We start from the raw sequence: 247,571 nt of genomic DNA on the forward strand, positions 1-247,571 counted from the left end.
ATTTAAAATATGTTTTATTTCTTTATGTTTCAATTTTACTTTATAAAGTTTAGAATTTTATTAATGCATACATATTTCTACAAATAAATTAAATTAAAAACTAACAAAAAATAATTAAATACCATATTATTATAGTTCTCTTTAATATCATATTTTCTCTTGTTTTTCTTTAAAATGAAATGTATTTTTAATAAAGCCAATTATACTTGATTATAAATCAATTCTAGAAATTCTTTATTACGGAATTACTTCTACTATTTACGCCCTTCATCATTTACATTCGCATAAAAAGTATCAATAAAAATACTAGATTCACACGTTAATGGCATTTCACCTTCTAAAATATACCAAAATTTTTAATATATATATACATATAAATAAGTTACCACTATGTTATAACTTTTTTACAAATAGAATTTAATAGTAGAATTTAATAGTAGAATTTTTATATTATCTCGTTATATTTTGTATAATAAAATTAAAATAAATCCGAATTAAAATATTTTCTTATAGTTGGAAAAATACTTTCATAAAACGTAATTTAAAACTCTTAATTAAACGTTATTAAGTCCAGTAAATAAATAAGCGATTATTCATCGAGAACAAAATGCAAATAAATAATTACTTTAGATGCTCTCTTCGTCATCATTTCAAAGTATTTTACTATGGTTTTTAATTAAATTTTATAATGGGCAATTTAAAAATATTTTAGTAATTATCATTTGATGAAAGATTAAACATTTGTATGAAAAAAATAATATTTTTTCTTTAATTTTATTTATCATATAAAACATATACTCACGTTCCAAAGTATAGATTACTTTAGTTCAAACATTATTAACAAAACTAAATCATCATAATTAATATTGATTATTTTATAAATATGTTATATACTATGATTTATTACAATGTAACATAAGTCCATTAGGAGCATTATTTTTACAAAATATAGGTAGCATTGTGGGCAAGGTTTTTATAAAATATAAATAAAAATTTTTCATTTTAACATTATAAAAATATATTGTTGAAGGAATTGTAATAGCTTTCATAATTACTTTCACTCAGTTACATAAAATGAAGCATATCTAATGTATTGATAACGTTAGGAACTTGAAATTTAATGTATAGGTTATTTATTATTAATATCATTTTTATTCGTGGTATATTAGTATTTGTGATTTTCAGTTTCGATTCAAAATTTATAATCTTAGAATTCACTTATATGAATGTTAAGTATATTCACGAATAATAACTTCTGGGAACTTTTTAATATACAAGGCCTTTACTTCCGACTCTACGGTTATGTTAATAAAATGCTGATCCCAGTAATTTGTTGTAACGAAATTTTATGTTACGAAAACTTGTAATATATAATTTTCTGTATATACTTAAAAAATAAAACATTATTTTTTATACGTTATATTTGGTTTTAACTGCGTAGTTGTTTCTGATTTAATCATTACTTACAAATAAATTTGTTTCCTTCAATCGCTATAATGAAAATAAGATTTATTAACACTCTTCATTACCTGAATAAGAATTTAGTTTTGAATACTTGGTTTGGCACAAAATGGAATCTACATATATAATTTTCAGATTTTTTGTTTTATTACGAGCGATTTAAAGAAAATTTGAAACAATTAAAATGATTTTTAAAATTTCCTCATACATTAATTAATTAAAAAATAAATTTTAGTAATCATAATATTTAAAATAATAAAATATAAACTTTGAGATTTTATAAGTTTTAGTGTTTATAATTAATAATTAATTCATTAATAATAGAATAAGACTGTAAAATTCCATTTATTAAATTTAAAATTCATTTGCCATTTTGTACAATTATAGTTATTTTTATACTATAAAATTAAAAATTATAATATAATATAAAATTAATTTCTTCGTGCGATCCTTTGATTTTTATTTAAGTAGGTAGTTGGTAATTTTATATTTGAAAATGATAAAAATATTTTCAATCGATAATATCGTTCAGAAATATTCAATTTGAAATTAAATATTTGAACATTTGAAATTCGTTTTATGAATCGTAAAGTTTAATTTAAAAAAAAAAAAAAAACAATTTACATAGTTGATAGTGATTCAAATAATTGTTTATATATCTTCACTTTTATGTGGAAAGTATATGTTGCATAAGCTCATATTATGTACAATTCATAACCTAATGTAAAAAACAAATTTAATGTTATATAATAATAATAATATTAAAAAATAAACTAAAATATATTTATAATAAGAAATTTATTATTATCAATTATTTATTATAATGTAATATAACAATATAATTTATTTTCTCAATCGAATGTTCAAAATTTTTTTAAGTATATTTGCTGTTTCGCATTCAAAGAATTCTATTGAAAGCGAAGCAGGCAGACTCTATCTGCGCTCAAAGCAGAATAGGTGCATTCATTGGAAAAAAATGTATGCACCAAAATATTTTTGTTAATGTGCATGTATCTTTTTATGGAGCGCATCTTATCAGGTAAAAATTTTACATCTCATCAGTAAGCAGATACATTACACTAAAATGCGAAACGCGAAATGCGTGTTCCTATCTTTCATTGCTTTAATGCACCACTGTGCGCACGAATCTTTTCTCATTTTCTCGCCTTCCGCGACCCTATAAGCAACGCAACGAGAAATAAAATCGAAGTAAAAAAATGTAGACGATCAACGCTTATGCGATTCAATTGCAAGGCACGTAATCTACCTACAAGCTGTACATTGGCTATGTTGTACGCCATGCTATGCGCCCAGCTGCATTGATATCCCCCTCGGGGACAACATTTGCTGGAGAGAAAAATCTGTTTGATGGCGGGAAAGAGAGAGGGAGGGGGCGACATTGGAGAGGGGACAGGAGTAGTATCCCTATGTGACGCGCATTTTCAATTATGTTGCGCATCGCGCGCATCGTACTCATCGAAACAGGGTCAGGTACCATTGTCTTTTGCAGATCCCTAACGGATCCGAAGACTCTTTGCCTCGTAAATGCTTCTGCGATTCGATGTTGCGCACACCCGTCAATGTCAACTCGACTTTTGCCATGCAATCTGCGTCTCTGAAAGTGTATCCGTGATTCCTTGACTCATTCTTTCTCTTCCTTGGCCGTTCTTTCTCCATTCTCCTCCTTGAATCATATTGTGCGTACCAAACTGTGATCACGTGCAAAGTGGTGTGAATTCCTGGTCTGCAGCTGCGATTTCAGAACGATGAAATAACTTTACTCGAGAGATCTAATGTCTCTATGATTATGATTGCATGGTAATATTAGGTTTTAAGATTAGAAGAATCGTATAATACTGGTTACAATATTTAGTGTTAATTCGAAGACGTGTACTCATTTTCAATAATAAATTACAATCCTTAACCTCGTTACAGCAATTTAGTTAATACACGAATAATCATTGTATTGTCATTTTACTTAGTTCATTTAATTATAATTATCAATTTAAAAATTAAATTTTGAATACATGCTGGAATCTACAGTGCCCGTTAAATTTATTTTTCGTTTACAATTACAATTCTGAATAATAAAAAATATACAATTATTATATTCTATCAATATAGTAAAAACATCAATAAAAAATAATCTAATACTTTCTCTTGGACTACTGTATTGCAAGTGTATATTATAGAAAATAAAGACGAATTTGAAAAATAGTTTCATTAATTTTTCAATAATATAACAAGTTTAAATAATATTTATAATCTATATATGAGGAAAAATAGCTTAAAAATTCAATTTGAAGACTACATAAGTTGAAATTTATATATTTGAAAGATTTATTGAGGTATTGAAAAAATGATTGCAAATTAATTTATTATTGTAGTTAACATGTTTCGACTATTAGATTGTGTAATAATTTGACAATACGGCTTGAATTAAAATTATACGGTATGATATCTAAATTAAAATATAATCGAAGCTTAAGTGAAATTATTTTATATATTTTCTGATATTTTACTAAAACACATCTTAAAATAATTCATTTTTATATTAGAATTTCATTTAATAATTAGTAAATTAATTTTTTATGTTCTTTATTATTTACATATTGTAGCTAATTTATATACCTTTGATGAAAAAGTACGATATAATTTATATTAAAAGGGATATTATTCTGCACATATAAATATTTAACATCAAATCTTTCATTTTATTTAAACAAAAAATATTCTTAGCAGAAAAAAAATTTATATTAATAAAAAATTGTAGTAAAGGAAGTATTTATATTAAATTGAAGTATTGTACATGATATCGATATTTTTTTAATTTTATTTCCGATTATAATAATAATACGATTATAATACAATTATAATATTTCTGAACATTATTCTACCACGTAACATAACATAACAACAGAACATTAATATGTTTGTTCTATTATTCATAATTATATATATCTTGATAAATTATGGAAATTTTCTATTAATATTGAAATTTACTCCTTAGATATTGCTTATAATATATTTTTAATATGTATAATTTATATTATACGTTTAATTGTAACTAGTACTTATAAGTATATTAGATTGTATTTAAATTATACATATTTTATAAAAAATACATATTTTTATAAATTTTCCAATTTTGTCAATGTTTTTAAAATAAATAGGCATGATTGTATATTTAATATTTTGTAAATATAATAATTAAATGAATACATTTTGTATAAGGAAAGTAATGTTTGAATTTATGAGCAATTATCAAATATTAAATTAATCTTTTTTGTGTAGAATGTGTATTCAAAAGTCTATAGGATTTGATATTTTTGGAATATAATTTTAATCGCTTAATCGACATATAATATAAAAGGGAAAAAGTGAAAAAATACATATAATATATATTTTATGAAATTTTAAGCTTATTTAATAGATATTTGGAATATTTAAAATCATCAATTTTGTTTTAAAAATAATAATTTCAAATCATTTCATGAATTTCAGATATGTATAGTATAGCAATTATTGTAATAATAAACTTAACTAATTTTGTATGCAAAATTAAAAATTATTTTTTTCACTCGCAATTATTGGTATAATTTTTATTGAAGTATTGTGAATGTTCAATCAAGATATATTTTATAATAATTTTATTTGTACTTTATTTTATGGGATTTATTATAGTTTAGGATATATCGCATATATATTTCATAAATATTTTTTATATACTGTACTCTTTTATATAAAAATATTAATTTCTAATTCATTAAAGTACTATAGAAAAATTTTAAATAACCTCGAATCTGAATAAAATCTTATAATATCCTAAATTTAACTAAGTACAAAAAATTTTTCTTCGATACTCTTCAATACTCGATCATTAGAGATAAAATATGTATGCGAAAGAGGTATAACTTAAATATGAAATAAATTAACTGACTTATATAGATAATAATATTCATTATGTAGGATCGTCATATAATTTGTCAGTTATTAAAATTATTAGGACGGTAATTGTTAATTATTAGATAATAATTATTAATTATTAAGATTGTAGCTTAATTATAGTATTATGTAATATTTCACTTATCAATGTATTTTTTAATATTTTTATTATTTATAATATTTATATATAATATTTATAGATATATATGAATTTTTTATATAAAAAGAAAATTGTAAATTATTAAATTAAATTAAGTAACTAATGAAAGATTAAAACAAATTATAAAAACTTATTTCAATTATATCAAACTTGAAAATTCTAAAACTGTTTTGAAATTTTAATAATCTACTTAAACAAATAAAAAAAAGAATAGAAATATAGTAAATTAAGTTACGCCTATATATATTATGGACACACAGTCGAAACGACAATATGAAGAGAAATTATTTATTAATTTTTTAAACTAATAATATGCATTCATTCAAGAATAATTTTATTAATTTTAAATATAATCCAAATTTGCATTAGTATAAAAATCTAGGTTGATGTGTGAACTTCTCGATCATTGCTATTTTAATTGAAAAAATAATCTAGATCAATCTATAGTTTAAATTCTGAAATTAATATTTAAAATCCATAGCGTATGCTCTGCATTATTCAATATTCCCTGAATCAAGACGGTGCGTTTGGAAGCACCGTAGTTCTTTACCTCATTGCACGGCGAACGAAGACGAATGCTTACAAAAATATAAAGTATCTGGCCAGCGAGCGAGACGCTCGTCTGACCCGCTCCCGGGTATTAGGAGAGAGAAATAGCGCGAGAATAAGTGTGCGTGCGGGCGTGTGTATTCGATGTGTACAAGAGAAGGATTGAGGAAGGGTCAGATTCAGTGGGAGACGAAGGGAGAAAGAAAGAGTAAAAGAGTGAGGTCAGAGAGGGAAGGGGCAGAAATATTTTGGCTTCATCGGCACGATGAGGTCGCGCCGCCTGGGAACAAAATGCATATAAAGACGGTTTTAGCGAAAATCCCCTGCCTACGGTCCTCTTTTTTCATCCAAGTTTTGTTCTTCTTAGTTCTCTCATGCTCCTCTCTGTCCACTGTCTGTCTGTCTCTCTCTCTCTCTCTCTCTCTCTCTCTCGCTCTCTCTCATTCTTCTTTGATGCAGGGAAAAAGGCTGCTTCATCGCTTATATTACTCAGAGTTTCAACTTATATACGGAAGGACCAGAGGAATCACAAAATGTATTCTATTTGGTGCGGAATTTGATTTGATCGATTACCTTGACTTTTTAAATATAATTCAACTTTAATAGTTCATCTTTTATCGAAAATATAGCATGATATTAGTTTCATGCATTTCATGATATTTTCTATATACTGTTATTATATTATGTGATGATACATACATAAATTTTTTTAATAAAGTACGTATTGTTTTATTTTGAAGTTCCTAAATATAATTAAACATTACATCTTTTTATTTACGTTAACCTATTTATTATTATTATTGTTAGAAAAATAGGTAATAATAATAAAATTTTTATTAATATATGACTATAAATAATAAAAACTTTAAAGAAGTAAATTAATTTTAATTATTTTATCACATTTTTATTTATATTTTAATTTTTTTTAATAGCACGTATATAATTAAACACGCAAATTATTAATGTAGAAGAGTAAATTAATAACTTTATTATATTATAACTTTATTATAAATTAATAACTGTATTATATATAGTAGAAAATATTGTCATTTAATATTTGTAAATACAAAATTATTTTATATAAACTTGTCCTATTTGCTTACAGATTGATTTATATAATTTATATTTTTATTATTTATAGTTTTTGTAACTATTATATTATACATACAATTGAAAATTCATAATAATATGTTTGTTATTGATGTATAGCTCTTTACATTAATGAGTTTTGTTATTTCTGTAAATATGATTATTTCATAATATAAGTGAAGATCCATAAACCCTTTTAACTACGAATAATTTTCTTTGTAGTCTATAGACGTTAACATTTATACTACTATATGTAAGAATTTTATGTAGAATGCAATATTAATGATTAATATTTTTGAACGTATTTTAATAAAAATTATGTAAATGTTTATTCAATTTATTCGAACAAGTTAGAGTGTCTAAAATGCATTAATATTGTTTGCGTCTTGACACAATGTTTAGTAGGGTTTATTGATAAGCTATAGAATTTGGGTAGAATAAGAATTTGATCATTAGAATAAGATAAGAATATTTAACAATAAAGAAGAAAAAGATTGAAAAAACTGTGTAACAATTACGATAATAGTATAAACGTAAATGTATGATAGTTTACTTGAGAAATGTAATGAAAAGTTATTATAATGTTAGGTATTTGCGCTTGATTAAAGACATTCATATAAAAAAAAAAAAAATATATATATATATATATATATATATATATATATATCAAATTTCGCAAATAGTAGTTAAATAGCTCATAGTGGAATTCACATTCAAATAATTAAAGAAATTCTATACCTATAAAAATTATTAAATATTTTAAAATAAAATAATCTTATATATTAATAATACAAATAAAAATTATGTAATATAAAATTATATAATAAAAACATCTGCTTAAAGTATGCAAATTATTTCTAAAATATAAAATTTCTAAATTATAACATGAAAAGGAATAGCAATAGTGAAGATATAAAATTTGGTTTCTTATGATGAAATTAAATTTAAACATTTAAAAATAGTTTATTAGATTGATAATGGATAAATTAGTTAGTTATTTTAAAATTTATTAAAAATTGTTAATATAAAATGAAAATTGATATAAGCATTTTGTTTATATTTACACGATTAATAATTTTTTTTAATAGGTTTTAAAAATTAAAATGTGATTGTTTTATTATCATCACTGCCATCACCACTATTACCAGCATCATCATCGTCATCGTCATTGTCGTATTTTTTTTCACGGTCATTATCACTATCATAATCACAATCTTTATCATCATCGTATTTTTTGTATTATTGTATTGTTTTACATTTTTTCAATAAATTTGCTAATGTATGACATTGAAAAATGAAAACTTCAATTATATTCTTAATTTTACCACTGTTCAAATGAAATTGACTTCTATACAGCCATAAATAAATAAGTAATTGTAGGTGTTATTATTATTGGATTTGACAAAGTATCTTTCATTTCTTGATGAAAATGATTCCTTTGGTTAATTATTACTACTCTACAAGTAACTGTTTTTTAAAAATAAGCCATAATGGCTTTTCATATCTTTAATGTGAATATGTAAAAATGTAAACGATTAAAAATATTTATTGCGATATAAAAATGTCCACATATTTCCATAAAATTTAACATAATTCGTTTAAAATTTATTTATATATATTGAAGTAAAATTTTTATTTATTATAATTTTATATTTCTGAATCGTTTGTTTTGCTTTAGTGCTATTTATATCGAGTCTAAATCAAGATTATATTTTTAAATAAAAATATTTTACATACAAAACTTCACTTTTCATCGAACAATTTCATTTATTTTATCAGATACTAATTTATAAAAATATTTTTGAAACTAATTATTTGTAAATTAAGTATATATTAACATTTGAATTGTAAATTATTATATAATAAAAATTTTGTATAAAATCGTTAAGATAATGTGTAATTATAAGAGACAGAGATTTTATTAGATGAAATTAAAAAATTATAAATACGAACCAAATAAGTTGCATATGCTGATATCTTATTAAATTTTTGTTTAAATATTTGATGGTTGAATTCCATATTTTTTAAGAAGATTGTTTGCAAGAAAAACAATGCAATGAGTTCTTAATACAAGATACTCGTGCCTTACACATACTCGCATTTGCCGGTTCCGAACAAAAATAAAAAAAAAAAAAGTAATGAATTTCACGCTGTGAGTGAAGTGCACGTATATATGTGTATAATCTGTTCCAGAATCCTTTTCTCAAAGTTCGATAGGCTGCTTATCGCTGACCGCTCGATGAGCTACGCCTACATAATTAAGAGGCGGTTTATCGACTCAACTTCATCGTGGCCGCATTTTATTCGCTCACCCCTACTCCCTCATACCTTTTTTTCCAGACGATAAACATCTCCGAAAAGCATAGAGGTGCTTCGCATAGGTTTGAATCTGTTGTATGAATCAACGCTCAACGCAGTGCGACACTCGCCCAATACTTTAATGGAATTGCTCTGTCCACCCGTGTGTAAGATTGATTGCAATTACGCTGATCGTATCTTTATCACCACGGGCGCGAATATTCGCGGTCCTCGTATTTGTATGTATGCGCGCATGCAGTGAGATACAGCAGGAGGTGGGAGCGGAAGGAAAACGAAAAGAGTCCAATGGAAAAAAAAGAAAAAAAGAGAGTGAGTAAGACGGAGAGGGGGGGAGGAGAGAGCCACAGAGAGAAAAATAAATAATTTTTTCAAATATATTCATTATCATGACCTTTACTGATTTATACATTTAATTTTTTTTTTTTAATTTTTGTTTCTCTTTTTTATCACACCTGCTTTCAAAAGAAATGTTTTAAAAATTACATTGCATCAATAAATATAAAATCAATCTTTTGAATATTATTTTAGATTATATTCTATGTATATAAATTTAGATTTAATTTTTTAGCTCAGTAAATTTTATAAAAATTACTCAAAGCTTCAAATCAAATTAAGTTGAATAATAATTATTATTTTATTAAAATCTTTTTGATTAATAATAATTAGTATAGTTCATCTATTATTTGCTGAATCTTTCCAACAAGCGAATGAGTGAATACGTTTTAGTAATAATAATACTGGTAATTATTCGATTGGTTCAAGTTTTATATTCTTACTCATTATTAATAATTAATTATATTTTTAATTAACTTAATTAAACGAAAAATTAAACAATTAACGACAAATTTAACTGTTAAGATTTAAAAAATAAAATTTTATCATTATTTCGATCATATCTGTCTTAGATACATATGATGCTTTCATATAACAAATTTATTATTTTACAATATTTTTTTACTATTACATGTATTTAATGTTTCCAAATTGCTAAATTTCCTAATTTCAGAGATTAAGTAATTACGATCTTTTACATCTTATGAGTATAATCCACTACCATCTCTTACAATTCACAGTATCTTTTGAATTATATTCTAAAAGATTTTCTAATATTTACTTATCCGATCCTAGTAGAGAGTAAATTTAGTATTATTTTTCAATATACATATATAGTTGCAATATTTATCGCAGTCCAAATTCATAGTAACCAACATTCATTGCTCTATTCGTTATATCTTCGCCATTATGTGTATTTAACTTATTAAAAAATAAGTTACGCAAAAAATAATGAAGGAATATTAATGCATTTTGGAAAAAGGTCAAGTTAGCAGGCGCTGGGCTATACAATACTCAAGGAGAAAAAAATCATTCGGTTAGCACATTTCGTATTCTGCTTGCACATACGGTTATGTCTCTCTTTCTCAGTCTGTATCTCTGTCTCGATTCTGTGTCCTTCAAAAGCGGTCAACGGTTGTTGCTTACTTACCTTCGTATTTGTGCGAGTCTGTGTATTTATACGAATCACCCTAGACGTATGTCGCGTCGTCTTGCGGGCGCGGCGACGGCGACTCTCTCTCTCTCTCTCTCTCTCTCTCTCTCTCTCTCTCTCTCTTTTGTGTGTGTGTACTGGGGCGCAGTGCTGGGCGGCAGGGGGCTATCTATTTAGCTATCTATCTTTTTCTCGGGGTCAGCCGTCGAAACGCGAATTCCGTTATATACTTCGCCTAGGAATTACGGAGAGACTTAAGCTGCGGCGCGCGTCCCCCTTCCTACACCATCGTTCTCGATCTATAGTGCTTACAGACGTAGAAACAAAACGAATCGACATTGACACGTCGGCGCAGAAAAATAAGTGCATGTATTAATATTTGATCAAAATTAAAGCCGTGTTTTAATTCGGCTAGTTATTAAGACTCTGGGAAGGCTAAATTTTTTGTTTTCGCCTTGAATCTGCTTTAGAGAAGTGGTGTTTATACCTTCGATAATATAGCTATTTTTCTCGTTTGTCAACGGGGTCGTTTCTCTTATTCAGCTTATTAAAAATAGAAAAAATATCGAAGTGACACGGTTTGATAGTTTTTTAAGTAATTTATGTAAAAAGGACGTTGGGAACGCCTTGGATTTTTATATGCAAGTGAAGTGCTTGGTTATTGATGTGAGAAACACGTGAAACATTGTAGTTCTTATAAATATCGGTTAATAATATGAATATTTGCTATTTTGACTTCTTTGCTCATAACTTACTTTTTACAGCTCAAAATTTATGTATATAATTATATGCTTAAATACTTTGATTTTACTTTAATTCAAGATCTTCTTTTAACATTCCTTTTTTTTTTTAATGGTATAAAAACAATGTGATCTCATAAAATGCAATAATAAATATTATTTCCATTTATTTTCGTCTAATTATATCTGATTTTCTAAGTATTCCATTTGGAAACATCGAAATACATTTGACTTCAGTATTTCAAAATTTAATATTGCAGAATTTAGCTTAAATAATTTAAGATAACATCATAATTATTAACTATTTATTAATTTTATTTTATAAAAATAAAGAAAATATCTGTGAAGTACAATCTTAAACAGTTTTAAATTGTAATTTTTATTTTATTATAATATGTATATATATATATATATATATATATATATATATATGTACGTGTACCTACAAATTTGATGAATTTTTTTGTTATTCGACTATTGACATTAAGAGTAGTAAATAAGAAATGAGAAACTATAACCGTATCGATGGTGTTATTATGTATGAAAATTTGTTTCATAGAATTAGTATTAAATTAAAATATTGAGATAGACTAGGGAGGCCTGCCAATAAAGAAACAGAGAAGGACCGAAGAGGTAGGGCAATAGTGATAAACTTACAAATTAAGCTTGAGATAAAGATTCAGAGAGTGAGAGAGAGAGAGAGAGAGAGAGAGAGAGAGAGAGAGAGAGAGAGAGAGGGGGGGGCCTGTAGTATATGAATGAGAGTAAACAGAATGGAAAATTCAAAGAGAGAAAAAACCGACTTTGAGTCGGTGTATTGATATTAATTAGATATATCTACTGTAATGATTAAAATTGTTTTTGAATTTAGATAAATTTTTTTGCAATTTTGTATTCTTTATCTGATTTCGCAACTATTTTAGATATAATTTTTTATTTTAATCATGAAACTTATAGTATAAAATAGTTTAAATACATGATAAAGTAACTTAATAATATTTCAGATTTGTATTTAAATTTTAAGAAAATTCATTACAATTTTATTATTTTTTTACTTTATAGTTTCCATTTAACATTACTATTAACATATTATACATTATATAATAAATGTGATTTTTACTATTTAAGAAACTTATCATTCGTAATTTTAGACTGAAAAATGATATGTTCTGTGTGTGTAATATGAGCCAATAATATATTTTAGCTAATTTTAGATAATTTAAAAAATGCACAAAGTAAAATTTTTAGTACAAATGCAATTTTTTAAGAGTAATGATTAAGAAAATATATTTGGCCAGAAATGTATTTAAAAATTTAATAAACAATCCCATAAGAAAATTAAAAATTAATTTATAATTTTTAATAAGAAGTGATAAGATTTATAATAAGAAGATTTAAAATGCAGTAATATATATGTTAGTAATTATTATATATGAATTTGGATATTAGTAATCACTTTTATTAATATGTGATAAAAATGCGCCAGTATTGTTATAATATAAGATATAAAAAAATATGTTTATATAAGCAAAGTTACCTAAACTAATTTTCGATAAATAAATATGTATGTAATGAAATCCAATATTCTTGATGATTATTTTACATTATTTTACAATATGCTTAGTATTTATATCTTTTAGCTGAATGTAACAATAAGAGCAAAATTTTATTTTACTTATTACGAGTGTCAGATTCTTTAAGTAAAATATTTATTTAATACTACATCTTAAACAATAAAAATGAGAGTCATTAATTTTAAGATCTAATTTTTTCATTGACTTTTCATTGATTTCAACTCTTCAGTAATGAGATTTTTACCCACTACTCATGGATATAGTTATATAATAAAACAAATATCTATTTTCCATACATTTTGTCAATTTAGCGATCTTTTGGTAATTGAATGGATATCTCATTAATATCTGAATATTAACTTTTCAAATACAGTTTTTATTATTGGATAAATTTTGCGATTTTTTAATCTTTACGTATGCATGAGAATATATAAGATCTTTGTCATTACTGGATATAAATACGATATTTTGCATTTGCAGTACTTTACCTTAGAGAATTAGTGTTGTAAAGCATAGTGCAGTCCAATAATGTAAAGTAAAAGTAGTTTTTTTGAAACAACCAGCTTCTGCAATGTCGGTTATGATCTTGTTCATGGGAGTCGTTACCAAAGCCGTCTTGTCTTACCAATTATTGTAGGTAATTATTCTTAGAAAGTGAGTGTGAAATCCAGAATCACAATAACATTACTTAACTGATAGTCTTGCTTAAATAGATATAATTTTTTTTATTTTTCAATCATTGATATCCGTAGTTTACTTAATGCTAAATAAAATTTTAAAAATTACATTTTAATATTTCAGTTACGTAATTATATTACTAATAATAATATCATATTAGTTACCTCGAATATCAAATCAAATATATAAAATTGTTGTTACTATTGTGTTATTATTAATGTTAATTATTGAATATTACTAACAAGGACAGTTTCACAAAAATATCACAAAATTTCTTCATTTAGAAAGAGTCGATAACTTATTATTGCTATAGTATTTTTGGTAATGTGCTATTCTATTCTTAAAATAGTGTTTCTGTTAAGAATTGTTATTCAATTAAGAGTTTATGTTAAATTGCAAAAAAACTAACATTAATATTTTAGATGGATATAAATTTTTCAAAAAAGAAAATTAATATTTATCTAATTTGTTTTGTACACTAACTTTACTTATTTGATAGAATCACAATTTTTTATTTCTATTATTACATTTCAAAATTTTTAAACTACATGAATATTATATATATATATATATATATATATATATATATATAAATAAATAAAATAAAAATTTTGTATAGCAATTTCTTAATTGGTCAGTAAAAATATTTCGATAGGTAATCTACTTGATATTTCAAATGAAATTTTATTGGAATGAATCAAATAATAAGTAATGAAATATTACCAAAGTCATTGATTGATACCAGTAATCAACGTAGAAAAATGAAATATTTATACAAATATTAAAGGTATTACATTGTACAATTTATTGTCTTTTTTATTCTTTTTCAACGCATAACTTATTATATTCATATAATATAACAATGCACTTTATAAATTTATAATAGAATTATACGTATAAAATTTTATTAAAAGATAAAATCGTGTTTGTTAAACAGAACTCTGTAAAATTTTTAATATAAACCTTCACAAGTCATAAGAGTTACTAATAAGACGAACATTTACAATCGAACCGAAATTCGATTTTTGTTTTAACATCAGAATGAGATGTAATTTATGTTTTATTAAATTATTACTTAATTTTATTTTAAATTATAATGCTATAATCTTTTTTATTTTAACGGGAAAACTTTTAAGTATAAACTGATTTTAATTAAATAATGTATATTGATATATTTTGATGAAAAGCGTGTAATAATAGTTCATTATATTTATATGTATATGAAATATTAATTAAATTTTAAAAATATAGTTTATAAATTTATTTTATCTCGATTATAAAATAATAATAAAATCTGTGAATAATTTGCTTCACTCTTTGTATAATAATTATTTAATCATTAAAAAATAATTCAATTGTACAATAATATTTGTATAATATTTTAAAAATTATTGTATTTGTATTTGAATTGAATTGCATTTCAATAAATATAAAAATAATTTCGAGCTGTACAGTCGCCGTGTGAAGTAAAGGCTATATTACTTTTCATAATAGTATATTAAAATTTAAATTCAAAATATAAAATTTTGTGGTGACAAGGAATACTTGTGTGAATCCTGTCTAGATGATGAAACTATTAAATTATACATTGCAAAATTATTAAAATCATACCAAAACATGTAAATAAATAGTTTTTATTTCCGTTGTAAAATTAGGACGATGTATGTGCAAGGTTAATTATTTATTGATATTGAAATAGATTTTCTACTTAAATACTTCTATTTATAAATTTTGTGTATGTAATCAAATTTAAATTAAAATTGGATCAGAATAGAATTAAAAATGAAACAATTTTTAGAAAATTCTAAATTTGAAATGCAATGAGTTAGAAGAATACATTTTAATTTAATGAAGGTAAGTTCATTCAAGGTAGTTCACAAAAATGTTAAATATTATATTTAACTTATATAATGTTTAACTGTAGTTTCATTTTTATAGAAAAAAAAAATAGTTTAAATGATTTTTTTAATTTTAATAAATGTTTCAATTTTGAAAAATAGTTATAAAATTACTGCTATAAAATAGGTACTTTATTATTTTGCACTTTTCAACAATATAATGAACAAAAATTATTTTTTATTCCGACGTGTTACTCTTTCAAATAATTTAAACAAACATTCTTGTTTCTAGCATAAGTAGATTTATCTAAATTTAATTTTGTATATTCTTCTTCTGAATGCCTTGGATGGACTCATAGACTTATACAATCTTTTCTTTAATATTTTTATAAAATCACACGCATAATCTTATAAACGAATTATATGATAATGGGAAGTCTGTATCTGAATTTAACCAGTTACCGAAGTTAAGAAATTCACGGTTGGTTTTAAATACATTCACATCCTCAAAGCGCGTGCTTTCCAGGTTTGGAACAGAGATCGATATTTCCTAGAGACATTTCCTTGGATCGACGCTGGCGCTCAATTTTTCAAGTATTTTCGACTTTTATAGACTGAAAAGTGCGATGCTATTCCATAAATGAGAACTCTCTGAACATTACCCTTGTAGTTAATTAAATTAATTAACGAAATTTTATTAACGAGAAAAAAATAACGGCAAAGAAAGAGAGAAAGAAAGAGATAGTAAACAGAGAATAATGAGAATAATAATTATAGATTTAATATCTCCGTTTCGTTTGATTGTGTTCTGTAAATTATAATTGCGTTGCTAATTCATGGTCTAATATCGAATGTGTCTTGTTATATTAACATAATTATTTTTTATATAAAAATGAAAATGAATGGCCCTTATAATTGAGTTTAACAAATTTATGTAAATTTATAGATTTTTTATATAAAATTCTGCTTATATATAAATACTATTTATAAATTTTGATACATTGATGCTTTTAATTCTAAAATACTATTCATTTAAAGTGAATTCGAGAATATATCCATAAAACAAATCACATCATTCTAGATCAATCAAGTATTTAATGTAATGGAATTTTTTTCTCTTAGCAGCATATTTATTTCATGCTGAATAAATATTAGTAATTAAAGTAAAGAAAATTCTAATAACTCTACCTATTATGATTTATTCATCAAAATTATTAATTACATTGTTACTCACACATATATTGTTTATTTATACAAATTAATATTTAAATTGAAATTTGTCTATAAGAAATTTAAATTATTTCACGTTTAAAAGTCTAAAATTAAAATATTACAATTAGCGCTACTTTTAAAATACAAATATTTTATTAATATTTGTTTCTGAACAAGCGATATAAGGTAATATAAGGTAACATTTGATATTATTTTGCCAATGAAAATTCAAAACGACAATAAGGCCATTTTTTATTTTCACAATTTGAGCAAATATGTAATTTTTATATCGATCTTGTTTATAGTCATCTGTTAATTAGTAATTTACACGACAATTCGTTATCTAACTAATACAAAATTTTATAACTACTTTTTTAAGAACTTACAATCATGCTTTTCCTTTTCACATGTAATATTAATGGAAGCATTGTAAATATATCTATATATTAACAAATCACTATTTAATTATTTATTATTATATTAAAATACAATTTATATTAAAACAGTATTAATCGCATGTAAGAGAAAATAAAAATATAGTTGTAGGAACAATAGTAGTAGTTTTAGTACTAGTAGAAGTAGTAGTATTAATGATATATAGAACAATTGCATATTTTTTTAATTGTGAATGCCATAGAGTACGAATGGATCAGAGATTACAATATGCAATTATATTAGTCGACAAATCAATCAGTGTACTTCTTCATTTACAGTCGCTGAAGTTGCCGACGTGGCTTTACATTTGTTGATGGTTTGGTTTTGCGCATGCGTATGTATACAGGTGCGGGCTTGTGCTCTTTTAATAAGTTTTATACTTACGTGTGCAACAGTAGTCAATGCTGTTGATTAAGTAGGTACCCACTAATAACGACGGAAATAAGAGTATATTATATGTAGAGTATAATAAGAGTATATATACTCTTATTCAAATACAAATCGTATATTATACAAGTTTTATCCTATGCGCAATTGAGGAACGAATAATTGACTCAGGAGAGGGAAAACAGAATATAGAATTTGACCCTTTTCATTACATTAATAGGAATTTTTATTAAATATTAGATGAATACGAGAGAGCTGGTAACCTACTTTATATCTCATTTTGAGGATATAAGCCTTTGTTTACGGCAAATCTTATACTCTTAATAATGTAGTTACAAACTGTTCCATATCAGTTGTTTATTATATATATATATATATTCTAAAGAAATATAATTTGTAAGAAAATAAAGTAGTCATTAATATATGATAGTTCGACTTTAAAAAAAAAATGCAAATCTCTTGATAGTACATCAATTTTGTAAATACAACATTTTTATTCAAATTTATATGAAAAGAATGGCATAATTTCCTTATAAAATTTTATAATTATTTTACGTATGCAAGAATTAGTTGTGGCGACTACAGATTTCTATATTTGAATGATAAATTTTATATTAAATGACAATATATTTTAGAATTGCGATAAATTTCGAAAATATTATATATCTCATTAATAATTTGTGCTAATTTTTACTTAAATAATTATCTTATTTAATGTGGATGTATTATTACTAAAATGCATTCAAAAAGAAATATTGATATAAAACTTATGTATAATAATTTATATACATATTTTATTGCATATATAATTAATTAATATATTTTCTATTATATATATTTTGCAAATTACTTAAAAGAAATATTATTTTTAATTTCATTTTCATTTTCTCGATTATATTTAAAAATTTAATTTATAATTTTTAATTTAAGAAATTATTTCCTCTATAGATTTATTAATATTTTTGTTATAAATATAATGCAGTCTATCACTGTATAAATAATATATACTATCAGTATATAATACAATATATTATATTAATTTCATTATTGAGTAGATAGCTATTACTTTCATATAATCCAAATAATTTCATTCCGAATATAGCTACGTTGAGATTATAAAATTTAATTCAATAACTTATTATCTAATTTAGATGAAAATAGATAGGCTACTGTAATAAATACGCTAAATGAAGATATCCAATTTAAGTGCTAATTATAGATCTATATTGTTTCTGATTCAACCTACTACTAATTAATATTAATATAACTACGTAATATCAAACAATATTCTTCAATTTTAATCATACTTTTTATAAGAAGAAATTATAGTATTATTATTAAATGTTTTATAAATGTCTTTGCAAACTCAAGCAATTAAAAGAAATTAAGCCATTATTACAAAAAATTGCATTAAATTATATTAACCAAGGCTTCTTTGAGATGCTGCTTAATATGTGGTCAACGAAACTCCCGTTAAATTCCGTAAATATCATTGCACATTATTTATTTTCTTTCAATCAATCTATCTATCTCCAATTCTCCTTTTACACTTTTTATCCTTTGATTTTCTCTTTCGCCTTGTCGAACGCTCTCTTTAACTTTTCTTTCCTCAATAATAGCGGTATAACACACGGACAAAGTAGCGCCCGAGATAGATCAGGAGTTTGCTTGATGCTATTAAGGCTTGTTCGCTGACTCGTTCGCGATCCGCAGGTCGCGTGCCTACCTACCGCACATCCGGTCCGACGCGTCCCTTTTTTCAAATCCGTCCATTAAACCATTCTCCCTTCCCTCGCTATACGGCTTCTCTTATTTCTTTCTTCTTCTTTTCAGCTCTTTCACTAGATGGGCGTACGAGTCGCTCATCATGTATTAGACTTTTTAATACGGCCAGTCGTTCGCTTGTTTGACCCCTCCTGTCTACGTCTACAGATATGTTGGATGCTTGCGTGTTTTGATTTTCATGCTGTCTTGAACCTTGAATTTTTATGTCAATCGTTCATTAAAAGAAGTATGTGAGTGTAATTATATGAGTTTATTAGGAAAAACTGTTTCAATCCTTTTAATTTAATAGTATAATTACTTTACTTTGTTTGATATTTAAATTTGATATACTCGTTATATGATCTAAAAAAATTATTTTTCAATTAATTATAATTATATTAATTAATTAATAATTTATTAATAACGAAATTAATAATTTCGTTTAATTTTCGGTGTTTTTGCCAATTGTAAATTAATTTTTTAATGTATGGAAGGTTAATCACTTATATTATTAACGCTGATATAAAGTGTTATATTGTAAAAATAATTTTTCAGTTAAGATAGAAAGTTTAATATTAAAACGATTGAATTTTCAAATTTGCCAAAAATCAAGATTCGTTTTATTATAACAATTCGTATATTTTATATACAATTTCATTTTATAGGTCAACATAAACATCGTTTAATAAAATTAATTAAAATGATTACATAACAATTTATTTTAAATAATGTTTTAGTAGCTAGTATTTATTATATTAGAAATATCGATTAAATTAAAGTGTTTTATATGCTGAAGTTGAAATACATTTTAATATATTGAATTCTCATTAATTTTGTCTTAAATTCAATAATTTTCACAGAAATTTTTTTTCGAATAAAAATATTCCTATTTCTATAACTGACTCGTAATAAGACATCAAACCTCTCCCTCGCTCTTTCTTTCTGTATGTATGTATTTATTGTGAAACATTTATATATCTATATATATATTAGATTTTCACTTCAAAATAATAATTTATAATATATTATTTTCAATAAATATTTAAGCTATTTTGTCTTAGTTTTTTCTATTTTATTATTGGCATTTAAAAAAATTCATTTGAGATTTGAAAAATTAAAATTTAGGCCTGGTAGATACAGCGATATATGAGAACGTATATATTTATTTATGAATTCATGCGTGTACTGTTGTGTTGACCTATATTTATAAGTCAAATTTTAAATTAAATCTACTCGTAATATAAATTTTATTACAAATCATTTTGTTAAAATAATAACAATACCATCTTTATTCGAAGAATATCAATAAAAATTTTTTAGTTTTGCAGAGGTGTAAAACGATTGAATAATTTATTTATGCATAATGTATTAAACTGAAAAAATAGTCACATTATGATAAAATTTATGAAATAATATGGAATCAGTGCATATATTTAGAAAAATATGAAATATGAAATTAACCATAATAGGCATATTTAAGTATTTTTTAAATATTTCTTTTATGTTTCTTACACAGTCTGATATAAGAGATTAAATCCTTATATATATTTAAAAGAATTTTGAATAGTTTTCAAAAATATAGAAGATAAAAAACATTTATAATTAATAAGATTTTAAAAATTGATTCTTAGTCAGCTTTAAAAGTAAGAATATATCTCACGTCGTTTTCAGTTCGGCTAAGATTATTGCAATTTCACCGTCACATGGGACGGAAAACCCACTTGTCATTCCAATGTCTACAAATCATCATTTATAACATCTTTTAAAAATGTGTTGTAAAATGAATCTTCTATATTTTGAAAATAATATGAATAGTATTATTTATTAAGAATTTATAAAATAAAAGAATTATAAGAAATACATTTATTTAAAAAGAAATTTCTTAATTTTCTTTTATTTTCTTAATCGAATTCTATTAACTCTCAAGTTATTACTTAATTTATTAAATGTGTAAATACAATAACAAAAAAAATATGTATAAATTGTATTTATATATATATATATATATATTTTCTTCATAAAATATGTTCAATATCATAATAGTATGTTCCAATAATTTGAAATAATTGAACATTATTTATATTATAATTTTTTAAACAATTATTTAGATGTCATTATATTTTTTTGTTTGAAGTAATATAAATATTAATATGCCATAGTATTACTATAGTAATACAATTAATATGCATAAGTAAGATGAAGCTGAATATAATGTTTAAAATAATATTACGCAGAAATATTTTTGTTTTTCAAGTTATTAAAATTTCTTATAAATGAATTTTTAGGCATTGATACGATTGCTATACAAAACTTTATACATTAATAGATCTTCCATTACTAGTACATCGATTATTTGTTAATGGTATAATTAATGGTTTTGACAAGTATGGAATAGAAAATTATTTTATTATCTATAATATATGTGAAAATTATAATAGAAATTAGAAGTTTGTAATCTGAAATATATTATCAAAAAATATCCCAAACAGTAAGATAACGCACAATTTTTTATTAGAATTTATAAAGAGTGAATTATTCTTTGAATTTATTAGTAGTAATAAAATAAAAAATAATAAAAATAATATAACGATATATATAGATATATATTTACAAATTTTGCTATTTAAAAAAATTATAGTATTAACATTATTTTGGATATTGATTAGTTATTTATTGCCTGAATAATATAAGCATTATTATGAATTTACATATTAAATGGATATAATGCTTAATCTGCATTATCACAAAACAAGGGGAAGTAATTTTTTTAAAGACATGTGCAATAATTTTATCAGTTTTTAAAAATGTTCTAAAGAATCGAATCGTGGCTATTGCGGTGCCAAAGACGTTTGAACCGTTCTTTTACTATAAATTCATTAAAAATGAGCATTCAATCACAAATCCTTTCGATTATGGCTGTTACATTACCGCCGTTAACAAGGCCAAGATTGCCGCTACAGTTGAAATCCCGTTGATTTGTACATGTGGGAGTTAATCTGTAAAATATACGAATGAAACATTTTCATTAATGACAAATTGTTTTTATCCTGGTTCACGAACCACGATCTATTTCTACCAATCATAGTCAATATAGCAAATCAATAAGAAATTCCGATTTTATGAAGAATTCAATGATTCAATTCAATATATATTTCAGCATATATAATTAATAAAAATTGAATACTAAATTGTTCGACTTTATGAAAAGACTTATTTTTGTCTTTTCAAATAAGGCTATATGAAATATGTTATATTTATATTTATTTGTAACTTATATATTCTAAGTAATATAATTGATAATATAAAATATATTCTAATATATATATATATATATATATATATAATAATCAAAAACATATCATAATAGTTCGTAAATACAATTCATAAATACCTTTAAGAAAAATTGATTTGACATTGGCATTATCTTCTGATCCATGAAATTTCAACTTAATAAATAATTTAAACTTAGTAAGTATTTAAATTCAATAAGTATGCAATTTTTTTATTCGATATAATAATAACTAATTTTAATTTAAAATTTTAAATTGACTAATTAATGAATTTTACCACAAATATATTCGTTCGTAATTGTCGTTATTTATTTTTATCACGGCAACTAAATTATTCCTATTTAAAACAATAATATGTAATTTTTTGCACAATAACAAATTATTAATTTATATAATAGATTAAAAAATATTAACCTTTTATATATTTTTACCATATAAATTATTCTCAACCTTAGAATAATACGAAAACTGGTTTTATAAATAGCAGTCTCATGTAATAGTTAATATTCGTATAAAATGCTGTAGGATCGATTGGTCAATCAAGTACATCATGCTTCATAAACATATTATTAAAAAATTTTCACTATTTAAAATTTCGATTCAATCATTGTATCAATGAAATTTGTGACATTTTCTATTAATTACGGGAATAATAGTACGCTGAGCTTAATTTTTATACAATTTTCCGATTTAGAAAATAATTTTTATCTTTTATATTCATTACACACTGATTATGGTTTTATATAATTTACATAATAAGTAATAAAATAATGGATTTGTATAAAATTTAATTTATTGCTATGAATTTATTCTTATGAAATGAGGAAAACTGAATAGTATTTTTAAAAAATGTCGAGTCATTTCTGAAATTAAATCCTATAAATAAGCTTTTAATCTGAAAAAGAATGAGTTTAATCCAATAAATCGATACTACCTCATTATAGTAAGTAACAAGTAATGAAATGTCTAAATTGATATACGAGTCATCTATTACTTATATTTATTATATATAAATAGTATAATTGATTTATATATATATAAAAAAAAAAAACAGTTTAAATATTAATTTCTTACTTTGATCTTTCTAAGACACTATTTAAGTGTTTATACAAATGAAATTTGAAAAACACATATTAACTTTTATATAATCTCATCTAATTACTTAATGATTTTGATGAGTATCATCATATCATGATATTAATAATTTATTACATTATCTACATTCACTTTCTATATCCTTTCAATGTTGGGAATAAGAGAATGCGATATTATTGGTAAAAATGTAAATTAATAATTTAAAGTACCTTTTAAGAACTTTTAATTTTAAATATGAAGATAGATATTTAATTAAATATTTTATAATAGAAAAATTCATCGTTTATATTGGAATAAAATTTTTAATTTAAAAAAAATTTTTATTTTTCATACTGTAAGACGTTATAAAGCTCACTTAGTTTGTGAGACAAGTAGTTCAAAATTTTTAAAATCTATTGTCCATAAGCGTTAAAAGTTGCTCTAAACAAACGTTTTTATTTTTCCACGTAAGGACACGTGTATGTTTTCACGCACAGGAAAAAGAAACGAATCATGGAGAACAGCGAACGGCAACTTGAACTGCATAGCAAGCATTGTCGTTTGTCTCTCTTTGTTCGATAGCATCTGGTAGTCCCCAACTCGTCGTCACTTTGATTTCTTGCGACGCTTTAATACGTATTTTCTTCCGTCTCTCCCTTCCCTTATTTAATCAATCTGATTCTCTCTATCCTCATTCTATATGCATGCATATGTATATATATATATATATATATATATATATTCACGCTCTCTCTCTCTCTCTCTCTCTCTCTCTCTCTCTCTGCCTCTGTGTCTCTCTTTCAGTCTATATGCACACACATACACACGCGCACACACACACGCACGCACGCACGCATATATATATATATATATATATATATATTTATCTATTTATCTCTTCTTGTCATCCATATATTTTTTTTTTTCTTTAGCATGTTTCCCAGACTTTTTAAACTAAGGACAAACGGACGAATGGTTCGACGGTACTTAAGAGTACGTCGCACCTGTCAACTAACTAGTCGAACCTGATTAAACACTATCCTTCTCCCCAACGTCTTACATGACCCACTCTATCATTATCTTTCTCTATTATCTGTATTTCTAGTATATTGAACTTTCTTGTCTAGCTGCTTATGTTACTCAAGACAAAGTGTGCGGACAAGTAGGAAGGCCCAGTAGTACGTACTTTCTGGCCGCTCGCCCGGTTTGAGCAACTGCTGCTTCTCCTCGGTAATAAAAAGCGCACTTGTGAAACTTCTTTGACTTTGACAAGCTACGAACGAACGTGAGTTCTAATGATGCTTGAAAAACATTGCGGGTGAACAAAAATTCTTTATATTCTTGTTCAGTTGGATGTCCTTTTTCTTATTTCTTTCTTCATTCCGGATATTTTAAGGCCCGTTTCGGTGATTTTTTGTTGATTCTGAGACTAAAAGTTGAGAGTAACGACTGCTTTTAGAATTTCGAATTATTCTTTTTTGGTTCATGCATCAACCATGTGATTTTCTTTCAACAGAGACCTGTGATTTATGATAATTATGACTAGATTTGTATAATTTAGTGTCGAATTTACTATAAATACTTTACTAAATATAATATAAAGATATATTATAATAAGTTTTAACTGTTATTTTCCATTTTTAATTTAAATTAACAAAAGTGATTGTACATTTTATTCTGAACATAACAATTATGTATCTTATAAATGAACGAGTAAAATTTTACCAAAAGTAACTAACATCATTAAATACTGTAAAATATTTTATTTAATTTTATTCTAATTAAAACATATTAAAAAAAAAGATTTATATCTAAATGAATATTATATCTGAATTTTAATGTGTTGCATGTGAATATTAACGAATTTTAATCTGTCATTAATGATTTTTACCTCATTTAATACTCATAAAATTTTTGTTATAAAATTTGGACTAGTATTATTGCGTGTGTTAAATAATATACAAATATGTAAACATTATTAGTATTTTTTTTTTTACAAATTTTATAAATTACGAATATCTTTTAATCAATCCCCTTATATTACTAAGGATATATAACTTAATTTTTGTATTCACTTAAAATCTATTGTTAATATATATTATGCAAATATTATTTTAAAATTAAGTTTTTCTTTGCGAGTTAAAATGTTAAGTAGAAATATATTACTATAAAATAAAAAAGCTTTGTCATTGACGTCATTTTCTTTACATTTCAAAATCCAGCAATAAGCATCTGCATTAAACACACAGAAATAGCAAAGAGAGATATAGAAAGTGAGTAAGGAGTGAAAGTGTGTGTGTACGCGCGCGTGTGTGCGTGTGTGCATGTGTATGCACGCACATTAGTACGTGTACGTGTACGTGAAAGAGAGTTTGAATAAAATCACTATGGGTGGTATGCAATATTTTTACAAACAATAAAAACTCTAAACATAAATTTAACCAAATTAATTATTGTTTAGTTATATATTTAAAAAACAATTGTTAGGTCAAAGAATTTAATGAATCTACATTATTTTTGCATATTTATTAATTATAAAAGATTTGAATTTATATAATAATTTTTTAATAAAGTATTATTTTCAAATTTGTATATATTTCTTAAATTAAGTATAATTTAGAAAATATCATAATTTTTATAATCTGAACTATTAAAATTTGTAAATTATAAGAGTCTCAGAATAAAAATAAAAATGGTGGTTTGGTCTGATGGAAGTTTATTTGATAATATGAAAATGTTATTAATTTTATACGTATTTGAGATATATTTTTGTAATTATATTATTTATAACAGTGAATTTAAAAAATATTTTTAATTTTGGAATATCACAATAACTTTTCATAGTTTTATCAAATTCGTCATCGAATGCCGTATCATCATAACATTATCAATTTGTTTTATGTATGTATCGTTACATATTGTATTTTTAAAAATAATAATATATTTAATGAAATGATTAATTTTATTTTAAATAATTATAATTCCAGTTACAATTTTGCATTAGATTTTTATTACACCAAGAAAATATAATTATTTTATATTATTATTTTAAACGTATCATAGTGTAGTGATTTCAAACTTAAAATATAAAATATTAAATTTTAAAAAATAATTAATATTTAAAAATATTATTAATATTATTTTCTGTTGTCATTTATATAATATATATATCAGATTTAGTACGATTCATGTTTTCATATTTCGTAAATATGCTTTTTGTTTTAATATTATCTGTTTTTAAAGCACTTTTCATATTACTCCTATATTATATATTAAACAATTATATATAAATATTTTTAATAACAAATATGAATGTAGGAATATTTGATTTATTTTTTCATTAATAATTTTATAGTATTTTTTATTTAGTGATTTTTTAAATATAATTTTTAATGTACAATATATATATATATACATATATATATATATTTTTTTTTTTTTGAAAACTGATTTTCAGTAATAACGAAATGAAATTTATTGTATATGATTCGAATTTATGATTGATCGTATATGATTAAAGTATCACTTGATATTATTTTCTCTTCTGTCTGAACATAATTTTTAAAAATGTTTATGTTTTATTTTATATAAGAATATGGTGAAGTCTGAAGCAAGACATTTGTTTACATTATATTATTAAATATTTGTTGTAAAAGGTTAATTTATTAGTCCTGTAAATTTTTTAGATTAAATTACCATTATTTACTTTTGTCGTTTTTTATTTATATCTCTTGTTTAATTATTTATTTTAATGTTTCGAGAATTTATTTTCATTATCATTTTTTAAATTGAAATATTTTGTAATATTCGAATTCATATTTGTTTAATTTTTTCTTTTTTTTTTATGTATTATTTGTTGTTTATATTAAATTTGTTATTTCATTATTTATTCATTTCATATTTATAACCTTATTATTGTTATTTAATTTAAGCAATGCTTTTAAAATTGAGCTTTGCTTGATTACAACTCAATTATTTTTCTTTTTCTAGTTAAAAGATTCTCTAATTTACAGTTTCAATTCAATAAAATAACCTTATAATATTTATTACTAATCACGTTTAAGATTACATTTAAATTTGTATATCTATTATAATACAAATTTATTTAGTTGAAGTACATTCATTAGTGATTGTATAAATGAATATGTTGTTGAAAGGTTTATTCTATTTATACAAAACTTATTTTCTTTTTATATGAAATTTTAAAAATAATTATTAGATTGAATATAAAATAATGAATGCAATACATACGCTGTACTTAATATTGAGATACATGCACGATGAAACAACAGGTAGCTGAATTCAATATTACGGAATATACTGTATGAATCAACAGGTGGATAGGTATAGAAGAGCTAAACTAGTGTAGTAATATTTTTAAAAATGTTCATGCACACAAGGAAAGTTTTTAGATAGTTTCACGAATATAATAAAATAAAACAATTTTTTTGATGATAGAAGCTGTTATAATTTTTTTCAAAATAATTAGGTAAAAATAAAATTGGAAAATTCTTATATACCGTAATCTATACAAGGAGTATAAAATTATTTAAGGAGTATAAAACGGTTTTATCTAATTTACAGTATTTTTATTTATTTTTATATATTTATTTAGATTGATTTATTTTTAAAGGAGTCTACTTTTATTTATATATTAGAAACCACAATTAAAAAATCTATCTGGAATAAATTTTGTTATTTTATATCATATGAATTTCTTTATGATTATTATTTATACAAATATTGTTGTTGTACTTTAATGTAGATATTTTTGGTTAATATAAAAAGTAAATTTTTTTTACATCTGGTGCACTTTTATTTAAAAAAAATATTGATTTAATAGTATTTTAATTATTGAAATTTATGATCGAAATTTAATATATAGATATTTTTAAAGTAATCTTAGATCGAATCTTGTATAATTCGATTATCTTTATAAAATAGTACATTTTACCGGCTTTAAAAAAAATAATTTTGTATAATAAAAAGAAACTAATATTAAATTTATAATTTTCTACAATACACTTATGTGTTTAAAAAATGTTTTACACGTATCGCTACTATTACTTTCTATAATTAGTTTAAATAATTCCTAACAAAATAAAACACCAATATTAGTCAGATCAGCATTATTTAGTCTGTTAATTAATAAACTATATTAATGTAAGTAGAATATTAAAACTCATAAAGATACGAACTATTTGTAGAATTGGGTTCGTAAAACGAATTACAATGATTCGACATTCAGAATTTAGTTCATTATCCACTATTGATTTAGAAATATGAGATTATATATATTATATCTTTATTATGTGACAATAATCTATTACAAACTTTATATAATATTGTTAACAAATTTTTTTCTTAATACATTAAAATATCATAGTGTTAATGTACAGAAAACAAAATGAACAAATTTCTATTATGGAATGTTTATTTACATTTAATTTTAAAAATGTATATAATTAATATAATAAATGAAGGAAAAAATTAAAAATAAGAATAATTTATAAAGTAAATTATTAGAATATTATTCCTCAACAATCATAAATGATACCAATGCTTTCAAGTCTTTTATTAGAAATTCCTCCTTGTACTTATATTCATTTGTTTCTTCATTCTATTTTGAATAATTTTAACTTTAGATTATGTTTGTATTTATTTTTGTATATTTTTCAAAAAACGAAGTTTATTTTTTAATAGGAAACGAAAAACGAGCACATGGAATAGAAAAGAAAAAGAACTAGAGAGGTGCAAGCTTAGGTTGTGATATTAGCGCCATTTGCCTTCGTGAGAGAGACGATGACTTTATTTCCGTCACGAAAATACTTCTCTATGTTGAGTCTGCTTGCGGCAAGAAAAAGAAATTTATTGTTGGAAGAATAATAGATTTTATTCTGAAAGCGCTTTCATTTTTTCTCATGAGAACTTATTTTAGTATGATTTGGTTCAGAGTGTATTAAATTGAACTTTTGTTCCGCCCCTGTTGAATAAAAATGAATGCTATTAATCCTTTCTAACGGAAATATAAATTACTCTACGTAAAAAGTTTGCATATGTGAATTGCAATTTTATTCTAACAGAAAACATTAATAAATTCTAAGATCTATCTTAATTAAATATCACATTTATAATAAAAAAATGATTTTTTTTTCAATTTTTAGAATTCAATTGTTTTATTTTACTTTATGCTTATACAATATGACTTTTACATAAAAGCTTTACAACATAAATATTATATATTATATTACATTTAAACAATTATATAGTTAAATTAAATTTATTCCCTGTCATTTTACAAATTATTTTATATTAATTTTGGGATCCACTTTCTAATTTTAATTTAAAAAAAATATTTTTTATTTAATTTATACACATACATTTTCTAAAACAAAAAGTATAAAATATATTTAATATTATAAAATTGATTGTAAAAATGGTTATTTTTACAGATGAAATTTCTATGCGATAATTGTTAAATATTTTATCTGTACTTGTATGTTCCACTAATACTATTTTATTATTTCTCTCTTTTTATTGAAACTAAATAAATTATTCGAAAATTACTCTCTATAAATGTTTAATGGTAATGAGAGGGATGTAAACTATTGGTGAGTCAATTTTCATCTTATAATTTATCAGTTATATTTATCCACTGTCTTCTAACCACATATTTACTTCTATATATTTTTAATTTTTTTACAATTACTTTGTAAGATTTTCAATATATTACAATATAGTATCTTATCAAACAATTAGAGAAATCCAGGAATAACATATGTAACATATAATTACTGTAAAATATGTATATTTAGTGTAAAATACGTATTTTTATGTTGTGCAAAATATAGTTGTATATACATCTTTTTTTTTAATACTAATAATATGTTATGCCTTTTTGTAATTTTATTTATTTACTAAATATGCTAATTTATTTTTAAGCCATTAATAAATTACAAAATGAAAATCACACATTCGTTATATATTTAAAATGTATAATTTTGTAATATCATTGATTACATCGTATTATATACATCAATAACATCTAAACACACAGAAACATACACAATCAAACAAACAAACACATGCACATACGCGAACACACACACATACACACACGCGCGCTCGCAAACAAACACACACACATACACGCGCGCGCGCGCACACACACACATATGCAAACAAACAGACAAACAAACAAACAAACAAATACACATACATGCATACACGAATATGTATATATTAAGAAAATATACGCCTCTGTATGAAATTCGAAATGATGTAATATTATATTTTTATTATATTCTATAAAATATAATAAAATTGTATAAAGTACTAAATATGACAAGACAACAAAGTAAATAATAAAGTGAGAATAATACATGATAAAATTTAAAAGTATTAGTTATCAAAATGAAATAATAAATAATTGTATCAATAATAATTATTAAAAATATTATTATCGAATATACTTTTACTTAGTATAATTACTGTTTAGAAGTAGTTTAAAATATATGTTGAGGAGAAATATTATTGGTTGAAAAACTAAACAAAATTAAATTTTAATATAATTTATATTTAAATTAATTTATTCATGTGATTAGTAATTAAAGTTTAATTTTTATTCAAAGTCATTTTATACTTATTTAATTTCTTGAAGTTATTATAAAATTTAGTAATGATTTATTTTTGTTTTATTGTGGTTATCGTTAGGAATTTTTTAATTCAGTTCTTTCGAATTTTTATTCTACTATAATTTTTTTTTATACTAAGTAATTTTATTATAATTCTCTTCTTTATAAATTATTAGCGTTATATATTTTTCAAAATTTTCTTTATCCATTCCAATATTATTATTTTAATGTAATAATTAACATACATTTAAATTCGCTGAAAATACTTATGAAAAGAAGTGTTTGGTATGTTTTGTGATATTAAAAATGAGATAAAAGTACGTAACAAAACTAATAATTTAATAATTAAATAACATAAAAATGATGTATTTTGTATTTTTATCTGAAATTTCTCAACTTAAAAGATTTTCAATAATTCGTATTTATGCAACATAGACTTTTAGGGCTCTAGTCAATGGTTGATACGAAGTAACGTAGATAATGCATTTTAAAGTAATATAATATAAAAAATTTAGATTTAGAAAATAAGATTAATAGCTTTTGAATAATAGTTTTTTTTATTTTTTTCTACAAGGGGTGCATATGTCAGAATCTACTGATAGTCAATTTTTTGGCTTTCAATATTTAGTACGTTTCAATATTGTTTAAATATATTTTTAAAAGTATGTTTAAATTTACTATATGAAATACAAATATTCGATAGAGCATTTATTATTATTAGAAAATTTGTAAACAATTAATTTCGTTTTCCATATTCATTTATTTATGATGTTAATTAAAAACAAAATTATATTTATTATAGAAAGTTTTCACAGTTTGCAATATAAACAAAGAAATAAAAAGTATTAAATATTATATATATTCGCTTCAAGTTTCTAACATAATTAATATGGTTTACCTTTCTTATTACATGGTTATAGAAAACATTATAGCATAACCGAAGTCTAAATATTATACGTGGCCGTTTCAAGTTTGATACTCTCATGACTTTGAGATGGTATGAATAGTTAGTTAGGTCGCAAAAAATTCATTGACACCAGTAAGAAATTACTTCTACAATAAATTATTTATAGTACTGAAAAAAAAAACCAATAGGTTTATGTATTGTTTATAACCCATTGGCTATCCCGCGATATTCCTCTATATATCATCGACATAGTGTAATTTATACACTCGTACTAAATTGAAGCTAATTCATGGGATAACCTCTTTTATATTTTTTTTTGTTGATAAATATCAATGAGTCGCATGTAAGAGAAAATTTTTCTTTTAGTAATAGATGTGTCGAAAGGTAAAAGGAAAATTAAAAGACATTAATATGATAATTTTATATTAAATAATAATATAATAAATATCATATATTAAATTTATTATGTTTACAGTAATATTAATACTGATCAATTTTTTAACGTCATTATCTATACATTTGTGTGCATAATAATCTTAATATTCTACATTAAAACTTCATCCTCCATCCATTAGTAATATTTTAGATAACTAATATTTTACTTCTTTTAATTGCGCAGATATAATAATTTATGCATGTATTATAACTACGATTATACTTTAATAATATATATGAGGTCGTAAGAATAAAATTTTTCACAGAATAAATAGAAAAGAAGCTACTTACAAATATTAGTGAACGAATGTGATTTTAATCAGACACTCAATTCCCTCACTCCGGTATAACATCATGAATATATCAGTACGAAGTACTCTCCCGTATAATATTCGATAACTACGAAAAACGAAATTTAAATTTAACAACTCTTTAGTGATATGCAAAATAAGTTATCATTGATTTTAGCCCACAGCAACATTTTACATATTTTTTCTTATTTATTTTTTTCATTATTTTTGTCGTTTGTCTTGTTTTATTTAATAGATATTTATTCTCATACACTCATTTGAAAGGTAAGTTATATTAGTATAATTTTTCTATGAATGAGATAAACGTTAAAGAATGTGTGTGGATTGTATTATAATTATAAATGTATGATTTTAAATTGTAAAATTATAAATAACTAGATAATCAACATAATTTTAAAAATGTAAGCGATATTGTATTCAAATTTTTATTCAAATTACTTGGTAAATATTATAATGAATCGTAGAGAATAATAATGTAGAAAATTTACAAAATTTCAAAAAGTTGTAATTGAGATAAATTTATATGGAATTTGGATAACAGTAATTCACTCTTATTGAAAAAAAGTTATAGCTTAAAAATAGGATTTTTATTAACTAAATAAATAATATAAAGAATTAAGTTTATTACGTGTTGTTTATATAGAATTTTTATATAATTTTATTTCTACAGCCACCCGCATACACAGATAATAATGATATGCTTTATATACGTATTATTTATTAATTATAATAGATTTTGAATATTATAGAAAAAGTAAACTAAAATAAATACGATATATTCCATGTATTGATGACTTCATGAATTTTTATATCTATCTACAGCGAGACGATTTTCTAAAAGATTTCAATACACAAATATATAAATTATGAATAAATAAGTTTTTATTACATTAATATAAAATGATTTAATACATTTGAACGCTTTTGTATACTTAGAAATTGAAATTTTTTTTACTTCTTTTACTTTAAAATTCATTTTTTAAATAATTAATAGAAATATTTATAATAGATATTACACACGTTAAGTAAGAATTCCAATTTTAATCAGAAAACTTAATTTATAATTCCGCCATATATACGCACGTTCGTAAATGTCAATATTTAGGCTTTAATTTGCATAAACAATAATCTTGTAATTAGTTATAGATACTTCGCACTCATGTACGACGAATGAATGCAATAGCTTGAGTGATTGCGATTGGCAACGCATGCAGGCTTTGCTCGTCCTTTTCCATGGACACGCGGTACCAGCTTCGTTTCAACAACCCTCGCAAAGCTTTCGCGGTCCACACAGAAGGGATTTCTGCGAGGAAGCGCGCGCAGCCATTTACGGTTGCGCTGTCAATGTAGGGGAGGGTAACGGCAGCGACTCTTATAAAGTCAGTATTGCCTTAAGCGTCGTCGTGAAATGTATTGTGTTGAATCGATACCAGAATACACGTGGTTTCGGATCTTGGACTATTGTGCACTAACGTCATCGTATGCTCAATTCATTTGTCAGCCAGTGTTTGTTTTCAACTGCATCTCTATCCTACCAATTACCATTGGGTCAACACGCGTCATTAATAGGAGGCACTTAGTTTTCTATTCTTTGGGTTATCCTTTGACATTATTTACATAAACAATATATTCTTCATTCGTTTTTATATTTTCATGCTTATTTTGGAACGAGTATACGTCAGATTTTAATCAAATATATAAACACTAGCTATCGGTTTATTAAGATTTCAATATGTATTCAAATGGAATAGTATAAAATGAATTATATAATAAACTACCAACATAACATAAGATTATTTCACGTCTAGATTTCATACGAATTTGCATTAAATAGTTATTTATATTATATTTCCGAACTTTATTAGATATAAAATTATTTTTAAAACGTATTGTTATTATTGGTATACTCTTAAAATATTTTTAAAAATTTCAATTTATCAAGTACTATAAGTAGTAAAGAAAGTTATTAATTAAAGTTTATATCGTTATATCGTTTTACGAAAATAGACAATATAACGTTACACACGTAATATTAGAATATTCTAAAATTAGAACTATATTATATATATATACTTATTTCACATTAACAAACGTATTTACTTCAAAACTATTTTAATCTAAAATTTCTCTAAAAAATTTTACTTAATGGACATTTTGAATTTTCTTTTCCCAAATCAGAAAGCTCTAATAATCTATTCTATAAAGTAATGTCAATTATATTAAGAGAAAAAGAATGTATATTTAAATGCCATATTATTTAAAGCAGCCAAATTCAGATAATTTAATTATTAATTAAAGTAACTAATTATGAAATGTTATTATGTATCTATTGATTTAAAAAAAAATAACTTTCTCTCTAATCGTAGCATTTATTATTTTATATCATGGTAAATTTTTGTGAAAAGTATATTTTTTATAATTCTACAATCAAAATTTTTAAAACCTTAGTGCAGTCCATGTATTTTTTATGTTTTGCAAAACCCAATCCTTTATTCGAGATGTCATAGAATACTTTTATTAACTATAAAATATAAAATGTCTTATTTACAAGTCAAGATAAATTATTATGATTAGGTTTCCAATTAAATCAATAATCCGGAAGTTGATAAGAGAGTCACATTCAAGGAAAATGTTAACAATTTGTAGATAAGCGTACAGAAGCTTGCGAAAAGGCAAGTGCGAGGTAAGTAAAGACATTTTCTTATTCAAGCGACGAACATTATGACAAATATAAGAAGAGTTTTGTTAAATTAACATATATTAAATTGACATAATATTTATTAAATACTTGTATTTTAATTTTAAGTCTTCATATTTTTAATTTATTATTAATTTATTATTTTACTGAACTGGGGGAAAAAAAAAAGATTAAAAAATGTTTTATTTAATAAATTATATAATTTTAGCAAATGTTTTATGAGTCAGATATATATTTGTCCTGAAATTAAAAATTTAAAGCATTATAATTATTGTTAAAATTAATATTTATTTAAACAATAGTCTTATTCTATTTTTACGATATTGCCAATAATGATTATTCTATTTTGAAAATTTTAATTTTTAGGACTACGAATTATGTAAAAATAAAAATAGTGATTATTTGTAGTAATTACAATTTTTATGCTTTCACTCAGATTTTAATTATGCCAGTTTTACTTTTGTATTAATATGAAGGATTATAAAACTAAGCATATATACTATAGAAAGAAGAGAAGTTAATCTATTTTTCAGAAATACAGAAACTTATAGACATTTTGTAATCTAATTTTTTTTCAGTTACATTCCTTTAAAAGAGAAATTGATTGACTTGCTTAATACATAAATGTCCTCGTTGATTTTATAATCTACAATAATTATGATACAATTTGATGATATGATTAATTTAAATTTTGAATCAGATTTTTGCAGTGTATTATTATTTAGTATTTATCTATTAAATAAATTGAAAATATTTTTTCACGTCAATCGCTCCATTTTCCAAGTATTTTATCTTAATTTGCTTTTGCACAGATTTGTTTCTATAGAGTAATTTTTTAAAAATATAGTGTACAAAATATTGATTATAATTTCACTTATAGAAATTTTTGTCATATTTAATTTATAATGTTTTTAATGGCATAAATTAGAAATTGCGAATTATATTTAAATATATAATATTGAAATTTTTTTAGCTCTTATATATATATATATATATATATATATATATATATATATATATATATAAACAAGGAACTAAAAGATATGATTAAATTAGAAGTAAAGTTGCCTCGGTACGGTTTTTAAGTTATAAAGTTTATATTATATATTAGATATTTAGTTGTAAAGTCATAAAATTGGAGCTATATACCGTATGCACACAATAATATCTATATTAAAGACAATAATAAAATTAGATGTTTGATTTTAATAATTTAATGATTATTTTTAATATAAATATTATAATAATAAACGAAAAAAATTAGTCTTAGAAGACAAATTTAAAGATTAGAAATATGAAATTAGCCAAATTAATATTAATAAAGATTAAATAAAAATAAATAAATTATATTCATAATAAATATATTATATTCATATTTTGCGAAATTATTTAAAGGCAATTTCTTATAATTCAAACGGTTAAAGAATTTAAATGTTATATATTTACGTAATTTTCTTTTATTAATGTTTTTCAGTAAATTACTAGAATCTATTTTATTAATAGAATAATTTGTGTTTCTATCTATTATGTAAAAATTTAGTACTGTATTACTTTAAAGAATTAATTTATATATCTTTTATATTTTTATATAAAATTTATATATAATTTATATATTAAAAAATAAATTTATATATCTATAGTACACAATACATGAAACATATTTATTTATGAAGAATTAATAGATATTTTTATTTCAGTATAAAGTATTAAACATTTTGAGAACTTTTCAAAATACCTCGTTCTTTACTCTAATTATTATACTACTAATGATTATACTATTAATATTAGAAAATAATATTTACTAGAAATATAAAACATTCGATTGGATCTATTTTAAAATTTAACAACAAATTGATAAAATATATATATATTTATAATTGAGATTCAGAATTTTTATATTATTCGCATTATAACTTTTAAAACCAATAACTAACGTCTAAAAGTTGCAAAATCAACAAATGTATGGTTAATCATGATATGGTAATTCTATGCATGGAAGTAAATAAAAGTTTCGTATGTCTATTAATGAAGCGCATACGAGTGTACCTCTTATGTGGGGCAGCAAGATCGAATGTGGAAGTAAATTAAGGAAAGGATATGGTATACAGTATTTGTTGTATATACAGATAAGTATTTGTTGAAATTATTTTCATCAAATATTTATTATTCTTGCTAACTCAGTCGATCAAAATAGTAAATTATATAAATGTAAATATTTACCTCTTATAATTTATTTATTAAATATATATTGATTTATTAATTTCTAATATATGCATCAATGGATTTATTATTTTATATATATTATAAATAAATAAATTCGTAAACTCATTTATCAATTTAACAGAAAAAAATTGGTTCTAATATTTATATATTAAATTTTGAAATTATTCTCTAATACTTGTCTAGCTCAGAGCATATAGTAGCTCACAATCTATAATAAAAAAAATTAAAGAAATCAAAGCTATTTATTTTCATATTTTTGATTTATTTAAATTATTGTTCATTTAACAATAATTTTTCTATACTTACTATTGTTATTATTCTACTGATTAACTACAAAACTGAAATTCAATTGCTATGTAATATTATTATTTAAAATATAATACAAGGATTTTCATTATTTTATTCTAAGTATATATTTTCTTTTGTAAAAAGTAATCTTAACAGAAATATTGTATATAGTATAGATATTACTGTACTATCGATATTATAATAAAATACAAAATATTTAATTCAATCCATTTTTTTAACATATTTTTATTGTTTGTATCTTAAGTTATAATAATTTGAAGATTTATGAGATTTAATATACAAATTGAGCTCGTGAAGTGTAGCATAATATATATAATGAATTATACAGTGTATTATTGAGTAAATTTTTTTTTTAAATTATGTGTTTATAATTTCCAACATTTCTTTAAACAATCAATTCAATGGTCTTCGAAATACTGGCCACTTCTTAAAGAGATTAATACGTATTCGCGTGTATTCGCAATATCAATATTTTTAAAAATAAAATATATCTACAAGGATATCTGCTATTCAATTTTTGAGGGATGAAATAGGTAAAAAAAAAATGCTAATTTGTAATCGTGATGAACTGCAAATTCAAAATCTTAAGGAGCGCGTTCGAGGTACTACTGTTTTGTGCATACCTTATATTCTTGCTCAAATTTTGAATTCGATTGTCGAATAAGTAGATAATATCTTTAAATACTTATACATTTTTCATTTCCTTTTTATCAATGACATCGAATTAGAAAATCTTGTTATTTGTTTTAAATATATAAGAATACAGGTTGTTTTATTCAATCAAATTTTTTCATTTCACAGAATGAACTTAACTTTATTATCTTTATAATTTATTTTAAATAGATTTTAAATATCATTTTTAAATTTTCATTTTTGATATTTTATTAAAAATATTAATTTAAAAGTAAATTACCTGTTTTAGTTACCAATTGATACTATAGAGTTATAAGTCAAATAGAATTTTTTTAGTATGCTCGTTCGTTTATGTAAATTTGGAGTTTATATATTTTTCGCATGTATGAAAACATTATTAAAAATATAATAATATAAATTTATGCTTATCAGATTCAGTTAATTTTGTTCTATTTTAATAATATATAAATATTGATTATATTTTATCAATAAATTACAATAATATATTATTAAAAAAAAAAAGATTATACGATATATCTATGTTAATTAAAACACGACCATAATATATATATATATATATATATATATATGAATTTTTTTTCATGAACCATACTTTGTCAAATTATATAAATTATTTAATCGATATTTTTGTTATAGTATTTACAAAATTTATTTAATTTATAATAAATTTAGTAAAAAGACATTTAAAGTAATAGTGATGGTGATAAGTTAATAGAACTGTTTGAATAAAAATAAATTAATAAAACATATTTAATACTTAAACTTTCCAATCTATGTATAAATCAATGTAGTCGAATATTCATACATCAGAAAAAATAATATTACAAACATTAATTACGTACGTATGAAGAAGAGAGAGAGACGAGAGAGAGACGAGAGAGAGAGACGAGAGAGAGAGAGAGAAAGCTTATATACATATAGATGGTCGCAGTTACAATGGAAGGATCTCTAGACTTTACTGAAACTACGAGGGAGCAGCTTCGATGAGAGAGATTTGCGTGCTCAAGCTTTGAGGTTAACTCGAAGTTCGTTTCTGCCAAGGATAATGGAGAGGGGTAGAGAGTACGTTTCTACTTGCCTGTATGAGCTAGCAAGCTAGCCTTATCAGCTGATTCTGCTCGAGAGCCGAAACCTCGCTCACGTTAATTCCATTTCATCGGGTGCTGCTCCCGTTGCTCCTGGCGATGCTTCACATAGACAATCATCAAGAGATTCCGGGTGCTCTCGTTCGTTTACTCCGTTGTCCGAACCGGAATCCACCTTTCCACACTCCCGATAGGAACAATTTAAGGTAGCGCACTTCCCGCTTGCTGAACTAAAATACTGGTCGAACTGGTTAAGCATGACTTATGCTCTTTCGTGGGAAAATAAATGTGGTTTTGAAATTTATGGACATTTCCTTCGGTTATAATGCATACGTGTGCGTGTGCGTGTGTGTGTGTGAGTAACGGATTTCTTAAAAACAAGCACCTATACGCTTCTTTCTTCTATTTTTCTATTTTACATTTTGTATCTTATTTAAATAAACCATATTTTATTTATATGTAGAAACAGTCATATATTTTTCGTAAAAGTTCAAATAATTATTTTCTTCCATACATTGCCAATACATAGAATATACTAAATAACGATGCTGTTTTCAAAAATTTTGTTGAGCATTGTAATAGATAAGCTAATTGCAAAAATCTTTCCTAACAGTATTCACAATAATATTAAAATTTAATATAATGAAAATACAATTATCATATTAATAAATTAAGTATATGAAATATATTAAAAATAATTAAAAATAAAATCTTGTGTAATAAAATAATTATCGATGTTCCGTGGTAGTCAAAATGTATATCGGTTTTAACAAATAGCATTAAATCTATAATAAAGAATATGGTAAATTCTTTAAATTCTTTTTACCGTATATATAAATAATTCAATTAATATATACTAATACATAATTTATATAAAGAACATGAAGTTAATAAAACATATTATTATAACTTGCAAAAGAATCAAAGATATACAGCTAAGTACGTATTTGAATATATGGAGATCTCCCGTGTGATTAAGCAAAAGAGCATTCATTTACAAGTTTTTATTGATTTAAAATTTATAATATATTCATAGTTATATTTTGAAGTTCTATTATTGAAGTACTTTAAGTTTTTTTTATATGTTATAATTAATTATTGATTATTTGTATGTACTAATTTTATGAAATATACTATATTTTACACTATCAACACACACACAAACACACACACACACACACGCGCACACACTCGCATATTTATGTATACATATATATATATATATACATATATTATGCTTTAGATCATTCATCATCCAAAAAAATAATTATGTCTAACAATGTGAATGATACACTAATTTTAACTTTACTATAAATACTTAAAATAAATATTGTTTTTATGTATGAAATTTATGTTAAATCAATATTAAGTATTTGGTTGGTTTTATACATATATTTTATTGTTATTAGTATAAACACATATTTTACGATTTATGTAGTAAAAGTAACCATTAAATGGATGAAATTTATATTGTAAAAAAAGAAACTACATATAATGTATTGCCAAAATCTTACTCAACGAATAGAATATTTTTTATATAAATTTTGATGTTTTATTGCTTAATACAAATATTTAATTGATTAATGGATATATTCGTTAAATATCTGTTTTTATATCATTACTATAAATTGGGAATTATTAGAAAATTTATCTGCAAAACATGATTTTTGAATAATCATTATAATTATATAAATTGTATACATATTTATATAATTCTTATATATATATATATATATATATAAGATATTGCTTATAATATTTATAATTTTGATACATTATTCAACATTTTAAAAATAATTGAAGCCTTTATTTATTTTTAAAATTTACATAGAGATATTATTTAAATTATAATTATTTAAATTATATGTACAAAAATGATCATTTTTCAGATATTAGATCTATATAATACATTGAAATTAATTAGATTAAAAATTTTTTATCCCTTGTTGTGTAATTTTATTGTACTAAGAAAACAATGGATAATATTAAAAATTAAGTTTGTTTTTTTACTGAATGCCTTAAAAATTTATTACTCAAATACATTAGTCTAATAATTATTATGAATATATTCATTTATACGCTCATTAATGTATATTTAATAAAATAATATAATTCAGTTTAAAGTATAAAATAAATAATTTAAAAATTTGCCACGTTCAACTATTGTTTAAATACTATTTTATAAAAGAAATGCTTTCCTATATCGTTATATTAGATTTTAAACTAAATACTTAGTTTTTTAGTTATGTTAAATTAATTTTTTTAGAATTAATAATGAAATATAATAATTTTTTATTCATATTTATAAAATTTAACAATATTTTCGTTTGAAAAAATTAAAGCATTTTTATACTATACGCTTTGATTTTACTATAGTTAATTATATTTAATCTATCATATATATTTATTAATTTTTGATAATTTAACTTTAAATATTGTACATAATCTGTGCTCATGTAAATTTTATATGTTAGCAAGGGAATATTAATGTAAACAATTCTGTTTTTCTTTTATCAAAATTATTTGTAGAATTTTAAGTTTTTCTTGAATATACACTGATAAATTTTTATTTACTAAAGGATTGCTGTATTGATAGTTACTTTTTTCAAATTGAATTCATCCAAATTTTCCTTTTTATTTAATTTGAATATTTTGCCTATTATTTTCACTTAAACCTTGGAATGATGACGAAATTTAATTATTCTACTAGTAATTATTAGTATTTTACTATTAACATTTCCTGAAAATTAATAAATTTGATCTATTAGAATTCTATATATAAAACTATATATAAAATAAATTATATATATTATCATTGAATATACAAAATTATATATACAACCTAATATTTTTAATGACATATTACATAACATTCTTTTAAATTATATAAAATTCATATATGATTAAAATAAGGGCTAGTTTATTTTTAAATCTATATCCAATATTCTAATTTCAATATTCAATGATTCCGGTAATATGTCCCTATGAGAATATAAGCCTTAATTAATACAATTTTGCAAGAATAAAATAGGTTATAATTTTCAATAAGATATTAATATATGTAACTCATAGATACTTTTTGATTACATATATATATATATATATATATATATATATATATATTGAGATATAAAGAAAAACATAGTCATAGTTTTTAGTCATCAAAAAGGACAAAATATAGAAGTAGTAAAGAAAGTAAATATAGAATTGAGCATATACTATTTAGTCTATAGCGTAATTTAAAGTAAATTTATGACGATTAATCGGACATACACAATCGGACTAAATAGATAAAAATTATGCCATATAAATTTTAATATATAAATTCATATTTTTCAAATTCAAAAAAAAAATTCAGATCAAATATTTTTAATAGAAGAGAAGAAAATCTACAACATGCCGATTCAATGATTTGAGTCGCTAGGTACTCATATTTTAATTTGTTACATTAAATTTTATTTAACACTATGAGGCCATGCAAAAAAAAAAGAATTATCGGTGATAATTTTATTTTGATTAACTATTTAAAAGTATACTTTGAACAGTATATGTTTCAGATTTTACAAAAGTATTTTCTTGTACCACAAAATATATATGATTATATTTCAAAATTATGATTAAAATAAAATGTTTTTTGTATGATCTGAATCCTACGTAATTAAAAATATAAGTATTATTAAACATTTTATTATATCTTTATTTATAATTAATAATGTAACATTTAAACTGAACTATCTATAAAATTATTAAAATCTAACTTTTTTAGATGTATGTTATCATAAATACATATTTTCAGTTTTAACATCGTAAATTATAAATAATAAAATTATTGAAAATATTATCTACTTATTACCACATGTTAATGTAATAAATCTTTAAAATAATAAATCTTTAAAATATTTGAAAATGTATATGTTTACTTGAATACTTTGTGATGAAGTATGTTAAACAACAACTTGTTTATTCTCTATACTTTAATGTACAGATAATATAAAGTTTAAATAATGATATTTCGCAATTTTATGATTATTTCATACTGATTACTTCATTTATTATCTTAATGACCCATATTCTGGATTTGCTGCTGCATTAGTAGAATTTTTTTAAAAAGAACGAGAGATGTGGTTGGTGAAATTGGATTGCCTTCACTATAGTACAGAGAAAAAATAGCATCAAATGACGTACAAGAGAAAAATCTCATTAGAGAGAAACAAGTAAGGAGTAGTGTAAAATAAATTTCTAATCTATTACACAAGGATGAGAAATGATGGATGCTAGCACGTATTAAAAGGAAGTTTAAAAGGAACTTAAAAGGATCCTAACAATAAAACAGGTTAATTTCTAGGGTGTTTTTACTATTTTTATAAATAAATTCTATATATTTGTGCACTTTCAAACAAATTAATTATTATTCTTGTTTACTACGAATGTATATTATCAGCTTTTTATATTTAAATTTTATTTCAAAAGACAAATCCAAAATGAAGAAATTTTAATAATTACTTTTTATTACAATAAAAATTTTGAAGTATCAACTATATTTAGAAAATAATTATATCAGAAATATAATTAATTAATATTAAACTTAGTATTATTATTAAATACTACTTGATATGTATTGCAAATTATATTAATAATACTTAATATTTATAAAATAGGTGAGATATACAACGTATATATAAATTCACAATCATAGAAAAATGTGTGATCAATCTCTTTTTATAATAATTTGCACATAAATTGCACATAATAAATTTATACTTGAGAAATTTTTATTTTTATAAGATAATTTTTTTTCTAAGATAATTTGCACGAAACATAATCCCATAATTCTTCGATGATCTCTTAGTTCTACTTTGTCTCAATCTAATTTTTTTTTTATAAATCTTATCTTTTTAATCTTTTAATTTACATTTATCTCATATAATATCAATGATTCTTAATATAAATGATTCTTATCCAAGATATGCTTATTGAATTAATAATTTATAATAATAATGTATATTTAAAACAAATGTTTTTATCGTATAGAGTTTTATTAATTTTAATAATTAAAATTACTTTTATAAAGTACGAATATTTTAAAATATCTTTCTGATATATGAAGAATATTATTATTACAACAGAAAATAACTCAAATAGTATATCGGAATGGTATTTAATATATAAATCACAAGATAATATTGGAGGTCTACAAGCTAGTGACAAACGTATGATTTTAAGATAAAATTAAAAAACGATAAAAAAAATCAAATTTTATAATATGTTTACTTTTAACAAAATTTAAGAAATGATTAAGAAAAAAGATTATCTTATTTGTTGTAGCAAAAATATGTAAAAAATTAAATTAATAACAAAAACCAAAGACCCATCATTTCTTAATACAGAAAAAACTAACATTATAAATCTGATTTAATATTTTAAAAGATACAAAATAATAACATATAATAATATTAATAATAATGGAATATCAAAACTTGTAATAATCAATAATTATAAATATAAATATATAAATTATAAATATTAATAATAAGTAATAATAACAAAAATTATTAATTATAAAAGGTAAATTTATTATAGTCGGTTAACGACTATTAAGATTATTTATGTAAAAATTTATTAAAAAATTTATTTTATATAAATGTTAATATGAAATTAATTTTCTATTATTTAGTAATTTCTTTATTTTAAGTATGCAGTAATATGTTTATGAATTTCTAATTCAATAATACGAACGAAGAGAAAGATAATGAGTACTGAATTAAATAATGTTAGACCGAAGTATGTTAACAATGTAAATATAAAATATTGAGTTTGATAATTATACGAACCTCTCATTTTCTATTAATTTAATTTAATTTCGCTGTTAATCTCTGTTACTAACTTATTTTTATAAATTTAATTTAAGTCTGATCATTAAATTACGTATATTTAAAATAATATATTTTTCACCAACAATTAAAGAATAATCAATAATGTGAATTTAAGTTTCCAGAAATAGTTAATTTTATTTTTTTGTTTAATATTTTATTTAATCTATAAAATGGATAAATAATAAACGATTATTTAATGTAAATTATAATATATTTTTTCTATCAGAAATGAAACTACTAATGTATCTTATTGTTTATACTACATAATAATTTAATAATTTCTTCAATGAATGTAATTAATAAGTACTTAAGGTATTAGTACATATAGCTATCTATGTGAATATATATATACATATATATGAATAATAATTAATATTTGGGCAATAATTTATATTCAATAAAAAAAATTTACTTTAGACTAGACGTGATAATTATGACTACTGTATAGAAGATTACCAATACTGCAAAGATAATGTATTTGTATACTGAACGTAATTAACATTACTGCATGTAATCTAGCGATTCTTCTAGATTATCAAATACTTTCTATACAATTGTAAATGATATCTAAAAAATTATTATACAATATAAAAAAAAAAAAAAAAAAAAAAAAAAAAAAAAAAATATTATCAATAGTTCATCACTAAATTCATAATGTAGTAGTAATTTCTATCATTACGAGAAATATAAATATTATTGAGTTGCTGATGAACAAGATCTAAGAACAAGTAACCTTTTGCATATTACATGGCAGGCTCATATAATTGCGAGTGAGAAATTAAACTGTGACCTTGTAAAAAGCCCATTAATATTCTCTATTACATGCATATTAGATATGGCATAATCAGGGGATAGAGCTAGATAGATGTGTTGTCAAAAGAAAAAGTAAAAAAAAATATTAAAAAAAAAGAATAAAAATTCACCATGGATGATCTTTAATGATAAATTCACTTTGTACCGTAAGTAGTATTTATATATGCATGTACATTTATTATATATTTGTATATATATATATATATGTTTTTACATTAATTCTTGTATAAAACTTTGATAATCAATACAAAGAATACGGATAATTATTTTTAATTTATTCTAATTGAATGTATAAATACTTAATTAAAAAACTCCCTTAAAATGTTTATAAATATTTATATTGTATTAAGGCATTGAATAATTTTTATTATGTTTGAATTTTTTTTTAGATAATTCTACTTCTGTGATTAAAATGTTTCTACGTATTGAATTTTACACTCGTGAAAGTTTGATTTAACTGACACTATCATCATTTTAATGGAAATTTTATTCGGAGATTGACTTGAATATTGAGGTAACACGAAAGGTGTCTTTTATAGCGTATTTTCAATGTTCCCGCATAAAATCTGTGTGTCGAAAAAGGAGTTTGAAAAGATTCACTCGGACGCGACACTTATACGAGTGAGAAAGAGAATAGTATGGGTGAAGCGGTACTTGGATGCGGGTTTCGATCATTGTTTTATAACTGGGGAGATTTCAGTCTGAGTCGAACAAAGTTTTCTTCTGGATAGAGAATTGTTAAAATCGTTTATGTACCGAATGAATAGAGGCCCGGAGTTGTGAAAGTTTTCTCAGCCAGAAAACGGGATCCAAAGTCTGACTTTATCTCGTTTAGAAGTTAAAAGAAGAAGACCGTTAAAAATGACGACGAATTTTCTATAAAATGAGTTCTTTCGTGAAAATTATTATTATCGTATAAGTAATCTGTTTTGATCGAAAGGATGTACGCCTACCCCTATCGTTTTTTATTTCTTTGAATGTCTAGAGTAAAACGTACAAACAAGTCATGGAGAAGTTTGTAAGTACATTTATTAAAATAGAAATTACGGACTTTGGCTAGTAATTTTAAAGAAAAATTTTGAGTCTGCTGCAGTAGCAATTCATTTGATCAATTCCCGATAAGGTTTCAAATGTTAAAGCTATAATTATTAAAAATTTACTGTAAGATAAAATTATCTTTATTACATTATATACATATTTATATGCATTATATAATGCTTGAAATAAAATTAAATACATTTAAATTAATGAAAAAGTGTTTTGAGTGTGAATAAAAATTATAAGTGGCAAATATTTTCATTATATTTCTTTTAAATGATGGGAATTTCAAATTATAAGAAATAAAAAGGAAATTATATTAACGTTAATCAATAAAACAAAACATTCTACAAAATCTTGTAAAGATAGTATTAGATATTCGTATTGAATATAAGTTAAATTATAAAATAATGAAATCCAGTCATATTTTGTAAATTTCAAAATCGAAACACAAACATAATTTATACACTATTTTTAGATTACTATCTCTACTCAATATATTTAATTTCAATTTAATTTTCTTACGGTACTTGCATAGATTAAGGAATAATTTACATAATTTACCCGTTCAAATTTATAGCGATAAAAATTTACATATCAACATAAAAAATTACTCATTTATTTTTTATATATAAAACTCGACTTTTATGCGTAAATTTAATGTTTATTTAACATGAATATACATAATTATGTGATTAATAATACTTCAATTTTTCTTATTGTAACTAAATATATTTATAAAATACTTATTACGGTCATAATTATTTTAAATACGACTAATATTAATATATGGATTGTATAAATAAAGCTTTCCATATATATTTTTGAAGGTAGGATAAAGCTTTTATGTATTAGATTTTATGCTTATGTAGAACTTAATTTTTAATTTGAATATCAATTTTAATTTTAAATTTCATTGAATTTTAATTATAATGCTCTATTTTAAATTCTTCAATTCATTTTTTAAAACTGTTTTAACTAGTTTAATTCGTGTACAATACTTAATTATTTGATAAAGGTAAATTTATTTTAAAGCGTTTACATACGCATTCAGTAATTAATGAAAATACTCACAGAATTCTTTCATTAATAATTACTTATATAAGTACAATTATAGTATTAAAAAATTGTGTGTATTCTTAAAAAAAAAAATATTGATATTGGTAAAAAGTGGAATAAATAAATATTAATAATAAATATATTCATAATAAAACTAAATTTTATTAATTGAAATTACGGCAAATTGAAGTCTCACATTTTAAATGTGTTATCTCCAAAAGAAATATAAAAATAAAATATACCAAATTAGAACTATAATAGAATTGCAGATAATATAGAATAAGATTTATAGTATTATTAAATTTTTTTTTTATAACGAATCTACTTTCTTTTAATAGCAACATTAAATATGAATAAAAATTGACATTCATTAAAGTTGTATTTAACAATTTGGTATTGATAATTAAGTATTTTTAAATTTATTTTCAATTTATGTATCATCTTGAGAGGAATTGTTTGATTCATCTCTAATTCTTTATGGTATTTTATTGCATTATATTTTAACAATACCGATGACAGCAGTCTCTTTATTTTGAAATAAATCAACTGTAAACTTTCGGCACTTTTATTTGTCTATGAAATTTTGTTTGATTGAAAAATTATTATCTTCTTTGCCAGATTCTTTTATATATTTTTATTGTCAATTCAGGAATTACATAGTTTTTTTATGTAAATGTTTAGTTGCTGAGAATTCAATGGTAGTTTTGATTTTATTTATTTTCCAGAGACTATTAACTATATTTCAATAGAACATGATAATTCATGATGTTCCTTGACATAAAAAATAGAAAATTATTATTAGGAATTCGTAATTTTTTTTTATAAATTACTAAATATAATCGGGTTAATAAGAAAATATTAACATCACAATGATTAAAATCAATTCCTGTTTCTTGTATATCAGTTAATAAATAAAGCATATAATAACTATTAGAATATTTATTAAGAATATAAATTTATAAATATAATTAAAAGGTTTATATTGATACTAAATGTCTAGATCTATATTTTATAATTTGAAGTTAAGATCATCTGCTTTGAAATATACCCATGTTCTATATAATAGTTCCTTAAATATATTTATTTTTGTATTTGAATGTTAAATTTGATATGGTAATTAAAAAAAAGGAAATAATACAAAAACAAGTCTTTTTATAAATATAATTAAATAATCCAACATTGAATAAAATAATTGTTAATAAAATAATTAATATAATTTAAATGAATATTAAATTTAATTTTTCGATTAAATAAATTATACTTTAAATAAAAATTTCAATTATCAATATACATTATACAGTTATATATATGAAATCGTATTTTATAGCTGTTACGATAATTCTACTATAATATAAAAAAGTTGCATAAATAGAAAATTGATAATATTTATTATTATTTGCGAATTACATTTGTTTTAAGTGTGTTATAATATATAATATTATTATACATAAATTCTATTGTAAAATATTTTAATCAAAAATAGCTGATTTTGCTTTTATAAAATTTATGATATAAAATATAAAATAATATAAAATATTTATAAAGTATAAGGTATTTTGGTACGAATGTGTACTATTTCTCAAGTTGAATTTTATTTTATTTAAATAAAGTAAAATATTTCTATGTTATAAAAATACACATATCAAAAGTAATGGCATAATAATGCAATTCTTTTAACATAGAAAATATTTTAGAAAATATACTCCTTATTTTCCTTTTCAACTAAATATGTATTTTTGTTCATTTATCCTTTAACTTTTTTGTAAAGATTGCTTCCATAAATACTTTATATGAAATTTCTAAATGTATTTCATTTATATTATTTTAATATTTGCACAATTTTCTATTTATAGTTTAATAAATTTTAAATAAAATTTATATAAATCATAGTAAATATTTTTCTGATAATATTAATAAAATTTACCGATAAACTTTAGTTAATAATAATTTTCAAATATTATTTTTGATTGTGAAAAAAAATTCGTTTTTATAAGACTGCATTATTAAAAAAAAAATGTTTTTTAACCGTTTCGTTTTATATTTCATATTTAAATATATGTAAGATATATAAATTAATGTAATTAAAAGTATATTTTATATAAATGGTTTCGAAGATTGAATAAGAAGGAAAGTAAAAAGCAAACAAAATTTATACTCTTATTTAATAACATAATAATATAATTAATATAACAGTTAATGTATATAAAATTGGAATGTAATATAAAATAAAGTAAATAGATAATATGTGCAAAATTACAAAATATATTCATTTTTAAATGCAGTAAGTTATAAAAAGTAATTGATTATATTTCATTTTGCTTAGTGACAATATTATATAATACAGTATTATATATTATATATTACATTATGTATTATGTATTATACTTACGTATAATACATAAATTATGTATAATACATATTATGTATTATATATTACAGTATTATATATTATATAAAAATATAAATAGTAGTATAAATAGTCGATAGAATATATAGTAGTCACTCGAATATTACATCTCTCGTATTTCTTTCTTGGCTCTCTCTCTCTCTCTCTCTCTCTCTCTCTCTTTCTCTCTCTAGATATATCTCTATCTCTCTATCACTCGCTCACATTGTAGCGTATTTCTTATTTATTTGGATACGTAAACAATTCTGAAGTACTCACTGACAGGAAAGGATTGTATAGTTTTGTTGTCTATACTTTATAAAGTTTCAAATCTCTCTGTAATTAATTTTTAGTTACTGTAAATCGTATTATGAAAATGCTTCGGGTTAATTTAGTCTTATTTGATGTTTTTATGATATTTAGTTTTATGATATATATATATATATATTTATAAATTAAAATTTGTTAGTAATTTTAAAATAATTAAAATAAAATAAAATTATACTTTTTATAAATTGTTTTATTTAAAAAATAAAGGTAAACGTATTCTTTATAAAATAACATAATTTTATAGAACTGAATAATTTCAATGAATTTATAATATTTGAAAAATACTTTTATATATAATACGATTTTATAATATTGTTTACTATTTTTTACTGCTTTAGTAGTGCTGAACTAAACACTGATTTTCTTATTTATGTACAATTATATATAAGTAATATTAATATGTAAAAAAAAATTATTGTTTTATAATAAATTAGTATTGTCTTGTATAATGCGATGATAAGATATACACATCATACATATTTAAATTCAATTATTTACATAACTTATTAAATTCTATTCCAAAGTGATATCAATATATACAAAAGTAATATTTATTGAATTATATTATTTAAATTTTTAGAGACTATTTTTCAAATATTTATATTTCATAATATCAAGAATATGTTTAGTTAAAGAATATAAAGAGGTTTTAATATTAAAGGGAAAATAATTAATAGAAGAAGAAAAAAAAGTATAAATAATCAATATGAACATAGCAATGTATAGATACAATAGTAAATAAAATATTATATAATATATTATATATGCAGGTATTAAAAAAAAAATTTTTAAAAAGTTTCAAGGTATAGATAAGAAAATAAACAACCTCAATGTTATTGAATCTATTTAATATTTTCAAATTAATGAATTAATACAAAGGAGTGAGTAATATTATTAAATATCAAAAGAATACTGAAAAATTAACTGAATGTGTAAAAAAAAGATAACAAAAGAGAAGAAAACCGATATTCTGAAGCATTAGAAGTTTATAGTAAAAGCAAGATACAGTAAAGAAAAAATGTGTATTTGGAGAGAGATAATGGGAATTTTAGATTAAAAGAAGATTGATAAAGAAAAATATTTAGATAGCAAAAGTGAATGAATTATATAACAAAACGCAGAAAGCAGATAAGAAACCAAAATGGTTGTACCATGGAAGTATAATTTTAAGGTATAAGAAAAGTTGTCAAAACAAAAATGATGTTAAAAAAGATTAAAAAAGATGATGTTAACAAAGCTACACATAGTAGCTGAAAAATAATGCAAAAAATGTTTAACAAAAATAAAGAGTAATTTAACAATTTGAAATTTAATAAATGAACACAAGAAAGTATAAAATAAAGAAAAGGAAAAGAAAATTAAACAATAATAAATAAATGACTTTTAAATAAAAAAAAGATATTTTTCAAATTTCTTGAATATTTCTATATATTTATAACGCTCTTTGTAAATAATGAATAATGTTCAAATCACTTAAAAAAATCCGAAAGTCATAAAGTACTATACGAGAGTATACCCTGAAACTTTGTAAAGGGCCAAAAAAGTGCTAAAAACAGGATGTGCGTCTGTTTAATGTCAATGAAAAAAGCCTTTAGAACTTGTGTTTCCACTTTCTTTTAATGATTTTTCCTTTATAATTTTACAACCTACAGATATAAGTAAAATTTTTCATACTTTATTAACTTTGTTAAGTTATTAAATGTTTACATTACTGTTCGGAATTGAAGCAGCTTAAGCAGAATTTAAAATTGGGAAAAGTACAAGCTCTCGGTCACTTATGTTTTTCAACACGATTCAGAGAATCCGGAAATTTTCCTACGTCTTAAATTCTAATATACGACAATATTTCCGCATAGTAACGCCGATGAAGCATCTAGAACCTTCCAAGGCTGTATCCTTCGCGATAGCCTGGAACAAGTTAATGGAAAAATATAACACTACCCGACTAGCACTAAAGTCACTCATACGGCAGCTCATCACTATCTCATCCAAAATTATAAAATCAACAACGGACTTAGAGAAATTTGTGAGCAGAGTAAGTGACTTGTTGCAATTTGATATCCCAAATGCATGTAATTGCATGGCAGTTCACATAGTATTAATGCAAATTGACGATCAGACAAGAACGGAGTAGGAGAGATCACTCGGAGACTCAACTGCATACCCAAAATTTGCTCAATTAAAAACCTTCTTGTTAGCATAAGTGACAGCACTGAACAACGCGACCGAGTTGAGGGAACAAAGAGGACACTTCCGACCCCACACATCCATTAAAAGATTTGTAAGAACATGTCAGTCATCAGCTGAGATCGATAAGAAGGAAAGGTATTTGAAGTTCAATCGACGCCATAACTTATCTACCTATTGCAATGAAAACCACAAAGTATGGGTATGCGAACAATTCAAGAAATTGATCATTAAGGAAAGAAAAGTCGTTACGAAAAAACTACAGCTATGTACAAACTGTCTAGGTAAGCGCTTACCGAGCCCATGCCTCGGCAAGAAAGCCTGCATGAACTGCCATAAAGGGCATCACACACTATTACACGAAGAAAAGAGCCTTCCATCCACAGACTCTAGCTCATCATTGCACACTAGACGACTAGACCGGAAAAATGTCAATTCACCCAGGAGAAGACAAACAACGACCCTTCTGGCCACCGCAGTGGTTACAGTAAAATCACAATCAACTATGTATCAAGTTCGCCTTCTTATCGACACCGACTCTGAAATCACTCTCATTAATGAGAAATTGGCAAGAAAACTTCACGCAACCCCACGGAAATCCACTGTCTATAGAATATGAAGGACACTACTGATTCAAACACTAGAGATTATTCAAACACTCACACCTCAGTCAATTCACTCAAGAGATTCAGTTGCAGTTCACGCATATAGACATCAAATCTTTAGCCCAAACAGCACGTACAAACTAGTCACAGAAATCATTCATATCATGCACAGAATCAAACCTCTTATTCTAGAAAAGACATCAATTTACAAAACTACCGTTTTGTATAGCCTTGATATGCTTCAGATCGTTAGCAAAGGATGCGAGAGTTATGGTCAATATCATATAGAAGGAAATTACAAATTAAAAGCTACAACTATTCATGGAATGAACAGCATTATATTTGAATGCTGTAAAAAGGGGAATATCCTGAATCTAAATGAACATAAAAAACAGGACTTTAAAAAATCATAAGTTAGTATTCTATGTGAAGTATAGAAATATTTGGCTGATCAAAAGCAAATTGATTCAAATACTCATCCTTATACAAAAAATAAAATTTCTTTAATAAGAATGATCAACTTCTGCTCTAGCATTTTAGAATTCATTTATATCGGTGATATTTATCAAAATATAACAGTTTGATAATGCTACTTGATGCTCGAACTTAAACAACTAGCAAAATTACATAAAAGTGCAAGGTTTGTTATTGCGAGAGTAATGTACACAATGAATAAGTTTTACCGAATATATCAATAGACGATGTTAAAATAACTGTTTCTCCTGAAATACAAATAATAAAATCAATTAACTCCCCCTGCTTTACATATATATCCCGAAGAATCTGAAAATATAAATAACATTTATAAGTCTTTTGCAAAATCATCTCCAGAATGTAGATTATCGGATAAATATTCAGATATTATTTCAATAAAGGATAAACCTGAAATTGATAAAATAACTGAAACTATAACTCCAGAGCATAATATATCAACAGAATTAAATTACTATGTTACACCAACAAAAAAAAAAAAAAAAAAAAAAAAAAGATCTGTCATGCAGGCATTCCACGGGATGATATCTTAGATGAAATAAGAACTAAAAATAACAATTTAATAACTACTTCCTTAACTTCTTCAAAATTTAATGACAATCAAGTGGAAGAAATCTGCATAAGCTTAAGGGAAATGTAAGTTTATTTATTAACAAAGTTCATAAGGAAAATGCTAAAGGCATTTGATACAGACTCTGAAGCTGACACTCCAGACTTTAAGGGGAAAAAACAAAATTCCTTCCTTAAAAAATATCAAAATAATGATTCCTTTCCATATGTGTTGAATGATGAAAATAAAAGTCGAGTGCATATGGTACAAGAGCTATCACATAATATAGCAGTCAAACACTGCATATGCAACTGCAGAACCATGGTATGGCAGGCGGCTCCCATTGGACACATGGCACTTAACAAGATGAGAAGCTCTTCTACTTTAAGGCAGTCCATAACCAACAATTATCAATTGCAGTGACGATAGATTTAAATATATGATGTATGATACACCAGCCAACAAGAGCCCAAGGCGATCTTAGCTAGCGTAACGCGAGAAGACTGCGACGCCTCTTCAATTCCATACATTTTTTAGCCCAACTTTAATAGAAGCTGTTTATGTCCAAGCGCATGAAGCAACAACCGACCACACCACGTCACGATAATTAGGAGCCGTACATCCTCCTACATTCAAACAAAGTGCACGCTAACGCCACATAAACAAACCCCAAATAAAAAAAAAAAAAAGAACCAAAGGAAATCTAATCATCAAATGAATTAATTGATGATGGCGGATGGAATGTTCGGGATTGAAGCAGTTGAAGCAGAATTAAAAATTGGGAAAAGTACAAGCTCTCGGTCACTCATGTTTGTAAACACGATTCAGCGAATTTGGGAATTTTCCTACGCCTTAAATTCTAATATACGACAATATTTCCGCATAGCAACGCCGATGAAGCTTCTAGAACCTTCCAAGGCTGTCCTATCCTTCGACGCTTTTAGAACATTCCAGCGCTTCGTTCTCTGACGTGACGACAAATTTCGGCATAGCAACAGGCACCGGCACTGCTGTCGGCGTTGCAAGCTGCTACGCGAATATTTAAGAGCAGCTCTTGACGCGCTGCGCTCTATAGTAGTAACATTTACACAGTCACCACGACGGGTTAACTATTTCTCTCTTCGAATATTCCACCCACAGTTATCACTCACTGTAGCTATACAAGTACTTAATCATCAATTAACAATCAATCTAATAAACCAACAGTGACGCCGCAACAATCATAATTCGTTAAAGTTATATTCAAGAAGCGCTAGTGGCAAGCGTATTTTAAGAGTGATAATAACGAAAGTATAATACCAACATATATCAACGTATCTCAACATAGATACACAAGCGAGGCTCATCAGGGGCGGCTCATCACGCACACTTAAATCAGCAACGGATAAAACAGCGGCGGCTCATCACGTGCCCTTAAACAGCGACTTATCACACGCACACTTAGAAAGCGACGGCTAAAGCAGCTGCGTCTCGCACGCTCACTTAGCAAGCGCATGAAGAAACGTCATAGATTTAAGTCACCCATAATCACCATTCATATCCATCTAGAACCACTAATTATTATTATATTATTGTATTTAATAAAGTAAAAACCAAGATATACTGTGTGTAGAATTGAATAATTGCATTTGCCTCGTCCACTTGCCAGCAACAACCTCCACCTAACATCACCGGGAGGTTTTAAGTCTTTATCCCAGACAATTACTCTTAAATGTATTTTATCCTACGTACAAAAGACAATTTTCAGTTTTTATTTGTCGACTGTAGAAATATAAAATAGCAGAGTGCAGTATAGTATAGTGGTGTAATATAGTGGAGTAATAATAGTAGAGTAGAGAAATATAGTATATTTTTCATATTAAATATAAATTTATTTCGATATTAGCATAATAAATTTTTCATATTTATTTATTTTTGAATTATTATTAAAATGAGCTTATTTATAGAGATGGTAGAAATAAGAGAAAAATTATTAAAAAATCTCTGTACAAAATGTAGTTCTAATTTTTTTCAATATAATATACGATATAAAATGTATTTGTGTAACAGGACAATAACGATCCACTAAAAATACAATAAAAAATACATAAATAAGCAAATAAAATTTTATTTACGTATATACGTATTTGAAGTTTTTCTATTATTATAAGTTGACTTTTTATATTTAAAAACAAAATATTTAAAATTGATTGCAATTGATATGAAAATTGCAAATATTTAATTTTTAAAATATATTTTGACATATTGATGCGGTCATTCATATTTCAATATGTATTTAAATTCTTTTCTATATCCAGTTAAATAATATACATTTTAAAATACAACGAATTCCAATATACTATATGTATTTAGTTTAAATTAACATATTAAATTAAGTTATATTACACATGTTAAGTTTATTTTATATTAAAGCATGCGATGCATCACATTACCTTCACGTACATATTCTATTATTATACTAAAATAGAAATTTCTATATTATATTATATAATATTTTTTAATATTGTACTAACATTTCTTATAATAACATTGTATGAATTTTTTTGGTATATTTTATGTTTATAAACAAAATGTTATTAATATTCATAAATTTTCTAATGGAAGATTATTTTTTAATATCATATCTATTTCTATTTTTTATTTTATATTTTTACTAAACATTTGTTTGGATTTGTTTTTTTTTTTGTTTTTTTTTTGTTTTTTTTTGTTTTTTGTTTTTTGTTTTTTATAACCTTATTGTATAAAATAATATATTATGATAACTTTTTTCTACTTATTCTTTGATCTTCCTGAGTATTATTGTCGTCCTACATTTTTATTTGCTTGCTATATAGTTCCGTCGCAGCAAGAATCATAGACAATGTATAAGCAAGCTTAAAGCGTCGTTTTTAAAGTTTACCTCGCCTTATTGCTCTCTTGCCTGCCGCTCCCAAGATGGCTTAAACTTTCAGATTAAAATGAATTGCTGACTTATAGTGGTTTACTATAGCCTGTCTTTATTAGTTATATAGATATGTTTACTTTTACAATTAGCCTTTTTGTCCTTGTGGGAAAAGTAATAAATAAAGTTGGATACTCGCTTAAAGATGGATATTAAACATAAATTAAAAAAATTAATACAAAAGAGATGGAAAAAAAGTATGTGAAATAACTAAAATTGAATTACAATATTTCGATATATATATATATATATATAAATTGATTTACGATAAATATTATTTACATGTTTTTAATGCAATTATTATTGTTTTACAGAATTAAATTAATGAATCACTTATATATTTGAAATAATTATAAATTATGATTATTGCTATGTATAGAAATTAATCGATATATTATTGAAACAAGCGTACTTGTTATATTATTATATTTTATTTATATTTATTAAATATATCATTATTTTCATAATAAATTAATTTATATGTCCTTGTTCTTTATATTTTACAAGCTTTTAATACCTCATTTAGTTAGATTCTCTTATTTTATAACTTAAAACTATTCGCTATTACTAATAAAATAAATAGTGAATTTTCTATATGTGAGAACTCAGGAGAAGCTTTTGATATTTAATTCAATTTTATAAATACTTGTTAAATTCGAACTTGCTTTAAATTTTTATTTTATTACATATTGCGATATTTCATAATTTCATCTTATTTCTTAGGCTAACTTTGTTTTTTATATTTGGCTTATATTTTATTTAGTTATATTTGGCTCAATTTATTCTTAAGTCTACTTTTTTTCCTTTTACTCACAACATTCATCTATTTTTCTCTTTTATTCTTTTAGCTAAGCTAAGTTATTAATAAATTAAAATATAGTATTAATCGTTCAATTTTTTCAATTTTTTGTACATTTATGAGCTTGCAATTCATGTTCCATTACATGATAATAATTTATTGATTATTTAAGGAAACGAATTATCTTTTTATAATATTTATTCTTTAATATGGTAAAATTATTTAAGTTATATCTTAAAAATAAAGCTGTAAAAGCTATAAATATTTCCTACTCAAATTTTCTTGTATAATAAAAATATATTTAATTTCAATAAGTCATTACAAGAAGTTGATCAATGAAAAATTAAGAAATAATATTCTCTATATTTCAGAATTACATTTGACATGAGAATAAACATTATGAAATACAATTTCTAAAATATTTTAGGTAAAAATGTTGTGGTTTCATATTATTAAATTTCGATTTATGATATTATATTTTAACTTATCAATTTTATTTCATATATTATTCATAGATTTATTATACGTTATTTAATGAAATATTGAAAGCAAAAAAGAAAAAACTGTAATTAGAAATAAAGACGTAATATCGTGATAGGAATTCATATAGAATAGCTGAGTAGAATGAGGAAATTTTAGTCAGGCAGAGAGTTAATAGTAATATATTTCTTATTTAAACAATTATTAAAATAGGTTTACATCTTCCGCAATATATGATTGTATTAGAATAATCAATATGAATGATTTCTATGATTATAAATAGTTTATTGATTTAATTTAATTTTTTTATTTTTATTGGTACATTCTTTTTATCTGTTCGTTATATATATTTTAGTTATAAAAATTATATATCAAATACATTCAATAGAATTTGCTATATAATTTTATTTATTATACTATATTATTATTTCAGTTTCACTTTCAATGATATATATGCAGGCTTCTTGAAAAACTATTTGTATAATATATGAAATAATATAATATTGTTATAGAAGAACTCTAATTCTGAAAAAAAAATTTCATAGCAACTTTTTAGTCAAACAATATTTCACTTTATGCAATGCATACGATATGAAGTTCTGAACCAAAATTGATCTTGGTTATCACGTACACAAATTATCTTATAATTATACCGTCTTTATCACTATTCATTTAAACTTCATAAGAGCAATTCAATTTTTACACACTTATATTTTCTTTATAATAATAATTATTTAGGTATATATTACAAGAAGATGACCAATATAGTATTATTGTTATTTATTATTTACTTTATTTATTATATTACTATATTTATTTATTTATCAAACACGAAAAAACTTCAAGTTATTCTTTTAGATTTTGCATCGCCATTTATTATAATTTACTTATAATTTTCTCTTATCAGAAAACATTTTCTCTTTATTTTATTTTCTGTAATTTATGATATAAATTTCTATAAAAAAATGATATAATTTAATATTTTAATTTACTTGCGTAATTACATACTTTTAAGAATGTGTCAATAACATTTCGATTAAATACATTCAATGTCAACTTTGTCATATGCACACAGTTTAATTATTAATTTATCACAATTAATGTATAATTATTGTCCTTAATATCTAAATTCGTTTCTTAGGAATTTTATACAAATTTAGTCTATATAAAATTAGGTAAATTTAATTGTAAAAATGACTATATAATACCATACTTAAATTAGATATACATAACATTTTTTATTTATATATGCTTTTATATTATACCTTATTACGTAATTAGAATATATATTTTTACATTTTATTTCAGTTTTTATGAAGTAATTTAGGATATTTTTTGTAATTAAACAAAAATTTATTTCTTAATATCCTAAAGAGCTTAATAAAAAAAAATACATGAAGAATTATAATATTTGATTACATGATTTGGAAATTTTTTGGAATTTCCAATAACTTGAATTAATTATTAATTTTTATTGATATATTGTATAATTATAATATACAATATTACATATATATATATATATATATATAGTTGAAACTAGATATATTAATTTTTATCAATTTCTTACATCATTCAATTAAAAAATAGGAAAAGTAATTGTCAATAAAATACAGTTAGAATATGTGTGATTATTTAAAAATTAATATTTAAAATTTAATTATATATAATTATTCTGTTTTTATGTACTATAGTAAAATGTTCTATTCCAACAACAAATTATAAGATTCTTATGATCAAAACAATAATTTGAACAATAAAAGCAAAATCTTTTTCAATTTGCACGAAATATAAAATATTCATTCACTGCTGGCATTCAACTGATACCTGCTTCTTCTGTTTTTAGACCTTATTTACTACCGACCTACTTTTTCTTGAATTATTGAATCGAGCGTTGGACAAAAAAGAATATTTTTTTAACTCAGAGCGCCGTGGTTTCTAGTAATATCTAAATATAACATAACGTAGGAAAAGGGAATTCGTTGTGCAATATGTTTCTTAACTTTATATTATTTACGTTGAATGCATTTATATGTACGTTTGAAAAGCTTTCGTTTTGTTATTAATCACAGAAATTTACATCGCTTTCTTTGTACATCTACAACTCACTTAATCCATTTATTAACATAGATTTTCATACAAACATAGTATCATTAATCACACGATATTGCAATTAACATTATAATTTAAAATAATAAACATAATATATTCAAGTAGGTACATATTAAGTACATTATGCACATAGCAAACCTTATTTAATTACAAAATCTTTTCAGCCTATTTGTATTGTCTTTCTTTATATACGACGTTTTTTCGTTCCTACGTGTACTCTCTCTCTCTCTCTCTCTCTCTCTCTCTCTCTCTCTCTGTCTGACTGTCTTTCTATTTTTCATCGCTCGTATTATAAACTAATGACTAAAATTCTGATTTAAATTTTAGAAATTATTTATAAACAAAATTGATAAATAATTAATACAATATTATCAATAGTCATTTTTATATTACATTAAGTTTTATATTACTCAATTTTTTATTATCAATTAATAAAATATAAATAAATAATTATGACATCGTAAATAGGAATTCATAATAAATAGAAAATACAGAAATAAAACTTGATACAGATTTAAGATAGTAGATTTAATTATAAACGTTTTCTCATTTCAAATTTTATATTCACCTACAAATCAAATTATGATATTATCAGTTAATCCCAGCTAATAAAATATTCCGCAATTTGTATTACAAATATTATAAATACTGTAGATATGCACAATGAAATAAGATACTTTATATATATAAATTTTATATACGAAAACAGTTCATTCAATTCTTTCTATTAAGAGTAAAATGTTAAATTTTACTTTATATTATGAATAATAAAGTATGTACTTTTATAGAATTCTTAAAATTATATTTAATATAAATCTAAATATAATTAATTGGATATTATTTATATCAAAAGTATAGTTAATATTTCTATATATTATTATAAATATTAATTTTATTTCTATCTATTAAAATTTATTATGTTAAATTATAATTAAAGAAGATTTAAATTTTTATAACTAGAAATGATAGTTCTTAATAATTCATGGAGTAAAATATTTTTTCATTTTTTGCTAAATCAATTTACAATTGTATAATATTTTAAATCTATATTAAGATTTTTTTGAAAAATGATTGGCAATTAAGAATTTAGTAAATATAAGTTTAAATAACTTGGCAATATATAGTATTAATAAAAAATATATTATAGAATCCGAAAATGGAGGAGGACAAAAACGCTAATGATAAAGGGATTGGATTGTAAATATAGTGCGTGAATATTAATACTTTCAATTATTATGTAAACATATATACCATCATTGGTATTTTTTTTAAATAGCTAAGCTGAAAGTTAAAATTAAAAACACAAGAGGTTTTATGCAGTTTAATCAGTACATGCCTCTTACCATAAGGGCGTCGAACATGCGATTTAACCATTTTTCAAGAGAAACGTAGTTTTTACGTATTTCCATTAGGATATCTATTACGTAAATCCTATGTGAACTTTCTTAAAATCCACTACTTAATAAAAACAGAGAATCTTTCCTGAATAAGAATGTTTCTTACCATGATACGTTGTAAAAGTTCTTCTACTCACTTTTACAGTTTTTCGTATAACTACCTTTTTCGTCTTTTCATTGAATTTGGCCAAATTTCATCATACTTCGAATCTTCATCTATTCATATATATTTTTATGTATATATTGTTTTTTTCCTTCTCAGTAACTTATATTTAGTGTAAGCAAGATTATAAAATATATAATAATACTGTTCGTTACAAAGAACTTTCTACACGTATATTTTAAAATATAATATATAAATAATCATATATATAAGATCGTATAACATAAATTATTAGTGATAATTATTAACTTAAATATGTGTACATATAAACTAAATGAAGATTGTATTTCAATTTTATAAAATATAGTTATTACAATTTTAATTTTTAACCATTTTAAAAATTATTAAGACAATGAATCCATAAATTACTTTATACAATATTAATTTATTTAAATTTATTTAATTAATTATTCCTGTCGGAATTTAGATTAATTTCTTAATAAATTTGAATAATTATTTGCTAAGGTATTTTGTATAATTATAATTTTAAATATATTTTTTATACCTGTTATACATTTTATATTTAATTGTATAGAGCTGAGGATTTTAATGATTAATTTTATAAATATTAATTTTAAACTCAACGGATGGGATAATAAAATAAATCTATTCTCAGTATCCAAATAAATTTTTAGTATTGAAGATGATATTCTTGTAATTTACCGTAGCACCTTTTTCCTTCCGAATTATTATTTAAACGCAAATTTTTGTAGTAATTTGTAAAAATAACTTAAATAATTTGAATATATTTATTTTTCCATTTTATAACAGCCTTTCGACAGGTACTATACTTTCATTCGTTGCCTATTCATTTGATTTTTTTCATTCCAGTTACAAAATAGAAGCCAGTACTTTTCTTTTAGGAATAGTGAAAAAGGAAAAGAGAATTAGAGATGTACACTTTGAAATTACAAATTAAAGGATTCGAACAAAAATGCTTTATAAAGAAGATTAAATGATTTGACCAAATTATTAACATTAAAATAACTTATAAATTGATTTATATGATATATAAAAAATTTACAAATATAAAGTATTCACACAGCTATTCTCAAAGTTATAACGGAATATAAATTTTCCAATACAATATTAATTAAAATTCAAAACCTATTAAAGAAAATTTTTTTATAAAATCTATCAAATGTTTTCTAATTTTACAAAAAAATATATATCATTTAAAACAAAATCACTTAAAATTTAATGAAATCTCATAATATTAGACAGTGGTGATGCAAAATTTTTAATTTTAATTTTTCTGATCCTATTATTATTCATTGATATATGTTTTTTGTTTAAAAATATTAATATGTATGAGGTATATTAATATAAATAATTGTTATATTCTTTTATAAATGAAAGTTATTTGCAATATATATATATATATATATATATATATATAAAATAACAAAGGAAAATTTTAATGTAGCTACGAAAAGAAAGTTATTAACTATGTTACTTGACTGTAATACTAAGGTTAAATTATTCTGAAAAAAGATTTACTAAACATAAATTACTTTAGCCAATCTTCGTCAGAATTTATCCATATTGAATAATTTCATTCTTATTATTGTTTATTCATTGCTTGATTTATTATATGAAATACGTGTCCACGTGATTTTTATTCCTATACATATATTATGCAATATTTATTAAAAAGTAATTAATTTGTTAAAAAAATAAAGTTTACAAATACATAATTTGTTAATGAAGATGTTGATTTCTGTTTACAGATGCAGAGAAGACTACTTTTCTTTTTTTGTTGGCTATTGTTCCTCGATCTTTCTCGAACAGTCAATCCAGGTTATAATTTCATTCTAAATTTCAATATTTTAAAATGGATATTTAATTCTTTTATTTGAAATTTTAGAATATTATTACATCTAGAATACTATGATTAAAATAGAAAATAAAAGGGAGCGAGGGGGTATGTTAAAAAATTATATAAAATGTTATCATATATAGAATATTTAGAAAATGATATACAATAGAATTAACGAAGTTACTAAGCAAGTATAAATTTTTTCGAATCGATAGATAATTTTTAATAAATTTTAATAAATTTTAAATACAAAGTGTAAAAGTAAAAAAGTCGGATGCTTCATTCCATTAATTTGTGCTCTGAGTATTCGTACTCACAAAAGATTACGTTGTGCCAAGCACATAACAAATAATTTAAAACCTATAAAAGTTATAGTGTTACTGTTTATTATTTACAACAAATAAAATAGAAAAAAAACATTATGACTCACAAAATTTATCCATTGCAAATACAGTTTTGTTGAAATATCTGTCTGTGACTTGTTTTATATATAAAATTTAATGATTTAAGTACATTCAATCTTCAAATGAAAATAATAAAAACATTTGATATATCTATTGATTATTTATTATATATTCCAAAAAATTTAAAAATTATTTAAGTTCACTTTAAAATCTCTTTTAATAAAAAAAATAAAAATTAATGTTTATTAAATTATTGTAATTATTTTACTGTAATACCAATTTAAGTTATTCTTATATATATTAATAACTGTATTTCTATTAACCAATTGAACTTATTGATCTATTTATCTGAAATTCCATTATCAATCAAATTGTTAATTCCAATACAATAAAAACAATTTAGAAAGAATATATAATGCATACTTTATAAATGTTCAGATTGTGGAACTGTAAAACGTCCACTTTTTATTGCTATATCATCAGATTACGAATTCTTGTGAAGGGCGAAATTGCTCATTCTTAATATCCTATATAACTCTACTGTTTCCTATATTGTTATCTTATTCTATCCCTCTTGGTATTCTCTTTCTGTTATTTGATAAATTTCAAATGCATTATGAAAATAGATATTTTATTTCATTAATATAATCTAATAAATCGGTTATAATCATTTGTTTTTGTTGAATAATTCTATTTGATATCTAACACGTTACAAAATTTAAGTTACCTACTTCTGAACTAAATGCAACTTTTTCTAAAAGAATTTTGTGTTAAAATTTAATGTTATCTTTCATTGTTATATTTTTATTTTAATTTTTGTTTTAGTTTATTTTACTTACTCTCTACTTTCTAAAACTATATTTCTGTTTCACAATTCACATATTTCTATTTGTATGCAGGTATGTGTGCACAGATGTATGTGTTAAAAATGCTCTTTAATATATGTATAATTTTAACTACATAAATTAATAAAACTTTATTCAATAAATATTTTTATTGACAATTATTTTTAATAAACGACTAGCAAATTGTGTGAAATAAAATATTAAATGACGAAAATAACTAAGTAACAAAGAATTTTCCTGTTTTTTTTTTTTTTTGTTGTAATAAGAAAAAGTAAATATTGTTTTTATATTTTATTGATTTATATAATATTCTTAAAACAACTTTCTCTTAAAACAATAAATTATATCCATATAAAACATATAAGTCCAAGGAAAATCAGTCACATAAAATTAGTACATTAAATCAAAGTATATGAAAAAAAGTTTTCTTTTATATTTGCAGGACTATATTTAGTATAATTTTAATCCTTTTAATAAAAAAATTTTATTAAAATTTTTCTAATTTTAATTTATCTTTAGATAAAGATTTCGATTAAAAGATTCAATCCAACGATTCTAAAGGATTATTATCAGGACTTTAAAAATAATCGTATATTTTTTCTTTTAGAACTCAATTGTAGCCAATATTAAGATTCAGATAGTAAATTTTATATAAAGGTTCTTTTACCAGTATCCATTATCTCTTTCTCTCTTTCGCTCTCTCTCTCTCTCTTTCGCCCTCTCTCTCTCTCTCTCTCTCTCTCTCTCTCCTTCATCCTATCTTAGCTTTTTCATTTTATAGTGCACTTTTGCATATAAATAAATTTATTATCGAGTTAGCTGGAAAATGATGAACAACTATCGAAATATATTTAATAAAATGTTTATTTCACGGTATCGTCTTTATATTTATAGTAGATTCTGAAAAATTGTAATTATTTTATCTATAACTTTAAAAAGGAAACTTTTTATGGAATAAGTTTTTCGAAAAAATATCTTCATTGATCACAATATTTGCAAATTTAAAGAAAATATGAGAATTTTTATATACATAAGTAAGTTAACTTTAAAAATTATGTACATGAGCAGCATTTTCATATATAATTTGATCTTTTTCTTATTTTTATAAATTATTAAATAAATGTTTAGAATTTATTTTATGCTTTTTTATAAAAGGAACTATCATTTAAGTATTGAACTATTTTAAATCTATATTAACAAAATATGTAAATGTAATACATTAATAAAGTACCTAAATAAATTGATAGAGCATGCGTGACATTTATATTCAAAATAAAAAAGTAAAATAATTTTAAATAGAAATTTTTTGGTCTTACTTACTCAATGTATTTTAGATTTTATTACTGAAATAGTACTAAAAATTTTTTTTTCTTTAAACTAGTAATATTACATTATCATTTTAATTTTATAGTAATATTATGCTGCAACTTTTGTTTTTAGATTTAAATTAAGAATTATAATATTTAATGTAGCATTTGAAATTTATGTTAGTAATGATTGCTAAAAATGATTATATTTAAATTTTTATAAATTAATATTAAAAAACTTTGATCAAATAATAGATGAAAATGTGCTATATATATTGTCTTTGAATAAAATTTTATGAAATAGCATTATAATCAATTGCCAAAATTATCATATTTTCAGCAATATAAATATATAATTACCCGTAGATTATATAATATGATTACATACAAATATTCAGATGTGAAATGAAATTTGGTATACAAATATGCAGCTTATTATATGAAGTAGTTGAATCTGAATTATTCTCTATTAATTTAACATTTATACTCCGATTTATAGTATTAAAATAATTCAAATTCATTACCTATTAAAGATAATAAAAAAATTACAAAACTATATAAATTCTTTGAGACATCCACAATGTAATAAAGAATATAATATGCCGATATTACCGCAATGTATCTTATAAATTAAAAAATAATATAAATATTAACATACTGTAAATTGAATAATATAAAAATGATAATTTTTAAGATATTAATAAAAAAAGAAAAGATTTTAAAATATATTCAAAATAACAAATAATTAATTTTAATATTATATTAAAACTATATAATTAAGCTTCGTGTACTTAAATGTATCGTAAAAAATAAGGCAAACACGGATGAACATATGTCCCATATTTAATTATCTTTTATACTTTTAAAATCTGAAAACGATGTGTATAAATGTAATAGTTTCAAATTTGCATGCTACAAAATATTGTGATATTTTTTATTGGTTTATATTTATTTATATAGATCTATAATGATGTAGCAAATCTGAAATATTTGAAAAATATAACATTACTAAATATACTTTATTATAACTATTATTATTAATTTAATTTTATAATTATTGTTCTACTAATAATTTATTCATCATTACATTTCAATATAATTTTTTAACACTTTGATCAGTAATTATGACGTAAAAATGCTCTTTTATTTCATTATACTATATAAATGGAATACTATAGTAAAAATTAAAAAACTATTTTATTTAAGTGATCAAGAGATTTTCAAATTATTTAATAGAATTTAAATAAATTGAATTATTTTTATAATTTTTACAGTGTTAATAATTAGAAAAATATATACAGTTATTCACTAAGTAAGAAATATTTATTTAATTATTTTAAACTACTCAATTTTTCGTCATTTACTAATGAAAAAAAGCACGCAACAACAAAAAATTTAAATAACATTATTTAATTTTTTAAAAAACTTCCACCCATTTTTGAATTATATATTCACTTTTTTCGTCTATTTTTTATTAGAAATTACTATATTATTTGTTTAATATTTAAATGTAGTAACTGCTCAGTAACGTTTCTTTCAGAATTACGATTTATTAAAACGTACATTCAGAAAGACGTGTATATCTTTTTTAATAATATGACAAATTGTATGCGTTATTAATGAATATATTTTTTAAGTCTTTTAAATTTTTATGTCTATTATTTCTAATCTTACTTGAAAATGTTAGATGTGAGTATATATACATGCGTATAAGCGTTATATCTCTTAATCTCTATATTATTTACTTGTCCAAAGCATAAACCTAACAAACGTCCTACTGTTTCTGTAATCAATATTAAACAAAATTTTATTTCTCTTGAATCCATTAAATTTATGACAATAAATTACATAATAAAATATATATATATATATATATATATATATATATATGATACTGTCAAACATATATTATTTGTATTATTCTTATTACTTATTAACTTCACCATTTAATTAATTTAATTATTTTTAAACATTTTTATTTCTTTACTTATAAATACAAAAATTCTGTTATTTTAATCTAATATAGTATATAACTGAATAACTAGATAATTTTATTAATATTTAACATTTATCTATTATATTGTATTTTATTAATATTTTCTAGCAATCTCTGATTAATAAATCAATTATACTTAGTGAATTTTGGTAAATATTTATGAAATTATTTGAAATTAATTGAAATAAACTTTTTTATGTCAGTTAAACATAAAACCGATATTTTGTTTAGTTTGTTTTGAATTCAACAATTGACTAAATTGCCAGCTATTCGATACAAAGACTTGAATTATATAGATATTGAAATTAGGTATTATAATTTTATATGTACTAATATTTATACAACTACAAATAAATAGTGACCAAGTGAGCACCAATATACATTTTTTACAATTTACATTTTTTCTATTTCTCAAGATATTCCCCCCCCCCGTCACCACTTTCTTCATTGTTTATAATTATGCATGAACATCCACATATGTAATTGTGCATATAAAAATACATATTTTCACTCGTTACGCAGACATATGCATACGTGTACTCGCACCGGTAGCTGAGAAAAGGAACGAATTGTGGTATATAAAAACGGCGGTGGTTATAACCTTGTAATGAGTAATGAACGCGTAGCTTGATATTTCATGATGATAAACATAGCCCATGCAGTTTATGGAAAGTACTTATAGGTCTATATATCATACGATCATTTCCCCCTGAATATGTGTTCATATCTCACATTTATCTTATTTCTCTATTTACTCTCATGCTATATTATTCTCTTTCATTCGCTTTTCTCATTATTATTTAATATTTAAATTACTTGCATTAAATTTATAAAATTTTCTCTTTTTCATATACTTCTATACAAATAAAAAATATTTACTTTTTTATGATGATGTGCCTTGAATATCGATATTGAAAGCTAATTGAAAATTAATTTTCTAATGAAAAATAATAAATAAATATAATCAAGCAACTGATTAAATCAGTTGCTTTTTAAATAAAATATGAAATAAAAATTAAAATAAATATAAAATGTTTATTTAAATGTTTACTATTATGATTAATTACATGTATGTACCATTATTTCGTATAGGTTACAACATTTATTGCATAAAAGTTTTAACAAAAGTTTTTTAATATCATATATATATATATATATATATATATAAACAAGCCTGTACCTTCAACTTTCAGTTTACTTATATTTCTTTAAATTATACCTCTTATATCTCTACCATTTTGTAAAATTATATTGTTTCCTTTATTAAAATTATTTAATCAAGATAAATTCTTTTAATCAAATCTTATAAAATATTTATAATACGTTGATAAAGACTAAATATATTATTAAGCAGTCATCTTATTAATGGTAATTTTTTTTACCATCTACAATAATTTTGTCAAATATACAAATATTGTTATAGATGTAGATTTCAAAGAAACTGAAGTATATAAACTAACTTCATGCGTTAATTTTTTCAAGTTTTTTTTAAAAAAACCAGTGGATGCAAAAATATAATCATACACGGATGTAATAATCATTTACAAATATCTACAAATAAATATAATTATACATGAGAATGGTTTATAACGATTGGATATTGCTATTGTGTATTTTTCACTTATTAATACTTGCAAACCTTTTGAATGCCGTACTTTTTTACCTCTGCGGAGAATCAAGGAAATCAATTAATAAAATTGAATCGTATTTCAGCTGATAGCGATATGAAATATTTATTTTGATTTTAATATTATTTTTAATTTTAATCTATGAAATTAAATTGTGTCTAGTGTTACAATATACCTTTAAGTGGAAATGTATATAGAACAAATAATAACCTATAAATAAAAGCTCAATTTTTCAGTACAAAAGAAAATATAAATATAAATAAATTACAAATATAAATAAAGTACTTTATGTATAATTTTATTTCTAATATTTAATATACAATAATTATATACATTTTTATTTATTACATTCCGAATGGTTATCAACTCAAAGTATTCAATTCTATCTAACTGATTATTTTAAACTATTTTTTAACTGCATAGCTAGACGCCAAGTATGTAATCTAAATTTGATTTATAACTATATAGATAATGCGAAGTTAATAAATTATTGTAATTATTTCAGCTTTTGAAAATGTCAAAAATTATATAATATTTGATAAACTTTAATCGAAAATGTAACAACAATACTTATTATTTGCTTACTCCTCAAACTGTATGATAATATTTTTATTAAATCTTATTCTAAGCAATAATATACATATATCGTTAAAATATATTTGAGTATTTACAAAATTTAATATTAAATATTAAATTTATTAATTTAATTTAATTAATTATATTAATTTAATATTAAATATTAAATTTTGATCAATTTTTAATATTATATATAAAATAAAATATTCTCTATGCAGTTGTAGATTTTTTACATTTTTTATTTTATATATTGATTTATTAAGTTATTAAAGCTATGAAGATATTATTGTCAGTATAAATAATAAAATTAGAAATAAAAATAGAGAAAAAAATAGAAAAATTAAAAAGTAAAAATAGATTAGAGGAAAATGGAATAAATAGATCCAATAATTTTAGTAATAAATTATGCATATTCGTAAGTGAATTTGAGTTGATAATACTATTTCATAATTTGAATAATATGCGTAAAAATTCAACCTACACTGTTTTGTAATAAAGTTTAATAATATCAGTTTGTAATCTAGCTACTGTAATCTAGATATTGAACGGTATTGATTAATTAAATTCAACAATCTTTATTATTAATTTACTGATATCATTTAAATTATCTATCACTATCTGTTCAAATCTCTCTATTACTTATACATTTATTTATAATATTTGATACGTATTGTATTTATTATAAATACACATGCACATTATTCTATACAATTAAATATTATACATAATTTTGAATTAATTTTAGCCTGTATTTGACTATTAAGATGAAAATTTAATAGTCCTGTAATTAAAAATAAAATCTCAAAGCGTTTATTTGAGACATTATACATATTATTTGCTTTCATACAAATAAATACTTATGTGCACAAACGTGTGCATGTTGCATAAATTAAATTCTACGTCCTGGTAATTTTTGTATTGTAATAGTCAATAAATTAGAAATGCAGTCTTTAATAATAGTATCAACTAATTTTGAGGTGACAGTTTTTTGATTAATTAGTATGGAATTTTAGTAAGTCCTAAGTAGTAAGCAAGAGTAAAATTTATTAGTATTAGTCTTTTTTGACATATTCAGTTAATTTTTAATTAAAAAAATTAATATAACTGTTTAACGATATTGTCTGTTCTTCATTCTTCTATATACACTTGAATAGGGTTAAACTCGTTACAGAAAAAATGAACAGGTGTAATCATTGATTTTCTTTTATACTATAATATACGGTACTAGATTGAGCTAAATGAGATGAAAGTGGGAAGTTTGAAGAGTCATCGATCATTTCATTTTACGATTTTTCATTCGGTCAGATTTCATCAATTTTGGATTTTTGGATTTTGTAGTACATTGTAATATATATTTTAAATTAAGTTATGGTATACTTTCTCACAATTATTGTAAATGTCTTTTATAATGATGATTTTGTACCTATTATTATAAAATGAGTGACACTCATTTAGCTGTGTTTGCAAATCTAAATTTGCATGCTTTCTTTTCGAACTTGCATTCTTTATTTTATATTTATAATTCTTCTTATTATTACTATTATTATTTTCCTTCGTCATCTGAATATGTAAAATATAACGAATGTTTGATATTAAAAAATGTAACAATAATTAATTTGTTTATAGTTCCCTTTGAACAGTTGAATTCTTGTTAATATAGTTGTGAAAATTAGGCAAAAATAACAATCCGATTCAAAGTCAATTCAGCTGAATTCGCTTATTATACTTTTATATTTTCATAATTAATATTCACTCTTTATTTTAATTTATTATTGCCGCTCCGTAATAATCTATAATTAAAAAATCTGTTGTATACACAGCTAATTCTTATTTTGGTAAATGATTCCTACAGAAGCAGATCAATCATGGTTTAATGATAATAATGAATTAATAATGAATGTAAAAGGTATGGAAGTTTTTTAAAAAGAAATTAAAGTTCTTGCTAGAAAGGAGTAGAATTTTTTTATTACAACATTTCAGAATTTGTTCGATCTTTCTATTGAGGTAGTTAAAAAGACGGTTTTCAATAAAACGATCAGCAGATAATACAAAAGTTATTTCAAAATTGAATAGGTCAATATGCATACGTAATCAAATGAAAACATAACGTATTCCGATGTTTAATGCTTTTTGTATATATTAGAAGATATTTACAATTTATCTCTTGAAGATAAAACTAATGTTTTATCTATTGTTTATATAGTTAGTGACCGCATTATGAATAAGCACTTTGGGTTTGAATTACATGCTGCGTCATATCTGCATTAATGGTATATGAAGTTTAATTATTACTTGTACAATGTAAAAAAATTCCAACTACTTATTAGCTAGGTAAAATTATATTTACGCGATTATTTTATAAATTTTTAAAGTGATTCCATTATACTAACACTAACTTAAATAGCAACAATGCAATACAGTAAAAATATATGGTTATAATTTGTATTGTTTAATAAAACTTTTTTACGGATTTTTACAGATATTAAAAGATGCATCCTATTGTTTGAAAATTATAAATATGCTTTAAGCATAAAATGGTAGTAAACTTGGTATAAAATATGAAATTTAATCTTTTAGTAAAAAATTAATGTGAATATTAGTAAAAAATTGCACATAATAAAATTCTTAAAAATCTAACGCTATATGTGAAATATAAAATGAAAGGGAAAAAAATATTTATTAAAATAGTACAAAAATATATAAAGTACGAAATATCAAAAGTGTCTCAAAGATGAAATTAAGTGTGCGAAAATATTTGGTATAGCAATTAATTTAAAATAAGAATAATATGAAATATTAAATCTCTAAAAAATTTAGAGCTTGCATAATTTAATACAGCAATTATATTTTTAATTAATTATTCTATAATAATTATAATAAATAACATTATTAATATGATTATTAATATTAATATTAATAAACCAACATTCTGAATGTATAAATTAAATAAAAATTATATACTTTAGAACAACCTTTAATACAGATTTATCTGATCATCTTTTAATTTTTATCTTAAGTTCTCCGTGCTATTTATATAGACAATAGATTAACATTTATAAAAGTAATAAGTCATCTCTATCTTAAATTTACTGTGTATATCACACTAAAAATATATTGAACATCAGAATTAAAAGCATTGAGCAATGTACAACTTTTAATGAGTATCTAAAAGTTTCTAAGAGAAATATCTTACTTAACTGTTAACTTGTCTTAAATAAATAAAAAAATCTATTGCATATATTGTTCATGGATACTCAACTACAGAAATTAACAGGCAAAGTATGTTAAATCACTATATAATATTTTCTACTATCAATATTAAATGTGTGAACATAGCTGAAGCTATAAATAAAATGATTTTGATTAAGTAACTTTTTAATTTAACATAAACATAAGAACTATTGTATTTTCGTTAATTATAATAATCATAATAGGCACAATAAATTAATGAAAAATCTAGTTTGTAATAAAAAGAATAAATATATTATTTATACGGATGAAATAATATTTTGAATATAGTGAAAAATATTCTATATGAAAATATTTTTCAAAATATTGTCTATATTAAATAAAATCGTTTATTTACATTTAAAATGATATATATATATATATATATATATAAATAAAAATTGTTATTCACATAATTATTAAATATATCAGATATTGATTATTGAAATTTTCTATAGATATAAGATATGAGTTTAAAAGGTTTACATCTGCTGTAATTATTCTGTTTTGTGAAAAATAACTTCGACATTATAAAATATTAATTACAACTATGTGTTATATTATAAATCATTTTCCTAATTTTGGAATGTTTATATTTGAAAAATTATTTTAATCAATAATTTTATCACATAAAATTAATTATAAATATAAGCTGATAAAGCAAGAGGGGTAAAATATTTCATTATAACAGAAAATTAAATTATACTTAAGAAAAATTGTTAATAGTATTCTAAATAATTGTTCCCAAAAGTTTTATATTTAATTATTTTAATTTATTGTATATTTCAAATCAAAATCATTGTAAAGTACAAAACCTACTGGATAAAAAGATAGCATTTGTATAAAGATATTTGGTGATGCACATTATGACACAATTTTAAATAATTAAAAAAAAAAAATTTAAATAGCAATAAATTGATTATAAGTGCTGTTTTATTTCATCTAATTTATGCTAAATGAAGTATTAATCTAGAATTATAGGTAGATTTGATGTAACTTTTGCAATTAGAATTAAATTGAATCTGATATAGAGATCATGATAAGTTATATCTACGTTGCTTGCGGTCATCAATCATTTAGCAAGCGAATTCAATTATTTTCTCTAAATAATCTTCATGTATTACATGTTTCTATAAGAGTTTCTTTTTTAATGCCTTTTATATTATTGGGCAATTTTTTATTTATTTATTTTTATATTAATGTATAAATAATAACTAGTAATTGTATATGAATAATTTAGTAATTTATACTCAATTCAATTAAATATAAATTAATATACACTTGATAACGTAAATATTTGTAATATTTTATAAATATTATTCCTTGCTGTAATTAAATGGCATGTGTATTTATGATTTATAAAAATACCATCGCTCGTATATGTACATATGTAGCATTGAAATACATTCTAAATCGTCTATATTTTCAGATGTACACCATTACAATTGAAAATGGCAAAATCGATACATAGTGCTATTATTATTTAATTTAAATGCCATTGTGTTCACCTTAATTATGTGTCTAAAAACATACATCATAACACTACTTGTGTGCGCTTACAAATATAGTCATGAAATTGTACTTTTACTATATAAATTATAAAAATTATGGTATGATTAAAAATATTATTATATAAATAAATAATAGATAAAAGTCTAGTTGGTTTCCTAAAATGCAATACTGATAAAATTGCAATTATTATTTCAAATATCTACAAATTGATTGAGGCTAAATTGAGTTTCAGTTTAATTTTTAATTTAATAACTTATAATGAAGCTATTTTTCCCGGCATTGGTCAGTGCATCACCATAACTTGACATAGCTAACTGGTTATTGTGAAAATTATATTCAACAAAGTAGCATAGAGAAATAAATAAAGAGAAAAATTCTAGGCAGTGAAACTAGAAAATTCGGTGACCTTTACGATGCATAAGCCGCAAATAGGTGCACCACTCGTAAATCGCCACTGGTGATAATGTTCGAATTGCACCCCGAGCCACATTATCATCTGGTTGGCAGCCCATATACACGTGCATGTACTCAGGCTTTCAACTCCCCCATTCTATCCTTTCGTCTCTCTCTTCCTGTATTTATGTGGCACAGTCCGTTTCAGAGTAATGCGTGCATGCATTGCGTCGTCGGCATATATACGATACGTATACACATGTATATATACGCGTACACTTTACCTCGCAACGATAATTACACAAGCGTCGGGTATACTGCTCTAACCATTGTGCGTATTTGACCCTCACTTTGAATATTCTCTACCTCCTAATAAATGAAATATTTCACAAGGGAATATACGTACGATAACTAAGTTGATGAATATATTATCACTTTATTAAACAATTAATAGAAAATGATAAAGGAATGAAAATAAACGATGTTACCATTATTTTTAGAGAATATTGTTGATTAAATAAAAAATAATTATTATTTAATAAAGGATGTTTTTGAGATTAATTTATTAAGGATATTATTTACTTATATAATCTAATTAAATACTACTTAAATATTAATACCATTATTTATTTTAAATATTGAAATGCGGCGGAAATATAGTATTCGTTTGCAGTAGGAGCTATTATTCTTGGATATTACTTACGTTATGTAAGAGATTACAGAACATTATAGAAAATTATTAAAAAATGATTAAGATGACTCGTAACGTGCATAAATTTTTATTATTATTAATATATTGAAATAATACATGTCGGATAAATATCTTACATAAATCAAAAATGTAAAATAAATAAAAAATCATGGAAAACTATAGATAATGACAAGTTCGTTCAATACTCAAAATAGAGATAGATTTAATGATTGACTAAATCCGAGTCATTGCACCTTTTCGTGGTAATAATATCTTGCATTGGTTTGCTTTGGTAAACTTCACCAGAAATGATTATAAAGAAATGCTATGATTATTGTTTTGCATCTTAACTCACAGAATTCTATCGACACTTATCGATATTTAATGTTTCTATTAACAGATAGTAGTGAAAAATTTGAACTTCTGTTTTTGTACTTCTGTTTTATTTGCAAAAATTTTCCATAAAGTCTTTTTATCGATTCGCCGATACTCTAAAAAGTGTCGCTCCATTTTATCAACATTGGAATCCTGGAGCGGAGAATGCAATATTTTCAATCAAAATATTCCTTAAACTTCTTCATTAAGTATTTATCCCATTCTAAAACAAATAATACTGTTTAATACTTCATATATAAAGTTCATACTTGATTTATAAAGTTAACATCTAAGAGTTTTTTTTTTTTTTTTTTTTTTTTTTTTTTTTTTAGGATAGACTGCCCAAATTTATATTTAGTGTACTCTTGAATTAAGAGAAATATTATTTACTCAACATTTTTCTTCAATTTACATAATATATATTTTTACCGGACAGTAATTATTCTTAAATATCACTCAAACAATTATAAATATTTTAAAAATTAATTGCTGCTACTTTTATCGAAGAAATTTTGTGTCTGTTTTTTATATTAAGCACAACTAAATTTAAAATTAAAATTTAAATCTATAACTTTAAACTTCAACATGTAATTAAAAATAAATCACTATTGATAAAAGAAACAAATAAAGTAATATGTAATAACTTGTTATAAACACAGAATACACTAAAAAAAGATTTCTTTTTTAAGAATATTGATAAAATTATAATTTTAAACTTGTAAATTTCACAAGTACTAAGTCGATATAAAAGAAACATAGAAAAACTGAAATAAATTGAGAAAAGCACAGCGATGTAAAGAAGAAATAAAGGAGATCAATAGAAAAAAATAAACGTTTTTTATTTAGTAAAGCGAAGTGACGAATAACAAATACTACTCAATAAATCTATATTGTTAGAATGTATACAATTTATAAAGTCTTTTATCTATAAAAGTGCTTGATTGAAAATATTATACGATGGACCATGTACACGGTTATAAACTAATTTATTGTAATTTCTTAACATATAATAATATCAGAAAGTATAAAAATGGATGTAATATAACTATGTATGTTCTCATTTATTATAAAAAAAGTATAAGTTCTCTCGCATAAAAGTATTTTGATGTTTTATATTCTTTTATGCCTTTAGGTTGCTCATGCATCATTTATAGTAGTCGATACAACCCTCAAGGTGGTACATTCACATCACCCGACTTTCCAAATCACTATCCTACAAATATCGACTGCCTTCTTTATACATTTCACGGACGGCAAAATGAGATTATAGAACTGACGTTTCATCATTTTCATACTTTTAGTGCTTTCCCTAAGTAAGTACAAGTATAGGGATTCTATAAATAAGTTAACGCTTCACCAATTAAGTATTAATTTTATAATGTAGTATTTTATTTATGATATAAATTAAATAATAATAAATATTACTTTCAGAGAAACATAATTTATCATTAATTATTAAAAAGTATTTAAAACATTAAATTAGATTCTCATTTGTAATGTAAATAGAATAAAGCTTTTGTGTAAATTAATCATACATTTTTATAAGTACTATCTTAATTCTTAATTTCTATTTTACTATATCACTTTCATGATTAATTGCTTTTAACTTTTTCGTTTTTAAATATTTTTCTTGTAGCATTTGTTAAGGTGATTTAATTTTATCCTAATTTTGGCCTCTATCAATAAAATGGATTACTATTTTCCCGTTTATAAATGTTCATATACTAAATGCAAAGAAATAGCAATAGAAAATATAAACTTTCATATTCTTATATGTTCATATTATATTATATATTTTATGATATATATATATATATATGGATGAAATGTTAGACATGCAAAAAATGATAAATGATGTATTGTTCGATATATGAGATTCATATAATCAAAAATATATAAAAGTATTTACTTAAGAAATTTAGGCATTTGATTATTTATGATTTTTCTTGACATTGATTTATATATATATATATATATATATATATATATAAATAATAAAAAATTCATATTTTTAAAAATAAATTTATATTATCTATCAATGTACTTCATTTTCTGATATTCAAATATAGTAATTAATAAAATAGTTTTAAGTTTTCATACTAATTTTTGCAGTACCTCTATAAATAAACAATTTTTTATCCAACTTATTAAAATATTAAATTAAAAAATTTCTAATACTATGTAATAACAATCTTTAAAAAGATTTATCTCTCTACTTGATTTCATAATAATTCTTATAATTTTTCTGTAATTTTCAAATAAAGCTGTATTACTTATTTATTATAAAAGGACTTATTATTTTTATTGTATTCGTCAGTTATTATTGAAAATTCAGTTTTTAATCATAATTATACTATTAAATATTCTATTAAATATCCATTTTTCACACAAAATATTCATTTGACATTTATAATACTATTTATCATCTACAGGAATTATATGAAAAATAAATATTTTTATAATAATACGAATTATACATTAATATAGCATTAATATAAATCTAATTGTATATTTCTGTATTATACTGAATGAAATAAATAGTTGTATTCGATGAAAAGCATAAATACTAAAAAATAACCTAACTACAAATATTTATTTCACTTATTCCACAATAATATATCATTCATATTTCTTTAAGTACTGAATTTATTTGAATATATTAAGTTGAAGTAAAAGACTATTTAAAATGTTGAATAAAAAGGGAAATTTTTTTCAAGGAAATTTCTTAATTAATATTTTAAAAGAAACAAAAAATCTCAATAATATTTACGATGAAATATACAAATTATCGATAGATTTAATGTACGATTTTTTCCCCTCGTTTATTGATTACTTCTTACTTTATGTAATTCAAATTATTTATTTAATATCACACAATTTTCATAACTTTTATGTTGAATAATTTATTTTTAATGTTAACTTATATTATTTAAAATTTCTTTTAAATCACTTTGTAATTTATGTAATTGTATTTTTGTACAATTGAATATAACTGCTTTACATTAATATGCTGTTTGAATGAATATTTTATTTATTCTTTAATCAATGTAAAACTTGTGTAAATTATAATTTATATTTTCAAATCAATTTTTCACTATAAAGTATAAAGATATATAATAGTTCTAGGAAATATTGTATGTTCAAATTTCTAAGTTTTTAAATATATTTAAAATAAATTTTTAATTAATTTAAAAATAAAACGATACTTTTTCGTTTTTAAGATTGTCATTGATTCTTAAAAATAATGTATGTACACGTGAATGAATATATTTTTTATTTACTTATGAGACTTTGTAACGATCAATTAAAAAAAAAAAAACATAATTTAATGAGTAATGTAATTACATATTTTACTTTAATGTATTATAATTGGTCAAAATGCAATTAAATAAAATCCATTTAATTTCTACTTAGAAAAATGGATATCGAATTGTGAAATTTTCCACAAAAGACGTATTTCAGTGTAATAAAGATACTATAAATTAATAATGGAATTAAAAGAAAAATATCAAAAATTATTTTTATTCTTACATTAAAATGTTATATGTTTGTATTAATTCACTTTAAAATTTTGTAAAAAGAATCTGTAGCTTCTAATTAGATTATAATTTAGTGAAAATATATAGCTTCTATGTAGTTCGTATATATCTCTAAGTAAACTAAAGTTATATTATTTATGTTTTTCAATGAAAATGTATAACCGAAAGGGTAATGTAATTTAAAAAATGAAAAATCTAATATTATTATAGATAATATTATATCTGGTATTTATAACATTTTTTATATAAACAATACTTTTACAAACCCTATGAATATTATATTATTTTATGCTCAATAATCAATATTTTAGATATGTTTTCGATAATAAGTAAATTTACTTATACAAAAAATATTTTTTTTTATCCTGCTTGATGAAATTTCACGTATTTATCATTGTAATTTATAAATATATTCATCATACATTAGATTTGTATAAGAATAATTAAAAATATTTTATATATTAAATATAATTTCATGTTCAATTTCTAAATTTTTAAGAATTTTATCTCAATAATATTTTAATCATTGATACTTTCTAATTTTTTATAAGAATATTAGGTTTTTATACCTGAAATGTAACTATACACATTATTATACCTATGTTTTCAAGTATTTATTCAATATTTAATCCATAATTTTGATTGGAATAATTATCTTTTCCACTATTATTCAAATTTAATTTTTTCCATTGAAACTTATTGAACTTATTTTTATTTTAATCTTTTTAACTTTGATGAGAAAAATTTATTTGTAATAATCAATTTTTTACGTATAAATTTCTTGTTTCATTATCATTGTTCATGTATTTTTTTTTAAATCCTCTCTCTCTCTCTCTCTCTCTCTCTCTCTGTTTTTGATATTTTCGGATAATGAAATTTTGCTTATAAAGTAAATCCACGATATTCTTCATTCTATTATATCTAGCCATATAGTCTATTTATAATTTTAATTACATTCTCAGTTTTTTCAAAAGTCCATTAACATGTAGAGTCATATATAGTCTTTTCGAATTACTAATTAATTTATATAATTCCTCAATGTTAACCGAAATCACTTTTTTTCTATATTTGAATTGTATACGATTTCTTCTTGCTTTTTTTTCTATCATTGAACATACATTCGATAGTAATTTATATCAATTGCTCGTTTAAAGATATTATTTTATTTTCATTGTTATAAGAAAAAATCATTCGTTAACAATATTTCAATTCATAAGTGCTTTGTTAATTTTATATCTATTGCTATTTTTTTAGCTTGACTAATTAATTTTAATAATGGAAAATTTTTCATCTACCTATTTTTAAATTTTCTATGTTTTTTTTTTATTTTAGCGACTTTGATTTTAAAATTATTTAAAAAAAAACATGTCACATACTTTTTTTAATAAAACATGTTTATTAAATAATCATTTTTATTTATATTTGCATTATTTCTATTCTATTCTATTATTATTTTAATGTCTAAATTTGCTATCTTCCCTCTTTTTAGAAATTTTTTTTAGTGTAATATACATATATACATTTTTTTACTCGAAGAATAAAATTACAAATTAATTCTTCATTAATTTTCGGAAAATTCATACAAATATATTAAAATTAAGTGAATGTAAAGATATAATATATATTCGTAAATATATTATTATATTAAATAAATAAATGGCAAAAAACTTTAATAGTTAATATCTTAATTCATCGACAATATCATGTATATTTATGCATATTATAATTAAAAATTTAAAAATATTTTGTACTCTTATGTAAGAAAAAAGAATTTGCTTGATTTCAATTAATTGGTGTAATTAGTTTGAATCATGAATTCTATTCTTTCATTTTCTTCCGTTTTCTATTATATGACATATAAGTACCAAAATTTTCAATTTTCAGTTGTACTCGAGGCGATTCACTCAAAGTTTTTCTGCACGTCGAGCCTAGCAGCACAGGGGTGTCCGAATACACACCTTGGTCGAGTCTGCTTTGTGGCAGTTTTCAGGACATACCTCGAGTACTTTACAGCTCAGGATCGACTCTCGTGTTCGAGTTCCATACAGAGAGCGCAAGTGCAAAAACAAATAATACTGCCGCTGGATTTTCAGGAACTTTTCGCTTTATTGACAAACGTGCGTATAGGCAAATGCCTATTAATCTAAATCATATCTCTGTATCTGCATTTCATCATGAATTTTGTGAGACACATACTTAAATTTGAAGAAAAAAAAATTAACGACCAAAATTATGTTTGATATGGTTTATAAATAATATAAAATTATTCTCTTAAAATTCATAACAATTCATCGATATACATTATAATTATTAATATTTATCAGAAGTAATATTTAAAATTTTTGTAAATAATTAACAAATTCATATATTAGATATTTCACAGAATAAAAAAGTGTTTATCGTTATCATATCTTTTACCATTATTTGTAAATTTGATTTTTTGTCTAAAAGTATTTAGTTATACATTATTAAAATAAATAAAAAAGGTATGAAATCGAAAATAAAAGTATTTTGTATATTTACTAAAATTAAGTATTTTGAAATTAGTAAATTAGAAATTATCCAACTAAATGTAAATTGAAGAATGAAATTTTTTAAAACTAAATGAGCATATATTAAAGCATTTATTAAAATAATATATATATATATATATATATATATATATGTAATTTATATATACATATATATCACATAAAATAAGATATAATTTTCATAATAGAATAAAATCGTTATTAAATGGTTGTCTATTTTTCTTATAAACGGTAAAAATTAAATTAATTTTGTATCTCAGAATATTTACAATATATTAATAATAAGAAAAAAGTGTATTTCCAAAATATTGTAAAGTCTATATGAATTTTAAGAAATTTTTATTTTCGATTATATGGATTATCGAATATCATAAATAAATAAATAAATAAATAAATAAATAAATAAATAAATAAATATATATATATATAAATTTAAGCAAGTTTATATATTTTTTTTAATACTTTTACGAAACAAACTATCATATCTTGTAAATTTATATTTTGTTTTGATATTTAAATTTTCATTTTACTACACATCTTATTTATATTAAATTCTTTATTAACTTCGAATAATAAAATGATTCAATGAAATCATAATATATAATTTTTATATTTTACAAGGAAATTAAAAATTAAATATGATAAACTTTAATAATTGTATTGAACTATAGAAAATAATGCTGTCGTATTATTTCTGGATCTATTTAAATTCTATAATAATATTATAAATTTAAAGATATATTTAAATAAATAAAGATTTTAATTATAGAGTAGTTTGATTTAGTAGATTGATAAAAATCAATTGATATATTGATGAAAAGATTAATAAATAAATAAGCGAAAATTAATTGGGTCAATGTTTGAATAAACCTATGTAATTCTATGTGTACAATAAAAGGAAGGTATTTAGATATTTAAATACTCGTATAATTTATCATGATCTTATATCCATGGAGATCTTCATTTTAAACTTTCGTAAACATGCGATAAAAACAGCACATATTGACTACATATTAGCCTTTGAGTGTTGGTACTTTAAATTATAGATAAAAAATAACTAAGCTATAGAGCTAATAAAGAGACTACGTGTTGGAAATACGAATTATTTAAATTTATCTGTTCCATGTGTAATGCAAAATTAAACAATTTCCTTAGTACTTTCATTTCCCCATCTAGTAACAATAGATGCCCGCGCACGTACAGGTCATCATAGATAAGGCCTAGGCCGCAACGAAACCTCACGCGGGCACACACACACACACGCACGCACACACACACACACACACCTACGAAATCGAATGTTGCACGAAAATCGATATTTTTACCAAAGATCTTGCATGCGTAAACGTATCTTGACATATTGCTCACTCACATACAGAGATTTACCGCTAGGAGTCTGAAGAAGCTGACAACCGATGTAATACTACGATACTGCTTCACTCATGAAATAATTTCTATGATTACTTCCTAACTATATGATTTCAGTGGCTGTACTAGCATAATCATAAATCATTACTACTTATTAATTAATTAGTCATTAATAATTAAGTGTTTTCAATTATATTTGTGTTTTATATAAATTATATGTATGTGTATGTGTGTGTGTATATATATATCGTACTTGAATTTTTTCTTCTTCAAAATTAATGAGATTATAAAAAATATGTGTAAAAACTTAAATTATATAAAAATAATTTATATCGTCTTTTGAAATATTTTATTAGAATATTATAATATTATTATTATAATGGCTTTCATAATTATTTTATAACTTTGGATGAATGAAGTAATCAATACTAATGCATCTTCTACACGATTAAACTTGTTTTCAATAAATGCACGTCACGTCAGCGGCTACATATATATTGAATTTAATTTAACAATTTTCTTATGAACTACCTCTTTAACATAATTTCATGTATGTTATAACAATGTATTTTTGCATACCGTTAATGAAAGAATATACGTTTTCTTATTTATGAGCGATCAGAGAAGATAATGTTATTAATTATATATTACCATTAGTGTATATCTTTATTTATTTTACTGAAATCTTTTTTAAATTATAAAAATTTTATTTTATCAAATCAAATATTTTCAAATTATTATTAAAATATTAATTATAAAATGTTTACTAGTTATATTAAATTTTATTTTCTATTTCTACACTTTCAAAAATTTTAAAAAATAGTTAACTATACAAGCTCAAAAAAGTATACTATATTTCAAGTTTAAATTATTAATACTTAAATATAATTGAACTGAATACTTAAAAATTATTATACGCTATTGCTTTTTCAAACTTATAGCAGAAATTATTTATAAAAATAATATTATTTATTATTCCAAATATTAATATATAATACACTAATGCTATTTGTAAATGCACATAAAAATTGATATTATAATGATTTAAATTATTAATTCAATGTAAATATCAATTGTAAATTCAATGCAAATTCAATATAAATATCCATACCTTATAAATATTTAACTTATAAAATACTATATTTGATTATAAATAAATAAGGGGTCATTTTTTAAATTTATTAATAATTCTTATTAATAAGTCTTATTAGCTACATTTGATTGATATGCATACAATTATAACATTTTTATATACTCATATTCACAAAATTTATTATTCAAACAATTAATTATGTTTTTTTTTTATATAAATTACCTTATTACTAGCGATAATTATTAATAATTAATTCTAGTCATAGTGAATAGTCAATTCTAGCTATAATTCTTTAGTAGCTTTAATTAAATTTAGTCTCACTTACACATTTTTATTATAATAACATTATTACAAGAATATCCGTTAGATATTTAATATTTAATATTGTTCGGAATTCCAGTCACCCTGGACTTCTCTGATACATAGAGCAGTTGTTGTATATAACTTAACGAGGTCTGAATACTTGTAAATGATGTCCCAGTGATAAACAGGCTGGTGAGTTGCTGTCATTAGTGAGATGCCTGGACGGGCTTTTTGAGTGCATTGGTCAGTGCTTTGCGTAAGCTGTTTTGGCTATGAGTCTATTGAGGGTATGGTGGTTTAGTCCATGGTGGTCCAGTCCATCATGGCGCATGATCTTTAAGTTGAGCAGTAGTCAGTGCAATTGAAGTGCGGTTTCGATTAGCTGTTGCGGCGTGTCTACACCTCCATGATGTCATCGACATATCTACGATGAGTGACGGATGGCACAGCCAAAGGGAATTTTTCTTCCTCGTCTACCAGTCTACCAGTGGTAGCAGTGTTCTCACTGCTAAGAATGGGGCAGCTCTCGTGCCATAGGTGACTGTGGTAAAATGAAATGGCAATTCCTTGTGTTGTTCGTTGACGATGAACTTATTTCTTAGCCAATGCAGTAACCAACAGGTATTCACAGATAATGGATTGGGTGGTGTGACGATTGTATCCTCTCTTCAGTTGGAGGATGGTGATAAACAACTACTTGCTTGAGTTGATGTCGTGAGTTGTTCTTCATATAGCAGTGTATAATACCATTTGGTACACTTCTTGCAATTTTATCTACTCCCATACTCGTAAATGTCGTGATACCCTAATCAGTTGTAACAGAGGTATTGTTTACTTACGCAATCCTTTCTTTCTGAAATTAATAGTTTGTTGAACCTTGGGCATGCTGTTGACAGCAATCGCACATCTTGTTGTGCCTTGGGCTTTCTTGTAGACCTTGTAATTCAATTTTTACTGGTAAGCTCTCACCGACCTCATCGTCGATGAACGAGACTGAGCAGGATTTTTTGAAGTCGCAGCTCATTTTATATTTTCTAGAGCCCTCACTCGAGATATTAAGAAGGTTTTGAGTTGTTTAAACTTGGAGCAGGAATTGGAGTCACTTAGTGAGCCTTTCCACTGCTCTCTTGTGCGATGGGTGAGTCTTTGCGTCAGTTGGTGGACGGTTATGCAGTCCCATGTGTCAGTTTTGATGACTAATAGGTGCAACTTTTTTAGCAGATCAATTGCATCACTAATGATATGTTCTATTAGCTCAGCCTCATCTTCCACTATTGTACAGTTGGAAATGAGTTAAAAGGGGTGATATTGAATGTACCGCCGTGAGTTCTCCGTGACCATTTTTAAATTAACTTTCTTAATTATATACGATTAATATGATTTATTCGAAGAAAATCTTTTATTATATAAAAAATTGTTTTCTAATAGATATTATATACAATTTATTTGTCTAATTGAAGTTTTTCAGTAATTCACCGTGTCATCGACATATCTGCCATGCGTGATGGATGGCACATCCAAAGGGTATTTTTCTCCTTCGTTTTCCACCACCTGCAGCAATGTTCTGACTGCTAAAAATGGAGCAGCTCTCGTACCATAGGTGACTGTTGTTAAGTCATATGGTACTTGTCTGTTTTATTCGTCAATCTAAACGATTATTTGTAGGACCCAATCATTCTTGTGAATCTTTATCTGCCTGTGCATTTTTGTGATATCTGTAGGAAAAAAATATCGATGTCAATGTATCCAGATGAACACATCTGAAATTTCTGAGTTCGGATTAGTTCTCGTGTGCATAAGATCAGTGATTGAATATCCTGATGTCGATCCTGATGAGCTTGAGCCATTGAATACCACTTTTAACCTTGCGATAGTGCTATGTAGTTTAAGTACACCGTGATGTGGCAAATAGTAGTGAGTTTTGTTGCGATGGGACACCGGGGAAGTTGTGTCTCTTCATGTATTTTAATACTTCATATATATATATTTTGTTCTTAATAGGAACATTAAACTAATACATGAAATAAATCATTTATAAATCGCCCACAACTAGACTGTATACTTTAACTTCTTCCATGAATATTTAAAATTTGTTATTTATTTCATTGTAATTTTAATTTTCATATCTATTCTTCACTTTACCTTTAATATTGAATAAATTATTATTGTTTTCTATACATAAAATGTATTTCTTCATCTCAAGTATTATTTTGATTTATTTGCAAAACTTTTATTTAATTTTTTCTATTAATCTTTATATTCGCGAATACTTTTTGATAATGAATTTCAATATTTTGAATGTTAGTTTCAGTTTTAATTTTAAGCCGAATTCATTCATCATTATTCAGTCGATAAAACTTCTTAATCGTATTTTTCTTATACAATATAATTTATTTTCATCTATTTTCCTATTATTTTCATATTTAATAATTTTTATTAATTAAATTTAGATTTAACAGTTCATCCGAAAAATTTAATCAATTTAAATATTAAAGGTATAACCAATAAAATAATAAAGTATAATGAGCTAAAAACCTAACTTTTTAATACAAAACAAACATGGACTTCATTATTTATTAACACAGAATCCCAAATATATAAAACATTTAAAAATATTTTTTAATTCATTATCTTTTTCGAATAAATTATACAATCTTCTTTTATGATGATTTTGAAATAAAAAATAAATAATATTAATTTCAATGTCAACTTAATATTAATAAATCATTATAAATTCAGTTCATTTGAAAATAGAAATCATTTAATAAATTATGCAACCTGCAAAGATCGTATACGAAATAAACTATTTTTACAATGGTTTCTACTCAGTTTAAATATATAAATTATAAATTATTATTTCAAAATAAATAATTTTTATATTAATATAAAGTACATAATATAAACAAAATATAATGCATAATGTACAAAATAGTTCATGTTTTTAACATTTTGCGAAGTAAGTTTAGAATTAATGTAATAAATAATTAATTGGATTAAGAATCGTAAAACTTTGAACTAAAAACATTTAAGCAAAAGAAACTATAAGCATAAAAAGTTTATGTTATTTAAATAGTATTAAATAAACATAATGATATTTTTGTTCAACGAAGGTTATAATACAAAATTTATAAAAATTGACAGCATGTTTTTTATTGTAAAATTATTAAGCAATATAAGGCCTTTAAGGTAAAATTGGACACTTGGACAATTGGAAAAAATTTTAAAATTTGTAGAAAGTTATATGAATAAATTGTTTTAGATAAAAATAATAAAATTCCATATAAAAAATAATATATGAAATATATTACATCTCAATAAATACATTTAATTTGTATTGACATTTTTATATTTATATACATATAAAGGAATGTATGAATGCGTGTATATATGTAATTATGTATAAATATTTATTGTACGAATTTTCAGATTTATTTTATTTAAAAAATATTTTAATAAATATAATTTTAATCTAATTAAAATAATTATAAAAATTTGAACAACCTGTATATATTTATTTAGACGTGTTTAAATAATTATTATTTAAATATGCCCTTTCTATTTCTGTCAATATTTATAGTAATTTTATTATATATATATATATATATATATTATATATAATATGTATATTATATATTATATATTTATTATATATTATATATAATTTTATTATTATATACAAATTTTATGAAAAATATTATGTTATTTTTTAAAAATTTATTTAAAATATCTTTATTTCATAAAGTATTCGAATAAAATTTACTTTTACTTTATTAAATAATGTAGAACAGAATTAAGAATTATTATTAAATAATACATTGTTAATAGATAAAATAATAAGACAAAATACATACATATGTTCATAGAATGAATAAGAATTATTGAAAGATAGTAGAAATAGTTGACATTAACAGTAATAAAAAGAGCTCTAAAGTTTGCCTACCAATAGCGAAAAAGTCAAGCCATTAACTCCAACCTAAAAGAAGTAGATTATTGACTCAAGAATAGAGTCTAACCAACTTATTACCTATTGTAATAATTGTGCTGTCCTAATAATAAATCAGATAATCATAAACCCCTAATGACCTAGTAGCAACAATTAACATAATTATTTGAATTTTCAGTTTTGCTATGTTCGTTAACTCTATTAGATTTATCGAATTCATTTTAACATATTTGTGAATGATATTCCTTTTATAAGTTTCCATTCAGTAATTGTTTAAACCACACTTTGACGAGTATACACATTCTCTTGTGTACGCAGGTCTACATTAATCGAGGTGAATTTACGTGAATTGGAAATTAACTTTACCTGTAACACTATGAAATTACTAACTATTCGAAAGACAGCTCATGTAACAATTTCTTATTTTATTACAATATTGCTAGATTATTACAAGATTATTGTATTATATTACAATATCATTAGCAGATATTATACTGTTATAAAAACTATTACGATAAACATAAAAATAAATATTATACATAAAAAAAATTGATGATTTCCTATTTACTTTAACGGTAATAAATATTAAGAGATTGATGTTTCAGGAGTTAAATTTTTTAAGAGTAGAAATTTATTGTAATTGTTTTGATTATTTACAATTTATAAATTTTATAAAAGTAACCAATCGTGGATTTTATTATTTATTTCTCCAAAATGAGCTAACTTTTATCGATAAATACTTGAATTTCATATGACTTGATCGTATTGAAACTACACTGAATTGATAATCGTAGGGTAATGATGCTATTATTCAATGAAAGTAGAAACTATAAAAAATTTTATGAAAATATTCATTACAATGAATTTTCAACTATTAAATTATTATTAATAATAATGAACGTTATAATAAAATAAAGTAATGTAAAAAAAATATTCTATGAAAAACTTTAATTAATATTTATTTTATACTTACATCGTAATAGACAAATTCATGTCTTGATATAACTTATATTCATCAATTATGATTCATCAAAGATATATAATTTATTGCGACAATTTCTTTTTTCTACGCTTAGATCGTTTAAAAAAAATTGGATAAATTCAATAATAATTTATTTCATAATTCACAATAGTCTAAATTACACTGATTAAATTAATTAAATTTTAGGTTTAAATTTCTTAATAAACAATTTTTGAGAAATAATATATTTAGTTAAAAATCTTAATAAAGTCGAAAGCATTTTTTAATGTCTTTCAATGTTTATAGGTATTTTCGAAACGGACGGAAAACTTACACCTAATAAGATGTGTGATTATCATTTTATTAGTTCACAATTTACACCTCAATATGGACGCTTTTACTCACCTCGATATCCATCGTTTTACCCGGAAAATATCCGTTGCTCTTATCAATTTCGCGCCAGGTGAGTTACATATATATTTTGTATTTTATTCACGTACACTATACAACATCAAATTGAAAAAACAAAGAAATGAACGAAGACAAGGAGTATAATTTTATTGCGAAAGAGTTATGAAAGTTTAGATTGTGCTTTTTGTGGATAACAATAGATCACGTTTCTTTTTACTTTTGCATCAATCATTAGTTATCAATTTTGTTGTATTGATTATACTTCTTTAGTAATTTTTTCAATCTCTCTCTCTCTCTCTCTCTCTCTCTCTCTCTCTCTCTCTCTCTCTGTATTTCTCTTTCATCTTTTTCATATATGTCAAATACTGCAATATTACTAAAGAAAAGATAAATCTCTATATAAAAATAGAGTAATTAAATTACTACGTTGATAGAGATTGATGGAGAAGACTCTTTGTTGATTATTACTTCTTTATTCTATTTTTAATTTCTCTTTTTATTTGCACTTTATATTTTTTTTACACAAATTTTAATAAGCATAAGCATTAAATTTTGCATTGTTACAAATTACATTTTGTATTAAAAATTGATATTATTAAAAATAAATGCTAATAAAATTATTAATCGTGTATTATGCTTTTTATTATATAGAATAAAATAATTTGTAAAAATTAAAATATTTTAATAAATTGAGCAAAAATTGTAATCATTGAATAGATTCATTCAATTAACTGTATGTTTTCATAATTCTTTTATAAATAAATAATATTGTGTATGAATTTTTTAAAATTCTAAATATTGTATTGAAAATTTATCAAATATATCTTATGAAAACTATAGTCAATAATAAAATTATACAGATTTAAACGGCACTTTAATATTGATAAAACTACAAATATATACAAATTACAATTTCATTTTTACATTTTGATGCTCGGTTAAGATGCTTTGCTATAATATAAAATGTTTACAATATTGAAATAATCATGAACATTTTTGTATATAAATAAATTATCTGTATTTTTTATTTTATTTTATTGCATTGATTTAATAAAATTCTTAGGATTTTCATTGATCAAATTTATAGTAGAAAATTGATATCTCAAAAAGATATGTAAATTTCAACATTATCGTTTTCAATTTTCTGTAGAATAGTAAAATAGTACTAATTAGTAAATAATAATTATGATTAATCCATCCAAGCATTAATGAAAAGTATATGTACATGTATCAAGGCTAAATCTAAAGTTGAAAACAAATTTGATTTTGCAGAACAAAACTCTACCGTCAAAATATAATAATGATATAAAGGCAGTATAGTAGTGATAAAGATAAAAATGACACCAATTAACTAACTACTAATGGATACAAAAAAGCACTATTGATAACAGCACGATATACCTCCACGTTAAAATGTAACATAGAAAGAAAATTTGGTCAGGATTAGTCTAACTTACAAATAATAAACTTCATAAATTTTTTCAATATCAATACATAAAAATCATTTATGTATCTTTAATTATTTAATATTTTTATTGAAAAACGGAAAATAACTATAAAAAATTGAACATGTGTAATATACAGTCTATCTATCATCGGAAAAACTGCATTAAAATAAAACTTGTAATTATATTAATTATTTTTATATAAAACATAGTTTAAAATTCCTAAAAAATCAATTTTATTATATAAAGTAATATAAACTATGAAAATTATTTTTACATGGTAAGTTAAATTGTGCTTTAAAAGCAATTAGAAAACATTTTTTTTAACTCAATCAATTAAAATGCGCTTTAAAATTTATGTAAGTTATGCAGAAACTTTTTCGATTAACGTCAACTCAATGTATAATTCACCTTTACATTACATTTGTTCTTCATTGACTCTTTCTCTCTCTCTCTCTCTTTCTCTTTTTCTCTCTCTCTCTCTCTCTTTCTCTTTTTTTCTCTCTCCTCTCTCTCTTTCACTCTGTTTCTTGCACAAACTTTCTTTTTTTCAACTTGCGTTTATATTACGAAAAATCAGCTTTATTAGTTTATGGACAGCCAAATTGTAAATTCGAAAGACAGATAACTTGTAAATTTGAAGGTTAAAAATTAATAATGTTCTGACAAAACTGAAACTGTGAAATTTTAGCGTTAATACTTATCGCTTTATCCACGATATAATTCATTAATTTTTAAAACATATTTCCATGTATAGGATGAAGGAGCGTATACGTTTGGTTTTTGAAGAACTGTCATTGCAAAAAGGTGACATAAGGTATGATTCAATAAGATTTTATAGAATTATTAAATTACATGTCTCTATTGTATTTTGCAGCAGATAAATACTATCCTAATTAATGTATCCTAATAAATCATGTATAATAATAACTGATATATTTCACATTTTATTTGTTTTACTACCTATGAAATGATAGACAATAAATACACAATAAATTCTGTCAGTCCTTAAATAATAAATAACATGACTATGAATAACGTGTCGAATAAACTTACAGATAATCTTAGAAGTATTTCCATCGTGAAAATAGTATAAAAATACTATTTTATAAAATTTCTTGTATAAAAAAACTGTCACATATAGATTTATGAAATCGAATAAAATGTAATTGGTTTTGAACAGTTAATTAATTAAAACTATGCATTATAATAATAGTTTAGAAATTTAGGAAAATATTATTTTAAATGAAAATATTTTTAGAATCAGAAACGGTGATAATTAATGAAAGTTCCTATTTGATAGACTCACAAAATATATATACATAGAATAAATGTAATGACTAGAAACTTTATTGAAGAAAGTAATTATTGAAGAAAACTATTTTTATTATCTACTTAATACATCACATATTTATTTATTTACACTATAATTATGATATAAAAAGAAAATTATAAAAACAGGATTCATTCAAATGAAATAATTAGGTAAAAACGAGTGATACATGATTAACAATCGGTATTTCCAACTAAACATGCGCTACCTTATGTATAAAATGTATCGTTTTACTGCGTATGACATTATAAATCTAGATATATAATTATTTAATTGCTGTTATTTGCATTATTATATATCTTGTAAATTGATTATTTTGATCTAATTTAAGTAATATCTGGTAACTCACTATGCGTACGAATAAAAATATCTGGAAATAAACCGAATTTTCTTGAGTAATTTTATTTTATTTATTTCTCGTTTGCTTAGTAATTTTCTATCGCAAAAATTTATTTTCAACAGTGAATTCATTTACTGAGTAACCTAAATATACAGTGATACTTTATGGTAGACAGACCTGGACTTTAATAAAGTAAGAAAAATGGTACCCCAGCTATTTTAAGAAAAAAAGGAATTTATATACCTCGGAGGTGAATAAATGAGAAAGTGTAAGAGAATAAACTATTGCGAAAGTGGGGGAGTGAGAAGTCAAAATAGAAGAACATTAGTCTTTAGGGACTTAGAGATTGAAGTGGTGCAGAATTCACTCTCTTAGAATAAAATCATAAAAACTCAATACTAAACTAACGTGAGATTTTCGAAAATTTATCATAGAGTAATTATATCTTTTCCAACATTATATCAATATTTTTAATCTATCCTTACATTTTTATATTTCTTTCCATTAATTCAATAAATAAACGTACATAAAGCAACATATAAAATAAATAACATAATATAAAATAAAATAATTTGAACTTATATTTTCAGAGTTAAATTATATTAAATAATAAAAATGCAATGGAATTTCATTAAATTTCTACAATAATCCATATAATACTAATAAAAAATTAAAGTGGAAAATATCAAAAATTGTTTTGTTTACAAGTAAACAATATTAAATGTTATCATAAATGAATTAAAAGAATGTAATAATAATTAATTCAATTCTTAAAAATAAGAATATTAGTTCATTAAAAATAATTAACGTAAAATAAAAATTGATAACTATTACTATTTTAGTGACTAATAAGATCTATTAAAACAATTATACTTGTCCAAAAATATAGAGAAAAATCAATTAGTAATATCTACTAAATGCAACTTAAAAAAAAAATGCTAGAATGATCCAAATAAAAATTTTTAGAAACAAACATAAAAAATTGAAATCTGTTATGTATGTCTAAAATAAACAAAATATGTTAATTTGACAATATAATTTTATGGTTATATTCATAGTACTCAAAACGTTACATTTTATCGTTTGTATTGTTTTTTCTAAAAATATATCAAAAACTTTTATAATTATCTAATCTGAACATTTACATACGCTTTTGTAATATAAGATTTAAATTAATGAATTAAATATTTTTTACTACTTTAAAAAAAAAAAAAAAAAGAATAAAAATAACACAAACAAAATTTGTAAAATTTTGAAGAAAAAATTTAGGTGAAATTAAAAAAAAAAAAATAATGAAATTTTGAGGATTAATTGATAAAATATTTTAATTTAAAATTAATATTTTGAAATTTTGACATTTTCTTTCAAAATTAATAAGTTCATTTGAAAAAATGATTAATTTAATGGATTTGTTTAAAAAAATTTAGAAATATAATTATTTATTTTGTATTTTTGAATGATTATTAATGATCAATTTTTCTACATTAAAAATTTTTTATGATTTTTAATAAACATTACATATGGTATATAACGATATAGTTAGTTTTAAAAAATGGTGCTTAAAAAATATAAAACTAAAAGTTCAGAAAATATTTGTTTCAGTCTTCTGTATATGTAAATTTCTTATTAATTCAATTGAATTTGTAACGTCAAATTTTGTACGTCAAATTATCCAACATTTTCAACAAGTATAAATTTTTAAAAATTAACAAAAATTAGCTTCACTCTCATTTTAAAGATCATACTTTATCTGCGATAGATAATACATAAAAATATACGATATTCGTTGATTTCAGTTGTCTGAATAGAGCTGATTTAATCAAGGTGCACGACGGCAATGATCCAACTTACCCAACAATAGCGGTACTATGCAACGAAGATACGGAAGTGGAAGTACTGAGTACGGGCTCGGATTTGCACGTCGACTTCATTGCAAATTCAAAATGGCCTGGTAAAGGCTTCAAGGCTAGCTTTCAATTTCAACCATTCGATGATATAGTTGCAGGTATTAGAACCATTTCAATTCTTTGGAATTATATTGATATATTTAGTAAAATATTGTTAAGGCAAAATTGTCTTACATAAATTATCATTTTAATACAAGAAAATTTTTTAAATGATAAATTGAAAAATTGAGTGTAAAAATTCTTTTTATATATATTTAATTTATATCAATGTTTATGAACTAAATAAAATCATTAGATAATTGATATGTAAGACAGTGCTAAATTATTCTGGCAACTTGAAATAACAATTAATAGCTGTAAATAGAATATTTTAATTAATATTCAGCTGCGTATGGTGTGGTTGATTAAATTTGCTTACATACCCGATTTATATTATATTATAATATGTAAACAATTTATATTTCGAAGTATTTAATTAATTTTCCCTACTTTACAATGACTAACAAATTATATATTCATATATATATTTACACTAATAAAATTCCAAGATTCGATAATAACAGATGCGTTTAAATGCTTTATGCATTATTATTCTATGTATAACTTTGCTGTCTTTTAGTTTAGCTATTTGATCTTTCAACAAGAACTTTATCCATTTAATTATCTTACATTGTTTTTCGATATAGATATAATGAAGATTGAATTAGTTACGAGAAAAATTTTTTCTATAATTGATATACAATGAAACATCTATATCTACTACTAATTTGAATTCATGTCACTACAAACTCATCTTTAATATTCCAAAATTTAATAAAGACTTTGTTGTAATTTATTAAGTTATTAATTATCAATTAGTCCAATTAATAAATTTCAAATGGTTAGATATTATAACATTGAATATATAAAATAAATAATTGATCAATTATAAATTAAAATATAATAAAATTAAAATTTTACGTTGGTAATTTTATGATCATTTATAAACATGTTCAATTTTATTTTGTTAGCAACAGAAATTTTACAAATATTTTCGATAAATAAAAATAATGTATATATTTTTAATGAAAAATGAATTTTTTAAATACCGGTATAGAAGATATATTAGGTTTATCAAACTACTTAATTTTCTCAGATGGTAAAGAAGAAAATGGTTGACGGTATAAAATTTTCTAATCTGTTGATAACAATATATACTTAAACAACAAATGGTAAAATATTTTATTCGGTGATATTATAGTTCCTGTAGTGGTAAATGTTTTTAATTTTTAACTTCAAAATATAATATAAAAATTTAAAATACATTAAGATCATAGTTTATACTTCGTATTTATTTCAATTTTTATATATGAATGACTCTTTATAAACTTGCTTATGATATATTAAATTATATTTGAATATATATATATATATATATATATATATATATATGTAGATACCGTAATTTTTATATAATATTTAAGATAATTTAGAAAGTATATAAGCGGTTTCTTATTTTTAATATGAGATTACATTTATAAATATTTATATTTAGTAAAAAATAAAAATTGTTATTTTTAAAAACATTAATTATTTCATTAGTGTATATTTCTTCCAATACCCGTAGGATAAAGATGAAATTATAAATTTAAATATATATTATAACTTAAATTATAGCGTGTCTGCAGGTATAACTCAGTTTTTTCTTGTTTTAATAATTATAAAAGGAAGGATTACAGAATGATCATAATATTAATTTATTTATAAAAATTTTGCTAGGATAATGAAATAATGGAGAAAAAATAATGAACGACAATATAAGCCACGGTCAACATTAGCTGCAATAACAATGTTAATATCGACCAGAAATATAAGCTCGAAGGGATCGAGTGCGCAAATCATTTAAGTCACATTTATGATGTAATGAATCATAGTGGCGTAGATGTAGCACTAAGGTGGATTACATGATATTTTATGAAGCGGCGGAATCTTAAGGCCTCCGTTGCTCTACTCCTCCACCCTCCTCTGAATTTCGTAATTGTGTTTCGGCTATGTAATTAATAGATGCCGTATATTATGGAGAATAATTATAACAATGTGTTGCAGAACCAGAGAAGGTCGTCCCAGGGGCAGCTACTGGAAAGTCGAAGTACTCGCTCATCGGACCTGCAGTCAGCGCTACTAGTAAGTACACCATAACCGTCATTGCTTAATTCGCGCATGTTAATCTATAATGCCTTATCTCAGCATCGGCATTCAATTCATTTGTCTAAAGGAAACTGGTGATGCATAAAAATTACTCTTGCACGAAACTTGATAACATACAACTGCATTTTCGTTAATAAAATAGTAATGTTACACGTTATCTACGGATATTGTATTCTAGATACCTTCTTAATAATTCGATAGCAATTTTCTAAACTTATAATTTGTGATATTAATACTGAAATAAATATTATAACCATTAAATCGATTGGTGAATAAATTACAGGCAATCAACTCAATACTATTTCAGATAATAAACTAATGAAAAATTTATTATAATAAATATATTATAATAATATGGGTTTATTAATAATTTATTAATAATTTGATCATTTTTTTTAATAAATCATTGTATTGCTATTCTAGAAGTAATATAATTGTATGTATAACAATTTATATTATATTTTATATATGAACTAAAAAAATACCGCATTGCAAATACTCATTACAAATACAAGTTGACGTTATGTTTTAAAAAAAATTATATTATAATATAATTTATAATTTTTTAATTTATTAATTTAATTAATTTAATTGGATGCATCGATACACTTTGTTTAAAATTGAATAGTATATTACGGTATTTATTTACATGTGTTCATACTTATCATGTAATAAATATTCTTATGTAACATATTACTTGTTTTATTCATAATATTTTAATTGAAAATTAATCAATATTTCAACATTATTCAATAAAGTAATGATGATTTATATTGAATTTTTTCTTAAACACGCATTTCATAATGTATAATAATATCAAATAATGAGAAGAAGAGAAAAAAAAACTATTACCAATAATTCTTATTTATAAAATTCTTGGACGCTCGCTGAAAATTATCTGGTAATTCTACTACATTATACAAGTGTACCTTTTTGAGAATCTAACTAATTGCATCTGTAGGAATGAACGGGATTTTATAAAATAGACTTATTTAACATAGCTTTAAAGTAGTGATAGATTTATTATAGTAAGCCATTATCATAAATTACTAATATAATAATATTAATTTCTTATATATTATATATTATAGATTATATATCTTTATATATTAAAAGAATAAATTTAATAATAAAATAAGTGATAAAAAAAAAAATAGTATTAATCACGACTGTCGTTCAATACCATCGTATTTCTTTCTATGGCTTTGTTTTTATTTTAATATTTAAAATTATAATTACAAATTTAGAAATATAGTAAATGAAAACGGTAATATCATTTTTAATCGTATTAATCAATGTCAGTAATACGATAAAAACTGATAAAAAAAAATTAAAATAACTTAATAAAAAGAATAAATAGAAATTAATAATTTTCCAGAAAAGAAAGAAAAAAAATTAAAAATTACCAATTTATGATAAGCTCTTAGAAGGTAAAGATTGTAATCTTCTTGCAGAAGTAAAAGCCACTGATTCAATTTCCTTCATTATACTTCAAATCGCTTTCATTTTTTCTTTCTTTTCTTCTTTCAGTATTTTGTAATTTCGTAAGGATGTCATAAGAAATCTTTTTGTTAACTTTCTGTTCACAATTCAATCTTATATCTACGTTAATTATTATTTTAATCTCCATTAATAATTTTTTTTGTTTCAATTTTATTAAAAAACATACTTTATCTAGTTTTCATAATTTGGTGTATGAGAAGTGATACGAGTGAAAATTTTTTAGCTTTGTATCCTCGCATGCCTTCATATAAACTTTGAAACTCTACTTGCATATGCACTGAGTGTAAGGATAAATATTGTTAACTGACATGAACATAATCATAAAGAACAGCTTTCTAAATCCTTTCCCCTTTTCTTGTTTTTGTCGATACTATCGTTCGTTTTGTCATCTCGTCACTTCCCATTAATTTTTTTTCTCTAAAACCGAATAAAATAAAATATTAATTTTTTTATATGTTCTTAGACTTCATATAAATAATTGGAAATATTCATTTTCAAATATTGTATAATTAAGCACCTCTGAATTCAGAAATGATAAACAAAATAAACACGATGACATGAATTAAGTAATGATTATCAAGTATTTGTATAATAAATATTAAGCATCAACTAGGTAAATATTAATTAAACTATTTCGATCATTTATCTTTATAATTGAACAGAACAATTTTTTTTTATTGATAAAATCGAAAAAAACTCATTTATATATTATTATTTATAAATATAAGCGAACGTGGTTCAATTTATAATATTATAGTATTATAAGCTTGTATAAAGCTTATAATTGTTCAAGTTTTTCATGAAATTTGAGTATAATGATAAAATGTTAACGTCTACTTCTATGTCACTAGTTGAAGATTAACTTTTCTATAATATAAACTGAGTGACATAATTACATCTGCTATCATCCACTATGAGTAATCAGTTGAAAATCTTTAAGAGGGCAAATTTTAAATTCTCTTGATGAATGAATATGGATTAAGCTATAATATTGATTTCATACGTAAAACTTAGATTTTAATCATTTTTCACATTAAAAAATACATATTTTCTATTACCAATTAAAATATAAAATAGCAACAGGTTTTCATTAATTTTTTTAATAGTAAATCAGCAAATATATCTCATCTCCATTACTGCATTATATTACAAACTTTTCAAATCAGCAGACACTGCACTATTCAGAACGTATTTTCAACTATAGCGCTAGAAATACTCAAACCTTCGCAGATTTCATGTTTAGTTACCTATAGATACTATCGGAAATATAAAACACGCTAGTGTTTAAAAAATTATTAATATATCTTTCTTACGTTTATGTCATACATTTTTGAAAATAAATTTTGCTTTTTATGAATATATTTTATGTATTGATTACTGATAAATAAATTTTAATTTTGATGACCGAAATTTTAAATAATAGATAAAATAATAAATAATCAGTTCTAGATATTGATTAATTTGTATCGTAATTCATCACTGCAGAAAAATAAATAATTGACTCGTATTTGTGATAATATTTGTGATGAAAAGCGTACTTGTGCGCTTTTTAAATTAATAAAGCATATTGAACTTTACATTAATATATTTACGCTCATCTATTGTAAAAAAAAAACTGTTAATGTAACAAGAACTATTTTGACTATAAACATTATTTTTACTATGCTATATTTATTTTATATATTCATCTACTATATATATTTGTACTTTTATTTGTTTTTACTGTAAACATTTACTATTTCAATAATAAAAAATGAAAGTAAATAAGCGTTATGAATATTAATTATATGCATGATATTATAGACATGTATATATGTACGGATATAAATCCGAAATGAAAATTTCAGTTTATATTACAATATTATAACAATAAAGTTAAAAATTGTAAAGTAAAAAAAATTGATATTCAAATTGGTATCAAGACTGTATAAAAAGGTCTATAATTATCAAAATCATTTTGAGAAAAAAAAACGTTACCTTTTTTAAAGTTATCAAATGATAAATTTTCTAGAAGTGCATAAGTTTTACAAATGTAAAATGCATTATTTTTTGACATAATTTGTTATTAATTTGCTTAATTTATTATAAAATGTATGTACATTTTTTCTCCTTATATGAAAAGTTAATCAGTTTAGCAATATATCGAAAATATGAATTTTATCTTAATTATATTATTCTTAATAACATATCGAGCCTTCTTATCTTCGAATTATGAATATAATTCTCGAATGAAAATAATTCACAAAAATAATTATAATCTTTTAACTCTATACGATATTCTTCAACGACACTCTTCAACAACACGTGTAAAAATTTAAAAATAATCAGAAAAATTCATAAACATTAATTATAATTAAAATGCGTTTTGTAAAATTATAAATTTTATTATATTTCATTTTTATATTGATATATAAAATTCAATATACGGAATTTTTTATTTGTCAATTTATATGGTATAAGGGTTTATTTTATAAAAATAAAGAAACTTAAACATATATTCAAACTATAGTTTTCAGTCTAATTATTCATTGATCTATAAATTATCTTATATTCACTATATTTTTTTTATGTTAGTAATATCTTATAATTCACAAGTTACAAAAAATTCTTACTTAGAAATAGAGCAGAGGATGCAATGAATAACATATATATCATTGTTATAAAATAACATGATATAAATTAATATGTTATATAATAATATTTATATATGTTAGATGTGTATATGTCATGTAAAACTAATGTATTTCCGAAGGATGAAGATAATATAATCAAGCAGAAAAAAAAACGAAAGAGTAAGGTAGTTGGATTGCTTATATATAAGAAAGCATGGTAATAATAATGAAACAGAGAGGGTGAAGATGAGACAGAAAAGGCAAAAACATATCGACTTGTCGGCAAAGATCACTAGGAAAATTGAGTTCAAGAGCAGACAGCTAACGCATCGGATTATTCCTATTGATGTTACACCAGAGATACGGCTGGTTTAAATAATACTCTACAAATGATTATTTCATGACGCCGCAGTCCACAAAACCACCATGTGTAATTTGTATGTGACATCAGGTTCCTGCGCAATGCAGCAATATATAACGTTTTCTGTCCCACAACATATTTGGGCGCATATGTAGATATTGTTTTTCTCTATTATTTACATGTGCTTTAAATTTGTATATTTTTAACCAATTATTGATATTTTTAAATTAAAATTTTTCATGTTTTTTTTTTAATTGATAACATCTTTTAAAAGTACTTTAACCTAATGAAATGTATGACAGGTTCGAATTCTTATTAATTATAATAGAAAATTGTAAAGATAAAAGATTGAGTTAACTTACTAATAACAATAAATGTTAAATAAGAGTAATAAATACATAGTTACACTTGTCAATGATTTTTTTTATCAATGTTATTTAAAAAAATTTATGCATTTTTTATTCACATTAATTTTACCTCATGTATACAATTGGAAAAATTGAAAATGTAGATGTTAATATTACCTATTAACCTTACAATACCTAAACAATACCTAAATTTTCTCTGTTATTCATTTTATTCATCATTTCAGATTATATTTAACAATAATCTATATATATATATATATATATATATATATTCCTGTATATTTTTATTTTTATTTTTGGAATGTGTATATTATATGTACGTACATATATAGTAGTATTAAAGTAACTTTTTAAAATAAATCAACACGGACATAATAAGTGTATTAGAATTATTTAAGTTATTTGTTTATAAATAATCATAAAGTATAAAATAATAATAATCTTATTAAAAAAGAATCTATCATTGTTAATGTGATTATAAATATTGCTTTTCAGAAATAACTACTATATGCTTAATCTTTTTAATCTATAATTAAATTAGAATATTAATTAGAACTATTTTTCACTCAAATTACAATAATTTATGATATATACGTAAATATGTATTGAATATGACTATGCCTAAAATTACTCGAAACGAGATATATCTTAATTATAAAAATATTTTATGTAATCGTAAAATCTTCAATATTGATACAAATTTTAATCTTTAATTTTTTTATTAAGATATAAATAACAAAATATCTTGTTTTAGGATATTTACAAAACATGTTATAAATATTTCTAATTTACATAAGTATTTTATTTTAGCATTTTCTCTTTATTAAATGAAGAGTTTCTCAAATAATCTGGAACATGAAAATTTAAGCTATAAAGAAAAAACAAGAGGAATCTCAAAATTCTTCAATCAATCCATGTTACTCATTAATTTTTAATTCGCAGAAAGTTCATAGTTAATGTAACACATAACATTATTTCTAAAAACTACTGTTTCAATGGTTTTTGATTATTTATTTATCTAAATATTAATCTATTTTGTACTAAATTAGGATAATGAAATATAAGAACGAATTTATTATATAAATAACTATAATATCTAATAATATTTTTATCTAACACTGGTTTTTATTTTTATTTATAATGAAACAATAGCGACAAATTTCAAATATGTTTATTTTTATATGATATGAATTTAATAATATTTAATGATTAACTTCATATAAATGTATTATTTTAATTTGAACGGCATTCATAAATAAATCATAATAAACTGAAAATCCAATACGTAATAATTAATACAAATCATATTATTCAATATTTCCTAATAGTATTAAAAATATATCATTTTTATATGTAATAACAACAGCTGCTTTCAACACTTTACGTTAATTTAGATTGAAGTTACAACTCTCAACAATCTGCATTTACAGAAATTTTATTTAAATACAGTAATTACCATTAGGATAATGAATAAATATGACTAGTTAACAGAAAAGTAACAAGTATTTTAAAATTAAAATTTCGGTTTTTTCTTTTTCAATTATTCAAATAATAAAATATTCATTGAAATATTTCCAAACTTAAATTATTAAAAATTTTACATTATTATAATAATATATTTTGTATACAAAAATGTTTCAAAATTAATTTTTAAAAACGCAGAAATTATTATACACATTTATGTCTTTTGTTATAAAAATAATTAAAATATTTACTAATCCTAATACTAGAAGATATTTATTATTTAATTATAAAGAAGTTGAAAAAATAGATTATTTAAATTGTAATTGTAAAAATGTTCACCTTTAATATTTAATATATTGTTATATCAGTAGTTATAATATTGAAAAATTTAATTTCTCTTGAATAAAAAATTATTAAATTAATAATTTAATAACAATACATTGTTGCCTATGTATTATTTTTCTACGCAAATATTTTTTATTCTGGGAAATAAAGTTCTTTTCACCTAACACTAATATAAATTGATAGGATGATTTAATTAATTTTCCGTTTTTAAAAATATTTTGATGTTTTTTATTTATATCGTTTATTACTCATCAATAAAATACGAATAATTTAAATGTACAATTGCACCGATAAATAAGGAATCAACATTATGTAATTAACTAGGTAATCTGAAAACAGGAAAATACTTGTAAATAATATTGTGAAGGTTTATACTTAACATATTAGTACTACCTTTTTTAAAATAATTTTCGACAAGAACAATAAATTATTACTTTAAAGAACTATACATTTATTTAAATAATTAAAATGCCAACTCGTGTACATACAGTATTCGATTTGAATTGTATTCTATAGCGTTTCCGACTTGACGTACGGCTTCATTACTTTTTTCAATTATTTTTATATGACACAAAACTAAATTGGCTGTTCGATTAAAAATAATAATGTATTTTAAATAAACATATTTATAATTTTTACTGAACAATTTTATTGAAATATACTTTCTTAAAGCAATAAAATTAGTAAATAATTTTAAAGTTTTTATAACAAACAAGAATAAATTTTTTTTTATTATATAACACAATCAGTTCCTACTACGAAATTTCAGTAATAATGGTGTCATCAGATATTTAAATATGTTGTCATACTTAGATAATAGACATACTATTAAAAAGACAATTATAGACTATATTCAGCAAATGAAAGGTAAAGTTACACTGCTCTTTATCGTGATTGTGCATGTCAACAAATTCAAATTTATTTACTGCAACTGATTGTAAGTATTACTTTGCAAACGTGTGGCTAATGGTTAATGAAAGCGTTCGATCAAATTCATTATTGTATATGCGTGCTCCATTCTTTTATTTTAATACAGCATTGTACATTTTCATCGGAGAATCACAATGTGAATACAAAATATTATACTTTCTCTAATTTACAATTAGATTTCAGCTAATATATATTATAATAGTGTAAATGAAAGAAATTTGTTAGTTACTTTTTTATAATTAAATTCTATGTTCAATTTTTTAATTACAAATTGAAAATTGATAAAAAAACAATTAAAAAATACATTAGTTAAATTCTATAGTTAATTTAATACATAATATTTAGATACTTATATTTCTTAAAAGAATAAAATTATAAATATAGTTAAAATTTTTTAAATAATATTGTAATATTAGAAAAAAAAAATAAAAAATTGTCGTACGTTCAATTCATTCTATTTTTTTACTTTCATTATGAACATTAATATTAAATAGATTATATTATAGTATATTAAATTGAAATAGGAATTATTTATTCTTATGTTTAGTATAGTATATTCGAAGTATTTGAAAAGAGATTTATTTCTTATATACTTAAATTTAACGCAATATATTACATTAATAAATAATTTAGAATATTAATGTATTTTTAAATACTTTCTTAATGAAAAATTTTTAAATAAAATTTATTAATTAAAATACAGAAATTAATCATATTCATCGTCTGTTAGCTTAGAATAGCAAATTTTCAAAATAGAATAGCGGACTTATTTCCACTGGCTTTTGATCTACATTTCTTTCAGTTGGTTAAAAATCCATATACACTATACCAACATTTGTTTACTAGCATACAAGTAATGTACCCAAAAATGGGGAAATGGAAGAAAAATAGTAATCAAAACAAAAGACGGTAAAAGCAAAAGCCTTTAAGAAAAGTAAGACAAAAGTCAGTCAAACGGAAGTGGCCTGCAACAAATAAAAGCTAAGGAGCTTTCACTTTAATACTCTTATATACCTACTATACGCAGGAACATTTGGTTTACTTTATAGTGACATTCGTTTGCGCGTAGTGGTTCAACAGCCAACTAACTGCCTCTTGAGTTATGTAACAATGGTGACCAAGATTTTAGTTTTGCTTATTTATTAACAGAGCTCAATGGTTCCTTAAATAAATCTAAGAAAAATATATGTTTTTTTATTATTTTTTATTTGTGTGTATATATAAACTTCTGTGATAGAAAATGAAATTAATTAAAATAAATAAAAATGATAAATATACTTTTTTTGTAAATAAAAGTTATAGAAGCACAGTAAATAATACTATGTATAATACAGTGACATTATATATTTAAATTTAATCAGTATATACAAATATTATTTATTATGTAATATAAATATACAATAAACAACATATATCATAAATTTAACATATTTCTTATTATCATATATATGTGTATATATATATATATATATATATATATATATATATGTGTGTGTATATTTATTTATTTATTTATTTATTAAAGTCTTTCTATTAATTATAACCAATAAAAGGAGAAAGTGTTAATAAATTATATAATGATTCAAATTAGTTGTTAGCATAATATTGTCATGCACTTTACTTAATAATTAAAAATCATTATATATATTCAATTTATAAATTCATATTATATTTCATAAAGTATATCATTTTATTCCTTTTTGTCTAAATTTAATATATTTTATCCATACCATCAATCGTAAAAGTAAATATTAATTATGTCAAAAGTAAAATAATTAATTTTAGTTATACTATTAATTACGTTTAAAATCTTTAGAATGAAATACCGATGAAGCAAATAATTCATCATATATGTTTATTACGGATTACCTATTTAAATTAGAAGATTGCTTTATAAATAGCTATTTGACTATTTGTATGATAAATATATAATGCCATATTAGTAAAAAATATTATAAATTTTAAAGTGTTTTTTTATATAATCATGGTGGCAAATTTTATTACTGTTATTTATAATATATCTTTATAAAATTATTTTTATTTAATTATTTCTGAACTTAAATTTGTTAAAATAATTACTATTTTTTAGTTTTGATAATGTAATTTTTTGTAATAAATCAATTTGTAATAAACATTGTAAGAATCTTACTGATTAATAATTAAAGTAACAGAAACATTAGTGTTGATCTAAGAGAAAAAGATATAAATTAAATATACATACAAAATAATCAATAAAGATAACAGAGCGAATAATATATTTATTATCTTTATTATTTTTATTTGTATTTAAAAAAAAAAATCTGAAGCTTAATTAATTTCCTGTTAATGTATATTAACGTACTTCAAGTAAAGTACATTAAAAAAAGAATTTTTTTTCAAAATAATTAAAAATGTATAATCGTATACGAAAATGAAATAAAATGCTTAGTTATTCGTTATACTGGTATTAAATAAATTTATTTAAATTAAAAGTTAAATTATAATTTGATTTCAAAATGAAAGTTAATTTTTTATGAATTACTAAATTCGTTTGAGCAATATATTTCCGAAATATATGTATCCTATTTAATTAGTCATTATATATACAACATTGCATTCTTTATAGCGCCCCATAAAAAGTATACAAGAAATTCTTTAAACTTTGTTATGATTTTATAAATATTACTTTGGATATTATGAATAACTGAACTTTATATTAAATATAATACGTAATAGTATATTATTATATTCATATAGTATTCGTTAACATAAACACGACTATGTAGAATTTTATATACATAAGCATATTCAATAAAAATTTAATTTACACTAACACTCATTTTAAACATGGTTAAAAAATATATATAACTCTTCTAATAATTAATTATAATATACTTAAAAAATGTTTTCAAAGTAGAATTGTATTTATAAATTTCGTTTTATACTCTTCATGTTTTTTAGTATTAGTAATCTTAATTAAATTATAACATAGGAATATAATTAATTTTTTAACTTTTATCAGAATTTATATTATTTTCAACTGGTTTCTTTTTACTTAACAATTTCATTCTCAAATATACTATTCAGATCAAATTAAGAACATTACTTTGTTGCTTTATGCTGGTTTAAATTTCAGATCGAAGATCATGATAGAAACTCCTTTTTGAAACTTATTGTTACTGTTAATTCTAACATATTTTTACTATATGAATTAAAAAACTTCATACCTGCTATTAAGTAAATCCCTTCAGCATTGGTATAGTTCACTTGCAATTAAAAGCAATCAATTATGTTTAAAAGGATTTTTATAAAGGACAAAGCTTCTTAAATTCAAATACATAATAATATTAAAGCTGAAAAACATTTTTTAAATATTAGTTATAATGTTTTTACAAATAAAAAATTTTAAGAAAATGAAAACATTTATTATTAAAAAAAAATTATTTTATTTTCTACTAAAAGTAATATTTATTTATTAAAAAATTATTTATATAATTGCTTTTCTAATTATTCTTATATTTTAGTATAATGAATATTTCGGTATTTTTATTGCAAAAATAATATCTAGACTTTTTATTAAAACTTTACAATATAAAGCATAATTTAATATTACAGTTTCCAGAAAGTTGAATTTGCAATTAAACAATACATTACAAAAGAAAATCATTTCAAATAATAGGAATATTTATGATATATTTTTATTATTTACATTCATAATTTTAATAATATACAGTATCCTTGTGTTCAGTAGTTAAGTATAATATTCAATATAATATATAATATCAACTACTACAAAATCGTATTAATTCTATATATTACCTTAATTCCAATTACATCTCCGTTCAATTTAAATTCCTATCATTATACATTAATTTGTAATATTTAATATTATTCCTTATCTTTATTTAAATTCTTAAATAAATAATAATATTCTTATTTATTTATTTATAAATAAATATTCTTTGATTCCTTTTTGTGGCTGTATATTTTTTTCAAATAACATGTTTTATTTTAAGCCTCTGTCCTGGTTATTAATAATAAATAAATTGTCATATACTTAATTATATTTATAAAAAATGAGTATAATCGTAATTTTTGGTTTTAAATGATACAACCAAAAAAATATTATCTTATATGTTTTGTTATTAAAAAATTTTAATTTGTGAATAAATGAAACTTTATCTTAGTATCTAAATCACATTGTAGAACTAAATTTACAGAAACTTCTACAGCATTTTTAATTTTAAACCATTTAAAATTTCATATGATACTATATAGTGTTATATTATATTATATATTATATAATATTAGACTGTATACATCACGTCATTGACATATAATACTCAGTGTTTAGTTTTTGGCCTAATTGTACATGACCGCATATAAAAGAATTAATAATATCGATAATTTCAAGCGAAATATAATAAAATTAGTCAAAATGTCAATAAAGGAAAATAACATGAGATAGAGAGATAGATAGATAGATAGATAGATAGATAGATAGATAGAGAGAGAGAGAGAGAGAGAGAGAGAGAGAATTATTTATATAACTTTAAAACCATATCTATTTCATTAACTTTAATTACTTAGGTTCTAACTTTATCCCGGAGCCACTAAGTCTATGTCTAGCGCCAATACAAATAGCACAATATGTATGCATCATGAACATCATTAAAACGATACTATTCATCCTACTCTTAGATACTTCTGTCAATATTCTCTTTGTTATTTCCGTCTTTTACTGCATATAAAATTATCCATTTTAAGTGTTAACAAAAACATATAGTAACATACACATAATTAAAATCGAAAAATGTATTTATATTTATTTAAGTTGAAAATTCAATATTTACATATTGAATATTAAATTATTACTATTACTATATTAAAACTATTACTCCCATTATCATAAAAAATATACATTTTTAATATGAATATTATCGAAACCCAATATAATGTATATTTAATTTTATCTTTAAGCATTAAATAAAAAAACAAATTTTATTTATGAAAATAATGAGAAGTTTATGAGAGAATGCTTTAATAATAACTTATAATATATACTAACATTATATTTATATATATTATTTATATCATATGTATTAACGAGTATTTGTTATACTTTTTAATTTTTTTATAATAATAATTTTTCATAGATATGGATATAAATGTAAAATATATTATTATGATTTTTATCAAATTTAAAGGTTTTTTTTAATTATTTTTAAATATTAAAATTTTTATGAATAAAAATAATGACAATTTCGATTATAATAATAAATATATACTATATTATATATTATTTATTTGAAAAACTTCTTAACAACAATAATACAATGTTTAAAATAAACTGATAATAATTTTGAATAAGCTGCAAGAATATATTATATGAATATATGAAAATATATAAAAATAAGCTGCAAGAATATATGATGTGAATATATGAAAATATCTAAAATATGAATATAATATATTTTTATAATATATGAAATTTAATTTTTTAATAACTAAATATAATTCATGAATTACTTAAAAAACTTTTTCGTTATCATATTGAAAATTCGTTTTTTTATATTCCTTATATCTCTAGATCTTTCTCTCTCTTTCTTTCTCTCTATCTAGATATCAATAACATTAACTCTTCATTGAATGTATTCTATGATCTCTATTCATTTTAAATATTAAACGTTGCAAAGAAATAATTTTGAAATATAGATTATTAAATAATCTTTTTTTTTCTTTTATATAATCAAATCTTATTATCCTTAATTAATAAGATTTTAGTACGCGTTCATAGTTTCAAAATTCATATTTGAAGTTCATTTTTGTTAAACATTAACTAATAAAATTTTATTGTAATTAATAATAATTTTGTTCACACTAAATACTTTCAGATAAACGTATTCTTATAAGAATTTATATAAAAAATTGAGATAAAAATATACGTATTCCTTAGTTATTAAAACAATACAAAAACTTCAATTTCATTATTACGAAAAATGTGTCATGCGCAATTAGAATCATAGAAATTAAGAATATTCAACTATTCATATTTTTATAATAATTATTATACATTTTTTTTAAATAAAATTATTTTTCCTCGCATATTGATCGACATACATTATTTTTATATAATATATAGAAAATATTATTACAAAATTAATTTCATACTTAGTATAACAAATGAATGTATGACTATAGTAATAAACTATATTTTATATACTATAGAAGAGTATGAATATTGTAAAATTAATATATATAAAATCTATTTAAGACTTTGTTGAATAATTAATTTTATGTATTTAATGCTTGTTTGTAACTCATAATGATATAATTATAATCTGGAATATGTATATTTTAATAAATAGTAGTAATAAATAGTAAAAATTTCAGATCTAAGAAATATTAATGATATTATAGTTTTGTTTTGATAAATTTAAATAAATGTTGGAATTTTAAGAACTATTTATTAGAATTTGTATCTCGCTTAAATTATCAAAATTTTATATAAATTTACAATTAAGCTTATTCGTTTACTTTAAAATATTTTTAATAAATTTAAAATGAATATCATCAGGGATTATCTTTATAAAATAATATTGCATGTTGAAAAACACGTTATTTTAATTTGTATATAATTTCTATTTTATTCATTGAAATATCAAAATAATATTTACTTATATTATAAGTTTTTTATTTATGAAATAATATTTAATTTTCAATAAAGTGAGCTCTATTTCTGTTATGAGCTTATATCCAATAATATATATTTACAAATATTCTAATTGAAACTAACTTTAAATGATCTTTGAAACTTACTCGTATCAAATCTTAATAATTGATCATTAAAGCTTTATTCTGCTAAAAATATTCCCGAACTTTTAGATTGTTTGAAATTCTGTTAGAATATATATTGACCATTACAAAGAATATTTCTAATGTAAAATTGAAAAATTATATCAATAAATATATAAAATTTCTTCAAATATCGTTATCATAATTGGAAGAATACACTTATTTCCATAAAGTTAAAAGGTAATCACGATCATGTGAATTTATATTTATATAAAAATCAATTGCACATAAGACTCAAACACTTAATTTACGTATAACAAATTTATAAATATCCAAAGAACAGAAATGAAAATTTTTTATGAAATATCAGCAATTAGTTGTACTTCATTATTATTGTTTTAAGAACAATGTTATATTTGTCGATTTTTAACGTAACAAAATTCGATGAAAATTTCAAGTGTATTAATTGCATTTAATGTTATTTTAAAAAATAAATTTTATACTAAAATATTTACAAAACTAATAGATAAATTTTTAGTACATTATGAAGAAGGTACGAGCTATAATATGAATTCTATAAAAAATATTCATAACTTTTAAAAATATAACACAAATATTATGAAAAATTAAATAATAATATTATATTAATTATATATTATATTATAATATTAATATTGTAATCATAATAATAGGATTTGTTATCTATTAAATAGTTTATATATTTTATTTATTTAAAAAATACGTTATATCCAAATTATTATTATTATTATTATATATATAACTTATTACATTATATTTACATCAATTTTAGCACAACTATTGTATTTATAATATAATATTATATTTGTAGTATAATTTAGTGAGAATTTATTTGAAAATTAATATTCTCCTTTTTAAATAAAATCCATTACATTAATCTCGTATTTCTCGTTATGTACGTATACTAAGTAGTAGCTCAGTAAGTAGTAGATACCTTTATACTGTCAGGCAAAGCGAAACTCTATACAAAGTAGCAGTTGCGATTTGCATTCGAAATTGGTACGGTAAGTACAAATCAGTTCGAATGTAGTATCTAAAATTTATATTCTTTTTGGATATTATCACACACAAGAACATTAACAAATGTAAAAAATAATAATAATAAAAATGAGCAGCTTATATTTTCTCAGATTAGTAAATTATGTGGAGGGTAAGATGTCCTGAATAATTAATGACATTAGGTGCAAGTCAGTATCCATAAATAATAATTCATTATCGTTGCTCCGATTTATCTGTCAGGCACCACATAGCAGATAGAAGCATCGGTACTTATATCTCGAAAGATGGATATGCGGTCGGCGCATCATGGCGCAGCGCCGAAACCGAGGGTCGGCCGCGCTGGCGCAGTTGCTAGTGGCGCGTCGCGCCGAACGGGCGTCGAAAACCGAACAGTCCTACCGACTTCGTAGTCCAAAGACTGGCGTCTGCACGCGCAAACAACGGTGCGTGCAGATGTTCATCTTCAGGTGTTAAAAAAGTATAGATCTGCTCTTTTAATATAAACGAAGTCTTGTGTGCATCTTGTGTCATTTTGTTATCTTAATAATCATTATATGCTATTATATGCTTATTGGCATTTATAAAAAACCGACTATGATATTTTGTTTATAAAACTGTCGACAGTCGATGCTTGAAGAGATAACAATTATAAATGACATGGCATGAAGCTATTCCACAGATTCACATAAGACTGAAATTCAGGAGCTACGTATCAATGTATGTAAGTACGTTTTCATGAGGTATACGTATGCTTGTACATCGCCAAAGTAATAGAATGAAAGAAAATAAAAAGGTTTAATAGCGATGTTAAAAATGGTCTCCCATTGGATCTTCTGGTGGATTATATGTTCCTCGTCCGAGACACTCGATGCACTAAGAGCCAAGGAACTAGGGGATGGCAGACGTAAGTATATGTATCATATTATCAGATACTTAATGAACCTTCTTTCATTTTAACTCATGAACATGTTAAATAAAAATCTTAAAATATGCTTTAATAAGTTGATCTTTTCATTATTCATGCATTATTTTGTTCGTTATTCTAATTATAGGTGTAACAATATTACACATTTTTTTAAATTAATATTACTAATATTAATATCAGACCGAGGTAAATCTTTAATATGATATATGAAAACATTAAAAAATTATTTATTTATTATTTGTTAAAAAGAAAGGCATAGAAATACATGAAAAGTATTCTCACGATTTTTCGAGACAATAATGTGTAAAAATATATTAAAGTAACACATAAATAATGATAAAATATATTATTTTAATATCTTTAACATTATTATTCTTTTAATTATTTTCTAAAAAAAAAAATGTTTTTAACTATAATGTTATTTAAAAATTTATAAAATATTCATCACCTATGAAATATAAGGGTTATAAAATTTTGATTATTCTCCATATTTCTGTATATTCTACATTAAATATATAAAATTTGTTTACATTTTACATAAAATTTTTCTATTACATACATTTTATATAAATGGTAATAACTTTTTAATTCAATTATTGTTTTATATTATTGTATTGTAAATAAAGAAAATTAGTTTTATAAACCTAATAATATCAAATAAAGCATTTCTAATAATAATTCTTCTCCGTGCTATATTTAATTTTTTAACTATTTTTTATATAATAATTATAATTCTGGTAAAAAATTTTGAGAAAAAAAGAAAATATTAAGTTTAAAAATAGTAGTTTAAAATATGACTTTTTTTTAACTATTTTTATTAATCGGAAACTTATCATATAATGTACATCAAATTTTTAACAAAAATAGTTTTCACGGATTTTACAATCATTTATTCGATAGTTCACAATGTTTACACCTAATTTTAATGGATCAAGCTTTATTATTTATTAAAATTCATGAAAAATTCTATGTCAAAATTTGGAACTATTTGCTGAAACATTATTATTTGATTAAATTTCAGAGTACAAATAATATCTAATAAGCTTCCTTTCAATTTAAAATTCAGTAAGAGATATTTATAAAATTATTATACATAAAAGAAGAATAAAAAACATTAAATATATATATATATGATGAAGATGATAGATTTTATGACTATATATGTATATATAGTTATACTTCATTGCTATCTCCTATTTATATAAGATTATTATTTTTTTTAATATTTCAAATATGAACGATTAAGAAAATTAGGATTATCAGAATGATAAATAAGTTGATTTACTAATTAATATTTTGCTTATATTATGTGCATTGTTGCTCATATGCTTATATAACGTAATTATAACATTCCGAGAAAAAGCGTTACTTCGGGATCATATAAAATTGTTTCAACTTCGATCTATTTACTAGTCATTTCTTTTCCTTTAACGTCCGCTTGTTGTTTCCTTTTTTCATTTACAGAAGAACACACCTCAGCCCGTTTGGATAATTAAATTATCTCGTTGTTATGAAATTTACGGACGGCTGTAACTTATTGCGGGCTTCTAATTAACCCATTTTCAGTACTGTATTATATTTTTCTACATTAATTACTGCAATATGACGGATAAAATTTTTTGGAAATACTATAAACCAATTAATGAGTAAAATATTTAAATTTATAGTGGAAAATTTGTCAGTTATATAAATGAAATATTTTAATTTTATTAAACAATGTTTATGATAAAATTTTGATAATTCAGATATAAATAGAAAATTTTATTTTTATTTAGTAAAATGTAGTTAAACATATTTTCATTTTTAATACAGACGGACATATTCAACTATAAGGTCTGTTTGACACAACATAGTTTAATTCAGTATACTTATTAAATGTTGATATTGATGCATAAACTAAAAAAAAATATCTTAATAGAAATCTTTACTTAATTCAATATAATTATCTAAAAACCATCAATAATTGACTCGCTTCTTTATACCTAATATTAAAAGATAATTTGATATATATATATATATATATATATATATATATATATATATTATTTAAAAAATACGAGAAATATATTTATTGTGCATAATTTATACGTTATAAATAACATCGCAAAATTATAGTACTCAAATATTAAGTTTATAGAAAGTTGCAATTCTATTGTTCAAAGTTTACTTCTGTATATTATCATCTTAAACAACAGTTGTTCTTTGTAAGTAAATAGTAGCAGAACAAACTCGGACCGAACAATATACAGTTTAACAAGTTTCTATCATCACAGGAAACTTCAGAGTAGAAAATAATAAAAAGCGGGTATGATGGTTCCAAAATAATCAGCAGCCTCGGATAAACTATAATAACCAGTAAAATATAGACATGTTGTACATTGTATGTAGCTTGAAGCTTGTTTTGTGCAGCGATATATAGAAAAAACTAGGCTAAGACTTTTGAAACTAGAATAGTATAAAGTAAATAAGTACTAAAAAGAACAACTAAATACTGCCGAAAATATATAATGAAATATAGAATAAAATATTATTTTATTAATATTAGATTTAATAATATTAATAATATTAATGATATTTTAATACTTTTATAATATTTTTTTTAAGATACATAAAAATATCCATTTCAATTTTTTTACTTTTTTTAAATTTATTTTGTAATTCATTAACTGAATAAAAACTTACATTTTCAAATAATATTTTATGAATTTGATATAATAATATAAGAAAAAGAAACAAATTTTAAGAAAAATTGAAAGAAATATTAAATACAAACAAATTTTATAATATAAATGTAATATCAATATATTACTTCCAATGGTTTAAATAAATTCGATCCTTAAATTAGAATTTACATTATTAGATTTCATTAAATATCGAATCTGATATAATTTTTTATAATTAATTTAATAGTTTTACTTTAATGTTCGACTAATTTTTTGTTATTTAAACGTGATTAAAAAAACAACAAATATATTATAGAAAACTAATTTTTTCGAGATATAATGAATTCTAAATTAAGTTACACAATATAAATTTCAGATATATAATTTATGATAGATATACTTTCAAACATAAGAATAATTTGTCCTAAATAGGGAAGGCATGCTATATAAAAATGTACAAGGTAATGTATAACATCAATAAAGTACATTAATTTTAAAGAATACGTCCAGGCGAATACTCGGAGAACTGATAATTGGCGTACCATCAATCTACTAAATTTATTCAACATAAAAAGATTAAATCATAGAAAGATTATTAAGTAATACTAATGGCATATCATATTAAGTACACTTAATAGAAGGATTCTTATGCAATATTCTCTATTTAGGAAGGTAAAAAATGAGAAACAAGTTCGCGACATTAATAAATCTAAACAAATTCTATATGTAATAATGTTAAGTATGTTTAAAACTTAATACAAAAATATGATTGAATGTTATATCACATTAATAAAATACTTAAAGAAATACGATTTATATTTGAAAATTCTATTCTGTACATAAAATAAAATAAAATAAAATATTCAAACAAAAATACTGAACATATTACAGGCATAATTAAATAATATTCAGCATTTTGATACAAAGCTTCACCCTCTCTTTTTTTACGGAATGTTTGCATTAATTTTAATATTCAAAATATCAAAAGCTTCAATTATAAAATTAAACATTTCATATTAAATTAATTTAAAAACCTTTCCTTCTTATAAAAATTCTGTTACATAAATTAAATTGAACCTACTATTTTTTTACGAATATACCAAAATCATTTATAATTCATAACATTCTTTTAAACTGTTTACAAAATTGATTATTCGATAATAGGTTATTACTATAGATTCATATAATTCATTATTAATTAAGTAATCTTTAAATTATATCGTATTATATTTTTCATGCATATATTTGATTTATACTAAAATTAATAAAAATGATGTGTCAATGCTAATGAGAAAATAATTATTTTTATATGTCTATATTTTCAATAAAAGATATGAAACTGAATATTTTCTAGATTAAAAAATCAAAATTAAAAAGCTTTTGGGGTTTGTATTTATAATCTATTATTTTAAATTATTTTTTATGTTTTTGACATTGCATTTTATAAGGCATGAGCTATAAAAAATCACTTTTATTTCACCAAAAAGTACTTTTATCTGAAGTATTTATTCTTTTCTTGTTCTGATAAGGATAATCGATCTAATAAGAATAACTTTTCAGCAAAATTTACTCATATACTTAAACGTAAACCGAAGTATTTGTTAATATATGCTATAAATTTAATGCAAGTCACTTACAGGAAATACATCCAAAGAACTTAAAGCGAGGGACAATATTTGTTAGCCGCATCTAGCATAAAATAATAATGCTCTTTGGATCATATATTGAATTTATTCAATACATATTTCAAATTCATTATTTTTATTAAAACATTAAATAATTATAGTTCAATGTATATATAAAATTAATATATAAAATATAATTTATTTAACCCAATATAAATCATTGAACGTTATAATTTATAATTTTTAATAAAATTTGTTTTCGGATTTAATTATTGGTTATAAAATTTTCTGCATATTCAAAAAATATTTTGGAATATGTATTATATTTTATGAAAATATAATTAAATTTTTTTAAAAATTATGTTTAAAATATTTAATAATCGTATTTGTTTTTTAAATAATATTTTAATAAATAATAATTTTAAATTTAAATAATAATTTTAATAAATAATTTAATAAATAAAGATAATTTAATTACATGGTCAGATATTTACTCGTAAGTTTTTCCTGCAAAATTTAATGAGGTAATTAAAAAATATATCTATATAGAATTTGCAACAATGTACTGTTTAAAAATAATTGATATAAAAACTTTATAAATGCAAGCTTGTAAATGTATTTGTTATTCTTTAATCCGAAAATCTTTCACGCAATTTATATCGAATGAAAAACGTAACTCAAAAAAAAATAGGCTAATTCAATTATAACCATCAAAATAAATTTTCTTAAATATATTTATTTCTTTAAAGAGTAATTAATTAAGTCCTCATTATATTTGTATATAGAATCACTATAACTATTCAAGTTTTTCACAAAACAATGGTCTACGTTTATAATTAACTTATTAGTTTGAAGTATATGCAATAAAAATGAACGTTTTGAATTGAAAATAAAAAATTTATAAAGATTTATAATTTATTAATCTTACTCTTCATCCTTTTTTAGTGTTATATTTTTCAAATACATAAATCAAATACTTCACGCAATAAAATTCATTTTTAGACATTAAAAATTATTTTATTTACACCAATATCTAAGTCTCATTTTAATGTATCAATGTTACAAATGATAAATGATATATAATATAAAAGTGAATTTCATTTTATTTAGATTTAATATAATATTTTTTAAATAACTTATAGTTCTTTATAGTTATTTAATTGTTCTTTCATAATATGAATGAATTTCATAATTATTAAAATATTATACCAATTATAGTAATGTAAACTATTTGAATTAATAATACTAAATTTCAATTTTAAATTGATCTTATTCCTACTGCCAATTTCTATAAAAAAAACAGCTATAATATTTAATGTGCTGTTTCATATAAAATTTAAACTTACAATTTTCACTGTTTACTAGTTTACCAATCTAATAACCTGGTAATTTAATTCCTTATCTTTAAAAGTTCATTGCAATAATAAACATATAATGTAAAATCATTATTAAAAATACATCTTAATTTCAATTTCAACAAATTATAAATCTTTATAATATATACTTTCAAAGCGTATCTTTTCTCGTAGCTTAATATATTATGTGGTATATTAATAGTATATAAAATCTACAGTTTTAAAATTACCTTAAAATTAGAATAGATACATCTTATATTAAAAATCGAATTTATTATTATATTATATTTCTTCTACTAGAAGTGTTATAAAGTGTTATCCAACTCTGGAAGTTGATAAATAATTTATAAACTTACACAAATAATCGAATACGTTAAAATTTACTTATATTCAATTTATACCATGAAAATTCTACTTTGATTTTGTTTTCTTCTACTTTGTTTTTCAACGAGTTCATACTTTCTTCAATTTTTATTATAGTATGAAATATTAAAATTAATCGAATAGACATACCTAGAATAGGATAAATATTTTATAAACATAGTTTATATATACTAATATAATTAATAACATTTATAAAATAATTTTCAACACTTAAAGTAATAAAAAAAATCTTTTATTACTTTGAATAAAAATTTTAGACTAATACAGATAAATATATTAATTACCTTTTTCTTATGTTTTCGTTCGTTTTTCATCATAAATATTCGATATTATTTACTTAAAAAAAATTATAATTATAATTATTTTTAAAAATTATTTATTTATTGTTATTCATTTATATTGTTTATTATTAATTATCTGAAAAAATACTGAAAATAAACTTTATTTTATAAAAATAGAATCTTTGATTCTCGTCTAATTATTTAATATTTATATTAAATCTAATGACTTTATGTTCCAGTGAGTAAATTCTCATAAGAAATAGAATAAATCAAACGATTAAAATAGATTTTAATGAGTATATAACATTATAAGTATACGATTCTAAAATAGATAAAAGAAAGATGTTGATACAAACAAACATATTAAATAGGCTAATTTCAAATGAACGAAACACACCGAATTTAGCAATAAACAAGTATAATCGAAATCTACATTACATTTTAATAGATTAAGTACTTGAATACATATATTAATACTGACATATTAAAATATAACTAACTGACTAAACACAATCAACGAGAAGAATTGTAATTAACTAGCAATTGTCTTTATTAAGACTTATGATTTATGACTAAGTTTGATGCCACCAATAACGTGCAAATGTAAGCGATGATTAATATAGACCTAAAAATGAAATGTTCCGAAAGAAAAACCTACTATTTAGAGTAATTAAATCGACTTTGTTGATATTAAATATTATCAAGACAGTATACGAAAAATATAACCGAAATCAGTTAAATAAAACTCTGCCAATGAAGTTATTTGAGGGCTTCGGTAAGAGATATGAATCACAACAGGAACTGCATCACTTTATGTCGATATAATGATGATATTAATAAGAGGTTAAGTATAGTGATAGAACTTTTTCAAGTGATCTTAATTTCAAAGAAATAAAGTTATTGTAAGAAATGTAGAAGTAAGATCATAAATTAACAATATATACCGTAATTATTGAAGAATTCGGACTGATCTTCATATTCTATTATTGTATCTTATAAATGTATACATATATAAGCTTTAAATAAATAAATAAATATATGGAATGTTGAAAATTGGTGTGACATATTTCTAATTAATGTAAATGATGCAAGACGAAAATGAGATACAAGTCATTTCATCCCAGTAGAATACACAGATCCCAAGAGTAATTTTTGGCTGCACCTTCTCTATAAATCAAAGGGAAATAACTGTATGGTAAAGTGGAATAAATAATTATGCTGTTTTGTAATTAAGTAATGTTAAATTATATATGCATGTGAGAGAATAGTATGAAGAGTAAATTGGATAGAAATGTATGCTTTTAGTTTACGTTTGTCATTCCAAACTTATTTTCTAAATAGCATGTTATATACTCAATTAAACTTCTCCTCGATGTTTGTTTCCATAAAAATATATAAAGATTCTATTTACTTTTTGCTATAGTCGCGTTATATTATTAATTTGATATTAAAAAATATGGATAATATAAATTTAATGATTATTAAAGCTAGTAATACTTGACATACTTTTTCAATGACAAATTATATATATAATATAAAATTATTTACAAATTATATACAAATTATATACTTTTTCTATTTTCATTCATAAATGAAACTTCTTATAGCCAAAACAATGTGAACTAGACAACTAGGTTTTTAAATATTCATTTTTAGTTAAACACAGAAAAGTTTTATAAAATTTACATATAATATTCAATTCTTAGCAATAGCAGATTTTTTTTAAAGCTAAATATTGTTTTTATATTCAAAATAATCTACTTTTTGATCATTGATCATCAACTACATAAAAACTTTCTTTATAAGTTTTATAAAAAAATAATAAAATAAGACAAAAATACTTGTGTTATATATAATAAAATCACTTCATCTATACATTTAATATTAATATCAATAATTTTATATCCTATTATGAATCTTTATTGATCTTATCTGTGCAAAAATTATATTCCGTTAATTTAAAAAGAATTGTTAATGAGATAACATAATTATTCCTATTATAATTAAATATTATTATATCATATTACAATAAAATTATTCATTGTTTTTTATTCTAAAGATTTACAATAATAAATACCTCTATATAATTCAAAATCAATATATATTTCTTAAACTATGATTTATAATATTTTTTACAAATAATTACATATATTAAAATAATCTAATTTTAAACAAGTAAACACGATTTATAAAGTATAAACTAAATTAAATACTAAATTATTATAATAGTATTAAATATAATACTAAATTGTTTTTTAACATATGTAAAATAGATAGGTATACATATGTAAAATTAAAATATATACAAGTATACATAAAATATTTTTATTTGAAAAGGAAAATTAAAACCTATATTCCAAAAATTATTGTTCTAATTAAATAATGTTCCTTAAATTAAAAAATGTGTTTTAATTTGTATACTAAGACTGAATATAACATTCAATATTAAAAACTGTTCAAACATACTTAATGATAGATTATGTTATGTATAGTAATTAAAATCAACCGTTTAACACGAATTCTTGACAACGTGCCAACACCTGAAATTGAGCCCCTCTCTCATTCTCTATTTCTGTTTCATTTTTTTGCTTTCTTTTTCTTTATTCCTCTTCTTACCTTTTCATGATTCATATACTCTAATATTCTATCTCGCTTTTTATTGTCTCGGGAAATAAAATAGAACTTCACATTGACGATTTTTCCCTATACTTTTCAATCAATATAAAAAAAGCATTATACCATCTTATCTTAAATTAATTCATATTTAAGCAAACAAAATGTTTATTTAACAATTAATTAGATTTATTATAAAATCTTCATAAAAATATTTTATAATAACATTATTTAATAAAACATCATATTTACTAGAAACTTTTTTTTAACTATTTTACATTAATGATACATTGATATACCGTTTTCAAAATAATTTAAAATGAGATTTTCATATAATAAATTTAAGAATATAGTCATTTTTACTTTAATTTAAAAACTATTATATATATTTATTCAAAATTTTAAAAATCAGTATTACTTTGCTATAAAATTTCTTTGTTTATAATGTATACTATAAATAAAGATAATAATCAATTTTCACTGTTCGATTTTAAAGGCTTAGTTTACGACTCGAACTACCAATTCAATAGTTCAGTGGATTAATCTCTCTCCTCATGATAACTTAAAAGGATATACTAAGTGGAAGGGCTGAAAAATATTATATATTATGTATTTTTAGTAAACACAATGTTTATTATTTGTTAATAATTATATAATATTGCAATGTTGTGTAGAGAGAGATGATTCTATCGAAGTAATGAGGGTGTGTTCTTGTATACTTGATTATTGTAGTTCTATGGATATGACTCAGTATCTTGAAGTTGAAGTAATGCTGATGTTGTAAATATCAGCTGGTGTAATCATCAGTCAATCATGCTTATGAGGTAGCATGAGAAGATGGTAGTTGAATCAAGTATGCTTGATGAATGAATAATTATACTTGATGTGGTGTAAGATGTTTAATGGAATTTATTTAGTAATCAATTGTGTCTTTAATTATGTAAAGGGACAGCAGAAGAATCTAGTCACAGGTAAAAACAATTAATGGTAAGATTTCTAACTCGTGAAGGATTTATTAATCTGTATTTATAGTTTATTAGTCGATCTGTTGTTGTCCTTCTTTGACAATGTGCTTGACGAATTGCGTCGCTTGAGTCGACTCTTATGGGGCTGTACGGGGTCAAAGCGTTGATTCGAGAGAGAAATCGTAAGTTTGCCCGCTCTATTGATGTGGGCCTGTACGATGTCGAGGGATCAGTTCGAGAGAGCGTAAGTGTGCCCGATCGACAATAGCGCGAGATGTGACTTGTTTATTTATTAATATAAAGGTGTACCTGGTGAACTGCAGGCTTGTTGATGTCCCCCTTGATTACTATTTCATTGGCTTCACTGTAACTCACTTCCAAATTTACCGATTTCCTTTTATTGATGCACACGTGCATTATTAGCTAGACTACCGAATATATGGCCACGTGTCGTCTTCACAGTATACTAAAACACTGAGCGGCAATTACACTTGAGTGAGCGCGAAGTGATATTACAAATGAGCGTATGAGCCTTTTGAATACGCGCACGAACCGAAGACTTGATCGTTCCGTGGCGGCTCTGCTGAAAATATCGACCGCTCCATGGCGGTCCTGCTGAGGGCAGATCGAGACCCGTGTGCCACGGCTTCTACTGGTAGATGATTAAATCGGTTCACTATGGTCGGTTCACTGTGGTCAGGTCACGGCAAAATGTTACCCGCAAGCGCAGTTCAACGAGGGTGGTTCGGCAAGAGAGCCGATCAGCAAGCAAGAGGCTTTCAGCAAGAGAGTTTTTCAACGAGAGAGAGAGAGAGAGAGAGAGAGAGAGAGAGAGGCGCGCCGCGTGCTTGCCTTATATCTCCACGCGGCGGCTCACTTAGTTGGCAACAAGGCATCGTCGTTGCTGCACTAATTCTTACACGAGGCGTTGAAAGAAAAATCTAGAACCTTCGAGAATGTTCGACGAAAGAAAAGTAGGGCGTAATACCTTTGTGTGATCTTATAATATATTAAATTTCATGTCGTAAAACTTGCTCGGACTTGCCGAGTTTTGTTTATAAACGTTCGCCCGAGTGCGCGTCCCGGTCCGAGCGCGCGTGCCGTGCGCCGTACAGCGCGTATGACCCACTTTTTCTTAAATTCGTGGAAACCGCGTCAATTTCGCGTCTATTCGCTTATATATTTATTCTTCCGAATTAATAAATTTAATTAATTTCTTACTACCTGTTATGAATTATTATTAAATATAAAATTTTAGTTACATAAAATTTTAGTTTATTAATTATAATTTATACAAAATTTAACATATAAATAATATTTTCAACTGAATCAACTTTAAACAACAATGTTTATTACGAAATATATTTATAAGAACAATCAAACTTAATTCAAAGTTATCAAAAAAAAAAAAATATATATATATATATATATATATATATACTTACATTTTATAGCCTTGAATATATATGTATGTATGCATATACAAGAATAAACAAACTTTAATGAAAGTAATTCGGAAAATCAATTAAATACATATTATAATTATTATACTTTTATTTCAGGTAAAAATATGTACACCATTTTATCATGTATATAAACAATTACAATACTTTTAATGAACATGTTTTTTTAATACATTCTATGTATTAAATTAGTAGAGATATGAAATTATTTAATTGAAAATTTCACATGTATTCATATTTGAATATATTTAAATATTTCTATTATATTAAATTATTTGTTAGCAAAACTGATTTTACAAACTGCTGCATGAATATAACAAAAATTATTTATAATATAAAATTTATATTTACACCTTTCATTAAATCTAACGTTAAAAAAAAATATGAGTGTTTAGAATTAAAGTTCACCAGTTTCCTAGTGAGAGATAAGTATGGATAAATGGGAAGGATAGCGATTCAATCAGTGTTTATCACCATCTGCTTTACGCGCTGTTTATTGCGTTTATTTTACAAACTACACTATAATGGTTCTAAGTTGATGATAAGAATCGTTGAGATGTTGCAGTTGGTGGTAGCCACGTGGTGTTAGCATGCACTACATGTAGAGGTAAGAGGTCGTAATCTCTGGATCCTCTTGACGTGGTGCCCTTAGTGGTGTATGTGTACAGGGAGGAGTGTGAGGTCGCAAATCTCTGGACACTTCTTCGTGTAGTGCCTGATTGTGGTCTCCTCCTTGAGAAAGTGTTCAGAGGCACTGAATATGAGAAGTCTTGCTACAGCTTCGTGCTCTTGGGTACTGCGTATGCGGTTCTACTTGAGTAGTTGTATGAAACTGTTGCGTGTACCTTCCGTAGCGGCTCTGATGAGGGAGTGCGCGTGACACTGAATCCTTGAGAAAATCTGGCGAGTGATATGTGGCTATGGTACCTTGAGCTGCTGTGCGACGGCACAGAGTGACTTGAGTGACGACTCTGCCGAGAGAGCTTCCTTCTTCCTTGACTACCCTACCCCACTGCTAGAGCGCCTCTTTCTTCTGCGGCGTTCCCCGTAAGAGACAGATACACCCTCTTCTTTCCATAGCTGCCCTCCAAAGGAGGCGCCTGTGTTTCTGAGTGACTAGCTCATGGCCGAATAGCTCATGGCTGACTAGCACTGACTGACCGACTCTGACTGGCGACTGTCTTAATACGTACTTGCTTTAAATATCCAATACATGACAATTAGAACTAACAACAATGGAGGCGACTGTGGTACTACGAGAAGTGAATGCAAATATGCACTTTATTTTTTCTCTTCAATCTAACGACTTTTCCCCTAATTCTAATGACTTGGGTTTTGTCAGATGCCCGAATGACTTGGGAAGGTTTCGAAGAGAGTAATATATTTTAATTTATCCATTACTTAACTTTTTTATAAAGATTTCTTTTTAAGTTAATGAAAGATATTACTGAATTAAAAAAAAAAAATTTTTCTTTATACAAAAATATTTACGATAATTATTATATACTTATATTTAACATCTGTTTTTTATTCCTAAATATTCTTGCTGGATTATTATTAATTAATTGGTTATGCTTATTTTTAAAATCATACGTGATTGATTATTATATATGTGCTAAAATCATTTATACATAATGACATAATAAAAGAAAAATCTATATGTTGCTGTACATTAATATATTTCAAAGTTAGTACAAACAATTTTTTGATTTTGCAACGAATATTGTGCACATTAAACCATTAATAATTGATTTTATTTAAATACCTTCGCCTTATAGTCGTTATAAGTCAACATATATTCAAAATACAATAGAATTATATAATTTCTGATAATTAAATTAATTCTTATTCTATTCATTTGTGTTTAAAATTGTTTGTGCTAGAAAATATGCAGTTTCAAATTATAAAAAAATTGATGTTACCGTAATATTCATCAATCTAAAATTACAATAATAATATTTTGCTAAGCTAATTAACCTAAATTTCTGATAAACTAATTACAGAAATTAACCGATCAACTAAGTAATGAATTAAAAATGTACAACGAAAATGTAGCTATAAATGTAGCTATATTATTCATGATCTAATAATATTGATCAGTATTTATATATAATGATAATGAACTCTTTCCGCGTGATTAATCAATACATATTAAATAATGTCGATGACTATTAAGTCAGTTGATTAATACACACTTAATGCACTATATTTATTGAAAAATCGTCCATTAGCCTGTACAAATAAATAAAGATATATTAATATATTTATTTTATGAAATGTACTTAAACGTCATTCAAATAAAAAGAATTCTTACTCTATATATAAATAACAAATAAATTTATAATATTCATTATGTTAATGAATACATTATTTATATATTTATATTTTATTATATATAAGCATGAATTATTTATGTAAAAATTTACTCGTAAAATATAAATCAGCATTCTGTGTATACCTTATAAACTTCTGCGTGCACTGTGCTACTTACTTTATCATTTTATATGTTACTAACCTTATAGATGTTTTGGTCTTCAACAATAATATCACTATTAAATGATAAAAATAATGAAATATACTAGCATAACGAATAAAATATATATTATAGACTATCTGAAAGCAATAATTATGCAAATATATTATGCAAACTAAAAAATGGAAATTAAAATTTCTTTAAAATTTTATATAATTGTCAAAAACTTGAACAAATTTGTATTACATATATATATATATATATATATATTCAACATAAAACAAAATTTTTCATAATAAGTATTTTAAATTATACATTAATGGATTTTTTATATTTATTTCTATACATTTATTTTATATTTATCTATTAGTTGATTATTAAATTAAAAATATATAATTTTTAATTATAAAAAATTATAAACAGCATTATTGTCCTAATTTAGAAGGGCTCGCATTTATTAATATGATTTCAAATTTATTTTATCTGCCATAGACTACTGAGATTATCTTTATCTGTTTTCTCGTCAAATCACTCTCTTTCTCTCTTTCTCTGATCACCCCCCCCCTCTCTCTCTCTCTCGCTCTCATTCTTTATCTCATTAATGCACGTACACACATATCCCATTTACTTTCACAATCTAGAATAGATGCAATGTCTAGAAGATTAATTTATGTAAATATAAGATAAAATATTTTCAAATCTGATATATATTTTCTTCAATAATTTTATATAATAGCCGTAATGAATTTAAAACTTTAACTTTGAGAATACATTACACATAATTTATCAGAAACTTATCTCTTGAAGAAAATCCTTGTAACTCATTATATCATATATCTTATGCTTTCCATACATAAATAACAAATATGTGGTTAAAGTAATTGTTTACTATCATTTTAATTTATGTCGATACCATCAGTCTATACACAGCTTGTCTGATATTTCTCGTTCAATTAAATCTTCGTTTTAAAGATTAAATTCAGCCATCATTTCTTCATTACCTTATTAATTAATCTATAATTATCCGTATACAATTTGTTACTTTTAGACAGAAAATTAAATTATCTTTCATGAAATACTGCTTGTATATAGTATTTATAATATACAACAAGTAATATTTTAGATATTTTAATAACTACTACTGTGGGCATATTTATTTTTTGTCACTATTTTACTAAAATTGAAAATCATTCTAAAACTTTTTTACCACCGAGTTACTAGTTACTGTTCATCTACCATTGAGTTTTTTTTTATTATTGTTCTTATATTCTTAAAATAAAAATTCGATTTTCTGTTCATATAACGGAGTCTTTTAAGCTCAATTACTGCTGCTTCTATGTATAGTCATAGTCAAATTATATATGATACAAATTGTAAATTTCCGTAAAAATCTTAATTAGTAAAAATTAATATAGGTTCTATAAAAAAATTCGCATATTAATAAATAATAAACAATAAATAAAATAACTGACAATACATGTTTAATGAAAAAGGAAAATTAATTAATTAAAGATTTGGTAATGAATTATCGATAATTAAAGATTAAAATTTTAGTATAATAAAATAATTTCATTATAACAATATTATCCATAGCTAAAAAATAATGCATATTTAAAAAATTATAGCATTTTAACACACACAACTTAATAATTAAAGATTTTCAAATAAATCGAATTGTAATATAATATATAAAAGTATTATAACGCTTTGCATTTAAAATATAATAAACATGCATTGATATTTTTATACTTCTGATTTTAAAAATAATCATTTATGTAATTAAAATTTTCAATCGCATTGAATATTGCTGAGATCTTATCTTATTAACGGTAATACGATTGGAAAGTTTAGTTTATTTTGAATTGTGAAGTGATCCTATTTTACTCGGAATATAATAATACAATTATTATTATGTTTGTGACCGTATTTTAACAATTACATTTACGCACTTATGATAAATACATTTTGTACTATTATTGTCTTAAAAATGGGTTTTTATATTTTGAGTTATGTTATCACTACTTTATAAATAAATTAACATTTAGTTTATCAGTGCTATCTCTTTTTTTCTGAATAATCTTCATTATTATTTATCTCGTGAATTCTGCCACTATAATTTAAAAGTTGAGTATGTTGATGTGACTCTTGTTTTATGAGCTTCTAAGAACTTGTAAATCGTAATATGATTCTTACAATTTTTCAAGTATAATTGAACAACAATTCTTATTTTATTACAATATTCGGACATATATAAGTACGATGATAATTCATTATAATTCATCAAAATTAAAATTATATATTTAATAGATTATTATAAGTGTTAAAATAAAATTTAAAAAATATAAATAAATACATAAGTTTTCTTTAAAAAATTTATAAAGATACTCGTGTTATTAATTAATTTCAAATACTTGAAAAAACATTATTGGATAATGCATCTTTTATGCATTGTAATTTTATAAATTTTCTAGTAGTTAAAATAAAAATTACAAGAATGTTAAAAATATGCGATTAAGGATCGTGTATTTATTTAATTTACATGACTATAATTCATAAATTGAAATCATAAACAATTGACAAGCATTATTGGTACCCTAAACTTTATGAAATGCTACGTTTCAAACAAAATTTTATTATTAACAAAATTTATCAGTACGGAAGACAAAATGAAGTACGCCAACTTACGCCATCGTATAAGAAACTCGCATGAGCTATCAAGAGAACAAGAGAGATGACAAGAGAATCTCGAAACGCTTCTATTGTATACAAGGCACATATGATTTTTATTTTTTTCTCTTTTCGACAATTTTCAAAAACAACCCTATTAAAGTGAGCACCAGTCAGAAGGACGAATTAATTTTTGACGCACCATAACGAGGTCGCTTTTAGATAAAGAATCTTGGCTCTGTTCTAGTCATTCCCTTGACGAAATAGGGCCAAGTTGCTCGCTTCTGTATTTTAACTACCTTCTTCTTTGTTTCATCTTTTACAAAGAAACCATTCTTTTAACTTCTTTGTATCATTTGTGATTAAACGAAGAGTAAGTTTTTAATGAAATCGAATAATATAACTCTGGAAAAATATTTGATTATACCCTTTCTATACTTCAATGTTTTTAATTTATAAAATTACATTCAATTTAATTTTTAAATCAGCTATTGATACATTATATGCACTTCTTTTAGAATATAATATACATCATTATTATTAGTATTGTTACAATTTTAATATACTTTTATTGGCGCCACAAAGATCATTATACTAAAAACAGAAGCAGTGTCACGAAAATATTTTGAAATTATCTTTTTAAGGTATCTATTATTTAAAATCTCTATCCCATTTTATTTTATCATTCTATAATTTTTTTAATTATTTTTACTCTTAGTTATTTTTATTCACAATATATGTTTTTATGTTTAAAATATCAATCATTATAAATCTTGTAAAAATAAAATTTTAAGTTCATTTTAAAAACTATAATAATTCTTCATAAAACTATTCATAAGAATATTTCTACATCTTTATCTCGACAATTTCTAATTTTTACCATTAATATTTAATGTATATTATTGCTTTTTAATTATTACATTCTCACCCATTATTTGCTAGTATATAGAAATTATATTACTACATTAGTATATAATATAAGAAATTTCGTTATATTTTCTTGAACATATAAAATCTCACTAATTAACTATAAATAAAAAGTGAGAATAATTGTATAAAATAAAATGAAAATAATTTAAATAATCATCAAAAAAAAAATGTATAACTGCTTATTCTGAAATTTAATACTAAATTAAATAAAAATAATTAAAATAATATATTAGTGAAAAGTCTTCACTTCAAAAGTATTTGATACTATTTTTTGATTTCTTCATTTTATAAACACAATTACGGATGAAACATTATATATTTATATAATACTTTAAAATTTTCTAATGCATGAAATTATTTACTGAATGTAGATGAAATTGTTTTTAGTGGTAGATAAATTCAATAATATAATGAAATTATACCTTATCTCGAATTAAATGCTCTAATTCCGAACAATATGTTTTTTTTTTTTTTTTTATTACAATTAAATATTCTAAATCTACTCAGGACGTAATAATTTATTTTTAAAATTATTCCATGATTTTTTATAACATCTAATGTTTTAGGTATTCAAAATTCACTGTTTTTATACATGATTATATTTTTTTAAAAATTTCAATTTAATTGACCACGTTCGAATAGTTTAAAAACTTTCAGTACTTTTAGTACTTTTAATTCGTTGCACTGAAATTCTACCAATACTTTAGTAAAGTTAAATAATATTCTCAATCTTTTTTTACCCTAAAATTACTAGTTACTATTCATCCACCAACGATTTTTTTTATTATTGTCCCTACATTCATGAAAATCTTTCAATTCCTGAAAGTTTTTGAAAACTACTATAAGTTCGATAATCATTTGAAATTTTATAAATAATAATCAATACATAAAATAATAGAAAACGAACAATACATGTTTAATAAAAAAGGAAAATGAACTAATTAAACTTTTGGTAGTGAATTATCTATAATTAAAGATTAAAATTTTAGTGTAAATTATATAATTAATGTAATTAAAATATTTTTCAAATATCGATATTTATATTGATTTGTTAATTTAAAATCAAAATATAATTAATTTTTTTTAATACGAAGTGAACTAACATTAATATACTAATTTTCAAACTAGACATGTCATTTAATTTTTAATATTTTTATAAAATATTGGTTTTTAGACATTAAAAATTGGATAAATTACTAGTGAAGTATCTTTTTCAATGAAATAAAATTAAAATAACTAAAAAATATTTTATGATTTATATTGCAGAGAAAATACTTAAATTCAGTTTATTTAAAATTCTTTTATCGTAGTTCTATGTAGTAAAACTATTTATCGGCTCATAATTTTTCTGTATAATTAATCAACATTAAAATATATAATGTTAAAATGAAAATATATGTTTTAAAGCCAAAAAAAGACATTGTCTAAATGGTATGAAGAAACTTCATGAAATCAGCTTACACTTGTGAGGACGTAGTTCATATGTATAAAAGATTTACTAAATAATAAAATAAATTAATAACAGCATAAAGATCTACAAAAAATTCTTGCATTTATAAGTATTCCAGTATAGACCTCTATTGTTTCTATTAATAGTTAGAAATTAGTTTTAAAAAGATAAATATTAGTCGTGCAAAAAGAAACACACAGTTTTGTCATAGTAATTAATAACGTGGAATAAAATTTGTTGAAAAATAATTAATGTTAATACAAATTAAACCCTAATAATAACGTTATAAGGTAGTTATTAGTATAAGAACGTTGATAGAATCTATCATGTAATATTATGGCCATTATATATATGTATATATTTATATATATCCAACTACTTTAAACCGCATTCAATTTAATTTCGCATACGGTGCACTACTGTAGCAAGAGATTGAAATATTTCTAATGACTAATTAACAATATCGTTTCTTTCTATGAACAGTTTCACAATATATATTAGAACAAAATACTGTATAATTATAATACAATTTATTATAGGATTAATAAAATTTTATACAATCAAATATAAAATAAAAAGTGTGATGATTGAATATATACATATGACAATATATCGATTCTGCCTACTCTACATTATATATATTTGTTATATATTCAAATTTTTTATATTTCTTAATACTTTTATAAAAATTTGTTGTGTTATAGATATAACAATTGTGTCATTATTAATTAAATATGTATAATTTATAAATATAATATAAACCAAAAAGTATAGTCAATTATAATAATAGATAAATATTATTTGAATACAATATTTTACTAAGAAATACATTCTTTTAAATTTTCAATCCTTCACATAATCGACATTGTATAAAAAACTTTAAAATCTAAATAATTTTTAAATAATAAATAATATTAGACTTAATAAAAATGATACATAATTAATATTCCGTATATCTGGTAATGACAAAATTTAGATATTTGAATTACAATACAGTGAACCTTTTATATATTTTAGAATATAAACATTTTTTACTGAAAAATCTATTTAAATATTGAATACCATTTTTATTTAATTTTATGGAAATGTAATTTTATTTCGTTGCTGTTTTTGTTTAATTCATATAAATAATCTATGTTTTTCTTTGTATTTACTGTAATTAAAATATTTTTTAATGAAAAACCGCAACATTTTTTTTTTAATTTTTGATTTACGCATACATTTAATTAATTATTGGAAATACCAAAAACAAATAATTTATTGGTAATCGTGTGTTTTTTTAATTATTAATAATTAGTTATTTATATTTAAATTAACTTAATTTAAATTTGTATAAAATATAATACCTATTTTTAAAAACCGTTGGATATTTCACACCTGAAATAAGTATGACTTCATTATAAATAAGCGATCAACCTTTTGATAAATTCGCACAATTTTTTTGTTACCGTATATAAATATTAGGTTATTAATTCAATTTCAGATATCATATTTAATAACCAACTTAATGAGTTTGTAGATATATTCAAGTTTCGCATAATTGTATAACAGCGTACCTTCAGAATTTAAATAAGAAAAAATAATCAAAGTTGTTTAAAAAATTTATCGAATACATAAATTATATGGTTTTCAGGGAAATTCTTTATTAATCGGCTATTATTGTGATAAATATCTAGATAAACTATAAATTTTCATTACAATAACTTTGAATTTGTATAATAAAAATATAATTATATAATTTATGATAAATATTAAGAACATATTGCTACTGCAGTTACAATAATATTGTTTAATATTTTCAAACGTAAACAAATCGATATTAATTTTTCAAAAAAAATTTTTTCCAGATGATGTATTCCTTAAAAAATATACTATAAATTATATAACATATATAATATAATTATATCTTGATTTATTAAATAAATAATTGTTACACTCTCATAATAAACTCCACCAAATATTCCATGATAAATATTATTTTTATTTAATATAATTTAATATTTAATATATAATATATAAATGTATGTAATAATGATCTTTTACTTATTAAATAAGTAATAAATATATATATTATCTTGTAATAAAAGAGCAGTTTACTAGCGAATACTATTTTAATTTAGATAATTACAAAATCTACAACATATTTAATCGCATTTGATACATAATTTTTTTAATTTATATTATACGCTCCACAACTGACTGCACACCGCGCTCCATAAACTGAAATAATATTATTTATTTCATTCATTAAAACATACAATTATTTGTGTTCAATTATATAAATACTATAATAGACATTTGATTTTGAAGAAAATATATTTTTCTAATTCTGAATAGCTTCCGTACTTCACAAGGAAAAGTATTTGTATAAATATATCAACTACCCTCAACTGTTTTCTTTCAAATCGAGAAAATTTAATTAACATTTTAGAAGGCTCCTATGTAACTTTGCCCACTACTTCATTTGTAATAATTATTTGCAATATATCCTTTTGTCCTTTTAGAACTCTTCATGAAATATCCAAAGTATGAACTTATGAAGCTTTCCTTATAAAACAAACAAAAATAAAAACCACAAGACTTAAGAAATTAAAGAATTCATTTCCCCACTATACGTTCTACTCAACCCTTGTTTTATTAAACAAATTATAGAAGTGTATAAATAATTATATGACTTGTGTAATAATAGAAAAAGATTTTATCATTTTCTTTCTATTAGATATTAAAATGAAAAAACAAGTAGAAAAATAGTAAGTTCTTCGGGTGTTTTTTTAGTTTGAAACTTATTCATCCTCAAGAAAATTAATGTGCCTCTCGGTGAGAATGCGGAAGCCGATAAATCATAACCTCGTCTACTTGAAGTTAGTTAGCTTTTCAATGTTCCAATTTCCATTTACATTAAAGAGTTTCTACCCCATTATCCTTTTCAAGCTTCTACAATTCTCTGCCTTCTTTCCTCTTTACAACTATCTTTGGTCGCTATTTTCTACCATTTATTATGTATAGTAGCTAAATATGTATATGTATGCAAGTTTATATATAAAAATATCCAGTTGACTCGATGTACAATCCTGATTTCGTTTGTTAGTATACGCAAAATCGTTTCTGTCTCTCTCACGCTCTCTCTCTCTCTCTCTCTCTCTCTCTCTCCCTCCCTCCCTCAAACACGCACGCACACACACACGCACCTCAATATCTTTCTATTTCATTTTGCGAAATGAGATAAATTATTTACAAAATGTGTCAATCAAGAAACAAAAATTTAATAAAGAAAATAAATACCTTATAATAACAATTTTTCATAAAGTACGAGTATTAGATGTAAACAAATCAAATGATCATACGGCAAATATATTTGGATTTCCAACTGAATCACTTTAGATGTTATTAATATAGACGATTTCTTTTTTTGCCCCCAGATTTTTAAGCAGTTGAAGATGAATACATAAATTAAATAATAAACATTGTGATTAACAAATTAACTAAACCTTAAATGATGACAATTTAATTACATTTTTATTAATATTATGTTTTGGTATTATAAATTTTTTTCAATTCGTATCAATTGTATAATTAAAATATGCCATAAATTTTTATGTTAAAATATTATAATAAACATATTTAAAAATTCAGTATGAAAAGATAAAGCTATATTCTATGAATTGGCTGTAGCTTAGTAGTAGAGCAAGCATAATTAATATAATATCAATTCAAATGAAATAAAATTTAATACATAAATCATTAATCAATTCAACTAATTACTTGAATTTGAAAGACATAATTGATGTTTTAACGATATCCGCTATAAATAATTATTTTAAACAAAATTTATGACATATATATATTTATGATTTTGTCGGTACAATTAATAAATGAGGTATATAATAATTTATTCTAAAATATTAAAGATAATTGTATTATAATATATACACATTTTTATATAATAAATATAATATAATAAATACTAATAACGTATGATAAATAATAATATAGTATATATCTATATTAATATAATATAATTAAATGTAGTACAATTAAATAATTAAATATTTTAAAGAAACATTGTATATCGGAATATGAAATTATCTCTTCAAAATGATTTAAATTCATAGATAAATATTCATATCAAATTCAGTGATTTAAAATCGTATTTACAAGTCCAAAAAATTGTATGTATAATTGTACTATAATTGTACTACTACCATACACCAAGATTAAAGTTTATATTAATTATTTTTGTTCGTGCTATTTTTTAGTTTAAATTTTGCATATAAATGTTACTAAAACAATCAATTTAAAGTTGGTTTCACTGTAAAAAAAAGAAATTTTATTATTTTTTTATCTTTTTTATATTTAAAATTCTTTACCTTAAGTAAAATATAAATTTTCATTTTAAAGTTGTTTAAATATATTATTCCTATTATATAGTTACCTAGATATATCTAATTATTAATTATTATCAAATTTTGTACAACATGATTCTTATAAAAAACTAAAATAACTAGGTATGTAGTACAAGATGCTCTTTACAAATATAATACTTTATTTAAATCTATTAAAATATACATAGTTATTTGTATATAATAATACGTTACTTAATCTACTGAATAGAAACAATAGCAAATCCATTGTATTAAGTGATATTTTATATAAATAATTAACAATTTTTTAATTGACATCATATATGATAGTACAGTGTAACAATATCGTATTTAAACAGATTTCTAACACAAATTGGAAAATCTAGAAAAAATCATAAAACTATTCTAATTATAAAAAGACAATTTAGTATTATAATTTCATTTATAGTAGCTACCTTAAACAATTTCGTTGAAGCATTGCTGTTGTGGATCCTGTTGCTTTGAAGGTAGATATTTTCTTCAACTTGTAACTTCCTCTGATCCCTACCTCTTCTAGGCTCCCTATCGAGCTCGTAGCGACCTGTATCTAAAAATATATGTATATAAAGGATGAAAAATGAACAAAACTGTATTGAAAGTATAGATTTATAAGGGCATTTAAATTACATTTTATTTCTGAAAATATTTCATAAGTGATATATGTATAAATAAAAAATTCTACGTATTTAACATATTTAGTTGAAATAATTTTGAAACAAAATATAGTCTTTTTTACAACGTACAGTAAATTTTTTTGGTTACCATATTATAATTATCATATTACATTTAAATTAAACTTATAATATTTTAAAAATATTTATGAAAAACTCATGCGATATACTTATATTTGAAAAAATTTCATATTATTAATAATATTTTAACCTTTTTATAAAACTTTAAAACTCGAACATAACGAAAATAGCGACAGTGATTAAAACTTTCACTTAACAAAAGCAATCAAGTACATCTTTTAAAATTCAGCATTTTGGACTATATTATATACAAAAAATATATTGTAATACAACATAAAAAGTAATTATTATAAAATAAAACGTATAAAATAATGGATTTCAAATAATTTATAAATGAACTTAAATGTTTGTATATACATAACTAATTTATAGATCATTTAAATAATGTAAGAATTGTTTAATTTAGAGATTTTTTAACCTTCACTTGTCAACATTTCATGTATTGTAACAATTTTTTTGTTACAACAAACATCTTCTTAACATAACTTCCTTCATTAGGATAGTTTTCATAAACTTACTTCGATACCCATATTTTTTTAAATTTATGAAATTTAAATATTTAGTTTAAATTTTACTATCTATTTTTATGAAATGTTGATAGAGAATATAATTAGGTTAATTATTTAGTTCAATTATTAACTATAACAATTATTAACATTATCATTGTTACTGATTATTGATGTCAATATAACAATGTTATCAAATGTAATAAATTATTGATTCAAAATATATAATTTTTATTTATAATATATACTATTTTTATAAAAATTTTGTTACACATCTTTATCTTTTTAATTAGCGAGTTTTTAAAATTTTTTAAAATACAAATTTTATGACGTTACGGTATTAATTGACTTGTTTCAGGAATTATAATTAGGTAATTGATACAGAATTATACTAATAAATTTATATACTTAAATATATGTACAGAGATAAATTCCAATAATAGTGATTCTTATTTGTTTCTTTTACTAATAGTACTCAGAAAAAAAGTAGTAAATTTATTTAATAGATATATTAGATGCAAATAGTTTATCACTGTAAAATACAATAAATATATTATTAAAATATTATTAATTATGACTGCCTTATAATATTCCTGATAAAATTAATTTATATAATCTTATTTTATTGTATTAATATAAGATACCATTATTACATATATTAATATTAAGTAATACTTATAGATTTAAATTAAATGTTTACAAATTTTACCACTTCTAATTATGTACATTATTGAATACATGTTTACAAATTATATCAATGTGTGAAATAAAAAATATTATCTCTCAAGCTATTTGTTTTATGATTGTAAGTTATTTTTTTCATATTTTATTTCAAAATTGTTCGTACTATTAAATATTTTTCTTGAATTATTTATGTTACTATATTACTTTTAATAATCAGATGTAATAATGACGAATTCAGAAGTAAAAAATGATTAGATTTTTTAATTTGAAAAGACTGAAAAATTTCAGTGTTCTAAAATTTAGACAGTAAAAAATATATTTCTTTTTTACAAATTAAGCAATTTTTATTAAAAAAATTATTTACACAAATATTGTAGTTAGAAAATTTACCTTTAATATTTTTTTCTAGTAGCTGTTTCCTATTATACACACACATGCGCACATATACATACATACATTCATATATATATATATATATATATATATATTAATATCGTGTATGCATACATTAAATAAGAAATAATACGAAGACTTTTTAATTGGCATTCATAAAATCCCAAATGAAGTTTGTTAGGTATTACACTGATATGTACCGTTGAGAATCTGTATTATCTTATCAAAATAAATTTATAAAATAGAAAGGATAGAATAATAGAATAAATTTATAATTTGGTTGACGTATAAATTTTAGTGTTTTTGCTTTTGAAGAACGAGTAAACTGACAGGCTAATGATACTGTCAATTAATAAATTCATTTTGATGTTAAAGAGGTTAGATTAATTAGGCTTTAATATCCAGTATTAAATTCTCATAAAAGAAAATCATTTCTAAAAACTGCCATTTATGAATGAAGAATTGATTTTAATTTATAAAATTGAATATTTCATTGTATATATCTTTATAATTATTTAATATGTAATTGCAGTAAAAATGTTTAACTGAAAAAACTAAATATTAGATTACATTACATTGGAGAAGATATTTTTTAATAATAAATTAAAAATACATAAATAATCATTAACATATCATTTATTATATAATCATTTATTATTTATAATTTATCATTTATCATATCATATAAGCAAATTTTTACTCCTGTTAATGAGTGTAGCAAATTTATCTATTATTTTATCATTTTAATATCATAATTTTCGAAGCATTTTTAATTTGGACTATATCAGTAAACATAAATTTTTCTAATATTTAATCTACATAATAGGCTTAAACAAAACAATAATTGCGCATTAATGTTATTAATGTTCAAATCCCTCAAACCAATAAAATCCTCTAAAAATATATATTATTAAAAAAATTTTAATATCAAATACTTGATTAATTTAATAATTTCAAATTATTTCAGCCTTTTAGCAATTTCTTATAAAATACTTATCCAAATATCGATAAGCATGAGAAAGACTACGTAACTAGTTTGAATAATGCCTGACTTGCGTAATATATTACATGTAAATAATTATTGCTTTTAATAGAGTGTATTAATATAATAAAAAAATTATTACTAAAAAAATTAAACTAATCATTAAAACTATTATTTCATTTTTATAGAAAATTTGTTATAACCGAATAATTGTCGTTTATATATTAATTATATATTATAAATAATTTATTATGACTCTACATTTAAATGTTTTCTATTTGCAGCATCGTCCTGTGATATAATATTTAACAGTGACACGACGAAAACAGGAATAGTTACTTCCCCCAACTATCCGAATGCGTATCCAGCAAGGACTAGATGTAGATATGATTTTCAAGGTAGAGGAAAGGAAAGAATTCAAATAACATTTCAAGATTTCGATGTCTATCGGTCGCACGAGGATTCAAAAAAGTATGTATAATGACTATAAATGAAAATATAAATAAGAAATGTTCATAAGAATTGAATGAATGAATTCTTATTAAAATTGTCGTGTGCGCTTGTATTTCTTTACAATATGTCTTTCTTAAATCTTATTAGGCTAAATAAAATAGTTAGCTAAATTAATAAAAATGTCAAAGAATTTATCACTAAGAATTACTTAATTCAAATAAAATATAATTGCTTGTAAAATAATTATAAAGTAAAATTATAAATTATATTAAAATTACAAGATATTTAATATGGTGATGATATTTGACAAAAATACATTTTTTTATAATCATTACAATTATTAAACGTAGCTTTAAAATACAATATTTAGAAACAGATTTTTTATATTTTTTATCCTTTATTTATATCTTACAATCAAATTTAGTTATAATTAAAATTAAATTCAATTACATTTAAAATAATTTATTAAATATATCATCGTTTGAATATATTTGTGTTTTTATATATATCATGTAATATACTCATCGATAAAATTTTCGAAATATCTAGTATATTCAGATTGAATTGATATTCTATTAGCAATCGTCATGTCAGTGATAAAATTATTTTTTAATTCATTTTAAATTACCATGTAACTCTATATGATTTTGAAAAAATTGAAGACGATTGATTTTTGTATCATTACATAATATTTTAATAGGTAAATAAATAAAATGAAAAGTACACGATATAAATCTTTAAAAAAAAAAATGTTATATCCATTTTATTACTTTTAATATTATTAATATTAATTTCATATAAATGTTATATGCTTCATATGAAAAGTAGAAGCGATTGATTTTTTTTTAATAATCAATTTACTTCATTTAATATTCATTAATATTATTTCTAGTTAAGGATTCAATGAATTTCATCATCAAATAAATTATTCTTTATAATCGGCATTATATTAATGACTAAATTTATAGTTTCTTATATAAAAGACTGACTAGAAACATTGCTCGTCTCTTAACTAAAATAACTAATTTCGTACAATATATAAAGTTTACAACTATATGCACATTATAAAATAACAAATAATGCCTGTTATCATTAACAGTAAACTGTTGGTGTTGTATTCGATAAAATACGAATTGTACTTTGAAAGTAAATTTTATCATAGTACTCAGAAAATTTAAACCATCGCACATTGCACTTGCGCACTTAATTATTAATTATATCGTTGACTCCTGTAATACTATGTTGCAATCTATATATTGGCAAGTTCAAATTAAGTTTGAACTTGCGTTCCTTTTATTGTATTCGATATATTCAATGATTCCATTCTAATAACTTATTGCAATACGTACAAAACTCTCTCTCTCTCTCTCTCTCTTTCTCTCTTCCTTCTATTTTTATATATATATATATATATATCTATTTATTTATTTATTTATCTATCTATTAGTCTATGATTAGTTAATATTCATTGATATATAGATATGTAATTAAATATGTTTTATTTTTAGTATTTATTGTATATACGATGAATAAAAAAAATATTTTTAAATTCTGCTGATATACTTATTATGTATTATTACAATATAAAAAATATTCTATCATTCTTTCACAGTATTTCTGTCTTTATATATATATATATATATATATATATATATATACACAACTAATTAATTCTAATATATTTAGGCAATAATTCATTAGGATAATAATTTAAAAAACTCTATTCTTAATTATTTATTTATATTTTTGTATATACAAATTTAATAGAGAAATTAATTTATTGTTATACAGAATATTTAACTGATTAAATAACAGTAAAATATAATTTACTAACTTATTAAATAAATTTGAACTTAATTCAAGTTTTCCTGTTTTAAAAAGTTTTTTTTATATAAACAAATATGTTGCTTCTATGCAAATTTATAATTTGTTTACAAATTTTTTTATTTCATTAAAAGTTTGCTATAATATTATTGTAATAATATTTTATAAGAATGGTAAGATTTAAATTTAATAAAAAAAAAAAATTAATTAATAAGATATTGTTTCACAATATTGTTAATGATAATATTTTACTTTTAAATAATTACTATATACTTAAAGGAAAATATTAAAACAAAATTTTATATTAAAATTATAATATTACTATTTAGGATATTATAAAATAGTAAAAGATGCTAACAATTAAGTAAAAAAATCTCAAAAAAATATTGAAATTATTTATTAATTACAATTTTTCTAAATCAAAAGAAAGGATAAGTTTCGTAAAAATTCTGTACCTTTTTTTCAAATTTATTAGTTGTAATCATACGTAAAAATGATATTTTCATTTTCATTTTATTGAAAATTCACAGGTGCGAATCTACGGATTCGCTAATGGTCTATGTCTTGATTGATGGTAAAATGGAGAAGATAGAGTCTTTTTGTGGTGAAACGCAGCCAAGACCATTAATGAGTAATGGACCACGTCTGCTTCTTGAATTCCGTGGACTCACCTCATCTCGACATATTCGCGGATTTAAGGCAACTTACTTCTTCACAGAAAGTAAGTGTAAACATGTATTCGGTTAATTGGAAAAACGTCCATGATGTCATTATTATTTTTAAAACTTACTTATGGTAATTATAAGATATTCATAATTATTCTATAGATATCTTTCTTAAATTCAGTAACTATTATACAATTAAATATAATGTATATTTCTGTAAAGGTTGCAAGTATCGGATCATCAGGATAAATGGTGTTGAAGTACTAATATGTTTAATTTCGAAAGTGCACATACAATATTCGAACTATTTATATTATTAAAAAATACTAATTCTTAATATTATATAGATAATATTTATAAGAATTCATCAATTATCGTTTTTATTTAAAATTTTTAAAGCATTTGAGTATGTTAGTTGATTTTATATTTAAACTTTAGTTATTGTTTATGAATAGTAGCTTTAAAATCCAAAACTTTTAAATCGAGAATCAGCCAATATATTTGAAAAGTGAACAAGAAAAAGACATTATAATATTTTTTAACAAATATATAAATAATGCATTTATTTGGTATAAAATTAGTAAAGTAAATAGATTATAAAAATATATACAAGTAGATTTACAATGTTTATATTTATTTAATCCTAAACTTGTCTATCAACGGTACACATATAAATAAGTTACAATTTTGTTAATTTATTGTAATTATGAATCAATTACTAGCAATATTTTTTATCTAAAATAAATTTTTAGCAAATTCATCCAAAATAATAAGTACATTACTTTTACGAATGGTGTTAAGTACCTATTTAGTTAAGAATATATATAAACAAGAATTATAATTACATATTATTTTGAGCATAAAAAATCTTTATCATCAAGTATATTATTTCCGATTCGATAATTTGCCTTAATTTTTCATAATTTTTCAAATTCAAGAAAACAATATGCATAGGGTGTTTTTTCATCTTTTTTCCATCTTCCTATGGAGCTCAACTCAATTCTAATCAAACTTTCTTTGATCTTATATCCTCCTTTCTTTTTCATGTTTCTGGATTATTTTTAGTATTATAATATAAAACCCATGTAGACGATGTTTATCGCGCTGGTACGAGTAACCCCTAATAAATTTCGAATTTTTTAAACTAAAAATTATCAAGTTAGTCTTCTAATAAAAATAAATAATTTTAAAGGTAAAAAAATCATATGTAGTTATACATTAAAATTATTATAGATTTTAATTATTTAACAAATTTTCACCTTATTTATTATAAAAATTTAAATATAAAACTATAAATTTATTATATTCATAAATTATTTTGTTTTGTTTATAATTTTTTCCTATATTTCTTACATATATTTTAATCAATAATTTTATAGGTATTTATTATATATAGCTATAATTAAGAAAAACATTTAAACAAAAAACTAATTGTAAATTATTTGTTAATTTCATAAATAATAGACTAATAAATAAAAAATATTTAGAAATAGATTTCAATAATTTCTAATAAAATTTTATTTTCAATATTTCATCTGAAATTTAGATCATTTTTTAAATCTGAAACTGACACGCTCATTGTATAGTAGAGCCATATTTCTTAAGTATTTTTTATTAAGTATTGAATATAATCATACTAATGAATAAACTTAGCAAAATATAACTAAATATATATAATATCAAAAAAAAATTTTCTTTTCGTTGAATAAATATTTTTTAACGATCATTTCCTAATACTTTAATTTAATAGTATACAATTTGTTTTGTTCAATAACTAAATTGAGAAAAATGACATTTCCGTTAAAAGATTATCTCTGCGTATTAAATATAAAAAGTAAAATTCTTTATCTATTTATTTCCTTCATTGATAGAAGGAATAATTTTTCATTCATTAAATAAGCCAAGCTTTATATTAAAGCTAAGCTTAATATATTCGTGTAGATCATAAAAGATTGTGAATTTTCATTTATGTAATCTCTCTTTAGCAATCCTTATTTTCATTATCTTGAAGTAAAATCATATATAATATTAAATTAAATACCATTACAAATTTTATATATTTTTTTGTATTGTATTTCTAATATTAATCGCATTTCAATTTTTAATATATATCTATATATATATAATTGTGGAAAAAATGTAGTATATATTAAATATATACATGAAAAATTATGATTTTATAAAACAAGAAATTTTTATTTTATATTTACTATTATATTAAAAAATAAAAAAAAAATACGTAAGCATTTAAAAAAAAATTCTATTCTGATAAATATCAAATGTTTTTTATAATGTTATATAAAACATAATATCTTTTTTTAAATTAAAAATATTATTTTGTAAAGTGTTTTTTATATTTGTATTAGTTTCATTGTGTTGCCTAATTTATCCTATATTTTGTTAACATAGGATAATAATTTCATATTGTATATAATAATTAGAAGACGTAAAAAGCATTATTTTCACAGCAATATTTTTTATAATATGAACTAAAGGTAATGAATTTAAATAATTTTAATTAAACTGTATTCATAGATCATGTAATTAGTTTTAAATATCTACAGCAATAAACATCAAATTTCTTCATTAATTTATATTAAATACAACATAATGAAATTGTGCATTTTCGAACATGAACTATTTTTATTCATTGTTTATTTACGTCTATATAAATACGCAACATTCATAATATAAAAAAATTGTTTATTTTACGTTTATTTTAGGAAGTTCAAGCAAAATTAACAAATTTTTATACGCTTAACATTATCTACACATATTTATATTCAACGTTCTTTAAATCTTAGGTATTACTGAAGTTTTCATGAAAACTATAAATTTTATGGATTCAATAAAACTCGCTTTCATTCTTTCACCTCCTGCAATTATATAATACTTATATATTATTTTATTAGTAGATTAAAATTATTTTTGTGTTTACTTTGCTATTTTACTATCAAAATCCAATTCGCCCATTATATACGGTTGGATGTGACGTTGCAAAATAGTATTTTGTAAGTAACTGTATATGTCTGAACAGTATAAAAATTTTGTACTGTAAGCAAAAAGCATATCGTCTTTATAGCTGCAATTATTATCAATAATCATAATCATCAAAAGATATTACATTGAATTTTTAATAAACTAATTATATTATTTTATATAAAATCGTATTATAATCATAAAAAATATATAATGATGTAAATAAAATTAAAAAATTATTGCTTCCAGTATTATTAACATTCAATTTTCAAGGTGTCCTGTATTGCTTAATATTTTGTGCATTTATAAATTAATTACTTCGATATGATATTTTTTGTTACAATTGTATTCTTGATTGTATATATAATTATTTATTAATAACGTGTAATAATTTGAATATTAATGATAACGTAAAATAACAAAATAACTATAATATATTTAAAATAAAAATAAATGGTATTTTAACAAAAAAACATCTTTTTTTTCAATAAACGATACTTTTAAATAATAATTGAATGCAAATGCAAAAATTTATAATATGAAAATTAGGTTAAAAAAATTTGTGCAAAGCGAAAAGAACTATGTATATAAATATTCACAGTATAAAAATCATATTTCTCTCAATCTTGCGTCTCTATCTTGTTCAATGCCTTTGTTTTTTTTTCTTTATCTATATTTATGCATTATATATTTATTTTAATTTTATTTTATATAGCTTTTTCTTTAGTTTTTCTCCGCCTTACTCGACTATACTCCATTTCTCTATTTATTTTTCACTCTCCATGAAAAACCACAGACTACGATAAATCATTCAATGACAGTTCAAACAATAATGAGAAAAAAGATAATTAAAGAGATGATCAGATTCTACCTCCCCCATTTAACTATAATTGTATGTAATTATTTGTACTCAACTTACATTTCTAATAATTTATATAAAAATTATATAAAAACGCTATCGATAATTTGAATGTCACATACAATATAATGAGATAAATATGAATTTATTTATAATGATAAATTTATATAGAAATTCTTATAAATTCATATAAAATTATTTAATATAAAAACATAGTAATTAGTTATTTAAAGTACCTGAATAAATATTTGTTGCACCTAAGCACATATCTTAGTATCTCTTTTAGCATATATATATATATATATATATATATATATATATATATATATATATATATAAATTTTGAATCCTATAATTGTGTTAGAGTGGTCGACAATCATATAATGATGAGTGTATACAGAGATGCATTACATAATATACATTAAGTCAATTATGAAACCAGAATAAGTAAAAATTTATACTAGAGCCAAGATGGAATACTAACTGAACATTAAAATAGGAAACAATATTATCTCTTAACTTTAGAATTGAAATTCTATTTATTCTTCAGAATTATTTTAATTTACTATTATTTATTACTAAAATTATCCATGATAAACATATCTTTGAAATCATACGACTTTTGCATAATTTTAAAGTTTGTAAGAGCCTAACTAAATTTTAAACGTATATTTTAATATTTAATGTCGTCTTTATTTTACAAAATTTAATAATAATTCTAGAATTTCATCCATTTGTTAGTTATATCTCATTTTTTATATTGTATCGAATACAAATAAGTAAATTTATCACCTTTTTTTTTATTAATAATCCTATTATTATATTACCTTTTATTTTATTAATCATGATATATTAATTATGTATTATCTTACAGTATCCGCACTTTAAAAATTGTTAGTAGAGTATAGAAAGTAATTTGTACAGTGCAAATAAAAATCACGAATGTTGTTTGATATTAAATATTAATGAATTTTAATATTTTAATCCATTTTCAAAATATAATAATTATAAAGAATGTTTATAATAAAATAGATTTTATTAAGAATGTTTTAATTATATATTTTTATTTAATTATTAAATATATATAATGCTAATATTTTTATTATATTGCTATATATTTTATTTTATATTAAAATAATCAAAATACTGGATTCATTAATAATCTTAAGATCACACATGAAATAATTAAAATTTATCATTAATATATTACTGTTACATAATTTATATGTTATAAAATTTTTTTTTTTTTTTCAAGATTTTGGTATTACAACGGGCAAGCAGGAGCCATCGTATCCCTGTGCCTTCGTATTTAACAGCAATGAGACAGTTAATGGAACCTTTGTATCACCTAATTATCCAGGATTTTATCCACGTGATACCGAATGCCATTATTTCTTTAATGGACAACCCAAAGAACGAGTTCGTCTTCATTTTAATTACTTTGACGTGGAAGGTGTTCTACCGTATGTTTCCATCATTAAGCTATTTACATGCATAAATAAAATAATATCATCAAATATTATTTTATGGATAAAATGTATATATTTAAGTTTTTCACTTAATTTATAACTGTTATACATTTTATATATTAATAATATGCTTTGAATAATATATTTTTGTATAAAACTAGATTTTTAATAAAAAAATTCTAATATTTCATTAGAAAATGAAAATTATTGTCTAATTTAATGTTAATATTTACTGGTTATGATGCTAAACATAAATGTACAACAGAAAGTACCATAATAATAAATTAAAAATGTTAAAGTAAAAAATTAAAGTAAAAAAAAATAATTTAATTTAATTTAATATAGTCCAAATTTGAATACACGCATATTTTCCAATTTTAAACCAAAAAATGTAGCTTATAGTTTCTACTTATTCATTATTTCCTTGCGAAACTTGTTGTAGTGAATTAATTTTTGTACTGATGTTAAATTATACATCGTAAGATTTTGAATTAATAAAACTGAAAATAGTTTAATATTAGAGAAACTAGAATTACTATTTCGTTTTTATAGTTGTGATGCTGTATCAGCGAGTGATTTCGTAGATTTTTCAAATTACCTGTCCAGAGACCGGAAATACTCACGACACTGTGGCCAACTGCAGGCATTTGATGTCGAATCTGATCGCTCTTTCTTCCGCCTGACCTTTAAAAGCAATGATCGCTTAGACGGTACAGGTTTCAATGCCAGTTATATTTTCATCAATGAAGAAGAAAACAAAACTGTTAAAATTCCATTAAGTGCCGCATCAGATTATTGTAAGCTTATTATAATTAATCTAAACATTGTGAATACATTGCATACAAAATTTCATTATATAAATACTGTGATTAATTAAAATATATAGAATACAAAATATAAATAAGATATTATTATTTTTTTAATAAGACATAATAATAAATATTCCAGTCAACTAACAAAAAATTTTTTACAATTAACATTTGTATTGTTATAATTATTGTCTTAATTATAGTATGTTTAAGAAAATTTTATTATTATATAAAAATAATACAATTAAAAAAAATACGAACAAAGTAAATAAAAAAAATTTAATATATCTGCACATAGTTTTGTAATTGAATGAATGATATATAAATGCTTATTATACATTATTTACATTTTGTGTGTATTCTATTTAGTATAAATAGTAAAATCATTTTTAAATAAAATTGATTAATAAAATTTATTTTCTATCTAAGTAACATTCAGCAAATATCTAAAATGAATGTTACGGATAAATAAAATCAAGTTAAATCCCACTTATATTACAGTAAAACATATAATTAGCAGCCTTCATTGACTTTAAAAATTTTTTTCAAAAATTCTCCTTAGCCACCATTAAATTTGATCCTTCAGTTTTCGATGACCTATTTATGTTTTTTATTTGTTCGTTTGTTTTTAATATTTATAATTTGTTCTTTATACCAATTAATTGACCTTCATTGAACTGCAGACATATAACTTAATTAACTCGAACACGATAATCTTCTAGTTGCATTTTGTAAACATAGCCAACTTGCCAATGTTGGCAAACACTCCCAGTCCTATAATATTCTAAGTATTTTGTGTAATACAAAAATTATAATGTAAATTGAAAAATTTGTTTAAGTACAATCATATTTACCTAATAAAAATATATATAAACAAATCCACTGAAATAAAAATTATTTAAAAGAAATTAAGGTGTGATTGAAAAAGTATCATGGAATAATTTGTAGGAAAAAAATTATAAAGAAAATTTAATGAAACTCTTAACAAAAATTTTTAGTTATTTCTTATTCAAGAATTTTATGATATTGAATAAATATTTTTGTGAAGAATATATCTGAGCTTAAATAGTTTATTGTTAAAAATATAAATTTCTAGATCTTAAAAAATGAGAAAAAGATGAAAAAGAAATCTTACAATAGTTATATTTGAATTTTTTATAATATTAAATTTATTATATAATCACCTTTTACGTTGAATATATTATAATTAATTGCTTTGAAAGAATTTGATAATTTATATACTACACGTAATATAAGATCAAATGTGTGATACACATATAAAGAAACTGATTAAAATTATTATTTTCAGTAAATAATACAGAAATTTAAACTTTAATAAGTTTTATATTTTTTATTCAATTTCTTATTATTTTTTAATTGAAATAGTTACAATACAAAGCTATGATAATGTTCTTTTCGCGTCTAATGTTAAATTAAAAATTTAATAAATAATGATTAGTTAAAAGCTTTAAATAAACCGAATATATCTTAAAGAACACTTCAAATTTTTAATTATGATTTTTTGTTAATATTCTCGACTTTTTCAATTGATTTCCCAATATTTCTTTAATTTTCCATTAATTTATGCATATATATATTTTTTTTAACTTCAACAATCCTCACTTATTATTAATAAAAAATATTACATTTCTCCTTCTTACAATTTGAATTTGTTCTATATTCTATTTCGATTTTCTTTTCCGAGATATCGTATGAAAATAAGGAAAAATAAAATTAAAAAAAAATGTTTATTAATCGTGGAAAATAAAAATAAGACACTTTATGATTAACCAAAAATGAATCAATATTTTTTACATTCATATCTAAAAGATTATTTAATAATTTTTAATGTATTTTTGTCATATTTAGGCCATATACTTTTTGCTATTTCAATTTTATGAACAACTTATTTAAATATAAATAAATTTTCACGTTTTACAATTCATTTCAGTATTTGTTAAAAAATGTTTATAGTTTAACAATTGCAAAAAAATCAGAAACATACAGTACAGTCAGTAAGAAATTCAGTTTTATCAATCTACATTAATCAAAACTGTAGATTATAATATTATAATATAGTTATAACTACATAATTAAAACATTTATAATCAAATCAGTGATTATTAAATTATAGATAATTTATAATCCCTGTAAATAATAATATTAAAATTTGATTATATTAAATTCATTCCTTAAGAAATGAAATAAGTTTAAAGAATGAGTTGCATCAACATAATAAAATTCTTTATATTGTTTATTCTAGTTTGTTTGTAATATAATTTTCGGAAACTGAAAAAGTTTTAACTTGATGGTACAACATATCTTAACAAGATTGTTAAAATAATAAAAATTATATTTACAATGAACAAAATGTTTTGCTCATGTAGAGAAATGTTTTGAAAATTTCATACCTTATTTCCTGTGTCTGTTAATTAAAATTCATAAATGATAAAATTACCCCTAATATTAAAAAAAAAAACATAATATACAGTTATTTCGTAACCCTTCAGTATTAATGCTGAATAATTACATCCAGATAATATTGATCAGATGCTAAGTAGATTACAGTAAAAAGTAGTAATCGTTTATATTTCTTCATCAGATATTAATAAATTTAGATTCTATATTATATCATTTAATGAAAAATAACTAAAAATCTATACAAGCTAATTATTCTTAACATTACGAATATAAAATCCATACATATTGAATAAAAATTATACTACTTTTAATCAAACTATTTTTAACTATTATACTAATTAAATTTATTATTTAAATAATTAGTGAATTAAAAATAATTAATATTTGAACTATCAATGATTACATTTTTTAATGGATCATTAAACAACATATTTTAACTTCGTATGCGAAAATATTGAGTATAATATTGCAATATGATATATATATATATATATATATATATATATATATATATATATATAATCTCATATTGTATATTATGATAAAACAAATTTATTCGATCAAAATAATGTAAAATTCCGACAAGAACCGCTTAAAAAACAATTAAAATTTATCATTACACTTGATATTATATTTGTAATAATTATATATATTTATTTTTATATAAATATTGAATAAATTAATATCGAATTGAATTTGTACAAACTACAACAATTCAAAATAAAAATAAAACAAATTTTTTATAATTAAAAACGGTCTTTTTTACGTTTAATTCATTTTATTACTTTTATAACCGTATGTTTCCTTGAATAAGAATAGAAAATCTTTGTATGAGTAATATAATAAATGAAACCTAAATGATATAAAACTTCATTGTTTTTGATAATAGAAGTAGACTTAAACATATCAGAGTAAAAATTATCAAAAGGCCCAAAAGGATCAAAAGGACTTTGTTCATTTTTTTTTATACAAGGTTTTGCTTTCACTAATTATTGTTAATTTTTGCTTTCACTATATCACCCATAACTTTTACTTATCATTCCAGCATTTTATTCAGAATTAATTATGTTGCAGGTTATTCATTGGCATTGATATTTGCGCCTGTCCTGGTCAACTTGGCTTGCGGCTGATCAAAACATGATAAAAACTAAAACCACAATGGTAAAGACGCAGAAAAATGATATTCCGCAATTTGAACGACTTTCTTAACACATCAACTCCCTACCTCTTCATATATCTTTAAAAAAAGATAAACCAACTAAGTAGACCACAAAGAATTGTTTTTGTATGCATTAATAGACGTCAATTCAAAAACACTGTGTCATATATACATACACATTAAATTCTAATGTGATGTGTATATGTGTATGTATGTAAATGCATATACAATAGAGAATATAAAAAATAAGATTTTTCCTAAAGTCATTCCTTTTTTTTTCACATTGAAAATTTGAAAGATTAACAACTGCAGTTGTTTTAAATAATTTTTGTTTTGTTATAAGATTAACGATTGATTTTGCGTTCAAATTCCAGATGTTGTATTAAAAACACCGTATGATACACATTTTTTTTAATGCAATGACGTATAATTACGATAGTATGAAGTGATTTTATGTGGTATTTATATATTTATATATTTATATACGTACATTTTTCAATAGAAATTACGAAATTTGTATTTATCAATAGTTATTTAATAATTATTGTTTAATCTTTATAAGCTATATATAATGAATATTTATATTCATCAAACAAATCGGCATTCTCGGTCAATTCTATAATTATTATTTATATAAATTGTGTTTTATTTCGTTCATAAAAAAACATGAATTTTTTGAATTATTATAGCTGATTCAATTAAATTATTACTTATTGATAATTATAACATTCAATTATAATTATTGGAATATATAATTATATTAAAATATTAATAAAATTCTTTAAAAAATATTGTTTATACTTAATATTTTATGCATTTCCATGTTATTACTATCTATCAATATATATTGAAATTTGTATAAATTCTATTAATTATATTTATAAACAATTATTAAATATTAACAAATATCTTAAAAATTATTAATACTGATTTCTTTTTATCAGTATAAAATGTCAATCACTAGATGATTAAGAGTTTTAATACAATTATAATAAATTCCAGTTTTTGATAAAATACAAATTTTTAAAACAATATCAACACTATTTAATCAAATATTATCTGTGAGCATGCTTAATTTAAGGTACTTTTTTCTAATAAATCGTATTAAGAGTAATTACAAACTATTTCATGTAATTATCAATCCATATACGGTTTTTAAAAATTTATTGAATAGAAAAACTATATTTTTATTCTTAAATTAGATTTAGCTGAATATGATTAATCGAAATACAGTTATAAAGTAGGAAATATAATTTACAAAAATATAATATATTATATAATACAATACAGCATTCTTAACATTTTTCAATCAAATAATATTTCAATGCAAATAATTAACAATAATTCTAACATTTCGATCCTTAATTAAAATTATACTTATAGATAATATATAATTAAGCGCATTGTTTATCATTTCAATTATAGAAAAATATTCCTTACTACATACGAAAATTAAATTTATGAAAATATCCAAGATAAGTTTTATTTTTGCTTCATAATTTTTATGATACTCTTTGTGAATGTAAATTCGTGCCTCGTATATACAATATCTATATACTAAATTGCGAGAAGACTATTAAAATGAAAGTTACACAAACACCGGCCTTAGAAGTGTTCAGCATTCACTTAAATAATTATCTAAAAAATGACCTATTATCTGATAAATTCTATATGAAAACATGCATATTATGTCACGTGAAAGTATCCCGAATCGTTTCGAATACTACTAATTAATCTTAGTAATATAAAAATTTTATCTTTTTTCAAATCTCATATATACAAAGTAGAAAAACTCCTCATCATATTTAATAACACAATTTGTTAACTGTAAATATAAAATTAAAATAAATTTGTGTAGTCATATATACAAAAGTTTCTATTAGCGTAATATCCATAGTCTAAGTTTAATAATACTTTATCTCTATTTACTATCTTTAATACTATCTGTTTAAAATCTTTTATAAATAACAAATTATACACATGTTTTCAGGATATATTTAAAAATAAAATCTATTCAATGTGTTCATAATATTAACATATATAATTAACATTATAAATTTTTTTGCAGTTTGAAGCTATTTAATGTGTCTTAATGTTTACACATTTATTCAATATATTATGATTTCATATAAGTTAATAATAAAATCATTTGCTTTAAAAAAACCATGTTACAACACAATACATAACCTATGAAAAATTATAATAAACTTACTACTATACTTACTAGGTCATTGCAAATAATTAAATTGTAAATACATAAAAGAAAAATTTCTAATATATTACTGTAAGAGAAATTTTTTATATTTCATAATATATAAAAAATTATGTTATTACTTTACAATGAAATTCTTTTCTTCGATAGAAAAATATTATCGAATATTCTTGAGATTAATTAAAAATAATGAATACTTTAATATATGTGTAATAAGATTATAAAATTTATTTTACTATTTCTTAATTACAATTTGAATTCGAAAATATGATCTAAATATTAAATAGACTATGTTCATTGTGTAATAATACTTATTTAAGATAAAAAAAATATCAATAAAAAATATAAAAACATTAATATTCTTTTATATTTACAAATATTATAAAATTCTGATAAAAATTATTATAAAATCTTGTCGGGTATACTTTATAAAGCCTTGAATATAGTACTACAAAAAACAGATATCAATACAGATTTATGGTCAAGAATTTTCTAAAGATTAATATTATATATATATATATATATAAATATTAGTTGAATACTTCATTTTATTTTTCTTAAAGAAATATAATAATTTTAATTTTCAGTAAAGTCTTGTTTTTAATATTAATATTGAAATAATTAAAAGTTCCAAAAAATATTTATAGCTACTTGCTTCAAAATTTTAATCTATTAATTTAAGAACTCCACTAATCATAATTATATATTTCTTTTTATTATGCGCATAATACATTACAAAAAATTATGTTAATTTTACAGGACACAGGACTTTATTTCATTATATCAGCAATAAATTGTGTATTGAGTTCTGGTAATAAAAATAAAACAATTTATTAGGTTTCATAATATATATTATTATATATTTGATTAAAAAAAAAATTAGGTTGAACGAAAAAATTGTCTGCATTAAACTATTATAGTATGTAAAATGAATTTTATGAAATTTTAATAACAACGTTTAGAATTTGTTGTTGATGTCTGTTTATTGTATATGTGTATTATATACTCAATTGCGATTTAGTAAAAAAATAACATTTGAAAAATTGAATATAGCGAACAATTACATATGTATATCATTATTATAAATATGTAAAATACACAACTATATCTTTGTAATACTAAAAATCAAAGCCGATGCATACGCACACTTCATGTTAAGCACCTTTTGAATCTCAAGCTTAACCCAAATGATAGAGAGAGAAATAATAGTTATATATTCTAAATTGTGGGTTTTAAAGAAAATAAACTATAAAAAGAGAATTAGAACAAAATATTCCAATGTAATATGTTAAAAATGTAAATAATTAAATAGTAAATACTTTCATAAACTGTTAATTTCATATTTTAGGAATAATTGACCAACATTTTCATCATCAATCAATTAAACAAACGATTTTAAAAAATACAGTAATAGTATACAAAATATTTTTTTAAATTAAGTTATAAGTATAAAAATTTTGATAAGATATTTTCTATAAATATGTTTATACTTCACATATACATACACCCATTTAAAAATGATGTAATAAATTTTTTACATAATTTTGTTTTCAACTCTATGAATAATATTTTTAGTCATCATCATATTGCATGGATATGTTCGATAATTATTTTTTAAAAACTTATCGCGATAAATTTATGTCAAAAATGAAAAATGAAATTTCTATTTGCTGTGTTTAAAAATACTATACGCATATGCTAAACAACTATTACTACAAAAGAATACTATGCAGTTTCAAAAAATTAAATATAAAATAATTTATGTTGAAAACTCAAATTTCCTTATATTAAGAAATTAAAAATTTGTTATTTATGCATATGAATGCTAAGGATTAAATCTTATTTGTAAATTCAATAAATCGTACTAAATGTATAATTAAACCAATATTTAACTTTATACAGTCATATATTTAAAAGTATTAGAGAAATTTAATTATGTATTTGTATAAATTTCATAAAATTATTAGAAATGCAAATATTTAATCAATTTATTAACTTTTTACACTTAGTGAAAGAATAACAATAATAACAAGAATAACAATGTCAAATAACCTTTTATTATCATAAGTTTCTTTTATAATATAAAGACAATCGTATATCTGAATAGTTTATTATATATATATTATCCTACAAACATGTATTAAATGTACAAAGTAAATAAATATATAATAATATAAAACTAATATAAATGAATTATTCATTTACTAAATAGAAATCATAATATGATAATTTTAGATACTTCTGTCTATGTATTGTATAATTTAAGTAGTATTCACCTTATTAATTTCTTTGTTAATTTGATTACAATGCATGAAAATATGTTTCATGAAAATTACTATTTTATGTGTCTTTCAATTTATCTTATTAATTAAAAAGGATTTTATATTAAAAAGTAAAAAATAAAAATAATAATAAATTATTTGTAATTTTTAAACCTAGTTTGATTATGCAAAAAATGCTTTTTCTATAACTTCAGAATTATTTTTCATTTAAATTTATATTTACAAAATCGAAGCTCTTTTATTAATTAAGAAAAATAATCATACATTTTATTTATAAAGTGATGATTTTTGACATCGACGATGGTATAATTCGAACTACAATTTTGTTATTTATACAAATAAATATAGTTATAATTTTACACATTGTTAAGTCAAATACTATAAAATTAATGTTATAATACACTTTGTAAAACCGATTTAATAATGTTATTATGATTAAGAATCATTTTTAAGTGTACGAAATTATTATAAAGATTATATGCATATATACATCCACACAAAATGTACTTAGTAAACTAATAATTTGAAAAATATAAACTTGTATCAAATAATAATAATGGCTGATATTATTTAAAATGTTAATCTCTGTATGTAATGCATTATTTATTTAAAAGTTGAAAATTCAATATAATAATTTGAATCAAGAGTAATTAAAAATTTTATTGTGTAAATTTTTTATAATTGAGATTTTTTGAACTTATTATTTTGGATAATCATAGTAGGTATTATCATACTAGTTATTTCTATTAAGATTATAAATTTTTTTTTTTTTATTCATTTTATCGTATGTATTATAATACTTACATAAACATCAAATACAAAATGTGCAATTTAAAATTTAAACAGAAATTAAATTCGATTATAAGAGTATTTAAATTTAACAATATAGAAATTAAATTATAAGAGATAAATTCACGTACATTAATATTACATTAAATTGAACTGTAATTTAATCAACGCAAGCCGTTGATATAAACTTATTTACGACACTGTATATTCAGAAACTTCTATGCTTAATATTTGTATAAATCTTACTGCTATAAGTATATTATATTATGTTAAATTGCATTATATTTTTTATATTTGATAGTACTTTATTATTGATATTTCAGAATCAAAGCAATTTATAATAGTTACATTGACTATTTAACAAAATACTAGTAAGCACATTAATATTATCCAATTAAAAATATTTTTATTTTATCACCTAATATTTATTTAAAAAAAAAATAACGACTGATTTGTAGTAGAAATATAAAAATGATTACTATGATTAAAGCAAAGCATATTCATTATTTATAGTGATAAATACATTTTTTTTTATATTTATTTTACATAAATTTTTAACGGTCTTCCATGAAGTATTATAATTTATCCAGTAAAAGAACTTCCTATTGATATGATCATATTTATCATAAAATATTAATTTTAATAAACAATAGAATTAGTAATACTCGTAATATAAGCAGTGGTGATCACAATATCAATTGTGTTCTTAACAGGCAATTAAATGCATAAAATATTTGTTATTAATTTAAAAATGATGTAGTAATATGGAAAATAATTAATTATTTAAATGTATATGTTTTTTTGGACCGCATCCTCTTCTTTTTTTTATAATTGTTGGATATAATTATTTAATATGACTGTCATTATTTAATATAAGGGAGCTTAAAAATTAAAATAAAAATAAGCTCTCGTAAAAATAACAATGCATTTAAAATTACAACTTATGCTTGCAATCCTTAATTTTACAAATAATAAGTTGTAAGTTAAAAAGTTAGTTTTATTATAAGTTAGTTTAATGATTTTAATTGAAAAATAAGAAAAATATAATATTAAAGTGATTTGTTTTGTGCTTCCGTAGGAGTCATTTTTAAAAGAATTTTTGAAATTATTGTTTTATGAGAAAGCAAATTCTTCTTTGAATAAATTTGAAAATTTCACAATAAACGGAAAACGTATATTTAGTAATATCATGCTCAGAAAAATGCTAACAATGCTATCGGTCAAAACAATAAAAATCATTGAACGGTTCAAAATAAATTAGCAAAATCTTTTATTTCAACGTTAGTTTTTTTATTTTATTTTTGTTTTTGTTTGCTTATTTTTTGTTTTTTTCTACATTACTAGTATTAATGGGGTGATTAATGGATAGGCCTATTAAAACTATTGGCTCTCGTGTAGTATTTATCCGGCTACCTATGTAAGGTAGCTAAGTGTCCCATATTATAACAACAATTCGCTCATAATGCCGCTAACATAGGGCCCCATTGGTATTATACGATGTGACAATTCATGAGTTAAGCAGGTGATCCGGTAGGTAAACCGCGCGATCCGACATACAGAGTGGCCATCGCAAATAAAACTGCATACTCGGTGTACGTCATGATGCCTGGTGACGTTACAGATGAAAAAGCTTAATTATAGGTAAAGAGACACAGCCGGAACTTATTCGCGCGCACACGTATCGGCGGGGCGTCTGCTCTCGTAACACAGAGCGGCAGCTGCAATCGAGTCGGGCGCGCAGTCGCGATAGACGTGCCGAGGCCGTCGCTACTGCTGCATCAGCTGTCTCGCTCACTCTTTTCTCTCGCTCGCTCGCTCTGCCACCCTCTCGCGCTCGCCGTCTCACTCCGGTTCGCGATAAGACGACGACAGGAGCAAGGCAGAGCAGGGCGCGCGCGCAGCGAAAGAACATCCGACGGAGGTCGGAGGAAGAAGGAAGGAAGGCAGGCGAGCGTGTGAGATCAGCTGGTTCGTGGCCCGCGGCGAGAGACTACGGTACAGCTCATTGGCCACCATGTTCTCGCTTCAGAGGAGCCTTTTGTAAGTACTGTCATCCTACGCACTCCTCTGCCTTCGCTCGTCCGCTTCGCGACATTGGGCCAAGGCGAACGATAGGCGCCCATAGCCCGTTCGATATCCTCGTCTTTCTCCCTTTCGCGACCTCTACACACGTCCGAATGCTCGCGCGCGCGCGCGCGTGCGTATGCATACGCTACGTAAGCTGCTTCCTGCCCGCTTGCCAGCCTCTATGCCTACATATGAGCGCTCCCACGTACGCAGGTTCTGTACAATAAAGCGAGCTTTAGAGAATGAAGATCGTGATGGATGGGTTTGTCGCCTGCCAATCGGGTGAAATTGAAAGAGGATGGGCGCGAACGTCGCATGGACGTTGTTTCAAGGGGGATTAGCGAGCAGCCGTGTTAAAGCAGGTGCGCAAAACGTTCGTTCTCGTATGCGCGAAAACAGCTCTATATAATTCGCATCGTTGGCGTTCCGCCGTTTTCTTTTTTCGGTCGCTGGTGCTCCACTTACCCTTTTATCTTTCCCCACGGAGAAGCGCGGGCATTTACCTCTCGGTGCTGCATTAAATTTAAATTTATTTTCACCTTTGTGGATGCCTTTGTCTCGAACGTAAAATTGGAATAAGCCCGCGGACTCGACTCGCTAAACTACCATACGAAAAAGAGGTTAAGCCGTTTGTCATATCCGTATGCTCTATAAACGTCGTACGATGGACCGGAAAAAGTAGACGAAACCAACGAGCAATGGGGCTCGCGCCTTAGCACGCGTCACATGACAACTTAAAAGGATATACGAGACAGTTCTGCCTCCACGTACGAGTGGATGCGTATGAGAGTGCATTGATTATATATTTAAAGGGTAGGTCGAGTAATTTTGAATGAGCGGACATGAAAATCGATAAAGGAGACCAAACAAGAGTACGCTCTATACCCACCAAAGGCACGCACACACGCACACACGCGCACACGCGCGCGCGCGCACACACGCACACACTTATGAGCGACTTTAGCGCACAGCGGATCTAATTAACTTGGACATCCAGTGCACGCAGTTTGCGTACACCGATCGCATGGATGTGTATATTTTACTTCCTCTTTAAGCAAATTTACAAATAAGTTGAGACGGAATCTCGCTTTTCACTATAAACGAGTGAAAATGTTTTTAAATATAAAAGCAATCGAGTACTTCTTAATTTCATATTTCATTGAAATACTAAAGCAATGGATTCGATCTATTTATAAATATACACTGTCTTTTGCAAGCTAACAATTTAACTAGCTACTTTATTGACAGGTTCAGTTATAAACAAAAATGATACTCAGAAATGTATAAAAAGAAGAGAGAAAAGGAAATATTTTTACAAAATCCTTAACTACGTACTTTCTTACATAAATAAATTAATGAATAATTTCAAAATAATGCATATGTTAATTATAAAGGTAACGCCGATTTTTATAGAATCTTGTTTATAACTATAAAGTTGATATTACATTCGGACTTTGGAGACAACGTATTCAATTATATTAATTGTTTATTTTATAAAATATTTTATAAATTTAATAATCAGGGATTTAGAACTTTAATGCAAATGAACGTTAACATTATGAACACTAAAATATTATCGTTTTAATAATAAAGAATAAGTTGTTGAATGTAATATTCTCGATAAAAATATGTCAAACGAATTACTTTATTAAAGACATTTAAAATATTATTTTTAAATAGATCTATAAATAGTAAACATTTTGTATAACTATTGCCTCTAAGTTATAAATAAAGAATATTCTCTTAAACAAAAAACTTTATCTCATCGAAATGATCATAAAAAAATTTTATTACAATAAAAATGTACAACATAAAAAAATTCATTTTTGAAGACAAAACATTCATCGTTAATAAAAGCTTATTATTTTTTATGATTTTAACAAGTTGTTGAAAATTTATTATATAAATTTATGTTCATATCAAGTGAACTAATATAATTCAAAACAAATCAATGTCAAAGAAAATTATATATCTTAATTTATAAAATATATTAAATTAATACATTTTTTAACATGTTAACATAAAAAAATAGTGATATACTATTACAGAATATTTTTTTTTGTAATCAAATATTTCTTCGCAAAAAACCATCATTGCATTCTTGCATTCTAAATGCTGACTTCATACTTAGGTGTTTAAAAATAATTTACGCTATATATTCAATTTGACATAAATCATTTAAATATTTATATATGTACATAGACATACTAGGTAGTTTATCAAATTAAATAAAATATACTCTCAGAATTCATAATACATTTTGTAAAATATAATGAAAGGCTTTCAAATAACACAATATTTTGAAATATTATTCTGACTAATTTTGTATTTTTACACCAAATTAATTATTTACTAGTTTAACATATTTTATTTTCTTCCACATAACTTACATTTGTTTAATTCTTTCTTTATATGAAAATTAATCTTGTGAAGATATAATAATATTAATATTTATAAAGAATAGTATTTTTAATAATTAGTATTGCATTTTCTTATAGATCACTATCAAAAGAATTATGTTATATCGTATTATGTATTCATATAATCCTTTCAACACTATAATAAATTATGATATCTGTATGTAAAGTATGCTCATGCAATAAGTTTGTTAAATAATAGATTATTGATAATTAATAAATAAATTTGATAATTTCTATATAAAATAATAATCGAGTTTATATACAAGAAGGCTAAACTGAATACATTATTACATTTATAAATATAATTTATTTATAAATATATAATAATTTATCATATTATAATAATAATAATGTCAATTTACTCATTTGAAAAAGCAATTGGGGAAAATATTATTCTTTGTATTCACAATTTATTCACTAAGTAATACAAAGCTCAACCAAAAAAATGCAGTAAAAAAGACTTAAATAATTATAAATAACAGCAATATTGTATAATTGTATTACTACTAAATCCAAAAATCATTAAATAAAACTTGTTATAAAAATGGTTGTTTTTATTTAATATAGCACAAAATATAAATTATATTTAATTCTGTTGAAAAACTAATTATTACAAATATTCTGAATTCATCAAACAAATTATTAAATTTCTGCGATTATATTATTAAATATAATTCTAAATTATAACCAAGTATATTTACTTCATCAATAAATAATTTATATAGTATAATAAAGTAATAATTTCAAACATATATTATACAAGATGATTATCATTCATTATTTAATTTCTTAATCTACTAGTGAATGTGAAAATATATTCATAAAATATGTTTTTGATTAGACGCATAATATTTTTATTTTTATTAATATTTTCTAGTAAAAAAAATTATTCTAAATATTCCTTTTTATGACCAGTACATGGTTATACATTACTAGTTTCACCATAAATTCCAAGTTTCCAAAATTGAATTAAATGGTAATAAAAATTTTTTATTTATTAAATTAACAAACTTATATTAATTATTATTATATTTTTTAATTACAGAAAAGTTTAAAATAATAATTAAAAAATGTACAATAAAATGAAAAATTATATATTGATAAATAAAAATATAATTCTAGACTATAGAATAGAAATATATCTACATATATATCCTCAATATCTGAAAAAATATTCGTATTACCATTGTGAATGAAATTGAATGAAGTCAGTTTTGGAATAGATCACACAATTCTTTAACGAAAATAAAAATATCTAGTTTTACATTTAAGATTATTACAATTTTGAAACTTAACTTTTGAAATTTACAAGTATTTTATTAAGTAATAGGTATAATCTTTTAAATTTGATTTAATAAAATTTTTAGTTATTAATATTATTTAGTGGATAAAGATGTTAAATTTAAACATGATCATAATAGTTATATAATATTTCATCGTGTAATACCTGATGCTCTTTTTTTCCTACCAACATAACCTTATTATAAATGCTAAATAAAAATTTTATATAATTATAAATATAAATCTTATACAAAAATTTTACTCGACTTATAAATGGCATATTGATTATAAAAACGTATTACTGGTACATTTAAAAACAAATGTAATTCTTAAAATTTTTCAAATAATGTTTATAAAAGTACATAATTTACAAATATTATCTACTATATATACAAGATATATTGGTTTTATTTACTAGGATATGAACAATTAAATATTTTATTACATATACAATTAAAATTGTATAAATTGGTTAATATTTTTTTATTTTATAGGCAAGATATACATGCATATTAGCAGAATCTATTCTTTTTACGAATTGTGAATGAAATAGTTTTATATGCTTATATATCATTTCAATTGATTATATACATTATAATGATTTAATTTTAATTAATATAAAATAAATCAAGTAAATATAATATATAATACAGAATATTTATATAATATATTTAAAATAAAAATATTAAAAGCAATTCAATATTTTTATGTAATTGATATTTATATATAAATAATCAATGAATATAGTAATTTGTTATAAATAAAAAATTCTAAATTTTAATATAATAATCACATTTGATATTTTAATCAATTATTTATAGATTAATTAATTAATTTCTTTAATATTTTTAATTTATAAATAATAATATAATATTAAATCTTACGATATCAAATATAAAATTGTTCAAGATATTTTTTTTTAATGATACGATTAATTTGTTTAACAAGATATAGTCGATTCATGCTAAATCTATATGAATTTAATGACATGAATATAACGATTTGTGTGCGGCTAAAAATTAAACGTATATAATAAGTCTATGAAAAAAGAAAAGAGAGCACGTTACTTTTTTAGCGATCCTTGCGTGTGTGTGATTTTGTAACGAGATATTTTCAGCCTAGTTTGACTATGACCGAGAAGACACAGTTTATTTTAGGATATACATAATCCACTTTTTAAATCGCCGCTGCTAAAATGTATAACAAGAATAAGAACGTACGAGAGAGAGAGAGAGAGAGAGAGAGAGAGAGAGAGAGAGAGAGAGCGAAAAGAAACAAATAAAAAAAATTATACTGAAGTAGCAATATTCTAGAAATGACCTTGCAATACTTTTCGAACATCTGTAAATGTGTATGTATGATGAACTACGGTTCCATACTCATAAAACATATGGCACACAAAGGCACCGACATAACATGACATGCATACGTAAAGGCAGATAGAAAACAAATTTTAGACGAGAATTTTACGTATGAAATTGTATGAAATTCTGGATAAGATGCAGTGTAAATAAAACAGCTGTTCCGACTAATTTAGATGATTGACATTTAAAATTTTCTTATTTGTTTTAAACAAAGATATTTTATGTATCCATTTGTTCAATAAATGTATTTCATTTTCAGTTGCTTAATAGATTCGGTAAATTTTAATATTCAGTTATTCAAATTTTTATTGTTACTTTTTATATTTAATATATATATATATATATATATATATATGTTCGCATTATGTTAACTTCTTATTGTGATAATTTACTAAATATTAATTTTATTATATATATTAAAAATTATTATAAAGTTTTAACTAGAGTTATATTGAAATATACATATATATCCAAAGACATTTAAATTGAAGAAAATTATTAATTTTATATTCTTAAAATTCGAATAATAGAAAATTACCTACACTAAAACTAAAACTCTTTACTTCAATAAACAGTTTTGTCAGTTCAATTTCAAAATTATTTAAAAATAAAAATATTGATAAACATATGAAAAAATGTATACATTAACATGTGTATAAAAAATATTTCGTAAAATTAAATATTCTACTAAATTGACTAATTGCATAAATTATTTTATATTGGATAATTACCTAATAATTATATTGGATAAATGTACGTATGCATATATGCATATAATTAAAAACGTGCGTATGTGTGTCTGGTTATAAAATTACATCTATTTAAATACGCGATTCTTTAAAGAATATTTTTTCACAGCCTACGAATAAAGGCCAATCGATTCTCATCTACTATTACCACTGTTTCTACACCACCGAGTGTATTCTTCTATAGTACAAACTTCTGACAATTATTATCCACATAATATATCCAAATCGATTACATCAGAATACATTTAAAAAACGCTTATTATTATGTGCTATCATTAAACAATATTTATTATTTTTATAACTTTATATGATTAATATTTATTGCCCTTAATTTGAAATATTCTAAAAAATGAAATTACTATTCAATTATATAATTTAATTAAGAATATAAAAAAAAAATTATATACAATTATAAATACAGATTAGTTTAACCTAACAAAATGCTAAAATCTTCGTAATTTCATCAGTAAAGTGTTTATTTCTACTCATCTGATTGAACAATTTTGAATAATTGAAAAATTTTGTGTAAAATTATAAATAAACAATCGTCTCCTTTATACAAGGAGAGTGTGTACAAGATACTATTCTACTGTTATATATAAACAAATATAAAGTAATATAAAACATATAAGTGTATATGTTTACAACATTGATAAAGTTTTGTATAAAAATTGAATAACTTGTTACATAAATTGAATATTTTGTATAAAAATTGAAACTGCTTCAGTATAGTAAATAGATAAAAATAGAAAAATATAATTATATTATTTTAAAAGGTACTATTTAGTATTGCGATGAAATAAAATGGAAATTGTATTTTATCATTAATTGTGTTTTCTTATACTTGCAAAAAATTTATTTAATTTAATTAGAACACATTTTTCATTTTTTATTATATATTATTATATATCAGTGATTACAATGATTATTCTTGTGATAGATACATTTAATATTTTAATAAACATAAATATCTTTGTTTAATTAAAATATTTTGTTTTTTAGTTGATATTTAATTGAAGAATTATTATTCTTTATTATATTAAGAATAGTAGTACAAAGGGATATTAATATTGAATTTATTTTTATTGTTTCAAACTAATTTATTTAATAATAAAATACAGACCTACATAGACATCTTTTAAATAAACGGAAAGATTAAAATATTACAATATTAAAATAAACATATAAATATTTAGAAACCAAAAAAATTATGGTAAAATTATGTATATGATTATAATTATAACTATCATTAGTAATCTATCCACCACCAAATGTAATTACTAAGAACAAATATACATAATTTGTAGTCAATGACTGAAATACTACAGAAATTTTTGTAAGAATCGTATATATTTCACTAATGCTTTTATAGATCTCTGTCATAAATAATTCATATTTTTAATAAGCTCAACATTATAAAAATTATTTATATTTTATATAAATAAAATTACTTCAAAAATACTTCCAATTGTGAAACTAGTTTAATTATATATTTATATGTAATAACATAACTTTCCTATTATAGTAAAAAGTAAAAAAAGTAAAAAAAAAAAGTATATTTCAATTAAAAATTTTTTATGTTAATCAAGGAACCATCTAATTTTTTATAAAAACATGACATCTGTAACATACCAATCATTCTATATAAAGTATTTATGTCCTTCAAAAGTATTTCAGATTATCGATTTTATCGCAAAATTATTTGTTTTGAAACAATAGTCAATTGTATGCTACAATGTTTAATTAATACTTTTTATTCGTGATGAAAATACTGAGTTCATAGCCTAATCGTGCTTTTGATAAAAGTTAGCAAAAAAACTATTGAATTAATGAAATATTTATTCAATTTAAAACCTAAATTAAAATAACTTTAATAATAAGATTTTTAACCTATATATTAATTACCATTTATGCAAAAAAGGATAACAAGGTTTATTTCGGAGCTAATAGTATCTTTAATACACTGAAAATTAAATTATGTATTAAAATTGAAAATCATATAAAATATATTACACAATATAAGTATGATAAATATTTTTCCCAATATTATATTATATTATATCTTAGTGTGCTCCAAAGCGTGATATTTTATAAGTACCATTTAAAAAAATATAATAACCAATAATAAATTAAATTTATCCATATCCTCTTTAAAAAGTACAATTATCTATTCATAAATTAGGTGATCTTTCTTTGCAAACGCACATTTTTCATTACAAACATCCAATTGAATATTTTGCCTTCTCTTTCACCTATTAAATCAGCAAATACCCCTTCGAATATTTACGTCATTCTCTATTGAGTTCCGTTTCAAATTATTTTGGCGTCCTTGTATCTATGTTCTACTTTTGCGATTATTGTCGTGGCCAATGAGCCAACTATGTTACATCAAAAGATGCAATTTTATTAAACAACATTTACAATATGAAAGTAAATGTCTCTTAACTCTTAATTGTAAATAAGTTTTTATTAAATTTGTCAAATGTTATTATTAATAAATTATAAAATAACATCAATAATTAATGTCGAATTCAAAACATAGTTTAGATTAAATTAACCCTTTTTATTTAAAAAAATATCCCTATAAGATCATATAATATATCATATATATAACATTGCATTTAACATAACTTATTTATATATTGAAATAATGTAAATGCAATATTAAAAAATTCCCTTTTAATTATTTTATAATTTTTATTAATAAACTACAATACAATATAAACTGTAATATTTTTTTCGCATATAAATATACAACAGACTACAAAATTATTTAGAGATAATACATTTTATATAATTTTAGCCATACAAGATATAATCATTTATAGTTATTGCCTCAAGTACTCTATGTCATTGAGCAAGTCGGACATACTCCACATTTATTAATCATTTATTCTACATACAACCATTAATGTATACTAACACGAAGTAGAAAAGTATAATGATATTATAAATATAATACATAAGAAGAATAAATCGTATGAAGAGCGATATGTTTTATTTTTTATTATTTATTACCTAAATGCAGAATAGCTCCCTTTTTATTTTAAAATGTTATTGGTTTTTATTATATGCATGGCATCTTATTTTCTGAGAACTTATCAAACTTAAACTTGCACTACATTGATTTTATATGTTTCTGTTTTTCTACTCTTAATCTATAGTAAAAATACATCTTATTAATATATAAAGTACAAATTATAATTACGCCATATATATACTATTATAAAATGCTTATCCAATATTTATCATTATCCACTGGTAGAATATTATAACTGTTCATAAATTAATTTAATTAATTTTTAGTTTTTTAAATTAATTCTTAGTGCAAAAATTATATTGTATTATAAATTATTAAAAAATATGAACTGTTTTTTATACGACTTTTATAACGCCAATATTTTTCATATATACGACTTATTGAAAATTAATTAGAAAGGTATTATTAAAGACATTATTATCAATACTTAATGTTATAGTAAGAATTTGTGCTATAATTGAATATATTTTCTCATTAAAATTTAACAAATAAATAATTTTTCCTTTCTTATTCTTATACTGACTTTTTAAGAAGCATCAATCAATTCATCGAATTAATTAAAATGTTAGAAACAGATTAATAACAATACTGAAATAAAGATATAAGATCTCACAAGAAAAGAGTTATAATTATCTACTTCTTAATTGTAAAGGGAAAAAATTTCTTTTTACAAAAAAATAATATTTCACTTTAAGATCCACAGAATATTTATATAATATTGTTGAAAACTTTGTGAGTGCTGTATGAATATTAGTATCATAAATATTGTTATAATATTATTAATGATATTGGCGGTGAATTGTCAAATATTCGTTTAATGAGTAATCTTTTGGGAAAGACGTGGTCTGAATGTTTGCATCCTCCCAACATTTCCTAGCTTATTCTGTGAGTCTTTAATATTAGAACATTTAAATAATATTATTGTTCTATCTATCGAATGCTTTCCTACGTACCGAGGACATTGTGCTCTCACTGATCATAGCAGAAAGAGGTGACTGCTTTGGTCAGGTGATTATTTTCATTTTCATTGCATATTGAAATAAAAGCTTTATTAAATGGCATAATCGATTTTCATTTGGCAAAATTTTAAATTTTCTTTAATAGTTCTTCTAACAATAAATTTTCGTTATTATATTTCTATTAAAAAAATATTTCTAATATTGTAGGTCATGTGGAAGAAATGGTTGTGGATCAAATACTAGTGTATGGACAAGAACATTATCACCAAATCATCTAATGGTGTACAAAGACATTCAGCAACGCGACATTCACGAATTCCAGGGTGATGTTATACCTATCAACATGGTCAAGGGTATCGGCCACCTACGAGATCCCCGCCTCAACAAGGTTCTATAACGCGATAATTAAGTAAATAAACCGAGCTCTGCCCAATTAATATCATCAAAAATTGAAGACAGAACAAGAAACAGACAGAGAGAGAGAGAGAGAGAGAGAGAGAGAGAGAGAGAGAGAATGAGAAAGTGAGGGAGAGAAGGGGGAGAGAAAAAAGAGAGAAAGAAACAGAGACTGCATCCAGATATTTGTCTCCCAGGGAAAAAGAGAGAGAAATAGGGAATGAAAGCAAGCAAGCAAATGAGAATGAAAATGCTTTTAAAAGAAAAAATTGCAATATTTTATTCAATAAATTTTATTGATTTTATAAAACAAAAATACCATTTGTAATATTAAAATGACATTTATTTTTAAATTATAATGGAAACAAGAATAGAGTATAACATTTATGTATTTCTTTTTCTCTATAATTAAAGTTAAAAATTTTAATATATAATGTTTATTATTCATAATCAAAATTTAAATAAAACTACCAATAATTATAAATTAGTAATAATTCCCAGTGTGTTGATTATTTTGATTCATTTTTAAAATTAACAGTCGAAATTAATTGAAAGAAATTCAATAATCTTTAAATTTTGAAAACTTTTATAGTAAACTATTTATTAAATATGAAATTACTTGATAATATTTTTAATCAATTATTTTTTTTTTTAATTAACTATGTAAATAACTATTTAACTAAAAATATTGGTCTACATTTTTCGTCAATTTTTAAAAATAATATTATTATTTTTTTTTAAAATAATTATTACAAAATGGCAAAAGGGAAAATTTTCCAAAGCGTTATTTGAAATTACTAAGTAACAAGTAAAAATTATCTTGTGTATTAAATTCCAGTAGCTTAATTTAACTGCTAGAATCTTTTAATAATTAATTCTTTTTATATTGAAACAAAAACCAAATAATATTCTCAAAAAAATTAAATTAAATTTCCATTATATATCAATTAAAACATATTATTTAAAATTATAAATTCTTCTGACAATTTCATACAAAATAATCAAAATCTCTACCACCCACTCTAGAAATAAACTTTCTCAAAATCTAAACGTTAATATATACATTAATATATTATATAGTATATTTATGTTATATGATATATATATATATATATATATATATGTATTCATTTTAAAATAAAAATATGTGTTTCATATAAAAAACTTAATTAATGTATATATTAATCTGTGGTTATAACGGTATAATATCAATGCTCATAAATGTATATTTTTATTACCACTATAAACATTAAATATTAAAAAATTTTATCTTTTTATATTATTCGTAATTAGCAATAGATTTTAATATGAAGTTGATATTCAAAAATCATCTGTCATATTAATAATGCATGAAAAAACTGAATTTTTTATAAAGATAAAATAATTAAAACAGTTTTTGCTATTCATTATTATGAATCTATAAATATATTGAAATCTTTTTAACATAACTTTGTTTAGATTTGTAAAAAAGTTTGTTTATTTTGATTTTTCATCATCTCAATAGTTTAAATTATAAGCGTTTATAAGAATATATAACAATACTTTTTATAAAATCTAAATTTAATTACAAAGCAAAGCATCCGATATACAGAAATAGCATAAGGTTATTAGTTAATTAAATTATAACACTGTTTTTTTTTTAAATAAGTTGAATACCAGTTATAATTTGTGAAAAATTCAAAGATAAATTAATTGACTGTTTTTGAAATATTGAATTAAGTAATGATGTAATAGAACTTTATGCTGTACTTCACAATTGCATATAACATTTGTTATATAAGTGAATTTAAAAAAAAAAAAAAAAAACAGTAATTCAACATAATTCTATTAAATAATAGTAATTTTGTAAGAAATTCATAATTAATAAGCTAGTATATATGTATTTATTTAGTAATAATATCAATAAGAAAATGTATTTAAATATTTTAAAGGGACTAGCCTTTACGCTAGAAGAAAGAATGGCACTGGGAATCCATGGTCTCCAACCACCAAGATTTAAAACACAAGAAGAACAACTTGCTCTATGTAAGGCTTCCGTATTAAAGTATACAGAAGATTTAAATCGTTATCTATATCTTGTTGAACTTCAGGTAAATGAATTATAGATAAATATTTGTTAAATAAAAATATTACAAAAAAATTATAGCTATAATTTTATTATGATTGTATTAAAAATCGAGAAAAGAATATAGATAGACTGCTGTTTTACTCTTGTATTTATTACATTTATCTACAAAAATATTAATTTCATTAATTTAATAAGTAAATTTAATAGAATTTTTTTCTAAATAATTTTTTTAATCATAAGCTATAGAAAATTATCATAAATTGATGGAAATGTAAAATAATTAAATTTTTCTAAATAATCTTAGTGCTTATTATATTAAATTAAAATATTTTTATTGTAAATAATATGAAGTAACTACAATTTTTTTTAGGAACGAAATGAACGATTATTCTTTAGATTACTAAAAGAAAACATTGAACAAATGATGCCCATCGTGTATACTCCAACTGTAGGTCTCGCCTGCCAAAAATTCGGTGTAATATATCGAAGACCGCGTGGATTGTTCATAACGATTTATGACAAAGGTCATATTTATGACATTCTTAATAATTGGTATGTAATATTTTACATATATTATACTAACATGAAACTGGTGAAAAATTTGAAATCGTCAATAATTATTGTAATATTTGTCTTATTACTATTAATCAATTTGTATTTATAAGTATAAATTCTAACTTAAACTAATAATATTAATTTACTGTTAAATTAAATTAATTATCAATAAAAAGGTTTAAAAATTTTTAAATTTAAATAATTATTATTTTACAAAATCACTGTCATTTTAAAATATTGTTTTTATAAAATTTTATGAATTTGTAAATTCGCGAGAGTTTTTTTTTATTATATCATTATACAATGTTATATGATCTAAACTTTGATTCGATTAATAAACATTTTTAACATTGAAAGATAAGTATTATCTAATATATGGATAAAGTTCTTTTATATTCGTTAATAATATTCTAGTTTTGTTCAATGCATTTAAACGCATACACAGACACTATCTGTACTGTATACTTATATGATTAAAAAAAAAAAAAAAAAAAAAAAAAACGGCAAAAAAAAAAAACTAATATTCTAGTTTTGTTCAATGCATTTAAACGCATACACAGACACTATCTGTACTGTATACTTATATGATTAAAAAAAAAAAAAAAAAAAAAAAAAACGGCAAATCCATATACGCAAATATACGTGATTACACTTTCGTCCACACATAAATTTTGACGTGTATCAATATTTCTACATAAATCAATATATCTTCATAAATTCAAGTATACTTATCTAAAAAAAATTTCTTTATAGTATTCATTTAGTTTTCATATAGTAATAGTATCCATTTCAATAATATACGAAAATATAATTATAATAGTAAATTGTTTAATGTAATTAAATTATAAGACTTTTAATTAATAAGCTATACTTTTAATTAATAAATTATAAGTTATGTAAATGTAATGGCGATAGTTCAGACTCTATTAGTCTTAACAATCGTTATACAAAGTATTTTGATGTCATTGAAATACTAACAAAATTTAGTGTTTCGCCTAAATTTAATCGAGATCATAGATAAATATAATTTGATATGATTATGATAGAATTAAATAGGAATCATCTTCGGTAATAATATAAAAATATATATTGTATGAAAATCTCGCTTTTAATCCCGTAATTATTGAAATAGGCCAGAGCAAGCGGTACGAGCCATTTGCGTAACTGACGGTGAACGCATTCTCGGACTCGGTGACCTCGGCGCCTGCGGAATGGGCATACCCGTGGGAAAACTTGCTCTGTATACAGCTCTAGCAGGCATCAAACCTCACCAGTGCCTACCAATCACCATCGATGTGGGTACAAATAACGAGCAGCTGCGCAACGATCCGCACTACATTGGCCTGAACAAGCCCCGCACCGTTGGTGCCGAGTACGACGAACTACTCGATGAATTCATGTCCGCATGCGTTAAGAAATATGGTCAAAACGTCCTAATACAGTTCGAGGACTTTGGCAATCATAATGCTTTTCGGTTTCTGGATAAATATAGGAACAAGTACTGCACTTTCAACGACGACATACAAGGTACTGCCGCTGTAGCGGTCGCTGGTATACTCGCCTCCCAAAGGATCACCCAAAAGCCTATGAAAGACAATAAATTCGTCTTTCTCGGAGCAGGAGAAGTAAGTACGCGTTTTTTTTTCTCGACTTATACACGTTTATTATAAAAGGAACGCATTGCAAATGAGAATAAAATGAATTTCTATATTTATCACTTTTATATGAAATCTCGAGTATTGATTCAATAATTATGATGACAATAATTAGATAGTCGCAAATTTCAATTTCTTTTCATCCTAATTTGTATAATCTTTGTTATTTAAGTATCGCCTAATATTGTACAAAATTTATCGCATAATTTAAAATTACTCAATTCAATGAAATTCGAATCATCTCTTGCAACTTTTCAAATTTAATCGTTAGAATTCATCGATGCTTTTATTCCAATTTTCTATGTATCATACATGAGCGTATATACATATACAACTGGAAAACATTTTTTTTTTATTTTATTTTTCAAAAATCAAATTTGTTGTATAATACAAATGCTTAACAGCTTTTCTTTTCAAATATCTTGCCTTTCATATTATAAAATCAAGAAATTATAATTTATATTTAAATGCATAAGGTGAACGTTTTTTTTTACAACGGTCTTAGGCAGCAATCGGAATCGCTGATCTGTGCGTTAAAGCTCTGGAAGTTAGCGGATGTTCCAAAGAAGAAGCACGCAATAATATTTGGATGTTAGACATTGACGGTCTACTGACCACCACTCGTAAAGTAGGTGATTTGGATGGGCATAAGAAATTTTACGCCAAGAATCACGAACCCATGCAGAAACTTATTGATGTTGTTAGAGAAGTCAAACCTTCAATCCTCATTGGTAATTAACACTTATGTAAAATATGAAATCAATATTTCAAGCTTAAAAATAAAACCATTTCAAACATCAATATTAACATAATTTTATAGAAATAAAATTAAAAAAATTTAAATAAGATTTACAAATGAATTAGTTCAAGTAAATAAAAAAGAAACTTATATAAAAAACATACGTATTAGAATGTACTTACATCAGCTTCTTATTCTGATTTCCAATTATTAATTATAAAATTTTATTAATATAAAAATGAGTGCATTAAACAATTCGAATTAGACTACCTATACAAACGTTACTTTATTAATACTTATATATATATATTAGATTATAAAATTGTTTAATATTATGAACACTGCAATAAATCAATAATGTTAAAAATTAAAATTTATATGAAAAAATGTCTTTAATAATATATATAATTGTTTATCAAATAATAAAAGTATAATAATATGTTAATTAATGTCAATTTTATCCTTAATAAATTAATGATAAAATCAGCTTTAATGATATAATATTTCAATTATTACTTTATAAACTTTAATTGATTTAATCATTTTTAAATGCATCATCAACATCTATTGAAGTAACTTTATTTATATAGGCGCTTCAGCAGCAGCTAACACATTCACCCCGGAGGTTTTGCAAGAGATGGCTAAAAATAATGAAAGGCCATTAATCTTCGCACTGAGTAATCCAACAAGTAAAGCAGAATGCACTGCACAAGCAGCGTATGAACACACGCAGGTAATTGATTAAAAACTATTATGGCCATAAATGTAGACCTTACCTTAAAATAAAAAATGAAATTATATAATTAAGAATTTATTTGAGAGTACAAAGATATTTAAATGATATTGGAGTAGCATGTAACAAGATAATAAAAAAAAAATTTGCTTCTATATAAAAGAAATTCACTTATTTACTTGACTATATTTGATAGCTACATCAAAATAATATTTAATGTTCCTTTCATTAAGTGGTCAAATACTTTTAAATACATTCGATCTGACGAAAAATTAAGTTATTTTATTTTATATACTCACGTGACAATCTTTAATGAAACTAAAATCTATATGTACTAATTATCTAAACGCTGATATACTTAATATTTATTATTATGTTAAATTTTATCAAAGTATTTTGTGTAATATAATGAGTTTAATACTGTTTTATAGTAAGAATTCTTAATTGAGTACTATATTGGATTAAAGCATGTCGCGAAAATGTATGTTGTATATATAATCAAATAAATACCTATAATTAACTTTAATTTGTTATTTAAAAAAATAACAGAGCTTTATAAATACGAGGATTTTTGTTCAACTATTTTGTTAAATAATTAATAAAATTTATCTAATAATAGGGTAGATGCATATTCTCATCTGGTTCGCCATTCGGTGAAATTAATTATAATGGAAAAATCTTTAAACCAGGACAAGGTAATAATGCCTATATATTCCCAGGAATTGCTCTGGGTGTCATTGCAACAGGTTGTCATCATATTACCGAAGATATGTTTTTGCTGTCTGCTCAAGAAGTTGCGAATTATGTGTCTAATGAAGACTTAGAAAGGGGAAGTGTATATCCGCCTCTAGGATGCATTCAAGATTGTTCGATTAATATAGCATGTAAAATTGCTGAATACGCCTACAGATATGGTAAATTAAAAATTTATATTATATTGAAACACATTTCATATTTTAATTTTTAGCTTATTTATTATTATCTATTGCTTATTTAAATATATATATATATATATATATATATATATATATACGTATATGCATGTGTTACGTATAATATGTTTCGATTAATAATAATGAATAAATTAATTTCTAAACGCATTAATTTAATTAATATTAATCCATTGTAAATACTTATTAAAATTTTTTATATAATACAGATATTAACATAATAATTAAGTATTGTTTGTAGTAATATTTAAATTATTATTAATAATTTAACGAATAAATTACAATCATTTTATTAAATTACTTCCATTATTTGGACTGCTAATAGTCTTATTTCAATATTTGCATCGAAATTAAACATATATTTTACATCATATTTTATATTTACAAATATATTAAAAAGAATAAATAGATATGATATCTATAATTATTATTACAATTTTTTCGTAATTATTAACTTTTAGAACAAAAATAAAGGAAAACAATTTTATAAGGATTTTCATTTGTCATAAACATTATCATAATGACCTTGTTAAATTTAAATGATTCAAAAAATTTTAATAGCCTCAAAACCCAAGTTTATTTTGACAATCCTGGAATTTATTATTTTATTTAATATATTTCTCAAATTATTTATGAACAATTATATTGTTTTTGACTGATTAACTCCTAATTCATATTCAGATAATGTAATAGAAAATAATTTGATTATTAATTTAGTAAAAGAATTTAGTATATTATGATATACAAATATTATATCACTGTAAGATAATTCCATATTAAATAAATAAAACTTTCAATATGTATTTTCTGCAATATTTATATTTCTAATTATTTAATTATTTAATTTTTTCAACGCCTCAATAGTTTGAACATTATCAACAAAATTGTAATTTTTCATATATTTTCTTTTATAACCCTAAAAAATTTAAAGTATACTCAAGGTTTCTAATAGATTAATATTGAATATTTATTAAATATTTTAAAAACCTTTGTCGAATTAGCCTAGTTTTCGATTATTTTTTATTGGATTTTTAAAATTATTCAATTAAGAAAGTTATCCAGTATTATATGTCAAGAATAAAACCAAACAAATCATTATTTAACATAACTATATGCAGGATACATATACGAAAAATTTTATGAAAGAGTTTGTAAATATATTATAAATTCATTTATGTTTTAAGTAATTTATATATGTTGTATTATCGAAAAATAATTCCTATAATACAAGGAACATTATTATTATTACAACTGATTAATAGGTACTAATAATAGGTAAAAATAATTAACAGTTTCAAAATCTATAATATTCCAATAATAATGTATACAAATATAATTCAATTATTACATTACAATTACAAATTAAAATTTTTCAAAATACCTACATATTCAATCATATTTTAAATCATTATTTTATAACACTTTTATTCGCCAAACATATTAAAAAAATGTATTATTATAATTATAATATTAAAATATAAGTAGACATTTAGATTAATAGTAAGTACTGCGAGTATATATGTTATATTTTAAATTTTAATATTAGGTATACATTAAATATTTTTTTCCAGAAAATTCTTAAGTTATTTTTACTGAAATATAAAATATAACTTTGGTCCCAAGCTTTATAATGAAATAGCTTATTAAATGAAAAATATAACATTTATTACCTTAAATTTAATTTCACAATAATACCAAATAATTATTAAATTGAATTATATATTAATTACGTTATTGTTAATACACCAATAGAATTATTAATTTTTAATTCATAAGTGGTATGTTTTTAATTTTTAAAAACGCTTAAACATCGTATTATTTTTATTAATTTATTTTTTTATCATTTAGTTAAAATTACATTATCGAATCCATTAAGACATAAATATTTTAGTATAAAAATATTGACAAAATTATTGTTAAATATTAAATAATGTTTTATTTTATATAGGTAATTTGTCTAGTGAATATCCAGAGCCAAAAGATAAACGAGCATTCATTATCAGTAAGATGTATGATTGTAATTATGACAGTCCTTTGGCTTGTGTGTATTCATGGCCAAAAGACTTTTGTAATCCACGTACTTTACCAGAAAAGTAAGTTTTTTCAATACATTTTAAAATTATACTTCAATAATTATAATTTAATTTCCTATATCGCTGTAGGAAAACGTAAATGTAGTTCTAAAATAGATTATTAAACTTGATTTTATTTTGTGATAAAAGTAAAATTTATCGTAATATATGAAACGAAAACTTGAACGAAAATATTGATATAATCCGAATCTGCATAAAAAAAATTAGAATACGAAGATTTTGCTGATCCATCAATATTTAAATCTACATCATTAGTTAAGGTATCAATTTACTTTTTAAAGTCTTCACAGCTTTTCCAGCTGTATTTAACGCATTATCAAATGCTTTACTTAAATAAATTTATGCATTTCGAAATGTTTCTAGTTGACAATGATTTATAATAATTAATTACAAACTTTAAATAAACTTTAGTTATAACAGATTAATTGTTTTTAACTTTACTATGAGAGAAGGTATTATGAAAGCTAAAATAATACTGATACACTTACCTTACAATATTCTTCGTAATATAATGAATATGTACATTGCATATACCACATTGTGCATATATTATAGAATTCTGAAGTAAATAAATGACATTAAAAAAGTTATGTACAATAAAATCAATTAGTTCATCTGTAAATTAAAATAATGTCGAACATCTTAATCACGTTTATATGTAGGTTGTTGTAATATAATATTAATTCAATTTACATAATACGTCAAGATTATATGTATAAGTATTAAAAAGAAAATATATTTTTATGTTTTAATGATAAACATTAAAATTGTAAATATTTAAACTTCAAATGAAAATATTTTTAATACGCTCATAAGTTCATTAGCATCAGAACAAACGAATCAAAAGCACTTGTGTACATTTTAGAATATATTAATTGATATTTCGTAATGTTAATGTTTGACATCAATACTTTGCATTTTAATAAATTATTACAAATATTTTCATTTTCATAAATTAACAATAAAAAAATCAAAACTACGTTTACCTTTAAAAACTGAAGTTACTAGTGAAACTATTTTTTATGCTCTTATTAAATTTTCAGTAATATCTGAAGTTATTAAAACTGCTATTATAAATGGAGCATTAAAGCTTTTAAACATTTCTTTTAAATATTTACATGTTCATGAAATATAATAAATTATATATTTGAAAAATTAATATAAAATAATAATTATTTTAAATTATTTATTTACTCTTCAAAACAATGAAGTGACACGCTTAAGGTACGCATATTTGTATGAAAAGCATTTTTTTAAATTTGGACTAAAAGCTTTGACGTATTCTGACAATACTAATCACGTTATTTTTTTACATTTTTCTGTCATGTTTATCTTATTTATTATAAGAATATATAAGATACTTTTTAATTCATGTTTTATATGTTGTAATAAAATAATAATACGAAAGACAATGGTATAAAATTAAAGGTAATTAAGTTAAAATATTGAACCATTCAAAACATTTAAAAATGAAACAAATTTCATCTTCACTTAATTTCTAATTTATTATAGAAGCACATGCTTACCCAGATCAAATTAATTATATAAACGATCTATATAATAATTACTTTCGTAATGCATGCATATTTGAGTTAATTCCCGGTAATGGATAAATTTGAAATTACTATACATACATATAGCAAATATTAATCAAAGATACTGGAACGATAAAAAAATTATTTGAATGTTACTTAAGTAATAGAAAATAAGACTTCTTACAATTTTAATAAACTGGACATATATTATATATAGTTTCATATATTGTATATAGTTTTTTATAAAATATAAAAGCCAATATTTTTATAGATGGTTTTAATCATAAATTAGTTATCATAATAAATTAATGTCTTAATAATACATTTTAGTATTTAATATAAAACAATTTTTTATTACTTTATTTAATAAAATTCCTTTACTTTATTTAATCGTGGATTAGTATAATTTGTATATGATTGTATAAATATTTTTTTAATTCACTGTCAATCATGACATACAAGTCATAATTAATAATCTAATAATTGTATATATTAATGTATAAAATTTACATAAATGATTATTATTAATAATTACAAAGATTATTTTTAAATGGACTATAGCAGTAAATATTTGTATAAAACGCATAATAAAGCGATAAAAATAAAACACACTTAAATAACTTTATATTATGAGATAATCTAATAAGTTTTTAATTTTTTATATTATATAGTAGAAATTAATACACAAATATTTACAAAATAAGAATAATACAGTAGTTTTTTATTAAAATTTTTTCGTTAAAAGTTCATATAAAAAATTTTTTAATAAAATGCATGTTAATAAATAATAGAAATTGAAGCTTCATTAAATAACCAATTCAAATATATATATATATATATATATATATATATATATATCCATTAATACTGTTTAAATAATCAATTGATTTATATTTCTTCGATAATTTGAATCTTTTAACTGCAATTTTAACTATTTTGATATCTGATTTTAAAAAATACTGCAATCAGATTTTATACATTTTGTGCAAAAACTATTTTTATTGCATGCATATATATATATAACATACTAAGCAAACCTTCAAATTAATTATATTAATCTATCTATTGTTCCTAGCATGAAATATTTCGAAAACTGAAAATTATTTTATCGTGCCTGAAGTAAAATATATGTATGATGTAAGAAAAATGCATAAAAAATGTTATTAATTGCAAGCAATCACAATAACAGACAGTATTGAAACTGTTTGAAATTATTAAATACTCTACTGAACTAACCATTATGTTTTTTTTTTTTTTTAACAGCTTGTAACGAGTTGATGATATCCTTATACACGGCAAGATGAATAATTTGCTCTAAATAAAATAAAAAATGCATATACTTAGCAGGAATTTGTTCACGTACTACGCAATTTGACGATTCTAAATCTGACTTAGTGATTACAATTACATTTTTGTCAAGCAATTATATTGCAATAGTAATCATCCTATTCACACATAACTCCTGACTATATAATGAATTTTCAATGTAACTATATCAAGATTGAACAAAAAAGTTCACTAGTTAAATCGTTGAATTATTATTAACTATTGTACTTATCTAAAATTGAAGCGCGATATTATCTGTTGTTGTCTTTACAATTCATAAATTGTACAATAGAATAATTATTCATTTATCATTTATTCAATTTTTAAATTGCTTTACAATTTTTGAACGTTAAAAAATTAACGCATTAAGTAATGAAAATCATTTTCTGTAATTAATGTAATATTTCATTTTACCATGAACAATGGTAATAGATAATTACAATTTATATGTGTGAACCGAAAATATTTAAAAAATTTTTTAAAATCCAAGTTTCTAAGAGTTTAAATTTTGTTATATTTAGCATTTAAGCAATTTATTGTTAATATATTATAGACAAACATAATGAGTTATTTATATAAATATTAATACATTATATGGTCATATATTATTCTAAAATCATATTTAAATATATATTTAAATTTTAACAATTATAATGTAAAACAATTTTAATTATATTACGAACATAAATTGTTTAAAATATGTACATTCATAACTAAAACTATATAATTATTTATAGAAATTTTTAATTATACATTTAAAAATATAATTAATTTTTATTTAATATTTATAATAATGAAAAAGAACAAAATTAAATATATTAATAATAAATCTAAAGATTTGTTATAAAGATGACATTTTTCGCGCTTCAATTATAATGTTCTTTTTTCTTGCCCATGACTCTGATATATAAAAGCTATTTGGTGCAATAAATCTTATACATATACAAGATAAAAATGAACATAATATATTTAATTTCTTAGACACCTTTAACTAATTATCAAAAAATCGTACAAGAACCATTAATTATACATTAAAAACAAAACTATTAATGGAATACTTAAACGATTTGTAACAACAGTATTGTTTGTACATATAAGTTTTATAAGAAAAAGCTGAAGTTTGATGACAGCATTTTCAACTTTATATATTAAATTGTATCGCATATATAAATATAAAAGGAGACATTTCTGTTAATATATGGTTCCTATGAATGTGTAAAAAAAAAACCTAGAAAATCGTAGCTAGAAAATGATCTTATGTATAAATTTCTATTTAATTATATTATCATATTTAAAAAAAAAAAAGGAGTATTATGTTAAGTCATTTTTTAAGTTAGCTGCATAACGATTCAGCAATGTATACAACATTAAAATATTTACAATTATGTCATTCTTTGTTTTTATAAAATTTATCTTTTCCATCGTCATATTCTTCATAAAATGGATGACAAAAAATTGAATGTTACTGTAAATCAAATAAAATAAATCGTTAATCATTATTTTCTTATTTATTTTTTATAATCTGAATTTTCCTCCCTAATATACGAATTTTCGTAATACTTATTTTTTTATTTTACAATTAAGTATAATTTACTTAAATCACAGCAAACATCTAAAGAGATCTATTGTACCACATTTATTGGAATAGAATATTGTTGATCTAAGGCCATGTAACAATCTGACATTACATAAAATTGCAATCTGCTTGGTCCTAAAATAAACGAAAAAAATATTAATATGATTTCTTCATTAATTCATAAAGATTGTTGATGAATTAATAAAATATTAAGAAATTTTAATTGATTAAAACGACAAAAAAGATTATGAAATTTTAGAAATAAAATTTTATGTAATGAGTAATAATTGCACGTATATATAATTGTTAAATATATCAGAACAATTTTAATATGAAAAAGATTCGAAAATTTTCATTAATTCGACATCATTTTCATATTATTCTGATTTATTACAATCATAAAATATACATTGAGTTTAATTTCGATATATAAAATCTACAAATAAGATTTTTATAAAAAGGTTTATAAAAATTTATGATGCAAGAAATAATTGTTAAGTTACCTAAAATTGAAGTAGTAAACTGCAAGTAATGAACCTTAGGCGGCCCATATAATCCTGAAGCCCGTTTTAATGCCAGCAACTCCCGCCGATCAATATCCCCGAGAATGAAAAACCAACCTTCGTCTTTTCCACGATGAAATTTGGGACAATGCGCCTTTAACGTTTGAGAACGATTTTTACGTATAATCTCTATTACTAAGGTATATTCTTGATCTTTCCGAAGTGTTAAAGACGTCCAATTTTCTTGAGGAGAAATCTCAATTTGTTTATTTTTAGCAAATTTTAAATCACTTTGTATACAAAGTTTAATGCATAATACAGGCATATCTTTGGCAACTTGACAAAGCTATAACAATTTTGTTTTTCTAATATAAGTGAAAATAAAAACTACCATGTATTAAAATTATATTAAAATTAAAATTAAATATATTCCTGGATATATGTAAAACAAATATATTAAGATTTATTATTTAAATTATGTTATTTCAATTAAAAATTTATTTTTAAAGAATAAGTAAATTACTACAATTTATAAAATATTGATGAGTAAAAACAATATATTAATTCATTTTTTTTTTTAGAAATTTTGAAAATAAATTTCCCAAATTAAATTATCTTAAATTAATTAAGAAAACTATTTTATTAAAACAAATATATAACATTTCATTAAATGAATATTTGTCTCTTTATCATAAATACTATTTTATAAATTATGTACTTTTAATATTTTTTTCGTAAATTATACAAGCATTATAAAAGAATATTATAAAGTGATTAAGAACTATTATAGTATTATTAATTATAGGAGTAAATATTTATTAAGTAAAACAGTACTCTTACTTACTTTATTAATTTGGTTATCATTTAATACTTGCAATAAAGTTTTTGATAATCTACTATTATTAACTACTGATGCACAAAATAATGGTAGGCAAATAGGAAGATTTGAAAACAATGACAAATGTTCCTTCTCAATATATGGTAATGTAAGTATAGCAGGTTCGTCAATCCATCTTCCTTGAAGAATCATTTGAAGTAATATAATTATTTGCAGCGTTGAAGAAAGAAATCCTTTTTCAGCAACTATGTCTATCATAGCCTAAAAAAATGTTAATTTATTCATGAATCTTTTAGATTTCAAGAAAACTTAATAGAAGAATGTATTACATAATAAACATTTTATATTTTTTAAAGTTTTATACTTTAAAAATTTTGAATTTGTATTTGAATATATAGTTAATAAGTGTCATAATTTGTATTACTCTAAAAAATAAAAATATCACATTTATAATGATCGATTATATTATTCACCTGTAATATTCTTATAGACTGATCCAGTACAGACTTCAAATCAGTATAATAATCTGCGCATGGAAGTAATAATCTTGAAAAATGTGCTTGTAAAAGTAAAAAGGCTTTCGTGTTTGATGAATCGTAAGATAAACATTCCACTGGATATCGACATATTTTTGCTAATTCTCTAATATTTTATAAAATTTAATAAATTATAAACATTACTAAAATATTCTTAATAATCTGTTTTTAATTAAATGATAACTTTTTAATTTGTTTTATATTGCCATAAATCGTTTTATATCACTTTATAACTAGAATTAATTTTACCTTATTGGTTATGAATAAATAAAATATCACAAATTGAAAATCCAATTTAAAATTATATTATATTTACAAACAAACTAATAAAGTAATAACTGATAAATAAATATTAAATATAATAATAAAAATTAGTTTAATATTACCAAATTTAAATAATAGAATTCAAATCTAAAACTAGTAAAATAAGAATTTTTTGAAAAAAACTCAACTAAATATAATGCTATTATTAAAATTAAACACTGCCCATTTTAATGAGACATTAAATAATAATTATCATATATATATATATGTGTGTTTTTTAAGGATTGTTGTCAAATATATATTTAATCAAAATAGCATACTCGTTAAGTAAATCTTCGTTATGCCTAACAGGGATCTCATTATATTCATGAGCATTACACATAATTCTTAAACATTTTTCTAATGAAATATTATCTTCCAAATTATCATTAAACATAGTAACAGTTTTATGAGATAAATAATAATAGGAGGCAATTCTCCCTAAAGGTAATGGACCAATACAATTTTCTTCCTAAAAATTTAAACATTATGAATTTTATAAATACAAATATAACAATTATTATTACTTTAAATAAAAATATACTACATTATAATCTTATTCAATTTTTGTATCATTTAATTGATTAAATATAAAAATATTAATAAGTTAAAAAGTTAAATAAGAAAATTAAAATAACCACTATAATTAAATTATTATTAACTTACAATTAAATTTGCAAAAATCTAATTGAATTTATACATATTATTCAAGCTAATAATAAAATTTTGATAATAAACAATACAATTTAACTAGATGCCTTAAATTATTTAATTAATTTATTATATATTATATAAATTTATTTATTAAAAAAATATGTTAACTTTTGTTAACACTTATTTTATTGACAAAAGTAATTTTATTATCAAAAATATAGTTGAAATCCTAAGGATTATATGTTAAGATACTCAAAATTACATGTATAATGAATTTTAAAAAGTATAACCATTAGCTTAAGCTTACTTGCCTCATCGTTAAATACACATTGTGACTTTATTAATATGCTCAGAGTATTATCAACCAATTTTGACAAATAAATATCAACTTCTTCTGGCTCCATACTCTCAAGATTATAATAACGCGGATTCTTAACTAATCGTCGAAAGAAATAAGTCCAAGTAAGATAGTCCAGGAATTCTTGCTTAGTTTTGATTGTACCAGCAACAATTTCGGCATTTATATGGTCCGGTAACACTTGTAGCAGACTAGATTCTACTGGAAAAGGTTCATACAAAAATTGTTTATAAAAGTTCTTCTTAATGTCATGAACGAGAACAACGGCGACACCAGAGTCATCAAATTGTGGTCTACCCGCACGACCCATCATCTGTAACACATCTGTTATTGGCATATCCACATATCGCTTAGTCTTAGCATCGTAATACTCGGTGCCTTTAATAACGACAAGATGAGCAGGAAAATTTACGCCCCAAGCCAATGTTGCCGTTGTCACGAGGACCTGAATGTTTTCAATGAAATAAAATTTTTAGATAATCTTAAATAATTGAAGTTAAACATATGAATAGAAAAAAAAAAAATTAAAAAAATATTTTACGTTTAGTAACCAACATATAATACATAAGCAGAGAAATAATAAGCACATATAAAATTGTAATTAAAAAAATAAAGCTTTAAATAAATGATTATCAATAAAAAATATTGTCTCTGTATATTCTATTTTTATTAAATTTACCTGAAATTAAAATCAAATGAATTTATTAACTAGTTTTGTAATTACATATTTTTTTAACCATAAAATCAACTATAACTCTCATTACTTCTAGAAGTTAAAACTTGAAACCAAGTTTTTTATCTATAAAATATAATTTTATTATTGAGAAATATAAATAAAAAATTCCTTTTTCAAATATTGGAATTTTATTTATAAAATGTACATACAACATTTCTGCTGAATCAATACAGTATTATGGAATAATCATACTTTTTGTTTATAAAGTAATTTTAAGAAATGTGGGTTTAAAGTTTCAAATGCACTCGAAACCCAAATAAGAACATTTGTTAATAATTTACATATTTAAATTATTTAACTTATTTAAATTATTAACTGACCTTTAACTTACTTGGGCATGGATACATTTGTAAAATAAATATAACCAGGATATCAACCAATGGATAAATGTATGTGTATTTTTTTAGTAATAAATCAAATGAAACCTGGCCTTTGTGTCATCACTTTGAAAAAAGAATTTTACTTAAAATACCATATTAAAAATTCACACAATAATTGTTCATACAATATAACTTACCTGAATCTTATTATTCGTGAACAATTCTTCAACAACTTGTCGATCTTTATCCTCCAAACCAGCATGATGAATCCCAATACCGAATGCAAGGGTGAGTTTTAAATTAACGTCTTTGATATTATAAAGCAGATTATCCATTTCCTCTTCGCACATATGTAGCCACTGTTTGGGATTATCTTCAGCTGCAAGATATGCAATAAGATCTAAAGCAGTCAATCGTGTTTGCCTTCTCGAGGATACGAAAACAAGAGATGGACTGGTAGGTGCATGTTGACGAATAGCTGCAAACGTTGGTTTATTCATTGTTGCCATACGTGGACAGTAATGTTTGCCAGGAAAACCGGATATATGAACTTCCAACGGTACAGGCCTCACCGAAGGACGAAAATTATAAAGACCCATCTGTAGTAAGTCATTAAAAATATATATTTGGTAATTTGAATTACAATATTATATTACAACTTACAATATAATTTTATTATATTTACAGTGTTATTGTATATAGTTTTCATAAATAAAATTAAATTAAAATAGAAAGTCAATTATTTTTAACTAAACTAAATGCTCGGTTATATTTTAAAATTGGTTTCCAGAATTTTATTCTTTTCCTATGTACAAAATATACTTTATTTTTATTTTTACTAAATCTCTTAATACAACTTTTTACTTTAATAACTGTTTTATAAAAAAATATTGTTTAAATAAAAATTAAAAAATGGTACAAAATTGTCAATATATTTTTTTATAATTAATAAATTGATTAACACGTCTCCTACTTTTTCTGTTTAGAACTTTCAAAATTATTATAAAGCAAAGATTATTATAAACAAAATTTTCGTAAAATATTTCAACAGTTTAATAACATATGATTATAATACCGTGGAATGATAATTATTCGTTTTCATTTTTTTTATTTTAATTCTAATTATGGTCTCGGAAAGTTATTTGAACTTTTAATCTCGATTATTACTCAATAAAACTAATAATTTACTGAAAATTATAGTATATTCAATGTGTTTTAAAAATAAAGTAAATAAAAAAATTAATATATAAACATACTTATTTCTGCTATAGATATATTATGGAATAAAGTATAATTTAATAAAGCTTCAACTTTAAATTGATCTTTTCTTTCTAAAATGACACAATAATATTGTGTAATTTATCTATTAACATAATATTATACAATAAAAAAATCTGAAGATTATGATTAATATGTCACTCATTTACATGACATATTAATCAATAAGTGTACATTTAGCAAAAAAGTTGTTAAGCATTTTCAAATGAAAATTAAAAATGTTTATAAAGCATTTAACTTTCAACATTATTTCCTTTACAATTATAATCTTTATACTGTTATAAAATAAAAGTTGTTAATAAAATATATTCGTTACATTTAATAATATATTAATTAATAAGATTAAGGCTCTTTTTATTTTATTTATCTTAATGAATAAATTTGTGCTAATATTATGAACTAATTCTATTATTTATTCTAGTAGTGATTAGATTATTAATATTTATAAAGTACTAACCTTTTTTATTCCAAGCCAGTGTCCTAAGTCAACTGCGTTAGCTAAAGCTGTAGAAAGTCCTATAATTCTTAAAGTTCTTGATGTATGTGAAGCTATAAAATTTGTTCTAGATACAATTACTTCGAGTACAGGACCTCGGTCTTCTCCAAGTAAATGAATTTCATCAATAATAATGAGAGCCACTTTTTGAACATAATTTCGTGTTTGCCAACTTCTGCTTATACCATCCCATTTTTCAGGTGTAGTGACAATTACATCGGATGTAGAAATAACTTTTATATCAGGCGTTACATCTCCTGTCAATTCTACAACAGATTTACCTAACTGACTTAATCGTTTCGTCCAATCCTTCATTCGTTCCCTTACTAAAGCTTTCAGTGGTGCGATGTACACGATCTAAAATACAAGAAAAATTTATATTATAAAATATTCTAAATTACTTATTTTTCATTAAAATTAATTATACAATAAAATATATAAATCAAATACTACTTTTATTTAGTTTGATATATAACTGAAATAAATTGTAAATAATAATAAACAAAATAATACAAAAATTAAAAATATTTTTGTTTTAATCATTAAAAGCTATTCATTGTTTGTACATACGAATTATTGAAATATAAATATATTTGGGGTTTAATTTTTTTCACATACCTTTCGATCTGGTTGAGTTCTAAAAACTCTCATCATAGCTATTTCAGCAGCTATTGTTTTACCAGAGCCAGTCGGTGCTCCTAAAAGTACATTATTATCTGTATGATACAAACAATAAAATATTTGTGTTTGAATTGGATTAAAATGACTAAAATTATATAATTTTTTAAATTCCGGTAATTTTAATGCATCAACAGGTAATGGTTGTAATTCTTGAAGATCTGTAAAAGTAAAATCATTTATTTTAATTTATAATTTCTTTTTTTTTTTTTTTTCATAATATTTTCATATAATACATAATTTTGAATGCACTGAAATAAATTATTTTTTATTTTACCAGTATGAGGAGGATGAGATTCAGGTAATATTAAACCAGAAAGCTTTAAAGGTTGTATAAATTCGCAACCTAACCAGTGATCACTTGTAGCTTTTACAAAGTATTGATTAGGAAGAGGCTCACATAATGGAATTGTCATTACTATTTCATGACCACATTTTGTAATGACCTATTATAAAAAAAAAAACTTATTATAAATTATAAAATTATAAAATTTAACATATTATTCAATTAAATTTACTTGTTTCTTAGTCAATTGTATATATTCACAATGATATATATAATTATTTTCTGGATCTTCAATCCATAACCAGAAAGCTTCAGAATTTTTACCATGAACTTTATCATTCCATCTGAATTCAGGAATTATTTGTAAACGAATTCGTAAAATAGTGCGAGTTATAGGCTGTAATGTAGCTTCAAAATTAAGAGCAGGGAATTCGTCACAACATTTCTTAATGAGAGTTGCAATTTTTTGATTGCGTATCATACTCCCTAAAAGCCAAAAAACATACAAATTTAAAACAATTTTGAAAATGTTGTGCATCCTAAACAAAGTAAGTACCGATTTCCATCACATTCATATCTTTGAGCCTTTCTATCGTTAGACTACGTTCTTCAATTTTAGAAATAATGTCAAAAGGTAAGTAGTAGAATTGACGTAAGGCACTCATATGATCCCATTGTTGTAATTCCAACATTTTAGCCATTGCAAGCACTCTACCTGCCATGATTGCATTATTCTTACGTAACATCATTTCAAATAATGCTCTACATATACGCACTGTATTCTAAAAACAAAAATAATTTTTATAATACTTCTTTATATAGTAATAAATAAAAATTTAATATCTTTTCAATTTAATATCCATTCAATTAATTACCTGTGCAATGTATGCCTGATCTGATAGTAAAGAAAACGACTGAATTTTTCCTCTAGAAAGATACGTTTGAATTAAAATATTTACTTTACCATGAATATTTTCTTTTCCACCTTGAGGATTAACTTCACAATGATCTATTTGTAAACTATCTAATTCATCCATCTCATCTTCTCGTACTTTTAGCTGTTCAAATTCTTGTGAACGTGATATCATACCCAAAATATCAGCTTCAGTCATAATTGGTTTCATTAATTCATTAAATATTTCAATTGTATCATATTTCAAATAGAAATGACTAGCAGTTCTACCCAAATCTACATATAACATTTTTTTTTGTTTTTTTTTTAAAATTATTTAGAAAAAATAATTTTTAAAATTTATTAAGAATACATAAAAAAATATTTTAAAACAAACCAGTTGCATTCAAGTCTCCCGTATGTATATTATAGCGAATCATTCTTGCTTTATCAAGCGCCATAGCTGAAGTATGAATTAACTCTTTTCGTTTTCTTTCTAGATTAGGATCATTAAGAAATGACTGATATTCTATACCATATGCAAGGTAATTAAGTCTCATTCGTACAAATAAGTAGGTGTAACTTAACCATTCGACTGCTTCTTCTACATTTGATATGGTACCAAGAACTATCTATTTATAATATGTAAAATTATATTTATGGATTATTATATATATTCTCAAATATTACTGTAATAAATACCTCTGCATTTAAGTTATCAGCAAGATACGTAATAAAACTACTTTCAATTGGAAATTGATTTGTTAAGAGAGACAAGTAATGTGATAATTTATCATGTGATGTTATAATAACTGCATGTCCTGATGTATCATATTGGGGTCTACCAGCACGGCCAAAAATTTGTAAAACATCTAATATACCTAAGTCAATAAATGAACCATGTTTGGAATCATATATTTCAGTTCCCTGTTTGAATTAATTAATATAGATATGTTATAGAACAACAACAATAATAATAATAATAATAATAATAATAATAATAATAATAATAATAATAATAAAATTATATAAAAAACTATAACAAATAATACTTAACACGAATTATTACAGCATGTGCAGGTAAATTAACACCCCAGGCGAGTGTTGAAGTACAGATAAGTACTTTAATCATTCCTTCAGAAAAATACTTTTCAACAAGATTTCTGAAAAATTGATTGAATTTATAATAATTTTTGTATAATATATTTGAAAATTTATATTTATAATTTTATTATTTATTAATAATTTACATATTAGATATATTAGATACAATATTATTAGATAAAAATAATATTATCAGCTCATTCAAATCATGATTCGTAACTTCATTAATTTTTCGTGAACAATATTTCAATTGTTCTTATTCTTTATTATAAAAAAAATAATATCTTTTCTAAATAATAAAAATTCAAAACAATGCTAATATCAATAACTTTACAGCGTAAAATTAATCCTAATATATTGATATTAATTATATTTATAAGGAGAGGACATTAAATTGGATATTTTACTGTTAATGTATATTAATAAGAAATACAACAAAATCTGATTTTAAATTCTAAAATTTAATTATCCTTTACTAGACAATTTGAATTATTTGTAAATTTAAATATTTCAAAACTAATATGAAAGTAACCAATAATATATAATATTATGTAATCATTAATTTAATGCTTTTTGTATTATAAACTACGTTATCAGCTTTAGAAATAAAATAAAATAAAGTTAATTCTAACTGAAATTAATAAATTTAACTCATAAAAATATAATGATATGTATAATCATACCTATCTGTACGCAACATACCAGCATGATGTACAGATAAACCATGTTCAAATAATTCACTTAGATATTTGTTCGGTGATCTACTAAAAGCCTTCTGAGATAACTTTAAACTTTCATCTGATACGAATAATTGATGGGTTCCATTTTGTAAAGACATTTCTTTTATAACATTTGCTGTTCTTATTGTAGCATTTCGAGCATGAACAAAAACCATAACCTGATTAAAAAAAATTATATTTTAATCTTCAATAGTATATATAGTTAATGTATATAAAGATGCCTTAATTATTAAGTCATATAATTTAATTAAATTAAAATATTTACTTGATGATCTTTTTGGACCATATCAATAACTTGGTTGTAACAAATTAAATCCATATCACTCATACTTTGCATTGGTTTAATAGCCTTAACGCCAATAAAAGTTTGACTTAAAGGTACTGGGCGGAAGCGATGATCAAAATAAAATAATCCTTTGTAAGGATTTACTCTTAAAAATCTTGCTATATCAACATAATTTGGTAAAGTGGCTGAAAGACCAATAATTCTAATCATACTTTGAGAAGATTCAACCTATCAAAAATTGTAAATAATTCGTATTATTAATATAGTATAAATTTCATAGATATAATTATAATCTTATGACACAGATATTGTTAGTGTTTCGATTTTACTATGTTTTTAAATAAGTTATTTGCTTTTTAAAAATTCAAAATTAATAATAATATTTTCATTAATAATAATTCATATTAATATAAAGATAGAAAATAAATATAAATATTGATACATATTAACTGTCTTTATGAATTTATATTATTTTTAAAACATTAATGATTTCTTTTAGATAATAATGTATTAAATCTATAAATCTATCGTATATCTTTAAAATAAGATCTAATTATATTTTAATTATCTTATAAATATATGAATAAATAATAATTTTTACTTGTCTAAGAGTTCGTGCTACAAGAGCTTCTACAACCGGTCCTCGATCTCCATGAAGAAGATGCACTTCATCAATGATAAGTAACTTAACTATTCGTGTCAAAGCAACATCTCCAGTACCTTTTCTTGTTACCACATCCCATTTTTCAGGAGTGGTTACAATCATCTGTGTCTGTTGTATTTCAACTTTTGTTAATTGCATATCACCTGTTAATTCTCGTACTGTAATTCCTAAGCTACCCAGTCTATGTACAAAATAAAAAATATTTAAAAATTAGCATTAATAAATCCAAATTGTTCACATAAATAATAAATTAAATATTGTAAATTTTACACCTTTTACAAAAATTAGCTGTCATTTCTGCAGCAAGAGCTTTCATTGGAGCAATATATACAATCTTAAACTCATTAGTTTTTAAAATGTCATTATCTATGTGTAATTTAATTTGATGTATAATTGTTAAAAGTGCAACATTAGTTTTGCCAGCACCAGTCGGCGCGCTAATAAGTAAATTTTCATTGGTGTTATATGCTGCATTAAAAACTATACTTTGTATTCTATTTAATGATTCTATGCCATTAAAAGCCATTTGACCAATCTAAAATATTTATACAATATTTTTAAGTAATTGACGTTCATTTTAACGCGTTTAATATATTATGTACTAACTTCATCTAAAGATGATATTAATACACGATTATTCCCCACATTTAAAGGATCTAAATTTGGAACAGGAATATCAACTTGTTCACAAAGTTGATTATCAATTCTATTAACATTTTCTGGTAGAAGTATTCTTTTTCCAGATACAAATCCTACGCATTAATACATAATTAAATAAAAAAAAAAAATATATATATATATATATATATATTATAAATTAGAATAAATTGGAAAATTTTAAAAAGTTGTATATTACCCGTTTTTCATTTTATGTTCGTATTAATATGTTGTATAGTAGTATACAATTTTTTTTTAATACATAAAAAAAGATAAAATAAAATGGTATATTCACGCACTTAGAAATATATAAATTTAAAAAATACATTACTATCCTGTAAATGAATCAGAATTCTTTTGCAATAGCTAAATAGAAATGAAAATTTGTTAATGAAGCATTAAGAGGACATTGATTTTTAATAATCATTTTATATCTATATTTTATAATTTATAATCTATAATTTTATAATCTATAATTTATATTTTATATCTATATTTAATTAAATGTTTTTAAACTTATTAAACTCTTTACATAATGTAAAGTTTTAGTATCTACGTTTTTATATATTTCATATAAAATAATCACAATGAAAATAAAATCTTACTAGTCTGCAAAAATCTACAACAATCTTATATCAAAGGCTGAAAGAATGCTCAAGTTTAGTAAAGTTTTGTTGGATAGCCTATACCAATACTAAAGAATGAAAATGTTTTACAAGCAATATTCTTGACCAATTAAGCACGACGGAAAATTTTACTATTCAATCAAATAGAAGCAATTAAACGTCATAGATTCATAAAAATCATAAAGAAAATAATTTAAAAAAAAAGTATCCTTTCTAAATAAAAATCGTGTATTCTGATAATTCAGTCCTAAAAAAAATTAAATAAAGCGAAGGAGAAAGACTTATAGAAAAACAATATTTATAAATTTAAAAGCAACCATTAACCAAGTATATTGTTAATTAAAATTATAGAAAGCTTAAAGAGAATATTAAGCCACACCTAGAGAATATTATGGATATGATTTTAATAATATTTTCATTTATTCAAATAGAAATTTATATATTATCTCACAATGTGCAATTATTCATTGAAGATTGAATGTTGATAAGGAAACGTCAAACATTACGCTTCATATTTAAACACAAATCAAATGAATCGATTAAATAAGATTAGAAGAGCACTTTTATAAGTTCTCATTAAATATATAATGAGGTCATACTTAAAGAAATCCTCTCTTAGAATCAACTTATAGGTACAAGAGAGTTGGTTCTTATATTCTAATCTTGTATGACTGTCAAGTGAAAAAAAGAAAGTGTAATTGAAACATATAATTTTAAAGACATTTATAACTTTTTATATAATGTTATCGCAGCCATTACTCTATAATTAAATTTACAGTAAAATCAACATAGGTTTTCGATTTATTAATCAAAAAATAAATCAGAAAAATTAAATTCCTTTTTTTATACCTAAATATTAATTTTTCTAACTGCTTTTTTAAATCTAATATTTTTAATCTTACACAATAGATAGATATATAGATACCTGCGCTAGATTTTATACTTAATTTGGAGTCAAAAACAAATGGATAATTCTTATGAATGTTGCTAGATACACCAATTTTACTTTGCTTTAGTATAGGCTCGGATCTTGCTGACAAAGCTTCTTGCCTTTTTAACTGTAAATCTATTGAATTAAAAATCTCATCATCATCATCATCATCATCACCATTTCTACCACTTTCAAGTTTACTAACTGCCTTTTGTAACTTTTTTTCTTCTTTACGTACTTGTTTCATTAGTTGTTTCTCTTTTTCTGATTGAATAATTACTTGAGAAGCTATTTGAGGCTGTTTATCTTTAAAATAATAGTAAATGTTTGATAAATATTTCATAATTCTTGATAATAATTTAAATATAAATCACCTGTAAATGCTTTTGTTAATTTAGTATTACTATACCACATTAATATTTGTTTACGATATTCTATAATATATTCAATAAAGTCGATGTGTTCATATCCTAATAAATCAAATAGCTCACTTTGAATTGAGCTACCAGGTATTTTTAATTTTTCCATAATAATATTTACAAATTCATCAAAGGACATCACTGTAGAATACTTTTTAAAGATTTTTTTTATATCCCTGTTTACTTGTTGCTTATCAAACTGAAAAACAATACAATTTAATATATCATATTTTTACATATTTTTATATAATTGTAGTATACGAACTTCAACTTTTTTTGCAGTTGCTTCTACTCGTGATAGTTTTATTAATTCTTCAAATTTTTTTGTTGTATCAGTTGAGTATTTTGAATTCATATCCTGAAGTTTGTCGGTTTGAGGCCATATCACCTGTGCCTCATGATACGGAATGTTTATACCGAATGGTTCCGTATTAAAATCTAAATCATATGTATTTTTCTCCAAATTTTTAATTAAATTTAAATTTTCTTCTGATATGATTTGTCGAATTTCAGATACAATCTTTAAACATTGTTTATAATTAATATTAATTCAAGAAAAAAATTGTAAACATCCAAATTCATACCATTACTAAATCATTCAAACACTTGTGATCAGCTATACCAAGTAACTGTTTAAGTTTTGTCATTGTTTTCTGACTTACTACTTTCTCTTCAATTAATAAATTTGTTGTATAAATTGATAACTCATTTATTATTTCAGAAGATTGACCCTCTGTAATTAAATTAATAATTAAATTATAATATACAGTAATCAATGCAATAAAAATAAATCAAGTTCTATTTTTTAAAAATCTTACCACAAATTTTTGATAATATAAGATGTATCTTATTTAACAAAACAACAATGTCCGATGGTAATTGTTTGCAAATTTCGCTCCATTTGAAGTTTCTATAACATATTAAATTAAATATATATATATATATATATATATAAAATATAGAAGTTATTAAATATAATATATTAAAATAAAAATATATTTTATTGCTACAAAACTAAAAAGTTTTCATAACATGTAATATTTATGAGAGTAAACAAGTACTTACTACAATTACCTTAATAATATTTATGTTTATCTATTTATATTACCTTAATATGATTTATATTTTTAACCATATAATTATTTTAAATTCAAAATTATTTCTTTTCAAATAAAATAGAAATAATAATACATTTAAAATTTATGCATTGTTAATTCATCTAATTTTAATATTTACTGAAATTGAAATAACCTTAAAACAGAAATTACCTATTAAGTTTTGAAGCTACTTCTTGCCTTTTAGCATCCAAATCATTCGGTGTTTGATAATTGAGCTTTCGGCACAAATCTGTAAAAGTACGCATTGAGCGAGTAATACGCGGCATTTCATATATTTCTGAATTTTCAACATAAAAATTGTCGATATAAAACAATACTACTATACACCACTTATAAAATGATATATTTTTCTTCTTTACATAAATCACAATGCACAGTTAGAACTACATCATTCAAACAACGTGCTAATTTAAATTTTGGTCCTTAGGTCTTTGGTAACGACCACCAGATGGCTAATTCTCATTGTGTAACGCTCAGGGCTCACTATTTTTGTACTCTGACAATGTTTAGAAAGGAAAAGAACGGTACATTTTTAAGTTTTTAAGTTTTTAAATAGTAGTAACGATAAAAAAAAAAAAAAATTAGCCTCACTACACAAAAAGCAATAAATTTAAAGAAAAATAGTAATTACTAATGTTTCGGCTCAACTTATTACATTCTCGGATAAGCGTCGTTTACTCATGTGATCGGATTTTTCCTGAATTCATGATCGGATTAACAATTGAATGATCAAACAAGGCTATTGATTAGTTTTTATTATATTATAGATGAGTGAATGCATGGAATTTGATTAAACTAGACATCAATCACGTACAAACCTTAAAAAATCTTTATTAATTGCATTTGATCTTTGATCCATGTTCAGAATTTTCATTCTATTGTATGATTTTTGTCGTTATATTCATATTTTATTATATGAACGACTATCAGTCACATCATCGTTAAAGCTCACAATTTTGTAAGAAATAATGTTCTGTATTTAAATACTACTTCTATTACTTTTAAATATATATATAAATGAAATAATACAAATCCATCTTGCTTCAATTTAATCTGCTTAACACCGAGATATATAGAGACAAGACGTATATAAAATAAAAAACGTACGAGATAGAAAATTAATTCCATTCTTGCAGTATCTGGGTCATTTATAATAAATATGTTATAAAATATATATTAAACCTATAAAACCGTTATAAAATTTATGATTTCCGATAAAATTTAAATTATCAATAGTAAAATAATTATTATCTATCTTAATAATTAAAAAAATTTTTATTTAGTAAGAAGTTAAAGCATAGTAGTTTTAAAATGTACTTTAAGCACAATGATAAAAGAATGAATTACAATAATTATTATAACAATATTTTATGAACGTAATATAATTAAATACATAAAAACTTTAATAAATAATTAGGCTCGTATTTTTTCTGAAAGTTTTAAATATCAAGGAATTTATTATTTTTATAATAAATCTATCTAATAACTATTTAGAATAATAATCAAAATAAACAAGAATTATTATTTTTATTTTTGAATCTAAATATAAAGTATTTATTGAAAATTATATTTTAAATTAACTATGTGTACATATTTGTAATATTATCTAATATTTTAATATCTTTTCATTCATTTGCTTTCTTATTTTAAAATCATATCGTATATAAAATTAATGTCTTCAATTTTACCGCCAATTATTGTATTTATTTTGAAATTTATCCAGATACCTCCTATTTCTAGGGTTATAAGTATAAAATTTAAATTTACAATTTACTTTTACTCCATCAGACACTTATTAGGATACCAATTAAATTTATAGAAATTAATCCCTACAACAATTTAGCTTGCTTTATTTGCCTACAATTTAGGTACTTACAGCACAGAATTATTATTCTAAGGAGATTATAACCTTCATACTTCATCAGCTGTTTTATAACGTTGAAAAAATTTTAACCGGGTTTTAGAAATGAATTTTTATTGAAGCCTAATAAATAATTGAAATCTAATTTGTAATAGCTAAAATTAAATAGTAATGTGATGTAACTAAAAATTCAATTTTTATTCAATGTTGAGATATATTGGAAGCATAGTATAAATTAGGTAAGAATAGTAATACTTTTAAAAATTCTGTCATTGTTATAATAATAAATATTACTAAACATATTTGAGCAGTAAATATATATTATAAATATATAATATTATTGATTTTAATATAAAAATTATGTTTAGTGCACAACTATAATTGAATGTAAACATACATACGATGTCACTACCTGTGAAAGACTTAACCAAATTACTAGATTTATTAGATGAAGAAAATGCCAATACGGCATTAGAAAATTTGTCAAATCAATTACATTTAACTTTTCCACGAGAAGATCGTTTTAAAGTTGGAATGACACTACTTCTTTTATTGCAACAAGTAGACTTATTATCAAAAGAATTACAGCGAATAATTGCAGTTGCAATGCTTTTTGATCTATATAAAGGAGAGTCTTTAGCCAATACACCATTTGCACCAGTATTTATTAATTTATAACGTTTTTTTCTTTATATAAGTATATAATTAAAATATTCATGAATTTCAACTGACTAAAATTATATTTATAAATTTTAATTATAAATAAAACTAATATTTTTTTTAGGTTTTTGTACAAATTTTAAAAACACCTGGTGAAAGCAATGATAAAACCCAATTTTCAGGACATATTCCAGTTTTATCACGTTGTGAAAAATATTTAATTGCTAGTTTAATGGGATATAATTACAAAGATATAATCAAAAAAACACCTAGACAAATAATCGAAGAACTTTATCTTCTTCCTAATCCACCACCTTATGATTCAACTGATTTACAATTACAGCTAGTTGAACGTCGATCTGAACTTCCTGCAGTTGAAAAATGTGGTAATCCAGTTATCTTATCTGATGTAACAGATCAACCTAAATTAGGAGTTATAAATGATACAGATGCAAAAATTATAAGTAAAAGTATTTTAGAATCTCTTGTGATTGGCGATCCACCGCCTTATATTCAAAGTTCTCAACCAGAATTTTTAAGACCAGCTCCACCAATTCATCGATCTACGTTAGATGAAGTACCATGGATGAATATGTCAGAACCAAATCAATTTAAACTTGAATACGATACAAGTATGTGTGTATCAAACTGTGCTGGAGCAGAGGCGAGAAGACTTATGGGTCGAGCATTTAAAAGTGTTTTAACATTACAACAACAGCAGCATCTTGTAACCGAATTACATAAAGATCCGAAGCTTGTTTATCATATTGGACTAACACCAGGAAGGTTACCAGATCTTGTTGAAAATAATCCATTAATTGCTATTGAAGTACTTTTAAAATTAATGCAATCCAGTCAAATAACAGAATACTTCAGTGTACTTGTGAACATGGAAATGTCTTTGCACTCTATGGAGGTTGTTAACCGATTAACAACAACAGTAGACTTACCTACTGAATTTGTTCATCTCTACATAAGTAACTGCATATCAACTTGTGAAACTATTAAGGATCGCTACATGCAGAACCGATTAGTACGATTAGTCTGTGTTTTCCTTCAATCATTAATTAGAAATAAAATAATTAATGTACAAGAACTTTTTATCGAAGTTCAAGCATTTTGTATAGAATTCAGTCGAATAAGAGAAGCAGCTGCTCTCTTTCGTCTTCTGAAACAACTGGAATCAGGTGATACAGCTGGATTGAATTCAACACCAACATCCAAAAACAATAAAGTAGACATGTGTTAGCTGTGCATTTAAAAGATATAAAATTATGGAAACATCCAGAATGGAATAAGGATATCTATAAATTTAATCATGTGATCATATGATTATATGTAAGCAAAAGTATATGTAATTGTAAATAATTAATTCTTTGAAATAATAATTAAAATGTTCATATTTACCCTATTCTTTTAATTTAATTTTTATTTACAGCATTCATTCAAGGCGATTTTTATATATATTTACATATTTGGCATAAGACAATATTCAACTAAATTTTAAAATATTTCGGATATTACTTGTTAATGTATTAGTTAGTATTTTAAAAAATTATTAATGCATCTTATACAAATTCAAATAATAAAAAACGAATTCCAAATAATCTTGAAATTAAAAAAAATATATTTTATTTCAAGTATATTGAAAAAATATTACTATGTAAATTTAATATTGATTTGACAATTGTTACGTTTGCAAATTTCTAAAAATACTGTTAAATTATCATATATTTTAAGTGTATTTATTCTTTAATTTAACATTAATTGTGAAGACTTATTTATTTCAAATTATTTATAGTCCTTTATTTTATAAAAATAATAGAAATTAATTAATTTCTAATATATAAAAGTATGAAAATAAAGAAAAATAATTACTACAAATGTGATTTTTCTATTATATCTTTAAATATAAAATCAATCTACTTATATATAAATTTAGTATACTTTAAATGCGGGTATGGAAGTCATTTATTTCGAATTTTGACAATAATTCAAACAATATTTGCAAAATTCAATTTTGCTAGTTTATATATTCACATACAAAATTCATATATATATATATACATAAAGCATAGAATTACATAATCTGCGTACTTATAGAAAATCTAAATAAAAGTTTTAAATTATGAAATATAAAACAACTCTATTTCATTATTTTTTCTATACAACTAATCCTAATGTTCTGTTCATACATAATAAGATAATTAATACAAACCTTAAATGGTTAATTTTCAGTATTCAATTCTTGTATATAATTAATATGTATTTACAATTATTTAATCATTCTTTCTATTCCTTTCTAATTACATAATTTAAATACTACTGCTAGCACGATTATAAATCACCACAAAAAGATAATTAATTCTATTCAGCACTATTTATCTAACAAGCACGGGTAATTTAACAGACTTTTTTTTACTTAAATTTACCTTTAGCGAGTTTTCTATCTAAACTTTCGAATTCTTGCTTCATTATTTTTTTATGCTTTACAATTTTATTAGTTTTATTGATCTTATCTACTTTATTTGAGCTTTTTGATTTGACTCGTGCTGCCAAAATTTGAGAAGATAAACCAGGTCTAATCATGGACCCGGTTAACTGATACTAGGCATTAACTTTCACTTTCTTTTTGCGTTTCTTTTTTTTCTTATCGTGATATTGTTCTTGTTTTTTGGCAATACACAATCGACAATACCAGTCTTCGTTATCTGCTGGAGCTACTTGTATTCCAACACACACCCTAAAAATAATAAGTAATAGAATTATCATAATAACAAATATTATAATTTAACAATTAATGTATTAATTGAAATAATAATATTATTATTACTACGTTGCAATAATAGAAATATTATTATTATGCAATAAGTATAAAATTAAACAAATTTACCAATGATACCAGGCATCACAATCATCACAGCCTATCATAGGAGATCCATCATCTTGTTTTCCGCAAGCAGGACAAATCCATACTTGGCGCCCACTTTGATCCTGCAATACTCATTTTATTATAGAACACAATTTATATCATTTCAAATATATTTCAGCTCAACCCATCTTTTGTAAATATGATTTTTCTCAATAAGTGACAAAACTATAGTTTCCATATTTTAAATTATTAATAAATGATAACAAAATGACTTTATGAATATAAAATATGTATGAACATAAAATGATAATGACCTTTATCGATGAATCGAATTTGACTCTTTCCATTTTAATATCTGATACTTTGTGTTATCGAGGTAAGAATTTTAAATATACGCTAACCTTACGATACTAGACTAACGCACCGAATAGAATTTTTAAATGTGTGCTTAATTTAGAACAATTTTAGAACAATTCAGATATTTGAATTCATGATGGAATATATATCGAACTGAATAAATATAAGAAGAACGATACAATAAAATTCCTGTTACTTTGCTATTGCTCACAATAACATTCTTCATATAAGAGCTTTTATATTAGTCTTTTCGTACAAAATCGAAAGATACAGAAATACATCAGAATAAAGAGTTTCGCTATAATTGCAAAACTCTGATTACTCACCACAGTGACAGTTGATTTTGAAGTTAATGTATTCCCGCCATTCTCTTTATCTTCTTTAGTATCTTCTTTTTTAGGAACTGCTTCCGCTTTTGCTTCTGTGCCATCAAAAGCGATGGTTATAATCCTAACTATTCTCATTTGCTTTACAAATTTCTAAAAGTGAAACTATTCGTGCAATCGACATGCAAACAAGTAAACTATTTCTACTGAAATTCAGCACTTGCAAAAATTTGTTAACTAATACTGAATACTTTTAATTATTCTTGTATAAACATTATTTATGTAATTAAATATTTTCATTAACATATAAAGAATTCCATTTAATTCCTGTAATATAATAATTAATTTTCTAATTAAATAAATAAAAAAAAAAAAATAATAAGGAATCAAAATTTACAATGTACAAACTTAAAATATTTTAATAGTTTTTGATAAAACATTAAATTATATAACAAGTAAATCATTGTAATAATTAAAATTTTCATAGGGAGTAAAAAAATTAATTTTAAAACTCTCATATTAAATACTTCTAATAAATTATAAATGCACTGACATGAAAATTTTCTAATTAAGTAATAACTGTAAAAAAACATTCACATCACTTACTGATTTAGAAATAAAAAATATTTAATAGTGCTAATAAAGACATAAGAATAATAAAGTTTTAATGTAATTTTAAAAATAACTATAAATTACTGAATTTGAGTTGCAACAACTAATTATTTCTTTTACACATATACTTGAAAATCAAATATTAAGCATACATTACTATACCAAACAACGTTAAACTAATAAAACTATTTCATCAAAATATAATAGATTAATGTATCATATATATGTCATAATTTGATGAAATGGTTGAAAATGAAAAAAACTCCCAATATTAATTTCCAGAAGCTAATATTTAACTTTTAATATTTTACTTATATTTAACTTAATATATTTTTAAAAGACGTGATATAAAAATGTAGCAGGTAAAGCTATTTATTGAAAAATCAAGCTTTGAAACTATCGTGCACTTGAAAGATATTTTAAATATAATTAATGAAAGAACAGTACTAAACTCATACACACAATTAACACAAGAATAAAAATTACGAGACAAAATTTTTAAAAATTCCAAGCCAAAGATTATAGCATGACTCGGCTCTTTAATTAATTATAATTTAATTAATAATTAATAATTACTACTTTTTAAAACAAAAATAAAAATAAAACAGAATTTGATTACGTGTAGCCTATTAAGGTCTTTTCATTGTTTATTAGTACGAAAAATTAATATCTATTATGATTTTTAAATATCTTAGAAAATTTTTTTATTTTTTCAATTATTGTATTGAATTTTATGAACTAAAATATAAGGAATTATTTGATGATTTAAGATTTAAAGATGAATAAATTTATGATATATGAGACAATAAAATAATCAAATCAATTTGTAACAAAATTCAAAATCATGAACCGACGAGCCTAAGTAATAAGAAGGAAGCATCGACCAACTAATAAATAACTAAACCATCACCTTATAATAAGGTTATAAAGAAATGGAAAAAATACATAAATAAACAGAAAGACAAGAAAAGGTCAGAAAATATGACAGAAAACAGTGATGGGTTGAAGTTGGAATATGGATAAGGATAATTTTTGTTCACTTTCCGCATTTTCAAAATCCATGATAGTGTATTTCTTTTGATGGATTGAGCTGAATTATTGATTTGAATTAGCATAATGGAACAAAGCTTTATCAATAGAAATAAAATTATTCGTTCAAATTTTAGAATATGTAAAATTCTAATGTTATTACGAATAAAATTATATTAGTTTTAATAAGTAAATTTATAGGTTTTGTAAAATTGTTATTCTAAATAAACTATTGTTAAAATTTAATATCTATCTAAAATTATCTTCAAAAAATATTTTTTCTTAATTGAATTAAAATCCTAAAAACTTTGCAATTTATTTTTACTAAAAATATTTAGGAACACCTTTTCTTCCATCTTCAAACGTGTCATGTTAGACTGATAGTGCTTGATTTTCTATATTAATTTTTATGGTAATTGTATATTCTTCTATTAACCTTATAAATACTTAATTCATAATTACAGATTAAAAAATCTTTTTGAATTTAAAAAATGACTAAATGAAAAAAAAATTATATATTATATATTATTGATATATAATTTATTCATTTAAATTTTTTGAAAATGTTTAACAATAACAATATTTAATGCAACCAATTACACTTATACATATATGTAAGATTATTTTAACTTCAAAATAAATTGAAATTCTATAATGCATTAAAAGCTGTAGCTTGTATAATGCACATTGTTTTTTATATGTGTACTTAAAAAAAAATTAAAAAGGATTTTAAAAATATAAAACTTGTATTGATTGATAGCCATCTGTATTTATTATTCCTATAAAATCAGTTTTTTAACTTAATAATCGTATTCATAATAATACCAATCATAACAATAACAGTAACAACAATGATAATAATAATAATTGTTGTTATTATTATTATTATTATTATTATTATTATTATTATTATTATCTCTTATAACTAAGTAAATCAAGCTATTTAATAAATGTATATATGGAAGATATTTTTATATCCATTTTTCATTCTTTTATATTAAATATCACTATTGTATAAACAAAGACGAAACTTTGCCCACAAGTTTTGACAAAGTTCTGCTCCATCGCTAATTCGCACTTCGACAAATCGGCTCATAATACTTACGGTGAAGCAGAACTGCATGCCTTCTCGCAGTGCCAAGGAATGAGCGGATAAGGAATGGGCGTATACAGGTGAATCGGGAGAGGGTTCCCTGAGGGACAAAGCCTTAAATACAGGCTTTTTGGTCCGCAGAGTAGGAACGAGTGTCGCATTAGAAAGAGAAGCTTCCGAAGGAAGATTAGCGTATGCCTCTAAGAGTCCCTCTTCTGCTTTCTTACTTGTAGACTTCTGCTTGGGCGGTCGTGTTACCAGTGCTGAAATCCTCGCTAGTTCTGGGGTTGGTTCACGCTTCACTTCCTCTTCTGGTTTCTTTGGTGGCTTTATCGTGCTGCGAAACATTTAAACGTGATCAGTGATAACGAGTTTAAATATTATGAGTATAAATTACGCCGTTAATGAATTCAATAATCATACATTTTCTTTGTTAAGGCACTGTCTGGCGTAGGAGGTCGCGGCGAACCTCCGGCTGGTCCTAATTTCAAAGTAATCTTTGGCACGCTTTCAAGAATTTTTTCTTCCTTCTGTAGTTTGGTAAATTATAATAATTATTAATACTACCATTTCTTAAAACTAAAAACTTAAATATAAAATTATTATAAAATAATAATACAATTGTTTCATATGCCAAATATCTAATTCAGTATCTAAGTTTAAAAAATATATTATAAGAAAATAAAATTTATTACTTATTAAGAAAATTTCATATAAAGTAAAATAGAATTCATAATAAAACTTACTGCAATTTTTTTATTTGCTTCTTTTTCCTTCCGTTTTTCTTTCTTTTCTTTCTTTTCTTTAATTTTTTCTAGTTTTTCCTTTTTTTCACTTTTATCTTTTTTTTCTTTAATTTTTTCTCCCTTATCTTTATGCTTCTCTTTTTTCTCTTTCTTCTTTTTTAATTTATCTTTTTTCTCTTTTTTATGTTCTTTTGACTTCTATAATAACAAATTATTTCTTTAAATTAAAATGGTAGGTACAAAATTGATTCGATCAATACTTTTTTACTATGAAAAGTTAATCGTGCAAATTTATTAATACAACTTTTTGCTTTCTATTATTATAAATATGTATTTATAAAATAATATTTTCATCATGCTCTTAATACTATCATGTATGTATATACAAATATAAATACTTATCAAATTGATTGATATATAATTAAAAAAGCAATAATTTTTTTTTTAATATTTTCTATTAAATATGTGTACTAATATTCAAATTAATAATAATAATAATAATAATAATAATAATAAATAGAACTAAACCTATAAATGAACTTTTAGTCATAAGAATGAAGCAAGTAATTAACCACTTATTCATTCGTACTATTAGCTTTATAAAGCATTGCCATCATTATTATTATTATTGTTGTTACTATCGTTGACGTTGACGTTGTTATTATTATTATTATTATGGTTATTGGAGTTATATATATTACCTTATCGATTTTATCAATTTTTTCGACCTTATCAGGTTTAAAAGATTTGACGAGGGGCAAGTTGGGTGGTAATAAAGGAGCAGGAACAACTGGAGATATTGCTGGAGGGATTAGAGGTGTCATAAGACTTCCCCCGCTACTGGTCAAGATTGGTGATGAAACTAAGGTATCCGGTACAAGATAGTTAGTTGAAGTTGGAAGCTTCGGAGATGATAGCATCAATTCCTTTTCTGGACTTTTTAATGGTCTTGGTTTATCCACTGGCAATTGCTGCTGTTGTTTCAAAGATAACGTGGAGGATACCGGAGAAGCAGATGGACGTAAGGATTCGCCAATCAAAGACGGCGATGCAATGGATTTAGATGGTTCGATCTTAGGTCGGAAAAAGCGTTGACGCAACATGCCAGGCATTACCGCAGCTGGATTTGGTGGTCCCACCATTCCTGGTAGAGCCTTGTGCAATGGAAGAGGAAACATAGGATGAGGTATAAGGCCAGGAGCTGCAGGAAATGGTGGGAAAAAAGGGAAGGGTAAAGAAGGGGGCAAGCTAGTATCCCTAGGTGGTGGTGGTTGCTCTGGTGCCTGAGGCGTCTTTGGCCGATCCATAACGTTGACTTCCACTGAGTCGTTTGACAATCTTGCCTAAAAATGCCATTGCATTCTCTTAAAATTGAATCTTCATATTTCTTATATATATTTGAAGGATTATTTTTTCAAAATTTATAAAAATAATGTCGTTAAGTATAGAATTATGAAATATTTGTATCAAATAGCCTTAATTTTTTATATTTATCAATTTTTTACAAATCAAGAAGTTTTTACTTATAATATAACTAGAGCAGCAGTTTAAGAACTTCATAAACATATTAAAGAACTTTAAAAAGAAATATTAAAAAACTGTAAAATATTAATATTATTTTACCTTTTTTGGACTAACAGTATTTTTTAAACTTTTTAATTTTGTTTCTTTCTTCTTTCCAGTTTTTTCTTTTCTTTTTTTTTTTTGCTCCATTGTAACATTTGGAACATTAAGTTCTGGTGTCTTTGGAGTACTTGGAGTTCCTGGTGGAGACATATCATCAAACATATAGACATCAGATCCAGGACTCATCATATCTACTACACCATCATCTGTTACTGTAGCTCGTGCTGCACAATTATTAGCTAATGGACTTTGTAAAATAGATTTCTTATCCTCTTGCTTCACAAGGATATCATTGCGATTTCGTTCATTATCGCTAATAATTAAACTTGGCGAATTGTCACTACAAGCATGATCTTTTAACTTATGCTGTAAATCTATTACTTCCTTTTCTTTATCCTCTTTGGGTTTCGAGGATATCTTTTTAAAAATATTGAGTTTTTGCTTATCAGGTTCGATAGGTAATTTATCGACAACTTCTTCCTTACGCTCATTCAAACTAATATTTTCTGTATTCTGTGTAACATCTATAACTCTTTCCACTTTCACTTTATTTATAGTTGGAATATTTTTTATATGTTTCGGACTTCCTCCTGATATTTTACCTTTGAATAAATCATACAAAATTTAATTAGGTAATTAATTTGTTATATAATAAAAAATTTCAAATTTGTAAGTAATAAAAGTAAATTAACATATAACATAGATATGAAAATATAAAAAAATATATGTAAATATTAATATTTCATTTAAAATTAATTTTATAAATTTTTTTTAAAACATATATTAAAAACATAAAAATATTTTGGTGGATATTTTTATATCATTGTAAAATACATAATACAATTTTTTTTAATTAAATTTGATTTAATTAAAGATATATTAATTTTCAAGAAATATAAAGTAAATTTAAAATATTTGCACAGTTTAATAAAAAAATATTACAAATCTTCCTTATTTATGAGTTAAATTAAAAAGTATGAATATTTTCATTTAAGCTTATCAAATTTTTAATAAAAAATTTATAAAAATCTATGACTATAACACAATCTTATATAAATTGAAGCCTTATATGTAACACCTTATTTATAAATACTATAAATAATATAGATAATTTAAATAAAAACACAGGGCACAATTAAATATAATTATTAATTAAAAAATTAATACTATAAGCAAACATTAATAATAAAATCACCTTGTACTTTTCCTGCAACGTTAGATGGACCTGCTGTATTTGGACTTGCTGCCTTACCACCTTGTTTCAAAGCCTTCAATTTAGTTAACTCTTTCATTCCAGTCAATTTTTTAACTTTAACATCCTTAATTTCATCTGGTTTAAATAATGTATCTTTAGGAATTTTTTTCTTCTTATTTTCTTTATTTTCTGGTTTGACGTCTTCAGATCCTGGCAAAATTCGTTTAGTAATTTTCTTCATTTTCTTTTCCATTTTATTTTCCGGTAAAGTAATAGGATAAGAAGGTGTCGGAGATTCTGAACGGGTTTGCTGAGGTGTTCTTGATTCTGGCAGTTTTCCTTCTCTCGCAGTAGACAAAAAGCCTGATGTTGTCATTATAACACTGTGTATCTCACGAAGAGGACGACCTTCTTCTGTGGTTTTTACTCGTTTTACAGCAGATCCATCAAAAGAAACAGGATCTCCTGGTCGTTTGAACACAGCTGGAGGAGTTGACTTAATTATATTATCTTCACTTGAAACTCCATTTATTGCAATTATATTAGTCACCTCATTAGAATCATCTTCAGAAATATTCATTGGCTCACTTACTGTAGATGTATGTATATTTTCTACTTGTTTAAATTCTGGTAAATATTCTTCTATAAAATGTAAGAAGTTCAAAATTATTTAATATATACAAGTTATTTTGTAATAAATACCTTCAGTAGCAGGATACATTGCAGGCAAATGTTCATGGACATGCACAGATCTTGTAACCACTTCTCTACTACCTGGTTTTAAAAAATTAAGATGACTTTCCTTATGAATTGGTAATTTTGGTACGGCAACAACACAGGGTACAGAATCAACATTTTTAACATACTCTGCTAACTCTTGCAAATTAATATTCATATGACGAAAAGCTAATCCTAAATCATCTAAGTTAGCATCACTTCTTCCTACTAAAAATTAAACATTGTGAGAAAATTGTAAAAGTAAGACAAGAAATTTGGAAATTAATTTTTTTTAATGTATATAATATCAAAAAGTACATTATGTAATATCATTTCATTTTTAATATAAAAAAAAAATTTGTTAAATTAAAATAAAAATTTATATTTTTATTTATATAAATTGTGTATTTATAAATTTTTATTAACTGCGATATAATTTTTATTGTATTTATAATAATTATAATTATATAAATTAATTTATACTTCATTTGAAATTAATAATAAAATTTATGATAATTTATCTTTAAATTTTAATTCTAAAATATATTCTACTATACTTCTATATTTATACTATGTACTATACTTATAAATTTAAAATTTATTTAGTTCCCATATTAGCTTATTTGATCAAAATCACTTACAAACTTGTGTATATTGTTGAGTAAGTTTTGAAAGTTGAAAAATATATTCTTGCATAAGATCAACCATAAATTCTAATGGGGTAGAATTAATAGAATGCCATCCAATAGTTTGGCAAATCTGAGCTACTACCATTTTTAAAACATTTCTAGAATATTGTGTCGTCATTTTGACAATGTTACCTAAAAAATTATAACATGAATCTGATTATACATTTTTTTAAGCATAAATATAAATAAATCATTAACTTTTAGATATTTATATCATAATAGCAATAAAAATATATATTCTATTTGTATATTTATTAATAATTAATGATATATTAAGCAATTAATTGAAATCTAATATCATTATAATTATGAAACTAATTCAATAATATTAATTTAAAAATTATTCAAATTCAAAGAATAACTGAGCTAAATAATAAACTTTCATTAAATTGAAATATATCAAAACAATTAAACTGTATCAATAAAAAAACATAGTATAAGTATTATATATTTTTTAAGATTTTAATAGTTATCTAAATATTTTATATTAAACAAAATTTATTATAATTATTATTGTACAGATGCTACAAATCAATCAAATAAGACTATAGCTCATTAATACTAATAGTACATATGTACATGAAATCATAACCTATAATTTAAACATTTTTTATGAAAAAAGAAAAAAGCATTAATCTTTAAAATGAAGTGCAATATATTACTTATATAAATAATATTATATAAAAAATAACAGAAATTGATAATTTTTTAATTAAATATATTTTATAATACTCACCTAAAAAGCTTCAAATAGCTATAATATTATCATTTACAAGCTATCCTTGCACAATTTTTAAAAATACTTTTCTAAAATTTTCCATGATGAGGTACACCGTTTACTCGTGCAACATACAAATTCTTTATGAATTAGATAAATAAAATGAAACGTATATTTGACAACCTCCTTCCAAATCAGCGTCTCTGCCATCTTTAAATGTTTTCTTGGACGTTTGGAATGGAACATTATAATAACCCAAAACCTAAGAATATTAAAGAGAGCACACCATACCATTATTTACATATATTTTAACGGAAACCGCTGATAAATGGATACACAAAATGAAAAAGAAGTACACACACACACACATATATATATATATATATATATATATATATATATATATATATGCAACTAAAATTTTAAATCTTTAAGCCTTTGTGTACGAGTAGAATATGAATTTATTGTCTAGAAATTAAAAATTAAAATAAAATACTGACATTCTATGAATTTGTTATAAATGTTTAATAAATAATACCAAATACAAATATAAAATTTACTTAATAAGCCTCTAGGTCATGTGCCACAAATTTTATCATCATTTAGTTATACTTTAGATTTGAGTATAAATTCAAAGGAAAAAAAATCGATGTTAATATTGTGAAATGTAACTATAATAAAACTCAAGTGAAGTAAATAAAATCAAACTAATACAAGAAATTATATTAATTATTATGAATGAATAAAAATTGGTTGTATAAATGATAAAACATTTACTTTCTAACATTCTGTAGTTAAGAGTTTGTATAAGAATTTTGTATGCCCCAAAAACTGGTGTTTTAAAAGCATTGGAGACCATAATTGCAAGACATTTAAATCTAAAAATTACATTCCTAAATAATTGTAGTTAAATGAAATCCAACTTTTTGATTATATGGCGCATAATAATAAGAAAAATTTATTAAAATAAAATCTTTGGAAAATTGAATTGTTTTTATTGATAAACTGTAATCTTTAAGATTATATTTAATACTCAATTTTTTTAATATAGTAAATACAAATTTTATAATTTACAAGATTTTTCTTTTAGTGTGTGCAAATTAATACACCTTATAAATATAAGGAAGATTTTTATTCTCTATAATTAATTAATATGTTGCCAGTAAACCAATGTAATTAAAATTTTTCATATGGCCTTTTCTCGACATATGGTACGACAGCCTATCAATTATTTTCTATACATATTTTATTATTTTTTCTAGTATTGGCAGCAATAAAGTTTTTAAACAAATTATTAATACATAGAAAATAAGATATAAATTCTTAAAATAATTAGTCTTATACTATTCAAACTATAACGGACAAAGTATGATATACACGTGTAATATTTACATATTATCGAAGAAATTTGTGATTAATTTTTTGAAATCACATTTATCATACTGATACAATTGATATTAAAATATGCATATATAAAATATTTAGTATTTTTATTGACTGTTTTAAATTTTTTGGAATGCTTGTCTGGATTCTTTTAAATCGCGCGCTTATTAGAGAAACATACGAATGCATAAGTATAATTACTACTAAATAATGCATAATAATTCAAATAATTAAAATTATTACGTACGGTAGAAAAAATCGCATATGCTATATATTTACAGCTATATAACATACAAATTTAAGTTTTCACTTAAATTGAATTAAAGACTTAAAATCTTTTACTCCAATCATAAATGTTCTAAATACGACTAGACTCCAAATAACATCAATCAAATAACAAACCTTTAATTTGTGATCTATGTACAACTCATAGCTTATAAAGAAAAAAGATGATATAAATATAAGTTACCCGCATTCTACATAAGAAGACAAAACATTATGAGCTGATGTTAATACACAATTTTTTTTACCTAAGTACACTGACGTAAGATGTAGTACTAACTCATAAATAAAGGTTAGAGAATGAAATATTTATATCTATTAATTAAATAATCCTAAATCTGTGTATATGAATAGTTTTTCATACCTTAATTATTTAATATCATTAACAGCAATTATACCATAAGAAAAGAGATTTTATGTAACAGATTAATAAACAGAAAAACAAGACGCTATGGCTACAGAGAAGCTGAATCAAAATAAAAAGAGAACTATACAAAAGGAGGATCAGATCCAAGCCAAACGTGCCAAAAAAAAGAATGATACCTCCTCGTTTGCTGATGACGAGGTACATGAATTTAAAAAAAAATTTCTTGGATCAATATCAAATATTTATTCAAATTTTCAATAAAAATAAAATTTAAATTATTAATTACAACGGTAAATTTATATTTCTACTAAAAATTTATAAAAATTACTCGTATATGATTTTCTTTATATAGTAATTTTTATTTCATGAATGTTAGACTTTTTAAAATTAATTTTTATACTAATTAATACTAATTGTAGTTGTTTTATAATTTATAAGAAAATAATAAATATCTTATTTTATTTATATATAATAATTACAAGTAGCCTCAAATAATTTTTAATAGAATTGCTTGCTTTCTAAATATGTATGTTTTAAATTAAAAATACAAATAAATAATAATTAAATTAAAAGTATATAATAATTAAATAATGATCTTTATATATATATATTCATTATTAAAATTGATAAATAAAAATATTTGTATAAATTTTAATTCTAACAAGTGTTCAGGCAACAAAAAATATTAAGACTATATATAATTTATATAGTATTGAAAAATTTATAATATTCTTTTAAGCAAAATGTTTTATTAAAGCAAGTTGCAGGAAAAATCACACGTATATTTATGAAGAATTTTATGTGTCATGATGCAATGGAAGTAAATCTTAATCACAGAGTAAACTTTATTGTTGGAGTTAATGGTAGTGGAAAAAGTGCGATACTTACCGCTTTAACTATAGGGTTGGGTGCAAGAGCCAAAGCAACTGATAGAGGGCCGTCAATTAAAGGCAATAACTTTATATATTGAATGATAATTGAATTACTAAACTACATTTTTGTATTAAAAATAACTGTTACATTTGTGTTTTTAGAATTTATTAAAAAAGGAAAAAACTCTGGAATGATACAAATTACAATTTCAAATGATGGTCCCATGGCTTATAAGTATGAAACTTATGGAAATTCTATTACAATAATTCGTCATATAAATACAAATTCTTCTTATAAAATTAAAAATTGGAAAGGTATAAAAATTCTAAAATAATTCAAAAATTATCTTTTCTTAATTTTTTTTTCAGTATATATTTATATATTTTTTATTCAATGTGTAATATTTATGTACATAATTTTTTTATATAAACATTTTTTGCATAATTACATTTTATACAGATTAACAGAAATTATCTTTTAAGCTTTTATTAAAAAATTAACCTAAATAGCTAATATTAATAAAACTAATAATACCAAAGAGAAACTATTTGCATTTAAAGTATTATATGTTATTAGAAATATAAAATTATAATGTAATTTTGAATGAAAAATAAATATAATATACTGAAGAATTTAAATATATCGACTTCAGAAGTAGAATTTCACTAAAAAAGTTAATAGAAATATAAAACAAATATGAAGTGAAATAAAAATGTATAATTTTCCTTAAAAACTTTTGATATATATTTACAATTACAGTTATATTTAATATTTCTATACATATATACCTATATACAAAAGTATATGTATTTTATATTTTTCTTTCAGGTGATTTAATTTCTACAAAAAAGGAAGAATTACATAATATTGTTAACTTTTTAAATATTCAAGTAGATAATCCGATCTCAGTATTAAATCAAGATGTATCCAGATCATTTTTAGTAACTGCTGAATCTCAAGATAAATATAAATTATTCATGAGAGCTACTAGATTAGATATTATTGGTAATAATTATAAAGAGGCTATAATATCCAGTGAAAATGCTCGATTGCGTTTACAAGAAGCTCAAAAATATCTGAATGAAAATAGAAAAGAAATAACTGAACTTAAAAAAAAATTAAAAGCACTTGAATCCTTAGAAGATATAAAAAAAGAATATGAAAATCTTCAGAAAGAACTGCATTGGGCAACAGTAAATTAAATTTATTATTTAATAATTTATAATTCTGAATAATAACTATAATACATTATAGGTTATTCAAGAAGAGAATATTTTACTGCAAATAAATACTAGATTAAAGGATGAAGAAGATAATATTAAAAAATTCGAAAATCTTGAATCCACAAAAATAACAAAAGAACAAGAAATAAATTTAAAAATTGAGTATGAAATTTGAATATATAATTTTAATTGATATCCAAAATTGTATTTTAATTTAAACATACATTTATAGAGATCTGAAGAAAGAAATAAGGAAATTTGAAAACGAAGCATCAGATAGTAATGTAAGATTAAACGATATAAAAATAGATCACTTAAAAGCTAAGAAAACTTACGATGAAAAAAAAGAAAATATAAGAATTTTTCATGCTAGCATAAAAAGAAAAGAAAATGATATAATTACTTTACAAAATGAAATTAAAAAATTAGAAAGGTATTTTTATATTCCTTTATTAACATAAAAAATTAATCATTATCGGATAAATTATACTATCAATTTTAGAGAAAATAGTGCCGCCGGAGATAAAAAACAAGAAGCAAAACAAAAAATGAATGAAAGTGAACAACAACTCGATGAGGTAGAAGCAATGTTAAGGACAAAACAAACTGATCTTATGCATTTAGAAGAAAATAAAAGACGCATTGAACAAAAGGGGCAAAAATTTAGAATTGAAATTGAACAAAAACGGAGTGCACTTTGTATGTAATATTTGTTGCATGAATATTAATTTATTATATTTAATTATATTAATTTATTATAAATATTATAAATATATCTATTAATTTCTTTGAATATTAAATATCTTCGTTATATATTAAATTACTACAGATAAACTTAAGCAGAGGTTAAATGCTTTTAAAAATCAACCTAATGATGAATTCACTATTTACGGTCCAAATATGCCGCGTCTTCTTGCAAGAATTGAAGAAGCACATACTAGAGGAAAATTCAAACAAAAACCTCTTGGTCCACTTGGTAAATAATACTTTCTATATTTTATAATAGTACTGCTTTCAAACGATTAAATATTTGTTGTTTATAGGCTCATTTATTAAATTGAAAGATTCTAGTTGGATTCCAGCTATAGAAAATTATTTAGGATTTGGAACAATAACTGCATTTTGTGTAGATAATAGTCAGGATGGACAAATTTTAAATAGAATAATAAAAGAAGTATTTCAAACTGAACGTCCACCACAAATAATAATTAGTAAATTTTTTGATCATGTAAGTAATATAGCTTTCATTAATATAAATATATTTATGAAATATTTATCCTAATTGAACTACTAAAGTATAATAAATCACTAAAAACATGGTTACTTGCTATACTCAAAAATTCATATACACTTGTATACATTTAGAAATTTATTAGTAATCATATAAATAATTATAATTATTTTATTATAAAAAATAATAGATGCACAATGTAGAAGATGGTTGCACTAATTCACCAAAGTACTCGAACCTTTTAGATGCTATGGAAATATCTCACCCAGTAATTGCAAACTCTTTAATTGATCAAAGAGAAATTGAATGCATACTGTTAATACCTACATCGAATGAAGCATGTACTGTGATGTCAAATGTCATTAAAGTTCCACAAAACTGTAAACGAGCAATCACAAAGAATTCAGATTTATTTTATCCTGATCCAAATTATCGAATTTACGGTGGCAGTGTTTCTAAAGCAAAATATTTACAAGTATCAACAAATGAAGCCATACAGTAAGTTATTTAATAACAAAATAATATTTTTTATTTATTTTTTTTTTTTATGAAATATGTACTGGTTTTTATGTAATAAATTGCCATTCATATAAATAATTACAAATTTTTAATTAAAATAATTGCTATTCTATTTTATACTTAATTTTCATTATTTAACAGATCTTTGCAAGAAGAAATAGGTATTGTGGAAAATGAATTAAAAATGATTCAAAATACATTTAATGATGTTCATGAATCTATGAAAACTAATCAAATAGAGCTGCAAGAAGTTCAACATAAAGTAAAAACATTATTGCATCAACAACAACAACTGAAAAGCAAAATAGAAGAATTCAAAGAAATATACGAAACTTGTAATAATAATACTATAAATACTTTTGTAAGTAATATTGGTTTAAAGATTAAATATTAATTTTATGAAATGAATTGGATACAAAATAAAATAGTTTAATTAATAAAATAAAGGAATAATAAATAATTTTAAATAATGTTTTAATATAGTATTTTTTTTCAAATATAGAAAAAATTAAATTTATATATAGTTGTATTCTTTTGTAAAGGAATAAAATAATTTTTTACCAATTTTAGGTAAATTTGTTAAAAGAAAGATGACTTAATTACATTATAAAGGCTAAATAATTAATTTTTAGTACAAGATTTGAAACATGAGAAAATGGTATTTATTAAACTATTTTTACTCAAAAGTACAATTGAAATTTAAAGAATAAAGAATTGACTGTATCTATTAAATAAAATGATTAATTAATATTAACATTGTAACTGTAATTCTATTGCATTCATTAAATTCATAATTTCAGTTCAATATAACAGCAGTTTAATAGAACTTATATCAATTATTTACAATTCATTTAATTACATATTCAATTTTTACATTTTCAATACTTTTTTTATAATAAAAAAAATTTTTTAAAAAATATACTTTTTCTGATAAAATAGTTATTAGTATTTTTAACAAGAAATATTTTGATAGATAGCCGAAGTTGAAGAACTTCAAAGACAAGTTGTACAAAAAAAGGAACAAGAAAGCCATATGATAACAGAATTTCGTGAATCTAAAACAAATTTCGAAACAATAACTTCTGAATTGAAAAATCTTCGCGATCTTGCGCAAAATCTAGATACAAAATTGAATCCAATTAAGGTAAGAAGCTGATTTTTTATATAAAAATATTTTGTAAATTTATATTTAAAATTTATTTCTGCTTTTTTATTAGGAAAAAATAAAAGAATTAGAATATGAAAAAAGTAGATTAAGTGTTTCCAATCAAGGTGCAACAAGAAGAATGAAAGAAGCTCAGCAATCTCTGCAAAAATTACATTGTGAACAGCAACAACAAGAACGAGTTGTTAACTCAAAAATTGAAATAGCTGAAAAAATTTGCCTCAGAGTAAATACACAGAAGTATGCATGTTTAGTGTTGTATAATAATCTATAAAACCAATTATAAATACCTTAAACATTAAAATGATCATAATTGAATACTTTATATTGTATAATATAAACTTTGAATATTCTAAGAATAGTTCACTTCTTATTATAATAATACAAGTCAATTTGCTAATTCATTACTTATATAATTTGTATTTAAATTAAAAATTATATTTAATTTAAAATTTATTAATCAGTAAAATATTCAAAAATAACTTCTATTTAAATGATCTATTTAATAATCTGTTTATAATCTTATTTAGTTGTTTAATGTACATAAACATTAAAATAATGCATAAAATTATTTTTAATCGCAAAGGACTATTTCTGAAATAAATACTCGAACTAAAGAGTTAAAACTAACAATTGAAACCATAGAAAAGCAGCATGGAACAAAAGATGTTTTAAGTAAAAAATTACAGGAAAAGGAAGAAAAGTATGAAGGTGTTCATGAATTTGCTATAGAACTTACTACGAGTAATGATGTAAGTTATTCATTTTAATATTAATTCTAATTAAATTATATACAATGAAAATAATGTTAGGATATGGTTTGAAAAATGTGTTTGTTTTTTATTAAATTTTATTTAATTTTAGAGACAGCTCGAACGGCTAAGAAATCGTAAATTATTTTATAACGAAATGAAAAAACAAATTGGTGAACGAGTACAACAGTCTTTCGTGAATGTATTATCTCTCAGAAATTATAAAGGACAAATAACGATAGATCATCAAAAACGAGAACTACTTTTAGAAGTATCTCCTGTTAATGATGTTAAACGATCAACGAATGATGCTAAAGCCTTATCAGGTGGTGAACGATCATATTCTACCGTAGCTTTCATATTGGCCTTGTGGGATAGTACTGGATTACCATTTTATTTTTTAGATGAATTTGACGTCTTTATGGTAAATAAAATTATTTATAATTAAACGAAAATTAAAATTGAAATAATCCGTGTTTAGTGAGAAATATATTTTAATATTCGTTTGATAAATCAAAAAATATGAATTAAATATGTTATCTATATTTATATCACTATTTTATATTTATATTAAAAAATATTAATATATGATGACATATTATTTCCAATATCAATTTTATAATTTCAAAAACTTTTTCTATTGTATGTATTCTTCAGATTGATAGCTATTCATAAGTATTTCATATTATTTCATTCATAGTATTATACATAAGTATTCATATATATTTATAAGTTATAAGCAACTACTTAGATATAATAAATTAAAAATCTCAATTTCCATATGTATAACATTTTGAAACATTTTCGTTTTAGTCTATACATAATTTATTATATTAAAATATTTGTATCCATATTATTTAAATGAATTCAATTTAAATAAATCAACAATACATAAATTGATATTTTATAAAATATTTTGCTATAATTATATAGAAAACGCTCTTATAATTTTAACTCTTATTGTAATCTATAATTCTTTGTTACAGTAATTAAAGTTAATTATATATTTATTTTTCAGGACAAAATAAATCGACGAATGATTATGGACATCCTTTTAGGTCATGCACAATCTCATCCGCAAAGTCAGTTTGCATTCTTAACTCCTTTAGATACTTCACATATTGTAGCAGATGATAAAATTACTATTCATCGGTATACAAATGATCTTTTTTATAAGAATAATTTATTATTTTAATCTTTAATATTTCAAATTGATTATTATTACAGATTAGCACCTCCAGAGAGATCTACATAAAAGTATTAAGTTAAACTACTTTTAAGATTTTTTCTTATAAAAGTTTAGTTTTAAAATCTAATTTATTTCAAAATACTCAATACTTTATTTCTTTAAATTTTAAATAATTTAAAAATTTGTATACATAATATGCCTAGCTGATGCCTTTTTTAATAAATATCAATAATCATTATTTTTAATGAAACATGCCACTATATTTTATTTTATTATACTGTATTCCTTGATAAATTGAAGAAATGCTATTTTAATTTTATATATAATAATATTTGAAAAATATTAAAAAATATTTGAATATTATAGAAGTCATTTATTTTTCAAAAATTATACATACGTTTATATATTAATTATTTTATAATTTAGAAAACATTTTTTTTTTTAATATCGACTTTCGTATATAATTATGTATTAGATCGCAATTATTAAAAAAAAAAATATATATATATATATATATATATATATATATATATATATAAATCAATTTGTGTTGAAATTTCATTTGCAAATTTGGAAAAGAATCTTTAATTAAGTTTTACAATATTCATTCTTTTATAGTAGTTCACAATAACAATCAATAATACTTAGCTTTTTTATTTAAAATTAATATCATAAAATCAGGTTTGCTTTATATAAATAAAAATTCAAAAATAATAGTTATTATCTACAAAAAAGAATACAACCACTTAATTGCTAAAGTAAAATCAAACAAAAAATTATAAAATATTTATATTATATTAAATAAAAAAAACACATCTTTTTAGTGTCATTTAAATTGGATACATTTTTTAAAAGAAAGTTCAATTCATATAATTACTCATTTTAATAAAATGGATGCATACAAGGGCTTTAATTTTATATTTTATTACATTTAAAAGACGCGCGCTTTTTAACGCACTTTACATTAAAAATTAAAAAATCGTATCTAATTTATATTCTTTTTAGTATGCCTGTGGAGCAACCACTAGCACATAAACTCAAAATATGGGTGGAATATGCCACAGCTTGGATACCTATTTAGTATTGACATTTATAATTTATTATTTTATAAATTTGTATTAACTAAGAATTTAAACTTATATATGACACGCCCCCATTTGCATATGAAGGTTATATTACAGTATATTTTACTTAAATACGTTTTAAAATATTTTGTTCACAATTGAAATAGTATGAATAAACTATATGAATATGATTGGAAAAACTAAACCGTTTAAATAAAAGAAAAATGCAGTTTAATACTAATGATACTTCTAAAAGAAGATTTGAAATTGAATGTAAACTTGAAGCTGAACTAGCATCGTTGGAAACTTTAAAAGAAGCAGAAGATAATAGTAAAAAATTAACTAACAACATGGTAGCTATACTTTCTTCTTTAGAAGATAGATTAGCTACATTACGCCGTACTATACTACCAGTATATAATGAAACTGGCAATCTTCAAAATCAACAACATAGTAAGTTTATTATATCTGTACTTTTGAAAGTATTTTTAATCTCAATAATAAAATTTATAGATATTGAAAGAACACTAACAGTATTAGACCATGCTATTGGATATTACGGAGTTTGTCAAGAAGTAGAAAGTTCAGTACGTGGTGGACCTAATGGAACAGGCGGTTTAGATGGATTTCTGGAGGCTATGAATCGTCTTTACAATGCTCAACGATATTTTCAAAAAAATAATCCTAGTTCCGTAGAATTAGAAAATGTTTCAACGCTTTTTGAAATAGGTCTTGAATCTCTATATGCAGAGTTTCATGATATTTTAGCAAGACAAAGTAAACCAGTATTACCCATAGTTCTTTTAGATTTGATAGGTTTAGATGAAGACACAAGCAATGAAGATGCTCCACAATCCTTATGTCAATTATCGGAAAGTACACTAGCAGATTTAATTATGATATCAGGATGGTTAGAAGAAAGAGGACATCGAAGACATGCAAAATTATATGCTTCTGTTCGTTCCACAATTGTTCTCCGTTCTTTACAATTGATGAAAGAACATCAGAGAAGTGCAAGTGGAGGAAGTACACATGCTGCTAGTCCTATGCCAGTAAATGATTATATTAGATATGATTTTCTTATTTTCATATTTCACTTTAAAAATTATTAAAATAATCTATATTTCATAAGAACTCCTATTAACTATCAACAAAATATAAGACGAAAACAAATAATACCATTAAATTGAAATTTGAAAAATAAAAATACTTTATTTCAAGTTTAAAGTATGGAGTAAAAACTATGACTGTACCTAACAACCAAAAAATCATCAAAACCAAAACAATAATTTTTATTTATTATTTGTTAATTAATCACTCATTATCATTCGCAGTTTTAAATTCAAATAAAAGGAAAAATCTATGAAATATTGCTGAATCGAACAATTTTAATATTTATGATATTAATAAAATTGTTTGCATTTTATTTTAATGAAATTATTAACTTAGCGTCATTTTTTAACGGTTAATAAATTGTTCAAGATGAAAAAACGGCAGGAATTTTTGATAATAACTTTAAAATAACGCAAAAACGGATGATTATAAAATTAATATATGCCTTGATAATTCGATTAGAGAACGAAATTCGCACACCGCCACTCTCTGGGTGTATCTGATACAACCAGTCGACGGACATCGCGTCGATTGCAACTTGCTCTCGAAAAGAAAGCAAGCAAAATGCTGCTAAAAGCATCCCAGACAACGGGATTGTCCTTTCCCACATCAAGAAAGCCGACCACCAGCCCCTCGAGTCATTCAACTGAGGACTCTGCCCCAGATGAGCAGGAAATGGATAATTATTTATTGTTAGCTGCAAGCTTGCACAAGCTCATGCAAGCCGAACGCACACTTATCGGCCGAATTTTACCTACATCGTTACAACTACAAGTGCTTGAGGCAACGGTCCGCGATGCCATGGATCTTGTCGCACACGATGGTGAAAATATTGCCGCAAGAGCCAAAAGATGCATTACCAAACGTGACTTCTCGGCCGTTCTCGTTGTTTTCCCCATTTTGAAGCATCTAGAGGAACTCAAGCCGGATCTCGAGAGGACTGTCGAAGGCTGCGAGTACGCACTCAGATCTAAATTTGCATCAGTTATTCAGACACTCACCGACACAGTAAGATATATCCAAGAATATATTAATTTAAAAATAAGACTTTTTACGTTTAATTCGATTTTTATTCCTATTTGGATTATTATTCAATTTATTAGTTATTTTAACAAGATTTCATTATAAATATGAATATTTCTGAAATAGATGTCGTAAAACATTTTTAAATGAACCCACAAAAGATAACTAAATTGATTTAATTAATATTATTTTTAATTATTTAAAACTAATTATAAACATAAAATTCTATCAATAATACCGAAGAAATTTTGTTTTTTTTTTTTTTAAATTGAGAATTATTTAAAGTTTTATAATTAAAATAAATTTATAATTGAAACGATTTTTATTAATATATTGTTACCATTAAATTATTTATTTAGTTAAGTCGTTAAAAACGTTTCATATTGTTGAAAAAAATCTTACTAAGGCTATGATAAAAGTAATGCTTATTTACACAGGAGAATATCGTTGTTAATCACAAAAATTATATATTTTTGTAAAAAAGTAAGTATTATAAATTAAATATAGCAGTGCTATCAGTGAATGAACACATCGATGCATAGACAGAATGATAAAAAAATGTAATGTATTTTTAAGCTATATATAAATATTTGTGTTAAAATTATAATTATAAATTAAATAATATAAAAATAAAAAATTTTCAATTTGATAATAAATTTTCAAATTTCAAATTTCTTTTAAATTCAAATTGAAAAATGATTTTACTCCATATGTAGTAATAAATACGTATATGGCCTAATACATATGCCTATACATGTTATTATTCTTCGCATCATATAAATTTTATATCAATATTCTAAGATTTTAATAATTAGGACGATATTAATCGTTTCATTTAGGGTGCTCAAGCTTTAGAATGTTTTGGAGAAAATGTACGAAATGAATCTGGTGCAATTTTGCCTAAAGATGGAACTGTCGCAGAAAGCACAAGCAATGTACTTGTTTTTCTTGAACAACTAACGGAATATGCAGATACAGTAGGTATTGTTCTTAAACGTCACAGTGACACTGATTCCACTAATGCTACAAGTACTAAACATTCTGAAGGGCAACATAGAATTGCTTTAGGTCTTTATACAAGTAAGTATTTTATTTTTTATAATCATTATAAATTTATATAAATATTAATTTTTTTTTAAGTAAAAAGAATCATCTAATTAAACTGAAATTACCGAAAATGTATCTAAATTGTAAAAATTTGAAATCCAATATTATTAAATATATACATTGAAAAATAATATTCCTTTTAAAATAATAAAATTTTGTTATATTAATAACATTGTTAGATTTAATTTTAAAATTCAGAAGATGAAATCATAGTTTGTAAAAATTTGATTTATTATTACATATAAATCTTTCACAAACTCGTCAAGATATGAATTTACTATTTTTAAATTTTAGGTACATATTTGATAATAGAATATTAAGGATTTTTAGAAAAATTAGTATAGTATAATTTCATCAATACCTAAAAATGTTTGAATATTTTTTCAAACTTATTAAGTATTATTTATTTTATTAACTCCATGTTACATACCAGCTAACTTTATTTTGTTTTAATATATTTCTCATGTACATTGATTCTAATATTCATAGCTTGTCATATATACATATTTGCTTTAATATTATATAAATATAGAAATTCACATTACTAAAATTCCCGAATCCATATATATATGAACATATAACTTATTTATTTTTAATAAAAACTTGTTTATTAGCAAATTATAATTATAGAATTTTATTAATAATTTTCATGGAAATAAGTATTAAGAGTGGTACTGTTATATCTTCAACAATCAATTATCAACTATTTGGAATTAAAATATCAAATAGCTATTATTTTCTTAACTAAATTCGAGTCTAAATGTTATATAAAAAAAAAAAAAAAACATGTTTAGAAAATTATTTATAATATAAAATTTGTAATATTTGTATTTTAAAGGATATTCTCCCCCGTAATATTTTTTCGATCTATTTGAAAACTCTTCGATAATTCTGAAAACAATTATGATTTATATAAAGTATATTTAAAATATCGATGCAATATTTTATTATCAGTTGAAATTGTTAAAAATAAATCATTTGTCTAATAATATTATTATAGAGAGAGTGCTAGCCCTTCTAAATCTGGCACTTGTGAGTAAAAGCGACACGTCTTATTCCGATCCAGCGCTTCGTGCTTTATTCCGTTTGAATAATCACAATTATGTGATTAATGCTTTGAGAAGAAGCTCTCTTATGGAATTACTTTTATTAGCCGAACCAACCGCTGAACAGACGTATCAAGATTTACTTGCACGCGATCGAGCAAATTATGTTACCTCCACCTTTGCTAAAACTCGTAGTCATATTGAAAATCACAATGACGAACCAGGTTTGTTTAGTTTGCTTGACCCTTACCTTTTGGTATATATAAATTATAAATATAAATTCCAATTTTTTAAATATTTTAAAACTTAATATTAAGGCTGCTAGATTGTGTTAATTTCTTAAAAATAAATAAATGATATATATTGATTTTTTCCATTAAGTACAAGAAGTATTGGTATATATTTTGTATAATAATCTATCGTATTATTTACATATAATACATCAAAATTAAACCAATTTCTAACAATATATTAGATTTTAAAATTATTTAAATTTATTACTTGATAGCACCCAATAGCTTCACTTTATTGCATATATAAATTTTAATTTTTTCAAATTCTTACGTAACTATATACACATACATAAATTATTGTTTAATAAGAGCGAAAATTAAGAAGTATAAGCAAATTTTTAGATAAATCGTGTACTATTAAAAATTTTATATTAATAATATAAAACTATAATAATAAATGTATCATAGGAATGAAGGTTCTAAAGGAACGGTTTTCTGGTTTCACACGAGAATTCGATGAGGCCGCAAAATTCCATCGAAGCTATGCTGTACCAGATGCGCGTATGCGTGAAGAATTACGCAAAGAATTGCGTCAATCTATCGTCCCGACATATACAACTTTCTATCACAAGTATAAAAACACCTCGTTTTCTAAAAATCCAGCTAAATACGTCAAATACAGTCCTGAGCAAGTATCTACTGCTATCGACACATTTTTCGATACAGCTGCTTAAACCCTAAGGCGATGGCAAATTAAGAGCCACCAAACTACTACAACAGAAAAATATAACGCGTTATTTCTTTTCAATTCTTAATGTTTTTCTATATACATTACCATTAAATCCTACATCAATCCTTCTTAATTTAAGATTCATTTATTACAGTTATATATTTGAAATTTTCAGTTTTAAGATGCAACAATATAAGAACTATCAGTTTATATGTATTATAACATTTGTTAATAAATGTAATAAATTGGTTTCCATTTTTATAACAAAATTAGTACATAAGTATGAAAGAAATACTTTATTTCTTTGTTTAAGTAATTTATTCTTTTTTGTAGAAATTAGGTTTAAAATGTATATAAAATGTGTAAAATCATATTAATAAATATTTTTAATTAAATATAGTTTGATATGGATGTATTAATATGCATATATATATATATATATATATATATATATATATATGGATACTCATTAGTTTAATATAATAGTTTTACTTAAAATTTATTTTATAAAATGTACCCGAGGAATACAAAATATTACTCAATATCAATGATTTAGTAAACACCCATTTAATAAAGCAAATTTTATTACAATATCTATTGTTTTGTAATTAGACTGAAACAAGTATATTTCACTGCATGTATTTAGACATATAGTGACAAATTACACATAAAACTTGTGTAAGCTACACATTACATTAAACATTCCAGTCCAGTCTTTTCATATATATACCTTTAAATATATATTTAAATTAAAAAAAACAATTAACGTTTCCATCTAAATTCAGTTAGTAGAGTAATAATGTATAGCCAATGTTTAAACTCCAATAATTATTTACAATTAGTTTTTATCGCTCTAGTTGTTCCTCTTTATTCTTCATTTGATTCTCGCAAACGCATACTTTTATTCACGCAATCATTCAAAGCTTTTTCTTCTTTATTGTATATTTTAAAAAGTACACCCTTCTTAAAGTGTTTTATTTCAAGATATCTACTTTTCATTACATATTCTTCCTTTGTTATTAATCGTCTTCACGAATTGCAAACGAATGGTATTGATATTGTGCGTATGAATCACAGGCGTTATATCAAAGTAATAATTAAAATTTATGAGAGGAGAACTGAGTAGAGCTATTGTCACATATGCACTAATGCTTATTTTTGTTCATTCACTCTTTCGATTCGCGTATCTTAAATCTATCCTAGAAATTACACAGTCAACTTACATAGTCGTCTATTTTAGAGCATAAATGTATATGTATAATTTGTTTACCATTCAAAGATATTCAATAATAATTATTATTAATATACTCTAGTATACTGTACATAATCGCATTATATTCTGGCGCTCTTTTTCACAATTTTTCTATAATTGATCATTCTTCTTGCATGAGAATGAAACTTCAATAGTAACGGAGATGAAGAGTGTGAATTTAACCCTTTACCATTTTACATATCCACTGGAAATACTGAAGCTGTCAGCAAAGAAGTCTTCTTTCCTCCCCTTCTTTCTTACCCTTGTTCACTTAATTTCTGCTTCTATTACTTCAGTTATTCTTTTTTTATTTTTTAAATAAATGTTATGAGAACAGTTATTACTTTTGTGCAATTTAATTCACAAACGTCTGTACTTTCAAGGGATTCAAGAAGGATGACGCTATCATACATCTTCCAGCGAGAATGTGCAGTAACGAAACAACTTAATATTATAGAATGCAACATCTACGTTTTGGCTTTACCTGCAGAGCAGGACAAAGAACTGCACGGATTGCTTCATCAAACACTGTTTTAAGTCCTTTTTGTGTTAAAGCAGAGCATTCTAAATATTTCACTGATCCAATTTCTTTTGCCATTGTAAGACCCTGAATTAAAAAAAGATTTATTATTAAAAAATGACCAATTAAGTGTAGTAACTGTACAATGTATAAAAATAACAGTGAATGGAAAAATGAAAATATATATTTATTAATAAAATTAATTCAAACTAAAAACTTTTTAAAACTAAAAAAAATTAGAATGAAAAAAATATATAACATTTTTTATCTACAATTTCGAATTTAAATCATACATTCTGAAAATAATGTATTCAACATAAATAAAATTCTTCAATTTATCCCAAGAACAAAACGTTATTTAATACTGTATTTTGAAAATTATTTACATTCTAGTAAAAAATTTAATATAGATATATATATTTAAAAGTATTCCTTGTCAAAATATTTATTGTAACTTATTTGATCAGAATATTTATATTAAGTATTTTATAATATAGGAAATATTCATACATTATATTTTGTTATGAATTATAATGTTTAACTAATGATCACATTATTAATAAATTATATATTAAAATAATCAATTAAGCTAGTTTTCATATAATTTTTCTTGTATGTATGTGCATATATATACATCTATGACTATGACTTAGCATTCTGCCTTGCAGTGATCATAAATGAAATTTTAATTACCTGAGGATAAGTAATAGGAGCAAGTTTTTTATCCTTTAATCGCTCAATGGTTTCTTTATCTTCACGTAAGTCAAGCTTAGTTCCAACCAAAATAATGGGAGTTGTTGGGCAATGATGACGTACTTCTGGATACCATTTAGCTCTTACATTTTCAAAACTTGCTGGATTTACAAGTGAAAAGCAAATGAGAAATACATCAGTCTGTGGATATGATAATGGTCGTAGCCTATCATAATCTTCTTGACCAGCTGTATCCCAAAGGCCCAAGTTAATTGGTTTTCCATCAACCATAACATTAGCAGAATAATTATCAAAAACTGTTGGTATATATTCCCCAGGAAATGCATTTGTAGTATAACTAATTAATAAACATGTTTTACCAACAGCTCTATAAAAGAAAATTTTTTATAAATTACTTTATAATAATTAATTTTAATAAAAACAAAAATGAAAAATATATTTAATAATTATATTTAGAATAAAAAAATTAATTATATGTAAAAGTATACAAACACAATCCATAATATATATATATATATATATATATACTTATTGAGACATATATATTATATAGCAGAAATATCATATTACTAGGTTGAAATTTTTTATATTAGAACAATTAAATAAAAGATAATTTAATAATAAAAATATGTATTAATTTTATTAATTATAAAACTTTTAATTTAACTTTAATGTTTTCATTTAACAATGAAAAAGTTGAGATCATTCTTCAAGTTTCTTTAACAAATACTGTAAATATAATAATGCTCCAAAATTCATCTTAATCTCATTTATAACGTTAATTAGTACTTGAATTATTATAATCTTTATGTATAATAAGGATAAATGTTGAAATATATCCTCAATTATAGGCAATAAGAATAATAAAAAGAAGAGGTCAATGGTGTCAGAAATCTTGTGAAGTGTTAGCAATCTCACATACACCACGCCCATGAACGCTTGAAACGCTTGTTGCAAAAAAGATATATTATAAAAAGATCGATAAAATAGATTGAAGAAACGACATTCTTGTATATAATATTTTAACCTCGATCAATGCTAACTAAAAAAAATAAGGGTCCAGTATGTTTGACTTTCTTTCAACACATCCGCGAAAAATTGACGAAGCCACGCTCTTTCTATCTCTCTTTTTCAGTCTTATGTTCACTGTATGCCCTCCTGTTTGAACTTGATACGCTCGTCATCTTCATGACAAATTAACATAGAAAATAGAAGAACTAAACAACACTCACCCGTCACCTACAACGACACACTTGATCGCCTGCATTTTTTTCTTTTCGTGGTACTAAATTTAATTTCTCACTCGCGCGCTCCGCTGATGTCTCATACAGCGACGGAACCTTCACGCGATGATTCCTCTTGTACAACTCTCTCCACTCTCCACTCACTCTCTCTCTCTCTCTCTCTCTCTCTCTCTCTCTCTCTCTTTATCGGCCAAGGAGTGTAAATACACCAACCTACACGTTAATTTGCACTCACTAACTCTCCTTTGTATTCGCTTTTTTATTATTGTTTCATTCTTTAATCAGAATAATGTGGTGTAAATGATCTATCAAATTTACTTGCAAAAGCCCGGAATCAACAAGACTACAAATAACAAATGTAACGGAAAGAACTGGAGAGTGCACAGCAAGTAATGCGTGAGAAAAGGAGGAGAGAGAGAAGGTTGAATACACAGGCCGTGACAAAGCTCATACGAATGTTAAAAGGAGGAAGGGACAGAAGGACAGGCACATGGAATAGTGGAAGTCACGACAAGTCGGAGGAGGAACGACGCCTAATAAAGTCTCTCTCTCGCATAAACATCCTCCGTCTCTTTTTTTCTTACTCAGTTGCGCGCTCTCTCTCTCTCTCTCTCTCTCTCTCTCCCTCTCTCTTGGTCTCGTTTAAGAGGAGAAAAAAAAGTAACAGCGGACTGCATGAACAGTAGAGACTATTTCTTGAGCTTAATGCTCTTGAAACATACGTACTCACAGCAACATAACTAGCGCCTACGGACCCACATATATGACGGCAAATATAGGGAGAGAGCGCGGTAGGAGGTATTATGGCTGATTATAGAAAAACCAATAAGTGGACCCATTTGATTTCCAAAGAAATAACCCTTTTATTGCAGAATATATTATTACTTTATTGATTATTGTAATTTGTAATTACATTACTGCTGCGACAAACCCCCCTTTCATCAAATAATGTATGCAAATATTCATTTTATTTTAATATATTTAAATTCTATGTATTTATGAATTTCGGTGAATTATGAATATTTTTATTTACATATTCATTATAACATGTATAGGATAGTAATTTAAAAATTACGATAATACCTATCTACATTATTACAACGAAACATTTGAAAATGTCTATAAAACTTCTTTTATATTATATTAATTTATTAATATTAGAAGCATAAATACTTACCACTAATATGTTGCTCCTTATAAATTCAATTGTATATTTTATCTTTCTATATTTCAAATATTTAAAATTCATTTCGATTATTAACTCGATTTGATAATATATTATTTTGTTTTATTTTTTAAAATGTTAATTAATTATTTCTTCATACTCCATGAAGAATAATTAACATTAATCAATAAACACGGAAGCGTTTAAAAATTTCTGTCTGATTAAAAATTGTTAAAAACTATTGTAAGTAATTTTAGAGAGATAACTTATCTTAATAATCTGTTAGTAAGCATGGTTTAGTTATATTTTCACTTGATTGTTTTTTTTTCTTCGGAATTTACTTTTATTTTTTAATTTATCATTTTCACTATCTTTCACAAAAATGATTCTATCCATACTCAACAAACTTTTAACTATCAGATTTAATCTTTTTTCTAATATTTTATTAAAAAAATTAATTAAAAAATATAACGGATTAAAAGAACTCTTATTTCATAATTAAAAATGCATGAAATATATGGCATATATTATATATCATATATCATATATACAATTTACATCAAAATACAATAAGCAAATTCCATTAAAATAACGTTGCCAATAAAATTAGATATAATAGTTGAATTGAAGAAGTAAATAACAAGCGTGAATTTTTCAGACAAATTGGCAAGAATAAAACATCAACTTTCAAAATAAAGATAATATCGATGAATATATCATTACACTTAATTAAAGCAATTAAATTAAAAAAAATTAAACCGCTGTAAACCATATTAGTAATAATACTTGTTCAAACATCTAGTGATTGATCAAGAAAAATTAAAACTATTTGAAAAAAATAAAAATAAAATATTTACATGTAATATCTTATTGCATTTCAAAATTCCTGATTATTTATTAAATTTCCAATTCGAATAGATGAAAGAAGAAAAATTCAGCTATACGATTTATAAAATCAAGTAGAAATTACAAAGCAAAAAGAGAAGCATATGATAATATAATAATAAATTTCAATATAATTAATACTATTAATTTCAGTTAAAATTAAAGTAAATGTCTATAAAAATGATACTTTTAGCAAATATCAATCAAATATAAAGAAAAATTATATAATTACCTTTATTACTGAATCATACTTCAATATAAAAATTTACATATTTATAATATGTTTAAAACATAAATAAAAGAAATTTATTTTTGAGTTACGCTATTAAATTTATTTCCAAATATTTAAATGAAAAATAATAATTATGAATCTATAAAATAAATAATTTCAACGTCGTATATTAATATCCACCTATATTTCAACTTTTGAAAGTTATATTCTAAAATTATTATATCATATAAATTCATGTAATTGTCGTTCTTGAAAATTGATTGAATAGTTAAGAAATACTACGAATAATTTAGGAGACTAATTTATTTTGAAAATAATTAGAAAACAGAAAATCAAATTATAGAATTTTGCTTTTGTTTTCTCTAAATTTTTAGTCAATCCTGTGAAAAAAAAAATGAGATCTGTAAATCTTAATATTCAAACATTTTTATGCTCTTAACACATAATTTATTATCTCTATTTCATTTATTTGAAATATTATTTATTTATTCGAGATAATAAACAATATTTTTTATTATATATTAGGAAAACATGAAATATTAAAATATTCTTATTTTTAAACTAAATTTCAAAATAATTATGTTTTAACGAAAAAGTTATAGAATTATGATTTTTTATTATAAATGTTATATAAAATAATTACCAAGCTTTTTATAATAGAAGAATAATATAGAAAGATTGATTTTATTAGCATTTCAAAAATTAATTTTTCCTTTATTATAATTTGAATATAAATTAAAAAATATATTCTATATTTATTAAATAATTTCAAAGATAATGTACAACAATAATAAATAAAACAATAATAAATGTAAACCTTTTACAGGTAAATAAGAAAAATTATACTTGGCCATTATGACGAGCGTATAGATTTAATAAGATTAAATTACATGATATAAATACACTTACAATTCCACACTCTTGTATAAAGTTATCGAACCTTAACAAAAAGTAATAACTTAATATTGCAATAATATCCGATTTTATTTTCATAAATCGTTCATTGATCATTGTAAACTAATATTCATTTACTTTACGAAGTTAGTATTTTAAAATTCATCATTTTGGTTTCTTAATTTTACAATGTTTTTTAAATAACTGTATTAGTTATCTGATAAAAATAATGGAGAAAATTATTTGATTATTAAAAATTGACTATATATATTATAATTTTTATTAAATATGTAACATAACTAAATCAATTAATAATACATGCCTTTATAAATATAAAAATATTTTTAGATTTTTCAATGAAAATATTATCTTTTTATAAATTCATATAGTAAATAAAAAATATTTTAATAAAAATATTATTTATTTATTTTCATGAACATGCCTTCTATGAAATAGTACTAAAAAAATATAAAACATTAGAAAATGTAGTATACGCTACATTAAATACGATCTGTTGAATCTTTTTCAATTTTACCCCATATATCGAACTTCAATTGACTCCCAACTGATCATAATGTTATATTAAGTGAAAATTCATATTTTCAATTATTTAAACAAGATAAAATATTAGCAGTAGATCTATAACAAAAAGATATTTATTATAATGAGAAAAGATAAATAATATCATATAGAAACCTTAATTAGTTATTTTTACATAAAAATAAAAAATTGTATTCAAACGTCCTAATAAAATTGAATGATATTTTTATTGTTGATTAATATATACGTGAGAAGTATTTATAAATATGAAAATACATTGGATGTGTTTATCATCTAAATTTATTATTTAAAAAATTTCGATATTAATTAAAAAATTATATTTAGTTAATTCATTCATTTATTTGAATGCAACATATTGATTATTTAAAAGAACTGTTAAATTTTATTTTAAAATAATTGATATATCTAAATCATTTAGATAGTGATTTAAAATTTACATAAAAAATATTTTACTAATGGCAAATGAGATCATCAGGTTTTTCTTTTTAAATAGGCCAAATTTTCGATAATAATTATTTTAATGACAAACGTACATGAATAATTAATATTATATAATATATTATATAATTTTAGTATAAATTACATTATTAAAACATTACGTATAAACATTAATTTATAATATTCAAATAGTAATTTGTAAATTTGAAAGTCTACTAGTTTTTTATTCAATGATATAAAAAATTTTGCTAATAAGAAAAAATCAATTTCATTTCAAATATAAAGATATCTAAATTCTTTAAACTATCTTTATAAAAAGGTTTTGAAATTTCATATATTTTTTCTCTTTTCTACCTCATACGCTGTGGCTCATTCTACATTAATTGAATAGTTCAATATTTTATCACTAGAACTATAAAAATAAAATTTAAATTGATTTTATTTTATTCTCATAGAATAAGTAGTCTCAGCTTTTACTTTTATTCGCCAACTACTCTTGATGAATAAGATAATATTATATATCAATAATTATTCGATACAATATTATAGTAATAATAATATAAGAAACTGTTATCTTATTCAAGCAATTAATAAAGCTCACTCTTAAAGAGATTCGTTCTTATGTATTTCTTATAACCAATGAAAAGTATGATCTGTATACATTAGTTTACATTTGATAATAATCGTATTATTAATAAATTTAATGTGGCAAAATTGCGTTTGTTCTATAATATTATGAATCGATTTTGCCCGTAGACAGTAACCAATAAATGCATTATACTTCAAAATGTTGAATAAGATATTTCAAAAGTTCAACATTGTAAATATTTACAAAGAGAAGCTATGAACCCAAGGATGGAACAACCAACTATGCCTAGTCATATAAATAAATTTAGATAATGAATTAGACTTTTATACTAGATTTGGATTATATATTCAATATATGTACCAAAATTAAATTAACTCAACATATTGAGAGATTCCTACAAGAAGGTGAATGAGCTATAATGAAATCTGTTTCTATAATAGAAAATAAAATGATTACATTATGGCATCAACAAGTCTTAGCACTGGATACCAAATATAATTCACAAAGGCTTATAAATAATTGCAATTTAGGTAAATTATATTCATTTTTTGTATTCAATATTTTGTATAATCATTGTTTATATAGTTTTCACGAAGTTTATTTTTAGGCACATTTTATATTCGTAGAAGAAGCCAACTGCTTCAAGAAAAGTATTGCAAAGATTTTGAATTACAATCTCGTTATTTGAAGTTGAGATCAGAGCTATTTCGTCGTAGATATGGTAGTAGTGCATATATATTAAATTTACCTACAGATAAATGTTTGGAGATTAAAGAAAAAGGTAGAGTAGCATATAAAAAATCTGCATCTGAAAGTTTTGCAGGAGTTCATCATGTCTTTGATCAGCATTCTGCTGCTATTTCAATGTTGAAATTTGCAAATAATGATAGATCTCGATTTTGTTGTGCCTCGATGGATGGTAGTATTTCAATTTGTGAAGCAACAAGTAATCCACCTAAAGTTGTTTCTTTTCTCCAAGGTCATCGAAAAGGTGTTACAGCAATTGATTGGAGTACTAGTAATGATTTTTTAGTTTCATCATCTTTAGATACTACAGTCAGATTATGGCTGGTACAATCACATTCAAAAGTAAATTGCTTGAGGGTGGTTTATGATCTATTACGCGCAGAAAATTTATGTTGTGCTTTTGCTCCTTCCAATAACAATATAGTTTTAACTGGAAATTCTCGAGGTTTACTGCAGATTTTAAATATATCTACAGGAAAATATACTCGAGGTGGAACTGTTAAAATTGGAGGAAAAGTATGTTTTATTTACAAGTATAATATTAAAATATTTTTAAATATTTTCAAACATCCAATTTAATTTTTAAATAAATTTAAATCAAATGTATATAATATTTTACAAATATAAAAAAAATCATAATTTAGTTAATTATTTTTAATTATAAATTATTAACAAGTATATGCATATATGTTTTATACTTTATTAAAATTATTATTTCAGATTACATCTTTGACATGTGAAGAAAGTGGTGGTTCTCTAGTATGGATAGGAAATGATAGAGGAATCATTGTTTCATTTCGTTTAGAACCTGGCTTAGGACGATTAACCAAATTATGTAGAATAGAAGCTACAGAAGGAATTGTAACTAGTCTCTCTTGGCGTCCTTGGTTATCAAAGGATTTTCCTTGGCCAACACTTTTGGTTAGCAGCGCATGCAATGCTTTGTTTTTATATCGAATAGCGGATGATCAGGGCAATTTGTCACTTTGGAAGAAATATCCAATTAGACACAGGTACATATTAAGATTTGTAAAAATATATGCAATCAATATTTATATTTATTATTAATTTGTATTGAAATTAAAATAATTTTTATAATTTATAATTAAAAAGTGCTAAAATGTAATAAATATTACAAAAATTAATTTACTAGCAACATCGTTTAAATATATATTATATTATTAATTCTAGATTTATTATAACTATGTCATTAATTAATAGAAGTGATGTTTAAAGCATTTCACTAAAATGAATAACTGATCACACAATATAAACACTATTTACAATAAAGTACTATATATTTATTTCTTTAAATTGTTCTTAGAAAAAATGTATCTGTACAAAATTAGTGGTTAGAGTATAAGTTAATTTATATTATAAATAATATAAAAATGTGTTTCAATATTGCTTATTAATTTTTAAATTAGTTTAATTCATTTTTTAAAATCATATAAAACAAAATAAATAATAGATAATTATAGTCGGAAAATATTTCTAAAATTGTTTTAATAAATTATTTTTACACTATTGATTTTAAGTATTCACTTTTATTATTGTATATATAATTTAAACAAAATTTATATATATATTTTTAGGCAACATTTTATTCGATCTACATTTTGTCCCCAAATTGGCAGTTCATTGATTGCTACTGGTTCAGAGGATGGTTCGATACATTTATTGGATTCAGTAAGAGATGGAAAATCCGCTCAAGTAAATAGATTACTCGGTCATTCTGCACCAACATTAACATTGTGTTTTAATTATGATGAATCTCTTTTAGCATCAGGAGACCATCACGGTCTTATTATTCTTTGGCGTAATTATCAATGTCAAACATAAAATATTTTATAATATAATATATAAAAGTTTTTATATTGTTCTGTAAATATATATACATGAATGTTACTAATTTCAATACTAATATATGTATACATATTATATTTTACTAAATAAATAATTATTAATTATAACTAAATATATTACTATCGAAATTAGCAATATTTTAAAAATAAAAATATTCAATATATTAATTATATGAAGTTTATTATATAAATTATTTTTATTTTAATTGGAATATGAAAAATGTAGATAATGTATTAATAATGTTTCTAAATAAAAAACGTTTTAAAGTTTTTTTTACAAATCTTTTATATCAGCAGTACATCAAATATTTATTGCAAATTATAGAAATATCTGAAAAAAGTGTAGATTTAATTTTCAATAGGCATAAAAAACTACTCAATTATAACTATAATTTACATACAAGAAAAAATTGGGGAGTTATTTAGAATAGAAATTTAATTTAAAATATTTATAATTAAAAAAAATCAATTTAATATAATTAGTTAAAAAAAATATCAAAAGTTATTAAATTTTCTTATAACATTAAACACTCAATTTATTTGTACTGTTCTTTTCATAGTTCAAAGGCATTAGAATAACTAATTAATTAATAATAATAAAAGTATGAAATAATGATTATAAATTTACTTTATAATGAAGTTTGAATAAATCTGTAATATTTTGCTTCCTGTATATATAAATAATTAACAGACATTATATATAAGTAATTGGTTAAATAATATGCTAAGAATTCTAAAATGTATTTTTCTAAATTAAAGACTAATTTAATATATAAGTAAATAGTCTTTAAATAATAATTCCTAGAATGGAAAATTAATCATTGAAAAATAATAAAATAGACATCTTATCTTTTTAAAAATTTTAAATATTAGTATTTCTATAAATTTCTATTAATATATATTAATATTTAAAACAAATAATTATTACCATTTATGAAAGCAATTTAAAAAATTCCCTAAAATATAAAGTCATAAAAATAAAGAACAGATATATAAAATATGACAAATAACTAATATTCACTATACATTTCCTTATGAAACTTGTATTTCGTAAATAAAACAATTTTCAAAACAAAAGAAATATATAGAATTCTGAAGGATTCATTTTAATCATTATAATATTTATCAATAGAGCTTCAATCGAATGAAATTGAAATTTTAATTTTTTCGGAAATAAACTTTTTAAACATTCTATACTCACGCTTAATATATTCATCATTCGAATTTCTTGGACACGGTGTTTTAGACATTATATTATATAATAAATAAGTACTAGCAGAACATTTTATGAATTAAAAATGATGACCATAATGAATAATATTTAAATAATGTTAATAAATATATTATAATGTTATTAATTATTTTTTGTAAATAGGTATTTCAATATTTTATTATTATTATTATATATATATATATATATATATATCGTAAGTAGTGAAAAAAATATCTGTATTACAATAATAATTATTAAATTCACCGTACTATTATGCAAATTCAAGTAGATCCAAGGTCACTGTATTTCCCTGTAATTATTACGAACTACTAAATTCCAAAACTCCAAAAATTTTCATTCTTTTAATGTAAAATTTTAATAATGAAGAAAGAATAAAGATAATTAAACGATAAGATAAAAAAAATAAACATCAAGGGTAAATTTCAAAATGAATACAAAATATTAGAATGCTTTTGTATTTTAATGACATTTCATTCGAATAAATTTAAATTACCGTTAGCAGCATGTAGTTGTTTGTTGCCGACCGAAAAGAGGGGGTAAGGGAGAAGATAAATCACACAATTATCATTGTGGAAAGATGCCCGAAGTTTAGATAACTTGCAACAAATGTAAAATCTCAGAATATAAAATTAAACGCAACCATATTTAAATATATTATATTTGTGCATAGCGCAAATATCTATTTTCGTGAATTGTATTATTGAATTAAAGAAATTTATTAATTCTTTTCATATTTAAGACTGTTAGATTTAATTAATTATAATTGAAAATAATTATTATACTATAGATAAGAGTGTCATTTATAAATTAAAATTAGATAATATCTAAATTGATCAAAATTAAAAAAATTTTTTTAATACCTTATTCATATAATTTTTTAATTGTATTCAATTACACTAAATTATTTTGTAAGGTCAGTAATTCGTTTTTTCAGTTATTAATATTTTTATTACTTTAATCATATAATTATCAATTAAATAATAGTAGTTTAATCATATAATGTTAATTATATATTATTAGTTTATATATTATAATATATTAGTTTAATATTTTATAATAATTATAAAATATTAGTTTAATATTATAAATCAATTGTTAGTTTATTATGACATATATATTCTGTTAAATTATTATAAATATATTATTATATATAAGACTATTTAATGTAAATCTTATGGTTGTTATTTTCTTATTTAATGTTTATTACTTTATAGGCGTTATAAACGCCAAGATTGTATTAATTATATTAAAATTATATTCAAACTAATATTTATTTTCTATACATCTAATATATGTTATTGAATAGTTTCTGCGATATACACATTTTACAGGAAAAATATTAAAATGAGGATATATTGTATTTATTATAATAAAAATCTTACGTTAAATAATGCAATTATTTACTCAATAATTACTATATTTAAAATATTAATATTATGGAAACAAAATATTAATACTATAATATTAACTATATTTAAACACAATTTGCAAAATTAAATAGAAAATTTTTTCCGGTAAAATAATTAAAAATTTTATTTGAAAATCGTCATTAATGTTGTCTTATATATTCATAATTTAACTACTTTTCAATAATTTATTAATTTCAAATAATCTCAATTAAACCATAAATTTTACATATACTCATAAATTATCTTCTTTCTAATTTTTATATAAAAAAAGATTATTACCTTAGTGATGTAATTAACCTTTTGTTATTAATTATTTTTAAAAAATTCCCTATTTAATAATATATAATATATATATATATATTTAATTAAATTAAATTATTGAAATACACAAAACTAATAATTTATTTTTTCCAATTTAAAACTTCATAGAAAAGTGAATCTGTAAACTATAACTAGAATAGCAAAATTTTCATCATGACAAACTCTCTATGTGTTTTTGATTTAAAGAATTTCAATGTAGAAAGATGCATTTTAGAATTGGTAAATTTGCGTTAAAATATAATTATGTATTTTAAATAAATTATTATATAATTATATCAAACATTTTTTAAAGATTTATGTTGCATTAAAAAAAAAAGCATCATCAATTGCTATTCGTTTTAATCCTAAAAAACATAAAATACAAGTAGTAGACAATGGAATTGGTTTTACCAAAAATGAACTGTCATATTTTTTTAATAAAAAAACAATAAATAATAGAAATAAGAAAACAATTTTTGATAAAATAAAATTGAATTCGAATGCAGTAATTATAACTTCTAGAAGTATTTACTCTACTCATACTTATGTTACGGTATATGTATAGAACAACCAAATATTTTGGTTTTAATAATAAAATAACACTATTATAAATATCTAATATTCTATTTAAGGTTGCAAGTGGCTGCAAAATTACTAGAGTATTTCAAGGTTATGATAGACCTTCGAAAGGTACTACCGTGACGATTTGTGAATTTAATGCTTCTAAATGGGATAGACAAATTGATAAAAATTGCTCTATATCATTTATTATTGCTGCTATAGCATTTATACAATTACAAGTAACGATTTAATATAATATTAATTCAATTGCAAACTTCGAATTGCTAGATTAAAAAAATTATTCTAGGTTTCATTTTCATTGCGCAATGACGAGCAAAACAAAATGATATTAAATATAACTAAATTTCATAATTCCTGGGAAGTTTTAAAATATTTGAAACACAATTTATCTCATGAAATACCTTCTCTTTCAACAAATCAAGTGTTACGAGGAAATAAAAAAACCTATGACATAATAAAAAATAAATCTAATAAATCGAAAAATAATTCCAATTTTTCAAATATGTCCGTACATTCTAATCAATTATTAAATAATAGAACTAATGGAATCATTAAGAATAGTATTCTGTATTCAATATCAAAATGGAAAAATTGGTCATGTAAAATTAAAAGTTTAAATGAAAATGAAAATAATACGAATATTAATCAGAATTGTTTTTCTAATGTAAATCAGATTAATATTTCTGATCAAAATTTTCTTAATTTAAGTCAGCTATCAATTTGGTCTGATTGGTCTTATCATCCTACAAATTCAAATAATAAATACAATAATAAAAAAGATATTCGCGATCCCCATTATAAATTTCTTCCAATTTCAATTTATAAAACACTTCCGTTTAAGGATCGCAAAATATTAAATGAACAAAATTACCTTCAATCAAGTCAATGCTCATCATTTAATTTTAATAATACTGAATCAAACTATATAATTAATGAAACAACCAAATCTTTTCAAAACGTTAATGTTAGAGTTTGTAATTTAAAACGTAAATTTGATGAGTATAAAATATCAAGGAACACAATTCATTCAATACAAGTATAACATATATAATTTAATATATTTTTATGCATTAAAATTCATATGATAAAGATATTATATAAAATGAAAATAATGAAATATTACATGTTTTTAAAGGTATTGAAACAAATTAATAAGGAATTTATAGCAGCTATAACAAATGAAAAAGATAAAAAGGTATTAATAATCATAGATCAACATGCAGTTCATGAAAGAATACGTTATGAGGGGCTTATAGAATGTACATATAAATAATATTGATAAAAATATGTTTTTATAATTTTATTTTCATATATTTAATCTTTTTATCAGCGTACAGAAAAAAAAATAGCTACGATTATTTATCTGTGAAATTAAATAAAGAATTACACATATCAGATATCAGTGAAAAGTTACTCGAACTTATTGTTTTACATAAAGAAGTATTTAATAGAGTCGGTATAAATGTCAAATCTGTCATTGATTCAACTACATGTTTAATAGATGCTGTACCTGAATGCTTCATAAAAAAAGTAAAAAGTTATAATAAAGAAAATAATTTCTACAGATTAATGAAAAATGTGAGACAATTGTTATTGGAAATAGCTAATGGACTAGCAATATCAACAAATATTTTACCACCTATTCTTCCAATTACTATACATAATGTTATTGCTAGCGAAGCTTGCCATGGTAAGTAAAGTTAAAACAAGAATATCATAAAGATGAATAAATTTTTAACGATAGTTCATTTTTGTCATCTTTAAGTAACATTTTCTCTTCAATTTAAATAAATTCAAATAATAAAAAAAATTAATATTTTTAGAAGCTATAAAATTTGGCGATCCTCTGAATGTGGATGAATGCTTATTACTTATTCAGGCATTACAAGATACCAAAGCACCTATTCGATGCGCACATGGACGACCGTCAATCATACCATTAATTGATTTAGCAGATATAGAAAAACGAAAATCTTCTGAAAATGTAGATATAATTTTTTATTTATTTAAATCTATACATATATTATTAAATAATTAATAGAAATAGGAATATATTTATAATTTTATCATATTGAAAATTAAATACAATTGCGCTTTAAATATACTTAATTTTATAGAGTTTGTATAAAAATGATTACATTAATTTACCGTTTTATAAGTGACTAAAAAAGTAGATACTTGTTAAGGAAAAACTTTTTTAGTTTATTTAATAAAAAATTATCAATTACTTTTAATAAAATAATTTGATTCATTCGATTTTAAATTGGGGTATCAACTTACTTTAATTAAATTTAATATAGTATATAATAATAATCCTTTCTATCACATGCATACTTAATTGTATATTTAATGAAAACTCGTGTAAACATTAAATAAATTCACAAGCACGCACCTACGTATACAAACAATATTTATAGATAAAATAAAAATTTATAAATTATTTGAACACTTTTTCGTTTTCATCCGTACAATAAGGGATCTATTATTCATTGATAATCAATGGACAAGTTCTTATTTTTATAGAGTATTATATGATTTCATTACGTTGATGGATATAATTTTAAAATTTCAAAGTCGTTTATATATCGGAGAATGCCGAAATCAAAATATCTTTTCCAAAATAATTCACTCGATTGGCAACTATCAATGCATGAGCACCTCCTAAAGCAATTGGACACGCGTTGTTCGGACGTGTATAAAAGCAAATTGTGTATAGAGCCATTTCTAATTCTGGCGATGTTCCAATAAAAATCGTTGTAATGGGCT

General features: G+C 22.7%; 11 protein-coding genes across 16 annotated transcripts in view; 7 read left to right on the plus strand and 4 right to left on the minus strand.

Moving 5' to 3' along the window:
* Positions 1-64,931: 64,931 nt before the first annotated feature.
* Sol1 (CUB domain-containing protein Sol1) lies at positions 64,932-155,132 on the plus strand. Its single transcript, XM_011498908.1, has 13 exons — positions 64,932-64,955; positions 65,213-65,282; positions 79,389-79,569; positions 83,680-83,912; positions 92,301-92,457; positions 94,608-94,667; positions 97,320-97,528; positions 99,516-99,593; positions 142,808-142,994; positions 145,331-145,521; positions 150,559-150,766; positions 151,325-151,569; positions 155,077-155,132. The coding sequence occupies exons 1-13, from the start codon at positions 64,932-64,934 to the stop codon at positions 155,130-155,132; spliced, it is 1,899 nt and encodes a 632-aa protein (XP_011497210.1).
* A 7,118-nt stretch (positions 155,133-162,250) lies between these two features.
* Positions 162,251-184,627, plus strand: LOC105361386 (Malic enzyme b). 3 transcript variants are annotated; one of them, XM_011498544.1, is made up of 10 exons: positions 162,251-162,484; positions 172,532-172,712; positions 174,652-174,810; positions 175,159-175,340; positions 176,476-176,968; positions 177,504-177,729; positions 178,328-178,470; positions 179,090-179,384; positions 181,369-181,513; positions 184,312-184,627. In XM_011498544.1, exons 1-10 carry the CDS (start codon positions 162,459-162,461, stop codon positions 184,316-184,318), a joined length of 1,857 nt encoding a protein of 618 aa, XP_011496846.1. In that variant the 5' UTR covers positions 162,251-162,458; the 3' UTR covers positions 184,319-184,627. The 3 variants fall into 3 exon arrangements, with proteins under 3 accessions (XP_011496846.1, XP_011496845.1, XP_011496847.1); XM_011498543.1 differs by lacking the exon at positions 184,312-184,627 and adding an exon at positions 181,583-181,732; XM_011498545.1 differs by lacking the exons at positions 162,251-162,484; positions 184,312-184,627 and adding an exon at positions 181,583-181,734 and having other exon boundaries at positions 172,630-172,733.
* A 1,270-nt stretch (positions 184,628-185,897) lies between these two features.
* Positions 185,898-200,736, minus strand: obe (activating signal cointegrator 1 complex subunit obelus). Its single transcript, XM_011498550.1, has 27 exons — positions 200,524-200,736; positions 200,074-200,165; positions 199,840-199,988; positions 199,521-199,775; positions 199,211-199,454; positions 198,831-199,142; positions 197,229-197,374; positions 196,895-197,157; positions 196,560-196,803; positions 195,938-196,186; positions 195,616-195,830; positions 194,886-194,991; positions 194,531-194,755; positions 194,226-194,460; positions 193,812-194,125; positions 193,493-193,718; positions 193,169-193,422; positions 192,928-193,096; positions 192,591-192,811; positions 191,934-192,329; positions 190,396-190,797; positions 189,096-189,587; positions 188,412-188,602; positions 187,765-187,933; positions 187,298-187,552; positions 186,454-186,799; positions 185,898-186,085 (listed from the first exon to the last, which is right to left on the minus strand). Exons 1-27 carry the CDS (start codon positions 200,637-200,639, stop codon positions 185,997-185,999), a joined length of 6,375 nt encoding a protein of 2,124 aa, XP_011496852.1. The 5' UTR covers positions 200,640-200,736; the 3' UTR covers positions 185,898-185,996.
* Taf3 (TBP-associated factor 3) lies at positions 200,587-215,074 on the minus strand. 3 transcript variants are annotated; one of them, XR_912838.1, is made up of 12 exons: positions 214,893-215,074; positions 214,109-214,288; positions 213,453-213,695; positions 212,751-213,392; positions 211,553-212,157; positions 210,631-211,272; positions 209,930-210,127; positions 209,607-209,713; positions 209,196-209,520; positions 205,788-205,888; positions 205,327-205,637; positions 200,587-200,602 (listed from the first exon to the last, which is right to left on the minus strand). XR_912838.1 is itself a non-coding variant. In XM_011498548.1 (12 exons), exons 2-12 carry the CDS (start codon positions 214,272-214,274, stop codon positions 205,502-205,504), a joined length of 3,045 nt encoding a protein of 1,014 aa, XP_011496850.1. In that variant the 5' UTR covers positions 214,275-214,288; positions 214,893-215,074; the 3' UTR covers positions 205,064-205,501. The 3 variants fall into 3 exon arrangements, 2 of the variants coding, with proteins under 2 accessions (XP_011496850.1, XP_011496849.1); XM_011498548.1 differs by lacking the exon at positions 200,587-200,602 and adding an exon at positions 206,450-206,544 and having other exon boundaries at positions 205,064-205,637; positions 209,411-209,520; XM_011498547.1 differs by lacking the exon at positions 200,587-200,602 and having other exon boundaries at positions 205,066-205,637.
* On the plus strand, positions 202,436-204,352 carry Not11 (CCR4-NOT transcription complex subunit 11). Its single transcript, XM_011498549.1, has 4 exons — positions 202,436-202,473; positions 202,603-202,894; positions 203,019-204,232; positions 204,333-204,352. The coding sequence occupies exons 2-3, from the start codon at positions 202,637-202,639 to the stop codon at positions 204,141-204,143; spliced, it is 1,383 nt and encodes a 460-aa protein (XP_011496851.1). The 5' UTR covers positions 202,436-202,473; positions 202,603-202,636; the 3' UTR covers positions 204,144-204,232; positions 204,333-204,352.
* A 1,826-nt stretch (positions 215,075-216,900) lies between the features above and the next one.
* On the plus strand, positions 216,901-223,978 carry SMC6 (Structural maintenance of chromosomes 6). Its single transcript, XM_011498551.1, has 17 exons — positions 216,901-217,104; positions 217,664-217,856; positions 217,941-218,093; positions 218,608-218,972; positions 219,034-219,164; positions 219,235-219,435; positions 219,505-219,701; positions 219,832-219,978; positions 220,046-220,230; positions 220,424-220,731; positions 220,894-221,113; positions 221,726-221,896; positions 221,970-222,157; positions 222,504-222,669; positions 222,782-223,093; positions 223,688-223,821; positions 223,897-223,978. The coding sequence occupies exons 1-17, from the start codon at positions 216,991-216,993 to the stop codon at positions 223,922-223,924; spliced, it is 3,213 nt and encodes a 1,070-aa protein (XP_011496853.1). The 5' UTR covers positions 216,901-216,990; the 3' UTR covers positions 223,925-223,978.
* Positions 223,979-225,021: 1,043 nt separating this feature from the next.
* Positions 225,022-230,368, plus strand: Exo70 (exocyst complex component 7). The gene is made up of 6 exons (XM_011498552.1): positions 225,022-225,375; positions 225,436-225,974; positions 226,498-227,043; positions 227,898-228,138; positions 229,166-229,435; positions 229,913-230,368. The coding sequence occupies exons 1-6, from the start codon at positions 225,147-225,149 to the stop codon at positions 230,176-230,178; spliced, it is 2,091 nt and encodes a 696-aa protein (XP_011496854.1). The 5' UTR covers positions 225,022-225,146; the 3' UTR covers positions 230,179-230,368.
* Positions 230,369-231,787: 1,419 nt separating this feature from the next.
* Rac1 (ras-related protein Rac1) lies at positions 231,788-234,518 on the minus strand. The gene is made up of 3 exons (XM_011498553.1): positions 233,893-234,518; positions 232,640-233,027; positions 231,788-232,033 (listed from the first exon to the last, which is right to left on the minus strand). The coding sequence occupies exons 1-3, from the start codon at positions 233,925-233,927 to the stop codon at positions 231,878-231,880; spliced, it is 579 nt and encodes a 192-aa protein (XP_011496855.1). The 5' UTR covers positions 233,928-234,518; the 3' UTR covers positions 231,788-231,877.
* A 4,347-nt stretch (positions 234,519-238,865) lies between these two features.
* On the plus strand, positions 238,866-241,278 carry LOC105361394 (WD repeat-containing protein 13). Of its 2 annotated transcripts, XM_011498555.1 has the most exons (5): positions 238,866-239,198; positions 239,276-239,389; positions 239,492-239,931; positions 240,136-240,428; positions 241,011-241,278. In XM_011498555.1, exons 1-5 carry the CDS (start codon positions 239,087-239,089, stop codon positions 241,255-241,257), a joined length of 1,206 nt encoding a protein of 401 aa, XP_011496857.1. In that variant the 5' UTR covers positions 238,866-239,086; the 3' UTR covers positions 241,258-241,278. The 2 variants fall into 2 exon arrangements, with proteins under 2 accessions (XP_011496857.1, XP_011496856.1); XM_011498554.1 differs by having other exon boundaries at positions 239,276-239,931.
* Positions 241,279-245,347: 4,069 nt separating this feature from the next.
* The window catches only part of LOC105361658 (DNA mismatch repair protein Mlh3), a 12,445-nt gene continuing 10,221 nt past the window's right edge, over positions 245,348-247,571 (plus strand). The window contains exons 1-5 of the mRNA XM_011498909.1: positions 245,348-245,404; positions 245,647-245,841; positions 245,941-246,066; positions 246,144-246,495; positions 246,629-246,789. Coding sequence (XP_011497211.1) covers positions 245,348-245,404; positions 245,647-245,841; positions 245,941-246,066; positions 246,144-246,495; positions 246,629-246,789 — 891 coding nt within the window. The remainder of the gene's footprint in view (positions 245,405-245,646; positions 245,842-245,940; positions 246,067-246,143; positions 246,496-246,628; positions 246,790-247,571) is intronic.
* Positions 247,205-247,571, minus strand: part of LOC105361395 (uncharacterized) — a 9,377-nt gene continuing 9,010 nt past the window's right edge. The window contains exon 8 of the mRNA XM_011498556.1: positions 247,205-247,571. This exon is cut by the window's right edge and continues 26 nt beyond it. Coding sequence (XP_011496858.1) covers positions 247,384-247,571 — 188 coding nt within the window. The 3' untranslated portion in view covers positions 247,205-247,383.

Source organism: Ceratosolen solmsi, unplaced genomic scaffold, assembly GCF_000503995.2.
Source record: "Ceratosolen solmsi marchali unplaced genomic scaffold, CerSol_1.0 scaffold30, whole genome shotgun sequence".
NCBI lineage: Eukaryota > Metazoa > Arthropoda > Insecta > Hymenoptera > Agaonidae > Ceratosolen > Ceratosolen solmsi.

Bases quoted from the DNA above. Each gene is read 5' to 3' on its own strand.
- Not11 (XM_011498549.1), top strand. From the start codon at position 202,637: ATGTCACTACCTGTGAAAGACTTAACCAAATTACTAGATTTATTAGAT. The intron at 202,895-203,018 runs GTATTTATTAAT...TATTTTTTTTAG, and splicing joins CCAATACACCATTTGCACCA to GTTTTTGTACAAATTTTAAA.
- Rac1 (XM_011498553.1), bottom strand. From the start codon at position 233,927: ATGCAGGCGATCAAGTGTGTCGTTGTAGGTGACGG. The intron at 233,028-233,892 runs GTGAGTGTTGTT...TTTCTTTTATAG, and splicing joins TGTGTCGTTGTAGGTGACGG to AGCTGTTGGTAAAACATGTT. The intron at 232,034-232,639 runs GTAATTAAAATT...TTTTTAATTCAG, and splicing joins CTCCTATTACTTATCCTCAG to GGTCTTACAATGGCAAAAGA.
- LOC105361386 (XM_011498543.1), top strand. From the start codon at position 162,459: ATGTTCTCGCTTCAGAGGAGCCTTTT. The intron at 162,485-172,531 runs GTAAGTACTGTC...CTAATATTGTAG, and splicing joins TCGCTTCAGAGGAGCCTTTT to GTCATGTGGAAGAAATGGTT. The intron at 176,969-177,503 runs GTAAGTACGCGT...CAACGGTCTTAG, and splicing joins TCTTTCTCGGAGCAGGAGAA to GCAGCAATCGGAATCGCTGA.
- Taf3 (XM_011498547.1), bottom strand. From the start codon at position 214,274: ATGACGACACAATATTCTAGAAATGTTTTAAAAATGGTAGTAGCTCAG. The intron at 213,696-214,108 runs GTAAGTGATTTT...TTTAATTTTTAG, and splicing joins TCAACAATATACACAAGTTT to TAGGAAGAAGTGATGCTAAC. The intron at 205,638-205,787 runs GTAAATTTGTTT...TATTATTTTTAG, and splicing joins TGTGATGCCTGGTATCATTG to GGTGTGTGTTGGAATACAAG.
- LOC105361394 (XM_011498554.1), top strand. From the start codon at position 239,087: ATGAAATCTGTTTCTATAATAGAAAATAAAATGATTACATTATGGCAT. The intron at 239,199-239,275 runs GTAAATTATATT...GTTTATTTTTAG, and splicing joins TATAAATAATTGCAATTTAG to GCACATTTTATATTCGTAGA. The intron at 239,932-240,135 runs GTATGTTTTATT...TTATTATTTCAG, and splicing joins CTGTTAAAATTGGAGGAAAA to ATTACATCTTTGACATGTGA.
- SMC6 (XM_011498551.1), top strand. From the start codon at position 216,991: ATGGCTACAGAGAAGCTGAATCAAAATAAAAAGAGAACTATACAAAAG. The intron at 219,979-220,045 runs GTAAATAATACT...TGTTGTTTATAG, and splicing joins AAAACCTCTTGGTCCACTTG to GCTCATTTATTAAATTGAAA. The intron at 220,231-220,423 runs GTAAGTAATATA...AAAAAATAATAG, and splicing joins TTAGTAAATTTTTTGATCAT to ATGCACAATGTAGAAGATGG.
- obe (XM_011498550.1), bottom strand. From the start codon at position 200,639: ATGCCGCGTATTACTCGCTCAATGCGTACTTTTACAGATTTGTGCCGA. The intron at 192,330-192,590 runs GTATGTGAAAAA...CTTGTATTTTAG, and splicing joins GAACTCAACCAGATCGAAAG to ATCGTGTACATCGCACCACT. The intron at 187,553-187,764 runs GTGAATAATATA...ACATTTTTTTAG, and splicing joins AGTCTATAAGAATATTACAG to GCTATGATAGACATAGTTGC.
- Sol1 (XM_011498908.1), top strand. From the start codon at position 64,932: ATGTTACTTGACTGTAATACTAAG. The intron at 83,913-92,300 runs GTGCGTATAGGC...CAATGTTTATAG, and splicing joins TTTTCGCTTTATTGACAAAC to GTATTTTCGAAACGGACGGA. The intron at 151,570-155,076 runs GTAAGCTTATTA...ATTATGTTGCAG, and splicing joins AAGTGCCGCATCAGATTATT to GTTATTCATTGGCATTGATA.
- Exo70 (XM_011498552.1), top strand. From the start codon at position 225,147: ATGCAGTTTAATACTAATGATACTTCTAAAAGAAGATTTGAAATTGAA. The intron at 225,975-226,497 runs GTAAATGATTAT...TAATTCGATTAG, and splicing joins ATGCTGCTAGTCCTATGCCA to AGAACGAAATTCGCACACCG. The intron at 227,044-227,897 runs GTAAGATATATC...CGTTTCATTTAG, and splicing joins TTCAGACACTCACCGACACA to GGTGCTCAAGCTTTAGAATG.